Genomic DNA, 288,358 nt, shown 5'->3' on the forward strand with positions numbered 1-288,358 from the left:
GCAACTATGGGACATTTACACAATGGAATTCTACTCACTCTAAAAAAGAAAATTTTACCCTTTGCAATGGATGGACCTGGAGAACATTATGCCTAGTGAAATAAGCTAGTTAGACAAAGACAAATTTCATATGGTTTCACTGATATGTGGAACCTAATGAAAAAACTGAACTAACAAGCAAAACAGAGACAGACTCATAGATGGAGAACAGATGACAGCTAGTGTTGGGGGGTGCAGGTTAGACAGTGGAAGGATTGAGCAAAAGGAAAAGGGACTCACAGACATGAACAACTGTGTAGTGATTGTTGGGGGTAGAGGGTTATAAGGGGACTAAATGGTAATGGAAAATATATAATAAAGATTAAAAAATAGAATTATGTACCCCTTTCTTTCTCCTTCCCTACACTCTGGAATTCTCTTCCATTTCATCTTCTGTTTCAACAAAACTGTTGAAACAACAGTTTCATTTCACTGTTTCATTTTTTTCACCTTTCCTCCCTTTGTCTTACCCTCTCTTTCTGATATCACTGGCCCCTAACACTGGCTATTGAAAAAAAAGGAGTATAATATGAATAAAGAGGACTCTCCTTGTCTTCTTGAAAGAGTTTTGTAATTTATTACCAATTTCTGCTTCTGCAAATGTAATTTCTTATTAGCTTGATGATTTCAGATCTTAGTTAATTGATAATTATAATAATGGTAAATAATAGTAGCTAACATTTAGTGGAAGCATTCTATATACTAGTTATAGATGCATAACTTCATTTCATCTTCAGAAACACTCTTTGAGAAGAGATAATACTGACATCACCCTTTTGCAAAAGAGATTTAGTTATGTGACTTTCCCAAGATCACATAGCCAGGAAACCACAATGCTTCCTGGCTCTGAAGTCCATGCTATTACTAATAATGTTATTCACACTAGTACAGAAAAGTAATTAGAACAATGATTTATTGGGATAAGAAATATAGATGTAGTTAAGGAACAGTGAGAAAGTGAAGTCTGCTATGTTTGCATATGGAGACATATGAAATATGGGTGAGAGTATGTGTCCTGTCCAAGTTCTTTTCACAGTTCTAAGGAAAAAGAAAGTTCCATCAAGTAAGTCTACTAGATGAAGGAAATACCCAAGTCTTTCCATATGAATCAGTGTGGGAAAGACCTGAATGACAAATAGGAGGTGAACAAACATGTGGGAGAAGTAGGCATATTTAGCTGCACAATCATTTGTTTGAGTACATTATTATTTCTGAAAAATTCTGTTCCATATCATCCTCTTGGCATGGCTGCCCATTCTTTCATCTCAAAAGGATTTAAAAAATATATTCATCTGTTTTTCTGTCACAGTTTTTGGTCATTAAATACCTCTTACAGGAGATAGACATAGCTTCATTTCTTTCCCTCTGTGCAAGAATGAACATGATAAGGTACCGAAGACCCTTAAAACAAGTTTGAACTTCACAGGCCCACTAATATACAGGTTTTTTTCAATAAATATGTGTAGTACTATAAACATAATTTATCCTCCTTATGATTTCCTTAATAAATTTTTTCTAGCTTATTTTATTATAAGAATATAGTATATAATACACATAACACACAAATCACCTGTTAACTGTTCATGTCATTGGTAAGTCTTCCAGTAAACAGTAGGCTATGAATAGTTAAGTTTTGGGGTAGTCAAAAGTTATATGTGGATTTGTAACTGCACAGGGGTTGACACTCCTAAACCCACCACACCCCCACCCCAATCGTTCAAGGGTAAACTATCAAGTTTTTTGGCACCTTCTCCAGCAATCATGGAGTTGTTCAATGTTGCTTATTGAGCTTTTCTTAGTCAATGCTAGGCACATGCCGTCACATTTGGAATAACTCTGAGCATTCCTGAGGGCTACAAGTAGACCATCCTAATTTTTTTCCTTTGACAACAAGACAGCTTACAAAGTCTAGTGACACTCACAAAAAAAATTGAAAAACTCCTCATATCAAGCTGAAAATAGAAGTCAAAGAATAACACAAAATAGAGGCTTTTAATTAACTACTGTCAGCTATCATTTGCTGTCAGCTTATAATTTAATTCAAGTACTCTCATTGTGAGAACACTGAGTCAAGAATCCTTCCTCTGTTTCTGGGGAATACAATCATTCTTGTCCAGTGCTAGTCAGCTTTTCTTTGGAGGCCATTCCCATTGGTGTAAATAGGGGAGGAAATTAAATGTTGTAAATTTATAGACAGTCGCTCTTAATTTTTGTACAATCCATCACATTCTGATCCTGTGTGTGGCAGCTTTCTTTAATAAAGGATTTTGCAGACCACCTGCTGTGGCTAAAACATTTTATCATCTTTACTAGCTCCAAGAGTTCTAGCATTATGTCCTGTTTGATTAAAAAAAATATTATCATAAACCCTGAAATTAGAAACACAACAATGTAACTGGCTTATTTCAATTGCTCATGAAGCTATTATATTTTGAGGAATAAAACTTGGTAAGTTTAATCAAAAACTATAACAGGATGAGAGATGCTTGTCTGAAATGAATAATTTCCACAATTTTGGATATTATTGAATAATGGTGTTCTCATCATGAATTAATTATAAAACTAGAAATACTGTAAGAATATCAAATTGGGTCCCCCATACTTCCTTTTAATGATAACTTTATGTTTCATCAACTCTGAGTTTAAAGGATGAAAATGAAGAGCATTCAAGTGATAGCAGCCACAGCACCTGGGAAGGTCACTATGTCCCAGTATCATCCTGGTGTAACCAGCTCAGTAAAGAGTCTCAAGTTATAGGGATGACTCTTAGGGGAAACTTGTTCCTAATAATACTCTTTCAAGAAGTATACAATGAGGTCTGTCCAGAAAAAGTCCAACAATTGTTAATATAATGATAATGGTCACATATGTGAACAATGGTGACTCCATTGTACTAGTCAGTGGGGGTGGTAGATGCTGTTGAGTGAGCATGTGCACTGTGTGTCTGTCACATTCAAAATGACTGAGCAAGAAGAGCAACAAATTTGCATCAAATTTTACATTAAGCTGGAACATTACTCTGCAGAAACTATTTGGATGATTCAGAAGGCTTTTGTGGATGATGCAGCCCAAATAAAAGTGTGACACAAAAGCTTCAAAGAAGGTCAAGAATCTGTTAAAAGTGATCCACATTCTGGAAAGCCTGCAAAAAGCAGAGCACCTGAGAATGTTGAATATGTATGGGCTGCAATCAACAAAGATCAGCAACTGACATTGCAAGAACTAGAAGCTGATCTGGGAATTCCAAAAACTACTGTGTCCAAGATTTTGACACAGGATCTTGGCATGAAATGTGTTGCAGCAAAATTCATTCTGTGGCTTCCTCTGCCAGAGCAAAGAACATCGTACTGCAGTTGCTAATGCCTTTATTCAAATTGCTACCAATGAACCAGGTTTCCTCAAAAAGGTCATAACTGGGACTGAAGATGGTAGCGAGGTAGGAGGGAGCAGATTCCACTTCCTCCTACATATGAGAGAAAAACCTACCCGATCTACAGAAGAACAGAGAAAACAGCCAACAGTACCCCAGTGTGTGTGTGTGTGTGTGTGTGTGTGTGTACACACACATATACATATGTGTGTGTGTGTGTGTGTGTGTGTGTGTGTGTGTATATATATATATATATATATATATATATATGAAGATAGGAGACCAAAACTTGTAAAGGACATGGAAAAACCAGATGGTAAGGTGAGTGACTCAGGGCAATAAAGTTTCTGGGACCAGCATGGGAAAACCAGGGCAGCTGCAGCCTCAGGCCTGGCACCCACCAGGTCTGCCACAGGGTTATTGGGAGAGAGTTGGGTCAATGGCTCCCTGCCCTGCCAAACAAGGATTGAGCAGCACCAGGAGAGTTCTGGTTGCTTGAAGTCACAGAGAGGGAAGTAAGGACTAAGTGGCAAATACACAGGGACTGTGAGCATGCACAGTTTGTGGATGCTGGCTGGAGAGGGTTGAGAGTTGGGCCATGATGGGCCCTGACCTTCATAGTCCCCAGTCTGGTTGGAGAATTGGGTTGTGTAAGAGTCCAGGCCTCTGTATGGAGAGGCAGGCTTGAGCAGGAGGAATTTCTCAAAAAGAACAAGTGAAAAAAGAGACACTCGGAGACTGTTTGGGGAATTCTCCTGCAGCAGCCACTCTGGCCTCCTCCCCACCCAGCAAGGTGGAACTCCCAAGGTGGCGCAGAAGACCCAGTGCACACTCCAGTAGGCCTGGGAGGAGTGCACCCCCAGACCTGAGGGACCAGAGGCGGCCTGGCTGAGCAAACATGCCCACAACCCAGGGACAGAGTGCTCTAAGGAAGGCCTGGCTCCCACACCCACAGCCCTGGGGAGAGGCACCCCGCACACACTCATAGCCCCAGGGAGAGTACATGCTGGAAACTGTGGAACCTGAGTGACAAGAGGCTATGGGGGAACTGGGCTGTAGGCTGATTGAGGGTGGATCAAGAAGGCAGAAAGCTAAACCAATTGCCCCTCAGCCTGCTGCAGCCAGGAAGACCAGCTAAACTGGTTTTGCCAATTTGAAACCAGCAAGAGGCTTTTTGTTGGCTTTGAAAAGTAATTCTTTATTTTTTTACTTTTATTATTTTTTTATTTTTCAACTACTTTCCTCTCTTTCCTTCTTCATTTTATTTTTTCTTCCCTCCTTTCCAATTTATCTTTTCTTGCATCCTTCCTTCTTTTATTTTTTTAATTCCCACAAGTGAGACAAAAAAAAAAACCCCTGGAACTGTGAAAAGACCAGAGTTGGACCCAAAGAGGAGTCATCCCAACAACTGAGACAGTGAGACAAATTTCACTCCACTACTACAGAGAACCTGCAAGTTATTGCATATTTGTATCATTATTTTTTCATTATTTTTGCAACTTTTATTTTATTAGTATTTTTGTATTCTCCTTATTTCTGTTTAGTCTTCTTTGCTTGGTTGGTTAAATTGTATTGTTTGACTGGTTTACCTTGTTCTCTCTTTCATCACATACTATTAATTTAGTGTCTTTCATTTCACTTGTGTTCCATTAGCACACTACAAGGTCCTGTATGATTGCTGATCCATTATTATTGTAAATAATTGCTGTTCCATACAATTGTAAATAATACACAGCAACCCTGCCCACTTCACTGTTTCCTGAACTTTATTACTGTCATGGTTAACTCTATTCTCTCACACACTACAAATATTTTCTATCCTTTACCCTCACTTTGCCTCATAATCTGACCTCCCACAAGCTCTCTGCTTTCTAGATCCAACTCACAATCCTTCCCCTCCTCCACCAACAAGAGTCTTATCTTCTTTCCACACTTTCTAAAAAATGGCTAGATGGGTGGAATATCATGGTTAATACTATACATATACAAAGGATCTCCTATCTCTTCCCTAAGGGTTGATATTTTAAATATCAAAAAATACACACTCACTGTCTTAAACCATTTTGCTTCCCCCCTCCAACTGACCACAAAAAAGAGTAGGTGGAAGCAGTGAACATCACCATACCTGCTGGAAGAAGAAACCCTCCAACAAAGGAACCACCAACAGATAACAATGGAAGAAGGTGAAGGAGGGAGTGGAAGCCACAGTAACCTCAACCCAGGACCTACCTGGAAATACAACTAAATAGTGGAGAAATTACTCAGAACAAACAACTGAACAAGAGCATGAAAGAATCATCAGAACCTTGTACATATAAAAGAACCAGCTGCAACACAACCTGCCCACACCAGCACAACAAAATACAAGAGGTGGTGGACACAGCAACACTCAGTTAACCAGCTGGTAGGAAGGACACACTAAAGAAACACCCAACCCAAAGATAAACACAGAGCCAACATAAATGACAGCTCAAGACCAGTGAGCTCAGAATATCAAGGAGATGGCACCACTGAATCACACAGGTATTCTACCAGAGAAGTTCACACCATTAACTCAGGGAGTCAGAACAGATCAATTTAATAAGAAGATACTAACAAGAAGAATCTCACAAACAATGAGAAGACAAAGAAACAATCCCCAAATGAAAGGAAAGGAGAAAGCCTCAAAAAGAATGGTAAAAGAAATAGAGGTAAGTCAACTATCAGATATTGAGTTCAAAGAAATGATTATCAGGAAGCTTGATGAGCTCCCAGAGAATTATCAGAAAATACAGGGAAAATACAATGAACTCACTGCTAACTATATAAACATGAAAAAGGAAATACAAACTATCAACTAGGGCCAAGAGCATATGAATACAATTTCTGAACTGAAGAAAACAGTAGAAAGAATCAAAAGCAGGCCAGATGAAGAAGACAATTGGACCAGGAAGCTGGAGGACAAGGTAGAAAAAAACACCCAGAAAGAGAAAGAAAAGGAAAAGAGGTTCATAAAGAATGAAGAGGGACTAAGGGAAATGCAGGACAATATGAAATGTAATAATATCCCTATAATAGGGATACCAGAAGGAGAAGGGGAGAAAGAGATAGAAAACCTTTTGGGAAAAGTAACAATGGAAAACTTCCCTGATTTGATGAGAGAAAAAGTCACAAAAATCCAGGCAACACAGAGAGTCCCAATCAAGAAGAACACAAAGAGGCCCACATCCAGACACATCATATTAAAATGGCAAAATTTCAAGACAAGAGAGAATCTTAAAGGCAGCAAGGGAGAAACAGGAAGTAACATACAAGGGAGCCAGGATAGGACTAGCAACTAACTTCTCAATGAAAATGCTCCAAAGCAGAAAGGAATGGCAAGGAATATTCCAAGGAAATGAAACATTTCCAGTGAAAACCAGAGACCTGCAACCAAGACTACGCTACCCAGCAAGGCTCACAATTAAAATGGAAGGCCAAATAAGGACCTTCCAGACAAAAGAAGTCTAAAAGAATACACCTCCACCAAACAAGCACTGCAAAAAATGCTAAAGGGCCTGCTTTAAGGAAAGGAAGGAAAAGAGAGAGAAAGAGAGAGAGAGAGAAACACAGGTATGAAAACAGCAATGAATAAGTACCTAAAAATAATAACCTTAAATATAAATGCATTAAATGCTCCAATCAAAGACATACAATAGCTGAATGGATAAGAAAGCATGATGCAGCATATTCTGCCTACAAGAGACCCACCTCAGAATAAAAGACCTGCACAGGCTTAAAGTGAAGGGCTAGAAACAAATCTTCCAAGCAAATGGACATGAAAAAAGAGCTGGGTAGCAATACTCATATCAGACAAAATGGACTTCAAAAAAAAAAGGTCATAAAGAGACACCTAGAAGGTCACTTCATAATACCCAAGGGAAGAATCCACCAAGAAGATATAAACATTGTAAATATATGCACCTGACATAGGAGCACCCAAATACATAAAGAATATCTTGGAGGACTTCAAGAAAGCTATTGACAGCAACACAATTATAGTAGGGGATTTTAACACTCCACTGTCAAAAATGGACAGATCTTCCAAACAAAATCTCAGAAAACATAACGTGGCATTGAACAATGCCCTAGATGAAATGGACTTAACTCACATATATAGGGCCCTTCATCCCAAAGAAGCTAAATACACATTCTTTCAATTGCACATGGAACATTTTCAAATATAGACCACATGAAAGGACACAAAACAAGCCTCAACAAATTCAAGAAAATTAAAGTCATACCAAGCAATTTCTCTGACCAAAGGGGACTGAAACTAGAAACCAACCTCATGGGGAAAACAAAAAAAACCAAAACACTCAAAATAATGAAGATTAAATAGCATGCAAATAAACAATGAATGGTTCAAGAATGAGATTAGGGAAGAAATGAAAAAGTTTCTGGAACCAAATGAAAATGAACTCACAACAACCCAAAACTTATGGGATACAGCAAAGGCAGTCCTGAGAGGGAAGTTCATAATGACATAGGCCTTCCTAAAAAAGATAAAAACACTTCAAACAAACAAACTAACCCTATGTCTACATGAACTTGAGGAACAACAACAAAGACAGCCCAGAGCAAGTAGAAGGAAGGAAATAACCAAGATCAGAGCAGAACTAAAGGACGTAGACACTAGAAGCACAATTCTAAGGATCAATGAATCCAGGAGCTGGTTCTTGGAAAAGATAAACAAAATTGACAAGACTTAAGCAGGCTTATCAAGAAAAAAAGAGAGAAGACCCAAATAAACACAATCAGAAATGAAAGAGGAGAGATGAAAACTGGCACCACAGTAATACAAAGGATTGTAAGATATTACTATGAACAATTATAAGCCAAGAAATTGGAAAGCCTAGGTGAAATGGACAAATCTCTAGAAAAATATAATCTTCCAAAATTCAATGAAGATGAAGCAGAAAGCCTGAACAGACCAATGAGAGCAGACAAAATTGAAGCAGTAATCAAGAAACTTCTGACACACAAAAGCTCTGGACCACATGGATTCACAGGAGAATTCTGCAAAGCATTTAAGGAAGAGCTAACCCTGTCCTTCACAGACTATTCCAAAAAATCCAAAAAGATGGAAGACTTCCAAACTCTTTTTATGAAGCCAGCATCATCTTAATCCTAAAACCAGATAAAGACACAACAAAGAAAGAAAACTTTAGGCCAATATTGCTGATGAACATAGATGTGAAAATCCTCAACAAAATATTGGCAAACTGCATCCAACAATACATTAAAAAGATCATACATTATGATCAAGTGGGATTCACCCCAGGGATGCAAGGATGGGTCAATATTAGCAAACCAGTAGGTGTAATACATCGCATAAACAAAAGCAAAGGCAAAAATCACATGATTATATTAATAGATGCGGAAAAAGCATCTGATAAGGTACAGCACCCATTTATGATAAAAACACTCAGCAAAGTGGGAATAGAGGGAGCATTTCTCAACATAATAAAGGCCATATATGAGAGACCTACAGCCAACTTCATACACAATGGACAAAAATTTAGCACTTTCCCAGTAAGATCAGGAACAAGACATGGTTGTACACTTTCACCACTTCGATTCAATATAGTATTGGATGTTTTAACCACAATAATCAGACAAGAAAAGGAAATAAAAGGCATCTAAATCAGAAAGGGGGAAACAAAACTGTCACTGCTTGAAGATGAAATGATAGTGTACATAGAAAATCCTATAAATTCCACAAAAAAACTTCTCAACCTAATAAATGAATTTGGGAAAACAGCAGGATACAAAGTCAATATCCAAAAGTCAAAGTCATTTTTGTATACCAACAATGAATCAGCAGAAGCAGAAATCAAGAAAAATATCCCATTTGATATAGCAAGAAGAAAAACAAAATACCTAGGAATAAACCTAGCCAAGCAGGTAAAAATCCTGTACTCAGAAAACTATACAACTCTGAAGAAAGAAATCAAGAAAGACACAACAAATGGAAACATATACCATGCTCATGGATTGAAAGAATTAACATCATCAAAATGTCCATGCTACCCAAAGCAATTTACACATTCAATGCAATGCCTATTAAAGTACCGATCACATATTTCACAAACATAGAACAAATACTTCAAAAAACTATATGGAACCATAAAGAACCTGGAATAGCTGCTGCAATTTTGAGAAAGAAAAACAAAGTAGGAGGGATCACAATACCTGATACCAAACTATATTACAATGCCACTGTAATCAAAAGAAACTGATACTGGCATAAAAACAGACACATGGACCAATGGAACAGAACAGAGAGCCCAGAATATACCCAAGTCTCTATGGTCAATTAATATTTGACAAACGGTGAAGAAGGTAATGGAGTAAAAATAGCCTCGTCAACAAGTGGTGTTGGGAGAGCTGGACAGCTACATGCAAAAAAAAATGAAACTTGATCACCAACTTACATGATATACAAAAAGGTGAATAAAAGACTTTAATATAAGTTGTGACACCATAAAAGTCCTGGAGGAAAATATTGGCAGGAAAATTTCAGACATTCTATGCAGCAACATCTTCATTGATATGTCCCCTAAAGCAAGGGACATAAAGAAATAAATAAACAAATGTGACCTCATCAAATTAAAAAAGCTTCTTCGTGGCTAAAGAAACCAGCATTAAAATGAAAAGAGAACCAACTGTATGAGGAAATATATGGGCCAGTGATATATGGACAAGGGTTTGATCTCCAAAATATATAAAGAAGTCACACATCTCCACTCCAGGAGGACAAACAACCCAATTAAAAAATGGGCAAAAAACTTGAACAGACACTTCTCCAAGGAGAACATACAGAGGGCCCAGAGGCATATGAAAAGACGCTCAGTATCTCTAGTTATCAGAGAGATGCAAATTAAAACCTCAATGAGGTACCACTTCACACCAGTCAGAATGACCATCATAAACAAAAAGCAACAAACAAGTGTTGGAGAAGATGTGGAGAAAAGAGAACCCTAGTACACTGTTGATGGAAATGCAGACTGGTGCAGCAACTGTGGAAAACAGTATGGAATTTCCTCAGAAAACTAAAAATGGAACTGCCTTTTGACCTGACAATTCCACTGCTGGGATTATATCCTAAGAGCCTGAAACAACAATCCAAAAGAACTATGCACACCAATGTTCATAGCAGCATGACTTACAATAGCCAAGTGCTGGAAGCAACCTAAGTGCCCATCGGTAAATGAATGGATCAAAAAACTATGGTACATTTGCACAATGAAATACTATGCAGCAGAGAGAAAGAAGGAGCTCCTTCCCCTTGGGACACCATGGATGGAATTGGAAAGCACTATGCTAAGTGCAATAAGTCAGGCGGTGAGGGACAAACACCATACGATCTCACTTTTAACAGTAACCTAATCAACAAAAGAAGAAAGCAAACAAAATATAACCAGAGACATTGAAATTTGGAACAATCTAACAAAAACCAGACAGGAGGGGGAGGGCGAAGGGGAAAATGGGGGAAAGGGTTTTTGGGAACTACTATAAAGGCCACATGGACAAAGTCAAGGGGGAGGGTAGAATCAAAAGAGGTAGGTGGATTTGGCTGGTTGGGGGGAGTAGTGGGCGGAAAATACAGAAAACTGCAATTAAATAACACTAAAATAAATTTTTAAAAAACAAGAGTTTGGGAAAAGAAGAGTGAGAATATTCAATATGGTCAAGTTCTTTAACTGCTAAAAGCCTCAATTTCTTCATCTCTAAAACAGAGATAATTTCAATCACTATATGACGTCATTTGTGAAGAATAAATGAGATAACATGTGTCAAACTTTTAGCACAGGACCTGGCACAAGACAAGCTTACAACATGTCTGGATAGTAGAAACTTCCTACACAATCTATCATTATATTACTTTGTAACTAGGGTATGATTATTTATTTATTTGGACTCTGCTATAGTCTGCTTCACACCACTCAACAGCAAGTAATTAATTAAACTTACACTTTAAGATACTAAAAAAAAAAGAGCAAACTAGGACCAACACAAGCAGAAGAAGGAAATAATAAAGATTAGAGCCAAAATAAATGAAATAAAAAGTAGGAAAAAATAGAGGAAATAAAGAAGTTGATTCTTTGAAAAAATCAACAAAATGGACAAATCTTCAGCTAGACTGACCAAAGGAAATCAATCAAATTATTAAATCACACATAAAAGTGGAAGCTTTGCCCTGGCTGGTGTAGCTCAGTGAATTGAGCACTGGCCTGTGAACCAAAGGGTTGCTGGTTTGCTTCCCAGGCAGGGCACATGCCTGGGTTGTGGGTCAGGTCTCCAATAGGGAGCACGTGAGAGGCAACCACACATTGAAGTTTCTCTCCCTCTCTTTCTCCTTCCCTTCCACTCTCTCTAAAAATAAATAAATAAAATATTTTTAAAAACAAATAAAATAGCCTAGCTGTTGCTGCTCAGTGGATTAAGCACTGACCTGTGAACCAAAAGGTCACAGGTTCGATTCCCACTCAGGATACATGCCTGAATTTCTGGCCAGGTCCCCAGTAGGGGGTGCATGAGAGGCAACCACACATTGATGTTTCCCTCTTTCTCCCTTCCATCCCCTCTGTTTAAAAATAAATAAATAAATTTTTATTAAACAAAAAGAACAAACTGACAGTAACCAGAGTGGAGGTGAGAGGGGGATTATGGGGGAAGAAAGGGGAGGGGGTCATCAGGGAACACATGGATAAAGACAAAGGGGCATAGGATTGAGGGCTGAAGGCGGGGATGGATGGAGCAGGGGGGAATAGTGGGGAGAAAATGGAGATGACTATAACTGAACAATTTAAAAAAATAAATTTAAAAAAATCTAACCTACATTTAAAAAAAGATTTTTACACTGAGATACAAAAAATTATTGAAATAAATGGAAACTCATGTTCATGAATTAAAAGACTTAATTTTTTAACCACTGAATTTCTTTTTATTTCTTTTTTCTTTTTTAAGTTCTTTTTCAAGTACAACTGTCTCCAATATGCCCCCACTAATCCCTCTCACCCCCGCCATCCCCACCTCCCACCCTATATCTGACCCCGCTTTGGCTCTGTCCATGTGCCTTTTATACATATTCCTTAATGACCTTTCCCTCTTTTCCTCCCATTATCTCCTCCCACCTCCCCTCTGGTTACTGTCAGTTTGTTCTTAATTTCAATGTCTCTGGTTATATTTTGCTTGCTTGTTTCTTTTGTTAATTAGGTTCCACTTATAGATGAGGTAATACGGTATTTGTCTTTCACCACCTGTTTATAGCATAATGCTCTCCAGTTCCATCCAAGCTGTCACAAAGGGTAGGAGCTTTTCTTTCATTCTGCTGCTAGTATTCCATCATGTAAATGAGTGGATTAAAAAACTTAATATTATTAAGATGGTAATGCTTGCCATATTTATATTCAGATGCAGTGTCATCTCCATCAAAATTCCAGCTGTTTTATGAAAATTTTCAAGATGCCCCCTAAATTAATAAGGAAATGCCAGGCACCTGGGATAATCAAAACAATCTCAAAAAGAACAAAATCTCACCTGAAAATTTTAAAACTTAATACAAAGTTACAGTAACCCAGACACTGTGGTACTGGCATAAGGATAAACATCTAGGTCAATAAAATAGAATTTAGGGAACAGAACAAAAACATATTTATGGTCAACTAATTTTCAACAGAATGACAATTCAATGAGGGAACAAGAGCCACTTCAGAAAATAGTACTGAGAGAACTAGATGTCCACATATAAAAACAGTAAACTTGTGTCCCTGCTGTGGTAGGTTGAATAATGTCCTCAAAGATATCTGGTACTACTTGTAAATGTTACTTCGTTAGGAAAAAAAGTCTTTGCAGATGTGATTAAGGATTTTAAGATCTGGAGATTATTTTGAATTATCAGGGTGGCACACAAGTGTCTTTATAAGAGGGAAGCACAGTCAGTAGGGTATAAGGCATGTGACCACTAAGGTAGAATCTTGAGTGATGCAATCACAAGCCAAAGAATGTCAGCAGCAGTCTAGTAGAGGAAAAAGTCAAAAAAATAAATAAATAAAATAGATATTTCCTTTGTACCTCCAGAGGGAGCACAATCTGCTCACACATAGATTCTGGCCCAGTAAAACCAGTTGCAGATATCTAGCCTCAAGAATGTGGAAGAATAAGTTTCTCTTGGTTTTAGTCACCAAGTCTGTGACAAGTTGTTACAGAAACTATAAAAAACTAATATGCCTACCTTACTTCATATAAAAAAAATTAGCTCAAAAGAAATCAAAAATTAATATGCAAGAGTACAAATTATATAACACAAAAGAAAACACAAAAAGCAACAAAAGTAACCTGAATTTCATCAAAATTAAAAATTTTGTGCATTAAAGGACACTATCAAAGAGCATTCAAAGACAGCCCACAAAATGAAAGAAAATATGCATCATATGTCTGCTGAGTATCTAATATCCAAATATATAAAGAACTCTTACATCTCAATAATAAAAATTCAACCAAATTTAAAAACAGCACAGTATTTGAACAGGTATATCTCAGAAAACATATAAGAGAGCAGTAAGCGTATAAAATGATAATCACATCATTAGTCATTATGGAAATAAAAATAAAACCACTAGATAGTACCACATCACACTCACTGGAATGACTATAATATTTTCAAAAATAAGAATGTGGGGAGCATTATGCTAAGTGAAATAAGCCAGGCAGTGAAAGACAAATACCATATGATCTTACCTATAAGTGGAGCCTCATCAACAGAACAAAGCAATTGAAGTAAAACCAAAAACCTTGAATTAAAGAACTGATCGTAACCAGAGGGGAGGGGGAAGGGGAAGGGAGATAATGGGGGAAAGTACGGGAAGGTCCTTTAAGGAATGTGTATCAAGGGCACATGGACAAAGCCAAAGGGGGTAGGTTCAAGGGTGGGAGGCAGGGATGGGTAGGGTGGGGGACTGAAAATGGAGACAACTGTACTTGAACAACAACAACAAAAAAGAATGTGGAGAGACTGAAATCCTCATTCATTCCTGGAACATAAAATGATGCAACCACTTTGCAAAACAATTTGGCAATTTATCAAAAAGTTAATGATAGAGTTACTGTATGACCCAGTAGTTACGCTAGTAGGTCTATACTCAAGAGAATTGAAAACACATGTCCACACACAAACTTGTACACAAATGTTTGTAGCACCAACATTCTTTTTTTTTAACTTTTTTATGTTGTTCAAGTACACCTGTCTCCATTTTCCTGCCACCACTCTCTCCTACCCAAGTCATCCCCAATTCCCACCCTTAATCCTACCTCCCTTTGCCTTTGTCCCTATGTCCTTTACAGATGTTCCTGAAAACCCTTCCCTCTTTCACCACCCATTATCCCCGCCAACCTCCCCTCTGGTTACTGTCAGTTTGTTCTTAATTTCAATGTCTCCGGTTATATTTTGCTTGCTTGTTTGTTTTGTTGACTAAGTTCCACTTATAGGTGACATCATATGGTATTTGCCTTTTATCTCCTGGCTTATTTCACTTAGCATAATGCTCTCCAGGTCCACCCATGCTGTCACAAAAGGGTAGGAGCTCCTTATTTCTTTCTGCTGCGTAGTATTTTATCATGTAAATGTACTATAGTTTTTTGATCCACTCATTTACTGATGGGCACTTATGTTGCTTCCAGCATTTGGCTGTTGTAAACTGTGAGTGGCATTATTCTTAAAAGTTAAAAAGTGAAAACAATCCAAATGTCTACCAGCTGATAAATGAATAAACAGAAGCTGCTACATCCATACAACACAACATTAATTAGTCATAAAAAGAATGAACGTTAATATATGTTACAAATGGATGAACCTAAGAATTATGTTAATTGAACAAATCCAGACACAAAGAAACACAATTGTATGATTCCATTTTATTTATTTATATGTAGAATAGGCAAATCAATAGAGACAGCCAGTAGACTGGTGAGGAAATGAGAGATAGAAATGTAGAGTGACTGTTAATAGGTTGTTATTTCACCCAAATGAAAATGTTCTGGAATTAGATAGTGATGGTGCTTATAGAACTTTTTGAATATGAAGGATGAATTTTATGGTGTCAGTTACATCTCAATAGAAAAGAAAAGAAAACAGAGATAGAGTAAGCTGTTCATTGCCATACACAAAGTCTCACTATCTGTTTATGTCTAAGGCAGAACAGTTTTCTAAAATTTGTTATCTTATCACTTTCTCCTAAACATTTTTCTTCTTGGCTCCTCACCAGGTTAAATTCCTTTAGGACACTTCCATCTCTGGTACTATGGAATAGAAGTACTTTCCTTATTTCTCCCTATAAATACAAATGAAAACTCTAGACAAACATAACTAAAGTTATGGTAGAACGAAGAAGACAGACTTGCTAGGGAGCTTGGAATCCAGAGAACAACATGATATTGAATTCCTTAGGTTTACTCTCTGTCTTATCTATACCTCAGACCCCGTGCTAGAGAAACCATTACCTGGAAACGTCGCTGGGTTTTCACAAGGAAATCCCCAGGCCCTCATGGTTTCACAGAAAAGTCTACCAATGCCTAAAGAATAATTAACACCAACTCTAAATCATCTCTCCTGAAAAACATAAGATGAAGGAACACTTTCCTATGCATTTTATGAAGTTAGTATTGTTCTGATACCAGGCCAGACAAAGGCAATACAAAAAAGAGAACCTACACACCAACAACCTTCATTAATATAAACACAAAAGTCCTTTAAAAATATTTATAAATAGAATTCAGTAAAATGTGAAAAGAAATATTCACTGTAACCAAGTAAGGCTTATTCCAAGAATGCAAAGTTGTTATAATATTCAGATACCAATCAGTAAAATTTACCCTCTTATGTGTTAAAGAAGAAACAGGACAAGATTATATCAATCATTACAGGGAAAAGCATTTGACAACATTCATTACCTAATGGTGATCTTAAAAAAGAGTCAGAAAAAGTAGAGGTGAACTCTCTTGACTTGATAAAGAGAACCTACAAACACCTGCAGCAATCATTATTCTATATGGTAAAAGAATAAATGCTTGTCCCCTAACATCAGAATAAAGCAAAGATGACTGCTCTCACCAGATTTATTCAACATGGTACAGAAATTTAGGCAGCACAATAAGGAAAGAAAAGGCACAAGTATTAGAGTGGAAGAAATGAAATTGCTTCTTTTTGTAGATGGCATGTTCTACATAGAAAATCTCAAAGAATGTTTTAAAAAACCTCTTAGAACAAAGAACTTCTAAATGAGTTCAGTAAGCTCTCAGGATACCTGATCAATATCATACAAAAACAATTGGATTTCTATATACTAGTAATGGACATATGAAAAATAAATTTAACATACAATACCATCTACAATTATTCCAAAAACATGAAATACTTAGATGTGAATTTATCAAAACCTGTATAAAACTTGTATGATAAAAATTGCACAGTGCTGACAAAGGAAATCAAGACCTAAATTAATTGAGAGATATTCCATGTTCATGAATTGGATGACACCGATTAATAAATGTCACTTTATCTCAAATTAATATATAGGCTTAACACAATCGTATTTTTGTAGATAATCAAGACTACTCTAAAATTTATATGGAAAGGCAATGAAACTAGGATAGCTCAAAATAATTCTCAAAAATAAAAATAAGAATAAAATAGAAGGAATCATGCTATCAGTTTTATAATTTACTATATGTTGTCATGACTATATGTTTGTTGTAGGGATAGACACATAGATAAATGGAAAACAATAGAGAATCCAAAATGAGACTCTCACATATATGACCAACTGATCTTTGACAATGGTGCAAAAACAAATCAATGGGGGAAGGTTACTCTTTTCAAAACATAGTTTGTACCATAGGCAAAAAATGAACATTTTTACTTAAAAAAAGTAAACCTCACACATTATAGAAAAATAACTCAAAATGGATCATAGGTTTAAATGTAAAGTGAGAAATTATAAAACTTACAGAAGATAACTTGGGACAAATGGAAGAGTTTAATAATGAAAGGTTGTGAGACATGAAACAGAAAACATGAACTATTCAAGAAAAAATTGATAAATTGGGCCACCTCAAAATTTAAAATTTTTACTCTCTGAAAGAACCAGATAAGAAAAGACTAGATAAAACCTGGGAGAAAGAATTTATAAACCACATATTTGACAAAGGATTCATATTTAGAATATATAAAGAATTCTCAAAACTCAACAATAAAAACAACCACTAGCAAAGTATCTGTAAGGATGTTGACACTAAATCTCACATGTATTTCCAATTGAATGTAAAATGGTACAGCCACTCTTGGAAAATAATTTGTCAGTTTTTTTAAAGATTTTATTTATTTATTTTTAGAGAGGGAAGGGAAGGAAAGAGAGAGAGAGAAACATCAATGTGCGGTTGCTGTGGGTCATGGCCTGCAACCCAGGCATGTACCCTGGCTGGGAATCGAATCTACGACACTAATTTGTCAGTTTTTTTATTTATATTTTTTGTTTTTTTCTCTTTTTTTTATTGTTCAAGTACAGTTGTCTCTATTTTCCGCCCACCACTCTCCCCGACCCAAGCCATACTCACCTCCCACCCTCGATCTTACACTGTCTTGGCTTTGTCCACATATCCTTTATACATGTTACTTGACAACCCTTTCCCCTTTTACCTCCTTATCCCCTCTCCCTCCCCTCTGGTAACAGTCAGTTTGATCTTAATTTCAGTGACTCTGGTTATATTTTGCTTCTTAGTTTATTTTGTTCATTAGGTTCCACTTCCAGGTGAGATAATACGGTATTTGTCTTTTACTCCCTAGCTTATTTCATGTAGTGTAACACTCTCTAGATCCATCCCATATGTCACAAAGAGTAGATCTTTTTTCTTTCTGCTGCATAGTATTCTGTTGTGCAAATGTACCAATTTTTTATCTACTCATTTACTGATAGCCTGTTAGATTACTTCCAGTACTTGGTTATTGTAAATCGTGCAGCTATGAATATTCGGGTGCATATGTTCTTTTGAATTGGTATTTCAGGATTCTTAGGGTATAGTCCTAGCAATGGAATTGCCAGGTAAAAAGGCCATTCGTTTTAGTTTTCTGAGGAAATCCCATATTGTTTTCCACAAGTGGCTGCACCAGTCTGCATTTCCACCAACAGTGTACTAGGGTTCCCTTTTCTCCACAATCCCGCCAGTACTTGTTGTTTGTTGCTTTGTTTATGATGGCCATTCTGACTGGTGTGAAGTGGTATTTCATTGTGGTTTTAATTTGCGTCTTTCTGATGGCTAGAGATGCTGAACATCTTTTCATATATCTGGGCTCTCTGTATATCCTCCCTGGAGAAGTGTCTGTTTAAGTACTTTTGCCATTTTTTAATTGGATTGTTTGTCCTCCTGGAGTGGAGTTGTGTGAGTTCTTTATATACTTTGAAGATCAAACCCTGTCTCAGGTATCATTTGCAAATACATTTTTCTGTATGTTTGGTTCTCTTTTAATTTTGCTGATGTTTCATCACCTCTGCAGAAGCTTTTTATTTTGATGAACTACCATTTGTTTATTCTACTTTTTATGGCCCTTGCTCTAGGGGACATATCAGTGAAAATATTGCTGCATGGAATATCTGAGATTTTCCTGCCTATATTTTCCTCCAGGACTTTTATGGTATTGCAACTTATATTTAAGTCTTTTATCCACCTTGAGTTTATTTTTGTGTATGGTGCAAGTTGGTGGTTGAGTTTCATTTTTTTGCATGTACTGTCTGGATGTCCCAACACCATCTGATGAAGAGGCTATTTTTACTCCATTTTATGCTTCTGTCACCTTTGTCAAATATTAATTAACCATAGAAACTTGGGTTTATTTCTGAGCTCTTTATTCTCTTCCATTTATCTATGTGTCTGTCCTTATGCCAGTACTAGACTCTTTTGATTACCTAAGACTTGTAATATATAGCTTGATATCAGCTATTGTGATCCCCTCCTACCTTGTTCTGCCTTCTCAAATTTGCTGTGGCTATTCAGGGTCATTTACAGTTTCATATACATTTTTGAAATATTTGTTCTATATCTCTGAAACAAGTAATTGCATTTTAATAGGAATTGCATTGAATCTGTACATTGCTTTAGGTAGTGTGGACATTTTGATGATGTTAATTCTTCAAATCCATGAACACTTTACATGCTTTCATTTGTTTGTATCTTCCTCAATTTTTTTCTTCCATGTTGTATAGTTTTCAGAGTATCAGTCTTTTACCTCCTTGGTTAGGTTTATTCCTAGGTACTTTATTTTTCTTTTTGCCATATCAAATGGGATTTTTTTCCTGGTTTCTGATTTTGATATTTTGTTGTTAATGTACACAACTGCCTTCAATATCTGAATATTGACTTTGTATCCTGCTGTTTTGCCAAATTCACATATTAGGTCAAGTAGTTTTTTGGTGGGTCTATACTATTTTTTTTCTTTTTTTTAAAAAAGATTTTATTTATTTATTTTTAGAGAGGGAAGGGCGGGAGAAAGAGAGAGAGAGAGAGAGAGAGAGAGAGAGAGAGAGAGAGAGAGAGAAACATCAATGTGTGGTTGCTGGGGACTGTGGTCTGCATCCCAGGCATGTGCCCTGACTGGGAATTGAACCTGCGATGCTTTGGTTCGCAGCCCATGCTCAATCCACTGAGCTACGCCAGCCAGGGCTACTATTTTCTATGGACACTATCATGTCATCTGCAGACAATGACAATTTTGTTTCCTCTTTTCCAATTTGGATGCCTTTTATTTCTTTTTTTTTTTTTTTGTCTTATTGCTGTGACTAGGAATTCCAATATTATATTGAATAGAAGTGGTAAAAGCAGACATTCTTATCTTGTTCCTGATCTTAGCAGGAAAGCTCTAAGTTTTGGCCGATTGAGTATAATGTTGGCTGTAGGTTTCTCATATATGGCCTTTATTATGTTGAGGTATGCTCCCTCTACTTCCACTTAGCTGAGTGTTTTTATCATAAATGGGTGCTAAATTTTATCGAGTATTTATTCTACATCTATTGATAGGATCATGAGATTTTTATATTCACTTTTGTTTATGTGGTATATTATGTTTATTGGTTTGAGAATATTGTACCATCCTTTCATCACTGAGATGAATCCCACTTGTTCATGGTGTATGATCTTTTAAATGTATTACTGGATGTGGTTTGCCCATATTTTATTCACAATTTTAGCATCTATGTTCATCAGTGATATTAGCCTCTAATTTTCTTTGTTGTGCCTTTGTCTGGTTTGGGGATTAGAATGATGCTGGCTTTATAAAGAGTTTGGAAGTCTTCCCTCTTCTCAATTTTTTTGGAATAGTCTGTGAAGGATAGAGTTAGCTCTTCTTTTAATGATTTTTAAAATTCTCCTGTGAAACCATGTAGTCCAGGGCTTTTGTGTGCAGGAAGTTTTTTGATTACTGCTTTGATTTCATCAGGTGTTATTGGTCTGTTCATGCTTTGTGCTTATTCTACATCCAGTTCTGGGAAATTATATTTTCTCTATAAATTAGTCCATTTTATCCAGGTTTTTCCAATTTCTTGGCTTATAATTGTTCGTAGTAATTTCTTACAATCTTTTGTATCTCTGTGGTATCAGTTGTTATCTCTCTTTCATTTCTGATTCTGTTTATTTGGGTACTGTCTCTTTTTCTCTTGATGAAACTCTTAAAGGCTTGTCAATTTTGTTAATCTTTTTAAAGAAACAGCTTCTGAATTTACTGATCATCAAAGTTGTCCTTTTAGTCTACATGTCATTTAAATCTGCTGTGATCTTGGTTATTTCCTTCCTTCTCCTTGCTCTAGATTTTGTTTGTTGTTGTTCATCCAGTTCTTGTAGATGTAGGGTTATGTTTTTTATTTGAAATGTTTCTATCTTTCTTAGGTAGAGGTCTATTGCTATGAACTTTCCTTTCAGGACTGCCTTGGCTATATCCCATAAGTTTTGGACTGTTGTGAGTTTATTCTCATTTGTTTCCAGAAACTTTTTGATTTCTTCCTTGATCTTATTGTTAACCCTTTCATTGTTTAATAGCATGCTGTTCGGTCTCCACAGGTTTGAGTGTTTTTTAGTCTTTTTCCTTGGGTTTGGTTTCTACTTTCAGGCCCTTGTGGTCAGAGAAGATGTTTTCTATGATTTCAATTTTCTTGAATTTCTTGAGGCTTGTTTTGTGTCCTGTCATGTGGTCTGTCTTTGAAAATGTTCCATCTGCATTTGAAAAGAATGTGTATTTAGCTTCTTTGGTATGAAGGGTTCTATGTATATCAGTTAAGTCCATTTCATCTAAGGCATTATTCAATGCCACAATATCTTTGTTGGTATTTTGTTTAGAATATCTATCCATTTTTGATGTGGAGTGTTAAAATCCCCTACAATAAGTGTGTTGCTGTCTATATCTTTATTTCCTCTAATATTTTATTTGTAAGATCAGACTCCCACAGTGGGGTCCATGTGTTGTGGCTATGACAAACTAATTCACATGGACTACAGAAGTCCTGTGGAGAAAGGGGATGGCATGGTGACTCTCTGAGTGAGAGAGCACCCCAACCCTTGCCTGAACAGGCTTTGCCTTTCTGGGCACATTACATCTAGGATGGTTCTCATTTACTATGCACAGGTTTGCTTTAGATGATTACTTTTTAAAGATAACTAAAGAAAAGGTGTTGCTGATTACCTCAAAGAAGAGAATGTTGCAAATGCAAGGAGAAAAGTGGTCAAACTGGTTACACTCAGTCCTTGAGAGGATTAGCACAGACTTTAGAAAGTTACTTTAAAGATATGCAGTAAACATTTGCTGCTTCAATTCATAGTGAGGGAATTTTTGCAAAATCAAGCCTTAAAGCAGCCTAGGTACAATGCAGGCGTGGTTCCCCATGGGAAAGCCAATCTGTGGGCCTGGCTCCTGTGTGCCACCTTGTGCCTGTTGGTTTCCCAAACCAGGATTGAGCTACATTCACCACTGACATGTAGATCAGTTCCCTATACTTAAATATTTGGATGTTTCTATGTTGGGTGCATATATGTTTATAATGTTTATGTCTTCTTGATGGATTCTTCCCTTGAGTGTTTGAAGTGTCCTCTGGGTCTCTTTTTATGGCCTTTGTTTTGAAGTCTACTTAGTCTGATATTAATATTGCTATCCTGACTTTTTTTTTCCAATGCATTTGCTTGGAATATTTTTTTCCAACCCCTCACTTTCACTGTTTTCATCTTTTGTTCCGAGGTGAGTCTATTGTAGACAGTATATGTGTGCATCATGGGTTTTTTAACCATTCAGCTATTCTACATCTTTTTATTGGATCATCTAATCTATTTACATTTAAGATTATTATCGATAGGTACTTATTCATTGCCATTTTACTTCCTTCTTTCCTGTGTTCCTCTCTTGCTGACTCTTTCTCTTCCTTTTCTTAAAGCAGTCCCTTTAGCATATCTTGCAGTGCTGTTTTGTTAGAGGTGTATTCTTTGAGCCTTCTTTTGTCTGGGAAACTCCTTATTTCATCTTCCATTTTAATTGAGAGATTTTCTGGGTAGAGTAGTTTCAGTTGTAGGCCTTTGCTTTTCATTACTTGAAATATTTCTTGCCATTTCCTTCTGACTTGCAGTGTATCTATTAAGAAGTCAGCTGCTAGCTTTATTGGGGCTCCCTTGTATGTTACTTCCTGTTTCTCCCTCTTCCTGTTCCTGCCTTTACAATTCTCTCTTTGTCTGGAATTTTGCTGTTTTAATTATAATCCATCTTGGAGTGGGCCTTTTTGGGTTCCTCTTGATTTGGACTCTCTGTGCTTCCAGGATTTTTGTGACTTTTCCTCTCATCAAATTAGTGAAGTTTTCCAACACTACTTTTTCAAACAGGTTTTCTATCCCTTGCTCCTCTTCTCCTTCTGGTATCCCTACTATGTGGATATTATTATGGTTCATGTTGTTCTGTAGTTCTCTTAACCTCTCTTCATTCTTTTTCAGTCTTTTTTTCCTTTTCTTGCTCTTTCTGGGAGTTTTTTCTACCTTGTCCTCCAACTTGCTGATTTAATACTCTGCTTCATCTAGCCTGCTTCTGATTCCTTCTACTGTGTTCTTCAGTTCAGAAATTGTGCTCTTCATTTCTTCCTGGTTCTTCTTGATAGTTTCTATTTCCTTTTTCACATTGATATAATTTGCAATGAATTTCTTATAGTTTCCCTGTATTTTCTGGTAATTCTCAGTGAGCTCATTGAGCTTCCTTATAAATATTGTTCTGAACTCAATATCTAGTAGTTGACTTGTCTCATTTTCATTTAGCATTCTTTCTGAGGATTCATCCTTTCCTTTCATTTGGGGTTTGTTTCTTTGTCTTCTCATTGTTTGTGAGACTCTTTTTGTTAGCCTCTGCTTTTTAAATTGATCTGTTTTGACACCCTGAGTTTGTGGTATGAACTTCTATGGCAGGAGAACTGTGAGATTCAGTGGTGCAGTCTCCCTGATCTCCTGAACTTGATGCTCTTAGGATGCCCTGTATGCTATTTATTTTGACTCTCTGGATGTAACTGAATGTAATTTTGGGGGGGTAGTTTTTTGGTGAGTCCTTCCCTCCAGCTGGTTGACTGAGGGTCACTTTGCCCACCACATCTTGTTTGCTGTTTTGCTGGTGCTGCCAGAACAAAACCACAAGGCTGCAGGAATATAACCACATCCACAAAAATATCTCCCCATAGAAATCCCACTATCAACAGCAAATGAACACCAGACTGATAATGGTGTAAAGAGATTAATAATAAGAAGAAGAGAAATAAACTATAGTATATATTCTAGTGACTTAATATGCACAAACTTGCTGAATAAGAAATGAATGTTAGAACACTATGCAGCATAGAAAATATCACTAATCATAGAGAAGACCACAGTGGATTTTGTCTAGGTAGCTTCTAGTATTTACCACCGTTTTTCATTTCTGGATCCACCTCTGGCAATGTCAGATATTGACCCTATCTGAGTTTAGGCAGCCTGCTCTGAGGCTGTCAGGGATCTATTGTCTGTGGCTGTTTCCTTCAGTTTTTAATCTAGTCACTCTGCACTCAGAAATGAGGCTTAAGCCCCATGGGCCAGGAATCTTTCCAGTGTTGGACTATTGTTTCCCCTCAGGTTGCTGCTGCTCAGAGGGGAGTGGTCTGCCTGAGCAGGATGGCTGCTGTTCTAGGGGTGATGACTCAGCATTGGCATCCCCATGGCTGCTCTCTCAGTTTTCTCCCCAAAGTATCCATCCCCAGTTTCTCTCCTCAAGTTCTCTAGCACACTCTGCCTGCCTTTTCCAAGGGGTGTGCTGTCTGTGGCTGTCTCCTTCAGTTGCTAATGTAGTCACTCTGCACTCAGCAGTCAGGCTTAAGCACCAAAGAGCTAGGGCAGAGTCTTTCCTGGGACAGGGCTAGTGTTTCCCCTCAGGCTAGTGCTGAGCAGAGGGGAGTCATCTGAATGAACAAGAAAACTGAACAAGACTGTCCCCAGTCTCTCCTAAGGTGTCCCTAGCCCACTCTACCCCTGCCTTTGCCAGAGCCCAAGGTAAGTGGCTACAAATGAAAATTGTGCATTGGACCTTTAAACAGCTCCAGCCATCTGTCTCTGGCAGAGAGCAACCCTGTTGCTTTTTGCTTCTGGTTTTTATCTGTGTACATTTTTGGGATTTTGGTGTTCTAGCCTGGGGATCCCAGCTTAAGGTTTAGACCCCATTCTTCTCAGGGGGATCCAACAAGCCACTTCATTATCCCTCTCTGACACCTGTGGGTGCCCAACCAGCCCTCTTGAGTCTCCACCACACTCCTTACCAAACAGGTTGTGCTGAAGCTGATTCTTCTGTATGTCTGTGGTTATAAGGCTGTCAGCCTTTTTTTAAATAAAACACATACATTTACCATATGTCCCAACAATTGTACTCCTGAGCATTTGCTCTAGAGAAATGAAAACCTAGTGTTCACACACACAAAAATGATACATGATTGTTGTTAGCAATTTTATTTGTAATAGCTGAAAACTGAAAACAATCAAAATATACTTTAATAAGTGAATGGGTAAACAAACTGAAGTCCATCCATACCATGGAATGCTACACAGCAATAAAAGGAACAAACTATTGACATGTGAGCTTGGATGGATATCAAGGGCACTATGCTGGATTTTTATAGAGGTGGAAGATGCATTAGTGGTTGTCAAGGATTAAGAATGACATGTGTTGAAGTGGTGGCATCACTAAAAGAATAAAAGGAGGGAGATCTTTGTGGTCAATAGTTTATATCTAAAACTATACACATAAACATTGTTCCAATGTCAAATTCTTGGCTGTGATATTTTGCTGTAACTACGTAAATGAAACCAGTGTGTGATATGGGTGAAAAGGACACATCTCTCTGTATTATATTTTCAAGTTCTGTATTTCTAAATAAAAGCTTTAAAGAGAAAATCCAAGGTGAACCATTCATCCTGATGGGGCTACATTTTCAACATACCATTTACTCACAACTCTCACTATCACTTAAGAGTCAAGTTCCATGAGAATGATCTGCCTACCCTTCAAAACATTAGATTCTAATGTCTCCTTTGGTAACCTGGGGCTTTCTGGACAACTAAATTTCACATACAATTGGAGGAAAAAAACTTCAGGAAAAGTGAAGCTGATGTGTTGTGGTATCTTAACCTCCAATATAAGCATAAAATTATTCTGCATGACTGAATCAATGTACCTATTGATCACATCTGATGTATAAAGACATCTCTCACAATTGACCTGTACCACACCACAGATACTCCAAAGATCAGAAGAAAACAAAAGTAAACATTTTTTTAAATTTCTTGACCCCTTCTATTTCTAAACTGTAAATAAAAGCATTACTATTTGATGTTACATGTTCACTGAAAAACTAAAACAAGACTCAAACATTGCATATAATCAAACGTCTGATTTTATCATTAGGTAACTTTACCAACAAAGGCTTTACTTTGGCATCCACTAGAGCCCCTCCATGAGGATACCATAAAGCAGAGCTGGTTTTATAATTTGCTTTCTGATACTGATATTTCATTCTAAATGCAGTCATTGCAACAGATTTGATACTGTTTGTGATAACACAATATTTCCTATCTTTCTGAAAAGAAGACTTCTTCAGATAGAAAGTTAAAGGGAATTCTCCTTAGTTGATAAAGATTATGAGAAAGCAGAATGAAATATTTATTGAAGAAACATATGGCTTCCAGGCTCCATTAGAGATTAAATGAAGATATGACTCCTCTTCTCCCAGACCTTGATTTAGTCATTTTAATCTGAACCACTGCATGGAACTTTAAAGGATATATTTCTCTATCCTGAAGAAATCTGGACTGGCCAAGGTAATCCTGTGTCTGGCAGTCAGGTCAGAAGGCACTTGGTCATCACTTGCATAGGTGCAAAACCAAGAGAAATTTTCCCCCAGGACCTGCCTGTTCCTCCTTTTAACTATGAAAATCCTACTACTTAACAGCATCCTGTTGGTTCCAGTTTTCTGCTAAGACAGCGTCTCAGCAATGGGATAATGTTACATTAAACTCCAAGACACATACTTCCTCATTTTATCAGTCTGGCTGACTATACTTCAAATAATATCCTTTTTCCTAAAATCAATTAGTATCTTATCAAAGTTTTAGTTAATTAATTCTCATTTAAATTAATTTACTTTTCTAAGAACTCAAATTTCCAGTTCTGGACAATCTTATATAATTACAAAATTAATTATAGCATTTGGCTCCAAATCTTTCTCCCTTTCACTTCTAATATCACCACTCTTATATGGCTTTATTTATACAATGCCTCGAAGGGGGGAAGGGTAGTGGGAGGTGCTCAACCTTTAAGGCCTTGAGAATGGCTTGTGCTTCCTGCGTTAATACTTTCTAACTTCTACTCTCAAATAGCAAACCTGAGAAAGACTAGGGAGGTATGATAAGAGGTGTGAATCTCAGTTCTGACACTTATTTAAAAATGTTAGGGATTGTTTTCAATTTTCTTAAGAGTTAGTATCTTCACATGGAAAATACTGGAAAACTACTATGCTGTCTCTTACATATCATGGGTGTTGAATAAATGTCAGTTCCCTTCTTTTCTCTAAAAATTGCAACACAGTGGAGCCATGTCTCAGGCTTGAATCAAAACCTAGAGTGTGAGGTACCACACAGAAAGGTAATAGATCAATTCTGATGCCTGAACAAATCTCTTTCAAAACATTCTGATACATGACATCTCTGGGTTGGTGAAACTCACATCTGAGAAACCAAGTTGAGAGAGTAGTCATCTCAAAGAGTTTTGACGGTCAAACAAAATGTCAGTTCTAGCTCTCTGGGTTGTCCTCCATTCTCTGGAATAATAACTCAGTTTAAATTAAAATGGCTAAAAAAGCAAAGAGAATATCTTAAGGGAGCCTGGTTAGAGATTAAATACATTAATAAACATGTCTCAGAGAAGGACACTGCAAAGAAAGAAGTTAAAATCATACATTGTTCTTCCCATTAACATTACTTTATTTATTTATTATTTTATTTATTTTTTATTGTTGTTCAAGTAGAGTTATCTCCATTTTCCCCCACCACTTGCCCCCACCCCAGCCATCCCCACTTCCCACCCTTAAGACAAATACTTGTGACCTCACCTATAAATGGAACCTAATTGACAAAACAAACAAGCAAGCAAAATATGACCAGAGACATTGAAATTAAGAACAAACCTACTCCCCCTTAACATTTCACTAAAGAAATCTCTACATGTATTATTAAAATGGGGTTATACTAGATAGTTTCAATATAAATCAATATCATTTCAATTTCTTTACAATAATAATGTTTGGAGATACCATAACATATTTACCCACCCCCTCCTTTATAAGAGCCTTTCGTTTTGAAGTAATGTAACTCATAGAAGTTACAATAATAGTAGAGTTTATATGTACCTTTTGCCCAGAATTTCCACTAAATGTCATACATCACTGTGATACACTATCAAAACCAGAATACTGATGGTGGTATAATTAGTCCTCGTTATTCATGGGCTTTATATTTCTGAATGTCTACTTGCTAACATTTATTTGCAACCCCAAAATCAATATTCACAGTGATTTCACAGGCATTTAGATGTGGTCCAGCACAGAAAAGTGAAAAGCTTGAATCATTCAATGTGAACATTTGCAGCTGAGGTTAAGCAAGGTGACACTCTACCTCCTTGTTCAGTTCGCATACTGTAAACAGGTGTTCTTTATGTGGTCTATTTAGCACATTGTCTTGCCTTTCTGTGCTTTTTGTCAGTGATCTCACTGTTTAGGACAGCCCTCAAGCATAGTGGTGAAGTTCTGGCTAATGCTTCTAAGCACAAGAAGGCTGTGATGTGCCTTATGGAGAAAATACATGTGTTAAATAAGCTTTGTTCCAGCATGAGTTATAACGTTTTAGGCATGAGTTCAGTGTTAATAAATCAATATTAATATATAAAACAAGGTGTATTCAAACAGAAACATACAAAACAAGGTGATACAGTATTGATCAGTTGATTAAAATATTGTGACCAAAAACTCATAGGAACATAGCCCTGTATTTACCATAAAAGCAATGATTCAGTGTTCATACATTCAGTGTCTGGAACAACTTTGTAGATTATATTACTATGAATACCAAGAATCACCTGTACAAAGCTGGTGGGAAAGTAGACTGCTACTACAACTACGAAAAAGTTTGCAACTTTTCTTATCAAGTAAAACATACATTTACCATACAATGCAGTAATTGTGTTCCTGAGTATTTTCAGGAATACAATTTTACAAATTTTTTTCAGCCTTTTAACAAGCATTTATTGAGCTCCATATTCTTTCTCTTCTTTGTAAGACTCTGAGGACATAAACATAAATTTTGTGTTATTGTATCACAAATTCCTAAGGCTATTTATTTTATTTTGATCTATTTCTTCCTTGTTATTCAGATTGGATGATTTCTATTGATCTGTCTTCAAGTTCACTGATTCTTTTCTGTTTCATTTCCACTCTGCTATGAAATCCATCCAGTAATGGCTGTTTTTGTTTTGTACTGTTTTTTCTTTACTTATTAAGTATATTTTATTGATTATGATATTACAGATTTCCCATTTTTATCTTCCCTTTATTCTCCTCCAACCTGCAACACCTCCCACAAGCATTCACCCCAGCCCTTACTTTCTGTCCATGGATTGTACATATAAGTTCTTTGGCTTCTCCATTTCCTATACTATTCTTAACCTCCCACTCTGAATTTTGTACCTATCATTTATTCTTCTTATTCCCCCTACCATTTCTCCCATTCTCCCCCTTCATCCTCCCCACTGAATAACCCTCCATGTGATCTTCATTTCTATGATTTTGTTCTTCTTATAGTTGTTTGCTTAGTTTGCTTTTGTATTTTTTTGGTTCAGTTGTTGATAGCTGTGAGTTTGTTGTCATTTTAATCCTCCTAGTTTTGATCTTCTTCTTTTTCCAAGATAAGTCCCTTTAACATTTCAAATAATAAGGGCTTGGTGATAATGAATGCCTTTAACTTTACCTTATCTGGGAAGCACTTTATCTGCCCTACCATTCTAAATAATAGCTTGCTGTGTAGAGTAATCTTGGATGTAGGTCCTTGCCTTCCATGACTTCAAATACTTGTTTCAAGCCCCTTCTTGCCTGCAAGCTTTCTTGTGAAGAATCAGCAGATAGTCTTATAGGCACTCCTTTGTAGGTAACTGTCTCCTTTTCTCTTGCTGCTTTTAAGATTCTCTCCTTTTCTTTAATCTTGGCTAATGTAATTATGATGTGCCTTGGTATGTTCCTCCTTTGGTCCAACTTCTTTGGGGCTCTTTGAGCTTCCTGGACTTCCTGGAAATCTATTTCCTTTGCCAGATTGGGGAAGTTCTCCTTCATTATTTTTACAAATAACTTTTCAATTTCTTGCTCTTCCTCTTCTCCTTCTGGCACCCCTATGGTTCAGATGTTGGAATGTTTAAAGTTGTCCTGGAGATTGCTAAGCCTCTCCACAATTTTTGAATTATTGTTTCTTCATTCTGTTTATTTCTTCCTTCTGCTCCAAGTCCTTGATTTGAGTCCTGGTTTCCTTCCTGTCACTGTTGGTTACCTATATGTTTTTTCTTTATTTCACTTTGCATAGCCTTCACTTTTTCCTCTATTTTGTGACCATACTCAAGCATTTCTGTGAGTACCTTGATTACAAATGTTTTGAATTGTGCATCTGATAAGTCAGCTATCTCCTTATTGCTTAGTTACATTTTTGGATCTTTGGTCTATTCTTTCATTTGGGCCATATTTTTTTGTCTCTTCATGCCTGTTAGACTGTAAGAGGTGGAGCCTCAGGTATTCATCTAGGTGGATCAACCCTCTTCACTGCACTGTGGCACTGTATGTGGGGAAGGTTTCCAAGAGGGAATATGCTGCTTGCTTGGCTCTCGACCAGCTGTCAGTCACTTCCCCCAACTACCCACAAGCAAATTGGGCCCTTCTGGTGCTGATTACAGGTTGAGTGGATTTTTGTACATTCTAGGACCCTGTGAATCTCTTCAATGAACTCTCCTTGAGGCTGAGAGTTTCTCATGCCACCATAACCCTCACAGATTTTTATAGCCAGTGGTTTTGAGGCTTTCTTTTCCTGTGCTGGAGTCCTGGGTTGTGTGGTCTGTCCCACTCCCCAATTGTTCTTCCTGGTTTAACCTCACACAAAATGTGTGACCTGACCAGTCCTCTAGCCACCCCTTTGCTTCACATCTTCTCCACCCTGACTGCCCATCTCCACTCCCCCCACAAGTCCGGATGAATGTTTCTTCTTTATCTCCTTGTTTGTTGGACTTGCATACAGTTCAATTTTCTGTCAGTTCTGGTTATTTTTGTTTTTAAATTTGATGTTGTCCTTATTTTGGTTGTGCAAGGAGGCAAAGTATATCTACCTATGCCTCCATCTTGGCTGGAAGGCTGTTTTGGTTTTTTTTTTCTTGTTTTGTTTTGTTTTTCATTTCAGTCACTGTATGTTTCAGTTCTAATGCTTCAATTTGGATCTTCACATCTTCTTGTCCATTGTTGAGGTAATCTACTTTTTAAATTTGTTTCAAGAGTATTTACAACTGCCTGTCAGGGCATTTTTATGACAGGTGCTTGAAAATCCTTGTCTATAATTGCAACATCTGTGTCATTTCAGTGTTTGCACTTGTTAGTCTTATTTTATCACTTAAGATTTTCCTTTTTCTTGGTATGTGGTCCAATATAGTCCAATTTTGGACTATATTCTGGATACCCTGAAAAATATTTTCTCATACTCTGGTTCCTACCTAAATCTTGTATTTTATCAGCTAGCCAGCCTACTAGCTTCAAAATGCATACACTGGCTCACTCTTGCATGTCATGGTTTAGTTTATAAAGCCTCACAGTGCTATTCTCTTCTACCCCAGTTGTGTGTTACCTAGAATGAATGACAACAGTCAACCCTAAGTGGTGATTGAGTGGTGGGTGGGAAGGTGGAAAACATGGCTTATTACTGCAGAACAGCTACAGAAGACAGTTTTATGCACTGACACATCTGGGGGTGTCATCTTGTTCCTGCAGAGGGGATGGAATCAAAATTCTTCCCACAGTCTCAATAGGGCAGGGGTGGCCTCTCATTATTCTTGTGGTAGAGTGGGGGTAGAAATCATAATTCTGCCCATAGGAAAAGGAATGTCACCTCATTACTTAAGGTGAAGAACATGGAATTTAGAGTTCTTCCTGCAGGCTTTCAGAAAGGGGTTCTGCCTATGGAAGACAGGCTCATCCCCTGAGCTACACAGGGGAAGGGCATACCTTCATGCTACTGCAAAAGCATAAGGGAAGCCCCAGTTCATCCATAGGCCTGGCAAGGGTACAAAGACTCAGCACTGTGTGAGAGGGGCATGAAGAACAGGGTTGTACCCACACGCTCCCCTTCAGTGATACCCACTGGGGTAAAGGGTTACTGCATGTTTGTCATCATGTTCTCTCAAGGACAGGAATATATAGTTAAAGGTTTATACACTCTTGTGTTGCCCCTTCCTAATACTTTGTGAAAAAAGAAAGCTGGTTTTTTTTTTTTTTTTTTTTTTTTTGCGGGGGGTGGGGGGGTGTTTGTACCTTTAGGCACTTCTGGGTTACAAGCTTCTTAAACACAAAGACACACACAACAAAAACCAGGACCTCATGCTGGGTTCTTTAAGTCCTAAGGTCCCTAGCTAGTCTGCCTTTCACCACCTTTGAGTCCTCTGCTAGGTGACTTATGTAGTTTGTGCAGGGATTTTGTTGTGACTAGCAGAGGTAAAATGGAATGCACCTTGTCCAGAACTGAGGTATAGCCCCCTTTGATGGTTATTTGGGATTTCTAATATTTTGCTCTTATGAACAATTCTGTAATTCATATTCTTATTCATGTATTAATTCCTAAATTCCTACAGGTATAAATCTTGTGTCAAGAAACACTACACTGCTAAGGCTCTTGATGTGCAATGTGTATAGTGTAATACTACACCCATACTACTGCTGTTTAATGTTCTTTTTAATTTTAACATTGGCCAGACTAATACACAAAAGAGTGTTCTATCCAAATTATTCACCAAAAATTGCAAACCACTGGCCATTTATATTTATTCTTTTTTATCATTTTTATTTATGTTTGAATACAGCTGTCTCCATTTTCACACCACCACTTTCCCACACCCTACCCACCCTGTATGACCTTAGGCAGCTGTCTCCTTCAATTGTTAATCTGGTCAATCAACACTCAAAAGTCAAGTTAAAGCACCTGGGGCCAAATCCTTCCTGGGGTGGTGGCTATTGTTTCCACTCAGGCTGCTGTTGCTTGGAGGGAAGTGGCCTGCCTGAGCAGGATGGTTGCTACATATGGGGTTTGGCTCAGCACCAGTATCCCAGTGGCTACACTCTCAGTTCTCTCCCCAAGGCCTCCATCCCCAGTCTCTCCTCAAGTCTCTCTAGTCCACTCTGCCCCCTATCTACCAGGTATCTACTGTCCCTGGTTCTCTCCTTCAGTTGTTAATCTTGTCACTCTACACTCAGCAGTCAGGCTTAAGCACCAAAGGGCCAGGGCAGATACCTTCCTGGGGTCAGGGCTATTGTTTCCCCTCAGGCTGCTGCAGCTTGGAGTGGTCTGCCTGAGCGTGATGGCTGCTGCCTTTTGGGGGCTGACTCAGCACCGGGATCCTAGCATCTACTCTCTCAGTTCTCTCTTCAAAGCCTCAGTCCTCAGTGTCTCCTTAGGTATCACCAGCCCACTCTGCCCTGACCTTTGCCAAAGCCCAAGGTCAGTGGCTGCAAATGAAAATTTGTGTGTTGGCTCATTAAACAGTTCCTGTGTCTCCAGCAGTCTCTGTCTACAGCCCTGCTGCTTTTCACTGCAGGTTGTGATCTGTGTACTTTTTGGGCTATGGTGCTCTAAGCTGGAGATCTCAATTTAGGGTTTAGACCCCTTTCTTCTCAGGGTGATCCAACCAGCTGCTTAATTATCCCTCCAGCGCTGCCTCCTGTGGCCACCCAGCCAGTCCTCTTTAGTCTCTACCACACTACTTACCAGACAGGTTGTGCCAAAACTGGTTCTTCTGTCTGTCCAAAGTTATACAGCTTCTCTCTGGCTATTGTTCAGTTTTTGTTTCAGGTGGTTTCTCCACAATTGAGTTGTAATTCCAGATTGACCCTGAAAGGAGGTCAGTGTGACTTCCCTTCACTCCTCTGCCATCTTAGCATCCTGTATTTATTCTTTTTGGAGTTATCATACCACTTTTTCACTTTTCTATTATTAATGATATTTTATTGTTGTTCAAGTACAGTTTTTACCCCACCACTTTCCCCGACCCTTCCACCCCCACCTCTCATCTTCACTCCTTCCCCTCTTTGACTTTATCCATGGGTCTTTTATATATGTTCCTTAATATGGAAATTATTAAGGAACATATATAGCCCTCCCCTTTTTCTCCCTGGTTATTTACCTCCTCTCTCCTCTCTGGTTACTATAAGTTTGTTCTTTATTTCAATGTCTCTGGTTGTATTTTGCTTACTTGTTCACTTTGTTGATTATGTTCCACTTACAGGTGAGATAATATGGTATTTGTCTTTCCCCACCTGGCTTATTTCACTTAGCATAATGCTCTCCAAATCCACCATGCTGTCACAAAGGGTAGGAGCTACTTCTTTCTTTCTGCTGTGTAGTATTTTATCATGTAAATGTACCATAGTTTTTGATCCACTCATTTACGGATGGGCATCTAGATTGCTTCCAGCACTTGGTTATTGTAAATTGTGCTGCTATGAACATTGGTGTGCATAGGTTCTTTTAAATTGGTGTTTCAGGATTCTTAGTGTATAGTCCTAACAGTGGAATTACTAGGTCAAAAGGCAGTTCCTTTTTTAGATTGCTAAGGAAATTCCATATTGTTTTCCACAGTGGCTGTATCAGTTTACATTCCCACCAACAGTGTACTAGGGTTCCCTTTTCTCCACATCCTTTTCAACATTTGTTGTTTGTTGCTTTTTGTTTATGATGGTCATTCTGATGGGTGTGAAGTGGTATTTCATTGTGGTTTTCATTTGTATTTATTTGATGGCTAGTGATGATGAGCATCCTTTCTTATGTCTCTGAACCCTCTGTTTGATCTCCTTGGAGAAGTGTCTGTTTGGATCCTTTGTCTATTTTTTAATTGGATTTTTTTTACTTGCTGGAATGGAGTCAGATATTCCACACAACAATATTTTCACCAATATATCCCCTAGAGCAAGACACATAAAGGAATGAATAAACAAATGGGACTTCATCAAATTAAAAAGCTTCTGCACAGCTAATGAAACATCAGCAAAATGAAAAGGGAACCAACTATATGGGAAAATATGTTTGCCAATGATACCTCAGACAAGGGTTTGATCTCCAAAATATATAAAGAACTCACTTTTCTATTGAGGTGTCCATCTTTTGTTACCTAATTTGTAAAAGCTTTGTTTATGTGGTTATTAATGTTTTGTCTGCCAGTTTGTCCTTTGGTTTGTGTGATTTTCTATGTACAGGTTGTGCTTTTTATACAATCAAATCTATTAACTGTTATATATTTTTTTTTCTGTTGAGTAGAACAGCCTTCCAGGTCATACACTGATCCTGAACAAACCTTTCCCCACTTTGGACCCCTTCTTTGCATTTGAGATATCAGGAGGGAAAAGAGAGACCAACACATCTCTCATTAAACCACAAAAAGATGAATGGAATAACAAAGGGGAGAGACCTTCTATGCTAGCCTGTTGTCTAATCAGAAGTAAAACAAGAGCCCTCCAAAAACACACTGAAATTGTCTTCTACTAGAAATCTCTAGTAGAAATCTCTTTCTACGTCCCTCTCTGACCACAGCCCAAGTGCGTACATCACCAAATCAGAGCCATCTACACTGATTTTCTATGGGCAAAGTCCCTTTCCCTTGAGAATATCAGATACTGCATCTTGTAAAGTTTCCCTTCCCATCCCCACACTACAGCTGTGCTCAAGTAGTGAATCAGGAAAGAGGGTGATTGAAATGGCACATGGCAACATCAAATACAAATTTTTAACTTTGAGAGTTGCAAGAGTTGTCACTAACTTTTTCTCAAGCTGAGACTTAGTGGTTCTACTCTAGCTTCTTTACTGTAGCATTAAGAATCGGTGTCAGTCTTCTGACAGATATATATAGCACTCATAAATATTTAAATATTCCTAAGTATTTTCCTGTTTCCTATTTCGACCCATGCCCCACTGAGCTGACCTAAGCAGTCTGCTCTATTGATTTGTGTATGAGGGTATTTGAGAGAGGAACTGTGGATTTTTTTTATGTTTTCTTTTCAGTTATTGCAATGCTCAAATAGCAAGGGCATTACTTTATTTTCTATGATGTTCCTGAGTATTGAACTTAATATATGTAACAAAGCAAGGGTAAAGATGAAATTCAAAAAGAGGGCAGAAAAGTTCTGAGACCCACACTGAATGGCTAAGAATAGAATTTAGGGTTTGGAAGCAGAGGACTAAAGTTCACTTGCTTGCTCCCATTCCCTGATCATTAATTATAGTTATTCAATTAATAATTGAGTATCCTAAACTATTTTGATAACTCCTCATTAGAATCAAAACTGATAATTAAAGGATGGGTCAGGGACCTTATCCACGGAGAACAAAGGCCCAAATGAAAAACATGAGGAAAGTATTTCACATTCCTAATGCAAACCAGGCTATGAATATTCACAACACAAAACTGGAGAGGAAAAGATAGAAGCGTGAGCTTGCAGAGACAGGTTTGTTCACAGCCCAAAATTAATGTCATAAAGACTGCCCACCCAAAATCAATATTGTAAAGACTGCTCACCATGCTTCAGTAACTGTCATCAATTACTTAAGGGGTTCTTTTGTTCAAAGTTTCTATTTACAATATTACTTTGTAATTTGAAATGATCATTTCCTTTCACATAGAACTGCTGGATGGGGCTTGAGGTTTTTACTAGATGAACTTGAAGAAGGGTGTTTCTTCATCTCAGCTCAAATTCAAATCAGGTTACCTGTGTACTGTCTTTCTTTCCAGAGCAACTCCAACTTCCACTGGGCAGGTGTTACAGGCCCAAGACATTCACCCCTCCATGAAGAGAGAACAGCATTTTCAACAATCTGCCCCATTGACAGCCAAGGTCAAGGGGAAGCTATGCTTCTTGAGTTGTTTTCCGACTTTGCCCTAGCTATTTTCTCCAAGTTCTCACTGACTTGGAAACAAGGAGAAAATACTTTAAGGTCTAGTGCTATATAGCCCCAATTTTCTGTCAGTTGTGTTCACTTAACCTTTACATCTGAGTTTTGAAGCAAGGGCCCAGTGTGTTGTTCTCTTTCTATACAAGGTGACTACTCAGACTACAGATTCTCATAAGAGAGACACAACTTTATCAAGAGCTAATTAATTTCTAGTCATAATGCTAAGAGTTTTTACACAAAATTCTTTTAAGAACTCCTGCAAGGTATATACCTTTATGCCCAGTTTATAAAGGTGTGAAGGATAGGTAGTAGAGCTGATATGTGTTTGCCTCCTGGATGTGAACTTTTTGTCACTATTTCACAGTGCTCCCATGAACTCATAAAGAACATCATGTTCTTCCATTGTGTAGAACAAGAATTGGCAGACTTCTCTGTAAAATATCAAAAAGTAAATGTTTTAGGCTTTGTGGACCATGTATGTTCTGCCACAGTGACTCCACCCTGCTATTGTATTGCAAAAGAAGCCAGAGACAACACATGAACAAAGGCCATGGCTGTGTCCCTATAAATCTCTGTTTATAGAAACAGGAAGAATGGTTCTGACCTATGAGCTGCAGTTTGCAACTCCTAGTGTAGAAGAATTCACATGCTTTAGGTGCAACTGTTAATAATGATTTATCTATTTCAGAGATGCCTTAAGGGGTGACATTAGCATTGGATTCACCCATGGTCAGTGGTTCCCTAAAAGCCCATCACAAACAGTTCTGTGCAGTAAATTTTTCTAGTCCTAGAGAATTTATCTATGAAACAGGCAATTTAGTGAAGTTGTTTGCATTGACACTTTCAGGAGTCAATTTCCAACCTGAAGCACTAACACATTCTTTCCAAAAATGTCATAGTATGGCCAAACATTCAAATAAGCGATGATAGCCAAGTTGTCATGTGTTGGACTGGGGAATGAATGCACAAGGAGGGCCCACTGACTTCTCTCCATCTGATGATGTTGCCCTGGTAGAACAGGGGCTCAGTGTTACTGCAGTATTTCTTTAAAAGACCTAAGAAATCCATGTGACATGCTGGGGCTGCATCTGCCCTCATGTGGCCTCTGAGGAAATATTCCACAGAGAAGGGCCAGAGGTCTGCCAATGCACCCAATGGTGTACACAACCTAAGAGCTGGTTCTAGTCTAAGTTCAACTACTGAGTAGTTCAATTTTTTTTCATTTTACCTTAGGCCAATAGTTTCCCTTAAATAAATAAAAAAGAATATATTTACTCTTTTAAATTCATATAGAAATGCAATAGTGAATATCTTACTCAATTTTAAAATACTATCAGCATGACATTTTTCATGAGTGTCATGAGTGCATTGGCAAAGAGTACAGATGCTAGACACAAACAGATCTGACCTGAGAAAGCAGGGCAGATACTGGCCAGACCCTAAGTATAGCCCATTTTCCCAGCACCTACAACACAGAATAGTATATGTTATTCAAGAAATACTCAAAGTAAATCTATAATTTTATGTCTTTCAAGTGACTCTTCATTGAATAATTTCTAATAGCTACTGTCTGTGTCAGTTTTGTCAAGTTTAATTTTATTGGGTCCTACATTCTCTTCTCTTAAATGGGAGTTTTTATAAATCCTTCCAGATTGAGAAGAAAAATGGACTTGTGTGTATAAGGGTAAATAATTTCCCCAACAACTTCTCAGGGTCTTGAGAAGGTTAAGTGTCTGTCAAAAATGTGAACAGAGTTCCACTTTCCTATGGGCAGGCTCTGGAAAGGTGTATATGGTTTAGAGCAGTTATAAAAATCTAGAAAGCTGACAGTTTCCTTGGTGAGACTCAGGATGAGTCACCAGCCTTCACTGGATATCTCCATGTTTGAAGGTATGAGTATTGAGGGGTCTCAGGTATTGAGACACATGTGCCACAATTAGTTGGCCTAATGCTGGCATGACTGATAGTCTTGTGACTCCCTTGGTATCTTTGTTTTAAGTTCTGGAAAACCTAAAAGAGTGCCCCATCTCCTTCCCTACAGAAAAAGGTTAAAAATGATAACATTAAATGTTTCTCATGAAAGCCCCATTTCAGAGCTAACTTTTGAAAGAGGTAAAAAGTATACTTTGAAGCAATAATGGATGAAATAGCAGTTTGATATCTGCCATTTTTCCAAATGGACCATTTAATCCCTGGAAGTAGTTTCCACCCAAGAAATGTACCTCAAGGTGAAGTGGAATCATTTTTACTTGATTTTATTTGGGGTACAAGATCAGATGTGTGGGCAAAGACTAAGATATTGTTTCACATACTATAAAATTTAGTTATTTTTAAACTTTCTCTTCTTGCAATGAAAGGTCTTATACTAAAGGCAGCAGAGTATGCATAAAACATCATAAATGTACCTGGCTTAATTAAATCTCTCTAGATTTTATCTCTTTAATGCTACATAAGTTTGGAAAAAGAAATAGAGTAGCAATCTATATTTAGGTCTGAAGTTTTCCATATAGTTCACATCCCCAACATTACATGTTATTTTTAAAGCTATTTTTCAGTTTTGCATTTAAAATTTGCCAGCCTAGGGTTTTAATGCAAGGTGATAAAATAATCACAAAAACTTATATATCATAATCCATCAGAAGAATTAACTTTTTACTTATTTATATGAGAGTAAAAATTCTGGCCAGAATCCAGTCAAATTCAAACAAAATTTAGCAAACAAATGAATATCATTGATTTCCTTTCCTTTGGCCAGAATATAATTAATGTAATTGTTACCAGTATAAACATTATAGTAATATTTCACCTATAATTGTGAGAGGACAAAAATAATTAATAGTGTAGAAAGTATGTTTTGGCCTTTTTTAATATATAAAATATATCCTGTATTATTATAGTAGTATATGTTTTCATATCATTATGCAGTTATAATCTGGGTCAGTTGATTCCATCTGCATGACAGCTTCTGGAAATATGTGGAGAAATGTCTGCTACAAAGCCAATTAACCAGAAAAATGATTCATATTTTACTTACATTTAAAGAAATAAAATGACTAACAAGTAGGGAAAGCGCTAAGTTAAAAATAAATTATTTACAGTCTAAAAATTCAGCATTTCAAGACTCCTATCTAGGAGTTAACAAAATATTTTAATATAATTGACATAAACTGGATCTAAGAAATTACCCTTGATCTAGACAGAAACCATTTTATTTTTTAAATGGTTTATCTCTATGACCACACTACACATTAGCCATAAAATCCCAAAGAAGTTTTATTTCTTTTGTGAATATGTCATGATAGAACTTTGGTTATAAAATATCAGCATTTGCTTCCTTAGCACTCTGCAAAATGGTGCATAGAAAAAAATGCTCACATTTTATTTTACTAACCTGACAGTAAAACTTAAAATACAAAAACTTCAAATCATCAAAAGCAAAAATAAAATGCACACACAGCCACTCCAATAAGTCCTACTATTCTTCAAAGTTTATAAAATACATTTTCATCAGCAGATAATCACAGTTCATCTGCAAATATGTTTCACCAAAATGTTTATTATTTAGATAACCAAACCTTAATGCAAAGGCTAAAGGCAAAGTTCAAAAGAATAAAGATGTGGACCTGTGAAACCTATATTCACTGATATCCACAATCCTTTGTAAAGGCAAAAAAACTAAAGACCCAATATTCCTTCAGTGGCAATCCATTCTGTTCCTCCAGGATTTCTTGGAGGTATGTTCCTGGAGATACAGATAGGATGTCAATTGTGTGGGAGCCCATGGTTATAATTCAATGTAATAAAATATGAAGCCAAGAGGGCTGGAGCAGTTAAATGAATGCCACTCCTCATAGCACATATATGCACTTACAATGTTGCTGAAATCCAAGACAGTTTTCCCACAACATGGCCAGAAGGTAATCCAAACCAGAGAGCTTTGCATCCTGCTGTTTCTCCAAGACTGAAGCACACCTCTTATTCAAATGCTATCAAGTTACCAAAAACAAATTATATAAGTGAGCATTCAATACCTGATGCCCATCAAAGATAATCCTTCCTGCCACCAGACCTTTGTCTGTGTCATCATGTAGAGTTTAGCAGTTTGCACCTTTATCCATAACCAAACTCACCAAATAAGTTATTCAAACTTTTCTTTACAGTTCTTGCTTTTAGGTTGCAAAGAAAACATATCCTCACTGTATTTTGTGGAGTGGGAAAATCCCATAAGATTATGTACATTCAAGGCCCATCAGGTTAACTAACACATGCTGATCATGCTTTGGTAATGGTGCTAAAATTTTTTGCTAATGAATGCTGATTAAAATCAGCCTATGTCCAGATCAAATGTTGCCTTTGTTACTTTTTTAAATGTAAACTTACATTTTAAAAATATGTTATATTATAAAACTGCTGTATTTACTGGAAACATACACCCATTAAAAACTTTTTGTTGTTTTTCCCATTTTTAAACACCCCAGGCACATTACTTAAAATCTAAGAAAATAGACCAGCAGTTTCTATTGTTCAATTTTACAGATTAGATAATCAATATACCAGCTAGAAGAGAAAAATAAAAGCTTAAGACTTTAACACATCTACACCATGAAAATATTTTCAAAGTAAATTATATTCTTTGACAGCATAGTCATCATGTCTAGGCTTTAGATAGAATCAGATATTTACTCAACTCCCAGATTCACTATTAACTGACACAGTGACCTTCAGTTATATATTCTGCAATGTAATTGCTCTTTTGTTGGTGTTTGAATACTGCACCAAAGCAAACAAAAACCCTGTCTGTCCTCAAAGAGCTGTCCTGGAGGAGGGCTGGCACACTTTCTATATGAACTGGACAGCAAATATGTTCACCTCTGCAGGCATCATAATCACTGTCTCAACTCTGCCTTCGCACCACAAAAGCAACATAGGCAATGCAATACATAAGTTAAACGGGCACACCTTTGTTCTGATAAATTTTATTTATGGACACCAAAATTTAGATTTCATGTAATTTTCATGTGTTATGAAATATTATTTTCTTTTTTCAAACATTTAAAAACACACAAGCCATTTTTAGCTCATAGGCCATATAAAAAGAGGCCAGAAGTGGGACTAGGGTGCTAAGCCATAGCTTGCTGATTTCTCTTCTAGAGGAAAGAACTGGACAAACAGGCAAATGAATGGTATATCAGAAGGTGACATGTGCTATGGAGAAAATAAATTAGTATAATGGAGAAAAGAGTGGAACAAGGAAGGTAGAAGGCTACTGTTTTATAGATGACTGTCAGGGGTGATATTTGAGAAGACAGTTGAAGAAATGGAGGGAGGCCAAACTATGTGGGGGAAGAACCTTCTAGGAGGAGAGAGAGGTGAATGCAAGGGGGACCCAGGCCAATGCACAGAATGTGGCCTTTCTCTGACTGAGGTGCAAAGATGACACAAGGAACACATAGCCAGATGCAACTTAAAGGAATCACTTTGACTGAAGAGATGAAAGGCAAAGCCAGCAGGACTTGTGACAAATAGGATGAAGGATGTGACATAAATAGAAATCAGTCTTTGGCTTGAAAAACCTGACTGAGTTGGTCATTTTCTGAGATGGGGAGAACTGTCTCTGTGTTTCTTCATCTACTAAATGTAAAATCAGCACCTGCTCCCCTCAGCTGTAGTGAAGAGTGAATGAAGCAGTAAACTGAATGGCATGACCCAGTGCCCAGTATGTGATTAATACTCAGGAAATTGTGCCCCTCTCTCTGGATCATCATGCACCTGTATATGACCTAACAGTGATTATAGCCAAGTACTGATCTGAATCTAGGATGTAATTCTCAAGCATCATATGTAAAAAAGATCATTCTCCATACCTCACTCATTTAGGAGCCTATCTACACTAAAAGTTGGAAAAGATACTTTAGGATTTATTTTTCTGTAAAAGATTGATTTTGCTGATTATATGGGGAAGTTCCATTATTATTTTGGAATCTTGGTAGATAAAGATTGCTAATATGCTTATATCAGCTCTACACTCACATGTCGGGGTACCCTGAGTATTTTATGCTCTGGCTGTCGGAATAAGAGAAGACAAGACTTCGGGGGAAAGCAATCTCAGCTGGACCTGGAAAGATAAGTGGAATTTGAGAAGAGACAGGAGATGAAGAAGAAAGCAATGGGGCATGGAAACACATAACCTATTGGGTGAGTGGCAATGAAGGCCCATCCCAAAATGCTTACACTGTATTTTCTACCTGTTACCAATGGGGATCCATTAATGGTCTCTCATCAAGGAGGAACCTGAGCAGAAAGGTGACTCTGGTGGCACAGAAGGCAGAATATAAGTCAAATAAAGGTGAGAACAATCAGCAGCTGGGGATGCCAGAGGACCAGTGCTTCCCATATACAGCTTGTCCATCAGAATCACCCTAAAAACTTTGTGAAAGTGTGATTTTCTAAGCCCCATCCCCGGCTTACTATACCAGAAAACTCTAAAGGTAGGGCTCAAAACAGTGCATTTTTAACAAGTTCCTATGATGATTTTTCTGTAGCTACTGATACCAGTAAATTATTATGACATAGTGGCAAAGAGAATGAGGGTAGCCCAAGGCAGCAGCCCAGGAGACAGAGAGAAAAGGATCCTTTAGAGAAGTCCATTGAGGACAAACCAGAAGGATTTGGTCATTTTAGATTTTGAGGTTGATGGAAAGGTTGAAGAAAGATCCTGTTGTTTAAATTCCTAATTCCTACCTCTAGTTGTCCAGTGTAAAATATTGAAAACACTCAGAAACTTAGTGGTAACCTTGAAAAACAAAGTGAAGAGAATCAAGTAGGATGCTTGCAAAGAGCTACTAAAAATATATTTTCTCTAAAGCAGGATTTTCCAATCCCAGCACTACTGACATTGGAGGCCAGATAACTCTTTGTCTGGGCTCTCCTGTGCATTGCAGGGTGTTCAGCAGCAGGAGGCCATATTCTCCTCTTTCTCAAAATGTGACAACTGAAAATGTTCCTAAACACTGTCAAATATCCCCTGAAAAGCACAATGCCCCTGGTTGAGAACTACTGATCTAAAAATATAGTTCTTCACCCATAGTAGATATTGTAAAAATCACAAAATTAACAAATCTAAAGGTTCTTAAAATTCAATATGGATTTTACTTCTATTTTCAAATAATAAAAGCTCTGTCAAATGGTTGGCTTTGGTGCTAAGAGGACATAGGGCACTTGTGAAGAGCCTTAATATTGCACAGAGAATGCAGTAAAACTCAGAACTGAGAAAATGAAAATGGAGGCAGGATGACAGAAAGTTATATTTTTCCACGAGAAGAAATTGCTGTACACTCTCTGGGGGCCTGGAAAACTACACAGGTAGAATAAACTCAATGCTAACCATTTATACTCAGGAAAGAGAAGATGACTGGTTAGGGAATTGTCCCCTCTTATTTTCATATCTTCATCTTAAGGCTCATCTAAAATCTCAAGTTAACTGCTAACGTTTTTTATATTTGCATTTAAATGGACAATAAAATTCTGACATAGGTGACTTACTAATCATACTTTTTAGCCCTTCCATGTTTTGATGCTGTTGTATATGAACTGTCTAAGGAAAATGGAAACTATTTTGTTATATAGTTAATATCCCTCCTCTAGGGAGGCCATTGCTCTACTTTTATAGGTCTGCTGTCTCACCTGCAGTGTAAGGTCAGCATTGATTTTAAGAAAAATAAAGTTTCTGTGGGTACCAAGCTCTGCACAGAAGCCAGTTGCAGCTCCACAAATGAATTTTTGTATCTGCATAAGATCCATAAAAGACAGAAAATGTTTTATGCAGTACAAGTCACACTGACTTGGATTAATAAAGGAAACAGAGTTTTATTACTTCAAGATTATTCTCAGGTGGTGTATCACTAAAAAAAATCAGCTAAGTATCATGACAGCTTAGGGAACTACATTATGTTTCTACAACTTCCTGAAGTGCCAAATGAAATGTCACTACCATTGAGGATTTAGCTAGAGGAAACTCATATCCCTAGCACACAGAGCCAAAATGCCCCTAAAGATTTGCTTCCTGCAAATGCCCTCTCTAACTGCACATAAATAGAGAGGGAGTGCTGTAGCAAGAGGCTACTTAGACACATTCTTTTCTGGAACATAGTTTGCTTGCACTCATGGTCTTGTTTCATATTTATCTGTAAAAATCTATACAGGTATAATCTCCCAAAATGTTATTTTTTAATTTTTTTAAGATTTTATTTATTTATTTTTAGAGAGGGAAGTGAGGGAGAAAGAGAGAGGGAGAGAAACATCCATGTGCGGTTGCTGGGGGCCGTGGCCTACAACCCAGGCATGTGCCCTTACTGGGAATCAAACCTGCAACACTGATTCTCAGCCCACATTCAATCCACTGAGCTACACTAGCCAGGGCTCCCAAAATGTTATTTTTTAGTCTACAAGAAATACAATGAAAGAAAATTTTAACAATGATGGATTTCAGTAAGACCCTAGATCATTGGTAACTAACCAAAATTTTCATTTAAGAAGGGTTTAGGGGAAATGGCTGAAAGGGGCCAGTGGGAACAGGACAGTGGAATTGTATTAAGGCAGGGTTTACTTAGCAAGCACACTGGGTTTACATAGATTGGAAGTGAACTGGGATTGGCTTAGAGGAGGAGCCATAGAAATGATGGGAGTGTTAACCTCCTTCTTCCACCACATTGACTCCATGAAATTCCACTGTCCTGGATATAATATAAAATATTATATCAGGCCATTTGTCTTAATCATCTAGATATCGCTAACAAGGACAAATTAGTTAATAATTGCAATTAATGTTGAAAATAGTCTTCATTTTGAAAACATGTTTTAAATAGGTAGTAAGCATCTTAATCTGACTTAATATACTATCACAAATTCTGGATATAATGTCAGCAAAAACTTACATTTCCTTTAAAATTTATTAAAAATCATTATTTTATTTTTATAGTTTTGGTTTAATGTCATGTTAATGGTACATATAAGTATTTACTTTATAAAATCATATTTATTACAATATCTTGTGCACACATTTAGAAGAATTCAGCTGCTTTTGACCTCAGTGGTTGGAAATGAATGGTAAGTTTGTTTAGTAACTCAAAATATTCTTTTTTAAAAAACTTCTTTTGTTTTTAAAGATTTATTTATTTATTTATTTATTTATTTTAGAGAGGAAAGGGAGGGAGAAAGAAGGAGAGAGAGAAGCATCAATGTGTGGTTGCTGGGGGTCATGGCCTGCAACCCAGGCATGTACCCTGACTGGGAATCGAACCTGTGACACTTTGGTTCCCGGCCCGCACTCACTCCACTGAGCTACGCCAGCCAGGGCATAACTCAAAATATTCTTAAAGGGAAAAACATAAGCAAGATAAGTAGCCATTCAAGATTTATATTTCTTAAAGAGCCAAAGCTCAGACAGCAACCAGAACTAAAAAACCACTTCATTACAGTGTGTTTAACTCTAATAATCCCAGCATAGCCTGTTTTATTAGTTTTCACTCAAAAAATAGTTAATGAGTCATTCAGCAGGTACTGGGACTACCAAGGCAAGCAAAAGCAGACATGGGCTCTGACTTCACAATTGTCCCTACACAGAAAGCTCCAAGTGTTACACATACACATACAAGCTGACCCTTGAACAACATGAGTTTGAACTATGTGAGTCCACTTACATACAGATTGCTTTCAATAACTACTTAACTGCTTTCTACCATAGGTAGGAGTCCACAAATACAGAGGAATAACTGTATGCATCTATTTACACTGTTTTATATGGAGAAATTAAGCATCAACAGATTTTGCTACCCACAGGGGACCTGGAACCAATCCCACTCAAATATTGAAGGATGACTTAAATTTTGGGGGAGTCAAGTTATATGTGAATTTTTGACTGCACGATGGTGGTCAACTTGTTCAAGGATCAACTGTACACCAACTGATGTAAAATATAACTATCATAAATGCTCAGAGGTAAAGTATTCTTTGAAGAAATGATGGTGAACTAGAAAAGGCAGGAAGCACATTCTGTGAAGAGCACACCTTGTACCTGCAAATGCACCACACAGAGTGAGAGGCACTAAAAGCAGCAGAAATAGCAGAAGCAGGCAGGATGGAGGGAAGGGAGCCTGCCAGTTTACTTATTGAGGGCTAGACAGGCAGGGCTACTAGGTTGAAGAGCCATGGAGAAGCCATTAGAAAGCCATGTGGACTAGCTTAAAAGATCTACATTTTGCAAAAATGAACATAATCATTGGATGGAGGACAGACTAGAAGAGAGCAAAAATGTATGTGAGGCAGCACTCTATGGTGGACTTGACAGGGTAGTAAGTACAGCAGTACAGAGGGATGAAGGGACTTGGGAGTGACAATCCCAAGGACATAATAGTGGACTGGACGTGGGAAGATAAGAAAGAAGTTAGATTTCTGGCTCAAGGACTGGGTAGACAGTGGTATCCTTTCAGATACAGAGACAGCTGTAAGGAGATCCATTTGGGGAAGAAAGTTTTGACTTGTCAGACCTGAATTATAGTCTTCAACATTGGACCTTCTTATAGGCACGGGTATTTCAAATTTAGTAAAGCACCGTACAAGGATTCTTGTCATGCTATTTTGATACACTGGCTTGTTGACTCTTGTAAATCTTTACTTTCAATCAGGCTCATGAAGGACCTGAAATGAATCCAGTGGCTCTGCCTAAATAAGGAGTTCACCCACCACATCACTGCTCAATAAAAACATAAAGAGTGATACTGGGAAAACGACTTTTCAGAAAGGTCAAAGTCACAGATCACGTGGTACTGCTCATGTCAGTTTGCCAATAAAACAAAATGCTGTCTTCTTGATGGCAGGCTAAAACAAAAAGGGGACTGATAGTTAATGTTGCTGAAGTTGTGCATTACAGTTGTTTTGTCTATACTTGCCTTTGTAGTTTTGACTTTATTGCCACTGCTACAGGACCAACCTGAGTTATCTGGCAGCACTTTATAATCCCCTTCTTCCAAACAAGGATTCATGTGACACCACCATTTCTGAATCACGATGGAAGCTAGAAAACAAAGGCCAATATTTATGATACTGTTTCTTCCTCCAAGTGTGAACAACATAAAGCTCAATATAGATCAGCACACTGAGTTTGCTGATTATAATATAGATATTGAGATCTCAAACTTTGGGATAGGCCTGAATGGGTTTGAATTTGACTGTACTACTATTTATAAATGACCCTGGACCCATTATTTAACTCCTCTCCTCCTCAGTTTCTTCATCTGTAAAATGGGGGTAAAAATAGAACTTTGCCATAGGATGTGGAGGATAAAGCTAATTCATGTGACAGTCTTGGCTGACTTTGGGCCACTTATGTTCTTAGAAAACATTAACTATTATAATGATCTTAATCTTTGGCTGTAGGTTGTATACTAATACTGCAAAGTTGTTATGTTTGATGCTTTTTGTTGTCAACACAAAGACTAAAAGCTGTCAATGTCTCCATCTCATGTGGTACTCATCTCTACACTCTTTCCAGCAAGTGCTGAGCACTCTACTCACATGCCCACATTCTGGATGCACTCACTCACTTATGAATTCACTGTCCCCCATACCTCACCATGTCCATAGTAGTTGACCAATAAAATGATTTCTGTTTTATGCCCATGAAGCAGGAACTAGCACCCCAAGTTCTCTGAGTTTGGGGGCAAAAGAATAGAAGTGAAGGAAACACTATCAACTCAGATGATTATTCCCACAGATTCAAAGAACAAAAACAATTGGACTGATTGTTAAAGGTGAACCCAGCCAATAGGCTGGTACAGGACAAAGCATTGGAGCTGCAGGCTGGGAGAGTGGAGGCAGAGAAAAATGGAGAGGATCTTAGCCCTGTTTTTCTTGTTGAAACAGCAACTGATATGAAAACATCTTCCAATGCATTTCACTCAAACTACTACTTCCTGAGAAGTCTGAAACTCATGTTCAAGCAAATCTTTATAAATCTGAATAGTTACTTTTTCTTGAGGGTCAGGAATTCTGCTAATTGCTTCCATGAATTTTCTAATTTCATTTTCACTGCAACTTTGAGATTAGAAATTGTTATTTTCTTACATTCTGTAGAGAAGAGAAAACTGAGACCCAGACATATTACATGATTTGCCCAAAGTCATGTACTTTGAAAACTATTGAGCAACATTGAATGAAAACAGTCTGACACCTACAGCCCACGCTCTAACTTTTAAATACAGGGTGGGCAAAAGCAGGTCTACAATTGTGAGGATGTGAAACACAGAATTTATATTTGTATTATCATTTATCAATTATTGTGTTTTTTCCATACAAACAACTATAAACCAATTTTTGTTCACACCTGTATATTACCCCTCCCTCGTACCAGGGAACTCTAGTAGAAACAAGTCCTTCTATAGAATCAGTGAAAACAGTAGGTAACACAGCAATCCAGAACCTGCAAACTCCTCTCCTGTCAAACAAATGAAGTATGGCACAATGAGGCCACAGGATGGGTTCAGTATCAGCTGAAGTGGCCAGATAGTGTGTCTACCCAGGTGGAGAAAAGTGGTCACCACTCCTGATTCTGGCCAAATCCTGAGCTACTGTCTCACTGATCCAATCAAAACCAATAATACCTGAGTAAGGCAGTGTTGTCATTGAAGATAACTATTTGCTATTTAAATCAGAAGATGCTAACACTGAGAAAGGAATATAGCTAAATGGGTTATTTATTTTGTAAGAGACTAATACCAAATTTGAGTGAATGGACACACTGAGGTGAAGTCTGAGGAAATTTATTCTTCTCAGCCCCAAATATCACAGTCATTTCATCTTCAGACCAGATAGAGTTTTGTCATTTTCAAAGCACTTTTACCTACTATTGCTCTTTTGATTGTCCCAACAAACTTCAGAAGCAGGAAGGGGAAGCAGAGGGTACCAGAAATAAACACCAAAGCTTTCTTTCCATAAAGTAAATCAAGTAAGAGAGGAGGTATTAGATTTTAATACTCTCTCTCTCTCTCTCTCCACCAGGCTTTCTTCTAAGCCACAATTTAAATCAATAGTTTAAATTAATAAGTGTGCCAAGGCATCTGACCATATTTATAGTGCAGACCACTCATTCATAATTTTCTGCCCACCTTGGGTTGATCTCAAGTGGATATAAAGATAAGTAAGAAATGGGCCTCAACTCTCAATTTAAAATACCATCTGAAGGACTTGAGAAGTTTTATAAATGTTGACAGAGCTTAGTTATATTTACACACAGTTAAAACTGAATTTAAAGTACCTTTTTTAATCTTTAAAACTGTTCCTTAGACACTTGCTTTCATTCAGCAGGGGGAACTATTGTCTCTTGAGAGGTGTCAGAGCCACATGGAAAAGCCTGAAGAAGCCTTGATAGACAGGTGGTTAGTGATCTGTCCTAGTGGAGGCAGGAGGAGAAGTAGGGCATAGAGTGGCCAACCTAGAAACTAGTAGACCCATGGGGCCTAAGGGAGGGGTCACCAAGTATGTACAGAACACAAGCTAAGGAGGATGGTCCAAAAAGCAACCTTTAGGGGATCTCAAGGTCAGTTTAAGAGATTGATTTGATTCTCTAAACACTTGAGAGCCACAGAAAGTTTGTGGGCAAGGTAGTGCAGTAAGCAAGGGAAATCTCTGCACCTGAAAGAGTGAATCTGTTAAGGGATTATAAAATGACTTGGGTAGAAAGGAGACTGAAAGAGAGGAGTGAGTGAGGTAAGAAATCTGGGAATAAATTCTTTGCAGAGGAAACAGAATGAATTGCATTATATCAGCTTCACAGTAGAGAAATATCAGTGCTTCCTCACTAGACATATGGGGACCAAGATAATTTTGGTGCCAAACTCTGAAATAGAAGCTTGAGAGGAAAATGACAGATTCAGGCATCCATCACAGAAAAAAAACAAAAGAGGGAATTATTAACTATAGAATAATATTGTTGGCCTAGTATTCTGTTTAAAAATTTAAATTTAATTTATTTAAATAATTTAAAAACTATATATAATCCAACTTTTATGAAATTATTTACCAGTTTTCTTTGATTAATTAAAAAATCTTAAGTGATTTTCTAAAGACATTTTCACAACACCCTCCTTAAAATAGCAAACTGCTCTGGAATTTAAAATATTTCTATTTTCTTTTTAATTGTTCTCCAAGTGCAGCTTTCTGTCTTTTTTTTAATAAAAGATTTTGGATGTTTTACTTTGAAATTTTTAAATTATACTTTACATTCAATATTTTTCTCTAGTAGTTTCAGAGCATAGTGGCCACACAATCATATACTCCATAGTGTGTTCCCCTTGATACTTCAAGTACCCACCCTGCCCTATACATAATTATTACAATATTACTGACCACATTCCCATGTGAGATTTTGATTCTTATATGGAAGCTTGATATGTGTGAACATTTTCTTTAATTTTATTTTAATCATTGTTCAAATACAGCTTTCTCCCTTTTACTCCCAATCCACCACCCCTCCAAACCCTCCCCACTTCCTTCCCATTATCACCCTCCCCCTAATATTTGCCCATGTGTCCTTTAAGTTTGTTCCCATGAACCCTTCCCAATGTCCCCTGAAATTCCCTCTTCTCTTCCCTGTGGTCACTGTCAGCCTGTCCTCTATTTCAGTATCTTTGGCTATATTTTGCTTGTTTCTTTGTTTTGTACTTTAGGTTCCTGTTAAAGGTGAGATCATATGGTATTTCTCTTTCACTGCCTGGCTTGTTTTGCTTAGCATAATCCTTTCCAGCTCCACCCAAGCTGTTGTGAAGCGTAGGAGCTCCTTCTTTCCTTCTGCTGCATAGAATTCCATTGTGTAAATGTACCATAGTTTTTTGATCCATTCATTTACTGATGAGCATCTTGGTTGCTTCCAGCATCTACCTATTGTAAGTTGTGCTGCTATGAACATTGGGATGCATAGGTTCTTTTGGATTGGTGTCTTAGTATTCTTAGGATAGAGTCCCAGCAGTGGAATTGCTAGGTCAAAAGGCAGATCCATTTTTAGTTTTCTGAGTACGTTCCACACTGCTTTCATAGTGGTTGTACAAGTCTGCAGTCCCACCAACAGTGCACTAGGGAACCCTTTTCTCCACAACTTCTCCATCACTTGTTTGTTGCTTTGTTTATGATGGCCATTCTGACTGGTGTGAAGTGGTATCTCATTGTGGTTTTAATTTGTATCTCTCTAACAGCTAGCGATTTTTGAACATCATTTCATGTGTCTTTGGATTTTCTGTATGTCCTCCTTGGAGAAGTGTCTGTTCAAGTCCTTTGCCCATTTTTTAATTGGATTCCTTGTCTTCTTAGAATACAGTCTTGTAAGTTCTTTATTTATTTGGGAGATTAAACCCTTGTCTGAGGTATCATTGGCAAATATGTTTTCCCACACAGTTGGTTCTCTTTTAATTTTGATACTGTTTTCTTTAGCTGTGCACAAGCTGTTAATTTTGATGAGGTCCCATTTGTTTATTCTTTCCTTTAGGTCCCTTGCTCTAGGGGACAAGTCAGTAAAAAAGTTTCTGCGTGAAATATCTGAGATTTTCCTACCTAAGTTCTCCTCTAGGACTTTAATGGTGTCACATTTTATATTTAAGTCTTTTATCCACATTGAATTTAATTTTGTACATGGTGTAATTTGGTGCTCAAGTTTCATTTTTTTCCACGTGGCTGTCCAATTCTCCCAGCACCATTTGTTGAAGAGGATATTTTTACTCCATTTTATGTTGCTGCCACCTTTGTCAAATATTAATTGACCATAAAGACTTGGGTTTATTTCTGGGCTCTCTGCTCTTTTCCATTGGTCCATGTGCCTATTTTTACGCCAGTACCAGGCTGTTTTGATTGCAATGGCCTTGTAATACAGTTTGGTGTCAGGTATTGTGATGCCTCCTACTTCACTCTTCTTTCTCAAAATTGCAGCAGCTATTTGGGGTCGTTTATGATTCCATATAAATTTTTGAAATATTTGCTCTATGTCGGTGAAATATACCATTGGTATTTTAATAGGAATTTCATTGAATGTGTAAATTGCTTTGGGTAGTATGGACATTTTGATGATATTAATTCTTCCAATACATGAACACTGTATATGTTTCCATTTGTTTGTGTCTTCCTTGATTTCTTTTCTGAGTGTTATGTAGGTTTCTGAATACAGGTCTTTTACCTCTTGGTAAGGCTTATTCCTAGATATTTTATTTTTCTTTTTTGCTATTTTTTTCCTTGATATCTGCTTCTGCTATTTCATTGTTGGTGTACAGAAATGCCTTTCATTTCTGGATATTGACTTTGTATCCCGCTGTTTTGTCAAATTCATTTATTTGAATTTTCATTTATTTGAGTTTTCATACATTTATTCAGTTTTTTGGTGGAGTCTATAGGATTTTCCATGTATACTATCATGTCATGTGCAAACAGTGACAGTTTTGTTTCCTCCTTTCCAATTTGGATGCCTTTTATTTCTTTTTCTTGTGTGATTGCTGTGGCTCAAACTTCCAGTACTATATTGAATAGAAGTGGTGAAAGTGGACAGCCTTGTCCTGTTCCTCATCTTAGTGGAAAAGATTTTAATTTTTGCACATTAAGTATAATGTTGGCTGTAGGTCTCTCATATCTAGCCTTTATTTTGTTGAGGAATGCTCCCTCTACTCCCACTTTGCCGAGTGTTTTTATCATAAATGGGTGCTATACGTTATCACATGCTTTTTCTGCATCTATTGATATGATCATGTGATTTTTGTCTTTGCTTTTGTTTATATGATGTATTACATTTACTGATTTGCGAATATTGTACCATCCTAGCATCCCTGGAATGAATCCCACTTGGTCATGGTGTATGATCTTTTTAATGTGTTGTTGGATGCGGTTTGCCAGTATTTTCTTGAGGATTTTAACATCTATGTTCATCAGTGATAATGGCCTGAAGTTTTCTTTCTTTGTTCTGTCTTTATCTGGTTTTGGGATTATGATGATACTGGCCTCAAGAAAAGAGCTTGGGAGTCTCCCATCATTTTAGAGTTTTTGGAATACTCTGTGAAGGATAGGAGTTAACGCTTCCTTAAATGCTTTACAGAATTCTCCTGTGAAACCATTTGGTGCAGGGTTTTGTGTGTTGGGAGTTTTTTGATTACTGCTTCAATTTCATCTGCTGTTCTTGGTCTGTTCAGGCTTTCTGCTGCTTCTTCATTGAGTTTTGGAGGATTATGATTTTCTAGAGATTTGTCCATTTCACCTATGTTTTCAAATTTCTTGGCATACAGTTCTTCATAGTGATTTCTTACAATCCTTTGTATTTCTATGGTGTCAGTTTTCATCTCTCCTCTTTCATTTCTGATTGTGTTTATTTGGGTCTTCTCTCTTTTTTTCTTGATGAGCCTCTCTAAGGCTTGTCAATTTTGTTTACCTTTTCCAAAAGCCAGCTCCTGGATTCATTGATCCTTAGAATTGTGCTTTTAGTCTCTATGTCACTTAATTCTGCTCTGATCTTGGTTTCCTTCCTTCTACTTGCTCTGGGCTGTCTTTGTTGTTGTTCCTCGAGTTCATGTAGACATAGGGTTAGTTTGTTTGTTTGAAATGTTTCTATCTTTTTTAGGTAGACCTGTATTGCTATGAACTTCCCTCTCAGGACTGCCTTTGCTGTGTCCCATAAGTTTGTGGTTGTTTTGAGTTCATTTTTGTTTGTTTCCAGAAACTTTTTTACTTCTTCCCTAATTTCATTCTTGACTCATTCATTGTTTAATACCATGCTATTTAATCTCCATGATTTTGAGGGTTTTGGTGTTTTTCCCTTACGGTTCATTTCTAGTTTCAGTCCCTTGTGGTCAGAGAAAATGCTTGTTATGATTTCAGTTTTCTTGAATTTGTTGAGGCTTGTTTTGTGTCCCATCATGTGGTCTATCTTTGAAAATGTTCCATGTGCAATTGAAAGAATGTGTATTTAGCTTCTTTGGGATGAAGGGCTGTATATATGTGAGCTAAGTCCATTTCATCTAGGGCATTGTTCGATGCCACATTATGTTTTTTGAAGTTTTGTGTGGAAGATCTGTCCATTTTTGACAGTGGAGTGTTAAAATCTCCCAGTATAATTGTGTTGCTGTCAATATCTTTCTTGAAGTCCTCTAATATTTTCTTTATATATTTGGGTGCTCCTATGTTGGGTGCATATATATTTACAATGTTTGTGTCTTTTTGGTGGATTCTTCCCTTGAGTATTATGAAGTGACCTTCTGGGTGTCTCTTTATGGCCCTTTTTTTGAAGTCTATTTTGTCTGATACGAGTATTGCTACCCTGTTTTTTTTTTTTTCCTGTCCATTTGATTGGAAAATTTGTTTCCAACCCTTCACTTTTAGCCTGTGTAGGTCTTTTGTCCTCACGTGGGTCTCTTGTAGGCATCATATGTGTGGGTCATGCTTTCTTTTCCATTCAGCTATTCTATGTCTTTTGATTGGAGCTTTTAATCCATTTACATTTAAGGTTATTATTGGCAGGTACTTATTCATTGCCATTTTCATACCTGTGTTTCTCTCTCTCTCTCTCTCTCTCTTTTCCTTCCTTTCCTTAAAGCAGCCCCTTTAGCATCTCTTGCAGAGCTGGTTTGGTGGAGGTGTATTCTTTTAGACTTCTTTTTTTCTGGGAAGCTTCTTATTTGGCCTTCTATCTTGATTGAGAGCCTTGCTGGGTAAAGTAGCCTCGGTTGCAGACCTTTGGTTCTCATTACCTGGAATATTTCTTGCCATTCTCTTCTGGCTTGGAGCTCTTGTATTGAGGAGTTAGCAGGTAGCCTTATGGGGCTCCCTTGTATGTTACTTCCTGTTTCTCCCTTGCTGCCTTTAAGATTCTCTCTTTGTCTTGGCATTTTGCCATTTTAATTATGATGTGTCTTGAGGTGTGTCTTTTTGGGTTCCTTTTGATTGGGACTCTTTGTTTTTCCTGGATTTGTGTGACTTTTTCTCTCATCAAATTAGGGAGATTTTCCATCATTACTTTTTCAAATAAGTTTTCTATTTCTTGCTCTTCTTCTCCTTCTGGTATTTCTATTATATGAATATTATTACCCTTCACCTTGTCTTGCATTTCTCTTAATCCCTTTTCATTCTTTCTCAGCCTCCTTTCTTTTCTTGTTCTTTCTACATGTTTTTTTCTACTTTGTCCTCTAATTTGATGATCTGATCTTCTGTTTCATTGATTCTGCTTTTGATTCCTTCTACTGTGTTCGTCAGTTCAGAAATTGTATTCTTTTTTTTTCCTCTTGCCCCTTGTTGATAGTTTCTATTTCCTTATTCCTGTTCACATAGTTTGCAATGAGTTCATTGTAGCTTCCCTGTAGTTTCTGGTAGCTCATTGTGAGCTCATTGAGCTTCCTGATAATCATTTCTTTGAACTGAATATTTGATAGTTGAGTTGCCTCTATTTCATTTAGCATTCTTTTTGAGGCTTCCTTCTTTCTCTTCATTTAGGTATTGTTTTTTTTCTCATTGTTTGTGAGACTCTTCTTGTTAGCCTATGTTTCTTAAATTGATCTTTTTTCATTCCCTTGGTTCATGGTGTGAACTTCTGTCGTAGAATACCTGTGAGATTCAGTGGTACAGTCTCCTTCGGGTATCCTGGTGTTTACAGCTTCCCCCTACTCTTTTGTGTGATCAGTTGGAGGGGTAAGGGAAATTGGATTAAGACAGCCAGAGATAATTTTATGATATTTACAGTAGCAGCCAGTAGAGAAGAGATATGAGATCCTTTGTCTATGTATTGTGTTAACCGTGATCTCCCACCCCACTAGCCACTTTTTAGAAAGGATGGAATGAAGATAAGACTCTCATTGTGGAGGGAATGATTGTGAGTTGGATCTAGAAAGCAGTGAGGTTGAGGGAGGTGAGATTCTGAGGTAAGGTGATAGTGAAGAATGGTAAGTGGGTGTAGTGTGTGAGAGAATAGGGTTAATGACTGCAGTAATAGAGTTCAGGAAACCATAAAGTGGGCTAAGATCTGGGAGGACTGTTGTGTAGTATTTACAATTGTATGGAATAGCTATTATTTACAACAATATTAGAGCAACAATCATACGACAGAATCTATGAGATCTAGGTAACAAGAATAGGGAGTATAGAACCTTGAGTAGTGTGCTAATGGAAGACAAATGAAGGACAGTAATCTAGCAATACACTATGAATGAGAGAACAGGGGAGACCTATCAAATGATACAATATAACCAGCCAAGCAAAGAAGACCATACAAAAAGAAGGGAAATGTGAAAATATTATTAAAATAAAAAATGTAAGAATAATGAAAAAAGATAATAGAAATATGCAATAACTTGAAGGTTCAAAAAAGATAAAAGAAGAAAAAAGTCAGAAGATGAAAAAAAGAAGAGATAAATTTGGAAGGAAAGGAAGAAGGAATAACACTAGAAAGAAAGAAATAGAAATATAAGGAATTGAGAGATATAAAAATAATGAGAATTAAAAACTAAAAAGTTGCTTAAAAAAAGACAAAATCAAAGCATCAAACAAAAAAACATTTTTTTGGTTTCAAACTGGCCAAACCAGTTTTTCTGGTCTTGCTGGCTCCAGCAGGCTGAAGGTAGATTGGTATTGCTTTTCTCCCTTCCTATTCAGCACTCAGACAGCCTCTTGAGTGCTCTCCCCAGGGCTAGCTGGGCATTCTTCCCAGAGCCAGTCTGTTGCCTCTCTGCTGGGCCCTGGGTGTGGGATCTGGGGCCTCCTAAGCATGCTCTCCTGAGCTCATGGCTGTGTGCTCCCAGGATCCTGCAGAGTGTGTGTGCTTTCCCTGTGCTCACTCCTGTGGAGCACCTGCTTCTTTTCTGGTTCATGCGTGTGTGCTCTGGGTCTTCCACAAAACCATTCTCTCTTTGGGTTGCAGGTGTGGGTGCGAGGTCAGGCCACCCTTGGTCACACAGGTTGGGGAGTACACTCTTCCCAGGGGTATGAGTGGGTCCTCACAGCCCCTGTGTAATTGCCACTCAGTCCTCACTCCCCTCTCTGTGCCTTCAAGCAACCAAGCCTCCCCTGGTGTTGCTCAGTCCTTGTTTGGCCAGGGAGGGAGCAGTTGACCCAGCTCCTTCCTGTGTGCTCTGAGGCAGACCTGGGAGCACTGGGCCTGGGTCTGCAACCTCCCTGGCCCCCATGCTGATCCCTGGGCCTTTATTATCCTGAAGCATTCTCCTTACCATCTGTTTTTTCAATGTCCGCTATAATTTTTGATCTCCTATCTTCATATATGCTGGGGTACTGTTGGCTTATTGCTCTGTTCCTCTGTAGATAGGCTAGGTTTTTCTCCCATGTGTAGGGAGAAGTAGAATCTGCTTCCTCCTACCACGCCACCATCTTTTCTTCCACCCTTTCACATCTTGAGTGGTACTTCACCTCCTGTCTCAAATGAATGCAGTGAACCTATAAGGGAGAAGTCTTTAATACAGGCAAGGTCGTTAGTTATAGCTAAGGTCTGACTTAAATGTTGTACACATTTCTTTACCTTCAGTTTTTATCTCTCTATATATATATCTGACCCTAATCATAGCCTGAAATGGTCACCTGTACACAATTTCATAGAGACTCAACTGAATCCTACTTCAAGAAGCCATTCTTATCTTGAGCAGGGCAATAGGCAAAGCCTGATCACAATGCAGATGAGTTTATTGACACAGTTCGGCTATAGTTTTCTTCAAGGTGTGATTCATCTTCTCTACCTTCCCAGAAGCCTGAGGTTTCCATGCCATGTAGAGTCTCCACTTGATTCCTAAAATTTTACTATCCTTCTGTGTAATTTCTGAAATGAAAGCAAGTCTGTTATCACTCTGGATACTGCCAGGGAGGGCAAAGCAAGGGACTATTTCCTTCAGTAAGGCTTTCACTGCCTCAAGGATTTCTTCATTCTAGTAGGATAAGCTTCTACCCATCCTGAAAAAGGTGTTAACAAAGATTAACAAATATTTCCACTCTCAGACCCTTGGCATCTGAGTAAAGTCTATTTGCCAGTCCTTATTGGGCACTGTCCTTGGTAATGCTGTCTTTCTCTCCTGTGTTGGGGATCTGTTTTGGTGTTGTTCTTTTGGCACACAATACAGCTAGCAATTACTTTTAGTATGGCTTTAGAAGTTTCAGGACCTGTGATCCATGGTTTGACATAGATGGTTAATGAGTATTTTTCATAGTGTGTGGCCTCATGCAAATGCTGCATAAATGGCTCTACTAAATGTTCAGGAAGCAGTATAACTCTTATTCTTTTTCCATCCACTATCAGGACCTTCTTCATCGAAACCCAAACCCCTAACTTTCTATATCTGCAGTAGAATATTCAGGGACAAATTGTGACAAGTCCAGAACAGGTATGAAAGGAGTTATAAGTGCTTCTTTAGCAGCCTCTTTAGCTGCTCTATAAAATAGATTGTTTCCTCTAGGCACTTCAGTGTTCTCTCTCTGATGCCCCAGGCAGTGCATAACTGCCCCCTATAAAGATACTTGAACAGTTTTAAAATTGCTGCATGCTTAATCTCCTTTTTATTTGGAGGTTAACAGTTCTTTTTCTTTCTAGATGAAAACATGTGCATGCAAAATTAGGAAAGCTTGCCTTAAGTTGAGACATATATCATTTTCTTTCCATGCAACAATTCGAATACCCTCATCAATGCAATCAGTTCAGTTTTCTGAGTAGAGGTTCCTGGCGGCAAAGCCTTGGCCTCCACCATTCCTTCAAGAGTCACAACTGCATACCCAGCCTCTCTGTTTCCTTTGTCCATGTAATTGCTTCCATCTGCATAGACAGTCTGGTCTGCTTGTTCTAACCAATGGTCCTGTAAATCAACTCTGCTAAAATATACTTCATTGGTTATTCAGCACAGCCATGTATTAGCGCAGCCAAGTCAGGCTCTAGGAGAAGAAAAGCAGAATTTAACTTATAGTTTTGAGGGAGATTGTTGGGATTGTTGAGAAAAACAACTTGGTACCTGCCCATTCTTGCAGCTGTAAGCCACAAATTTCTCTTTTTCTCCAGCAGGCTCAGCACTTGTTGGGGCACATAACTGGTATAGGTTGTTCCAAGGAAAACTTTTCAACCTCCTGTAAGAGCTCACAGTTGGCTGTCATGGCTTTTAAGCAGGCTGGCCACCCCTGACAGCGTGGTCTAGTTTCTTTGACAAGTATGTAGTAGGTTGTGGAATATCACTAAGCATTTGGGTGAGGAATCCTAGGGCAGTTTCCTGTCTTTCCTGCACATGTAATTCAAAGGGCTTTAGTAGGTTTGGAAGCCTCAAGGCTGGTGCAGAAGCCAGATGCACGTGCAGGGACTCAAAAGCCAGAGTGCACTCTAAAGGGCTATATTTCATTTCCTTCAGGGCCTCATACAGTGGCTTAGCAATGAGCCCAAAGTTTGGAATTCAAATGCAGCAGTCACTCGCCATCCCCAGGAATCTCCTTAACTGTTTCCTGGTGTTGGGAGGAGCCCTCTGTGGGCTTTTGTTGTACTACCTGTACCATATTCAGACTTTTCTGCTTAGGGACACTTTCCCTCATTCCCTTAAGAATGTATCTCTTATAAAGCTCTAGTAAAGGAAAGTCATCCCCATTAGGGTCCTAGTTGGGCTCTGTTAAAGGTATTTCCCTAGTAGGGCCGAGAATCCCATCTGGATTTTCTTGGTGTAACCTCTGAGCCTCTTCATTTACCCTATCTAATACCAGCCTCCATTTATCCCCCATAAGCAAAGGATTTAATAAAGCTTATATGTCTGCCCAATTGGGATGATGGGTGGCAAAAACTGATGCAATCAAATCAGTAATTTTAGTAGGACTATCCTTGTAAGAAGGGCTTGAACTTTTCCAGTTTAATAGATCTGATGTGGAAAATGGAGTGTGTCCAATAATACTAGCAGGCTGGCCCTCTGGCCCTACTCCCACTGCAAATCTTCACAAAGGAAATTGCCCTGCATGGTAGGGGCTTCTCTTCCACCAAATTTAGTTCCCTGATGGGTTCAAGATGGTGATACCAGTTCAGGTACACTTGCCCCAGTTTTCTCAGCCAAGTAAGGAGAAAGATCCCCCAGACCCAGAAGGGCCATAGGAACCCTGACCATTCTTGCAGCAGCCATAACATCTAGATCTTTCTGGTCTCCTTCTCTGAGCTTCTATTTTTCAAATGCAAATTATCTTTTCTCTGAACCATTAACCTGTTTTCTTTTGATTCTGCATCTTTATCATGTAAACTCAAAAATACTTCTAGGTAAGGCATTTTGTCCCACTTCCCTGATTTTTGACAAAACAACTCTAATTGCAGTACTGTGTCATAATTTAAAGACCCATTCAGTGGCCAGCACTCTCCTGAGTCTAAATTACACCATATACAACCCTAACAGTATTACAATAAAAACCACATTCACTCTACTTACATGCTTATAATTTGACAAATTAGCTAGAACTCACCCCAGTGGGGTGTTTCCTGGAATAGAGACTTCCTCCCCCCATTCTACCAGTCAGAGTTCCTTCAGACAAAGGGTGCCCAAACCAAATTGGATGTCATTTCCCAGTCAGAGAGCTCCATAACCCAGAATGGCACCTTTACCAGATGACCTAAATCATAACTCGAGATTTTAACCTGAACCAAAATGTGCAACAATTCAATCAAATGTGCTAAATGAGAAGTGATGGGAGTGAGGGGGAGAATCCCCAAGTGAAATCGCTTGGCAGCTGCTTGGGATTCTCCAAATCCAAACACCCAGGACCTCTCAGCTCAAGCAGCTGATGGAACTCTTCTCCAAATACCTGGACTTACTGGAGAGTCCCAAAGTCTGTCCCAGAACAAAGTCCCCAAAATACGAAACCAGAAAAGATACTGGCACTTGTGCTGCCTGTAACCTTCCAAATCCAATAAGCAGAGACAGGGACTGAATCTTTAGGGGTGCTTTTTTCAGATGGCCAGCAATCTTAGAAGACAGAAAGCTTGAACCCTAAAAAAACTGTCTTACATTTTCTTTCCAAGCCAGACTTTTATAACAGTGAATAAACAAGGTGAGGTGAGGTGAGGGTTTCAAAATTCAGGAAGAATTAGGTGAAAGAAACTGCAGCATTCTTGTCCTGGGCAGTTAGCTGTTCCCAGGGACAGGTGGTCATCTGTCTCTCCCTGGAACACAATGGCCCAGATGCCTAGACTTGTCCCCAGGTGGTAATTTTTAGCAGTGCCCCAGAGGGTTGGCTGACTCTCCCAGGAGCCAGGTTGGGCCTTATCTGTAGTTTCTGAAACAATAGCTTTAACATATGCATTACTTACTGGACTTATAACTACTTAACTTAAACAAAAAATTTCCAACTCTTGAGTCCCCTATCAGTCTGACCACCTGCCATTATGGCTGATTCCAGATGTCTATTGTGGGAGGAGGGAGAGAGTTTCAATGAAGCTAAGGGCTACCAAGTGAGTTGGGATAAATGAATCATAAGAAGGCTAATGGGTTAGAAAACTGGTATGACTTGAGTCATAAGCAGTCTGGCAGGTTGGGAAACTGGCCTGACCTTTTGACTGTTTTTATGCATGTTAATAGGTCAGTTTAGAATGTTTTTTTTTGTCTTGAAAAACAAGAAATACAAATTGATGAGGAATTCCATATAGTGATCTTAAAAATTAATAAATGGCTTAATTTTTAAAGAACATTGTAAGTATCTTGAACTAGCAATGGTAAGAGCAAATATAGCTAAGGGCAAAATACATTAGAATCTCAGAGAGTTTTCTGGTGGCCGTTTCCATTTTATAGACTACATATATTCTACCAACATGTTTTCTTAATCTTTCTGTCCATAGTGTCAGTGTAAAAATTCATTTTTTAGGAAAGCCTAAACTCTGTATAAATGAAACTACATTAAAAGTCAACAAATGAGAGACAAATTCTTGAGAATTGAGCTTGTTCATTGTCAGTCTTATTCAAAGCTGAGCTTATCTAAATATGTATTGTGCCTTGCTTAATGGGTGGTATTTATTTGGGATAAGGGCTAAAAAAACCCCATCAATCTATTTTAGACATTAGAGAGTAAAGAAAATGTACCAGAGGCAAAATAGCTCTTTGGCACATTATATTTTCACCTAGAACATTACAGAAAGTAAGTCACTACCACAAAACCAGGGATTCATTGTCTTCTTTCTTCCTTTCTGCATAAAGCTAGGTATTAATTACAGGTTGAAATCTTCATATTTTTGTAAGTTAAGAAGGCATGAGGCTTCTCAATCCAGGACCTATCTGAAAATACAACTAAATAGTTGAGAAATTATCCAAAACAAACAACTAAACAAGGACAAGAGAGAATCTTCAAAACTTTGTACACTTGGAAGAACCAGCTTCAACACAACCTTCCCTCATCAGCACAATGAAATACAAGAGGTGGTGGACAGAGTGACCCCCAGTTACCCAGCTGGTGGGAAGGATCCACCAAACAAAGACCCAACAAAAATTAAAACCCAAAGATAAACACAGAGCCAACTTAAACAACAGCCAAAGACCAGTGAGCTCAAGAGATCAAGGAGACTGTGCCACTGAATATCACAGGTATTCTACCAGAGAAGTTAAAACCATAAAATCAGGGAGACAGAACACATCAATTTAAGAAGATGAGGCTAACCAGAAGAGTCTCACAAACAATGGTAAGACAAAGAAACAATCACCAAATGAAGAAAAAGGAGGAAGCCTCAGAAAGAATGCTAAATGAAGTAGAAGCAACTTAGCTATCAGATATTCAGTTCAAAGAAATGATTATCAGGAAGCTCAACAAGCTCACAATGAGCTACCAGAAACTACAGGGAAACTACAATAAACTCACTGCAAATTATATCAACATGAAAAAGGAAATAGAAACTATCGAAAAAGGGCAAGAAGAAAAAAGAATACAGTTTCTGAACTGAAGAACACAGTACAAGGAATCAAACGTAGGATCAATCAAACAGAAGATCGGGACAGTGAGCTGGAGGACAAGTACAAACACACACCTAGAAAGAGCAAGAAAAGGAAAAGAGGCTGAGAAAGAATGAAAAGGGATTAAGAGAAATGCAAGATAATGTGAAACATACTAATATCTGTATAATAGGCATACCAGAAGGAGAAGAAGAAGAGCAAGAGACAGAAAACCTACTTGAAGAAGTAACGATGTAAAACTTCCCTAATTTGATGAGAGAAAAAGTCACACAAATCCAGGAAAAACAAAGAGTCCCAATCAAAAGGAACCCAAAAAGACACACCTCAAGACACATCATAATTAAAATGGCAAAATGCCAAGACAAAGAGAGAATCTTAAAGGCAGCAAGGGAGAAACAGGAAGTAACATACAAGGGAGCCCCATAAGGCTACCTGCTAACTCCTCAATACAAGAGCTCCAAGCCAGAAGAGAATGGCAAGAAATATTCCAGGTAATGAGAACCAAAGGTCTGCAACCGAGGCTACTTTACCCAGCAAGGCTCTCAATCAAGATAGAAGGCCAAATAAGAAGCTTCCCAGAAAAAAAGAAGTCTAAAAGAATACACCTCCACCAAACCAGCTCTGCAAGAGATGCTAAAGGGGCTGCTTTAAGGAAAGGAAGGAAAAGAGAGAGAGAGAGAGAGAGAGAGAAACACAGGTATGAAAATGGCAATGAATAAGTACCTGCCAATAATAACCTTAAATGTAAATGGATTAAAAGCTCCAATCAAAAGACATAGAATAGCTGAATGGAAAAGAAAGCATGACCCACACATATGATGCCTACAAGAGACCCACGTGAGGACAAAAGACCTACACAGGCTAAAAGTGAAGGGTTGGAAACAAATTTTCCAATCAAATGGACAGGAAAAAAAAAAAAACAGGGTAGCAATACTCGTATCAGACAAAATAGACTTCAAAAAAAGGGCCATAAAGAGACACCCAGAAGGTCACTTCATAATACTCAAGGGAAGAATCCACCAAAAAGACACAAACATTGTAAATATATATGCACCCAACATAGGAGCACCCAAATATATAAAGAAAATATTAGAGGACTTCAAGAAAGATATTGACAGCAACACAATTATACTGGGAGATTTTAACACTCCACTGTCAAAAATGGACAGATCTTCCACACAAAACTTCAAAAAACATAATGTGGCATCGAACAATGCCCTAGATGAAATGGACTTAGCTCACATATATACAGCCCTTCATCCCAAAGAAGCTAAATACACATTCTTTCAATTGCACATGGAACATTTTCAAAGATAGACCACATGATGGGACACAAAACAAGCCTCAACAAATTCAAGAAAACTGAAATCATAACAAGCATTTTCTCTGACCACAAGGGACTGAAACTAGAAATGAACCGTAAGGGAAAAACACCAAAACCCTCAAAATCATGGAGATTAAATAGCATGGTATTAAACAATGAATGAGTCAAGAATGAAATTAGGGAAGAAGTAAAAAAGTTTCTGGAAACAAACAAAAATGAACTCAAAACAACCACAAACTTATGGGACACAGCAAAGGCAGTCCTGAGAGGGAAGTTCATAGCAATACAGGTCTACCTAAAAAAGATAGAAACATTTCAAACAAACAAACTAACCCTATGTCTACATGAACTCGAGGAACAACAACAAAGACAGCCCAGAGCAAGTAGAAGGAAGGAAACCAAGATCAGAGCAGAATTAAGTGACATAGAGACTAAAAGCACAATTCTAAGGATCAATGAATCCAGGAGCTGGCTTTTGGAAAAGGTAAACAAAATTGACAAGCCTTAGAGAGGCTCATCAAGAAAAAAAGAGAGAAGACCCAAATAAACACAATCAGAAATGAAAGAGGAGAGATGAAAACTGACACCATAGAAATACAAAGGATTGTAAGAAATCACTATGAAGAACTGTATGCCAAGAAATTTGAAAACATAGGTGAAATGGACAAATCTCTAGAAAATCATAATCCTCCAAAACTCAATGAAGAAGCAGCAGAAAGCCTGAACAGACCAAGAACAGCAGATGAAATTGAAGCAGTAATCAAAAAACTCCCAACACACAAAACCCTGCACCAAATGGTTTCACAGGAGAATTCTGTAAAGCATTTAAGGAAGCGTTAACTCCTATCCTTCACAGAGTATTCCAAAAACTCTAAAATGATGGGAGACTCCCAAGCTCTTTTCTTGAGGCCAGTATCATCATAATCCCAAAACCAGATAAAGACAGAACAAAGAAAGAAAACTTCAGGCCATTATCACTGATGAACATAGATGTTAAAATCCTCAAGAAAATACTGGCAAACCGCATCCAACAACACATTAAAAAGATCATACACCATGACCAAGTGGGATTCATTCCAGGGATGCTAGGATGGTACAATATTCGCAAATCAGTAAATGTAATACATCATATAAACAAAAGCAAAGACAAAAATCACATGATCATATCAATAGATGCAGAAAAAGCATGTGATAATGTATAGCACCCATTTATGATAAAAACACTCGGCAAAGTGGGAGTAGAGGGAGCATTCCTCAACAAAATAAAGGCTAGATATGAGAGACCTACAGCCAACATTATACTTAATGTGCAAAAATTAAAATCTTTTCCACTAAGATGAGGAACAGGACAAGGCTGTCCACTTTCACCACTTCTATTCAATATAGTACTGGAAGTTTGAGCCACAGCAATCACACAAGAAAAAGAAATAAAAGGCATCCAAATTGGAAAGGAGGAAACAAAACTATCACTGTTTGCACATGACATGATAGTATACATAGAAAATCTTATGGAATCAGCCAAATAAATTGCTTCACCTAATAAATGAATTTGGGACAACAGTGGGATACAAAGTCAATATCCAAAAATCAAAGGCATTTTTTAATACTAACAATGAAACAGCATAAACTGAAATGAAGAAAATCCCATTCTATATAGCAAAATAAAAAGTGAATTACCTAGGAATAAACCTAGCCAAAGGAGTAAAAGAACTGTATTCAGAAAACAAACCTAACACTGAAGAAAGAAATCAAAGAAGACAGAAACAAATGGGAACATATACCATGTTCATGGGTTGGAAGAATTAACATCCTCAAAATGTCTATACTACCCAAAGTAATTTATACATGCATGCAATACCCATTAAAGTACCAATGGCATATTTCACAGATATAGACACTTCAAAAATTTATATGGAACCATAAGCGACCCAAAATAGCTGCTGCAATTTTGAGAAAGAAGAGCAAAGTAACAGGGATCACAATGCCTAATACCAAACTGTATTACAAGGCCACTGTAATCAAAACAGCCTGGTACTGGCATAAAAACAGACACATGAACCAATGGAACAGAACAGAGAGCCCAGAAATAATCCCAAGCCTCTATGGTCAATTAATATTTGACAAAGGGGGGCAGCAATATGAAATCAAGTAAAGGTAGCCTCTTCAACAAATGGTGTTGTGAGAACTAGACGGCTATGTGCAAAAAAAAATACAACTCGAGCACCAACTTACACCGAACACAAAAATCAATTCAAGGTGGATAAAAGATTAAATAGGACCATTAAAGTTCTAGAGGAGAACATTGGCAGGCAAATCTCAAATATTTCACACAACAACATTTTTACTGATATGTCCCCTAGAGCAAGGGACATGAAGGAAAGAATAAACAAATTAGATCTCATCAAAATAAAAAGCTTCTGCACATCTAAAGAAAACAGTATTAAAATTAAAAGAGAACCAACTGTGTGGGAAAACATATTTGCCAATGATACCTCAGAAAAGGGTTTAATCTCCAAAATATATAAAGAACTTACATGACTCCACTCTAAGAAAAGAAGCAAACCAATTGAAAATGGGCAAAGGACTTGAACAGACACTTCTCCAAGAAGGACATCAGAGGATCCAGAGACACATGAAAGGCTGCTCAATATTGCTAGCTATCAGAGAGATGCAAATTAAAACCACAATAAGGTACGACTTCCCACCATTGAGAATGGCTATCATAAACAAAGCTACAAACAAGTGTTGGAGAGGTTGTGGAGAAAAGGGGACCCTAGTGCACTGCTGGTGGGACTGCAGACTGGTACAACCACTATGGAAAGCAGTATGGAACTTCCTCAGAAAACTAAAAATGGATCCGCTTTTTGACCCAGCAATTCCACTGCTGGGATTATATCCTAAGAACCCTGAAACATCAATCCAAAAGAACCTATGCATCCCAATGCTCATAGCAGCACAATTAACAATAGCCAAGTGTTAGAAGCAACCTAGGTGCCCATCATTAATTGAATGGATCAAAACACTATGGTATTTTTACACAATGGAATTCTATGCAGCAGAAAGAGTGGAGCTCCTACACTTTGCAATAGCATGGATGGAGCTGGAAAGCATTATACTAAGGGAAATAAGCCAGGCGGTGAAATACAAATACCATATGATCTCACCTTTAACAGGAACCTAAACAACAAAGAAATAAGCGAAATATAACCAAAGACACTGAAATAGAGAACAGGCTGACGGTGACTAGAGTGGAGAGGAGAGGGAATTTCAGAGGAATTTCAGGGGAGAATGGGAAGAGTTTACAGGCACAAATATAAAGGACACATGGACAAAAACTAGGAGGGGTGGAAATGGGAGGGAGGTGAGGAGGGATAGGTGGGTGGGCTGGGATGGGAGTAAAGGACAGAAAACTGTACTTGAACAATGATTAAAATAAAATTTAAAAAAAAAGATGTGGAGGATAGGATTTCAAGAGAGTCAACTAGAAGGACTGGAGTTTGAGACATACTCCTCACCACCCCAACTGCCATGAAGATAGCAGGAATAAAACCCTGGATTAATCACACCAGAATAAAAAATCACTGGAGGAACAATGTACTTCCCAAATCTCAAGAAGACCTGAAAGTCATCTTTTGGAAACAAGGACTTATGTTCTCTTCATTACCTCTTGTTTAACCCCTTGTTATGGACAGCTTATTCCTTTCAAACAGGATGAAAATATTTGGGTATATTTAGTAAAAAATGTTTTGAATATTTCTCACTTTTGTCTTGCAGGAGGAACTTATATTGAACAAACTTTCATTTCATGTCTTGCAGGTGTTTGTATTCCCTTGGAAAGCCTTAGAAATTATACTGTGTTTGAGCATATAAAAAGAAAATTACCTACTCTGATGTTTATAATTAGGGACCAGTGGTAACTATAAAGGACAGGGAAATATTTCCCTTAAAGGTCACTAATGTAGCCCCAGCTAGAGAATGTACAACTTTTGTCAACTGTACTAAAACATATTTTGTGCTCTCAGCAGATGGGAAGATGAATTGCACCAGCACCACTGACATATCTTGAGTTTATGCTCATCTTAAATTGCCCACAGCGGAGAGAAGATGGCGGTGAGATAGGTGAGAGTAGAGTCCACTCCCCCAGGGGCAGAGGTGAAACACCTGGCCGATCTTCTGAAGAACAGAGCAAACAGCCAATTGTATTCCAGCATATATGAAGACTGGAGACCAAAAATTGTAGAGGTCATTGAAAAATCAAGCCCTGGCTGGCGTAGCTCAGTGGATTGAGTGCGGGCTGAGAATCAGTGTCACAGGTTCTATTCCCAGTCAGGGTACATGCCTGGATTGCAGGCCATGACCCCCAGCAACTGCACATTGAAAATCTCTCTATCTCCCTCCCTTCCCTCTCTCTCTATATCTCCCTCCCTTCCCTCTCTGAATATAAATAAATTAAAATCTAAAAAAGAAAAGAAAAGAAGAAAAGAAAAATCAGACAGTAAGGAGAGTGCTTAAGGACAATAAGGTCCCTGGGGCCAGTGTGGGGACCAGAGCAGCTGCAGCCCCAAGCCTGGCACCCGCAAGGCCTGCTGCAAGATTCTTGGGAGAGAGCCAGACAGGGCTGTGTGAGAGGCCAGGTGCTTGTTGGGATTGGAGACTAGTGCAACCACTATGGAAAACAGAATGGAATTTCCTCAGAAAACTAAAAATGGATCTGCCTTTTGACTTGGCAATTCCACTGCTAGGGTCCTAAGAACCCTGAAACATCAATCCAAAAGAACCTATGCACCCTGATATTCATAGCAGCACAATTTACAATAGCCAAGTGCTGGAAGCAACCTAGGTGTCCGTCAGTAAATGAATGGATCAAAACACTATGATACATTTACACAATGGAATTCTATACAGCAGAAAGAAAGAAGGAGCGCCTCCTACCCTTTGCAACAGCATGGATGGAGCTAGAAAGCATTATGCTAAGAGAAATAAGCCAGGCAGTGAAAGACAAATACTATATGATCTCACCTTTAACAGGAACCTAATCAACAAAACAAACAAACAAGGAAAATATAACCAAAGACACTGAAATAAATAACAGGCTAACAGTGACCAAAGGGGGGAGTGGAAGGAATTTCAGGGGAAAGGGTGAAGGGTTTGCAGGAACAATTATAAAGGACATATAGACAATAACAGTGGGGGATGGAAATGGGAGGGTGGTGGGAGGGCTGGAGGGTTGGTCTTGGGTGGGAGGAAAAGGCAAAAAACTGTTTTTGTTTTTGTTTTTTTTTTATTTCAATCATTGTTCAAGTACAGTTTTCTGCCCCCTACTCCCGTTTCAGCCCCTCCACCCAACCCTCCCCCCTTCCCCCCATTACCCCCCACCCTTAGTTTTTGTCCATGTGTCCTCCAAATTTGTTCCTGTAATCCCTACCCATTCCCCCCTGAAATTCCCTCTTCTCTCCCCTCTGGCCACTGTCAGACTATCCCCTATTTCAGTGTCTTTGGTTATATTTTGCTAGTTTTTTGTTTTGTTTTGTTTTGTTGTTTAGATTCCTGTTAAAGGTGATATCATGTGGTATTTGTCTTTCACTGCCTGGCTTGTTTCACTTAGCATAATGCTTTCCAGCTCCATCCATGCTGTTGCAAAGGGTATGAGCTCCTTCTTTCTTTCTGCTGTATAGAATTCCATTGTGTAAATGTACCATAGTTTTTTGATCCATTCATTTACTGATGGGCATCTAGGTTGCTTCCAGCACCTAGCTATTGTAAATTGTGCTGCTATGAACATCGGGGTGCAAAGGTTCTTTTGTATTGGTGTTTTAGTGTTCTTAGGATAGAGTCCCAGCAATGGAATTGCTGGGTCAAAAGGCAGATCCATTTTTAGTTTTCTGAGGAAGTTCCAAACTGCTTTCCATAATGGTTGTACCAGTCTGCAGTCCCACCAACAGTGCACTAGGGACCCCCTTTCTCCACATCCTCTCCAACACTTGTTATTTGTTGCTTTGTTTATGATGGCCATTCTGACTGGTGTGAAGTGGTATCTCATTGTGGTTTTAATTTGCATCTCTCTGATGGCTAGCGATATTGAACATCGCTTCATGTGTCTTTGGATTTTCTGTATGTCCTCCTTGGAGAATTGTCTGTTCAAGTCCTTTGCCCATTTTTTAATTGGGTTACTTGTCTTCTTAGAGTGGAGTCGTGTAAGTTCTTTATATATTTTGGAGATTAAACCCTTGTCTGAGGTATCATTAGCAAATATGTTTTCCCATACAGTTGGTTCTCTTTTTATTTTGATACTGTTTTCCTTAGCTGTGCAAAAGCTTTTAATTTTGATGAGGTCCCATTTGTTTATTCTTTCCTTTATGTCCCTTGCTCTAGGAGACAAGTCAGTAAAAAAGTTTCTGCGTGAAATATCTGAGATTTTCCTACCTACGTTCTCTTCTAGGACTTTAATGGTGTCACGCTTTATATTTAAGTCTTTTATCCACCTTGAATCTATTTTTGTATAAGGTGTAAGTTGGTGCTCGAGTTTCATTTTTTTGCACGTAGCTGTCCAGTTCTCCCAACACCATTTGTTGAAGAGGCTATTTTTATTCCATTTTATGTTGCTGCTTCCTTTGTCAAATATTAATTGACCGTAGAGGCTTGGGTTTATTTCTGGGCTCTCTGTTCTGTTCCATTGGTCCATGTGCCTGTTTTTATGCCAGTACCAGGCTGTTTTGATTACAGTGGCCTTGTAGTATAGTTTAATGTCAGGTATTGTGATTCCTCCTACTTTACTCTTCTTTCTCAAAATTGCAGCAGCTATTCGGGGTCGTTTATGGTTCCATATAAATTGTTGAAGTGTTTGTTCTATGTCTGTGAAATATGCCATTGGTACTTTAATCGGTATTGCATTGAATGTGTAGATTGCTTTTGGTAGTATGGACATTTTAATGATATTAATTCTTCCAATCCATGAACACGGTATATGTTTCCATTTGTTTGTGTCCTCCTTGATTTCTCTCCTCAGTGTTATGTAGTTTTCTGAATACAGGTCTTTTACCTCTTTGGTTAGGTTTATTCCTAGGTATTTTATTTTCCTTTTTGCTATTTCAAATGGGATTTTTTTCTTGATTTCTGCTTCTGCTGTTTCATTGTTGGTGTACAGAAATGCCTTTGATTTCTGGATATTGACTTTGTATCCCGCTGTTTTACCAAATTCATTTATTAGGTCAAGCAGTTTTTTGGTGGAGTCTATAGGATTTTCTATGTACACTATCATGTCATCTGCAAACAGTGACAGTTTTGTTTCCTCCTTTCCGATTTGGATTCCTTTTATTTCTTTTTCTTGTCTGATTGCTGTGGCTAGAACCTCCAGTACTATATTGAATAGAAGTGGTGAAAGTGGACATCCTTGTCTTGTTCCTGTTCTTAGTGGAAAAGATTTTAATTTTTGCCCATTGAGTATAATGTTGGCTGTAGGTTTCTCATATATGGCCTTTATTATGTTGAGGAATGCTCCCTCTATTCCCACTTTACTGAGTGTTTTTATCATAAATGGGTGCTGTACCTTATCAAATGCTTTTTCTGCATCTATCGATATGATCATGTGGTTTTTGTCTTTGCTTTTGTTTATGTGATGTATTACATTTACTGATTTGCGTATATTGTACCATCCTTGCATACCTGGAATGAATCCAACTTGGTCATGGTGTATGATCTTCTTAATGTACTGTTGGATGCGGTTTGCCAGTATCTTGTTGAGGATTTTAGCGTCAATGTTCATCAGCGATATTGGCCTGTAGTTTTCTTTCTTTGTTGTGTCTTTATCTGGTTTTGGGATTAAGATGATGTTGGCCTCATAAAAAGAGTTTGGTAGTCTTCCATCTTTTTGGATTTTTTGAAATAGTCTGTGAAGGATAGGTGTTAGTTCTTCCTTAAATGCTTTGTAGAATTCTCCTGTGAAACCATCTGGTCCAGGGCTTTTGTGTGTTGGGAGTTTTTGGATTACTGCTTCGATTTCTTTTGCTGTTATTGGTTTGATGAGGCTTTCTGCTTCCATTTTATTGAGTTTTGGAAGGTTATATTTTTCTAGAAATTTGTCCATTTCATCTAGGTTTTCAAATTTCTTGGCATACAGCTCTTTGTAGTAATTTCTTACAATCCTTTGTATTTCTGTGGTATCTGTTGTAATCTCTCCTCTTTCATTTCTGATTGTGTTTATTTGGGTTTTCTCTCTTTTTTTCTTGATGAGTCTGCTTAAAGGCTTGTCGATTTTGTTTATCTTTTCAAAGAACCAACTCTTGGATTCATTGATCTTTAGAATTGTGCTTTTAGCCTCTATGTCATTTAATTCTGCTCTGATCTTGGTTATTTCCTTCCTTCTGCTTGCTCTGGGCTGTCTTTGTTGTTGTTCCTCGAGTTCTTGTAGACGTAGGGTTAGGTTGTTTGTTTGAAATGTTTCTAACTTTTTTAGGTGGGCCTGTATCGCTATGATCTTCCCTCTCAGGACTGCCTTGGCTGTGTCCCATAAGTTTTGGGTTGTTGTGAGTTCATTTTCATTTGTTTCCAAAAACCGTTTGATTTCTTCCCTAATATCATTCTTGACCCATTCATTGTTTAATAGCATGCTGTTTAATCTCCACGAATTTGAGTGTTTTGGGTTTTTTTCCTTGTGGTTGGTTTCTAGTTTCAGTCCCTTGTGATCCGAGAAATTGCTTGGTATGATTTCAATTTTTTTGAAATTGTTTAGGCTTGTTTTGTGTCCTATCATGTGGTCAATCTTTGAAAATGTTCCATGTACATTTGAAAAAAATGTGTATTTAGCTTCTTTGGGATGGAGGGTTCTGTAAATATCAGTAAAGCCCAGCTCATCTAGGGTATTGTTCAATGCCACAATATCTTTGTTGATGTTTTGTTTGGAAGATCTGTCCATTTTTGATAGAGGGGTGTTAAAATCCCCCACAATAATTGTGTTGCTGTCCATATCTTTCTTGAAGTCCTCTAAGATTTTCTTTATGTATTTAGGTGCTCCTATGTTGGGTGCATATATATTTACTATGTTTATGTCTTCTTGGTGAATTCTTCCCTTGAGTATTATGAAATGACCTTCTGGGTCTCTCTTTATGGATCTTCTTTGGAAGTCTATTTTGTCAGATATGAGTATTGCTACCCCGGCTTTTTTCTCCTGTCCATTTGCTTGGAAAATTTGTTTCCAGCCCTTCACTTTCAACCTGTGCAGATCTTTTATCCTGAGGTGGGTCTCTTGTAGACAGCATATGTGTGGGTCATGTTTTCTTATCCAATCAGCTATTCTATGTCTTTTGATTGGAGCGTTTAGTCCATTTACGTTTAAGGTTATTATTGATAGGTACTTATTCATTGCCTTTTATGTACGTGTGATCCTCTCTCACTCTCTCTTTTCCTTTCTTTCCTTAAAGCAGTCCCTTCAGCATCTCTTGCAGAGTTGGTTTAGTGGAGGTGTATTCTTTTAGACTTCTTTTGTCTGAGAAGCTTCTAATTTGGCCTTCTATCTTAATTGAGAGCCTTGCTCGGTAAAGTAGTCGTGGTTGCAGGCCTCTGGTTCTCATTACTTGGATTATTTCTTGCCATTCTCTTCTGGCTTGGAGTGTTTCCATTGAGAAGTCAGCTGTTAGCCTTATTGGAGCCCGATGTATGTTACTTCCTTCTTCTCCCTTGCTGCCTTTAAGATTCTCTCTTTGTCTTGAAATTTTGCCATTTTAATTATGATGTGTCTTGAGGTGGGCCTCCTTGGGTTCCTCTTGATTGGGACTCTCTGTGTTTCCTGTATTTGTGTGACTTTTTGTCTCATCAAATTAGGGAAGTTTTCCATCATCACTTGTTCAACTAGGTTTTCTATCCCTTGTTCTTCTTCTTCTCCTTCTGGTATCCCTATTATACGGATATTATTACGTTTCATATTGTCTTGCATTTCTCTTAATCCCTCTTCATTCTTTCTGAGCCTCTTTTCCCTTTCTTGCTCTTTCTGGGTGTTTTCTTCTATTTTGTCCTCTAGCTCGCTGATCCGATCTTCTGCTTCGTCGATCCTGCTTTTCATTCCTTCTACTGTGTTCTTCATTTCAGAGATTGTATTCTTCATTTCCTCTTGGCCCTTGTTGAGAGTTTCTATTTCCTTTTTTATGCTGATGTAGTTTTCATTGAGTTCATTGTAGCTTCCCTGTAGCTTCTCGTAGCTCATTGTGAGCTCATTGAGCTTCCTGACAATCACTGCTTTGAATTCAATATCTGATAGTTGAATTGCCTCTGTTTCATTTAGCATTCTTTTTGAGGCTTCCTCCTTTCCTTTCATTTGGGGAGTATTTCTTTGTCTTCCCATTGTTTGTGAGACTCTTCTTGTTCACCTCAGCTTCTTATATTGATCTGTTCTGGCTCCCTCGGTTTATGATGTGAACTTCTTTAGTAGAGTAGCAGTGAGTTTCAGTGGTACTGTTTCCTTGACCCCCCAAGCTCGCTGGTCTTGGGCTGTTGTTTAAGTTGGCTTTGTGTTTGCCTTTGGGTTCTGATTGTTGTTGAGTCTTTCTTTGATGGTTCCTTCCCTCCAGCTGGTTAAATGTGGGTCACTCTGTCCACCACCTTCTATATTTTGTTGTGCTGGTGAGGGCAGGTTGTGTTGAGGCTGGTTCTTCTGTGTGTACAAGGTTTAAAGAAATCTTGTTCAGTTGTTTGTATTGGGTACTGTCTCTACTGTTTAGTCGTATTTCCAGATAAGCCCTGGATTGAGGTTTGTGTGGTTACTACTCCCTCCTTCACCTTCTTCTGTTGTTATCTGTTAGTGGTTCCTTAGTTGTTGGGTTTCCTCTTCCAGTGGGTATCCTGGTGTTCACCTCCTCCACCTATTCTTTTTTGTCATCAGATGGAGGGGAGGGCAAAATGGTTTAAGACAGCTACCGAGAATTCTATGCTATTTACAGTAGTAGCAAGTAGGGAAGATATAGGACATCCTTTCACTATGTATAGTGTTAACCGTGATCTTCCACCCAGCTAGCTGATTTTTAGAAAGGATGGAAAGAAGATAAGACTCTTGTTGGGGGAGGAAGGATTGTGCGTTGGATCTATAAAGCAGAGAGGTTGTGGGCGGTCAGATTCTGGGGTAAGGTGAGAGTAAAGGGTAGTAAATAGGTGTAGTGTGTGAGAGAATAGAGTTAACCACTACATTAGTAGAGTTCAGGAAACTTTGAAATGGGCTACGATCTGGGGGGGGGGGTGTTGTGAAGTAATTACACTTGCATGGAACAGCAATTATTTACAATAATATTATGGCAACATTCATATGGCAGAGTCTATGAAATCTAGGTAATAAGGATATGAAGTACCAAACATTGAGTAGTATGCTTATAGGACACAGGTGAGTTAATGGACAGTAGATTAGTAATACGGTATAGAAAGAGATATCAGGGGAAAGCTGTGAGGTCATACAATAAAACCAGCCTAGCAAAGCAGGCTATACAAAAATAAGAGGGATATAAAAATATTGTTTAAAAAAAAAAAAAAAAAAAGGATGTAGGAACACTGGAAAAATAATAATAATACAAATTTGCAATAACTTGCAGGTTCTTTGTAATAGCAGAGTGACATTTATCTCACTGTCCCAGCTGTTGTGATGCCCCTTCTTTGGGTTCAACTTTGGTCTTTTCACCGTTCCAGGCTTTTGTCTCACTTGTAGGTATTTAGGAAAAAATTTAAAGAAGAAAAAAAATAGAAAAGGCAGACGAAGGCAGGAAGAAGAGATAAAATTGGAGCACAGGAAAGAGGAAGGAATAAAACAAGAAATCAGGTAAGAGAGGAAAAAGAAATCAAAAGAGAATAAAAACAATAAAACTTAAAAAATTAAAAATTGTTAAAAAAATAGAATCAAATTAAAAAGTCTCTTGATTTCAAAGTGGCCAAACCGGTTTTTCTGCTCTTGCTGGCTGAGGCAGTCTGAAGGTTGACTTGTTTGGCTTTTCTTCCTAGGCCCGTGGGGTTCGCACTGGCTCCGCGGCCCGGCCACCGCCCGGCGTTACCAGCGCGACCCTCGCTCCCCGCGCTCCGGTGAGCGGGCGCCTGCACGGCCGTCTGCCGCACGCCGGTGCCCCCGCGGGCGGGCGGGCGCGGCCTGTCCGCAGCCTGCGCGCTCACAGCTGGGGAGCAAACAGGCCAGAGCCACTGGTCACTTCAGGAGAATTCCCCAAACAGTGTCTGTGTCCATCCACTCCTTCCTCTTGGGAAATTCCTCCCGATCGAGCCCGCCGCTTTCCAATGGCCCGGTTTCTCTCACCGCCAAAGCTCCAGCCAGAACGGTGACCCTGGGAGTCCGGGTCCGCAGCGCGACTCGGCTCTGGCGTTCACTGCCTCCAAAGCTGCTCGCCACCTGGTGTGCCCGCCAGCACCTGGACTCCTCCCAGAGCCGCCCAGACCTTGCTCGGCTGGGGAGGGAGCAGCCGACCTGGCTCTCTCCCACTAACCCTAGGGCAAACCCAGCCGCGGCCCCCGGGCCTGGGGCTGCAGCCCCGGTACCACACGCCTGTCCCGGGAGCCTACCTTGATGCAGCAATCTGTTCTTTGTTCTTTCGGTTCTGCCACAATCCTTGGTCCTCCATTCTCAAAAATGCTGAAATATGTTGGTTGCTTGCCTTTCCACTCCAAAGATCGGTCAGGACTCTCTCCCCTGAGCAGAGGAAAGCCAAATCTGCTCCTTCCTACTCCGACGCCATCTTAGATGCAAAAAACTGTTTAAATGATAATAAAAAAAAATTGCCCACAGGATGGTTACTGATATGTGGAATAACTGTCTATTCCTATGTTCCAGCAAACAGTTCTGGAGGATCATGCTCTGTGGGAAGACTGATCATTTTCCAAAGCCCCCATAAGTCCCCTTTATGCCTCAGAAGTCCCACCTGACCCAGGCTCAACAGGACCTCTCCCTTACACCTGATTGTAACAGTGACTTACACCTTTTTAGCCCTCCTGAACATGTGCCTTCAACCATATTTGTAATGCCAGCCATGGTAACCTATTTGAATGTAGAAATAAGAAGATTAGCCTGAACTATGACAAAAGCTTTGAATGACACCTCACAAGCCATCATTGTTACTAGTCAAGAACTAGGACAAATCAGAGAAGCAGTACTGGAGAATCATGCAGCTATAGACTACCTTCTTTTAAGGCTTAACCATGGATGTGAAGAATTTAAAGGACTCTGCTGTTTTAACCTAACTGATAGTTCACAACTCATAGAGCATAAAGTAGAGCAAGTAAATGATATAGTGTCCAATATAAAACAGAAAGAGGGATTCTTTGGTATTGACTTGTCTAACCTAACCTCCTGGCTGCCTAGTATCACTGGTCTTCAAGAGGCATTTATTGTTTTTATCTTTGTCACTTTCTTCAGTATCATAGCTTGTTGTTGCATATAATGTGCCTCTTTATGTGGGTCTGCAATTATGTGTATTCCTAAATCCCCCATCGGACAGTCCAATGCTAAGTAAGTTGCATGCCCAGCAACAAAATGAATCCTTCCATATGAAGCTGATCTCATAGAAATAAGATAGTTTAATACTAATGGTGGGGGGTGAGGGGAAAAGGCAGAAAACTGTACTTGAAAAACAATAAATACTAATATACTAATAACTATACTAATACTAATAACAAAAATATACTAATGGTGGGAAATCATAGGGACTCAAAAGTTGGGAAATCTTAGTTTAAGGTAAACAGTTATAAGCCTAGTAAGTAATGCATATGTTAAAGCTATTGTTTCAGAAACTACAAATAAGGCCCAACCTGGCTCTTGGGAGGGATGGCCAACCTCCTGGGGCACTAGCAAAGATTCCCACCTGGGACAAGTGTAGGCATCTGGGCCATTGTGTTCCAGGGAGAGACAGATGACGACCTGTCCCTGGGAACAGCTAACTGCCCAGGACAAAAATGCTGCAGTTTCTTTCACCTAATTCTTCCTGAATTTTGAAACCCTCACTGCACCTTGTTTATTCACTGTTATAAAAGTCTGGCTTGAAAAGAAAATGTAAGATGGCTTTGTTAGGGTGCAAACCCACTGTCTTCTAAGATTGCTGGCCATCTGAATAAAGCACCCCTAAAGATTTATTCCCTGTCTCTGCTTATTGAATTCGTTATGTGAGAGGCAGCATGAGCACCAGTGTCTTTTACAGTTTCAAGATTTACCTTCCTGTACCTGGGGACAGCCTGTCCCTTTACCTAACCCATTATCCCAGTTCACATCCTGAAACTATGAGGCAATAGCCCAGAAGAACAAGAGACTAATGCCTCCCTCTTCCCCCACACACCCAACTCTTTTTCTTTTAAAAATTCCATTCTTGCCTCCCCCAGGAGCTGTAGTAGGTCCAGACTCAGCCCACCTGTAAGCACAGCATAAAATAAAGGCACTTGCATCAGATCATCTGGCTCCTCTTACCTCTATCTCATGTGTATTTCTAACAGAGCATTGCAATGTTTAATTTCAGGAATCTCTTACTTGGTCACACATTCCACAAATAGCACAGTATTGTTATTTCCACAGTGTACACACAGTACTGAGTGAGGCAGTGGATGAGTATGCATAGACTGATCTTTTGTGATCTTGGTTTGTCCTCAACTAAACACCATCTCACACGAGTACATACACCTGCAGTGGGGAGCTCTTAGGCATGGTTCCTTGACCTTGGCACTATTGACATTTTGGGCCAGATAATTCCTTATTGTGAGAGTATATCATGTGCTTGTTAGATATTTAGCAGTATCCTGGCCTCTACCCACTAGATGATAGTAGCAACCTCTACCCCAGAGTAATGACCCAAAATGACTCCAGACATTGTCAAATATTCCCATGGAGCAAAATGGACCCTGGCTGAGAAGCACTGACATGTGGTTATGTAGATGTACTCAGACCAAAATGAGAGGCTCACCTAGTTCATGAGACTTCATTAAACTCTGGTTTGTGAAAATACTACAAATCCATGATAAACGTCATGCCACCACCAACTCACTGTCTTCCTCTGTGTCCCACTGTGGGCAATTCCACAAGCTGGAAGTTTGTATTCTCTCTTTTCTTCTCTCCTCTCCTCTCTTTTCCTTTTCCTGATTCCCCCCTCCCTTCCCATCCTCCTCCTCTTCTTCTTCCTCCTTCCCTTCTTCTTTTTTCTTCTTCTTCCTCTTCCTCTTCTTCTCCTTCCTCTTCTTCTACTTCTCCCCTCCATCTCCTCCTTATTCTGCTTCTTCTTCTTATCTGTCATCTCTCTATGTATCTCTATCTCTGTCTCTCTGACAAATTTTGTCTTCTCAAAAATCTTCGGCTATTTTATATGAACTTATTTTGTAGCTCTTCATCCCTTTCTTATTGGTATACGCTGCTTCATGTAATCTAAAATACAAAGTTCCAGAAAGTAGGAATTTATCTCAAAAATGTGATTTTATCCAAGGCCTCTAAGATCAATGGCTCTGTTCACACCTCCATCCTTGTCTTCAGCCATTTCAAAGACAGATTCCTAAGTGGCCTCACTCATTCCCATTCAGTTCATTCAGCTGCACTGCCTAGTTCCCTCCCACTTGATAAAGTCACACCATTGCTTCCCATGGGCACCATCTCAGACCCCTTCTCTGACCTGCCCAGAGCCCTTCATTTACTGGAATTTAATTGTCCATCCTTCCTAGTAAAGTGTGGGTTCCTTGAAAGCAGGACCTGAGTCTATTTATCATCCTTCCCTCACCATCTAGGGCACACAAGGCACAAATGTACTAAATTAAAAGTTGATGAATGAACCAACACATGCAAGGTACACTTTCTTCCATTTCATAAAGTGCTTTTGCAAAGTACGCCTTGCTGTCATTCACCTGTCTGCAACTTAAAAAGCTCAGAAAACATCCATTTGTAGGTGGCACAGAAACCACACTCAGAAAGAAAGCCTTAAGAAATCATATCTGAAACTTGTCACACAGTTAGAAAGCCACAGAAGTTGTATATAGTACAAATAGTAACTCTCATCCTTAACTAAGAAAATTCTGACATCTGAGAAAAGAAATTCAGGTATCATCAAAAGAGAAAAAAAAGCTTGAAAAAAGTAACTGCTTCCCATTCCTAAGCTTTTGTCTTATTAATCTTTCTTAAAACCAGTGTTTAGAAAGCATTCACTTTGGCAATAAATAAATAAATAATAAATTAGCTTCATTGTACTACTCATTTATCTTATTTTATCATAAAACCATTCAGCATTATCTCTATGGAGATGTATTTTGAAAAGTGTAGAATGCAGTTCCCACCAATAAAGAGCCTCGCCTATGCCAGGAGAAGATTCAAAGGAAAATGCTTACAAGGTAAACAGTTGCCTGTTTTAGGACCCAAATAAGGACAGTCTAAATCAAACATCTCTCATCCCTTCTCCCAAACCTCAAATGTGTATTAAAGACACATTTCAATAATTCAGGGTGATTCACAAGTTAATTATAATAAAAAAGCTTGATGGGGGAAAACAGTTAATTTCTCTCCCTATTTAAATAATAAAAGCTATGATTTTATGGAAAATCAATGAAAATGCCAGATAAATACCTGTGGTGTGAATTAACAAAAATGCATAAGAATGTTCCAATTTCTATGCTAACATTAATTAGTGTCTGCTTTAATGTGTTCTTGCCTTTGTTTTAATTTAAATGTAAATTCAGATGAATTTCATATTTCAGATCCTCTCTATTCTTATTGACAAATAAGATAAAAGGAACATATCAGCAGAGACTAGGTCTTCCTATAAGCCATTAGCAGCATGATACCACATAATTATTATGGGATAAAGATTAAACAGTAAAGCTAAAAAGCCCTAATAAAAACATATTCAGATAAGGACTAGAACATCAGGGGGATGTGAAAACAGATATATATCATAACTGAAGCCTGAACTACAACTTCCTATACCTCCTCAGTGACTTTGATCCAATGAACATTTATTGAACACTAATTTTTCCAGGCAATGTGAGGTGCAGGGAATACAAATATGAAGACAAATCAAAACCCCATCGTTCAGAGTTTGGTTATTCTATGGCCACCAATGTTTCTCTAAGTTATGTATTTACATAAAGCTTTTACTGTGCTGTCCAGTGTAGGCACATCTAGTCCCAAGTTCCAATTGAAATTTAAATTTGCACTACTCATATCTCATATGCTCAATTAAACTAATCACATTTAAAATGATCAATAGCCACATGTGGTTAGTCACTACCAACCACAGTTGTACTGGACACACATGCATCATGACATATGGATACAGAGATACATAGAAATAACATTTGCATAATCACAGAAAGTTCTACTGTATAGACTTGCTCAGACACTAAATAATTGGTCTCCATCACATACTAATTGTATGACTATGGAAATCATTAGTTAGCCTGTGGGCCTGTTTGGCCATAGACACAACCAAAATGTCCCTTCAGGAGAAAAAGTCTAAATCCATATGACCTATCCATTCAAAAGAACACTATGGAGCAATTAAGAAAGCAAGTTAGAGCAATGTGTACTAATGAACAAGATCACAATGTAATATTAACAGGAATATAGCAAGCTGGATTAAGAAGTACCCAATGTGATACCATTTGTATACAACACACAGTCATATCAAAGTCTTCCACATTTTCTACAAACTATCTTAAATACACAAATATATAGAAAACTACATTGACAAAACAGGTAAATGTAGTTATCCTTGGGATAGTGGCCAAAGGGGATTTTGCCCAAATATAAAACAAGCTAGTTTAGGATAAGGTATTAATATTTCTTTGCTAAGAGAAAGATGCTACTCTATTCACACTATCCAGGTACCAATAAAAGTACTTTGAATATTGTAAAATATGATTTAGGTATGTAAGTTTTGATATCCAAAGATTCTAGGCTAAACAATACAAATACAGCTTATGTCATGATTTGTAAGTTTCTATAGCAGTGTAAAAACCTACAGAGGCAAGAAAATACAGTTATTACCTTTAGAAAACAATCTGTTATTGAAAAAGATGAATCAATTCTCTGCTAGGTTAAAACTCATCCCTGCACCGGTCAAGGAGGGGAAGTGGAAACAGAGGGTCAGTTCCTGCCCTCCAGCAACTGCAGACACAGACTCAGGGGAAGACACACATTCAACAAGTTTTACAACAAACTGGGATATATGTTATCAACTAGAAGCAGAGGGAGAAAGGAGAGTGAGGATGAAGTAGACAAAATGTGTGTTGTGGGGAAGAGGTCAATGACTCAGGCAAAGGCTGTTGATGGGTGAGTGCTGAGATGAAAAGGAATGCAAGGGCTCAGGTTGGGGAGGGATAGAGGAGGTGAAACAGAAGGGAAACAGAACCATTATGCAGGTCTTTGTAAACCATGGTAAAGACTTCAGATAATTTTATTTTATTTTATTTTATTTTATTTTATTTATTTATTTTATTATTTTATTTCATTTTATATGTTTTGTTTTTAATACTTTACTTTCAGATTTTTTATTACCCATTTTTAAAATATATTTTATTGATTATGCTATTACAGTTGTCCTATTCTCCCCCCTTTATTCCCCTCCACCCTGTGCAACCCCTCCTGCCCACATTCCTCCGCTTTAGTTCATGTCCATGGGTCACACATATAAGTTCTTGGGCTTCCACATTTTCTAGTCATACTATCCTTAATTTCCCCCTGTCTATTTTCTATCTACCATTTATGCTACTTATTCTCTGTAACTTTCTCCCTCTTCCTCTCCCCCACTGATAACCCTCCCTGTGATCTCCATTTCCATGACTCTGTTCCTGTTCTGCTGATTTGCTTAGTTTGTTTTTGGTGTTGTTTTAGTTTTTAGGTTCCGTTGTTGATAGTTGTGAGTTTGTTGCCATTTTACTAATCATATTTTTTATCATCTTCTTTTCCTTAGATAAGTCCCTTTAACATTTCATATAATAAGAGATGGGTGATGGAGTGATGGTGAACTCCTTTAACTTGACCTTATCTGGGAAGCACTTTATCTGCCCTGCTATTATAAATGATAGCTTTCCTGGATAGAGTAATCTTGGATGTAGGTCCTTGCCTTTCATCACTTCAAATACTTCTTTTCAGCCCCTTTTGACTGCAAGGTTTCTTGCAGCTGATAGAGAAATCAGCTGATAGTCTAATGGGAACTACTTTGTAGTTAACTGTCTCCTTTTCTTTTTCTGTTTTTAAGATTCTCTCCTTATCTTTAAACTTGGCTAAGATGTGCCTTGGTATTTTCCTCCTTGGGTCCAACTTCTTTGGGACTTTCTGAGCTCCCTGGACTTCCTGAAAGTCTATTTCCTTTACCAGATTGGGGAAGTTCTCCTTCATTATTTTTTCAAATAACTTTTCAATTTCTTGCTCTTCCTCTTCTACTTCTGATGCCCTTATAATTTGGATGTTGGAACATTAAAAGATGTCCTGGAGGCTCCTAAGCCTCTCCTCATTTTTTTGAATTCTTGTTTCTTCATTCCGTTCTGGTTCAATATTTCTTTCTTCCTTCTGCTTCAAACTGTTGATTTGAGCTCTGGTTTTCTTCCTGTCACTGTTGGTTTCCTGTAGATTTTTCTTTATTTCACATAATGCAACATTCATTTCTGCCTGGGTCATTTTTATGCTGTTGAAGTATCCATTGAGTTCCTGGAGCATCTTGATAACTAATGTTTTGAACTGTGTATCTGATAGTTTGGCTATCTGTTCATTGTTTAGTTGTATTTTTCCTGGAGCCTTGAACTGTTCTTTCATTTGGGCCTTTTTTCTTTTTTTTGGTCTCAGTATGCCTGTTACACATAGTAAGGGGTGGAGCCTTATGTGTTCACCAGGGCAGGGCAACCCCCATGGCTGTGTTGTGATGCTGTATGCGGGGGAGAGGTCTGAGAGAGAAGAGTGCTTGCTCTACTTTCTTCTGGTTTTCAGTCACTTCCTCCACTACCTACACTCAAATTGGGCCCTTCTTGTGGTGATTCCTGGGTGGGTGGGTTTGTGTACATTCTAGGACCCTGTGAATTTCTCCAATGAACTCTCCTGTGAGGCTGGGAGTTTTTCCTGCTGCCACCTTAACCCCCATAGGAGTTTTCAGTCAGAGGCTTTGAGACTTTACTTCCCTATACTGGAACCCTGGGTTACACAGTCTATCTCACTCCCTAGTTATTCCCCCCAGTTTATCTGCACATGAATGTGGGACCACCCAGTCCACAAGCTTCCACCTCTCCCAGTCCACCAGCCACTGCCTTGCTGAGTCCTCTCCACCCAGCTGCCATCTCTGGCCCTCTTACCAGTCTGGACAAATGTTTCTTCTTTAACTCCTTGTTTATCAGACTTCCATACAGTTTGATTTTCTGTCAGTTCTGGTTGTTTTTTGTTTTTTAATTTGTTGTTGTCCTTTTTTTGGTTGTGCAAGGAGTCACAGTGCATCTATCTGCCTCCATCTTGGCCAGAAGTCCCAAAAATTTATTTCTTACAGTGTGGAAGCTGGAAATCTGAAATCAGGGTACCAGCATGGTTGTGTTGGGTGGGGGCCATCTGCCAAGTTGTAGACTTCTCACTGTGTCCTCTCTTAGTGGAAGGAATAAGCTAGCTCTCTCTCCTTTTTTTTAGTTTTTAAATCATTTTTTATTAATGTTTGAATACAGTTGTCTCCATTTTCCCACCACCACTTTCCCTCATCCTACCCACTTCCACATCCTATGTCCCACCCTCAATCCTACTCCCCCCCCTTTGGCTTTGCAGTTGGAAGTCACCAAACTGTGGTTTCAAGAATGACAGTGACATGATCAGTTCTGTTTTTATAGAAGTGTCTTTCTTGCTTCAGGACGGAAAAGGGAATACCAGTAGTAGTCAACTTGGCAAGATATAACGCTGACCCCAAGACTGTGAAGGTAACAATGGAGCAGTGAAAAGTGGACTGATCTGAGAGAGAACAAGGAGACAGAATGGGTATGATTTGGATTCACTTGTTGGAGAAAATATATAGTAAACTGTCCTAGTTGTGGGTATAGGAACTTAGCAAATTTCTTTTCAATGCATTTTTAATGCAAAAGATCTTTATCTTTTCTTACAGGTACACAATCCTTTACCTATAATCCCCAAATCCAGAAAGCTTTGAGAATGAAAAGGATTACTATAAGATGGAAGCAAAACCTGACTTGAATTAACATGAGGTTCTTCATCCTGCCTCATCCCATTCTGCTTAAATATTCACATATCTTATGGTATAAATATTAATATCTGTGATTATGGAGTACAACTGGAAAATACAGAGGACTTGTTAAGTAAAAGATAGTATATTCACTGTTACCTTTATAAAATCTGACAAAATCTGAATTCAGCAACACATTTGACCCCCAGAATTTCTGGTAATGAAATGTATATGGGAAGTTTTCCATATTCACCCTACAGCTTTAGAGTAACTAAGATTACACTGATACAACACCACTGGTGATCTAACTACCCATAAAAATATGTTTGATAGGAAAGATTATTTTCAATTGTGCAATCAGGCCTGCAGTTAAGAATGTGTGTGTGTGATAGGATGGGAAGAGTTCATTTTCAGGGAGGTTTTATTCCTCTGTAGAGAAACTGCTACAAGGCTTATGCTCATATGTCTGTTCTCCTGGGGACTAATACTTGTTTCCAACAAGGTATCTGATGCAAAAAGACAGGGACATCAAAAGGAATCAATCCCAGGACTCCACCTACAACCATCAGTATTCACTCATTTTTTTAACCATTGGCATAGCACTCCACTAGAAGATTTGGAGACAATATATGAATAATACATGATCCCAAACTATTCTCTAAGAAGTCATGCCAAAGACGTTTTATAAACATTTGTTAAAATAATAATAAACTAGAAAATCAGAGAATATTTATTTTGTCTATCACATTAAACATGAGATGAGGAAAAACCAGGCTGAGTCCTCCAGAGGTTGAGAGTAGGAAGAAGAGAGTGTCTAAGGAAGCAAATGCTTTGATGGGTAAGATCTAGAGAGACAGTTGCACCAGAAGGAATCAAAGCACAACTTCTGTCAGTAATGGAACTCTCTATTGGTACATCTTAAGCTACATCATAAACTTACCTTACCCAGTATAAAATCATGGAGTTATATTTATGTTTACTTTTGGGATGGCACTGACCTAGAATAAATCTAGGTTTTTGTTTTTGTTTTTGTTTTTGTTTTGTATTGCAAAGACAGTAAATTTAAGAGATTCTTGGTGGTTGTAGGCCCTTTTGCAACATTAGAGAAGCTGACCAGAAAGTTTTTACCTTCAACACAAGAAGGCTGAGCCCAAGATGTACCAGCAACCTGTCCTGGGAAGCAAGAACACTTGACTGTTTGTGACTGCTCTTCTATGTGGTTTTTGTTATAGCACCTGTGTGTAGCAACCACCTCAAAGGTCCCCTGCTTGATTTGGTGCTAACCTGGTAGGTAATGGGAGAGAAAAACATACCCAGTGCTGTTCGGAGGTAATGATGCCTTGGTGGAGGTACCACCAAGAACATGAATGATGCCATGACTACATTTTCCAACTTTCTGTGCTGCCTAAGAATCTTTGCAACTTTTATTTTAATGTAATTTTGAATATATATAAAGGTGTCAGAGGAAGGGGATGGGGTGAAGATGGCAGAACAGGAAAATTCCTGGCCACCAACACACCAAAACTACAACTAAATATAAAGCAACTATCTCTGAGAACAACATGCAGACTTCTAAAACAGCTCCTCTACAACTAAGAATGTGAAGAAAAGCCACATTGAGATGGATAAGGAGGCAGCAGAGAGGCATTTCATAATGGGAGGAATATCACAACCCTGGGAGGAACCTCTGAAGAGCAAGGCATCTGGCTCACCTTGGGGTGCCCAGCCTGTGGGGCCTGTTCCAGAAAAAGGAGCCCCATAATGTCTGGTTGTGAGAATCAGAAAGCATATTACATCCCAGAAACTGAGGGGCTATAGGAAAGCAAGCATCTTCCTTTACAGTGTGTGGGCACAAACTCACTCACTCTAAGTCAGCACAGTGACAGCAGTGTAAGAGGTGGCTGGGTCACATGTAAAAGGGATATATTGACTCCTTTAGGGTGTCTGCCAGAGGGATTTTGTGGGGCTCTCTCTGTAATGGAGGCAATAATAGCAAGTGCCTTTCTTTTCTCGAGTGCTTTGTTTGCTCTCCTTTTATCTCTCCTGCCTGAGCTGGCAGGCACCCATATCTGACACACTCCATTAAGCTTCTAACCATTCCATCCACCCAGCTTTCCCCTAAAGACCCACCCAGCCCAAACTCTTTCCAAAGGAACACTCTGCTCCCAGCTCCAGAATCCAGGGGCATCTCAGTGGCCCTCAAAAGTGGGTCCCTGCCCACCAAAACCTTGTGGATGGCCCTGGAAGACCTCTAAAATAGTGCCCTGTCCCTAGCACCTGGTAGGTGGCCAGAAGCATCTGAAAAGTTGGGTTGAAGGGCTGGCCAGACCCTGCACACCAATGTACCTACAACAGTTGACACATCCACACTGGAGGCCTGCCCTATACATGAGCACATCAGTAGCAGTGGCAGCCAGGTTTTACTACCAGACATGTAGGATGCCAGACCAATCCCTACAGCAGTCCAGACAAGGCTTTGCAGACAAATGGGCTGGAGGCCAGCCCCACACAACAGAGTGCCTCAACAGTTGCAGCCCACCTACAAAAAAATCATACACAGAGCCCACATGGGTGATGTCCCTGGAAAACCTGGCCCTGGTGACCAGGGCAACTGTACTATTAGGCCCCACAGGACACCTTCTACATAAGACCACTCTTCTAATACCTAATACACAGCAACAAAGAGAGTCTTATGCAAAATGAAGAGACAGAAAAATACCTTCCAAGTTAGATAACAAGACAAACTCCCAAGAAAAGAACTAAATGAAATGGAGAAAAGCAATCAAACAGATAAAGAGTTCAAAGTAATGGTAATAAGGGTGCTCACCAGACTCAGGAGAAGAATGAATGAACACAATGAGAACTTCAACAAAGAGATAAAAAATATTTTTAAAAATTGGAACTGATGAATACAACAAATTAAAGAGAAAAATATACTAGTGAATGTCAACAACAGATTAGAAGAAGCTGATGACATGGAAGACAAAGTAGTGGAAATTACCCAACTGGAAAAAACACAAAAAATGAATAAACACATAAATAAAGAATTTTTTAAAGGAGGAGAATTTAAGGGACCTCTGGGAAAACATCTTGCATACTAACATTTGCATGATAGAGTCCTAGAAGAAGAAAAGTAGAGAAAAACCTCCCTAACCTGACAAAAAAAAATAGATATCCAAGTCCAGGAAGCATGTTGTACATTCTCCAGGATTGATCACGTTAGGCCACAAGACAATTCTCAATGAATTTAAGAATAAAATAATATAAAGTACCTTCTCAAACCACAATGGAATGAAACTAGAAACCAACTAAAAGCAGCAAACTGGAAAAGCACAAACACATGGAGACTAAATAACATGCTACTAAACAATTAATGGGTTAATAAAGAAATCAAAGAAAAAATATCTTGAGATATATGAAAATAGAAACACAACAATCTAAATATCTATGGAACACTATAAAAATAGTTCTAAGATTGAAGTTTGTAGCAATACAGGCTGACCTCAAGAAATATAAAAAGTCTCAAATAACAAATCTAACCTTACACATGAAGGAACTGAAAAATAAAGAAAAAACAAAGCCAAAAGTTATTTGAAAGAAAGATATAATAAAGATCAGAGCAAAAATAAATGTAATAGAGACTTTGAAAAACAACAGAAAGGATCAGTGAAACTAGAGCTGGTTGTTTTTTATTTTGAAAAGATAAAATTGATAAACCTTTAGCCAGAATCATTAAGAAAAATGAGAGAGAGATCAAGTAGATATGATGGGAATTAAATAGGAAACTTTCAACTGACACCATAGAAATACAAAGAATTATAAAAGATTACTACAAACATTACTCTCTCAGTATCTGCAGATGACATGAGATTTTATGTAGAAAACCCTAAAAATGCCACCAAAAAACTATTGGAATTAAAAAATGAACATGTCAGTCTGAGGGACTATTTGAGGAACCTCCATACTGTTTTACTGAATGAGGACATTCACTAAAGTATAAGAATACAGAATTAATATAAGAAATGAGTTGTGGTTTCATTCACTAATAACAAATATTAGGAAGAACAATAAAAAAAATCCCATTTATAATTGCATCAAAAGTAATAAAATACATAGGAATAAATTTAACCAAGGAAGTAAAAGACCTGTACACTGAAAGCTATAAGACACAGAAGGAAGAAACTGAAGACAACACAAATAAATGGAAATATATACCATGCTCACTGAAAGATCAGAATTGTCAAATGTCCATACTACCCAAAGCAATCCACAGAGTCAATGCAATCCTTAACAAAATGACAATGGCATTTTTCACAGACCTAGAACAAATAATCCTAAAACTTATATGAAACACAAAAGTTCTCAAATAGCTAAATCAATCTTGAAAAAGAACAAAGCTGGAGGTGTCACACATACTGATTTCAAACTATACTACAAAGCTATAGTAACAAAAATAGTATCATACTGGCACAAAAGTAGACACATAAATCAATGGAACAGAATTAATTGCCCATAAATAAACCCAGTCTCACATGGTCAGCATAGGCCAAAAGAGCAAAGAACATACAATGGGGAAAAGAGAATCTCTTCAATAAATGTTGTGGAGAAAACTGAATAGCTAAATATTCACCAAATACACACTAAAATAACAAATTGGACTACTTTCTTACACTATATATAAAAAATAACCTCAAAATAAATTAAAAATTTAAATGTAAGACCAGACAACTTCAAATCCTAGAAGCAAATATAAGTAGTAAACTCTTTGACATCAGTCTTGGCAATATTTTTTTTGATATGTCTCCCCAAGCAAGGGCAACAAAATAAAAAATAAACAAATAGGATTATATTAAACTAAAGATTCTGTGCAGAAAAGGAAACCATCAACAAAATTAAAAGGCAACCCACTGAATAGAAGAAGACATTTATAAATGACACACAAACAAGGGTTTAATATCCAAAATATACAATGAACTCATGCAATGCAACATAAAAAGCCTGTAATTTAAAAACAGAGGATCTGAACAGACATTTTCCCAAAGAGGACATACAGGTAGCTGAGAGACACATCAAAGGATGCTCAATATCCCTAAACATTAGCGAAATGCAAATCAAATTACAATAAGTTACCTCATCACACCTGTCTGATTAGCTATTATCAAAAAAAACAAATAAATGCAAATCAAATTACAATAAGTTATCACCTCACACCTGTCTGATTAGCTATTATCAAAAATAAATAAATAAATAAATGCTGGCAATGATGTAGAGAAAAAGAAAACCTCATGCACTGTTGGTGGGAATGTAGATCAGTGTAGCCAATATAGGAAATGGTATGGATACTCCTCAAATAATTAAAAACAGAACTACCATATGATCAGCAATTCTACTTCTGAGTATTTGTCCAAAGAAAACAAAAATACTAATTCAAAAAATATATGTACTACTATGTTCATTGTAGCATTATTTAAAATAAGCAAGATATGGGAGCAACCTAAGTGTCCATTGATAGATGAATGGATAAAGATGTGATACTGTTACAGGGTGCAGCCAAGAGGCGGGGAGGGGGAAGAGATTGGAATGGGGTCCATAACTCAAGGTGTCTAGGAAATATTAGAAAGACATATTGAGATGTCCTCACCCCTCCCCCCACAGGTGTGAGTTGGAGGAAGGGACACATGGAGCAGGAACATGCAGGGCTGTTTTGTACAGCCACAGCTTTGCAGCTAATCCATGGCATGGTCCTTTAACATATCTATAGCCTTTGGCTGGTCACTTAGATATGTTACATAGCTGTGGCCATGCTCTGAGCCAGAGAAATGGAGGGACTCACCACCCAAGATGTGACTGGGGGGCAGGTTCCCTAAGTTATAGTGCCTGCATGGGACCTTGGAGAAGATTGGCTGCATGACATGGAATCACCCCTTCCCAGACTAACAATGACAGCCCAGTAAACTTGGAATGATACAGGAATGGTGGAAGGTGTAACTGATTGTAGGAGGAGTCAGAAATGGGGGTACAGAAGAAGATTGGCATGGGGATTTAAACCCAGAAATGGCAGCCATTAGAAGGAGAGCTACAAGGTTTTGCCAGAGTGAGGACCCCTGCAGCTTTGGTAGAAGAGGACCACGTGGCTTTGGGATGCTCCTTTTGGCCATGTGGCCTGGAAAGCAGGAGAGACTTGGCCTGGAAAATGTGTATGAAGAACTCTTGCCAGTAGGCCATGAGAAGGTGCCACATGGCTTTAGAATAATTGGAGATCCTGCCTAGACGGTGACAGAGCTGATGCTGCCAGCAGCCTGAAAACACAGACATTTGTTTCTTTTCCTAAGTTACAGTACCCTGAATTAGGGCAGGGGGAGAAGGAAGCTCTGTGGGCATCTGTGCATATCCTAAAGTGCTTTGATATTTTAATGAAGACATTAGGTCACTACTTTAACTCTGTATAGCATTAAATAAAAATTTCCTTTCCTTTTCACAAATCTCTGGCATTGAGAGATGTCTTTCCTATTGGCGACAGACAATCGTGTCCAGCAGGGGGACCTTTTGGTGGTGGTATATCACCCTTGCCCTCCTGTGTTCTGTAACAATACGGCATAATATAGAGACAGAAGATGGCTGCATGGCAGGAGGGAGCAGATTCCACTTCTCCCTATAAACAGGAGAAAAACTTAGTGGATCTATGGAGGAACAGAGCAAACAGCCAACAGTACCACAGCATATATGAAAATAGGAGATCAAAAATTGTAGCAGACATTGAAAAACCAGATGGTAAGGAGAGTGCTTTAGGACAATAAGGGTTCAGGGATCAGCATGGGGACTAGGGAGGCTGCAGCCCCAGGCCTGGTGGTTGCAGGGTCTCCCACAGGGCTCCTGGGAGAGAGCTGGGTCAACTGCTCCATCCCCAGCCAAACAAGGATTGAGTAGCTTCCGGAAAGCCTGGTTGCTTGAAGGTGCAGAGAGGGGAGTGAGGACTGAGTGGCAAACACACAGGGGCTTTAAGCACCCACGCATAGCCCTGAAAAGAATATGCACCTGAGCCCATGTAACCAAGGGTGGCCCAGCCATGATCCCATGCTTGAAACCCAGGGAGAGTATGCTTTGTGGAAGACCCAGAGCCCACAACAGTAAACCCAGGAGAAGTGTGCCTAGAAGGGCCTGGATCCCACAACCAGGGCCCTGTGGAGAGGCACCAGACTGACTCTGAGGAGAGTGCTCCACTGAGTGCTGAACAGGAAGGGAGAAAAACGAAATCAATTGCCCCTCAGCCTGCTGCCGCCACCAACACCAGAAAAACTGGTTTGGCCAGTTTGAAACCAACAAGAAGTTTTTTTGCTTGTTTGTTTGATTTTTTTTAATTATTTATTTTTTAATTCTTATTCTTTTTATATCTCTCAATTCATTTTGCTTCTCTTTCCTTCTTTGTGGTTTTATTCCCTCTTCCTTTCTTTCCAATTTTACTTTTTCTTACTTCCTTCTTCTGCTTTTTTTCTTTTTTTTCCTTTTCTTTTTTCTTTTTAAATACCCACAAGTAAGACAAAACCAAAAAAAAACAGGAACTGTGAAGACACCAGAGTTGGACCCAAAGAGGGGCATACCAACAGCAAAACAGTGAGACAAATTTCACTTTGCTACTACAGAGAACCTGCAACTTATTGCACATTTGTATTATTATTTTTTCATTATTCTTACATCTTTTATTTTAATAGCATTTTTGTATTTCTCTTCTTTCTGTATACTCCTCTTTGTTTGGCTGCTTATATCGTATCCTTTCACAGGTGTCCCCTGTTATATCATTCATAGTGTATTGCTAATTTACTGTCCTACACTTCATTTGTGTTCCTTTAGTAAACTACTTGAGGTTCTATATTCCCTATTCTTGTTATCCAGATAGCATAGATTCTGTGATATGATTGTTGCTCTAATATTACTGTAAATAATAGGTATTCCATATAATTGTAAATACTATACAACATCCACTCCCTCCACCCACATCTTAGTGCACTTCAGTTTACTGACATCTATCACTGTAGTGGTTAACTCTCTTCTGTCACACACTATACCTATTTGCTATTCTTTACTCCCACCTTACCCGAGAATCTGACCTCCCACAAACTCACTGCTCTCTAGATCCAACTCACAATCCTTCCCTCCACAACAAGAGTCTTATGTTCATTCCATCCTTTCTAAAAAGTGGCTACTTGGGTGGAATATCACAGTTAATGCTATATATAGCCAAAGGATCTCCTATTTCTTCTCTACTGGCTGCTACGGTAAATATCACAGAATACTCTCTTGCTGTCTTAATCCATTTTTCCTTACCCTCCAACTGATCACAAAAAAAGAGTAGGTGGAAGCTGTGAACACCAGGATACCCGAAGGATACTGTACCACTGAATCTCACATATATTCTACCACAGAAGTTCACACCATGAACCCAAGGAGACAGAAAACATCAATTTAAAAAGCAGAGGATAACAAAAAGAGTCTCACAAACAACGGGAAGACAAAGAAACAATCCCCAAATGAAGAGAAAGGAGAAAGCCTCAGAAAGAAGGCTAAATGAAATAAAGGCAACTCAACTATCAGATATTGAGCTCAAACCAACGCTTATCATGAAAATCAATGGGGTCACAATGAGCTACAAGAAACTACAGGGAAACTACAATGAACTCACTGCAAACTACATCAACATGAAAAAGAAATAGAAACTATCAACAAGGGCCAAGAGGAAATGCAGAATACAATTTCTGAACTGAAGAATATAGTAGAAAGAATCAAAAGCAGGATTGATGAAACAGAAGATCAGATCAAGGAGCTGATGGACAAAGTAGAAAAACACACTCAGAAAGAGCAAGAAAATGAAAAGAGGCTCAGAAAGAATGAAGAGGGATTAAGAGAAATGCAAGATAATATGAAATGCAATAATATCCATATAATAGGGATACCAGAAGGACAAAAAGAGAAATGTATACAAAACCTATTTGAAAATGTAATGATGGAAAACTTCCCTAGTCCGATGAGAGAAAAAGTCACACAAATCCAGGAATCACAGAGAGTCTCAATCAATAGGAACCCAAAGAGACCCACCTCAAGACACAGCATAATTAAAATGGCAAAATACCAAAACAAAGAGAGAATCTTAAAGGCAGCAAGGGAGAAACAGGAAGTAACATACAAGGGAGCGCCAACGAGGCTAGCAGGTGAATTCTCAATGGAAAACCTCCAAGCCAGAAGAAAACGACAGGAAATATTCCAAGTAATGAAAACCAGAGGTCTGCAACCAAGGCTATTAACACAGCAAGGCTCTAAAACAAGATAGAAGGCCAAATAAGAAGCTTTCCTGACAAAAGAAGTCTAAAAGAATACACCTACACCAAACCAACTCTGCAAGAGATACTAAAGGGCCTGCTTTAAGGAAATGAAGGAAAAGAGAGAGAGAGAGAGAAACACAGGTACAATGATAGCAATAAATAAGTACCTATCAATAATAACCTGAAATAAAAATGGATTAAATGCTCCAATCAAAAGATATAGAATAGCTGAATAGATAAGAAAGAATGACTTACACATATGCTGCCTACAAGAGACCCACCATAGGACAAAAGATCTACACAGACTGAAAGTGAAGGGCTGGAAACAAATTTTCTATGCAAACAGAAAGGAAAAAAAGCAGGGGTACCAATATTCATATCAGACAAAATAAACTTCAAAAAAGGCCATAAAGAGACACCCAGAAGGTCACTTCATAATACTCAAGGGAAAAATCCACCAAGAAGACATAAACATTGTAAATATATATCCACTCAACATGGGAGCACCCAAATACATAAAGAAAATCTTAGAGGACTTCAAGAAAAGTATTGACAGCAACACAATTAAACTAGTGGATTTTAAAATGGCACTATCAAAAATGGACAGATTTTCCAAACAAAATGTCAACAGATTTTGTGGCATTGAACCATGCCCTAGATGAAATGGACTTCACTGATATACATAGAGCCCCTTATACCAAAGATGCTAACTACATATTCTTTTCAAATGCACATGGAATATTTTCAAAGATAGAAAACATGATAGGACACAAAACCAGCCTCAACAAATTCAAGAAAATTGAAATCATGCCAAGCATCGTCTTGGATAAGAAGGGGCTGAAACTGGAAACCAACACCAAGGGAAAAAACCCAAAAGACCCAAAATGATGGAGATTAAATAGCATGCTATTAAACAATGAATGGGTCAAGAATGAAATTAGGGAAGAAATAAAGAAGTTTCTGGAAACAAATGAAAGTGAACTCACAACAATCCAAAACTTATGGGACACAGCAAAGGCAGACCAGAGAGGGAAGTTCATAGCAATACAGGCCTACCTAAAAAAGATAGAAACATTTCTAACAAACAAACTAACCCTATGTCTACATGAACTCGAGGAACAACAACAAAGACAGCCCAGAGCAAGTAGAAGGAAGGAAATAACCAAGATCAGAGCAGAATTAAATGACATAGAGACTAAAGCACAATTCTAAAGATCAATGCATCCAGGGGCTGTTTCTTTGAAATGAAAAACAAAATTGACAAGCCTTTAAGGAGATTCACCAAGAAAAAAAGAGAGAAGACCCAAATAAACACAATCAGAAATGAAAGAGGAGAGATGACAACTGATACCACAGAACTACAAAGGATTGTAAGAAATCACTATAAAGAACTGTATGCCAAGAAATTTGAAAACCCTGGTGAAGTGGACAAATCTCTAGAAAAATATAATCTTCCAAAACTCAATGAAGAAGAAGCAGAAAGCCTGTACAGACCAATAACAGCAAATGAAATTGAAGGTAAAAAAAAAAACAAAACAAAACTCCCAACACACAAAACCCTGCACCAAATGGTTTCACAGGAGAATTCTATAAAGCATTTAAGAAAGAGCTACCCCTTATCCTTCACAGACTATTCCAAAAAATCCAAAATGATGGAAAACTCACAAACTCTTTTTATGAAGCCAGCATCATCCTAATCCCAAAACCAGATAAAGACATAACAAAGAAAGAAAACTTCAGGTCAATATAGCGGATGAATATAAATACTAAAATCCTCAACAAAATTTGGCAAAACCGCATCCAACAATACATTAAAAAGATCATACACCATGACCAAGTGGGATTCATCCCAGGGATACAAGGATGGATAAATATTAGCAAAGCAGTAAATGTATACATCACATAAAATCAAAGACAAAAATCACATGATCATATCAATAGATGTGGAAAAAGCATTTGATAAGGTGCATCACCCATTCATGATAAAAACACTCAGCAAAGTGGGAGTAGAGGGAGCATGCCTCAACATAATAAAGGCCATATAAGAGAGACCTACAGCCAACATCATACTCAATGGGCAAAAATTAAAATCTTTTCCAGTAAGATCAGGAACAACACAAGGGTGTCCTCTTTCACCACTTCTATTCAGTATAGGATTGCAAATTTTAGCCACAATAATCACACGAGGAAAGGAAATAGAGGCATCCAAATTGAAAAGGAGAAAACAAAACTGTCACTGTTTGCAGATGACATGATAGTGTACATAAAACCTATAGAATCGGCCAAGAAACTGCTTGACCTAATAAATGAATTTGGCAAAAGAGCAGGATACAAAGTCAATATCCAGTAATCAAAGGCATTTTTGTATACCAACAATGAAACAGAAGAAGCAGCAATCAAGGAAAAAATTCCATTTGATATAGCAAAAAGCAAAATAAAATACCTAGGAATAAACCTAACCAAAGAGGTAAAAGACCTGTATTCCAAAAACTATACACTGAAGAAAGAAATCAAGACAGACACAAACAAATGGAAACATATACTATGTTCATGGATCAGAATTAACATCATCAAAATGTCCATGCTACCCAAAGCAATTTACACATTCAATGCAATACCTATTAAAGTACCAATGGCATATTTCACAGACATAGAACAAACACTTCAAAAATTCATATGGAACCACAAATGACCCCAAATAGCTGCTGCAATTTTGAGAAAGAAGAGCAAAGTAACAGGGATCACAATACCTGATACCAAACTGTATTACAAGGCCACTGGAATCAAAACAGCCTGGTACTGGCATAAAAATAGGCACCTGTGCCAATGGAACAGAGCAGAGAGCCCAGGAATAAACCCAAGCCTCTATGGTCAATTAATATTTGACAATGGGAGCAGCAACATAACAGGGAGTAAAAATAGCCTCTTCAACAAATGGTGTTGAGAAACTGGACACCTATGTGCAAAAAAATGAAACTCAAGCACCAACTTACACCAAACACAAAAATCAATTCAAGGTGGATAAAAGATTTCAATATAAGCCTTAACCCAATTGAAGTCCTAGAGGAGAACATAGGCAGGCAAATCTCAGATATTTCACACAGCAACATTTTTACTGATATGTCCCCTAGAGCAAGGGACATGAAGGAAAGATTAAACAAATTGGATCTCATCAAAATAAAAAGCTTCTGCATGTCTAAAGAAAACAGTATTAAAATTAAAAGAGAACCAACTGTGTGGGAAAACATATTTGCCAATGATACCTCAGACAAGGGTTTAATCTCCAAAATATATAAATAACTTACATGATTCCACTCTAAGAAGAGAAGCAACCCAATTAAAAATGGGCAAAGGACTTGGGCAGACACTTCTCCAAGGAGGACATACAGAGGATCCAGAGACACATAAAAAGCCGCTCAATATTGCTAGCTATCAGAGAGATGCAAATTAAAACCACAATGTTATACCACTTCACACCATTGAGAATGGCCATCATAAACAAAGCAACAGACAACAAGTGTTGGAGAGGTTGTAGAGAAAATGAAACTGTAGTGCACTGTTTGTGGGATTGCAGACCTGTACAACCACTATGGAAAATAGTATGGAATTTCCTCAGAAAATTAAAAAGGCATCTGTCTTTTGACCCATCAATTCCACTTTTAGGATTATATCCTAAGAACCCGGAAAACCAATCCAGAAGAACCTGTCTTGCACATAGCAGCACAATTTACAATGGCCAAGTCCTGGAAACAGTAAATGAGTGGGTCAAAAAACTATGGTACTTTTACACAGTGGAATTCTATGCAGCAGAAAGAAAGGAGCTCCTCCTACCCTTTGCAACAGCATGGATCGAGCTGGAAAGCATTATGCTAAGCGAAATAAGCCAGGCAGTGAAAGACAAATACCATATTTTTTCACCTTTAACAAGAACCTAATCATAAAACAAACAAATGAGCAAAATATAACCAAAGACACCAAAATAAATAACATGCTGACAGTGACCAGAGGGAAGAGGGGAGAGAATTTCAAGGGAAAAGGGGAAGGGTCTACAGGAACAAGTATAAAGGACACATGGACAAAAACTGGGGCAGTGGAAATGGGAGGTGGGGAAGGATGGGTGGGTGAGCTGGGATGGGAGTAAAGGACAGAAACATGTACTTGAACAAAGATTAAAGTAAAATTATAAATAAACAAATAAACAAGTAAATATATGTGATATACACACACACATACATACACCATGGAATACTACTCAACCATAAAAAATAATAAAATCTTACCATTTATGACAATGTGGGTGAAGTATAATGCTAAGTGAAATAAGTCAACCGGGAAATACAAATACTATATGATCTCATAAATACATAGAATCTGAAAAAAAATAAACAAAACAAAATGATAGACATAGAGAACAAACTGATGGTTGCCAGAGGGGAAGGAAGTAGGGAGAAGAGTGAGAAATATGAAGGGGAGTAAAAGGTACAAATTTCCAGTTATAAAATCTATAAATTACATGAATGTAATATGTAACATAAAAATATAATCAATAATATAAAAAGTAACTGTGGGGTGCCGAGTGGTTACCAGACTTATTGTGGTAATCACTTTGGTAGGTGTTTAATGCTGAATAAACATATTGCACAACTGAAGCTAATGTAGTAGTATATATTAACTGTATTTTAATTTAAAAATCTCTTTAAATAATGAATTATCAGTGAGAAAGTTGAGACTGTAGTGACCATTTGATCATTTCTTCTTCCACTATGTACTTTTCAGGTTTGTTTGATTTTTTGTCAGTGACTATGTTTTGTTTTTTATATAAAAACAAGAAACCTAAGTTTGAGCATTCTTTAAAAGCTGTCAAGAGCAATGCAAAACATTCTATGAACATGTCAGTCATGGGGAATATTTGAGGACTGTTTTCCATATTGGCTATACCAATCTACATTCCCACTAACAGTGTATGAAAAGGCAACTGACTGAATGGAAGAATACATTTGCAAATGATACATGCAACAAGGGTTTAATATCCAAAATATGTAATGAACTCATACAACTCAACATAAAAAATTCTGATTTAAAAATAGAGGATCTGAACATAAATTTTTCCAGAGCACATATAGATAGCCAAAAGACATATCAAAGGATGCTCAACATCCCTAAACATCAGAGAAAGCACAGTGTGGGGAATACAGTCAATAACAGTGAAAAAACTGAATATGTATCAAACTTTCAGGTGATCACTTTATATGGTATATAAATGTCTAATTATTATGTTGTACACCTTAAACTAATATAATACATATAATATTGTGTGTCATCTGTAACTTAAAAATCGATTTTTAAAAAATAGTAGAGGACTTGAGTAGACATTTCTCCAAAGATGATAAACAAATCACCAAGAAGCATTAATAATGTTCAACATCACTAATAATTAGAAAAAATGCAAGTCAAAACCACAATAAGATATCACCTCACACCTATTATAATAGCTACTAATGGAAAATCAGAAAATATCATGTTGATGATATAGAATAATTGGAACACTTGTGTACTGTTGGTGAGATTGTAAAATGGTGCAAACTATTATAGAAAACAGTATGGAGTTTCCACAAACAAAACTAAAAACAGAACTACCATGTTATTCATCAATCCTACTTCTGGAGTGTGTGTGCGTGCATGTGTGTGTGTCTGTGTGTGTATGTGTAATCACATACATATCAACTGAATTGAACTGAATTGAAATGAGGGCCTCAAGGAGGTATTTGCACATCCATGTTCATAGCAGTAGTATTAAGTAAAGCAATTTGGATAAACAAAATGTTATCTATACATACAATGGAATGTTATTCAGCTTTAAAGATGAAGGAAATACTGTCAGGTGCTATACGACATGGATGAACCTTGAGTACATTATGCTAAGTAAAATAATTTAGTCACACACAAATACTGTATATGATTCCACTTATATGAGGTATATAAAGTAGTCAAACTCATAGAAACAATAAGAAAAATGGTGGCTACCAAGGACTTGTGGGAGAGGAAAAGAGGAGTTGTTCTTCAAAGGGTAAAGAGTCTCTGTTTTGCAATACTAAAAGGTTCTGGAGCTCTTTTTCACATCAACATGAATATACTTAATACCAATGAACTGTATACTTAAAAAATGGTTACAATAGTAAATTTTGTTTCCTAAAAATAATTTTTAAATTAAATATATCATTTGGAGCTAGGAAACAAACAGAAGGAAAAAAGGGAGAAGTTATCCTGGATCATCCAGGTGGGGCTCTTTGTGATCATGTGAATCCTCAGAGGAAGAGCAACAAGGCAGAAGGGGAGTTGAAGATAAAGCTTGGGGAGGACTCAAAGTGCCATTTTCAACTTGAAAGAGGGATCAAAAGTCCATGAAATTAAAACCTCAGTTTGACAACAACAAGGAACTGAATTCTTCCACCAACCTGAACACATTTGGAATGGGACTCTTCCCCAGGGTCTTCATAAAGGAAGGCAGTCCTGCTGGCACCTTGATTTTTAACCAGTGGTTAAGACCCTAAGCCAGACTTCTGACCTACAGAAACAAACCTCCCAATTTGTAGGAATTTGTCATAGCAGCAATAGTAAACTAATCCAAGGCTTTTTACCCAGATCCATTACGTAAACATGTGACCCAACTGGCTTTATCATTCATTCTCTTTCACATATTATTCTGAACCATTTGAGAATAAGTTGTAGACTTACCACTTTATCCCTAAATGTTTCAGTGTCTATTTCCTAAGACAAAGATTCTGTTTTACAAATCAGAAAACTTACATTGACACAGCACTATTATATAACCAACAATCTATAGTCAAATTCTGTTATTTTTCCAAATAACATCCTATATAGCCATTTCTCCCTGCCCAGGATCCAACTCAGAGACCTGCATTATATTTAGTTGTAATGATTCTTGAGCTTTCTTTAAGCAGAAACTATTCCTCAGCTTTTATCTTTCTTAACCTTGACATTTAAAATTTTTTCATGCTAGCTATTTTGTAGAATTTCCCACAATTTGCTTTTGTATATTTCCTCTTGACTAGATTCAGACAATAATTTTGTAGCAGAATACCACAGAAGTGACACTGTTATTCTCAGTGTATCATATCTAGAGGCATGGAACAGCCACTTGCCCAATTATTAGTACTATTTCATTTAATCTCATGGTTAAGGAGGTGTCTGCCAGGTTTTTCCATTTCCAAAGGTACTGTTTTTTTCCTTTATAACTAATAATCATTTTATAGTTTTTGAGACTATATAAATATCCCATTTTTAATCAAAACTTTATCCAACATTTTTAATATCCATTAATGATTTCCACTTGAATAAATTATCAGTATGATGGTTACAAAGCTGATTCTATATCATTGCTCAGATTATCTCAGATCTAGATCAAAGACCCTTCATACAGGCAGCCTGTCATTTTGACATATCCCCATTATTCTTTGAGACCTTACCAACTTTCTGGCTTCTCATGTGAAGGGTCTTTGTGTGCCAGGCTGATGTCATATCTTCCCTGTCCTCATCATTTTTCTCCAAGGGGCCCTGATTATTTTTTGTGGGGCATTAGCTTTAGAAACCAAGACCTTGGCACATAGGTTTACTAATTGCTACCAGGGAGTGATCTGAGACTGAAGGCATTTGGAGAACTGTGTGTGTGCATATACAACATGAGTTCACATTGATATCTCCAGTTCCAAGCTAGCACCATAGGTTCTTACAACTCTCTCCACAATTCTGTGTTTGTAACTCCTATCAACAACGAGAAACCTGATTTCCACAATTCTACAACAAATATTAAGTTGTTTTTTAAATTTACATTGGAATACATTTTATTTGTTAGGAGTCTTTAGCTGTGACAACAGAAACTGATTTGAGCTAAATCAATCCAAAGAGAATTTATTGGAAAATTATCAGGAGATTGCAGATCCAAGAAAGAACTTAGCTTTGTGGTAAGTATAATGTTCCTCATAGCCAGCCCTGAGTGAATAATTCCATTTTATGAGTCTGTCATACTATTTAAGGCAGTGTTAGCTGTGAAAATTACCATCGCAGTCTGCAATCATCCCTGACTCCTAGGTATATACAGCTTGGTGCAGTCCCTTGCCATGTGGTGATAGGCTGCTCTTTATGATAAAGAGCAGGCAACAGAAGTGATGATGTGTCACTTCACATATTGGGTGGCCACTCTCTCTGTGCCCCTCAGGTGACTCACTCTAGGGAAACCATGGCATGAGCTACTCTATAGAGAGACCTGTGTGGCAAGAAACTGAAGTCTTCAGACCACAGCCCTGGAAGCAAGCTTGTAAACAGACTCTCTTCCACATTAGGCCAGTGCTGTCTGTGTGCCATTGCACAACAGCAGTGATGACCGGTCACTTCCATGGTTAGGTTATAAAAGATAGTGGTCCACTCTTGTGCTTGCTTATCACTCACTTTGGGGGAACCGTGTCATCTGCACCTCTATGAAGACACCCCTGGGACCAAGAACTGAAATCTACTGCCATCAGTCAGTTGCATGAGTGAACATGGAAATGCATCTTACAACCATCCTCAAATCTTCAAAGACTGTGACACCAGTGGCAACTCAACTGGAATCTTGCAACTGAAGCAGGACCACCCAGCTGAGCCTCTCCCAGATTCCTGATGCTCAGAGTCCATATGAAACAATACATCAATTGTTTTAAACTTCTAAGATTTTGGCTAATTTGTTGCATAGAAACAAATAACTAATACACCAAATTTGGCTACACCAGGATGCAGGCACTTACCTTTGCTCTGATAAAAACAATGTAAACAAAATTGTGGAGGAGATCATATTTAGAAATTATTAATAAAATACAACCTTTTTGAGTATCCTCATGATTTTCAGATATATCATGTACATATAAATTATTCTATGAATTACAAGCAGTCTCATCTACTCATTGAAACAGATTTCCCCAAGAACTCCCCTGGGAAAATACTTTCCTTGAGTTCTCCTGTTTGGTGCATGTGCTTCAAGTAATCAGTTAAAAAATATTCCATAATATTCTGATTTTAATCCATAAAGATAGGCCTCTCACAAAATAACCTTTATGTTATTCTGAATTTTTTATGCCTTTCCTGGTCATATTATCTACTATCTTAAATATCAATGGGAGAAAAATTCAATTACTGGTGAGAACAAAGTTTCATTGTAAAACACATAAAAAAATAACCAGTACCCAGAGAATCAAACCACCAGCATGAGAGTTTTCAATCTAGTACTAAAAAGCAAAAAATATATGAAGGAAGTACTTAAAACTATAAATTTAATTAAATTTTCACAGGAGTATTGATTTCCCACAGGTAGTTGTATACAATTATAAAATAAAAATAATAATAATAGTGACTTCTGGCCAAGATGGACTTGTAGGCAGATACACTTTGCTTCCTTGCAAAACCAAAAGAAGGACAACAACAAATTTAAAACAACAATAACAAAAAAAAGAAAGAAAAGCCAGAACTGCCAGAAAATCAAGCTGTATGGAAGTCCAACAACCAAGGAGTGAAGAAGAAATATTCATCCAGACTGGCAGGAGGGGCAGAAGCTGGCAGCTGGAGCAGAGATAACACACAGCAAGGCAGCAGCTGGCTGTCCCACTTTTGCAGATAAACTGGGAGGAACAAACAGGGAGTGAGACAGACCACACAATCCAGGGTTCCAGCACAAGAAAAGAAAGCCTCAAAACCTCTGTCTGGAAAAATCTTTAGGGGTTGTGAAGGTGGGAGAAACTCCCAGCCTCAAGGAGAGTTTATTGGAGAGACCCATAGGGTCCTAGAACATACACAATCCCAGCCACCCCAAATCAGCACCAGAAGGGCCCAATTTGCTTTTGATTAGCAATGGAAGTGACTGAAAGCTAGCTAAGAGCCAAGCAAGCAGTATTGTTCCCTCTCTGACCCCTCCCTCACATACAGTGCCACAACTCAGCAAAGTGTGTTGCCTTGCCCTGGCAAATACATAAGGCTCTGCCCCTTACAACATATCAGGTACACTGAGACAAAGAAGTATGTCCCAAATGGAAAAACATATCAAATCTCCAGAAAAAGAACTAAGCAATGAAGAGATAGCCAACGTATCAGATGCATAGTTCAAAACACTGGTAATCAGGAAGCTCAGAGAATTGGTTGAGTATGGTCACAAAATAAAGGAAAATGTGAAGGCTGTGCAAAGTGAAATAAAGGAAAATATACAAGGAACCAACAGTGATGGGAAGGAAATCAGATCTGAAATCAAGGATTAGGAGCAGAAGAAAGAAATAAACATATTCAACCAGAACACAATGAAGAAACAAGAATTTTAAAAAATGAGGAGAAGCTTAGGAACCTCTGAGACAACTTGAAACATTCCAACATCCAAATCATAGGGGTACCAGAAAGATAAGAGGAAGAGCAAGACATTGAAAACTTATTTGAAAAAATAATGAAGAAAGACTTCCTTCATCATGGACATCTTCAATATGGCAAAGGAAATACACTTCCAGAAATTCCAGGAATCTCAGAAAGTCACAAAGAAGCTAGACCCAAGGAGGCACACACCAAGGCACATAATAATTACATTACCCAAAATTAAACATAAGGAGAGAATCTTAAAAGGAGACAGCTACCTCCAAAGAAGTTCCCATAAAACTATTGGCTGATTTCTCAAAAGAAACCTTGCAGGAAAGAAGGGGTGGAAGGAAGTATGCCACATGATGAAAGGCAAGGACCTACATCCAGGATTACTCTATTTAGCAAAGCTATCATTTAGAATAGGAGGGTAGATAAATTGCTTCCCAGATAAGATAAATTAAAGAAATTAATCATCACAAGCCCTTATTATATGAAATGTTAGAGGGACTTATCTAAGAAAAAGAAGAAAATCAAACCTAGGAACAGTAAAATGACAACAAACTCACAACTATCAACAACTGAACCCAAAAATCAAAACCACAAACAAACTAAGCGAACAATTAGAACAGGAACAGAATCACAGAAATAGAGATCACATGGAGGGCTATCAGTGGGGAGTGGGAGCGGGGAGAATGGGGGAAAAGGTACAGGGAGTTGGTAGCATAATTGGTAGGTACAAAATAGACAGGGGAAGGTGTTAAGAATAGTATAGGAAATGGAGAAGCCAAAGAACTTATATATACAATCCACGGACATGAACCAAGGGGTGAATGCTGGTGGTAGAGGTGGAGCAGAATGGAGGGGAATAAAGGGGAGAAAAAATGGGACAAGTGTAATAATCAATAAAATACACCTTAAAAATAATAATGATAGTAATTCCACTGTCAGTAGTAACACAGAGCTTTAGCACTGAGTAAGCAGATAAGTGATGACTGGGAAGTGCTATTGGGAAGATCCTTCTCTGGTCTCCAACTGCAAATAAGCCCCTCAGGTAATCATTCCCTGACAGCTGACTAGCCATGTGGAGCCCAGTGTGAATACATCCTATGTCCTCTCCCACTGACTGCCCTCCCTGTTGTCCACTGCCTCAGTTTGCTCAGACTATGATAACAAATACAGATGGGTAGCTTAACCAACAGATAATTTCTTAGTTCTGGAGGCTGGAAATCTAAGATCAAAGTACTGGCTAATTCAGTTCCTGGTGAGAGCTCTCTTCCTAGTTCTTAACTGCCACCTTCTATATTTTCACATGGAGGTAAAGTGCTCTGGTGTCTCTTCTCCCTTTTTGATAAGGACATCAGCCCTGTCAGATTAGGCCCCACCTTTGTGACCTCATTTAACCTTTACCACCTCCTCATAGATCCTATCTCCAAACACAGTTGTACTGGGGTTTAGTGCTTCAACGTATGAATTTGGGGAGGAGGACACAAACATTAGTCTATAACTGCCATCATACCTTAATTAGAAGGTGAAGGGTTGTCAAGAAACATGTATAAAGGACCCATGGACAAAGCTAAAGGGGGGAAGGTTTGGGGGTGGGTGAGGAGCAGGATAGTGGTGGTGAGAAAACAGACAACTCTACTTGAATGACAACAAAATAAATAAATAAATAAAGCAGCTATTAAAAAAAAAGATTTCAAATGATCCCTGGGGAATCTATAGTGAAAGTAGCTTTAAACCTGATTAAGAAAATAAAAGAAAATGCTTTAGTAACTTCTTAGAATAGTCAACACGTGACTGGGACATTTATTAATATAATGCAATTTGCTTAGAATTGTGTTGCTATTTAGATAACCATCAATAAATGCAAATGATTTTATTTTTGTATTCAAACTTGTCTCTGAATAATCAGCTTACCTGGACTAGGATTTTATTCATTTATGAAGCACCAACTACTATACTTTATTGACTTAAAGCTACATATTTTTTTCATTTTTTAACATGTCAAGAGGTGTCACAACTGAAGCCATCTTACCATTATAATTGGCATTGCTTTTTTTATAACCACAAAATAGCAGTGCATCTCACAACAGACAGCATCGTAGATTTAATAAAATATGACAGGTTGCAAGCACTGTTCTAAATTCTTTACAGATATTATCCTAGTAATTTTATTAAAGTGCTATGATGTAGATACTATTTTATTTGTGCTTTACATTTTAAAAATATACAAAAATTAATTTACCCAAGGTCACACAACTAGAAACTGGAAAGGGGTGAGATTTGAACCCAGACAGTGTCTATGTTCTCATAGAATAAGGGGAAGAAGTGAAGTATTACCCCAAGTAGAGCCACAAATGGCATCTCCACTTCAGTAAGTCAAAACACATGGTTCTGCTTTCCAAGGAAAATATCTTTTCTACTAGATAACAGTATTTATTGGTCTCTATATAAAGAGCCTTTCCAGAATTTGTGTATTGTTTGGAACTGGACAATAATTTTTGAACAAGGATGTACCTTGAATCTTTGTAATCTACAACTCCTCACCTAGAAGATAGGTACTCAGAAACAGGCACTTAAAATTGTTCAAAGAATGATGGCAGAAGGTAAGTATCCAGTATATTTTATGCACAGAAATCACTGATTATACTAAATTGAGCAACTAGTTTATAATATTGTGTTAGTCAGAGTTCTCCAGAGTAACAAAACAAATAGGTTATGAGTAGATATAGAGAGAGACAATGGAGAAGGGAGGTGAGGGGAGGAAAGGAGAGGGTGAAATTGATTGATTACGGAGGCTAGCAAGACCCAAGATCTGCAGGGCGAGTTGCAAGCTGGAGGTTTAGAAGAGCTGACATTTTAGCTCCAGTCTGAGTCCAAAGATCTGAGGCCCATGGGAGCTGATGGTGTCATTCAAGTTTAAAAGCCATCGGGCTCAAGAACCAGCCAATGTTTCAGTTTGCATCCAAAGATATAAAAAGACTGATGTCCCAGCTCAAAAGCAGGAAGAATTCTCTTACTCAAAGGATAGTCAGGATTTTTGTTCCATTCACACCCTACAGTGATTGGATAAAGCCCACTCCCTTTAGAGTGGGCAATCCACTTTACCCAAAACATCTTCCAAGACATCTTCACAGAAACACCCAGAATAATGTTCAACCAAATAGCTGGGCATTCCCATGGCCCAGTCAAGTTGGCAAATAAAATTATCCATCACAAACATCATAGCTACATAGCAGTGTCGCTGGATGGGGAAAAACATGAAAGCTGAGAACCAGTGGCTTTGTGGTAATCTTTAAAGAGGTACAAGTGGGATGCCTTGTTCAACAGCTTAGTGCCAGAGAGTAGCTAGCCATTTCAATAAATTCACTTGAAACAGTGGTGCATTTTCCATTTTAAAAAGCAGGGAATGTTGTGGTTAGAGATTCATCTTGAAAAGTAAACACAGATACCTAAGACCCATGCAATAAGTGAGAAATTATAGCTGAAACTTCACATATGGGTTTCTTTTAAACTTTCAAAGTGTGAATTGGAGTAGATAAGACATTATCCAGAAGTAGAGCTGTGCTCAAACAGAAATGGGCCAAAGCAAAAAAAATACACTGGCTCCTTTGTGCTGCCTGTTTATCCTTGTCACTTGCTGGGCCATTTTCCTTCCTGTTTTGTCTGTGTAGGTAGACTGGACAGTATTCATTTTGACTTATTTAATCAACACTTAGATATAGTGCACAACATGCCAGACACTGTTCTCCCTGCTGTTGGAAACACATTTTATAAGTGGGGAAACTTGAAACTATTTCTTAATTCCTTTCCAGACTTCTGAACTTGCAGTCAGGTTGTGTATTGTCTTTTCAAAATGATGACTTAAAATATCAGCAGGACTATAAAATGTAAGGTGACTTTCCTTACTTCCTTACTTTCCCAATTAGTTAATGTAGACATCATTAAAAGCATTATGATAATCCTTTTTAAAAAATTGATTGCCTTGGGATTGCCATAGAGGATGGTTTAACTTTATCTGGAGAGTAAGTTGCTTAAATGCATTTTTTATTCTTATTAAATATACTTTTAAGTTGTGAACAAAGTGGAAAATATCCATTTGTCCCAATAAGGTCAGAGCCTTTCCACTATAAAAGTGACAAAACACAAAACTACATTTACAATAGTTCTGCAGGTGAAGCTACTTGAAAGCTGATAGAAGACTTCAGATTAGGGTGACTTTCTTCATGCTTCATTTCCCTTGGATCCTTTTCCTTATGTTCAAATGCTTTTTTCCCTCCCTTCTCCTGCACGAAAAAAATTAAATTAAAAATAACTAAAAATAAAACACCCTCAAAGAGAAGGCTCGCCCTACACTGATCTTAGAAGGCACCGATTTCATCCGAGTGTGGTTATCTCCATGATATCCTCAGCCTTTCTCTCTATGGCAGAGGTGGCAAACACAAGGCTTGGGGGCCAAATTCAGCCCTCCACCTTGTTTTATCTGGCCTGGCACCTTGTTTCAACCCAGCGGCAGCACCAAGCTCCTTGCCCCTAATTAAGGAGTAGTTATATTTATACCATCCTAAAATTACATTTGGTCCTTTGAAGGCAGCCATGATGTGGCCCCTGGTGAAAATGAGTTTGACACCCCTGCTCTATGGGAACAGAACAAAGAAAGGGAACGGCTAAAAATGAGATTTCAAGAAATAAGAGCAGAAACTGAGGCTGTGGCTAGTCACCACCTTTGGAAAACATGTCTGTATTCCTAGCATTTCCTCTATAATTCTCAACATTCTTCCCCTCTCTCTGCCCCATCTTGGCTTTTAGTCAAAAAAGGATATGTCACAATACAGAAGTTAAGACTATGGTGACCTCGGGACTATTAGTGGGACGAACTTGGTAACTTAGTTGTAGAGCCTCTGCTATGTGCCAGGCCCTGTGCTGGGGTTCAGGATAGAGCAGGAAAGAAGAGAAATGCCTCTGGTCTCAACAAGTAGAAAGCTACCAAATGGAAATCTCTGATGACTCTCCTAAGCAGGAAATGGACTCTCCTTACTGCTTGTTAACAAAGTTGAGAACACTGGACTTGGAGTTAGAACTGCTGAGCTGGCATGCCAGCTTCCAGATGAGCAATTTAATGGAACTTCTCAATCTCATTTTTCTCATATGTAAGTAGTACATTTCCTACCTCACATGATAGTTATAAAGTTTAAAGTGCTTAATGAAGATGATAGGCTTGTTGAAACATCAAAGATGTTGAATAAATGACTTTTGTTTTCTTGTTTAAATATTAATTCAATAAATGTTTGTTCAGCAGGTACTCTATGCCAGGCACATGGAAGCATAACACTGAACAAAAAAGGTCAAAAAAATGTTTTTCTTCAAGAATCTGTCATATTTTAGTAATGAAAGAAACAAAAAGCAGAAAAGATATAATTTATGTAAGAGAAGGTCTAAGAAACTACCATTTGAGTAGAAAATTAAAGCATAAATTAAAGAACAAAACTTGCAGATATGTGAGGAAAAGAGGCCCTTACAACTAGGGCCATGTGAGGGGGGTTATTAGTGGGAGATGATGCCAGAAAGATAATGCAGGGTGAACAGGTACATTACATGAGCCTCACGGTCAGTCACCATGGATACTTGGCTGTACTCAATGGATCAGGAAGCCCCTGTACATTTTGAACTTACACACATGACATGATCTGACATGTTTTTAAAGGATCTATCGTGATCATAACAAACTAAAGAAGAGCAAGGATGGAGGGCAGGGACACAGCTCATGTCACAATAACCAAGGCAAAGGAGGTTGTAATGCCTTTGATTGAAGTCATAGCAGGGAGATAGCAAGAAAAGTTTGAATTTTGATATCCTGAGAAGTGGCATTGACAGGATTTGTTGATGGGTTAAATGTAAGATGTGAGAGGAAGAGAGGACTCAATACTGACTTCAAAGTTGTTGCCTTGAACAACAAGAAGGGTGAGATCATTCCCTAAACAAATAGGGAAAATTAGACCTTGTTTAAGTCTTAGATGCTGATTAGATAGCTAACCGAAGAAGGACATATACACAATTAGACATTTTAGTCTGGAGTTTAAATGCCAAGTCTAGTTTCAAATGGACATGAGCTCACCAATTGGAACATGTGGATGGTATTTAAAGAATGGAGCTGGATAAAACCCCCCAGAAAAGTAATTGTGGCTAGAGGATAAAGAAAAGCATCACTTCAAATTTAATAGTTTTGGATAAGAGAAAGAGTAGCCAGTGGTCTAAAACGGTAAACAAGACCAAACATGTGGTATGGGTGTGTTCTGGAAGCCCAGTAGACAAAGATATCAAGGGTGAAGGAATAATCATGTTAAATGCCTCTATGAGTTCAAGTATGATGAGAACTATGGGATGTTGCCATATTAAGGTCACTGGTTGCCTTAACAGGAAAAATATCTCTAAAAATATATAGGTAAACCATGATTGGAATGGGTTTCAGAGATAGCAAAGAGGGAAAAATTGGAGACAATAATCGTAGCTAGAAATTGTGTTGTAGAGGAAGGAAAGAAACAAGAAAATAACTGATAAGGTACACAGAGGGTAGCAAAATTTTTATGATGTGAGAAATTATAGTATATGTATATGCTGATGGGGGAAACATAACAGAGAGGGAAATCCACTACAGAAATATCTCAGGAGTTAGGAGGGAATGCGTGGAGCATTAAAGAACAGGCAGGTTTTTGATAGGAAAACAGACAATTCATTTATAGTCTTAATCTTCCCAGTTTTGTTTGTATCACTCTTGCATAGAATGGTCTGCACAGGAAGTGTCTATCTTTCTGTGTGGGCATTCATTACACTCATCACAATAAAAAATATGACTACACGCACAAAACTGGCTCCCATTGAACACCAGGGGCTGTTTCATCAAGTCTGTTATTCTGCTTCTCAGTGATGGTTAAAACATTTGCAAAGAGTGAAGAAATTCAAAACATCAGTAAAAGTCACATTTGAAATCTGCTTGAATACCATCAAAGCCATTAATTGAGAATTTGGCAGATTTAAGTCAACAACTGAAAAGAAAGCCTAGTGCATAGGCTGTTTAGAAAAAGTGACTGAAGTGGCAAAGGGCTAAAGAGAAGCCCTGGGGGAAGGTGAAGCACCTGATGCTTTTGTAGACAGTTATGATCATGGGCAAAAGGCAAGAACAAAATGAAGGATGATATATTATACCACATTACAATTTTTCCCTAAAAAGTGATGCAACAAAACACATCTAAGACTATTATATCCCTATTATCTTTTCCTTGTCTATAAAGAACTTTCTCCTGTGTCTCCAACCTCACTCAAGAAAATCTCCCCATCTGCTGAACACTGACTCTTTGGAGAAAATTACAGTTGTTCTGGTTTAATAGGCACTACAAATAAAAAATTCTAACAACTGATTGAAAGTCTAAACCTGACCTCAGTTTTTGCAATATCTAAAAATTTCCCATGCTTAGGAGTTCTAATTAGTCTTAACAAAATTTTTCTTTTATCACTTCTCAAAACAATACCTATTCTAAGGACATTCTCTCCACATCTCTCAATTAAAAGTACTAATTCTCTACCATTATTTACCAAGAGCACCATCAATAAGAAGGTAGATGTCTTACAGGAAAGAATAAACAAATGGGACTTCATCAAAATAAAAAGCTTTTGCAAAGCTAAAAAAAAACAGTATCAAAATAAAAAGAGAACCAACTGTATGGGAAAACATATTTGCCAATGGTACCTCAGACAAGGGTTTAATCGCCAAAATATATAAAGAACTTACATGACTCCACTCTAAGAAGACAAGCAACCCAATTGAAAAATGGGCAAAGGACTTCAACAGACACATCTCCAAGGAGGACATACAGAAGATCCAAAGACACATGAAACAATGTTCAATATTGCTAGCGATCAGAGAGATGCAAATTAAAACCACAATGAGATACCACTTCACACCAGTCAGAACGGCCATCATAAACAAAGCAACAAACAGCAAGTGTTGGAGAGGATGTGGAGAAAGGGGGGTCCCTAGTGCACTGTTGGTGGGACTGCAGACTGGTAGAACCACTATGGAAAGTAGTATGGAACTTCCTCAGAAAACTAAAAATGGATCTGCCTTTTGACCCTGCAATTCCACTGCTGGGACTATATCCTAAGAACACTAAAACACCAATACAAAAGAACCTTTGCACCATGATGTTCATAGCAGCACAATTTACAATAGCTAGATGCTGGAAGCAACCTAGGTGCCCATCAGTAAATGAATGGATCAAAAAACTATGGTACATTTACACAATGGAATTCTATGCAGCAGAAGGAAAGAAGGAGCTCCTACCCTATGCAACAGCTTGGATGGAACTGGAAAGCATTATGTTAAGCGAAATAAGGCAGGCAGTGAAAGACAAATACCATATGATCTCACCTTTAACAGGAACCTAAATAAAACAAAGAAACAAGCAAAATATAACCAAAGACACTGAAATAGGGGACAGACTGACAGTGACCAGAGGGGAGAGAAGAGGGAATTTCAGGGGAGAATGGGAAGGGTTTACAGGAACCAATTTAAAGGACACATGGACAAAAACTAGGGGGAGGGTGGTAATGGGAGGGAAGTGGGGAGGGTTGGGTGGGTGGGCTGGAATGGGAGTAAAAGGGAGAAAGCTGTAATTGAACAATGCTTAAAATAAATTTAAAAAAAAGAAGAAGATAGATGTCTTTAGATGATGAACACCAAGGAATAGAGGTTCTGAGAAGATCTCACTACTAAATGAATCTTGGTCTTTTGAATACATCACATAAATTGAGCACACAAACACACAAAAAGTTCTCACTTAATTGTAATATAAAAGATGGTTTTAAAAATGCCTGGAACTAAGACTACTCTACCCAGCATGGCACTTGATTAAAATGAAAGGTGAAAGAAGGTGTTTCCCAGACAAAAGAAGGCTAAAAGAATACATCCCCACGAAACCAGCACTACAAGATATGCTAAAGTGACTACTTTCAGAAGAGAAGGAAAAACTGAGTGTGAGAAGAACACAGGTACAAAGGGGATAAAATGGAAATAAATAAATACCTATCAATAATAACTTTAAATGTAAATGGATTAAATGTTCCAATCAAAAGACATAGGATAGCTGAATACAGATAAGAAAATATGACCCACACATATGCTATCTACAAGAGACTCACCTCAGAACAAAAGACCTACACAGATTAAAAGTAAAAGTGAAGGGTGGAAAAAATTCAAAGAAAAATGGAAAAAAAGCTAGGGTAGCAATACTTCTATCAGACAAAATAGACTTCAAAACAGGCCAGAAAGAGAGACACTGAAGGACATTTCATAATACTCAAGGGAAGAATCCATCAAAAAGATATAAACTTTATAAAGATATATGCATCCAACATAGGAGTACTCAAATATATAAGGAAAATCTTGGAGGACTTCAAATAAGATACAAAAAACAAATACACTTATGTTAGGGGATTCTAACACCCCACTCTCAAAAATGGATAGGGTTCCAAACAAAATGTCAACAAAAATTTTGTGGCACTGAACAATGTCCCAAATCAAATGGACTTAACTGATATACATAGAACCTTTCAGCCCAAAGAAGCAAAATACACATTCTTTTCAAATGCACATGGAATATGTAAAAGATAGACCACATGACAGGGCACAAACACATCTGAAAAATCTTCAAGAAAATTGAAATCATATCCAGCATCTTCTCAGATGGGAATAAAACTGGAAACCAACCTCAAGGAAAAAACTCAAAAAACAATTAAACTTGTGGAGACTGAATGGCATGCTATTAAACAATGAATGGGTCAAGAATGAGATCAAGGAAGAAATCAAAAAGGTTCTGGAAACAAATGAAAATGAACTCACAACAGTCCCAAATCTATAGGACACAGCCAAGGCAGTCCTGAGAAGGAAGTTCATAGTGCTACAGGCCTACTTAAAAACATAGAAACATTACCAATAAACAACTTACCCTAGAGCTACAAAAAGTAGAGGAACAATAACAAAGACAGCCCAGAGCAAGTAGAAGGAAGGAAATAACCAAGATCAGAGCAGAATTAAATGACATAGGGACTAAAAGCACAATTTGAAGGATCAATGAATCCAGGAGCTAGTTCTTTGAAAAGAAAAACAAAATTGACAAGCCTTTAAGCAGACTCATCAAGAAAAAAAGAGAGAAGACCCAAATAAACACAATCAGAAATGAAAGAGGAGAGATGACAACTGATACCACAGAACTACAAAGGATTGTAAGAAATTACTATAAAGAACTGTATGCCAAGAAATTTGAAAACCTAGGTGAAATGGACAAATTTCTAGAAACATATAATCTCCCAAAACTGAATGAAGAAGCAGAAAGCCTGAACAGACCAACAACAGCAGATGAAATTGAAACAGTAATAAAAAAACTCCCAGCACAAAAAAGCCATGGACTGAGTGGTTTCACAGGAGAATTGTACAAAACATTAAGGAAGAGCTACCCCTATCTTACTCAAAAAATTCCAAAATAGCAAAGAAGAGAGAAGACTCCCAATTATTTTTATGTGGCCAGCATCATCCTAATCCCAAGACCACATAAAAATACAACAAAGAAAACTACAGGGCAATCTTGTTGATGAACATAGATGCAAAAATCCTCAACAAAATATTGGCAAACCACATCCAGCAATACATTAAAAAGATCCACCATGATCAAGTGGGATTCACCCCAGGATGCAAGGATGGTACAATATTCAAAAATCAATAAACAGATCCTGAAGGAATGCATGATGGCGTGGTAGGAGGGAGCAGAGTCCACTTTCCCCTACACACAGGAGAAAAACCTAGCCTATATACAGAGGAACAGAGCAAACAGCCAACACTACCACAGCATATATGAAAATAGATCAAAAATTGTAGTGGACATTGAAAAACCAGACAGTAAGGAGAGTGCTTCAGGACAATAAGGGCCCAGGGATCAGCATGGGGCCCAGGGATCAGCATGGGGACCAGGGAGGCCTGGCACTCACTGAGTCTGCCATAGGGTTCTTGGGAGATAGCTGGTTCAACTGCTCCCTGTCCAGCCAAACAAGGTTTGAGCAGCACTGGAAAAGACCTGATTGCTTAAAATTGCAGACAGGGAAATAAGGACTAAGTGGCAAACACACAGGGGCTGTGAGCACCCATGCATAGCCCTGGGAAGACTTCGCACCTGAACCCATGTGACCAAAGGCTACCTGACCATGTGCCCATGCCTGCAACCTGGGGAGGGTGTGCTTTGTGGAAGACCTAAGCCCATACCTGCGGACTTGGGGAGAGTGTGTGCTCCACAGGAGGCCCAGGGCCTACAACCAGTAAACCCAGGGAGTGCATGTGCTTAGGAAGGCCAGATCACGCACCCAGAGCTCTGCAGAGAGACACCAGACTCGCTCTGGGGAGAATGCACACCTAGCCCTCGGGAGAGTATGAGCCAGGCTGACTGAGTGCTGAACAGGAAGGGAGAAAAGCAAAACCAATCGCCCCTGAACCTGCTGAAACCAGCAAGACCAGAAAAAATTGTTTGGCCAGTTTGAAACCAACAACAGGTATTTTTTTGTTTTCATTTGTTTATGTCTTTGATTGATTTTTAAGTAATCTTGTATTTTGGGGGACTTAGGGCAAGATGAAGGCATAGGTGGACGTGCTGTACCTGCACACACAACCAAGATTAGAACAACAACAATTTAGAGCCAGAATAACACCCAGAACTGACAGAGAATTTATCTGAATGGAAGTCGACAGCCAAGAAGTTGAAGTAGACCCGTTCATCCAGACCAGTAGGAGGCTGAGAGGAGGAGCGGGCTGGGTCGTGGTGAGCAGAGATCGGGGAGAATTGGGAGCATAAGGCAACCAGGAGCGAGCGCGTAAGACTTCCGGGACACAGTGGTGGACCCTGAGTACGCAAGCAGCGGCTGGCAGACCCAGTGAGGTGGCATTGTGGACCAGGGCAGAGCACGCAACCCAGGATCCCAGAAAAGGGACTGAGATCCCAGGACATGGAGCTAACACTATTGTTCCCTCCCGCCCCCGCCCACACATACAACGTCACAATCTAGTGACTGGGGTGCCCAGCCCAGGGGAACACCTAAGGCTAAGCCCCTCACCATCACAGTAGCAACCAGACCTGGAAAAAAAAAGGAGAGAGAGAGAGACATGTGTAAAACAGAAGAACAGATCAGTCCCCCAGGACTCATCCTTTTGAGCAACCAAGAAATAGCCAATCTATCAGATGCACAGTTCAAAACACTGGTGATCAGGAAGCTCACAGAATTGGTTGATTTGGGGCACAAATTACATGAAAAAATGCAGGTTACCATAAAGAGATGAAGGAAGATGTGTGGAGAACCAAAGGTGAAGGGAGGAAACTGGGACTCAAAACAATAGAGTGGACCAGATGGAAGAAAAAAACAATCAAGCAGGAAAGAATGAAGAAATAAGAATTCAAAAAAATGAGGAGAAGCTTAGGAACCTCCAGGACATCTTTAAACGTTCCAACATCCGAATTACAGGGGTACCAGAAGGGGAAGGGGAAAAGCAACAGATTGAGCACGTATTTGAACAAATAATAAAGGAGAACTTCCCCATTCTGGCAAAGGAAATAGACTTCCAGGAAGTCTAGGAAGCTCAGAGAGTCCCAAACAAGTTGGACCAAAAAAGAAACATACCAAGGCACATCATAATTACATTAGCCAAGGTAAAAATGAAGGAGAGAATCCTAGAAGCAGCAAGGGAACAGTCACCTACAAAGGAGTTCCCATCAGACTGTCAGCTGATTTCTCAAAAGAGACCTTACAGGCAAGAAGGGGCTGGAAAGAAATATTCCAAGTCATGAAAGACAAGGATCTACATCCCAGATTGCTCTATCCATCAAAGCTCTCATTTAGAATGGGAGGGCAGATAAAGTGCTTCTCAGATAAGGTCAAGTTAAAGGAATTCATCATCACCAAGCCCTTATTTTATGAAATGTTAAAGGGACTTATCTAAGAAAAGAAGATAAAGAAAAGACATGTATAGTAAAGGACAGCAAACTCACAATTATTAAAAACCACACCTAAAGCAAAACAAAAAAAAAACTAAGCAAACAACTAGAACAGGAACAGAACCACAGAAATGGAGATCACATGGAGGGTTAGCAACAGGGGGGTGGGAGGAGGAGAGAGGGGGAAAAGGTACAGAGAATAAGTAGCATAGAATGTAGGTTGAAAATAGATAGGGGGATGGTAAGAATAGTATGGGAAATGTAGAAGCTAAAGAACTTATAAGTATGACACATGGACATGACTAAAGGGGGGGGATATGGGTGGGAGAGGGTGTACAGGATGGAGGGGAGTGAAGGGGGGAAATGGGACAACTGTAATAGCATAATCAATAAAATGTATTTAAAAAACAAAAAGTAATCTTGTATTTTTATTATTTTTATATCTATCAATTGCTTTTGCTTCTCTTCCCTTCTTTCTAGTTTTATTCCTTCTTTCTTTCTTTTAAATTTTATCTCTTCCTTCTTTCTTCTGCTTTTTCTTCCTTTTTCTTTTTTCTTTTTAAATACCAATAAGTGAGGAAAAAAACTCAGAACTGTGAAAAGACCAGAGTTGGACCCAAAGAGGGGGCATCCTAACAGCTGAGACAGTGAGACAAATTTCACTTTGCTATTACAGAAACCTGCAAGTTATCGCATATTTGTATTATTATTTTTCATTATTCTTACATCTTTTATTTTAATACCATTTTTGTATTCCTCTTCTTTCTGTATAGTCTTCTATGATTGGCTGGTTATATTGTATTCTTTCACAGGTGTCCCCTGTTATCTCATTCATAGTGCATTGCTAATTCACTGCCCTTCATTTCATTTGTGTTCCATTAGCACACTACTCAAGGTCCTATACTCCCTACTCTTGTTATCTAGATCACACAGATTCTGTCATGTGATTGTTGCTCTAATATTACTATAAATAATAGCTATTCCATATAATTGTGAATACTATATAACATCCCTTCCAGATCTTAGCCCACTTCACGGTTTCCTGAAATCTATTACGATAGTGTTTAATCTATTAAACACACTACACCTATTTAGTATCCTTTACTATCACCTTACCTTAAAATCTGACCTCCCACAACGTCACTGCTTTCTAGATACAACTCACAATCCTTCCCTCACCACCAAAAGTCTTATCTTCATTCCATCCTTTCTAAAAAGTGACTACTTAAGTGGAATATCACAGCTATACATAGCCAAAGGATCTCCTATTTCTTCTCCACAGGCTGCTACTGTAAATATCATAGAATACTCTCTTGCTGTCTTAATCCATTTACCCTTACCCCTCCAACTGATCACAAAAAAGTCTAGGTAAGCTGTGAACACCAGGATACCTGAAAAAGACTGCACCACTGAATCTCACAGGTATTTTACCACAGAAATTCACACCATAAATCCAGGAAGCCAGAACAGATCAATTTCAGGAGCTGAGGCTAACAAGAAGAGTCTCCAAAGCAATGAGAAGACAAAGAAACAATCCCCAAATGGAGGGAAAGGAAGAAGCCCCAGAAAGAATGCTAAATGAAATAAGGCAACTCAACTTTGAGACATTGAGTTCCAATAAATGCTTATCAAGAAGCTCAATTGCCTCACAGTTAATTACCAGAAACTACAGGGAAGCTACAATGAACTCACTGAAAACCATACCAACATGAAAAGGAAATAGAGACTATCAACAAGGGGCAAGAGGAAATAAAGAATACAATTTCTGAACTGAAGAACACAGTAGAAGGAATCAAAAGCAGGACTGATGAAGCAGAAGATCAGATCAGTGAGCTGGAGGACAAAGTAGAAAAACACACCCATAAAGAGCAAGAAAAGGGAAAAAGGCTCAGAAAGAATGAAGAGGGATTTAGAGAAATGTAAGATAATATGAAACATAATAACATTCATATAATAGGCATACCAGAAGATGAAAAAGAAAAGGAGCTAGGGATAGAAAACTTATTTGAAAACGTAATAATCGAAAACTTCCCTAATTCGATGAGAGAAAAAGCCACACAAACCCAGGAAACACAGAGAGTCAACAATCAAGAGGAACCCAAAGAGACACACCTCAAAATACATCATAATTAAAATGGAAAATGCAAAGACAAAGAGAGAGTCTTAAAGGCAGCAATTGAGAAACAGGAAATAACATACCAGGGAGCCCCAAGAAGGCTAGCAGCTGACTTCTCAATGGAAACGCTCCAGGCCAGAAGAGAAGAGCAAGAAATATTCCAAGTAATGAGAACCAGAGGCCTGCAACCAAGGCTACTTTACCCAGCAAGGCTTTCAATCATGACAAGACTAAATAAGGAGCTTCCCAAACAAAAGAAGCCTCAAAGAATACACCACCACCAAACAAGCTCTAGAACAGAAGCTAAAGGGAATGCTTTAAGGAAAGGAAGAAAAAGGGAGACAGAGAGAGAAACACACGTATGAAAATGGCAATGAATAAGGACCTATCAATAATAACCTGAAATATAAGTGGATTAAATGATCCAATCAAAAGATATAGAATAGCTGAATAGATAAGAAAGCATGACCCACACGTATGCTGCCTACAAGAGACCCACCTCAGGATAAAAGATCTATACAGACTGAAAGTGAAGGGCTGGAAACAAATTTTCTAAGCAAACAGAAAGGGAAAAAAGCAGGGGTAGCAATACTGAAATCAGACAAAATAAACTTAAAAAAAAAAAGGCCACAAAGACCCAGGTCACTTCATAAAACTTAATGGAAGAATCCATCAAGAAGACATAAACAGTGTAAATATATGTGCACCCAACATAGGAGCACCCATATACATAAAGAAAATCTTAGAGGACTTCAAGAAAGATATTGACAGCAACACAATTGTCATAGGGGATTTTAACACCCCACTGTCAAAAATGGACTGATCTTCTAAACAAAATGTCAACAAAGATATCACAGCATTGAACCATGCCTTAGATGAAATGGACATAACTGATATAAATAGAGCCCTTCATCCCCAAAAAAGCTAAATACACATTCTTTTAATTGCACATGGAACATTTTCAAAGATAGATCACATGATAGAATACAAGACAAGCCTCAACAAATTTAAGAAAATTGAAATCATAACATGCATTTTCTTGGACCACAAGGGCCTGAAACTAGAAACCAATCCCAAGAGAAAAAAAAACAAAACACTCAAAATCATGGAGATTGAATACCATGCTATTAAACAATGAACGAATCAAGAATAAAATTAGGGAAAAAATGAAAATGTTTCTGGAAACAAATGAAAATTAACTCACAACAATCCAAAACTAATGGGATACAGTGAAGGCAGTCCTGAGAGGGAAGTTCATAGTGATACAGGCCTACTTAAAAAAGATAGAGACATTTCAAACAAACAACCTAACCCTACACCTACCAGAACTTGAGGAACAACAACAAAGACATCCCAGAGCAAGCAAAAGGAAGGAAATAACCAAGATCAGAGCAGATTTAAATGACATACAGACTAAAAGCACACTTCTAAGCACCAATGAATCCAGGAGATTTTCTTTCAGAAAATAAAGAAAATTGGCAAGCCTTTAAGCAAGTTCATCAAGATAAAAAGAGAGAGGACCCAAATAAACAATCAGAAATGAAAGAGGAGACATGAAAACTGACACCACAGAAATACAAAGGATTGTAAGAAATCACTGTGAAGAACTGTATGCCAAGAAATTTGAAACGCTAGGTGAAGTGGACAAATCTCTAAAAAAAAATGCAATCTTCCAAAACTCAATGAAGAAGCAGCAGAAAGCCTAAACAGACCTATGATAGCAGATAAAATAGAAGCAGTAATCAAAAAACTCCTGACACACAAATGCCCTGGACCAAATGGTTTCACAGGAGAATTCTACAAAGCACTTAAGGAAGACGTAACCTCTATCCTTCACAGACTATTCCAAAAATGATGGAAGTCTGCCAAACTCTTTTTTTTTAGGCCAATATCATTCTAATCCCAAAACCAGATAAAGACACAACAAAGAAACAAAACTTCAGGCCATTATCGCTGATGAATATAAATGCTAAATCCTCAACAAAATACTGGCAAATTGCATCCAACAATACCTTAAAAATATCATACATCATGACCAAGTGGAATTCATCCCAGGGATGCAAGGATGGTACAATATTTGCAAATCAGTAAATGTAATACATCACATAAACAAAAGCAAAGACAAAAATCACATGATCATATCAATAGATGTGGAAAAGGGATTTGATAAGGTACAGCACCCATTTATGATAAAAACAGTCAGCAAAGTAGAAATATAGAGAGCATTTCTCAACATAATAAAGGCCACATATAAGAGACCTACAGCCAACATCATAGTCAGTGGGCAAAATCTAAAATCTTTTCCACTATGATCAGGAACAAGACAAGGGTGTCCACTTTCACCACTTCTATTCAGTATAGGATTGCAAATTTTAGCCACAATAATCACACGAGGAAAGGAAATAGAGGCATCCAAATTGAAAAGGAGAAAACAAAACTGTCACTGTTTGCAGATGACATGATAGTGTACATAAAACCTATAGAATCGGCCAAAAAAACTGCTTGACCTAATAAATGAATTTGGCAAAAGAGCAGGATACAAAGTCAATATCCAGTAATCAAAGGCATTTTTGTATACCAACAATGAAACAGAAGAAGCAGCAATCAAGGAAAAAATTCCATTTGATATAGCAAAAAGCAAAATAAAATACCTAGGAATAAACCTAACCAAAGAGGTAAAAGACCTGTATTCCAAAAACTATACACTGAAGAAAGAAATCAAGACAGACACAAACAAATGGAAACATATACTATGTTCATGGATCAGAATTAACATCATCAAAATGTCCATGCTACCCAAAGCAATTTACACATTCAATGCAATACCTATTAAAGTACCAATGGCATATTTCACAGACATAGAACAAACACTTCAAAAATTCATATGGAACCACAAATGACCCCAAATAGCTGCTGCAATTTTGAGAAAGAAGAGCAAAGTAACAGGGATCACAATACCTGATACCAAACTGTATTACAAGGCCACTGGAATCAAAACAGCCTGGTACTGGCATAAAAATAGGCACCTGTGCCAATGGAACAGAGCAGAGAGCCCAGGAATAAACCCAAGCCTCTATGGTCAATTAATATTTGACAATGGGAGCAGCAACATAACAGGGAGTAAAAATAGCCTCTTCAACAAATGGTGTTGAGAAACTGGACACCTATGTGCAAAAAAATGAAACTCAAGCACCAACTTACACCAAACACAAAAATCAATTCAAGGTGGATAAAAGATTTCAATATAAGCCTTAACCCAATTGAAGTCCTAGAGGAGAACATAGGCAGGCAAATCTCAGATATTTCACACAGCAACATTTTTACTGATATGTCCCCTAGAGCAAGGGACATGAAGGAAAGATTAAACAAATTGGATCTCATCAAAATAAAAAGCTTCTGCATGTCTAAAGAAAACAGTATTAAAATTAAAAGAGAACCAACTGTGTGGGAAAACATATTTGCCAATGATACCTCAGACAAGGGTTTAATCTCCAAAATATATAAATAACTTACATGATTCCACTCTAAGAAGAGAAGCAACCCAATTAAAAATGGGCAAAGGACTTGGGCAGACACTTCTCCAAGGAGGACACACAGAGTATCCAGAAACACATAAAAAGATGCTCAATATCACTAGTTATCAGAAAGATGCAAATTAAAACCACAATGTGATACCACTTTACACCATTGAGAATGGCCATCATAAACAAAGCAACAAACAGCAAGTGTTGGAGTAGTTGTGAAGAAAAGGGAACCCTAGTGCATTGTTGGTGAGATTGTAGACTGGTACAACACTATGGAAAACAGTATGAAATTTCCTCAGAAAACTAAAAATGGATCTGCCCTTTGACCCAGCAATTTAACTGCTAGGATTATATCCTAAGAACCCTGAAACACCAATCCAAAGGAACCTATGCACCCAATGTTCATAGCAGCACAATTCACAATAGCCAAGTGCTGGAAACAACGTAAGTGCTCATCAGTAAATGAACTGATCAAATATTATTGTACATTTACACAATGGAATTCTATGCTGAAGAAAAAAATAAGGAGCTCCTACACTTCATGAGAGCATGGATGAATCTGGAGATCATTATGCTGAGTGAAATAAACCAGGCAGTGAAAGGCAAATACCATATGATTTCACGTATAAGTGGAACCTAATCAATAAAACCAACAAGGAAAGAAAATATAACCAGAGACATTGAAATAAAAAGCAAACTGACAGTAACCAGAGGAACAGGAGGAAGGGTGTACAGTGTCATAGAAAGGGAAGGTTGGTCAAGGAACATGTATAAATGACCCATGGACAAAAGCCAGAGGGTAGTAGGAGGACTGAGGGTTGGAGGTTAGACTGTGTGGGACAGGAGAAAGTGGTGGCAGGGAAATGGAGACAACTGTACTTGATCAATCAATCAATCAATAAAGCTTTATGATTTAAAACTATTAGAGTAGTCATAAGGGAAGACATAATCTTTCAGGTAAATTACTATACTATATATTAATTATTAGGACACTTTTAAAATATGCATCAAAATTATAAATGTTCATGCCTGATTATTCAGCAATTCTACTTCTAGTAATTTGCATATTTGTGAAATATACGCAAAGACCATGTACAAGGCTGTTCAGACCAGTACTCTGTCATAGTACCAAAACTTTTAAAACAACCTAACTGTCCATCAGTAGGGGACTAATTACAAACTACGCAAGGTCCCCATAATGGAAGAGGGAGATCTGTATGTTCTATTTCATATATTTTCTATTTCCATTGCATGATTAATTAAATAAAGGAAGGTACAGGACAGTATGAAATCATTCTCTTCTTGTGTTTCAAAAAAGCTTAAATAAATTAGAATGTGCATGGGAAAACTACTGAAAGAAATGCAACAAAATGGTTAACTATGGCTAACCCAAGGTAGGGGAACTTTTGAATATCCTTTGTACTGTTTCAAATTTTACCATGTACATGTATTAGCTTTTATAACCATTTTACCTTGACCAATAATGTACTGTACCTTGGTTTTCCATTTTGTAAAATGGTAAAACTACTTGTCCAGCTCATCTCCAAAGGTAATTATGAATACAAAATGAGAAAACACAGATGCATGAATGTGATTTATAAGCTTTATTGAGTGGCAATAAACTGCACACAAGTTAGATATTGTTGCTAATCATTATTTTTTAGCTATAAGAAATCATTTTATGACCAAGAATTTACAACAAATATGTCTGAGGAAAATTTAATTTAGGGGGGAAAGATAAATGAGCAATGAAGGCTAAGAACCTTGCTATAAAATATATTAGTGGAAGAAGACTTTGTCTTTTTTTTTCTTTAAGATTAAAGCAGAAAAAATTAAATGGGTGTAGAAAAATATACAAAAGCTCATGCAAAAGCTTTCTAAAAATATTTCTGTGCAAAATAAAAATTTAATCGTATATAATATGTTTTGAAATTCTTAAAAATTAAGATAAAAACCTCTAGTGAAGTTCCACGGGCACCTCACAATTACAGGAGTGTCAGTTGAGGCCAAGGTGATCCAAAGAGAAATATGTTCCCTCCATGCTGGTTGAATTTTAAACAGGTGTTTTCTGGTATCAATAAAGCTAATGTTAAGAGGAAATAGAAAAACAATGAGACCCCAGAGTATTCAGCAGAGACTAAAATTGCAACAAACTAACCCCCTACACTCACTATTAAAAGCTCATTAACTTCCAGCTGTTCATCCATTAGGCTGAAAAGAAAAGGTGTGCCCTCCCTGTCACATATTTCAACCTGAGGGTTTCATCTCATAAAAGGGAGAGAGCAAAAAGATAAGGAGAAGATAACAATCATAATTATATCACCAGGCTGTGGAGAAACCTGTGCTAAATATAAAAAAATCTCTCCAGCAATGAAGTCAAACCAATGTCCTGAGTCTGCCAGGTGAAGAGGACAGAGGGCACAGGGTGCATGTCCAGCAACATAGCGGGACTCATCCTTGAGCCACCTAGAAACTGGAGGCCCATGACTCATCTACCAGGTAACATGTAATCTACACTAGAAGCAGCCATACCTGAAAAGAGAATATTTTTCCACCATGTTATTCACTGTGGTGCACAGTCCTTGACTACAACATTAAACAAAAGAGGCAGAGGAGCACAAATCAGACCTAAAGTGATCTGTGGACGAGCTACCATCTTCAGTCCATGGTTGGGAGTCTGTACTGTGAAAAGCAGACTGTATTTATACTCAAATTTTCACCTGCATGGGGGTCAGCTCCTCAACCCTGTCATTCAAGGGTCAAATGTATGGTTTTCCTTAAAGACTAATGGAGTGGAGTTGCTTGTTTTATAATAAGCTTCTAAACCAATGCTCAACCACTGGCAACTTGTAATCTGATTCCAGTCCACAGGATATTTTATTTGAATCAAGATGTATTTAAAAATTAATTTTTTAGTTCTCAATATTTAAAAGTCAAAAGATGTAACTCAATGGTCTATCTCCAGCTTGTCTGGACAACTTGGAAGATTGCAGTGCTAGATTATATTTACATATTTTGATTACAGACAGGTCCTAAGTATTTGAGGTTTTTTAACCTCTATTATAGCCCCAAAAGAGTGAAAATTTTAAAATAAAATACAACTTTCCCAACAGAAATCCCATACTGTGGTATAGCACATGGCTACTCTCTTTCAACCCTTTACAGCAGCATCTCTGTGACCCAAGCCTCACCTATCTGGCTGCATTACCTCATTCTTTACCACCCTTCCCCTTCACTGCCTGGGCCGCACTGGTCTCTCCTTGCTATTTATCAAGCATGCCAGTCACTTTCTGCCTCAGGACATCTGTACTTGCTGTTTTCTTCCCTGGAACATTCTTCCCTGGAACATTCTTCCCCAGATATCAGGGCAGGTTCCCTCACCTAAGTCTCAACTACAGCATTTCCTTCTCAGAGAAGTCATCCTTGAGTTTCCAATTGAAAAGTCCTTTTCTGACCCCCACTTTATTTCCCCTCATAGAACTCATGATATCTGTCACATTATGCTCTACATGTTTGTTTATTGGCTATCTCCCAACACACATGATGTTAGACTGGAGGACAAATACATTTTACTGTTTTATTCACTGCTTTATCATCAATTGTGTGATGGATATCAGTGCCAGGAACATAGCAGGAACCAAAGAAATACCCACTGGAAAAATTAACTTTGTTTCTGATCAGAAAGCAAAATAAAAGCACACACTCCAACATATAGCCACATGCATCAATGAACTATGGTGACATCACACTCTAAATGAGACCACAATTTATTTGCAACAGACTTTCCCTACAAGAAAAGCTAAAAGATATTCTTAAGATTTAAGGGAAATTACATTACAGGGAGGTATGGAAATTTATCAATGAAAAGCAACATAAGTGGTGAATAACTGAGGAAATATATTTTTCTGCTCTTATATTTTTAAATATATATATATATATATATATATATATATATATATATGACTTGAAAGCAAAACTTATTAGCTGGTGTGGTTTTCAATGTATGTTAATGTAATATATTTGAGAACTATAATATAAGGAAGGAGAATAAGGGGACCTATATGCTTGTAAGGCTTTTCCACATTTTGCCCAATGTATCAAAACATTAACTCTGAAGCAGACTATGGAAGATTAGATACCCCTGGAAGAACCACTAAAAATAATACAAAGAAATACAGCCCAAAATGCAATAGATAAATTCAAATAGAATATTAAAATGTATCACACCCTGGTTGGTGTAGCTCAGTGGATTGAGTGCTGGCCTGTGAACCAAAGAGTTGCTGGCTCAATTACCAGTCAGGGAACATGCTTGGTTTGTGGGCTAGGCCCCCCAGTGGGGGTGAGCAAGAGGCAACCACACATTGATGTTTCTCTCCCTCTTTTTCTCCCTCCCTTCTATTCTAAAAATAAATAAATAAAATATTTTTTAAAAACATATCCAAATAACCTAAAAGAATTTAAGAAAGGAGAAAAAATAAACAAAAAAACAGAAGTGACAAACAGAAAACAAAATAATAAAATGGTAGACCTAAGTTCTAAATATATCAATAATTACACTAAATATAAATGACCTAAACACACTAATTAAAAGAAATTACCAGGTTGAATAAAATAAGCATACTCATTATTTAATAAAATAAGAAAATAAAAAGAACTCTTCATTTGTTGAGGAAAAGGATCATGCTGAGTACACTCAAGTGACTTACACAATAAATTCTCAGGTGGAAGATCAGTATCACATGCATATACAGTGGGAATCCCTGAATTAATTCTATGAATGACCTGATAACAGACATAAATGCAGAGCATTACAACCAGAAAAACATCTGTTACAATGACACAGTAATAAATCAAAATGGCTGCAACCATTGGACCTGCAAAGTTGGCAGGGAAAAGCATTGGGAAAAGCATTATCCAGAAGCAGTGAAAAACTGAAAGGATCCCTCCTACCTTTTATACCACCTCAGCACTAATGAAGGCAGGAAGTGAGCCTTGGGAACCCTGCTTTGGTAATTCTGGTGCTGTGGCATCCATGCCCACTTCAAACCAGCACAATGATTTCCTTTTGAATTACAATATTTATGACAACTTCCAATGTGTGTAGTGGCTTAATGAGATGAAAAAGCATATGTATATGGATGGAAATTCACAGAGGCATATGACTGAAAGGTAAAGAAACATGGTAGAAAACTAACACAGGTCACTTGGCTGGAGTCATCTCCTTAATATGGATTAACCTCAGGCCACATGGTCCACAAAAAAGCACCATCCTAACCACATGCCTATACATGGCCCAGGGGCCAATGCTCACACTGGTCTCTATGTTCACTGCAAGTGTTATAAGTTGAATTGTGTCCCCAAAAAGGTATGTTGAAGTCCTAAACCACATTCACCAGTGCCTATGAATGTAAACTTGTTTGGAAATAGGTCTTCACAGATATAATCAGGTTAAAATGAAGTCTAATCTAACATGACCAGCCTCCTTATAAAGAAGAGTAAGGCCATGTGGAGATAGAGACATACAGTGTGACAATGGAGGCAGGAATTGAAAAGCTGGAGCAACAAGCCAAGGAACTCCTGGAACAATCAGAAGATGGAAGACGCAAAGAAGGATCCTTGCCTAGGGCCTTTAAGAGGGGAGCATAACCCTAACAACACCTTATTTTTGGACACCTAGCCTCCAGGCATGGAAGAGAAGGAATTTCTCCTGCTTTTAGCCACCTGATTTGTAGTACTTTGTTATGCCAGTCCTAAGAAACTAACACAGAAAATATGATATTTCTCTTTGGAGCACATCATCATTTAAGGGAGAGGAGAAAGGATAAGGTTTTCTTTCTTTTTAAAAAAATTTAGAGGATGGAACATGGCAGCTTTACTCTAGGCAGCATTTTTTCTCGGCTTCTGTGAAGAGGGGGGAAACTTGCGGATCGGTGGAGAAACAGAACAAGTGAACTAGGTTACCGAATCACTTTTGAAAACAGGACATCAAAAATTATTGCACTCACTGAAAAACCAGTTGGTAAGGAGACTGCTTCAGGACAAAAGAAGCCCAGGGATCAGCTCGGGGTCTAGGGGTGTCCAGACCCCAGGCCCGCCCAGTGCTCCGGGGTCTGCCCCAGGGCGCCCGGGAGAGGGAAGTCACTGCTCCCTCCACTGAATACAGGGGGTGAGCAACTCCAGGGGAGAATGTGTTGCTAAAAGGAACAGATTGGCCAGCTGGACTGGGGAAAAATCGCCCAGAGACTATGGACACCCACCCAGAGACCTGGGAGAAGTGAGGGCCTCTAGTTGACAGGACCAGGGGCAGCCTGGAAAAGTGTCCGCACCCCTAGCCCATTGGAAGTGCAGATCCATGGAGAGCACAGAGCCACCCGCGCTTGGCTCCCCTCCCCCCCATTGGGAGGCCTGAATCGAGCACTGTGATCCCAGGAGGGACGTGGAACTTGGTGCATTCCTACAGTGGTGGCTCAGAAATTTCCAGCCAGCCTGACTGCGGGAGCCAGGAAAGGCACCAACATCTGGTCGGAGTGTGGTTCGGCAGGGAACACAGGGCTGGAAAGGGCATGCCTTGTGATTTGAACCCGGAAGGGTCACGGCAAGGCACTTAGGGTGATTCTAGACCCCGAATCTCAAAAGTTTGGGGGATGGGCGCACCCTTTTACAATTCCCAGGGAGGGCGCAGTGAATCCCAAAATGTCGCAGGTGCCTCCTGAGATCATAGAGCTGGATCCCTGCAGGACCCCGGAGTCCAGAAAAATGGGGAAGTGACACCCAGAAAGCCAGTGTGTTCAGGAGCGCCCAGGGTACCTGACAGACTTGCTGAGATCTGGCTGGGAGAGAGAGAAGCATTTCAAAGGTCCCTCAGCCAGCTGAAGCCAGCAAGATCAGAAAAACTGGTCTGGCCAGTTAGAAACCAACAAGAGGTTGTTTTTTTGTGTGTGTGTGGTTGTTGTTGTTGTTGTTCGTTTGGTTTTGTTTGGTTTTGTTTGGTTTTTGTGGCTGTTGTTGGTTGATTGATTTTATCTTGTGTTTTATGTGACATTTTATTTTTCAATTCTTATTATTTTTATCTCACAATCCCTTATGTTTCTCTTCCATTCATCCTAATATTATTCTTTCCACTCCAAATTTATCTCTCCTGCAATACATCTTCTGCTTTTCTTTCCTTTTTTTTAAATCTTGCAAGTACTGTAAATTTGTATTGTATTTTTCTCTTTTCTGATATTTTTTATTTTAATAATTATTTTGGTATTCTTTTTCTTTCTGTATAATCTTCTTTGCTTGGCTGCTTATACTGTCATTTGATAGGTTCCCCCTGGTATCTCAGTGAAAAGGTGTTAATAAGTTACTATCCTTCATCTGTGTTCCATTAATACACCTCTCAAGGTTCTATACTCTTTATTCTTGTTATCTAGACCTCATCAATTCTGCCACAAGACTGTCACTTTACTATTACTGCTAGTAAGACCTAGTCTATACAATTGTAAATGCTTCTCAATACCCCTACCTGATCTCAGCCCACTTTGCAATTTTCTGAACTACACCATTGTGGGGGTTGTCTCTACTCTTTTACTCACTACTCCTATATACTAATCTTTAGTCCAACCCGACCTGAGAAACTGACCTCCCACAGCCTCACAGCTTTCTACATCCAACTAACAATCCTCTCATCCCCAATAAGAGTCTTACCTTCTTTACATCCTTTCTAAAACGTGGATAGTGGGGTGGAGGATCACGGTTAACACTATAAGGAGCCAAAGAATAACCCATCTCTTCTCTACTGGCTGCTAATGTAAATATCATAGTATAATGTCTTGCTGTTTTAAACCATTTTGCCTTACTCCTCCAACTGATCACAGAAAAGGAGTAGGGGGAAGCTGTGAACACCAGGATACATGAAGGAGATTGCACCACTGAATCTCACAAATATTCTACCACAGAAGTTCACACCATAATTACAGAGAATCAGAACAGATCAAATTAACAAACAAGAAGAAAAAAGAAGAAACCCATGAACAATGCAAAAACAAAGAAACAATCCCCAATTGAAGGGAAACGAGGAAGCCTCAGGAAAAATGCTAAATGAAATAGAGGCAACTCAACTATCAGATAGTGCGTTCAAAACAATGATTACCAGGAAGTTCAATGAACTCACAATGAGCTTTCAGAAATTAGAGGGAAACCACATCAATCTCACTGCAAACTATATAAATATGAAACAGAAAAGAGAAACTCTCAACAAAGGTCAAAGGGAAATGAAGAATACAATTTCTGAACTGAAGAACACAGTAGGAGGAATGAAAAGCAGGATTGATGAAGCAGAAGATCGGATTAGCGAGCTGGGGGACAAACTAGAAAACAGCATCCAGAAAGAGCAAGAAAAGGAAAAGAGGCTCAGAAAGAATGAAGAGAGATTAAGAGAAATGCAAGAAGATATGAAACGTAATAATATCCGTATAATAGGGATACCAGAAGGAGAAAAAGGAGAGCAAGGGATCAAAAAGCTAGTACAACAAGTAATGAAGGAGAACTTCCCTAATTTGATGAGAGAAAAAGTCACAAAAAATTCAGGAAACACAGAGAGTCCCAATCAAGAGGAACCCAAAGAGGCCCACCCCCAGGCACATCATAATTAAAATGGCAAAATTTAAAGAAAAAGAGAATCTTAAAGGCAGCAAGGGAGAAAAAGGAAGTAACATAAAAGGGAGCCCCAATAAGGCTAACAACTGACTTCTCAATGGAAACTCTTCAAACCAGGAGAGAAGGGCAAGAAATACTCCAGGTAATGAGAACCAGAGGTCTGCAACCAAGGATACTATATCCAGCAAGGCTCTTGATCAAGATAGAAGGCCAAATAAGAAGCTTCCCAGACAAAAGAAGTCTAAAAGAATACACATCAACCAAACCAGCTCTGCAAGAGATTCTAAAAGGACTGCTTTAAGGAAGGGAGGGAAAAGAGAGAGAAAGAGAAACACAAGCACATAAAAGACAATGAATAAATACCTATCAATAATAACCTTAAACGTAAATGGATTAAATGCTCCAATCAAAAGATATAGAATAGCTGAATGGATAAGAAAACATGACCTACATATCTGCTGTCTACAAGAGACCCACCTCAGGATAAAAAACCTACACAGGCTGACAGTGAAGGGCTGGAAACAAATCTTCCAAGCACTGGACAGGAAAAAAAAAAAAAAAAAGCCAGGTAGGAATACTCACAACAGACAAAATAGACTTGCAAAAGAGGTCCATAAAGAGAGACCCAGAAGTTCACTTCATAATACTCAAGGGAAGAATCCACCAAGAAGACATAAATATTGTAAATATATATGTACCCAACATAGGAGCACCCAAATACATAAAGAAAATCTTAGAGGACTTCAAGATATGGACAGCAACACAATTGTAGTGGGGGATTTTAACACCCCACTATCAAAAATGGACAGATCTTCTAAACAAAATATCAACAAAGATATTGTGGCATTGAACAATACCCTTGAGGAAATGGACTTTACTGATATATACAGAGCCCTCCATCCAAAAGAAGCTAAATATACATTCTTTTCAAATTTTCATGGAACATTCTCAAAGATAGACCACATGATAGGACACAGAACAAGCCTCAAGAACTTCAAGAAAATTCAAATCATACCAAACATTTTCTCAGACCACAAGAAACTGAAGCTAGAAACCAACCCGAAGGAAAAAAACCCCAAACACTCAAAATCATGGAGATTAAATAGCATGCTATTAAACAATGAGTGTGTCAAGAATGATATTAGGGAAGAAATCAAAAGGTTTCTGGAAACAAATGAAAACGAACTCACAACAACCCAAAACTTATGGAACACAGTCAAGGCAGTCCTGAGAGGGAAGTTCATAGTGATACAGGCCCACCTAAAAAGGTTAGAAACATTCCAAACAAACAACATAACCCTGCGTCTAAAGAACTCGAGGAACAACAACAAAGGCAGCCCAGAGCAAGCAGAAAGAAGGAAATAACCAAGGTCAGAGCAGAATTAAATGACACACAGACTAAAAGCACGATTCTAAGGATCAGTGAAGACAAGAGCTGGTTCTTTGAAAAGATAAACAAAATCGACAAGCCTTTAAGCAGACTCATCAAGAAAAAATGAGAGAAGACCCAAATAAACACAATCAGAAATGAAAGAGGAGAGATTACAACAGATACCACAGAAATACAAAGGATTGTAAGAAATTACTACAAAGAGCTGTATGCCAAGAAATTTGAAAACCTAGGTGAAATGGACAACTTTCTAGAAAAATATAATCTTCCAAAACTCAATGAAAAAGAAGCAGAAAGCCTGAACAGACCAATAACAACAAAAGAAATTGAAGCAGTAATCAAAAAACTCCCAACACACAAAAGCCCAGGACCAGATGGTTTCACAGGAGAATTCTACAAAGCATTTAAGGACGAGCTAACCCCTATCCTTCACAGACTATTCCAAAAAATCCAAAAAGATGGGAGTCTCCCAAACTCTTTTTATGAGGCCAACATCATCCTAATTCCAAAACCAAATAAAGACACAACAAAGAAAGAAAACTACAGGCCAATATCACTGATGAACATTGACGCTAAAATCCTTAACAAAATACTGGCAAACTGTACCCAACAATACATTAAAAAGATCATACACCATGACCAAGTGGGATTCATTCCAGGGATGCAAGGATGATTCAATATTCGCAAGTCAGTAAATGTAATACATCACATAAACAAAAGCAAAGACAAAGACCACATGATCATATCAATTGATGCAGAAAAAGCATTTGATAAGGTACAGCACCCATTCATGATAAAAACACTCAGCAAAGTGTGAATAGAGGGAGCATTCCTCAACATAATAAAGGCCATATATGAGAGACCTACAGCCAACATCATACTCAATGGGCAAAAATTAAAATCTTTTCCACTAAGATCAGGAAGAAGACAGGGCTGTCCACTTTCACCACTTCTATTCAATATAGTACTGGAAGTTTTAGCCACAGTAATTAGACAAGAAAAAGAAATAAAAGGCATCCAAATCAGAAAGGAGGAAACAAAACTGTCACTGTTTGCAGATAACATGATAGTATACATAGAAAATCCTATAGACTCTACCAAAAAACTACTTGACCTGATAAATGAATGTGGCAAAAGAGCAGGATACAAAGTCAATATCCAGAAATCAAAGGCATTTCTGTACACCAACAATGAAACAGCAGAAACAGAGATCAAGGAAAAAAATCCTATTTGAAATAGCAAAATGAAAAATAAAATATTTAGGTATAAACCTAACCAAAGAGGTAAAAGACCTGTATTCAGAAAACTACACAACACTGAAGAAAGAAATCAAGGAAGACACAAACAAATGGAAACATATACTGTGTTCATGGATTGGAAGAATTAATATCATCAAAATGTCCATATTACCCAAAGCAATGGGTAGTATGGGCTACCCATACTATGCGCAAAGCAATGGGTAGCCCACACTACCCATTGCATTTACACATTCAATGCAATTCCTATTAAAGTACCAATTGCATATTTCACACACATAGAACAAACACTTCAAAAATTTATATAGAATTATAAACGACCCCGAATAGCTGCTGCCATTTTGATAAAGAAGAGTAAAGTGGGAGGGGTTACAATACCCGACACTAAAATATACTACAAGGCCACTGTACTCAAAACAGTCTGCTACTGGCATAAAAATAGGCACATGGACCAATGGAACAGAACAGAGAGCCCAGAAGTAAACCCAAGTTTCTATGGTCAATTAATATTTGACAAAGGAGGCAGCAACATAAAATGGAGTAAAAATAGCCTCTTCAACAAATGGTGTTGGGAGAACCGGACAGCCACGTGCAAAAAATGAAACTTGAGCACACCATAAAGCGTGACACCATTAAAGTCCTAGAGGAGAACGTAGGTAGGAAAATCTCAGATATTTCACACAGAAATTTTTTAATGACTTGTCCCCTAGAGCAAGGGACATAAAGGAAAGAATAAACAAGTGGGACCTCATCAAAATTAAAAGCTTCTGCACAGCTAAAGAAAACAGTATCAAAATTAAAAGAGAACCAACTGTATGGGAAAACATATTTGCCAATGGTACCTCAGACAAGGGTTTAATCTCCAAAATATATAAAGAACTTACACAACTGCACTCTAAGAAGTCAAGGGAATCCAATTAAAAAGTGGGAAAAGGACTTGAACAGACACTTCTCCAAGGAGGACATACAGAAAATCCAAAGACACATGAAACGATGTTCAATATCGCTAGCTATCAGAGAGATGCAAATCAAAACCACAATGAGATACCACTTTACACCAGTCAGAATGGCCATCATAAAGAAAGCAACAAACAAGTGTTGGAGAGGTTGTGGAGAAAAGGGGACCCTAGTGCACTGTTGGTGGGACTGCAGACTGGTACAACCACTATGGAAAACAGTATGGAACTTCCTCAGAAACTAAAAATGGATCTGCCTTTTGACCCTGCGATTCCACTGCTGGGACTCTATCCTAAGAATACTAAAACACCAATTCAAAAGAACCTATGCATCCCGATGTTCATAGCAGCACAATTTACAATAGCCAAGTGCTGGTAGGAACCAAGATGCCCATCAGTGAATGAATGGATCAAAAAACTATGGTACGTTTACACAATGGAATTCTATGCAGCAGAAAGAAAGAAGGAGCTCCTACCCTTTGCAACAGCATGGATGGAGCTGGGAAACATTATGCTTAGTGAAACAAGCCAGTCAGTGAAAGACAAATACCATATGATCTCACCTTTAACAGGAACCTAAATAACAAAACAAAGAAACAAGCAAAATATAACCAAAGACACTGAAATAGAGGCCAGGCTGACAGTGCCCACAGAAGAGAGTAGAGGGAATTTAAGGGGACAGTGGGAAGGGTTCACAGGAACAAACTTAAAGGACACATGGTCATAAACTAAGGGGAGTGTGGTAATGGGAGGGAAGTGGGGAGGGGTGGGAGGGGGGACTGGATTGGGAGTAAAAAGGAGAAAACTGTATTTGAAAAATGATTAAAATAAAAAAATAAAGACTTTATTTATTCATTTTTAGAGAGGCAGGAAGGGAGGGAGAAGGAAAGGGAGAGAAACATCAATGTATGGTTGCCCCTTGAGCTCCCCCAATCGGGGACCCGGCCCTCAACCCAGTCATGTGCCCTGACTGGGAATCCAACCAGGAACCCTTTGGTTTGCAGGCTGACACTCAATCCACTGAGACACACCAGCCAGGGTGGATAAAGTTTTATTTCAGTCAGAAGGACCAGACCACAAGAAATAAACCATATTAAGCCTCTGCCTCACTCCCTTGTATGAAACAGGGATCTCAAACTTCAAAGACTATAAAGTAAGTAAGAGAAATTATTGCATGACCTAATCAGGCACAGAAATAAATGAGACTCCAGTCTCTGTCTGGAGAGCAATAGCTTCTCAGCTATAGAAATGCTCATCGTTTTTAGATACCAAATTAGGATTTTTGATGTGATATTCCCAGACACTAAAACACTGAGCAGGCCAAACATAACACATATTTGAGCCAAATACAGTGCACACACCATCAGTTTATAATCCTTCCAGTCAATCACAATCCTGTACTCTAAGGTAGAGATTCAGATTACAACAAAACCCTGTAACTGGAAGAAATGCCATAGTACTTTCAATATTAATGGATTAGAAATGTATTTCACTATCTGGGTTTTCTGAAGTTACTAATCTTAATTTTTCTTTTTTTCAATATGCATATTCTTTTTTAATTTTTATTGATTATGCTATTACAGTTGTCCCATTTGCCCCTTCACTCCCCTCCACCCTGTACACCCTCTCCCACCCACATCCCCCCCTTTAGTTCATGTCCATGTGTCATACTTACAAGTTCTTTAGCTTCTACATTTCTCATACTATTCTTACCCTCCCCCTATCTATTTTCAACCTACATTCTATGCTCCTTATTCTCCGTACCTTTTCCCCCTCTCTCCTTCTCCCACTCCCCTATTGCTAACCTTACATGTGATCTCCATTTTTGTGGTTCTGTTCCTGTTCTAGTTGTTTACTTAGTTTCTTTTGGTTTTGCTTTTGGTGGGGTTGTTAATAATTGTGAGTCTGCTGTCCTTTACATGTTTTTTTAATCTTCTTTTCTTAGATAAGTCCCTTTAACATTTCATAAAATAAGGGCTTGGTGATGATGAACTCCTTTAACTTGACCTTATCTGAGAAGCACTTTATCTGCCCTCCCATTCTAAATGAGAGCTTTGATGGATAGAGCAATCTGGGATGTAGATCCTTGTCTTTCATGACTTGGAATATTTCTTTCCAGCCCCTTCTTGCCTGTAAGGTCTCTTTTGAGAAATCAGCTGACAGTCTGATGGGAACTCCTTTGTAGGTGACTGTTCCCTTGCTGCTTCTAGGATTCTCTCCTTCATTTTTACCTTGGCTAATGTAATTATGATGTGCCTTGGTATGTTTCTTTTTTGGTCCAACTTGTTTGGGACTCTCTGAGCTTCTTAGACTTCCTGGAAGTCTATTTCCTTTGCCAGAATGGGGAAGTTCTCCTTTATTATTTGTTCAAATATGTGCTCAATCTGTTGCTTTTCCCCTTCCCCTTCTGGTACCCCTATAATTCCCTATAATTCGGATGTTGGAATGTTTAAAGATGTCCTGGAGGTTCCTAAGCTTCTCCTTGTTTTTTTGAATTCTTATTTCTCCATTCTTTCCTGTTTGGTTTCTTTCTTCCTTTTGGTCCACTCTATTGTTTTGAGTCCCAGTTTCCTTCCCATCACTATTGGTTCCCTGTGCACTTTCCTTCATTTTGTTTATGGTAACCTGCATTTTTTTCATGTAATTTGTGCCCAAAATCAACCAATTATGTGAGCATCCTGATTATCAGTGTTTTGAACTGTGCATCTGATAGATTGGCTATCTCTCGGTCACTTAAAAGGATGAGTTCTGGGGCATTGATTTGTTCTTCTGTTTGAGCCATCTCTCTCTTCTTCCTTTTTTTTTTTTGGTCTGTTCGCTCCTGTTACAGTGAGGAGCTGAGCCTAAGGTGTTCACCAGGGCTGGGCACCCCAGTCACTAGATTGTGATGTTGTATGTAGGGGCGGGGTCGGGAAGGAACAATGGCGGTAGCTCATTCTCTGTGGGAGCTCAGTCCCTTCTCTGGGATCCTGGGTTGCGTGCTCTGCCCTGCTCCACAATCGCCACCTCACTGGGTCTGCCAGCTGCCGCTTGCATACTCAGGGTCCATCTGCTGCGATCTTGCGTGCCCCAGGTGCCTTACATGCCTCTGGTTGCATTATGCACCCAACTCTCTCTGCTCTCCACACTGCAACCCCACACCTGGCCTCTCGTCTCTGCCCCTCTTACCGGTCTGGATGAATGGGTCTACTTCAGCATCTTGGCTGTCTGACTTCCATTCAGATAAATTTTCTGTCAGTTCTGGGTGTTATTCTGCCTCTAAATTGTTGTTGTCCCAATCTTGGTTGTGCATGGAGGTATGGTGCTTCCACCTATGCCTCCATCTTGGCTGGAAGTTAATCTTAATTTTTCTTAGAAACATGCCATCAACATTTATCTCGAAAGTTCATTTTACTCATAAAATAAAATGCTGGTCTGATATCACATTATTAAATAGTACTTACCAAGGATAAGAGGTTAATGGACAAAAAAATCCTTAATTTGTTATCATCAGTGGAAGAAAATTATAAACTATTAATCTTATTTCTAATTTTTAGTTGAGCTCATAACCTATGAGCTTCTACATAGATAGACTTGCTCACTGGCAATCATTTTCTTTACTAATGAATCAAGAAAAAATTTGAAGAGGTAGAATTAAAGTCTCACATTTGGTGGCACATCCCCCAATTTCATGGTCTGAGATATGGCCTGGACATCAGTATTTTTAAAAGCTACCCTGGTGATTGCAGCATGCAGCAAAATTTGTAAACCTGTACAACAGACAATAGCATGAAGGAATTTTTTCTAACACTAGTATGACTTTATTTCAAATTTCCTACTTCAGATTCAAAATATGATGCACCCATACTCCAAAGATAATCCCTTCAGGGCTTTGAAAGTTTCAGAAAAACAATCAGATTGATTTATGTTCTCTTGCCCTATTTTGGTTGACAAATATCTTCTAGGTTCCTAAATTGGTCTAAAGATGCCCATGTCATTTTTCAATTATTTTCTTTGTGTGGAAGTAATTTTCATCTAAGATATTTTCAAAGTAACTAGATTAAAAGAATGCCAGTTATTGCAAACAAAATGTGCTCTGAAGACAGACACAACTTTGTTTCCGTTCCTAATGAAACCCAGACCCTTCATCTTAAATTCAAGCAGAATCTCAAACACTAAGTAAAATGAGTTTGATACTTTCATATTTCTATTAAATTGATGGTCATCTACACACAGGTAAAAAGCCTCCTCATTTTCTTTATTATCCCAGCACAACTGCACTAGTGCTTCTGCAAGATCAGGGGGTTATACTGTGTCTTAGTAGTGGGATTACATTTTCCCTGTGTTTCTGCTTTTTTTTTTTTTAATTCTTGTTTTCACAAAGCATCTCAACTTTGGCAGGCAAATACACAGGTAGTTAATCACTCTCTGATTTCAGAAAGGTAGAAACCAACTTATCTAAATCCTACCCTGGGAGATAGATCTTCAAAGGAGATCATTTGATTCAATTCAGAAAAAGATGGCACGATCTCAACATTTACTAAATAGAAAAGAAGAATGGGATATTGTTTTTAAATTCCACTAAGCTGGCTACATAATTAAGAAATATATTAAGGCCAATAACCATATTTAATTGATCACTGCTCTACTGAAAAAATGCCTCAGTTTTAATTGCTTGCTTGCAGTTCATTCAAGGGTTTGGTTTTGCAGCACACTGTTTTGGAAAAGCAATCTTTTTGATGGTTCATAGTTTGGCAGCCCAATTTGGAAATCCAATTGCCACTTATGCAATGATTAGTCATAAAGCTAAATGGCATTTTCATTTTGAGCTTATATATGAGCAAGAGAACATTAAAAACATTTAGCATGAACCAATATTCTCTCCTGTAACAATTAGTGGAACTTCATGGGGAATAACAATTACAATCTTTTGAAAAAGGAATGAGTGAAACTTTGAGCCAGTTCTTTAAAAAGGGAGCTGCCATTTTTACTGTTGTACTTGAGTTATGGATTTTTTAAATTGTCAATAATCATAATTTAAAAATTAAAAGAAAATGAGATCCAATATATGGATCTGAACAAAAAAATTTAAACCTTATTATGCAGGTAAGTTTAATTCACTCTGTAACAATGGATTGAATGTAGGCATATAAAGCGGATTCCAAATCAGATGAAGTACGATTCAGAAAATTCCATCTCTCTACTTGCCAATTTATAAAATAACTCAATATGTAGCCTTCTTGTGTCTAATGGTGTCATCAAAAATATGTCAGACACTGGAATTGTAAAGCTGCTACACTCATTTAAAAGTGGGCCATTGTCAAAATCAATGGGACACAAATACCTTTTATTCCCTGAGGAGCTACTAGCATCCTGACATGTGAGACCCCCTGTCTTTTCAAACTCCTCTCTTTGGAATAAAAGGTTTTTTTAAAAAATTCTAGTATCTTTATCAAGTTTTGGTAGGCATATGATAACTAATTTTGGCATTGATGAAAATATGGACTTACATCATAAAAAGTCACTGTCCAAGAACCCAAGTTAAGGAAAAATGGTGCCAAATCATTTCAGACATTTTTCCCTCTACCTACCCCTTGCTGAAGAATTAATCATGAACAAGAAGAGTGGATGTTTTCTAACCTGCATGTTTTCATTTCTTCTCTTGTAATTTTAAAAGTTAGATGGCATAAAAGATTGGTGTATTTTACTGACATTAAATATATGAATGACTTTTAAACATGCCCATTCTCAATTATATAAAAGTCGCTGGAACAGGCAGGCCTTTGGATGGCTTTTTCCTCTTACCCCAACTGACCACAGGTATGCTCTCCCACCTAGGGAATTCTTCTCACTTTCCATGGTTCCCTCATTTCCTCACATTGCTTTCAAAATTCCACACTATGTACTGATATCATTGGTGAGAAGCTTAGGTGGACCTGCAGGTCTCAGCACAGCAACTGACAGCCAGGGTGTGTTTGTCAATCATTTGCAGGGGCAGGAATAATATACACAGTATATATACCTCATAAAGCATGCTGTAGCCCCATTCTTGAATTTGAACCAATGAAAAACATGAATAAAGAAACATCAGCCTAAAATGACACATTAAACCAAATAGACAAATCAACATTTACAGAGCCTTTCATCCCAGAACACCAGATTACACATTCTTCTCTAGTGTACATGGAATATTCTCAAGGATAGGCCATATGTTGGGGCACAAAATGAGCCTTAAAAATTTTAACAAGAATGAAATCATACCAAGCATATTTTACAACCACAATGCTTTGAAATAAAAAGTCAGCTGCAAAACAAAGGCAGTGAAAACCAAAAATAAGTGGAGTTAAACAACATGCTACCCAAAAAAATGACCAAGTCAAAGAAGAAATAAAATGAGATCAAAGATACATAAAGACAAAACAGATTGATGACAGAACACATCAAAACTTTTAGGATATAACAAAAGCAGTAATAAGAGGAAAGTAATAAGATATACTGTATATAATTACAGGCCTACCTCAACAAACAAGAAAAGGTCCAAAATAAACAACCTAACATTACATCTTACAGAAGTAGAAAAAGAAGACCAAATGCAGTCCAAAGTCAGCAGAAGAAAGGAAATAATAAAATTAAAACAAGATTGAATGAATAAAAAACTAAATGACAATAGAAAAAGTTAACACAACTAAGAGCTGGTTCTTTGAAAAGATTAATAGAATTGATAAACTTTTTGTTAGACTCACTAAGGAAAAAAGAGAAGTGACTAAAATAAAATAAAAAATGAAAGAGGAGGAGTTATAACCAACACTTGAGAAAAACAAAGGATCACACAAGAATACTATGAAAGACTATATGTCACCAAATTCATTAATTTAAAAGAAATGGGTAAGTTCCCAGAAATATATAATCTTCCTAGATTGAATCATGAAGAACTGGAAAATCTAAACAAAGTGCTCAATAGAGTAGAAATTGCAACAACAACCATCAAAACCTCCTGAAAAGTTAAAGTCCAACACCAGATGCCTTCACTAGTAAATTCTACCATCCATTAAAGATATAATACCTATCCTTCTCAAACTCCAAAAAAATTAAGAAGAAATACTTCCTAGTATATTTTATGAGGCCAACATTACCCTGACCCAAAACCTTGCAAGGATAACACACAAAAAAGAAAACTACATATCAATATTTCAGACACATATAAATGAAAAATTTCTAAACAAAATAGTAGCAAATCAAATACCATAATAACATTAAAAAGGTAATACATCACAACCATGTACAATTCATTCCAGGAGCACAAGGATGGTTCCACATACGCAAGTTGATTAATGTGATACACCACATTAACAAAATGAAGGATAAAAAACATATGATCATCTCAATAATGCAGAAAAGGCATTTGACAAGATACAACATCCATTTATCATTAAAATACTGAATAAAATGGGAATAGAAATAAAGTATCACAGTATAATAAAGGTAATATATGAGCAACCCTAAGCTAATATCCCACTCAAAGGACAAAAACTAAAAGCTTTTCCTCTGAGATCAGGACACGGATGCCCATGCTCACCATTGTTATTGTACAAAGTACTGGAAATTCTAGACATAGCAATCAGTGAGAGAAAGAAAAAAAAGGATCCAAATTGTGAATGAATAAGTAAAATTGTCACTTTTTACAGGTGACTAGATTCTTCATATAGAACCCTAAAGAATCCACCAAAAAAAAAAAAAACTATTAGAAGTAATAAACAAGTCTAGTAAAGTTGCAGGATAAAAAATAATATACAAAAATCCACTGTACTCCTATACATTAACAATAAAATTTTAGAAAAAATAGAAATAATTTATTTTGCAATGGCAAAAGAAATAATAAACACATTTAATGGAATCCCTGTCAAAATGCCAATGGCTTTTTTTTAAAGAAATAGAACAAAAATTCATCACATTGTATGAAACCACAAAAGACCCAGAATAGCCAAAACAATCCTGAGTAAAAAGAACAAAGCCAGAAGTATCACACTACCTGACTTCAGATTGTACTAGAGCTACAATAATCAAAACAGTGTGGTACTGACAGAAAAGGAGGTACAAAGATTAATGGAACAGACGTGAAAGCCTAGAAAGGAACCCCTATGAATACAGGCAAATAACTTTCAAGAATGGAGGAAAAAAAGTCTCTTCAATAAATAGTACTGAAAAATGGAAAGCCACTGTAAAAAAAATAAAATGACTGCTATTTGTCACTACACACAAAAATTAACTCAAAATGGATCAGAGACCTAAATCTAAGACCTGAGACAATAAATTACATAGGAGAAAACATAGGTAATAAACTTATGGACCTTGGTCTTAAAGACAATTTTAGGAATTTGACCTCAAAGGCAAGGGAAGTACAAGCAAAAATAAGTAAGAAGAAATAAAGGATACAGTATCTGAAATTTAAAAATAGACTAGAATGAATTACAAGCAGAATGGATGAAGCAGAGGACTAAATTAGTGAGCTGGAAGACAAGGTAGAAGTACCCAGGTTGAGCAATTGCACATAAAAAGACAAAAAAAAAAAAATATGGAGAGAGCTTAAGAGAGCTTCAAGGCAACATAAAATGCAACAGTAGTCAAATCATAGGAATACCAGAAAGAGAAAAGAGCAAGGCATAGGAACCCTGTATGAGAAAATAATGACAGAAAACTTCCCAAAACTGGGGAGGGGAAAATCCACACAAATTCAGGAAGCATAGACATCCTCAGCAAGATGAGCCCAAAGAGGGCTACTCCAAGACACATCATAATTAAAATGCCAAGTTTGAAAGATAAAGAGAGAATCTTAAAGCAGTAAAGGAGAAACAAGAAGTACCATACAAGAGAGCATGAATAAGGCTAGCAGTTGATTTCACAACAGAAACACTAAAGGCCAGAAGGGAATGGCAACAAATATTCCAAATTATTTAAAGCAATGGCGTACAACCAAGACTACTGTACCCAGCATGGCTCTCAGTTAAAATGGAAGGTGAAATAAGGAGATTCCCAGACAAAAGAAGGCTGAAAGAATACACCTCCACCAAATAGAAATGCAAGATGTGTTAAAGGGGCTGCTTTAAAAAGAGTCAGAAAAAGAGCGAGAGAGAGAAAAGCAGGTAAAAGGGGTGGAAACAAATTAGTACTATCAATAATAACTTAAATATAAATGGATTAAATGTTCCAATCAAAAGACATAGGGTAGCAGAATGGATAAGAAAACATGACCCACACATATTCTGCCTGTAAAAAACTCACCTCAGAACAAAACACTGAAACACACTAAAAGTGAAGAGTTCAGAAAAAATATTGCAAGCAAATGGATAGGAAAAGAAGCCAGGGTAGCAATATTTATATCAGAAAAAAAGAGACTTCAAAAGAAAACCAATAAAACCAACACAGAAGGACACTTCATAATACTCAAGGAACAAATCCATCAAGGAAACATAAATATTGTAAACATAAATGCACTCAATGCAGGAGCACGCAAATATATAAGAAAAATCTTGGAGGACTTCAAATAAGATATAGATAAGAACACACTTACACTGGGAGATTTTAACACCCCACTCTCAAAAATGGATAGAGTTCCAAACAAAATGTCAATAAAAATTTGTGGCATTGAACAATGTCCTAGATCAAATGAACTTAACTGATATATATAGAACCTTTCAGCCCAAAGAAGCAAAATACACATTCTTTTCAAACATACATGGAATATGTAAAAAGATAGACCACATAACAGGGCACATACACGTCTCAAAAAGCTTCAAAAAAATTGAAATCATATCCATCATCTTCTCAGATGGGCATAAAACTGGAAACCAACCTCAAGGAAAAAAACTCAAAAATAATCAAACTCATGGAGACTGAATGGCATGCTATTAAACAATGAACGGGTCAAGAATGAGATCAAGGAAGAAATCAAAAAGTTTCTGGAAACAAATGAAAATGAACTCACAATAGTCCCAAATCTATGGGACACAGCCAACGTTGTCCTGAGAGGGAAGTTCACAGTGATACAGGCCTACTTAAAAAAGATAGAAACATTTCCAATAAACAACCTAACCCTATATCTACAAGAACTGGAAGAACAACAAAGACAGCCCAGAGCAAGTAGCAGGAAGGAAATAACCAAGATCAGAGCAGAATTAAATGACACAGAGACTAAAAGAACTATTCTAAGGATTAATAAATCCAGGAGCTGGTTCTTTGAAAAGATAAACAAAATTGACAAACCTTTAAGCAGGCTCATCAAGAAAAAGAGAGGGCCCAAATAAAGTAAATCAGAAATGAAAGAGGAGAGATTACAACTGATACCACAGAGATACAAAGGATTGTAAGAAATTACTATCAACAAATACTAAAAAATTTGAAAACCTGCTTGAAATGGAAAAATTTCCAGAAAAATATACTCCTCTAAAACTAAAAGAAGAAGCAGAAAGTCTAAACAAACTGATAGCAGATGGTGAATTGAAGCAGTAATTTTAAAAATCTGGCTCTCTCAAACAATTTTGGACTAATTTGGGAAGCTTACCTTTCTGTCCCTAGAAAAGTCCTATTAGTGATGACATCACTTAAGGCTACAGAATTTCATATGGCTGTGAGGTAGAAGGGAGCAGATTCCACTTGCCCCTACATGTGGGAGAAGAACCTAGCTGATCTATGGAAGAACAGAGTAAACAGGCAACAGTACCCCAGCATATATGAAAATAAGAGACCAAAAATGTAGCAGGCACTGAAAAAACAGATGATAAGGAGGGTGCTTCAGGACAATAAGGTCCCAGAGACCAGCACAGGGACCAGGGCAGGTACAGCCCCAGGCTGGGCACACACTGCCGGGTTTGCCACAGAGTCCTTGGGAGAGAGCCAGGTCAACTGCTCCCTCCCCAGCCAAACAAGGTTTCAACAGCACCAGGAGAGACCTGGTTGCTTGAAGTCACAGAGAGGGGAATAAGGACTAAGTAGCAAACACACAGGGGCTGTGAGTACCCATAGTGTCTGTGGACACCAGCTCAGGAGAGTTGAGAGTCATGCAGTGATGGGCGCTGACCCGTATAGTCACTGGTCTGGCTGGAGAATTGGGCTGTATGGAGTGGCAGGCTTGAGAAGGAGGAATTTCTCAAAAAGAAAAAGTGGAAAGAGAGACACTGTTTAGGGAATTCTCCTGCAATAGCCACTCCAGCCTCTACCCCATCCAGCCAGGCATCAATCCCAAGGTTGCATGGAAGGCCCTGCATGCCCCATAGCACTGGGAAGGATGCCTAACAGAGCCAACAGGATTGAGACAGCCTGGCCGAGCATGCACACTGGCAACCCAGCCCACAATGGTAACCCTAGGAAAAGAGCACTCTGAGGAACACCTGGATCATCCCACACCCAAGGTGCCAGGGAGAGGGGCCAGGCTAGCTCTGGGGACAGGAGTCTCAAGGCTGACAGTGCAGATCAAGAAGGGAGTAAAGCCATAACAATTGCCCTTCAGCCTGATACAGCCAGGAAGACCAGAAAAACCAGCTTGGCCAGTTTGAAACTAACAACAGGTTCAGGTTTTTTTGTTTTGTTGTTTTCTTTTGTTTTGTTTAGTAATCTTGTATATTTTTATTGTTATTATTGTTTTACCTTTCAATTCCTTTTTCCTCTCTTACCTCCTTTCTTATTTTATTCTGGCTTCCTTTCTTCCAATTTTATCTCTTCTTCCTCCCTTCTTCTGCTTTTTTTTTTAATACCTACAAGTGAGACATAAAAAAAAAATCAAGAACTGGGAAAAGACAAGAATTGGACACAAAGAGGGAGCATCCCAACAGCTGAGACAGTGAGACAAATTTCACTTTGCTATTACAGAGAACCTGCAAGTTATTGCATATTTGTGTTATTATTTTTATTATTCTTACATTTTTTATTTTAATAGCATTTTTGTATTCCTCTTCTTTCTGTACAGTCTTCTTTGCTTGGCTGTGTATATTCTATCATTTTACAGGTTTTCCCTGTACTCTCTTTCATAATGTATTGCTTCACATCACCTCTGTTCCATTAGCACACTACTCAAGGTCCTATGCTCCCTGTTCTTGTTATGTAGATCACATAGATTCTGTCATATGATTGTTGCTCTAATATTATTGTAATTAATAGCTCTTCCATACAATTATAAATACTGTGCAACACAGCTCCCAGATCATAGCACACTTCACAATTTCCTGAAATCTATTACTGTAGTGGTTAACTATATTCTCTTACACAATACACCTATTTACAATCCTTTACTCTCACCTTACCTCAGAATCTGACCTCCCACAACTTCACTGCTTTCCAGACCCCACTCAAATCCATCCCTCTGAAAAAAGAGTTGTATCTTCTTTCTAACCTTTATACAAAGTGGGTACTTGGGAGGAAGATCACAGATAACACTACATACAACCAAAAGATCTACTATCTCTTAACTACCAGATGCTACTGTACATATCATAGAATACTCTTGCTGTCTTAAAACATTTTGCCTTCCCCCTCCAAATGGTCACAAAAAAGAATAGGTGGAAGTGGTGAACACCATGATACCCACTGGAAGAGGAAAACCAACAACAAAGGAACCACCAACAGATAACAACATGAGAAGATGAAGGAGGAACTGGAAACCATACAAACATCAATCCAGGACCTATCTGGAAATACAACTACATAGTGTAGAAACTACCCAGAAAAAACAACTGAACAAGAGCAAGAGTGAATCATCAAAACTTTTACACTCAGAAGAACCAGCTTCAACACAACATGCCCTCACCAGCACAACAAAATATAAGAAGTGGTGAACAGAGTGACCCTCAGCTAATGAGATGGTGGGAAAGATCCACCAAAGAAAGACACAACAACAATCAAAACCCAAAGACAAACACAGAGCCAACTTAATAACAGCCTAAAACTAGTCAGCCAAAAACTAGTCAGGAGATTAAGGAGACTGAACCACTGAATCTCACAGGTATTCTACCACAGAAGTTTACACCATAAACCCAGGGAGACAGAATACATCAATTTAAGAAGAAGAGGCTAACAAGAAGAGCCTTCCAAACAATGAGAAGACAAAGAAACAATCTCCAAATGGAGGGAAAGGAGGAAGCCCCAGAAAGAATGGTAAATAAAATACAGGCAACTCAACTATGAGATATTGAGTTCAAAGAAATGGTTACCAGGAAGATCAATGAACTCACAATGAATTATTAGAAACTTCAGGGAAACTACAATGAACTCACTACAAACCATATCAACATGAAAAATGATATAGAAACTATCAACAAGGGCCAAGAAGAAATGAAGAATACCATTTCTGAACTGAAGAACACAGTAGAAGGAATCAAAAGCAGAATCAATGAAGCAGAAAGATGGATCAGAGAGCTAGAAGACAAAGAAGAAAATAACACTCAGAAAGAGCAAGAAAAGGAAAAGAGGCTCAGAAAGAATGAACAGGGGTTAAGAGAAATGCAAGATAATGTGAAACATAATAATATGCATATAATAGGGATGCCAGAAGAGGAAGATCAAGGGATAGAAAACCTATTTGAAAAAGTAATGATGGAAAACTTCCCTAATTTGATGAGAGAAAAAGTGCCACAAATCCAGGAAACACAAAGAGTCCCAAGCAATAGGAACACAAAGAGGCCCACCTCAACACATCATGATTAAAATGGCAAAATGTCAAGACAAAGAGAGAATATTAAAGGTACCAAGGGAGAAACAGGAAGTAACATACAAGGGAGCCCCAATAAGGCTAGCAGCTGACTTCTCAATACAAACACTTCAAGCCAGAAGATAATGCCAAGAAATATTCCAAGTAATGAGAACCAGAAGCCTGCAACCAAGGCTACTTTACCCATCAAGGCTTTCAATCAAGATAAGAGACCAAATAAGGAGCTTCCAAGACAAAAGAAGTCTAAAAGAATAAAACTCCACCAAACAGCTCTGTAAGAGATGCTGAAGGGTTTGCTTTAAGGAAATGAAGGAAAAGAGAGAGAAAGGAACACAGGTACGAAAATGGCAATGAAAAGTACCTATCAATAATAACCTTATACATAAATACACTAAATGTTCCAATGAAAAGACATAGAATAGCTGAGTGGATAAAAAAGCATAACCCCACATATGCTGCCTAAAAGAGACCCGCCTGAGGACAAAAGACCTACACACACTGAAAGTGAAGGGCTAGAAACAAATTTTCCAAGCAAATGAACAGAAAAAAAGTTCGGGTAGCAATACTCATATCAGACAAAATAGACTTCAAAAAAAAGTCATAAACAGAGACCCAGAAGGTCACTTTATAATACTCAATGTAAGAACCCACCAATAAGACATAAATATTGTAAATATATGTGCACCCAACATAGGGGCACCCATATACATAAAGAAAATCTTAAGGACTTCAGGGAAGATATTGACAACAACACAATTACAGTAGGGGATTTTAACGCCCCATTGTCAAAAATGTATAGATCTTCCAAAAAAAAACAACAAAGATATTTTGGAATTGAACAATGCCCTAGATGAAATGGACTGAACTGATATATATAGAGCTTTGCATCAAAAAGAAGATAAATATACATTCTTTTCAAATGCACATGGAACATTTTCAAAGATAGACCACATGATAGTACACAAAACAAGCCACAACAAATTCAAGAAAAATTGAAATCATACCAAGCATTTTCTCTGACCACAAGGGACTGAAACTAGAAACCAATCCCAAAGAAAAAACACAAAAGACTCAAGTTGATGGTGATTAAATAGCATGCAATTAAACAATGAATGGGTCAAGAATGAAATTAGGGAAGAAATAAAGTTTCTGGAAACAAATGAAAATGAACTCAAAATAACCCCAAACTGATGGGATGCAGCAAAGGCAGTCCTGAAAGAAAAGTTCATACACATACAGGCCCACTTAAAAAAATACAGAAATATTTCAAACAACCTAGCTGTATGCCTATAAGAACTCCATGAACAACTGCAAAGACAGCCCAAAGCAAGGAGAAGGAAGAAAACAACCAAGATCAGAGCAGAATTAAATGACAGAGAGACTAAAAGCACAATTCTAAGCATCAATGAAATAAGGAGCTGGTTCTCTGAAAAGATAAACAAAATTGGCAAGCCTTTTGCAGGCTCATGAAGAAAAAAGGAGAGAGGACCCAAATAAACACAATCAAAAATGAAAGAGGAGAGATGAAAACTGACACCACAGAAATACAAAGGATTATAAGAAATTACTATGAAGAACTGTATGCCAAGAAATTTGAAAACCTAAGTGAAATGGACAAATCTCTAGAAAAATATAATCTTCTGAAACTCAATGAAGAAGCAGAAAGCCTGAACAGACCAATAACAGTAGGTGAAATTGAAGCAGTAATCAAAAAACACCAGACACACAAAAGCCCTGGACCAAATGGTTTCACAGAAGAATTCTACAAAGCACTTAAGGAAGACCTAACCTCTATCCTTCACAGACTATTCCAAAAAATCAAAAATGATGGAAGACTCCCAAACTCTTTTAATGAAGCCAACATCATCATAAAAATAATACCCGATAAACTCACAACAAAGAAAGAAAACTTCAGGCCAATATCACTGATAAACATAGATGTTAAAATGCTCAACAAAATACTGGCAAACTGCATCCAACAATACATTAAAAAAAGATCATACATCATGATCAGTGGGATTCATCCCAGTGATGCAAGGATGGTACAATATTTGCAAATCAGTAAATGTAATACATCACATAAACAAAAGCAAAGACAAAAATCATGTAATCATATCAATAGATGTGGAAAAGGCATCTGATAAGGCACAGCACCCATTTATGATAAAAACACTCAGCAAAGTGGAAATAGAGGGAGCATTCCTCAACATAATAAAGGCCATACATGAGAGACCTACAGCCAACATCATATTCAATCGGCAAAACCTAAAATCTTTTCTACTAAGATCAGGAACAAGACAAGGGTGTCCACTTTTACCACTTCTATTCAATATAGCATTGGAAGTTTTAGCCTCAGCGATCAGACAAGGAAGGGAAATAAAAGGTATCCAAATCAGAAAGGAGGAAACAAAACTGTCATTGTTTGCAGATACCATGATAGTGTACACAGAAAATCCTATAGACTCCAAAACAAACAAACAAAAAAACTGCTTGACCTAATGAATGAATTAGGCAAAACAGGAGGATAGAAAATCAATATCGAGAAATCAAAGGCATTTCTGTATACCAAAAATGAAACAGCAGAAGCAGAAATCAAGGAAAAAATACCATTTCATATAGCAAAAAGAAAAATAAAATACCTAGGAATTCAGGAGGTAAAAGACCTGCATTCAGAAAACCACACAACACTGAAGAAAGAAATCAAGAAAGACATAAACAAATGGAAATATATACCATGTTCACTGATCAGAAGAATTAACACCATCAAAATGCCCATACTACCCTAAGCAATTTACAGATTCAATGCAATATCTATTAAAATACCAATGGCATATTTCACACACATAGAACAAACACCTCAAAAATTTATATGGAACCATAAATGACCCTGAATAGCTGCTGCAATTTTGAGAAAGCAGAGCAAAGTAGGAGGGATCAAAATACCTGATACCAAACTTTGTTACAAGGCCACTGTAATCAAAACTGATTGGTACTGGTATAAAAACAGGCACATAGACCAATGGAACATAAGACAGAGCCCAGAAATAAATCCAAGTCTCCATGGTCAATTAATGTTTGAAAAAGTGTGCAGCAACATAAAATGGAGTACATATAACCTCTTCAACAAGTGGTGTTGGAAGAACTGGACAGCTACCTGCAAAAGAAATGAAACTCAAGCACCAACTTACGCCATACACAAAAATAAATTCAAGATGGATAAAATATTTAAATATAAGCCGTGACACCATTAAAGTCTTACAGGAGAACATAAGCAGGCAAATCTCAGATACTTCATGCAGCAACATTTTTACTGATATGTCCCCAAGAGCAAGGAACATAAAGGAAAGAATAAACAAATTAGATCTCATCAAAATAAAAAGCTTCTGCATGGCTAAAGAAAAAAAACAGTATTAAAATAAAAAGAGAACCAACTGTATGGGAAAACATATTTGCCAATGATACCTCAGACAAGGGTTTAATCACCAAAATACATAGAGAACTTACATGACTCCACTCTAAGAAGATAAGCAACCCAATTAAAAAATGGGCAAAGGACTTGAACAGATGCTTCCCCAAGGAGGACATACAGAGGATCCAGAGACACACAGAAAGATGCTTAATATCGCTAGCTATCAGAGAAATGCAAACTAAAACCATGATGAGATACCACTTTACACCAGTCAGAATAACCATCATAACCAAATCAACAAACAAGTGTCGGAGAGGATGTGGAGAAAAGGGGACCCTAGTGCACTGTTGGTGGAACTGCAGACTGGTACAACCACTCTGGAAAGCAGTGTGGAATTTTCTCAGAAAACTAGAAATGGATCTGCCTTTTGACCCAGCAATTTAACTGCTGGGATTATATCCTAAGAACCCTGAAACATCAATCCAACAGAACCTATGCACCCCAATGTTCATAGCAGCACAATTTACAAGAGCCAAGTGCTGGAAGCAACCTAGGTGTCCATCAGTAAATGAATGGATCAAAAAACTATGGTACATTTAAACAGTGAAATCCTATGGAGCAGAAAGAAGGAGCTCCTACCCTTTGCAACAGCATGGATGGAACTGGAAAACCTTATGTTAAGTGAAATAAGCCAGGCAGTGAAAGACAAATATACATGATCTCGCCTTTAACAGGAACCTAAAAACAAACAAACAAACAAAACAACAAGAAAAATACAACCAAAGCCACTGAAACAGAGAACAGGTTGACAGTGACCAGATGGGAAAGGGGAGGAAATTTCAGGCGAGAATGGGAAGGGTTTGCAGGAACAAGCGTAAAGGACACATAGATAAAAAATCTAGCGGCGGGGAGGTGGAAATGGGAGGTGGGGAGGACTGGAAGAAATTGGCTTGGATGGGATTAAAAGACAGAAAACTGTACTGGAACAACAATTAAGATAAAATAATAATAATAATAATAGTAATAATAAATTTTATTCCTAAAAAAAATACCAGAATACAAAAGCCTTCGACTGGGTAGTTTCACAGGAGAAATGAACAAAACATTTAATGAAAAGCTAAGCAACATATATGCTAAAATCCTCAACAAAATATTGTCAAAGCACATCCCGCAATACATTAAAAAGATCATACACTATGACCAAGTGGGATTCATCCCAGGGATGCAAGGATGGTACAATATTTGCAAATAAGCATATATAATACATCACATATACAAAAGCAAAGACAAAAATCACATGATCATATCAATAGATGTGGAAAAAGCATTTGATAAGGTACAGCACCTATTGATGATAAAAACACTTACCACAGTGGGAATAGAGGGAACCTTTCTCAACATAATAAAGGCTATATATGAGAGACATACAGCCAACATCATAGTCAAGGGGCAAAAACTTAGAGCTTTCCCACGAAATTCAGGAACAAGACAAGGTTGTCGACTTTCACCACTCCTATTCAAAACAGTATTAGAAGTCCTAGCCACAGCAATCAGACAAGAAAAATAAATAAAAGGCATTCAAATTGGAAAAAAGGAATCAAAACTGTCATTGTTTGCTGCTGAGATGATAGCGTATATAGAAAATCCTATAGACTCCAACAAATAAAACTACTCCACTTAATAAGTGAATTTGGCAAAACACCATGATACAAAGTCAATATTTAGGAATCAAAGGCATTTTTTGTATACCAACAATAAAATGTCAGAAACAGAAATCAGGAAAAAAATCCCATTTCATATAGCAAAAAGAAAAATAAAATACCTAGGAATAATCCTAACCAAGAAGGTAAAAGACCTATACTCAAAAACTACACAACACTGACAAAGAAAAATTAAGGAAGACACAAACAAATGGAAGTATGTACCATGCCCATGAATTCAAAGAATTAACATCATCAAAATGTCCATATTACCCAAAGCAATTTATAGATTCAATGCAATCGCTATTAAAGTACCTATAAGATAGATCATATAGAACAAACATTTCAGAAATTTACATGGAACTGGAAATGACCGTGAGTAGCTGCAGCAATTTTGAGAAAGAAGAACAAAGTAGGAGGGATCACAATACCTGACACCAAACTGTGTTACAAGGCCACTGTAATTAAAACTGACTGGTACTGGTGTATGAACAGACACATAGACCAATGGAACAGAACAGAGAGCCCAGAAATAAACCCAAGTCTCTATGGTCAATTAATATTTCACAAAGGGGTCAGAAACATAAAATGGAGTAAAAATAGCCTCTTCAACAAGTGGTGTTCGGAGACCTGGATAGCTACATGCAAAAAAAAGAAACCTGATCACCAACTTATAGCATACACAAAAATAAATTCAAGGTGGATTAAAGACTTAAATATAAGGGGTTCCGGCCAAGATGGAGGCATAGGTGGACCACCGTACCTCCATACACAACCAAGATAGGGACAACAACAACTTAGGAGCAGAATAGCATCCAGAAATGAGAGAAAATTGATCTGAATGGAAGTTGGACAACCAAGAAGTTGAATTAGACCTGTGCATCCAGACCGGTAGGAGGGGTGGAGAGAGCAGCGAGGCACAGGTCGCAGTGCAGAGAGCGGTGGGACCCAGTGTGTAAGGCATCTGGGACACAAGACAGCAGTGGGTGGACCCTCAGTGTGCAGGCAGCAGCTGGCAGACCCTGGCCCGGGGGTGGCAACTGGCAACTGGCAGACCCAGTGAGGCAGCAATTGCAAAGCAAGGCAGTGTGCACAACCCAGGATCACAGAACTGAGAAATAGAGTCTTGGAACACTGATTGAGGAAACCTGTGGGAGTTGGGGCGCATGGAGAGACACCCAGCCTCACAAGGGAGGTTCTTGGAGGGTCCCACAGCATGCATAAGCCCACCCACATGACAATTGTCACCAGAGGGGACCATTTTGCTTGGAGGAAGCAGCAGAGGGGACTGAGGTCCCTCGGAGAATGGAGCAACCACCATTGTTCCCTCTTGACCCCGCCCCCACATACAATGTCACAACCCAGCAACTGAGGTGCCCTGCCCTGGTGAACACCTAAGGCTCTGCCCCTTACTATAACAGGAGTGACCAGACCAAAAAGAAAAAGAGAGAGAGAGAGAGAGAGAGAGAGAGAGAGAGAGAGAGAGAGATGGCTCAAACAGAAGAACAAATCAATGCCCCAGAACCCATCATTTTGAGCGACCAAAAGATAGCTAACCTATCAGATGCACAGTTCAAAACACTGGTGATCAGAATGCTCACAGAATTGGTTGATTTTGGTCACAAATTGATGAACAAATGCAGACTCTGATAAGAGATATGGAAGAAAATGTACAGGGAACCAATAGTGATGGGAAGGAAACTGGGACTCAAATCAATGGAGTGACCACAAGGAAGAAAGAAACAATCAAACAGAAATTAATGGAGAAATAAGAATTCAAAAAAAATGAGGAGAAGCTTAGGAACCTCCAGGACATCTTTAAACATTCTAACATCCGAATTATAGGGGTACCAGAAGGGGAAGAGGAAGAGTCAGAAATTGAAAACTTATTTGAACAAATAAAAAAGGAGAACTTCCCCAATCTGGCAAAGGAAATAGACTTCCAGGAAGCCCAGGAAGCTCAGAGAGTCCCAAACAAGTTGGACCCAAGAAGAAACACACCAAGGCACATCATAATTACATTAGTCAAGGTAAAAATGAAGGAGAGAATCCTAGAAGCAGCAAGAGATAAGGGTACAGTAACCTACAAAGGAGTTCCCATCAGACTGTCAGCTGATTTCTCAAAAGAGACCTTACAGGCATGAAGGGGCTGGAAAGGAGTATTCCAAGTCATGAAAGGCAAGGACCTACATCCAAGATTGCTCTATCCAGAAAATTTCATTTAGAATGGAAGGGCAGATAAAGTGCTTCCCAGATAAGGTCAAATTAGAGGAGTTCATCATCACTAAGCCCTTATTATATGAAATGTTAAAGGGACTTATCTAAGATAAAAAAAAGTATAGTAAAATGACAGCAAACTCACAATTATTAACAACCACACCTAAAACAAAACCAAAAGAAACTAATCAAACAACTAGAACAGGAACAGAACCACAGGAAGGGAGATCACATGGAGGGTTAGCAACAGGGGAGTGGGAGGAGGAGAGAATAGGAAAAGGTACAGAGAATAAGTAGCATAGATGGTAGGTAGAAAATAGACAAGAGGAGGGCAAGAATAGTATGGAAAATGTAGAAGCTAAGGAAATTATGACACATGGACATGTACTAAAGGGGGGGAATGTGGGTGGGAGAGGGTGTGCAGCGTGGAAGGGAGTGAAGGAGGAAATGGGACAACTGTAATAACATAATCAATAAAATATGTTTTTTAAAAAAGACTTAGTTATAAGTCATGACACCATTAAAGTCCTAGAGGCGAAGATAGGCAGGAAAATCTCATATATTCCGCACAAAAATATTTTCACCCATACGTCCCCTAGAGTAAGGGTCATAAAGGAAACAATAAAAAAGTTGTACTTCAAAATAATATGCTGCTGCATTGCTACAGAAAACATCAGCAAAAAAAAGGGAACCAACCCTATAGGAAAATATACTTGCCAATGACACCTGAGACAAGGTTTTTATCTGCAAAATATATAAAGAACTCACACAACTCCATTCCAGGATGACAACAACCCAATTAAAAAATGGGCAAAGGACCTTAACAGACACTTCTCCATGGAGGACATACAGAGGGCTCAGAGACATATGAAAAGGTGCTCAGCATCGCTAGCCATCAGAGAAATGCAGATTAACACCACAATGAGATACCACTCCACACCAGTTGGAATGGCCATCATAAACAAATCAATAAACAACAAGTGCTGGAGAAGATGTGGAGAAAAAGGGACTCTGGTGCACTGTTGGCCAGAGTGCAGAGTGGTGTAGCCACTGTGGAGAACAGTATGGAATTTCCTCAGAAAACTAAAAATGAATCTGCCTTTTGACCTGGCAATTCCACTGCTAGGATTATATCCTAAGAACCCTGACACACCAATCCAAAAGAACCTATGCACTCCACTGTTTATAGCAACACAATTTATAATAGCCAAGTGCTGGAAGCAACCTAAGTGCCCATCAGTAAATGAATTGATCAAAAAACTGTGGTACACTTACACAATTGAATACTATGCAGCAGAAAGAAAGAAGGAGCTCCTACCCTTTGTGACAGCATGGATGGAACTGAAGAGCATTTTGCTAAGTAAAATAAGCCAGGTGGTGAAACACAAATACTATATGATCTCACCTTTCACTGGAACCTGATCAACAAAACAAACAAGCAAGCAAAACAGAACCAGAGACATTGAAATTAAGAACAATCTGACAGTAACCAGAGGGGAGGTGAGAGGGGATGATGGGGGCAAAAGGGGAAAGGGTTTTCAGGAACAACTACAAAGGACACATGGATAAAACCTAGTGGGGGTAGAATCAGGGGAGAGAGGTGGGGATGGCTTGGGTTGGGGAGAGTGGTGGGATGAAAAGGCACACCACTGTACTTGAACAATAAAATAAAAATGTATAAAGAAATTATACAACTCAACAACAAAAAACAAACAATCCAACTTAAAAATGGGCAAAAGATTTGAACAGTCACTTCTCCAAAGAGGACATACAGAGGGCCAAGAGACATATGAAAAGATGCTCAACATCATAATCATCAGAGAAATGCAAGTTAAAACCACAAATAAAATATCTCCTCACACCTGTTAGAATGGCTATCAATAAATCAACAAACAAGTTATTGATGAGGATGTTGGGAAAGGGGAACCCTCATACACTATTGGTTGTAATTTAGATTGGTACAGCCATTGTGGAAAACATTATGGAGTTACCTCAAAAAATTTTTAATGGTCATGGCTGGTGTGGCTCAGTGGATTCAGTGCTGAGCTGCAAACCAAAGGGTTGCTGGTTTGATTCCCCATTTGGGCGCATGCCTGGGTGCCTAAGTTATGGGCCTGGAACTTAGTAGGGGGTGCTCAAGAGGCAACCACACATTGATGTTTCCCTCTGTTTCTCCCTTCCTTCCCCTCAGTCTAAAAATAAATAAACAAAATCTTTTAAAAAATGTTTTTTCAATGGAACTGCCTTATAACCCAGTGATTCTACTTCTGGGAATTTATCTGAAGAAACCCAAAACACTAATTTGAAAGAATATATGCATCCCTATGTTCTTGCACCATTATTTACAATAGGCAAGATTTGGATGCTGCTCAAGAGTCCATCAGTAGATGAGTAGATGAAACAACTATGGTACATTTACATGATGGAATACTAGTAGGCCATAAAAAGGAGATAATCTTAGCTTTTGTGACAGCATGGATGGACCTGGAGAGCATTATGCCAAGTGAAATAAGCCATTCAGAGACAGATAATTACCATATGACTTTATTCATATGGCAACCAATGAACAAAATGAACTAACAAGCAAAATAGTGACAGACTCATAGATAGAGAGCAGTCTGACAGCTGTCAGGGAAAGAGTGGGTTTGGGTGAGGTAGGTGATGGGATTGAGCCACACCAGCCATGGCCATTAAAAGAGAAAAAGGGAGAAGATTAATGGACACACACAACAGTGTGGTGATTGCTGGGGAAGGTGGAGTATAAAAAGGTAGGGAAGGGTATAGGTGATATAAATGGTGATGGAAAGAGGCTTGGCATGCTGAACACACAAAACAATGTACAGATGACATGTTATAGAATTTTGCACCTGAAACCTGCATAATTTTTTTAACTAGTGTCACCCCAATAAATTCATTAAAAAGGAAAAAAACCTTCAGGACATGTATCTTTGGCTAATAGCTCGAATGTTTGAGACTTTGCATCAAAATCACCCAGTTAATAGCTCCTTTGCTCCTGAACCCCTAGAAACTGTAAGATAATAAATGCATATTGTTTTCAGTTGCAAAAAAATAAAATAAAATAGGACCATTTAAAAGTATGAAAATTAGTTTTACCTCATAGGCCCTACAGAAGGATGCTGTGACCAGAGTATGACCCAAGGGTTATACTTTATAAACCTCTGATTTACATAATTAAGAAAGCCTATTCATAATTTTGAAGAAAAACCCACTGAACTTTGAACCTTTCCCCTAATCATTCATATTCTTTACCAAAAATTTCATGTACAGTCATGTACCTCATAACAACATTTTGGTTAACAAGACATCTCATAGCCATGGCTAGTGTAGTTCAGTGAACTGAGCACCAGCCTGTGAACCAAAAGGTTACCAGTTCAGTTCCTAGTTGGGGCACATGCCTGGGTTGTGGGCCAGGATCCTGGTTGCATACGTGCAAGAGAACACGAATTGATGTTTCTCTTTCTCTCCTTCTCCCTCCCTTCCCATCTCTCTAAAAATAATTAAAATATTTTTTTAAAAGAAAGAAACCTCATATACTATAGTTATCCCTTATGGTTACAATGAAACTGAAAAATCCCTAGCACCTAGTAATGGCACAACGTCATAGCATAACATGCTACTCACATGTTTGTGGTGATGCTGGTATAAAATACCTATTGTGCTGCCAGTTGTACAAATTACAGCACATCATACCTGATAATGACAATAAATGACTATATTTCTGGTTTGTGTATTTACTATCCTATACTTTTTATTGTTTATTTCTAGTTATCAAAAAAATTCATTGTTAAACATTATGCCATGTTACATGAGCAGGAGCCTCAAACATCTCATGCTTACTGAATCTCTTAATGGCATCCTTTTTTCTTAATTTGATCTCCTGTGGATTTGTACTGTAACATGCTGTGCAGGTTAGTAGCCCAAAAGCAATAGGCTATAACATGTAACCTAGGTGTGTAGTAGGCTAGAGCCTGTAGGTTTGCGTGAGTGCATTCTGTGATATTCACACAATGAAGAAATTGCCTTATGAAACATTTTTCAGAATGTATCCCCATTGTCAAATGGCACATATCTGCAGTGTTTTCCCAGAACCCTGAAATCTACTGTGTACTGGTACTAGATTCAAACCAGCCACTGGGATCTTCAGGGGGTTTTCAGGTAAATGCAATTAAGGAATATTGATATACTCCTATATTCACAATTTTTTGAATAACAGGATGGAGATTACATTACATTTTTACTCTGGTACAAAATGGTAATATGGGTATGAAACAATAATAAAAACTATTCTGATTTATACCATCAGTTAGCTAACTTTTATATGCACTTTTCCCTTCTCTAATTAACATTTTATAAATGTTACCTGCTTCTAAATGTTCAATTTTGATCTACACCAATCTGTTGGCATTACACATGAACTGGAAGAAAATACGGAGCCTTCTGTTTTAAGTATCCTAATTTACATGCTAAATTAGAGGGTCAAAATTGAGTCTTTGTCATGTTTAGAGACCTATACATTGGTCTGGAAATAAAAGACAGCATGTTGATTTTGTGTGTGTGTATGTATGCGTGTATGTAAGGATAATTTTTTAAAAGCAAGTAATAACTCAATACTAGTTTAGAACAACAAAATCTAGTGCTGGAAGATAACTGGAAGATAAATATTGTGAAAGTGCTTTGGTGTGATGAGCTTTATTTAAACTGAAAATTATTCCTCATCGTGACAGCAGTTGAGCAGCAGATGGCTATAGATACCATATATATGTAAGCTCTAGAAGTACTCTGCATTGAAAAAGGCACCAAAACACAACAGTGTTGAACAACACAGATGAGAGGGAGAGGGTCTTCTGATACAGGAGATAGAAGCTTCTTCATGCAGTACAACTTCTGAGCATAATGGGACATCACACAGTTTTTCTGCACAGCACTAATGCATAGAGCAATCCCATTTTTTAAATGTTACATGGCAAGGAAGTTAGACTTTCTCTCAATTAAATTACCTCATTTTCACAATATAGAACTTGAAACAGAATTCCTCAAGTGCTTTCATCTTCAGAAACTCGCTGTCAAAAAACAAGCTTATTATTAAGACAGAGCTATATAATGCAAGGCAGAACTCTAGTGGGATGGTTTGCTTTAGCTTAAGTGTAATTTTCTACCATTCTCTAGATACTGTGACCTCTTTCCCTTGCTCTCTGGTACCTACTTTAGTACCTGAAATAAGTACAATGAAAAAGATAACATTAAAAGATATCTTTAGTAACAACAAAAAAAGATCTTTATTGACATTCTCCTCATTGCTGAATTACAAAGGTAGTTTATTTTATACCTGCTCTGGCCAGTCACAATATTTGGCACTTAAAGGCTTCAGTAAATAAATACATGTGATTCATCTACCTATTTGTTAATGCATATTATGACCTATGCTAGATAACTAGAAATACTGAGGTGAATAATTTAGGAACAATATTCCTCTCCCTGTGTTTCTAGAGAAGTGCTTTGAAGCTGCTGCCTTCTCAAATTAAGAATAAACTGACAGCAACCAGAGGGGAGGTGGGAGAGGAAATGGTCAGGGGGTGGAGAGAGTAAGGGTTTTCAGAACAACTATAAAGGACACATGGAGAAAACCAAAGGTGGGTAGGATCAAGGATGGGAAGTGGGGATCACTGGAGTGGGGAGGGGAGAGTGGTGGGTAGAAAATGGAAACAACTGTACTTAAACAACAATTTTAAAAAGTTAAAAAGAAAAAAAGAAAGAAAAGAAACTGCTGCCTTCTCACAGCCTTCCAAACGGGAGAAGAAGGAGTTGATCTGATTGGTGAAATGATGAGAATGCAACATTCCTGGTCCATAATTCTGTCCTGGGCAAAGTTGATTTAGTCAGAATCATTCCAGGGATATGACAAAGGCCATGACCCACCATGGTGTTTTATGTGAGTTACTGGATAACTAGTCTGCCATATGTGAAGCCCAAGGAAGAAACTGGGGTGGGAAGGCAGGTATCAGAAGTCCATCTGGGCTGAATGTCTGAGTCTCATTCTCTTCTACATTGGCTTGCAAGTGATCTGATAAAGTCATTGTGACCTCTAGTATTGTCATGCCTAAATGTTTACACATTGAACCACAGATCACTTTATTACTTCCTTTTAATTTCTGCCTTATAATATATAATGCATTATATTGGGAGTTTTTCTTTAATTATGTGCATAAGTAGATTACATTATCTGTGAATTTTGACTTAGAACAGTATAGAAATTGCTGTCAAATATTTATTAGACCAAAAAGAAAAAGGGTTGGGACTGATGAGGTCTGGGGTACCAGTCACAGCAGAGAAGATGAATCTACCTGCAAGAGTTGCAGAACAGAGAATCACTTATATCTCTAAACAAGTTCCTAAAAACGGCCCTTCCATTTTTTACAAACCCCTCTATCCATCCTGCTACAGTAATAGTCAACCTAAAATTCAACATTACTAATGTCTTCCTCTTATTCAAAAGCTTTCCAAAGTTCCAAGCCATCTTCAAGTGTTCACAACCTAGACCCAACCTACCTCCCTAAAATAATTTATTGCTGAGGAGTTCTGGCCAAGATGGAAGCATAGGTAGAAACCCTTCACTTCCTCACATAACCAAAAGGAGGATAACAACCAATCTAAACTCAATAAACAACCAGAAGTGCCAGACAATCAAACTGCATAGAACTCCAACAACCAAGGAATTAAAGAAAAAATCAACCAGAACAACCAGACTGGTAAGGCAGCAGACCGAATAGGCCAACTCAGAAAAACCACGGCAAGGCAGTAGACTGGTCTGGCAGGGCTTGCTGTGGCGAGGAAACAGGCCATGCAGGTGGGGCTGGCTGAAGGTGAAACTGAGACACAGAGTTGACTGTGGACTACAGCAGTTGCTGCCATGGGAGAAACTCCCAGTCTCACACAAGAGTCCATTGGAAAATGTGCTAGAGACATGTAGGCGAGCTGACCTGTTCCCTCTCTGGTCCCGCCCCCACAGGCAGCACCACAATGCAACAAAGAGGGTTGCCCTGCCTGGGTGAATACCTAAGGCCCTGTCCCCTTACAACTTACCAGGTGCACCAAGACAAAGGAATATGGTCCAAATGAAAGAACAGAGCAAAACCCCAGAAAGAGATCTAAAAGATGGAGAGATAGCCAACCTAGCTGATGGAAAATTTAAAGCCCTGATAATCAAAATGTTCACAGAACTGATTGAGCTTGGTCAAAAAAATGAAAAAACAAATGAAGGATACCCAAAGTGAAATAAAGCAAAATATTCAGGGAACCAACAGTGACGGGAAAGAAACCAGAACTCAAAGCAACAATTTGGAACAAAAGGAAAAAATAAACATCAAACCAGAACAAAATGAATGAACAAGAACCATGAACAAGAATTCAAAAAAGTGAAGAGAGTCTTACAAACCTCTGGAACAACCTGAAACACTCCAATATCCGAATTATAGGGATGCCAGAAGGAGAAGAACAAGAACAAGAAATTGAAAACTTATTTGAACAAATAATAAAGGAGAACTTCCCCAATCTGGTGAAGGAAATAGACTTCCAGGAAGTCCAGGAAACACAGAGAGTCCCAAAGAAGTTGGACCCAAGGAGGAACACACCAAGGCACAATAGCGTTGTTACCCAAAATTAGAGATAAAGAGAGAAACTTAAAAGCAGCAAAAGGAAAGGAGAGAGTTACCTCCAAAGGAGTGCCCATAAGGCTATCAGCTGCTTTCTCAAAAGAAATCTTGCAGGCAAGAAGGGGCTGGAAAAAAGTATTCTAAGTCATGAAAGGCAAGGCCTTACATCCAAGATTACTCTGTCCAGCAAAGCTATAATTTAGAATGGAAGGGCAGATAAAGTGCTTCCCAGATAAGATCAAGTTAAAGGAGTTCATCATCACCAAGCCTGTATTATATGAAATGTTAAAGAGACTTATCTCAGAAAAAGAAGATCAAAACTATGAACAATAAAATGACAACAAACTCACAACTGTCAACAAATGAACCTAAAAGAAAAGAAAAACAATGGAAACAAAAACTAAGCAAATAACCAGAACAGAACTGAATCAGAGAAATGGACATCACGTGGAGGGATTTCAGTGGGGAGTGGGAAGGGAGAAATAGGAAGGAAATGGTACACAGAAGAAGAGGCATAATTAATAGGCATAAAATAGACAGGGAGAGAGAAAAATTGGTATAGGGAACAGAGGACTCAAAGAACTTATATGTACAACCCATGGACATGAACTAAGGGGTGAGGAATGCTAGAGGGTCGGGGGGCAGGGTAGAGAGGGAGTAAGGGGGAAAATTTGGGAAAACTGTAATAGCATAATCAATAAAAAATACTTTAAAAATAATAATTTATTGCTTATTCAAATCTTCTGAATGAGCCACCCCAATCTACTTTTTCCCCTAAATAGATCATGAACAGTCCCAAATCCCATCTTCATACATTTGGCCTTTCTGATTTACCTATGACAAAGCCCATTATTACCTCTATTTTCAAACTCTGCATTTTCCCATATAGTTCAATTCAAATCCCATACACACAGCCCAAAGTAATCATTTCTTCCTCTAAAAACCTAGAGGGAGCAATTAAGTGTAGCACAGCAGTCAGAACTGGGTAAATTATACTACAGATAATAAACAGCCCCAGAATGTGAGATGCCTACAAGGGTTTACATCTCACTATGTCAGATATCCAAGTGAAAATCAACAAAGCTTCTGGCTCCAGGTTACTTTGATTCTAGGACACAAACTGATGGAGTGGCCTTAACCTGGAACATTGATCCACATCATGACAGAAGTAATAGAGAACACAATAACCCCAACTCTTTTTTTTCTTTTTTTCTTTTGCTGTTGTTCAAGTACAGTTGTCTGCCTTCTCTCCCCACCACTTCCCCCACCCCAACTATCCCCACCTCCCTCCCCTGTTCTTATCCACCCCCTTGGTTTTGTCTCTGTGTCCTTTATAGTTGTTCCTAAAAACCCTTCACCCTTTCCCCCCACTATCCCCTCTCACCTCTCCTCAGGTTACTGTCAATTTGTTCTTAATTTCAATGTCTCTGGTTATATTTTGCTTGCTTGTTTGTTTTGTTGATTAGGTTCCAGGTAAAGGTGAGATCATATGGTATTTGTCTTTTACCACCTGGCTTATTTCACTTAGCATAATACCCTCCAGTTCTATCCAGTTCCATTTTACCAACTAACTCTTAAACGTTTGCTCAAGTGGTACATGCCTCAATCAGCGCGGCTAGATCAGTCAGGTCCTCGGGTCCTCATGTCCCGAGGGAAGGCAATGGGGGATTGAGAAATAAAGAGACAGAGTCAAAGCGGGGTCAGGTGGAGTCCCTTCTGTGGGAAACAGAGGAGGCAACTGTTTATTAGTGAAGTCAGGCTGTATATATTGAGCCAGCTTTGAAGCAGAGTGTGAGAAAGACAAACAGCGAGGCTAGGTACATTTTCTTTTTTAAGAACATTTGCTGCTCCTTCTTGGTACACTGATATATCAAGCAGCCAAGTCATTCTTTTCTTACAACAATCTATCAGGCAGTTTTCCATGGCCTGGTGCAGCTGTGCTGAACCCGAGGCCTGCTTCCAACTCCCTTGGCACACATTATCCTGCTTGGCCCTCCACAGTACACATTTCAATTCCACTCAGATAGCACTGGCCAAAGCAAGCTGTATGAGCAATCATAATGTCAATGAGGTAGGAAAGGAGAGACAGCAAATATTTTCAAATACTACTCAAATCTATAATAATTGAATCAACGTACATAGTTATGACCACTTCTAGGAATATCTCACACCACTAGAGTACAATTACAAGCCATTTATAGGTATTTTACCTTAATATGATGGTCACAGGGAATTTGAACATTTTAAAGAACAAATTAAAACTCTGAAAGCACATTTGATCAGCATGAATCAGAGCAATGTCTTTTCAATTAACAGTTTCCGAATTTAGTTTACCACTGCAATGAAATTCCAGTGAAACAAAATAATTTAAAGTTCACTACAATAGAATGCAGCTTATAGTTATCTGTGTAGAAATATAATTTGTTGCCAACATAACATGATTGCTTTTTTGCAATTTTGAAATATACAAATATGAAATAATGAGATATGAAATATTATGAACACCGCTTTATGTGCAAATTTAGAAACAATGTAAACTCTCCACAATTAAAATGTGAAGAATTTTACTTTGAAGTCAGTAAGCCATGGGAATTATAAAGTGTGCTACACCACATGAAGGTACCAATTTAGCTGGTAGGCAGATATCCACAGGCTTTGTTAGAATTGTGGAAACTGATTATGAAATCTCACTATAGTACTATTGTTTTAACAGTCAGTACTTACAAATTAAAAGCTTTTTTAAGCTCTGTAATAACATCACTCATATATTACTGATGGTGAAAAATGAACCAAAATCAATAACTTCTGAATCACTGCCAAAATACTATGCTGTTAATTGAAGTACAAACTCAGAGCTATGAAAAATAATACTGAGGAAATAAACACAGCATCAAAGCCACATTCAGGTGTTTTACAAAGTTGTAACTTTTAAATCAAAAAAAAATATTGACTTGTTTCAGCCATGGTAAGGCCCTAAGAGCTCTCTGTCTTCCATTTAAAGATGACTATCAAATTCATCACCTACAAAGATATTTGCAAGTGCTTTTCTAGAAAATCTGCAAAGGAAACTACTACAGAAAGCTCTACTGGTATTAATTTTACAATTCTACTGAGCCTCATATTAACAAAATAAAAATGTATTATGCTCACTCTTTTTGTATGGCCAGTGAGGACAGCTTTGAAAGCTACTTGTTTACTCATGGCTGTCTTAGCTATGTTCTAAATTATCCAGTAAAAACAAATACTGACTTAAAAATGTAATCCAAAAGGTGAATAGGATGTAAAATGTTATTGAATCAAACTGACTTAATAAATATTTGCATTCCTATTATGTGCAAAGCAGTGTGTCAGATTTAAGCCTAACATTCTCACCAAATAAGCCATTTGATATGCTACCAAATAAGCTACTGCCTTATGAACTCTGACTGAAACTCAGTTGTTTATACTGCTCTGTGACAGTGGTCAGCACAATTTACTAGGACATCTTATTCATTCTTGGTCAAGAAAATTTTCCTAACCACTGTTACTTATACAAAATTACCTCTAAGAAGCAACTTCACTGAAATTCTCACAACACTATTTATTCCTTTTGTTGTGTTTTACTGCTTTGCTTATGTAGAATTAACGTCACACTCACCACCCTACCCTGCTTTAAAACTGTTTGCTGGCTTCTCTCTCCTGGTTAGTTATCTTTACAAGTAATGTCAAAAACCATGAGGCATAGACAAACTGAATTAGGTTTACAAGAATGACTTTGGCCCTTCCCTAAAGAATCAGAGCAGTCTTTTCCTTGTTCTAAGAGACATGTCACCCATTCCACCCTGAGGATTGACAGAATTCATACACTGGCTCTTAATATGAAGTATTAAGATCTTAAGGGGTCACCACACTTCTCTGTGGTCTTTTCACAATGTTCCTCCCAGGGAGTCATACCTGAGGTCCTAGAGCTCCAAGGGGTCCATGATCAGAATTGGGGGTACGGGTGGTAGAGGGTGTGATATAGAAATTAGATGGGGAAAACACATTACATCTTTATGCCACTAACCTCAAAGTGAAATCTAGCATTTTCTTCAAAGAGAAATATAGGCAATGAAATGCAATAGAATCAGCAGTGTCTGAATTCTGTCATCTAGAAAAATCACAGATATCTTCACCTCATATTTCCATTTCTGCCAATATGTTGAGATATCACTTATGCTCATTACTACTTCAAAGCAACAGTACTTACTAGGTCTGCCATAAGATCTTTTTTAATGTGTTACTAAGATATCACTTTAACACACATTTTAAAAATATTTGATAATTTATTTCAGTATAATGGGTTTCTTTTGTTGAAATACTGATTGTACTTTATGAATTAAAAATGTAATTATGAGAGCAGGCTGTAGGCTTTATGTCACACCTGCCCAGGGTCTGTGGCTCAAGAGAAGAGCCCAATGGTGTAGTGCACTGAGTGGGCCGACTACAATTAGGCAGCCAAAAACCCATAGCAGCTAAGTAGCTGCTCTAAGTTACTTAAAAAGTAATAACAAAGAGTAAAATTTTCTTCTTTTTTATTTCACCCTTTGCAACAGCATGAATGGACCTGGAGAACATTATGCTAAGTGAAATAAGCCAGTCAGAGAAAGACATATAGCATATAGTTTCACTCATACGAGGAATCTAATGAACAAACTGAACTAACATGGGAAATACAGAGTCATAGACAGAGAGCAGGCTGACAGCTCTGGGGGAGATTAAGGGGTAGAGGGATTGAGTGGAAAGGGACTCATGGGCATGGACAACACTGTGGTGATTGTGGGGAGGAGATTATAAGGGGGATAAATAGTAATGGAAAAATATAATAAAAATTAACAACAATTATTTTTTAATGCCTACTGTGTCTATTTCCTATTACCGCTGTGACAAATTACCTCAAAGTTGGTTGCTTAGAACATCACAATTATTATTTAATTGTGGATGTCAGAAGTCCAAACTGGATCTACCTGGGTTAAAATCAAAGTATCGACAGGGCTGTGTTCCTTCTCAAGGCTCTAGGAGAGAAGCCACTTCTGTATCTGTTCCAGCTTATCTGAGCTACCCACGTGGCATGGTTCACAATCCCCTTCCATCTGCAAAGGCAGCAATCTCACCACTCCACTCCCTGATTCTGTCATCATGTCTCCTGATTCTGGTACTCCCACCTCCCTCTTCCACTCCCAAGGACTCTCGGGATTACATCAGGCCCACCCAGATTATCCAGGACAATATCCACATCTCAAGGTCCTTAAACTAACCACATCTGCAAAGCCCCTTTTGCCATATAAAATTCTCAGTTTCGAGAAATTAGGACATGGACCTCTCTGGGAAACCATGATTGTGCTTAGCACACTAACCGCACTTCCAACCATGATTTACATGGCAAAACACTACAATGAGTTTGAGAATATCATCTTCAGTGTAATAGATGGGAATTTTGAGATTTAAACTTCAGAGTTCAAGATCACACAGCCAGCAAGAGGCAGAGACAGCATTCAGTCCTCTTAGCCACCAGACTATAACAACAGCTGCTTTGGGGTCCCTTCCATGTACCTGATGCTTTACATATCCATTATTCCCTCATCCTTTCTCCTCTGGACTTACTGTCCCACATGCTCTATACTGCTGTTATTTACCCTTGAATGCAACTTTGAATGCTTTTTCTTTCATGGATTTCTAGGGCCTGATGCCTTCACAGGCATGTCCCATCAGTCCCTGAATTTCATTTTTATTTATCTAGTGTTAACCTTACCTTAAAGAACACAGCTCAGAGTAGGGGGAAAGAAAATGAAGAGGCCCCGTTAGCAGCTTCTTTATCCTTCCATAAACCTGGTCCCCATAACTCACAACAATAAAAATGCAACCTGTGAAGGGAAAGCCTTTCCATATCAGTGCGGCTGTCTACAGGGCATCTCAGGTCAATCCAGTGACCATGCCCGCTTTTCTAGATTCACTGGCTAGATTCACTGGCAACACAGAGATGGTCTAGAACATGTAGGTTTACAATTTAAAGGAAGCCAGAGGAGCCCCACCCCTTTCTGTCTTCACTGCACTGAGAGCAACTCTCCTGCTACACCCTCTCATTCTCTAAAAATACACACCTGTGCCAAGTTTGTTTCTACCCCCACCTTGGTCAGGAGCACTTCTCAGCTGCTGATCGGGTCACTGTTTGAAGTGGCACTGAAAGGAACAGAAATACTGACAGATGAGAGCCTCAGCAGCCTGGCAGCCTCACCTTCTCTGACCCCACTTATTTCTAGCCATAGCTTCCAAACTAAAACAATTTCATGGTACATAGACATAGCAGCCAAGTTCATTAGGACTGGGGCTGCCCCACTAGGGGTGGCAAGTCTGCGGCTGGAATTCAAACTGTGTTTGGAAGTTTCATGATTGGTTATGCCAGGAACGCTTCCCTGACAGCTCATACACCATTCTGGGCTTTGCCTTCTCAGAGGGCATGGGGCTCTTTTGCCTGTCGGTTGCTTTTCTCATCCTCTTTTCTATGTGAAGGAGCCATCACCACCTCCCATAGTTCTTCCTCCCATGTCTTTTCTGCTCTCTATGTTCCTTTTCCTATACCTCCCTAGGCAGCCTGGGGAAAGTGGTTGGCTCAGGGTTTGACAGAGGAATACAACTAAATATTGTTTTAATAATAAATAAATAAAGGAAGGAAGGAAGCCAGAGGGAATAAGAAGGAATCAGCCAGTGCACACGTGACTATGAGATGGCAAGGGGCACTGGCAAGGTCCCAGGTTAGAGTGTGACATCATCTAGGGGCTTTTAAGATGGGAAGAAATCAAACCAGGAGGAACTTCAGGACAGGCAGGGAGCTCAGCAGGCAGCTCTAAAGAACAAACTGGGTTCTGAAGAGGGAGGATGGCTGTGGGAAAAAAATGAAATATAGGCAGGTGATCAGGCATAGCTAAGGGAAGAGTTTACTTGGCCAGAAGAGAGGAGATGAGCTAATAGAAAGCAGGACCAGGAGTCACAGGAGCCAGATCTGCCACTATGTGTGTAAGTGTGAATACTTGATTATGCCAAGTGTTCTTGTCCATAAAAAGGGACAATAAGAAGGCTAATTCAGCCTTGGCTGGTGTGGCTCAGTTGGTTGGAGTGCTGTCTGGTAACCCAAAAGGTCACAGGTTCAATCCTCAATGGGAGCACCTACAGGAGGTAGCTGATCAATGTCTCTCTCTCTCTCAATGTCTCTCCCTCAATGTCTCTCTCTCTCTCTCTCTCTCTCTCTCTCTCTCTCTCTCTCTCTCTCTCTCTCTCTCATTCTCTGTGTGTATATGTGTGTGTCTCTCTCTGTCTTTCTCTTGCCCCCTCCTTACCTCCCCCTCTCTCTAAAATCAATGAGGATGTTCTCAGATAAGGATTTTTTAAAGAAAAGAAGGCTAATTCAGAGGAGTGTTGTGCAAAATAAATAAAGAAATGTAGTAAGCCTGTGTAAGTGTTCATCTAAATTTGGGGTTAGGGTCACATCAGGGGAGCATTACCTGAAAGGAATGTGAATAGGAGGCATCATACAGTCTCACTGACAGTCTGAAAAGGTCCAAGAGTAACAAAACCCCACATTCCTTCTGAAGACTCAGTACTTTTCTAATCCAACCTCACTCTTACTCAGTAATATTATGAAGAGCAACCAGATATAAGAAAAAAAATAACAAGCCCAGTATTATTTCATAAGATTTTCATTTTAAAGGAAGTTATTTATTCCCCCAAAAGACTATAGCAGAATCAGGGATTCAACAGATGTACACAGAGACAGTCTATAATTTTCTAAGACTAAAACTTGATTTTGTGTGAAATACAGCATCAAAATTCATAGTAGCATGTCTGTCTAAGGATCCCCAATAAAAACATCAAGGCAAAGATTATTTTGAATATCCAAAGCATTCCGGCTCTTGGAAATAAAAGTGAAAAGTTTTTCTAAACATAAGTCCAGTGAGAATGAATAGTCTACCATCTTTCCTGTTTATTTAAATTAAGTGTAAATATCTAATTTGGTTGGAAGAACTATTTTCTTAATTCTTTTGTAACTATGGATACAAGTTTCCCTGATGAGCATCTATTCCTAGCATCCATCAACAATAATAAAAAATAAATCCTTTCATGTTTAAAAAATGAAATGATCACCCCTTTCACAGTACATTTCCTTACAAAACATACCAGAGTAATAAAAGACTAATGTGACAGACACACTAGGTCCTCTCATTCCACACTAATGACCTTAGGTAAAGTGGCATCTTGAATTTTGAGTTACCTTGCCTGTAAAATGGTGATTAAAATATGAAGATTATATGCAAGAAAGAGGGCAAAGATGTATCACTCAGATAGACATAGGAGATATCTATTCCCACCTCTTTATACTCCATTAGCTAGAGTTAATGCTTACCCTAGCTTCTATCTCCAACCTCAGAAACACTTCTCATTGAGAAATTTAGGGAGAAGAAAGGGCATTTGGAGGCCACCATGTAGTAGGCTTTCTTTCAGAATCAGCTTACCTGAGCAGGGGCTAACATTCTGCTCTGCTCAGGTCCAAATAGTAAGAAACCCACCCCTGAAAATGTGCTTCTCCACCATGCCTAGAAGATAGGCTCATCTGATTCAACAATAAAGTATGGGCAAGTCCACTTTGCCATAGATTCAGCCATGTTCTCTAATCCTGCCATTAACAGCAACAAAGTTGAAAAGTCCATTCCCTACCTGTATAAATTTTTGTTTTAATGTAACACTTGATTCTGAAATCAGACACATGGAAAAGAATGTTCTTTATTGTGCTCATACAACCCAAATAATAGGCACACAATACTAATTGTTATTACTACATCATCATCCAAATCCTCCTACCTGATCTTCACTATTACATATCTAGGTGCCTCCCAGACATCTGTTTGAGTAGCTAATAAGCATTTCAACTCAACATACCCCAAGTCAGACTCCTGGTTTCTACTTCTGCCCCACACATGCCTGTTTCTTGCATACTTCCTCTTCTCAGAAACAAAATTTCCTTCTGGCTATTCAAGCCAAAAATATTTGCATCACCCTTGATCCCTTTCTTTCTCTTATGATCTACATTTCATCTGTCAGCAAAATCGTGTTGGCTCCATTTCACATATTTGGAGTCCACTTAATTCTCACCACCTCCACTGCCACTCCCCTTGTCCAAGCCACCCATATTTCAACAGCCTCCTATGCAGTGTCTCTGGTTTTATTCCTGCCCTCCTACATCAACACACAAACCACAGTGACTATCTTATGGCTCCCCCTGCTCAAAATCCTCCAAGATCTTACATCTCACTCAGGGCAGAAATCAAAGTGTTCACTATGGCACTTGAGGCCCAATTCTATCTATATCCACTGTGGGGGGCTCCACCCACAGGGCCCCCCTCACCACCATGGATGAGAATAAGTCTATCAAGACATGATCTGCTAGGGGAGAAAACGTGGCCAATCTCTCAAAGGAGAAGAGCCAAGATCCTTTTCCTCAATGGGCTTTAATTGGGTTCATTTTGCACAGGAATACAGGTAAAGCTCATTAATCATTGTCAGGCAGTAAGGTCAAACAATAGATAATATACAAAGAACTAATAGGGCTTATTCTGAGTCAGGGTCTGTTAGCTAAAGGGCTACAAAACTTTGGGAGACAAACTCATTTCCTGCTTGGACCCTTATCATTTAATTGAGAGCATTCTTAGCAAAGCAGGTTTCACAGGATTTTATATATTCTTTCTTAGGCCTGATCACCCAGGGAACCTGCCCTTTCCAGCACAGGGCTGCACAACATTTCAGGCTTAAGTCAGGCAGGGGAAGTAAGGCAACCAAGAGATTAGACTTCTTGCAGACAGAATGAGGACTCAGGCTCTGTCAAAGCTGAGGGGTAAGGGTCCATCACCCCCTTTTGCTATAGCCCCCCAAGTCCTTCCCTTGGAACTCCCTGTGATCATACCTGCCCTAGGTCATTCCTCCCTTGAGGAATCTCACCCACCATTGGCTAACTGATCATGCATTGGGGGCCAGGCAGGATGAAGTAAAAGAGGCAGAGGTGGTGCCAGAAAGATAAGCTTTGTCTCCTTAATGGCTTTTGGTCTGAAGGTTGCTCACTCAGCCTTAGCCATGGGGGAATTACAGCTTCTGAAACCAGGCAGGGAAGTTCCCAACAATCCACACCCAGGACTTGGAAGGACAATGTTCACTCCACTTAACTGTCTGGTCTCCCATCTATTCCTGTCCCTCCACCCTAGTCTTTGCATTTGCTGTGCCCTCCATCTGAATTACTTGCTCCACTTATCCTCAGGTCTTTTTCTAAATGGTACTCACAGAAAATCCTTCCCTGATGACCCTATTTGAAATAACTACCTACCCACATCCACCCCACTCCCCCAATACCTTGATTCTGTGCTATTTTTCTCCTTAGAACTCATCACCTTACTTTTACTTTACTGAGATTTACTTTTTTGTGATTGTTCATTGTCTAACTTCACTCATTAGCATTGAAAGCTCCTTGGGGGCAAAGATTTTGTTTCCCTACAATAAAAGCATACCTGATGCACAGTCAGTACTCAAATACTTGTGAGTGAATGAGTGAATGTGGTAGAGGTACATGATGGTAGAAACAAAGGTATTTCTTCCTTTCCAGCTGGCTTCTAAAAGGCATGGTAATAATAAAACCATTAACAAACAAACTCCCAAACTTGTAAAGCTGTGATTTCTTTATCCAAAGTAAACTAGTCACATTGCTCAAATACAACACAGAGAGAAAATTTTCTTAAGAAATTTCACTACAAAGCCCAGACTTTGTGTGGCAGTCTTGCATAGGTACAAAGTTGGCTTGCAGGTGACGTAGTCAAAAATGTTCACAAGTGATGAATCAATATGACTTCTCAGGATCCTTGTAGCTTCAGCTGCTGTGCCCTCCTTCTTGCCTCCTCAGGATCAAAAGCCAGACTCAGCCATCAGCAGCACCTTTACTGCAGCAACTCCATTCAGGACAGCCATTTCATTTGCCTTCCTCAGGAACCCTCTTTTAAATTGTCTATGATGCTTTAAACACACCTACCAAATTGCTTATTACTTTGCATCAAAACAATCCCATGCAAATTACACTGTGCTTTCTAATATGCAACACTGTTACCAAGAAACCCATTCCAGCATGGTCTGTGGACTTAAGTTTTTTAAATCTTATTAAGTGTTCTAAAATGAAAAGCTACAGAGAAGAAATAGGGAAAGGGTGAATCACCCTTCTGTTAGGCCCCTTATTTCTTCTGATTGGTGGCATGAGAATTGACTATTGATTTGTTTTAGAGAAACTCCCCTATCACAAGAAGATGAAAGATATGTCTGGAATCTCTTACTACAGGAATAATCCTTGATTCCTCCATTCACCAGGATGGTTTGCCAAAACACAACTTTATCACCAATGCTAAGGAGAAAGTGGAGCTCAAAATTAAGAGTGGATAATAATATCTGTGAGAAGACACAAAATAACCACTTATGTCCCTGAAAATGGCACTTACCAAACTTAAGTGAACTACTGAGTATGAAGGAGTGTGTAGAAAAATATGGGTTCTAGGAGTTATAATGAAGTTCACTACCTCTATCATTTTTTGCATTACTTTATCTCCAAAATACCCTCCTATAAAAACACTAATATTAGAACTGAGAAGTCCTGAGATAGATATTCAGTCAATAAATGTTTATTGAGTGCCTACTATGTTCGTAAAAACATAAAAACTCCTGCTCTCAAAAAGTTTTATTCTAGTAGTCCTTCAAAAACAGCACTATTTCCAAAGAAAAAAAAATATTGCTAATGTGGAACTCACTTTGTACAGCAGAAAATAACCAGACTGAAGTCCAAAGGTCAGGGTTCAAGTCTTGACTCTGTTACCTGGTAGCTGTGCATCCTTGAGAAAGTTAATTATGCTTCCAGATCTTACACCAGTATGCAAATGAATTAAAAACAAAACATCTACCAAATTACCTGTCATATGGAAGGTTCAGAATAATTCTGAAGAACAGCAATAATAATCAGTATGATTCTCAAACCCAGGGTTTGCTAATCATGGCCCTCACAGCAGATCTGATGGGCTACCTATTTCCATAAATAAAGTCTTATTGGGATGCAGCTATACCCATTCATGTATGTATAATCTATGGCTGATTTTGTGCTACAACAGCAGGTATAAGTAGTTGCAACAGCAGCTGTATGACCTACATAGCCTAATACTTTTACTCTCTGATGCTTTAAAGGAAAAATTTGCCAACTCGTGCTCTAATTTCATGTTATGCTAAATGAGGTCCAAGAACAGGTACCATCAGCATCACCCAAGTAGCCTGTGCAAAATGCAGAATCTGAGGCTCCACTCCAGACCTGAATCTGAACTTACATTTTAACAAGATCTAAAGTGCAATTTGTACAACATGGAAGCCTAGGAAATGCCAGCATGGAGTGTGCCCATGACAATGGAAGTATTCTTGCCCTACACTCACACAGTAAATTCCAACCTTCCCCTTCCTACAACACCAGCCAATAGCTGAATTCAGGGCAATTATTTTCTTTTTTTTAATCTTATTTTAATCATTGTTCAAGTAGTTTTCTGCCTTTTACTCCCATTCCATCCCACCCACCCGTCCCTCCCCACTTCCCTCCCATTTCCAACCCCCCTAGTTTTTGTCCATGTGTCCTTTAAATTTGTTCCTGTAAACCCTTCCCATTCTCCCCTGAAATTCCCTCTTCTATCCCCTCTGGTCACTGTCAGCCTGTCCTCTATTTCAGTGTCTTTGACTATATTTTGCTTGTTTCTCTGTTTTGTTGTTTAAGTTCCTGTTAAAGGTGAGATCATATGGTATTTGTCTTTCACTGCCTGGCTTGTTTCACTTAACATAATGCTTTCCATCTCCATCCATGCTGTTGCAAAGGGTAGGAGCTCCTTCTTTCTTTCTGCTTCGTAGAATTCCATTGTGTAAATGTACCATAGTTTTTTTATCCATTTATTTACTGATGGGCATCTATATAATCTTTATTATATTTTTTCCATTACTATATAGTCACTTATAGCCCTCTCCCCCAGTGATCACCTCACTGTTGTCCAAGTCCATGGCTACTTTTTCCTTTTTTCAATCCCCCCACTAGCTGTCATCTGTTCTCCATCTACGAATCTGCCTCTGTTTCACTTGCAGAACAATTATTTTTTACCTCAGTGAATATCTGAATCATATGTGGGGCTTGTGAAAAATGTAAACTCCTGGATGATCTTCCAGTGATTCTGATTCAATGAATCTGAGGTGGAGTCCATTTTTAAACAAGCAGCCCCCCTGAAGGGGTTCAGATGCAAGTGATTCTGGGATATCACTTTGGAAACATTACTTTAAAATGGTACACTTTTATGTACTCTAGAGTTGGGGCAAAAATCAAAAACTTCATTCATGTCCATCACTGTTAATGCTTTTCTTTTGGATGCTTATAATAACAGATTTGTCAGCAACTGTTTGTTGCAATGACTCATGGTGCCCTGTGGCTATAAATGAGTTTAGCACTAGGACTCTAAGCTACAAAAAAATAAAAAATAAAAAAAATAAACCTTTATCTCAATTATTGTTTTCAAAGATAGAAATGCCTTTTTATGTCTTCATGGTCTTATTTAAGAAACTTTACTGAACACCAGATGTTTGTGAGGCATCATGATTCTAGGTAGATCAAGATTCCAAAACTGAGTGATCTAATTACTCTATTCACTGGACTGAATTCATTCACTGTGAAAATATTTGTGGAGAACCTGCTCAAGAACCAGGGACTGGCATAAGCTAGGAGATGACAGACATTTTCTCTAAAGGGCTAAATCGTAAATTTTTAGGCTTTGTGGACCACATATGGTCTCTGTTGCATATTATTCCTTCAGTTTTTTTTAACCCTTTAAAAATGTAAGAATCATTCTTGGTTCTTAGGCAATACAAAGACAAGCTGTGGGCCAGATCTTTAGTTGACTGATCCCTATTCTAGGTGATGAGGCTACAGCAGTGAATGAACCAGACAAAAGTCTCTGCCCTTCCAGAGATTGTCTCTAACAGAAAAACACATATAATAAACAAATAAATACAGGGTGGGGCAAAAGTATACGTACAGGTGTGAGTATGCAAAACACAGAGCTTATCCTTAAATTATTTCTGATTAATTATTGCATTATTTTTCATATGAACAACTGTAAACCTACTTTTGCCCCACCATGTATAGTAAAATTAGACAGCAATTAAATTCAATGAAGAAAAGTAATAACAGGATAAAGAGTGACAGCAGAAGAGGACTTTTAAAAGGGTGGCCCAGAAAGGTGACATCTAAGCAGAGATTTAATGAAGTAGAGAGGTGTGCCCTCCTCTCTCAGACAGGGCAATACTTGCTCAAGTTCAGCCATCATGATAGGCAATAACACTACACCATTTAAGTATGTTGGAAAAAATGTCCAAAAAAATAAAACCCCAAAAGTAATTCATAATAAAATGGGCTTCAGGCCAAAAATATTAATTAATTAAGGCAGAAGTGAAAGTTTTATGATGTGATGTAAATGTTTCAAACAGGTCTTAAACAAGCACCAATTCAAGCTTCATTAACACTCCAATGAAATTCACAAGCTTTTCATACTGAGAAATGTTCCCCTGTCTCTTAAAAAAATCATTCAAATCCCTCCTTTACTGTTGTGTGGCCTGTGTCACTGCTTTCTAATCTCACTTGAATCCATTAGAATTTTAACTTTGAAATCAGTTGATCCTAATTAAGAAGTTTACTGCAAAGGAGGTGCCAGGTCTTTCTAATTAAAGAGAACAATGCAACGTGACCAACTCCAGAGGCTGGCTAGAAGTTTCTGAGGTCAGACATCAGCTACAGTCACAGAGGCACTGGGCTGGGGTGAAAAGAAAATGGCAGAGACCCTGATGTGTCCACCATGACCATGAAGCAGTGACCACAGATTTAATATATAGGCAGAAACCTTGACCTCTTAGCCTCCCTTGGTTTCCAGGTAGAATCTTGATATGATACTGTCTTTTCTCAAAAGAGATGCTTTTGTTGCTTTGTGCTAAGTCTTAAGAAAAGATGAAGATGGTGAGACAAAAGGCCCTACTGCAAACATGAGTGCTACAGCAGGAAAACCTCCCTGGCCAGAAATCAAGGTTTTGTAAAATGGTTTTAGAAAAACCATTTGTAAGGCTAGGTCAGCAGTCTATCCAAAAAACACTGAAGAGATACAACATACATGGCTTTAAAAATGAATTAAAACTCTTAAATTCTCTTTTCTTCAATACCCAATGGCAGAAGCTGAGCAGCTGGCTGATGGCATGGCCACAGAGAGGGAAAAATGGATCCCTAGTGCTGCTCCATGTGCAGAAATTGTGGTCCATAGTTGGTTTAGCAGCAAACATGTTCCTGCATGAGGAGTCTGTCCTAGCTTGCACCTGGGAGCCACCATGCCTGCCAAACACCATACAGAGCACACTGTCCCAACTGGGACAGGAATGACCAAGTGCCACTCTTGCTCCAGTTACTATTGTTTCCTAAAACACTGAACTAAGTGGAGCTTCTCTCTAACCCTGGACTTGCCTTGTCTCAGCAAAAATCTAACATCATTCTTTCTTTACAAGTTTAAATAGAAGGTGGTCTTAAAAAATAAAGCACAAAAAAAATTCCAACAAAACTTTTCATTGGCATGAAGTCCCTGTGATCCCATGGTAGCCTGTGAGTTGTTCTAGCCTTTCTCCCCTGACAGTCTAGGGCCACCAGCCCAAGCTAAACCACAGGTGTGGCTACCACGCTGCACAATCCACACCCTGGTGCCTCCAACTGATTGACTAGGGGCACTGAGCTCCTCAAAGGCTGACAGTTCCAAGTCAGTAGATTTGAGCACAATAAGAAATATAATCACCTGCTCATAAAATGTACATTAATTTCCCAGGTGTACAGCATGTTTTGTGAACATTTGTCACTTCTGTGTGCAGTCCCCACTTTGAAGCACATGACGAAGTCATTCATCAAACATTTTAAAGTCCCTACTTTATGTCAGGAATTAATGCAGAAATTTCTCTGGAAAAGATTAATACTACTGCTACTAATAGCTCTCACTTTTATAGCAGTATGTCTGCTTTATATACAATAATGCATTTAATCTTTACAATTATACTAAAAGGTAGATGTTATTATTAGCCCCATTTTATAATTGAGGAAACTGAGGCACAGAAAGATTGAGTAACTAACCTTAGTTTCCACAGCTATTAAATGGCAGAATGAAGATTTGAACACAAGAAGTTGGCTGCAGGACTGTGCCACTCACTGCCACACACAACACCTGCAGCACCTGCGGAAATCTGCTTCTCCATGTTCACGGCAGCACATACAAAGCGAACCTATCCAGCATTCTCTAAGGCCCTACCTGACATGACTCCAGTGCTAAGACATGGATGAGAGAAAATGAATCAGACAGTAGCCTCTCTCTGTTCTCAGTCAGGCCTCACCAAGTAAAGAATATGGTCTCCATTCCCATTGTTCAGTTCTTCAGGCACATGTGACTGGAGTTTCCTGTGACCTATCTGCCTTTTCTTTAGGAAGCAGGTATCTTAATAAGGTAGATTTTTCAGCAGCCTTTTCATCCTACTATTCAGCTTTTCTGTGGACAATGGTTGATAGTGGTTGATAAGAACTGAAGGTCAGTTGATAAGAACTGAAGGTTTCGGTTTTTGCTTTTGTGTGTGTATAGATGATAGTGATACATTGAGAGTGGTATAATAATGTTTGGGAACTTTGTTAACGAATTTCATTGACCAAGGATTCAGGATCAGTAAATATGAAAAGAAATTGATTACAGGTATGGTATATGTTGACTTTTGGTAGCAGTGGTACCTTGAACTTGGATTAAAGGTAAAAATTGAACTGCATGTTGAATTGTATTACTTCCCCATCTCCTCAACATTTCTTGTACCCCTTTGACATCTTCCACATCCAATGTCATTGGTTCTGGCAATAATTTCTACTGCCACCTCCAGAGGAAATGACACCTTCACTACACCACTCCTTTCCCCAAGGCCACAATCCATAGTCCCTCTGCCACTTTTTCAGGTATGACTCTCTTAGGATGGGAGCATGCACAGCTCATAGTACATGGAATGTGTAAGACTGTCTCCTGTTCACCTCATTTACTCCTCCCAAAAAATCAATTTGATTCATTGGAACAGTTTGTCAAGGAAAAAAACAACTTAAGTACACATACACAAAATAAAAAATAAATAAATTTAACTCATTTATACTAAACACTTTGAGGTAAGCTAAAAATCAGGTTACCTAATCTTAAAACTCATTCATCTGGTCATGGTAGGCAGGAAAGATCAATGGAAGGCAAAACTCAGGGAGAAGTGACCTGAGGGAGAGATAAATGTCACTGAATCCTGGGATGATTGCAGCAGAACTGGTGGGAAACAATTTCAGGAGATAGTATTAAAGTCATACCTACAGGACAGGGGTGAGCAAACTTTAGCATACCCACAAAGAGTAGGAAACTATATTCATAATTCAGATTCCTAGGATCAGATCAAGAGACAGTACATCTGAGTGGGAGGTCAGAAATAATTGTGTCATCAGCTTCCAGGTGATTCTGATGCAAGTGACTACAGACCACTCTTCTAGAATCCCTGCTTGATGTCTTAGCACCAGATGAGTGAGAAGAAATAATGAATCAGCACTGACTTTTGAGTCTCAAGACTGCATACAGCCAATACAGAAATAGGGGGTCAGGAAGAGCTGGTCTAGAGGGCGGTGACTGTTTCATGCCAAACAGTCTTAGGAGGAACCAGGCCTCTACAAAGGAGTGAGTGATTGAATGTAATCACTTATATTTGGTCAGTTCTGGACCATGTAAGGGCCACTTCTATGCAGAGGACCTGTAGTTGTCCAAACCTGCTAGCAAGAGCTATCAAAGCCCGTCTAATTACAGACAGAAGAATTACCAACACTTTTTGGCTACAGACCTAAAGGTGTATTCCCCAATCAGCAGTAAGAGTGCCCAAGGCCGTGTGCTCATTTCCACTTGCCTGACTCTGAGATTCTCAGCCAGTTCAAACCTAAAGTAGATGGTGTAATTTACCAGGCTTCCCAAATGCAATTTCAATTAAAAGTTTTGAAAGGAATTGGCCAAGCTTCTGTTCAGCATAAAAGTCAACACATACCTATAATCAATTTCTTTTCATATTTATTGATCCTGAATCCTTGGTCAATGAAATTCATTAACAAAGCTCCCAAATATTATTATACCAACCTCAGTATAGCACTATCATCTACACACACACATACACTTACAAAAGCAAACACTGAAACCTTCAGTTCTTATGAGCCCTGTGGGGGAAATAAAAAAAACTTCCTCATCTCATATACATGATTGGGTTAGATAATGTTTGTATCTAAAAACCCTATGTGTTTCCCAATAGTGTCCTGAAATAACTTCTTAATAAACTCTTCTTCATTGTAAGGAAAACTGATGATGCTTACACATGAAATACAAAAGTTCAGTTGTGATTCACTTGAATCTTCTGCAGTAACATGATAATAATGTATGAAGTAATGTGATTTCTGAATAAGTAAATTATACTTCAATTTGCCATGTTGAATAGATATAAAGTTGAATTGTCACAATATTTATGTAGCCATTAGCTTTTATTGTTATTATTATGTACTAGAGAGTTAAGGGGGAAAGAACGTTTTTCTCTGCTAGTGTTCTGAAACCAAGTCTTCGAGTGTTGATAGATATGAGTCAGTTCTGTTTTTAATTCAGAAAAATGTGATTCTCTGACATCCATCTTCCTTCTCTTACCTCACAGTCTGTTTTGAGTAATATTTGAAATGTATGATTTGCTATTTAGTATTATTTTCCCTAGAATGCCCACCTTCCTTTCCCTCTGCCTACTAGAACATCCAGATAGGTCCCATCTCCCCTTTGAGGGGAGGCTGTGGTGAGGGAAAGGTTGGGTCATGACCTCTATCTTCCCTAGATCACTCCCTTTGCCTAATTCCTATCTTATATCCAATTTATACAATATAATTAGCACCCTCTAAACTTTCCTCTCAGCTCTTAGCATACATTTTCCATGATATGGCCCTTTGTTAATTATTCATTTCAACACAATTTGTACTGAATGCCTGCTGTAGGCAATGACATTACAGTGAAATGGTTAAGGGGGAAATATTCCCAAGTCAAACGCATTCTGGATCCTTGGTCTGTTACCTCCATGACTCTGGACTAGCTGCTCAACCACTGTGCCTCAATTTCTCATATGTACAAATAGAGCTAATAATATTATCTATAACAAAGACTTTTTAAATAAATGAGGACTTGCAAAGCACCCAAAACAGCACCTGGAGTACAGCAAGCCTCAATAAGCATTCATGATTACTGTTATTACTACTGCTAAATATATTGCCAGAATCAAAGAATATAGAAATATATAAGGCACAGTGATTTTTCATATGTAGAACTCATTTACAGAGTTAACATATTTAATGAGCAGCTACTGTGGACTAGACACTATTCAGGAGATGTAACTGAAAATTCTCTCTTTTGATGAGAGAAAAACAATAAATAGTAGAAAATGAAACTATAATAAAATGTCAGATAATTTTGACTTGCATAAAGAATTATAAAGAAAGTGAGCAGATAGAAAGGGGACACCTGAAGAGATGGCACTTAAGAAAAGTCCTCAATAGAAGCTCTTAGCAATACACACCTACCTAAAAATGATAGAAATTTTTCAAATAAATAACCTAACACTACACCTACAAGAACCCAAGGAGCAACAACAAAAATAGCTCACAGCAAGTAGAAGAAAAGGAAATAGCCAAGATCAGAGCAGAATTAAATGGCATAGAAAGTAAAAGCACAATTCTAAGAATCAATAAATCTAGGAGCTGGTTCATTGAAAAGATAAATAAAATCAACAAGCCTTTAAGCAGACTCATCCAGAAGAAAAGAGAGATGACCCAAATAAACACAATCAGAAATGAAAGAGAAGATATTACAACATACACCACAGAAATACAAAGGATTATAAGAAATTACTATGAAGAACTATATGCCAACAAATTTGAAAACCTAGATGAAATGGACAAATCTCTAGAAAAATATAATCTTATAAAACTGAATGAAGTAGAAGCAGAAAGCCTGAACAGATCAATAACAGCTGATGAAGTTGAAGCAGTAATCAAAAAGATTTTGACACACAAAAGCCCTGGGACAGAATGGTTTCACAGGAGAGTTCTACAAAGCATTTAAAGATGAGCTAATCCTTATCCTTCACAGATTATTTTAAAAATCCAAGAAGATAGAGGACTCCCAAACTCTTTTTATGAAGCCAGCATCATCCTAATCCCAAAACCAGATAAAGACATAACAAAGAAAGAAAACTTCAGACCAATATCACTGATGAAGATAGATGCTAAAATCCTCAACAAAATATTGGTAAAATGCATCCAGCAATACATTAAAAAGATAATACACCATGATTATGTGGATCATACACCACGACCAGGTGTGCAAGGATGGTACAATATTCAAAAGTCAATAAACATAATACATCACAAAAACAAAACGAAAGACAAAAATCATATGATCATGTCAATTGATGCCGAAAAAGCATTTGACACGGTGTAGCACCCATTTAAGAAAAAAACACTCAGCAAAGTGAAAATAGAGGGAGCATTCCTCAACATAATAAAGGCCATATATGAGAGACATACAGCCAACATCATATTCAAGGGGCAAAAACTTAGAGCTTTCCCACTAAAATCAGGAACAAGACAAGGATGTTTGCTTTCACCACTCCTATTCAACATAGTACTGGAAGTCCTAGTCAGAGCAATCAGACAAGAAAAAGAAATAAAAGGCATCCAAATTGGAAAGGACGAGACAAAACTGTCATTGTTTGCTGATGACATGATAGTGTACATAGAAAATCGTATATACTCCAACAAAAAATGACTCAATCTAATAAGTGCATTTGGCAAAACAGCAAAACACAAAGTCAATATTCAGGAATATTAAAAAATCAAAGGCATTTCTGTATATCAACAATGAAATATCAGAAACAGAAATCAGGAAAAAAAATCCCATTTCATATAGCAACAAGAAAAATAAAGTACCTAGGAATAAACCTTGCCAAGAAGGTAAAAGAACTGTACTCAGAGAACTACACAACACTGAAGAAAAAAAATTAAGGAAGACATAAACAAATGGAAGCATATACCATGCTCATGGATTTGAAGAATTAACATCATCAAAATGTCCACACTACCCAAAGCAATTTATAGATTCAATGCAATCCCGATTAAAGTACCAATGAGATATTTCACAGATAAAGAACAAAAGTTTATATGGAACTCTAACTGACCCCAAATAGCTGCAACAATTTTGAAAATAAAGAACAAAGTAGGAGGGATCACAATATCTGATATCAAACTGTATTACAAGGTCACTGTAATCAAAATAGCCTGGTATGTCATAAGACCAGACACATAGACCATAGTACAGAACAGAGAGCCAAGAAATACACCCAAGTCTCTATGCTCAATTAATATTGGACAAAAAGGGAATAAGCATAAAATGGAGCAAAGATAGCCTCTTCAACAAATGGTGTTGGGAGAGCTGGACAGCTACATGTACAAAAAAAAAAAAAAAAAGAAAACTCTATCACCAACTTACACCATACAAAAAAATAAATTCAAGGTAGATAAAAGACTTAAAGATAAGTCATGACACCATAAAAGTCCTAAAGGAGAACATAGGCAGGAAAATTTCAGACATTCCACGCAGCAATATTTTCAGTGATATGTCACCTAAAGCAAGAGACATAAAGGAAAGAATAAAAAGATGGGACCTCATCAAATTAAAAAGCTTCTGCATGGCTACAGAAAACAGCAGCAAAATGAAAAGAGAACCAACTATATGGGCAAACATATTTGCCAAAGACACCTCAGACAAGGGTTTGATCTCCAAAATATATAAAGAACTCACACAACTCCACTCCAGGAAGGCAAACAACCCAATTAAATCTAAAATGGGCAAAAGACTTGAACAGACACTTCTCCAAAGAGGACATACAGAGGGCTCAGAGACATATGAAAGGATGCTCAGCATCACTAGTCATCAGAGAGATGCAAATTAAAACCACAATGAGATACCACTTCACAGCAGTCAGAATAGCTATCATAAACAAATCAACAAACCAGCATTGGAGAGTTTGTGGAGAAAAGGGAACCCTGGTACACTGCTTGTGGGAATGCAGACTGGAGAAGCCACTGTGAAAAACCACATGGAATTTCTTCAGAAAACTAAAAATGGAACTCCTTTTGACCCCCAGCAATTCAACTGCTGGGATTATACCCTAAGAACCCTGAAACACTAATCCAAAAGAACCTATGCACCCCAATGTTCACAGCAGTACAACTTACAGTAGCCAAGTGCTGGAAGCAACCTAAGTGCCCATCAGTAAATGAGTGGATCAAAAAACTGGGACATTTACACAATGGAACACTATGCAGCAGAGAGAAAGAAGGAGCCCCTACCCTTTGCTACAACATAGATGGAACTGAAGAGCATCATGCTAAGTGAAATAAGCCAGGTGGTGATGCAGATCCTGGCTCATGGGATCTGTAATATTGTGGATGAGATACAAGAAATTCACACAGACTACCAAATCCTGTGGAGGAAAAGGGATGGCATGGCTTCTCTCTCAAGAGGAGAAAAAGCCTCAGCCCTTGCCTTGACAAGTCTTTATTGCTCTTCTGGGCACATTACATGATGGTCCTCATTTGCTATGCACAGGTTCACCTTAGGTGGTTACCTTTTACAGAAAACAAAGGAGAGGATGCTGCTAATCACATCACAGGAGAAAGATATTTGCAAATGTAAAGGGAAAAGTGGTTACACTCCCTACTGGGGAGATTTAGCACAGACTTTAGGAAGTTACAGTAAGCACTTGCTGTCTCAATTCAGGGTGAGGGTGTTTTAGCAAAAGCATGTCTCAAAGCAGCTTAGGTACAATGCAGGCCTGATTCCCCACAGGAGAACCTGTCCATGGACGTGGGTCCTGTGCATCTCTGAGTGGGAGCTGGGCCCATGCCACGCAGAATGGTCTCCTATAAGGTGGTGAAGGACAAATACAAAATGACCTCACCTTTAACAGAAACCTAATCAACAAAAGGAAAAAGCAAGCAAAATATAACCAGAGACATGGAAATTAATAACAATCTGGCAGTATCCAGAGGTGAGATGGGAGGGAATAATGGGGCGATGGGTTTTCAGGAACAACTATAAAGGACACATGGACAAAACCAAGGCAGAGGTGGAAGCAAGGGAGGAGGTGCGTTTGGCTGGGGTGAGGGGGAGTTATGGGGGGTAAATGCAGACAACTGTAATTGAACAACAATAAAATAATTTTTAAAAAAGCCCTCAGTGAAATGCGAGAGTAAACACGAATGAGGGTTCAAGACAGCGAGCACACAGCCTGAGATGAGAATGTTCTTAGAAACATCAAGCAAGCCAGCATGGCTGGGACAAAGTGAGCAAGAAGAACAATGGCAGGAGTGATGTTATGGGTACAGCCAAGGCCCAGGTTTGACAGGGCCTGGGGGTTATTATGGGCTTTATTCTTAAATCATGGGAAGACACTAGAGGGTTACAAACAGAAAAGTAACACAAACAGCTATGGAGGGAATATACTACAATCATATATATTTTCTTTTTTTGAGTTTAGTGAGATGATATTGGTTAACAAAACCATAGAGGTTTCAAGTGCACAACTCAACAAAACATCATCTGCACATTGTATCATGTATCCATCACCCCAAGTCAAGCCTCTTTCCATCCCCATTTATCTTCCCATTGCCCTCTTTCACCTGCTCTCCAACACCTTTTCCCTCTGGCTATTACCATACTGTTGTCTGGGTCTATGTGCTTAATCCCATCAGTTTTCCCCACCTAGTCCTTCAAGCTCCATCCCCTTTGAAAGCTGTCAGTTTGTTATATGCACCTATGCTCTTTCTATTCTGTTTGTTAAATTACTTTGTTCATTAGATTCCATATATAAGTGAGATCATATAGAATTGTCTGTATCCAACAGGCTTATTTCACTTAGCATGATATTCTCCATGTCCATCATGCTGTTGCAAAAAGTAAGTTTTTTTTTTACAGCTGAGTAACATTTCCTTATGTAAATATACTGCAGCTTGTTTATACACTCTTTTATCCACTTTTTTATCTATTGATAGGCATTTGGGCTGTTTCCAGATCTTGGCTATTGTAAAAAAATACTGCTATGAACATGGGGGTGCATATATTCTCCCTAATTCATGCTTCTGAATTCTTATATATCCATAAGTAGAACCACTGGGTCAAATGGCAGCTACATTATTAATTTTTTTTAGGAAATTCCATACTATCTTCCACAGTAGTGGAACCAGTCTACATTCCCAGCAACAGTGCATGAGGGTCCTCTTTTCTCCACATCCTCACCAGTACTTATTGTTTGTTGATTTATTGATGATACACATTCTGACAGGTGTGAAGAGACTTCCCTTGTTTTTTTTTTTTAAATTCAGATATCTTTTTGTAGCTTTGCTTGGGTGCTTACTGTTATTTTGTCCTCTATATTACTGATTTAATCCTCTGCTTCACCTAACCTGCTGTGCCTTCTAGTGTATTCTTAATTTCATATATTGTATTCTTCATTTCTGACTGGTTCTTTTTTATGGTTTGATGATAGAATCATATACACTTTAACTAACTGCCAACAAAGCAGTAGGCTCACTAGTTGCTCCTGTGAATCCCCTGAGCTACTTGTGGCATGCATGAAGTTCTAGGATTCTTGGAACCTCACCCAGTTTACATGGATTCAGAAACAGATACATGATTAAAGCTTCATTAATGAATGAATCATCATCATCTGTCTGTCATCTGACTGAGTTTTTTTTAAAAAAAAAAACAATCACCAAGTATCCCTTAGTACTTTTTTTTCTCTAGTTCTGTTTTTATGTGGGTTTTTCGTTTATTTCTTTTCCTAACTAACTTTCAAAGAAAGTTGAACAACTTCAAGCTTCTAGAACAGACTTGAAAAACAGAAACATTCTACTGAGAGTTCCAAGAATCAATCATAACTCCCCTACACAATATCTCTAGATATTTGTAACTATCTGTATACACACCAGTTCACTTAGTTGACACACAATCCTTACAGCCTTGGTCTCAAACCCACAGAAGAATAAGTCATAATAGTTAGAGGATAGTGGATTTCTTAGGGCCCAGAACATTAACAATGATAAATAACAGATGACTACATGAAAACTAAGTAGGAAATGGAAAAATCAAAGTCACAATAGAGCTATGCTTGGTGCCATTACAAAACTCAAAAGAAGGTGTTTCTAAAGTAGCCAAGTCAAAGACTTCAAGTATGTTCTGTATTTCTAAGTTTACAGAAAAAAGAAATAACAAAATATAGTCTATATAAATGTCTATGCAAAAGGGTTAAAATCAGCAAAGCATATGATAGAAACATATACGATCAGCTCAATTTACTCTTGCATATGATACATAATAGGGAGAAAATTTGATTTCTATAATAAAGCCCTATAAATTGCTAATGTATCTAATTTACAAGTGGGAAAATATTAGTTGTGAAACAATACCTAGAGCAGATGCCATTTAGGTTAAAAGAGAGAGGAGACATTGAAAAAATATATATATATACACACACATATACACCTTAGTTCATTGAAAAATCTAACATTGCCCCATCTTTCTTACTATCAGAAACATGATTTTTTCCAAAGCAGTCATATAATGGTGTTTAGATTTCACTGGCCATTGTTTCCAGAAAAACTATTGTTTTCCTGAAAATATACCTGTTTCCCTTTTCCCTTTACTGTTTTCCTTGCCCAAAATGAAGACACAATGCCTAGAATTTGAGCAGCCATCTTGCTACCATAAGAACAAAAGTCACAAACTAAAGAAGGTGAGACAGAAAGGAAGATGGAGTCTAGATCTTTGCTAGTTGGAATGGCCTGAGCTCTGAATCCTCTGGTAGAGAATGGAGACCATCATTTCCATGTACAAAACACTTCCTAGAAATGCTTGGCATTCTATATACATAGACCATCCCCTCAAGTTCCACTGCTCAGAAGGATATTAAGGACAGGATAATCTCCACCAGATTTTACTATTTCCCTGTTATAGTTATATGAAAATATAATTAATAATACTATCAACCTAGCTCTGATCACATGGACTACTTTCATGATGGTGCCAAAAGTTAAGAATCTCGGGGGGATCTAAGATGGCGTCGGAGTAGGAAGGAGCATATTTGGCTTTCCTCTGCTCAGGGGAGAAAATCCTGACCGATCTATGGAGTAGAAAGGCAAGCAACCAACATATTTCAGCATTTTTGAAAACAGAGGACCAAGGATTGTGGCAGAACCGAAAGAACAAAGAACGGATCCTAAGGGGAGAGCTGCAACAAGGGAGGGTCCCAGGACAAGCGTGTGGTCCCGGGGCTGCAGCCCCAGGCCCGGGGGCCGTGGCTGGGTTTACCATAGGGTTATTGGGAGAGAGCCAGGTCAACTGCTCCCTCCCCAGCCGAGCAAGGTCTGAGCGGCTCTGGGGGGAATCCAGGTGCTGGGAAACACACCGGCGTGGTGAGCAGATTTGGAGGCGGTGGACACCAGAGCGGAGTCGCGCAGCGGACCCGGACTCCCACGGTCACCGTTCCGGCTGGAGCTTTGGCGGTGAGAGAAGCCAGGCCACTGTGGGGAGCGGCGGGCTCCAACGGGAGGAATTTCTCAAAAGGAAGGAGTGAATAGACACAGACACTGTTTGGGGAATTCTCCTAAAGTGATCAGTGGCTCTAGCCTGTCTGCTCCCCAGCTGTGAGAGCGCAGGCACGGGCGCGCAGGCACGGTTGCACCGGCTGACGGGCTGCGCCCTTGGGGGACGGGCCGCGGACGGCCACCCCCCCCCCACCCCCCCACCCCCCCCCCCCCCGCTCACTGGAGCACCGGCGCCTGCAAGGAGAGCATCCCCGCACACCAGCCCACAGCAGTAACCCTGGGGAAAGACCTGATTCCCACACCCAGGGCCCAAAGCTGAGGAGCAAGTGCGAACTCCACGGGCCAAGGAAGAAAAGCCAAACAAATCATCCTTCAGCCTGTCTCAACCAGCAAGAGCAGAAAAAACGGTTTGGCCACTTTGAAATCAAGAGACTTTTTAATTTGATTCTATTTTTTTAACAATTTTTAATTTTTTAAGTTTTATTGTTTTTATTCTCTTTTGATTTCTTTCTCCTCTCTTACCTGATTTCTTGTTTTATTCCTTCCTCCTTCCTGTCCTCCAATCATAATATCTCTTCTTCCTTCCTTCGTCTGCCTTTTCTATTTTTTACTTTTTTAAATTTTTTTCCTAAATACCTACAAGTGAGACAAAATCCTGGATCTGTGAAAAGACCAAAGTTGAACCCAAAGAAGGGGCATCACAACAGCTGGGACAGTGAGATAAATGTCATTCTGCTATTACAGAGAACCTGCAAGTTATTGCATATTTGAATTATTATTATTTTTCCAGTGTTCCTACATCTTTTTTTTCACAGTATTTTTACATCCCTCTTATTTTTGTATACCCTGCTTTGCTAGGCTGGTTTTATTGTATGACCTGACAGCTTTCCCCTGATATCTCTTTTTATACTGTATTACTAATCTACTGTCCATTAACTCACCTGTGTCCCATCAGCATACTACTCGATGTTCTGTACTCCCTATTCTTGTTACCTAGATCTCATAGACTGCCATATGAATGTTGCCATAATATTATTGTAAATAACTGCTGTTCCATGCAATTGTAATTACTTCACAACACCCCCCCCAGATCTTAGCCCATTTCAAAGTTTCCTGAACTCTATTACTGTAGTGATTAACTCTCTTCTCTCACACACTACACCTATTTACTATCCTTTACTCTCACCTTACCCCAGAATCTGACCGCCCACAACCTCTCTGCTTTATAGATCCAACTCACAATCCTTCCTCCCCCAACAAGAGTCTTATCTTCTTTCCATCCTTTCTGAAAATCAGCTAGTTGGGTGTAAGACCATGGTTAACGCTATACATAGTGAAAGGATCTCCTATATCTTCCCTACTTGCTATTACTGTAAATAGCATAGAATTCTCTGTTGCTGTCTTAAACCATTTTGCCTTCCCCCTCCAACTGATGACAAAAAAGAATAGATGGAGGAGGTGAACACCAGGATACCCACTGGAAGAGGAAACCCAACAACAAGGGAACCACTAACATATAACAGCAGAAGAAGGTGAAAGAGGGAGTAGTAACCACACAAACCTCAATCCAGGATTTATCTGGAAATACAACTAAACAGTAGAGACAGTACCCAATACAAGCAACTGAACAAGATTTCTTTAAACCTTGTACACACAGAAGAACCAGCTTCAACACAACCTGCCCTCACCAGCACAACAAAATACAGAAGGTGGTGGACAGAGTGACCCACATTTAACCAGCTTGTGGGAAGGAACCACCAAAGAAAGACTCAACAACAATCAAAACCCAAAGGCAAACACAAAGCCAACTTAAACGACAGTCCAAGACCAGCGAGCGTGGGGGGTCAAGGAAACAGCACCACTGAAACTCACTGCTACTCTACTAAAGAAGTTCACATCATAAACCCAGGGAGCCAGAACAGATCAATATAAGAAGCTAAGGTGAACAAGAAGAGTCTCACAAACAATGGGAAAACAAAGAAATACTCCCCAAATGAAAGGAAAGGAGGAAGCCTCAAAAAGAATGCTAAATGAAACAGAGGCAATTCAACTATCAGATATTGAATTCAAAGCAGTGATTGTCAGGAAGCTCAATGAGCTCACAATGAGCTACCAGAAACTACAGGGAAGCTAAAATGAACTCAATGAAAACTACATCAGCATAAAAAAGGAAACCGAAACTCTCAACAAGGGCCAAGAGGAAATGAAGAATACAATTTCTGAACTGAAGAACACAGTAGAAGGAATGAAAAGCAGGATCGATGAAGTAGAAGATCGGATCAGCGAGCTAGAGGACAAAATAGAAGAAAACACCCAGAAAGAGCAAGGAAAGGAAAAGAGGCTCAGAAAAAATGAAGAGGGATTAAGAGAAATGCAAGACAATATGAAACATAATAATATCCGCATAATAGGGATACCAGAAGGAGAAGAAGAAGAACAAGGGATAGAAAACCTAGTTGAACAAGTGATGATGGAAAACTTCCCTAATTTGATGAGACAAAAAGTCACACAAATACAGGAAACACAGAGAGTCCCAATCAAGAGGAACCCAAAGAGGCCCACCTCAAGACACATCATAATTAAAATGGCAAAATTTCAAGACAAAGAGAGAATCTTAAAGGCAGCAAGGGAGAAAAAGGAAGTAACATACAAGGGGGCCCCAATAAGGCTAACAGCTGACTTCTCAATGGAAACACTCCAAGCCAGAAGAGAATGGCAAGAAATAATCCAAGTAATGAGAACCAGAGGCCTGCAACCATGACTACTTTACCCAGCAAGGCTCTCAATTAAGATAGAGGGCCAAATAAGAAGCTTCTCAGACAAAAGAAGTCTAAAAGAATACACCTCCACTAAACCAGCTCTGCAAGAGATGCTGAAGGGACTGCTTTAAGGAAAGAAAGGAAAAGAGAGAGTGAGAGAGGATCATACATACATAAAAGGCAATGAATAAGTACCTATCAATAATAACCTTAAACGTAAATGGATGAAATGCTCCAATCAAAAGACATAGAATAGCTGATTGGATAAGAAAACATGACATACACATATGCTGTCTACAAGAGACCCATCTCAGGATAAAAGATCTGCACAGGTTGAAAGTGAAGGGCTGGAAGCAAATTTTCCAATCAAATGGACAGGAAAAAAAAGCCGGGGTAGCAATACTCATCTGACAAAATAGACTTCCAAAGAAGGATGATAAAGAGAGACCCAGAAGGTTATTTCATAATACTCAAGGGAAGAATTCACCAAGAAGACATAAATATTGTAAATACATATGCACCCAACATAGGAGCACCCAAATAAATAAAGAAAATCTTAGAGGACTTCAAGAAAGATATGGACAGCAACACAATTATTGTGGGGGATTTTAACACCCCACTGTCAAAAATGGACAAATCTTCCAAATAAAATATCAACGAAGATATTGTGGCATTGAACAATACCCTAGATGAAATGAGCTTTACTGATATTTACAGAACCCTCCATCCCAAAGAAGCTAAATACACATTTTTTTCAAGTGTACATGGAACACTTTCAAAGACTGACCACATGATAGGACACAAAACAAGCCTCAACAATTTCAAAAAAATTGAAATCACACCAAGCAATTTCTCGGATCACAAGGGACTGAAACTAGAAACCAACCCCAAGGAAAAAAAACCAAAACACTCAAATTCATAGAGATTAAACAGCATGCTATTAAACAATGAATGGGTCAAGAATGATATTAGGGAAGAAATCAAATGGTTTTTGGAAACAAATGAAAACAAACTCATAACAACCCAAAACTTATGGGACACAACCAAGGCAGTCCTGAGTGGGAAGTTCATAGCAATACAGGCCCATCTAAAAAAGTCAGAAACATTTCAAACAAACAACCTAACCCTACATCTACAAGAACTCGAGGAACAACAACAAAGATAGCCCAGAGCAAGCAGAAGGAAGGAAATAACCAAGATCAGAGCAGAATTAAATGATATAGAGATTAAAAGCACAATTCTAAAGATCAATGAATTCAAGAGTTGGTTATTTGAAAAGATAAACAAAATCGACAAGCCTTTAAGCAGACTCATCAAGAAAAAAAGAGAGAAAACCCAAATAAACACAATCAGAAATGAAAGAGGAGAGATTACAACAGATACCACAGAAATACAAAGGATTGTAACAAATTACTACAAAGAGCTGTATGCCAAGAAATTTGAAAGCCTAGATGAAATGGACAAATTTCTAGAAAAATATAACCTTCCAAAACTCAATAAAATTGAAGCAGAAAGCCTGAACAAACCAATAACAGCAAAAGAAATTGAAGCAGTAATCAAAAAACTCCCAACACACAAAAGCCCTGGACCAGGTGGTTTCACAGGAGAATTCTACAAAGCATTTAAGGAAGAACTAACACCTATCCTGCACAGACTATTTCAAAAAATCCAAAAAGATGGAAGACTCCCGAACTCTTTTTATGAGGCCAACATCATCTTAATTCCAAAACCAGATAAAGACACAACAAAGAAAGAAAACTACAGGCCAATATCGCTGATGAACATTGACACTAAAATCCTCAACAAGATACTGGCAAACCGCATCCAACAGTACATTAAGAAGATCATACACCATGACCAAGTGGGATTCATTCCAGGGATGCAAGGATGGTACAATATTCGCAAATCAGTAAATGTAATACATCATGTAAACAAAAGCAAAGACAAAAACCACATGATCATATCAATAGATGCAGAAAAAGCATTTGATAAGGTAAAGCACCCATTTATGATAAAAACACTCAGTAAAGTGGGAATACAGGGAGCATTCCTCAACATAATAAAGGCCATATATGAGAAACCTACAACCAACATTATACTCAATGGGCAAACATTAAAATCTTTTCCACTAAGAACATAAACAAGACTAGGATGTCCACTTTCACCACTTCTATTCAGTATAGTACTAGAAGTTCTAGCCACAGCAATCAGACAAGAAAAAGAAATAAAAGGAATCCAAATCGGAAAGGAGGAAACAAAACTGTCACTGTTTGCAGATGACATCATAGTGTACATAGAAAATCCTATAGACTCCACCAAAAAACTGCTTGACCTAATAAATGAATTTGGTAAAACAGCGGGATACAAAGTCAATATCCAGAAATCAAAGGCATTTCTGTACACCAACAATGAAACACCAGAAGCAGAAATCAAGAAAAAAATCCCATTTGAAATAGCAAAAAGAAAAATAAAATACCTAGGAATAAACCTAACCAAAGAAGTAAAAGACCTGTATTCAGAAAACTACATAACACTGAGGAGAGAAATCAAGGAAGACACAAACAAATGGAAACATATACCGTGTCATGGATTGGGAGAATTAATATCATTAAAATGTCCATACTACCAAAAGCAATTTACACATTCAATGCAATACCTATTAAAGTACCAATGGCATATTTCACAGACATAGAACAAACACTTCAACAATTTATATGGAACCATAAACGACCCCGAATAGCTGCTGCAATTTTGAGAAAGAAGAGTAAAGTAGGAGGAATCACAATACCTGACACTAAACTATACTACAAGGCCACTGTAATCAAAACAGCCTGGTACTGGCATAAAAACAGGCACATAGACCAATGGAACAGAACAGGGAGCCCAGAAATAAACCCAAGCCTCCACGGTCAATTAATATTTGACAAAGGAAGCAGCAACATAAAATGGAATAAAAATAGCCTCTTCAACAAATGGTGTTGGGAGAACTGGACAGCTACGTGCAAAAAAATGAAACTCGAGCACCAACTTACACCTTATACAAAAGTAGATTCAAGGTGGATAAAAGACTTAAATATAAAGCGTGACACCATTAAAGTCCTAGAAGAGAACGTAGGTAGGAAAATCTCAGATATTTTACACAGAAACTTTTTTACTGACTTGTCTCCTAGAGCAAGGGACATAAAAGAAAGAATAAACAAATGGGACCTCATCAAAATTAAAAGCTTCTGCACAGCTAAGGAATACAGTATCAAAATAAAAAGAGAACCAACTGTATGGGAAAACATATTTGCCAATGATACCTCAGACAAGGGTTTAATCTCCAAAATATATAAAGAACTTACACGACTTCACTCTAAGAAGACAAGTAACCCAATTAAAAAATGGGCAAAGGACTTGAACAGACACTTCTCCAAGGAGGACATACAGAAAATCCAAAGACACATGAAGCGATGCTCAATATCGCTAGCCATCAGAGAGATGCAGATTAAAACCACAATGAGATACCACTTCACACCAGTCAGAATGGCCATCATAAACAAAGGAACAAACAGCAAGTGTTGGAGAGGATGTGGAGAAAGGGGGTCCCTAGTGCACTGTTGGTGGGACTGCAGACTGGTAGAACCACTATGGAAAACAGTATGGAATTTCCTCAGAAAACGAAAAATGGATCTGCCTTTTGACCCAGCAATTCCATTGCTGGGACTCTATCCTAAGAACACTAAAACACCAATACAAAAGAACCTTTGCACCCTGATGTTCATAGCAGCACAATTTAGAATAGCTAGGTGCTGGAAGCAACCTAGATGCCCATCAGTAAATGAATGGATCAAAAAACTATGGTACATTTACACAATGGAATTCTATGCAGCAGAAAGAAAGAAGGAGCTCCTACCCTTTGCAACAGCGTGAATGGAGCTGGAAAGCATTATGCTAAGTGAAACAAGCCAGGCAGTGAAAGACAAATACCACATGATCTCACCTTTAACAGGAACCTAAACAACAAAACAAAACAAAAAAAAACTAGCAAAATATAACCAAAGACACTGAAATACAGGCCAGGCTGACAGTGCCCACAGAAGAGAGTAGAGGGAATTTCAGGGGGGAATGGGTAGGGATTACAGGAATAAACTTTAAGGACACATGGACAAAAACTAGGGGTGGGGGGTAATGGGGGGAAGGGGGGAGGGTTGGGTGGGTGGGCTGGAACGGGAGTAGGGGGGAGAAAACTGTATTTGAACAATGATTAAAATAAAATTAAATAAATAAATAAATAAAAACAAAGAGTAGTATAAAAAACAGAATAAAATCACAAATGTCAGATATTCCACACAGCAATATTTTCACTTATATGTCCCCTAGAGCAAGTGACATAAAAGAAAGAATAAACAAATGGGATTTCACCAAAATAAAAAGCTTCTGCATGGCTAAAGAAAACAGCATTAAAATGATAGGAGAACCAACTGTATGGGGAAACATATTTGCCAATGATATCTCAGACAAGAGTTTGATCTCTAAAATATATAAAGAACTCACACAACTCCACCTCAGGAAGACAACTCAATTAAAAATGGACAAAGGACCTGAACAGGAACTTCTCGAAGGAGGACATACAGAGGGCCCAGAGACATATAAAAGGATGCTCAACATCTCTACCATCAGAGAGATGCAAATTAAAAGCACAATGTGATACCACTTCACACTGTTCAGAATGGCCATCATAAACAAAGCAACAAAAAACAAGTATTACAGAGGATGTGGAGAAAAGGTGACCCTAGTATAGTGTTGGTGGGAATGCAAACTGGTACAACCACTGTGGAAAACAGTATGGAATTTCTTCAGAAAACTAAAAATGGAACTGCCTTTTGACCCAGCAATTCCACTGCTAGGATTATACCACAAGAATCCTGAAACACTAATTCAAAAGAACCTATACACAACAGTGTTCATAGCAGCACAACTTGTAATAGCCAAGTGCTGGAAACAACCTAAGTGCCCATCAGTAAATGAATGAATCAAAAAACTGGTACATTTACACAATGGAATACTACACAGTAGAAAGAAGGAGCTCTTACCCTTTGTGACTGCATGGATGGATATGGAGAGCATTACACTAAGTGAAATAAGACCAGAAAGACAAATATCATATGATCTCACCTATAAGTGGAACCTAATCAACAAAACAAACAAGTATGCAAAATATTACCAGAAACATTAAAATAAAAAACAAACTGACAGTATCCAGAGGGGAGGAGAGAAGGGGATAACAGGGGATAAAAGGGGAAGTGTGGTCAAGGAGCATGTATGAAAGACACATGGACAAAGCCAAATGGGGTGGTAGGACCGAGGGTGGGAGATGGGGATGGGTGGGGTCAGGTAGGAGTGGTGGGTAGAAAATGGAGACAACTATACTTGAACAATGATAAAAAAAAAAGAATAACATTACGGTTGTTTCTGAGAAACATTTCTCTAAAAGGTATTTGAAATATTAAACCAAGAAATACCTTAAGAAGAACAGTCTTCATGACTGGCTTTGTGTGGTTGCATCTGACAAGAGGACTTACAAATTTTGTTACTTCCAAATTAATCAAGATGAAGATGAATCTGTATGTGAGGATTAGATGAAGCCACCCTTTGTAGGATTTGCTTACCAATAAAACAAATGAAGTGTATGAAAGAAACATCTAAACATGGACTTTTAGTTTATCAGTGAATAAAAAATATAGCACTCCGTAAAAAATAATAATTCTATCAAACTAGCATAACTGCCATTTAAGGAACACCTGTGTGAAACAAAAATATTACTTCTTGCCTTTTTCAGCCAATGGGAAAGGGAAGAGAAACTATCCTTTATTTACCAATTAAATTTTCTTTTTCCACCAAGTTATTTATAAAAATATTTGATGAGTTAGCATTAACAAGGGACTATTCTAAGTAGTATGTGCCTGTCTATGTGTTTAATGGATATACATTCACACAAATTGAATCCTCATACTAATCTTATAAGGTAGATACAACTGCTATTTAACTGAGAAAACTAGTGTTCAGAGAGGTTAAGTAAACTGCTTGAGCTCACACAGCTAATCTGAAAGAAGTCAGCACTTGTTTCCAGGAAGTTTTGATTCCAGAGCCCAAACATTTAACCACTGTCTATAAAATGACAAAGATGCATAAAATCTGAAATAAAATCTTCTAGTTCTTTTTAATCTTCATTCCAGACCATGCAAGTTAAGTTTCTCAAACTTAATTGCTTATACTACAGAGTCAAGGGCATCAACGTAAATGAAGGAAGCAGATGACACAGAGAATGAAAAATGCCCCATCTTCTAGGGCAGCCAGCACTCAGCTACAGCAAACTGTTACTAAGCAGGAAAAAAAAACAGTGTTGCCCAAAATGTGAATTTTTATGTGAAATCCAGGGATTTTTGAATAATGCAAGCAATTTTAAAAATACTTTTTAAACATAAACCTGGGCAAAAAACATATCTAGGATCTAAATTATCTGTGGACCACTACTTTGAGACCTCTTCTTTAAAGCTTACCTTAATTTTTGGTGGGTAAAAATATATCATATCACTGGCAATAAAGAATTGGCAATATTCTCATTCCATTGCAAATCTCTGATATTTGTTTGATTCTGTTTGATTCTGAAAAAAACTGAATCCCTCACCCCCCCTGAGAGATTTAACTAAATTTCCCTTTCAATTCATGTCTTCTTCCTGCAAAGTTTTCCTTTGGTGAGGAAGAAAATGACCTTGCTGGTTCTATTTATTATTTAATAGAATTCAGTCTCAAAATCCCTGTCATAATCCATAATGAAATAGAGAGAAAAAAACTTAATCAGCTATAAATGTACTGTAGTTAGCATTCACTACAAAATGCTAATAATATTTCAAGAATGCCATTTCTCTTCCTGGCCTTTTCACCAAGTTGGTTAATGGACTGAGACTCAGGAAATAATGAAAATAATTTCAGTTGAGAACTTCCCAACTCTGCATCAACCCTTGATTGCCTTGCATTGAGCATTGAAAGCAGCCTCACGATGGTGATCCAGTATAGCTCTGGCAGGAAAGTTCACCAAACAGTGTGAACACCTGTAATAAAAGAAGAATCAATATTTCAATTGCAAGTGCCAATACCCACTTTTTAAGCACTCCTAGCACCAGGTTTTCTTAGATACTACAAATGAAAATTGTATTCCTAATATGTATGTAGAGCCTTGAATCTTGTGGTTGCCAAGAATTTTCTAAAAGATAGTTCAAGTCCACAGCACTTATTTAGCACTTATTTCCCTAACCAGATATGCTAATCACATACGGTAATTAATCAAAGCACATAAATTATTTTCCAAAATCTCTTCCTTCAAATTCCTTCCTTTATTAAGTATATTTTGTTAAATATGCTATTACAGTTTTCCCAATTTTTCCCCTTTATCTCCCCACCATCCTGCACCCCCCAAACCTCCAGCATTCACCTCCTTAGTTCACATCCATGTGTTGTAGTCAGTTCTTTGTAGAAGTTCTTTGACTTCTCTGTTTTCTACACAATTCTTAACCTCTCCCCATCTATTTTATGCCTACCAGTTATGCTTCTTATTCCCTATACTCCCCACCCTACAATTCCCTCTCTGCCTCCCCACTGAAAATCCTCCATGTGATGTCCATTTCTCTGATTCTGTTCCTGTTCTAGTTGTTTGCTTAGTTTTTGTTTTTATTTTTTTTTTAGGTTCAGTTGTTGATAGTTGTGAGTTTGTTGTCATGTTAACTTTGCTGGATAGATTAAACTTGGATGTAAGTCCTTGCATGTCATGACTTCAAATACTTCTTTCCAGCCCCTTCTTGCCTGCAAGCTTTCTTTTGAGAAATCAACTGACAGTCTCATTGAAACTCCTTTGTAGGTAACTCTCCTTTCCTCTTGCTGCTTTTAAGATTCTCTCCTTATCTTTAATCTTGGTAACTTAACGCTGATGTGCCTTGGTGTGTTCCTCTTTGGGTCCAATTTCTTTGGGACTCTCTGGGCTTCCTGAAATTCCTGGAAGTCTATTTCCTTCACCAGATTGGGGTAGTTTTCCTTCATTATTTGTTCAAATAAGCTTTCAGTTTCTGGCTCTTGTTCTCTTTCTGGCACCCCTATGGTTCAGATGTTGTAATGTTTAAAGTTGTCCCAGAGTTTCCTAAGCCTCTCATTTTTTTTTGAATTCTTATTTTTTCACTGTGTTCCAGTTGGATGTTTATTTCTTCCTTTTGTTCCAGATCATTGGTTTGAGTCCCAGTTTCCTTCCCTTCACTGTTGGTTCCCTGTACATTTTGCTTTATTTCACTTTGAGTAGCCTTCATTTGTTTTGTCATTTGTGATCAAGCTCAATGAGTTCTGTGAACATCCTGATTACCAGTGTTTTGAACTCTGCATCCCATAGATTTATCTCCTTGCCACTTAACTCTTTTCTGGGGTTTTCATCTGTTCTTTCATTTGGGCCATATTTCTTTGTCTCAGTGCACTTGTTATGTTGCAAGGGGGAAGGCCCTTAGGCATCCACCTAGGTGGGGCAACCTTCTTTGCTGCTTTGTGTTGCTGTCTGTGGGGGAGGTGTAAGTGAGGGAACAATTCAGCTCCCTGGTTTGGCTCTAGCCACGCTTTCCAACAACTCTCTCATGTGAGACTGGGAGTTTCTCCTGCCATGGCAACCCCTGAAGTAGTTTACAGCTAGCTTTGAGTCTTTAGTTTCCCCTTGAACCAGCCCTACCTGGTCCGCCACCTTGCTGTGCATCCTCTCTGCTTGGCTGCCCATCTCTACCTTCCTAACAGTCTGGGTGAATGTTTCTTTAATTCCTTGGTTATCAGAGTTCCACGCAGTTTGATTTTCTGGCACTTCTGGTTGTTTACTGATTTTGGATTGGTTGTTATCCTTCTTTTGGTTGTGCAAGAAAGTGAAGCATTTCTACCCACGACTCCATCTTGGCCAGAACTCTTAAATTCCCAAATTCCTTCCTTTTAAATAAGGCATTTCACACAGCTTCTGACACTGTAAAGGAGGAAGGCCACTATGGTTGGCCATCTGTCAGTGTTTGTATTGTTACATATGCATCCCCTTCCCCCATGACCTGACACCCTTCATACATCCCAGAGAAATTCCTGACCAGGTATGTACAGGAACACTGTCATGGATAATCACCAATGCATTTATGTTGTTGTTTGCTTCATTTTAGTTTTGGGATAGTGGAGGGATGGAGCAAGCTACATGTCCATTCCTCAGAAATAGACCAGTGGTGCATGTTCACTGTGGAATACTTCACAACAATCAGCATCTCGGTGGTTTGTTCTTCACTATCAGGAACTAGTGTGAGAAAATCTTGCCCCCTGCCCATATCATGAAAATCCAAGATGAAAGACCCTGGGAAATTTTATATTAGGAGAAAAAATACTCTATAATATCAATATTCAGTCATTTAGTCAGTTGTATATTTTTTAATCATATTGCACTCAGGTCCTTATGAAACGGAAATAAGTTACCTGTGCCCACTTTTAGAAACCCTCACCTTGAAAGAAAGACAGACAGACACAAATCATTTTCTTACTCAACAATAAATAGTACAAAAGACATGTGTACCGAGAAGTGAGAAACCAACACATGGGCTCCACCACAGTACCAGGAGAGAGGACATGGGGCTGGGACCTGCTGTGGAGGGGACTCAGTCTACTTCCTCTAGGCTCAGCTGTACACTTTCTATGAAGATACCACACATGGAAGTTTCCAAGTATTTACTTACTCCTCTCTCCCCAAAGGGGAAGGATTCACCAAAAATTCAAGTCATCTGTGACCTAACATCTAATTCCCATGTGCTGGAAAGACAGAATGAGAAGACAAATGTGGGGAATGGAGAGTGTTTACTGGGCATCTCATTGGGAAATGCTGAAACCAAAACATCACTCATGCTCCCTAGATTGGCTACACATAAATTCCATGTCCCAGCACTGCATTATGATGCAACTAATTCCACCTTTGCCTGTTGCTGACCCCCTTTTCCTCTGTTCCCTTTCCCAGCTGCCCAGGGCATTAGCTTATGTTTGTTGACACCTGGGGAGTTGCCCACTGACAGTCCAATAACTTCCTTGTGGGGAAACAGCTCTGTGATGATGCTAGTAGATAGATGCCCAGGCCACCAGCTAATCTTACCAGGTCAGGGGACTTGGTAAGGGTAGGTAAGCTAAGGTATAGCTGTAAACACAGCAAATGTTCATCTTTTCTTGCCACACTGAAACCTACAAACTTCCTCTCAAAACATATTGTAAATGCATAAAATAAAATTCAAAAAATTGCAAGGGAAATCAGTTATATTAAAATAGTTTAAGTTAAGAACACAAGCAATTTATAAATATCACTTATGAAGTGTGTATGTGTATATTTAAACATGTAGTTGTTACTGAAAATAGGTGTATAGCAGCTTATGGATCACAAGACATCTCTACAAAGATGTTTCTTTTTACCCTAATTAACCTGTTTAGTAACATTTTCCTGAGGGTTTCCAAGCTAGCATATATTACAGGATATTCATAGAGAGAGATTCTAACTGTAGTCTTCAGGAGGGCCCAATTTACAAATATATCCTAATAGTTACATGCATCACTGTCTACCACCATGTCTCTACAGAGCCATGAGTGGCATAAACAGAGCAAAATGAGGGACACTGTAGGAGCCACAGAGCAGAGGCTAGTCAATTAGTCACCTTGGAGGGGAACCATCTGAACATACTGGCATCTGAGCAATGGTGAAACCCACTAGTCACAACTAGACTTCAAAGCCTGACCAGATCTTAGCAGAAGATCACCTAGCTGGAGGTTCCCCAGCTAACATGAGTAAGAAGACATTTTAGTAGTAAGAATAGAGTTCACAATAAATTTTCAATCAGACAGTGGTTACACCATTGTACTTTTTGATTACAAAAATGCATATATGGCACAGAATTAATAGGAAGTCAAAGCCCTTTAAAGTTAATTCATATTTTCACCATCAAAATTCCATCAGCACATGCCTGAAAAAGGACACATCTACAGAGGAGGGACAATCTAATCAATTACTGATACCAAAATGGATAAAAGGACCTGTAAGAATCTATCCACCCCTAGTGGGCAGATTTACACATTGTGAACCTAGGAACTCACCTAATATTCTATGTTTTACTACTGTACAAACTGAGGCCAAGAGAGTAGACAATTCATCATAGCAATCTGTCATGGTCTATACAACTAGTTATTATTTAAGTCTGGAGGGAAACTGGCCTCCTGGCTTCCAGGTTGGCATTCTTTTCATTGTTCATGGATGCAAAAATATGATCTATTTGAAATATCCTTATCTGAAAAGGAGTATTGTTTAAATCATTGCACACCTTTACTAACTCACTAATTCATACTAATGTGAAACTATCAGGCTTATTAAAATCTAAGTTATTTAAAATTAAATGTATAATTTGGTTATTTTCAAGTACTCTCAGCAGTTTCACCTAAGTAACAAGAGGTGAATTTAAAATAAGCAATATATTTTTTACCTTCTAAAAATGCATTCAGTTCATCATATACAAGAACTAAAAATGAATTATAGACCTAAATATAAAGCCTAAAACTAAAACATTTCATAGAAAACAACCTTGTAACCTCAGGTGAGGGGCAAATAGTTCTAAGACATCTAAAGCACAATACATAAAAGAATAAATTGGTATACTGGACTTCATCATAACAAAAAACTTCTGCTCTTCAAAAGACACTGTTAAGAGAATGAATAGACTGGGAGAAAATATTTTCAATTCATTTATCTAATAAAGGAATTGTATCAATAATATGTTTAAAAACTCAAAACTCACGATTAAGAAAATAACTTGTAAAAAGTCGAATAATTCAAATAGACACTTCAACAGAGGCATACAGAAAAACAAACAAAAAATGTACAATGGCATCAGTCATTAGGGAAATGCAAATGAAAACCACCATATCACATCACTACATACCTATTGAAATGGCTAGGATTAAAAATACAGATCATACCAAGTGCTGGGAAGAATGTGAAGGACTGGGCTCATACATGGCTGGTGGAAGTGTGAGTTGGTATAAACACTCTGGATAAACAGTTTGACAAGTTTCTTAAAAAGCCTAACATACACCTACCATAGGAATCAGCCATTCTCCTCCCTAGGACTTTTACTTAAAAGAAATGAAAGCATATGCCCACATAAGCACTTGTACAAAATGTCCATAACAGCTGTATTTGTTAATACCCCAAACTAGAAACATCCCAAATGCCTGTCAACAGTTGAATGGATGAACTATGTGGCATACGATGGAATATTACTCAGCAATGAAAATAAATGAGCTATTGATACACACAATACCATGGATACACACAAAACAATTATGTGGAAAGGAATCAAACAAAAAACAATATATACTCTATTATTCCACTTAAACACAACTCTAGAAAATGCAAACTCGTTTGTAATGACAGAAAGATCTGTGGTTACCTATGTATGGAAGGGGAAGGGGCAATAGGGACTGATACAAAGGGGCACAGGAAGTTTTCAGGAGTGATGGCTATATTCATTATTTTGACCTAGAGATGGTTTCATGAAGTTCTATAATATATATGTATATATCTACATATATGTTAACCATCAAATTTTTCACTTTTAAAAACATACAGTTTATTGCATGTTAATTATACCATTTTAAAAAATTATAATCAATGCATTAAGTTCCAAACATAACACCAAACTGTTCATATGAGCTACTTTAATTTAAATCTCACAAAACATTTTCAGATAGGGAATGTTGTTACACCAGTTTCCAGGAAAATGAAGTTGAGGCTCAGAGAGATTGAATAACTTTGTTACTTAGTAACTCACATAGCTAGGACTTGACAGAGCAAAGGCACAAGTATTTTATTTTCATGTTAAATAAATGCTTCCAAAGCACTTGACAGCTTTTTAAGATAACTTAAATAGGTCCTAGACAAATATAATTACACTGTTTTTCAAAGCAAATCTCTTCATAGACAGCACATGGGTAAAAGCCCTATCATTTCAGGATCATCACAAATTCTAAAATTAATAGGGTTCAGATTCAGGTTGCAGCAATTTAGGAAACAATCCAGGCTCCACCATGTCACCCACCTGAGTTGAGAGCCAGACTCGCTGAAAAACAGATTCAAGATGAGCACAACAGTCTACAGCCATACCACACTGAACATGAATGATCTCATCTGATCTCGGAAACTAAGCAGGATAGGGCCTGGTTAGTACTTGGATGGAAGATGAGCACAATGCAGGGTAGAAGAGGCAGACTGATGAGCTTTCTGCTCCCCTCCAGAGAGACCAAACTGTTACTTTTCTTCAGGAAGAGACTGGCACACAAAAACACGTACACTCAGACACCTGAAGACCCAAATGCTGACCTAGCCATCTTCAGTGTATCAGATTTCTAGGCAATGCCCTAAAGGTACACTAACTAGAAAAACCATAAATGTTGCTCTCTCACTTTACATATGATCATTGTTCCCTATCAGATATGACTAACCAGCAACAGGTCAAACACATGCAATATCCCCAATTAGAAATTACTGCCTGCTGCTGGTCCATGGGACATCTTGGAGAAAACAGCACTTCTCTGGCTCAAATTCAACAAGATTTCAAAGCTCCTTTTGAAAGAAATTACTTCTTCCATCCCTTGCAAATGCTTTCCAAATAATGAAGTCTATACCTGTGTTTGATTTAGGGGAAGAAGCCACACACCTTAACTTTGTACACCTTTGTTCACAGCCAGGTTCAAGTTGTTCAAGACCCTCTGCTTGCTGATACTAATTTCCAGCCCCTTTGCAGGTTTCTATGCAAAGTGAGTGATAAAGTACAGAAAAACAAGCTGCTCTTAACAACACTGTGGAATGATTCACTTATTTCACTTCATGCTCATGTTGTTTTTTCCTGAAACAAAGTTCTCTATTGTTTCCCTTGCTGACTCTGGGGTCCCATTACTCTCTCCACAACCAGTAGGTGATAGGACGAGGGAGCCCAGCTAGAGATGCCCACCACCATTGGGCCCTCCTAGCTCAGTTTAAATTGGTTATAGTTTTTATCTGATATCAGACACTCCCTAAAATATAAGCATTGATAGCACACAGCAATTAGGAGTGGAATTGTTTTTAACTCTTGTACACAGTCTTTGCACAATTAATTAGTCCTTATTAATAGGTTTTTGAATGCCCCTTCAATAATATTATTTCCAGTGTGCTATTCTGAGACCACTCTGTAAGCCAAAATATTACAAGCATCCAAGCAACATGTAGAACAATGCAAAACCTCATTTTTCTTCCTGACCCACCTTGATCCCTCCTGACTCATTTGCCAATGATTTTACTTTTCTTACATGGGACACAGAAGGGTGATTTCCTTGTATAGCATTGACATACAAATGAGATATTAAACCCCAAATTTTAGGCTTTGTTTAGTGTAGTAGACCGTTCTGCATGGCGTGGGCCCAGCTCCCACTCGGAGACACACAGGACCCACTGTCAGGATGGGCGGGGTAGGACAAAACGGCAGCTGGACTACAAAATGGCAGCTGGACTATAAATAAAAATGGCAGCTGGACTACAACTATAACCAGGAAGAGATGACTGACATCAAACAAGGGTGCGAGGGGAACCACCAATGATATGTTGCTGCTTTGTTCACAAGGGACCAATCCCCAGCTCCCACTGAGAGCCAACCCAAAATAAAACCCCACCATTTTCCCTGCTTGGTGCGGCCTTTTTCAGCCCCCCTCTGTGCAGCCGGGGGGTGGCGGAGCTGGAATGTCGCCCGGGCATGCAAACCCCAAATAAAACTCTATACTGCCTAATTTTATGGCTGATTGGAATTTATTTCCTCAGAGGAGCCTAAGAAAACCTTTCACCCACACTCACTGATAGGTTCTCCTGTGGGGAATCAGGCCTGCAATGTACATAGGCCACTATGAGTCTTGCTTTTTGCTAAAAACTCCCTCACCCTGAATTGAGGACATTTACTGCAAAGTAACTTCCTAAAAACCATGCTAAACCTTCCAAGGAGGAGTGTAACCAGTTCAACCACTTTTGCCTTTTCATTTGCAAATATCCCTCTTCCGTGATGTTATTAGCAGCATTGGCTCCTTTGTTTTCTGTAAAAGATAACCACCTAAAGTGAGCCTGTGCATAGTTAATGAGAACCTTCCTATAATGTGCCCAGTAAGACAATAAAAGCTAGCTGGAGCAAGGGCCAAGGCTTTTTGCTCCCCTTGAGAGAAAAGCCATGCTGCCCCTTTTCCTCCACCATACTCGATAGTCTGTGTGAATGTCTCATTTCACCCATAATGACGTGGACACTGCAGGCTGGTGTCTGCATCAGCTGGTACCCAGGAACAGGGACCCAGGGCTACCAGCCATCACATCAACTTGGTTGGAATAGGTGCGCAATTAGCCCAGGTAAGGGTCGACGACCCTGAGTGCTTTTCAGGAATGTGGTAAGGGTGTGCTGGATTTCAGAGGAAAAGGGTCTTTCTTTTCCTCTGAAAAGAAAGGTCACTCTTTCTTGTGACTGCTTTGAAAACATTTCTTTAAAGGTTTCTGTGAATCCTCAAACATGGGGAACAGGCTCTCTAAGGAACAAGGGCAATGTTTTAAGCTAGTCCAGCAGTTGTGGGGCTGTTGAATGTCTCCCAGATAAGGGATCTTTAGATTTGGAATTGTGGAAGAGAAGGGACCAATGCACACTAGCTAGGCCCTTCTCACGGTTGTGCCAGCTGCTGCCAGTCTCACAGCCCACTCGGTGTACTCGGCAGTGGCGTAGGTGCGCCTGTGCACGTTCTCAGCAAATCAAGTGGGGGCTGGATTTCTCTGCTGGGGACAGGCAGCAGCACAGAGGGAAGATTGGTTTCTCTCCCCTCCCTTTCTCCCCAGTGCAGGCTGGTGTCTGCATCAGTTTAGGTGAGTTTAAATATAAGGCTTGAAAGAAGAAAGAGGAACTTTCTTCCCAAGGGTAAGGAGAAGCTGTTTTCATAACTATCCAGAGAACTCTTCAAAGGCCTATTCTACCTGAAAGACTCAAGGGTAAAGAGGGAAAGCCAGCTTGCCAGGCAAGACAGTTCACAGGCTCATTCAAGGAACTGAGACTCTTCACTCTTTCCAGTGAAACAATCCTTTCTTCCCACTAAAACTGCCATAAATCATGCCCACTTGTCAGACACTCTGCAAAGCTGACCTAGCCCACAGCACAGGGACTTGAATTTGCACTCAAGAAGAGAAGCTGAGTATTAACACCTCAAATAATGTTTCCTTCTCCTTCTTATTAAACATGGAGATTATGATGAACCCATCAAGATGGTTCTGACAAAATAATTATAAGGACAAGGGAGGTCCATGGAATTCCTCTCATGGGAGGCTTTTAGCACCTGGGAATGGCTGTGTCAGGGCAAAATGAGTACATATTTTCATAGTCCTTCCAAAGAGGAGGCAATGGAGGCCACCTTCATGGGGGAAAAGACACCTCTGAAACCTGGCTGCAGCTTGGGGAGACCAGCACAGTAACACAGCACCACCTGGACCCAACAGCAGCTTGACAAGAGCTAGAATCAAACTTCTGACTTCTCCATCTTCTGAATCAGTGGTTCTGGTTTGGGCTGCAATCTGAGTAATCCCCAGTGCAGCTGTTGAACACAGATGCCAGGACTCCACCCTGTCAGATCCAAATGCAATAGAACTGCATGGAACCTCCGGCTTTTAGTGCCACACCTCCTGGGAGAGGACTCCAGGAATCATCATCATGCAGATGCCCTTTTCAATCACTACAAAAATACAGGCTTTATGACCAACCTACAATCCTTTTTTGTTTGTTTGTTTACAAAAATAGAGGATCTTCCTGTAGGACTGCATACCAAGAATGTATGCACACAGTTAATGAAGTTACTATTTACTGGGGGTTGAGGCAGGAGGGAGGAACACAGAGACAATGATAGGAACCACATTAATACTGTACCACTGGATTTCATTCCAGTGGGTAAATGCCCATTAATGGTCAAAATAAGAGTTCTAGGGAGTAATTTTAAGACTTAATGTCTGACATCATCACACACATACACACTTTCAAGTTATTTTTCCATTCCTCTCTAAAAATATGATCTTGCAAAAAATAATCACAATCATCATTAGGAAACAACATTGTTCCCTAATCTTTATGACTTGAGATTACAAACCCCACTTACTTGGCACTTTCCTTAAATTTAGAAGTAGTATTTTAAAGGATAAAAAGCAAATGAAACATAAAATTAAATTAAATAAAGGGATATAAAACATTGCACCCTACAATTGACCCATGAATCAAATCACTCATAAATCTAATCTTTCAGAAAGCAATGCTACAGCCAGATTTGTTAGCTTGTGTTGTAGCCTCTAGCCATTTGTGCCACATGTTGAAATATTTGGGATTAGGTTAAATAAAATATATTAGCAAAATTAACTTCACCTGTTTCTTTTTATTTTTAATTGCTTATAGAACACTTAAAATTACATATGTGGCTCTCATAATTCTTCTTGACACCATGCAATAGACTGGAGTCCTGATTCTTGCTCTTTACCTCTTCTAAACCTTGCCTTCCTCCAATGTCAAAGCTCAATCTATACAGACAAATAATTTTTCAAAACAACCTGCCACAGTACAATTCATTTTGGTCAGCAAAGTAAAAATAGCAGCTTATACATTCAGCTTTATTATTTGACATTTTCACAAATAACACATCATATTTAAGCCTCACAAAAAGCGGTAGTAGCAGTTATATTCCCCACCCAATTGTTATCTTTGAAAGAAACTGAGGTTTCTTTTAGAGAAGTAAGGCTAGTAATAATCATTCCATTCAAAAGTAGTTGCAGGATTTCTACAAAATTTAAGCCACTAAAAGCAACAGAGACATGGACCCAAAGTTGGATGCAAAACTACTCTTCGAATAACTTATCCTACATTATAAATAACACAATAGACCAAAACACATAATCACAACATTCATATTTTGCATTATCATTTATCATAGAGAAAAAATAAAACCTAAACTTCCATGAATTTAAACAATAGAACCTGTACAAAAACAGCACAGACACTCTCAAAAGGAGAAGACACAGTGCAATAAGGAGATGCATTTTTGCAGATGAAGCAGGGTCAGATAGGTTAAGTGGCCAAAAAAAGGCCACACAGCCAGGATTATGTTTGTCTCCAGAGCCCAATGTTTAATTCCACTTAGGGGTATGCAACCCATGGCCTGCAAGCCACATGCCACCCAGGATAGCTATGAATGTAGCCTAACATCATAAATTTACTTAAAACCTCTTTTTCTGTTCATCAGTGTTTATGTATTTAATGCATAGACCAAGACAACTCTTCCACTTCCAGCATAGCCCAGAGAAGCCAAAAGTTTGGACACCCCTAATACTGCCCCATTTTCAAGTGTCTCCTGTTTTACAGGGCCTTTACACCTGATCAGAATATATATTAAACAGGAGATTTTACATCAAAATAGATATATTAAATAGCAGTTAAGCACATGGCATTCGGTGGAATTGAAACACACTCTCTGGAAACTGGAACAACTTAAATGAATTTGTAAACCACAACACCTAAGTACCCAACTCTCTCAGCCACATCAGAAGAGTAGCTATTATTCTGTTTCCAAAAAAGGAAATGTAAATAATTTGAAGTGTTCAAATATTCCCTGGGATAGTTCTCAAAGATGTGAGGTACTTTGTGTCCAAAATTCACCATATCTGTATTGGATGAAGCGCTGACAGAGATTAATTGCACCTGACTCAAGGTTCTGAAATTGCCAGCATCTTTCCATTTCCTTACATTTTCTGCCACCTTGTGGGGAAATAATTCTGGTTACAAGAAAAGAAAAAGAAAAAGAAAGAAGAAATAAAGGTCAAATTGCTACTTGAGGAAATGAGTTAACCCCGGCTTCCATCAAAAGAAACTAACCTACTAGTTGGCCCCTTCACCTTATCTATGACTTGAGGCTACAGAAGTCCATGGGATGTTTTAACCAATTACATGTCAAGTTGAATTTTTAAAACAACAAAGAAGACTTCTGGTCATAGTGGTGGTATAGACAGACATGGCTTGCCTCTTCGCACAACCACATCAAAATTAGAACTAAAATATAGAACACTCATCACTCAGAACCATCAGAAACTGAGTTGAATGGAAGTCTGACAACTATGGAATTAAAGAAACCACATCCATCCAGACTGTTTGGAGGTGCACAGAAGTGGAATGGGCTGGTCCCTCACCAATATGGGGTGGATAAAAATTTGGGAGGAATATCTCAGGAGCAAGGAGTCCTAGATCCACACCTGGGTCCCCAGCCCAGGGTTATAGTGGCAGGAAGATAAGTCCCCACAATTTATGGCTGCAAAAACCAATGGGGATTGAGTCAGTGGAAGAACCTGCTGGAGCCCTGAGCAGTTCCTTTTAAAGAACCTGCATACAGACTCACCTACTCAGACTCACTCCCTCTGGGCTCCAGTACTAAGGTTGCAGCTTGAAAGGCACCAGTGGTATACAGGGAGAGACTGAAGTGTCTCTCATCAAGGTGAGAAGAGGCCATTGTCCTTTTTCTAAACCCTCCCCTCCACAGAACTTACAAGCTGGTACCATATCTAACACAGCATCAACCTGGAGTGGGTCAATGCTATTTGACCCACCTTGAAGATCCTCTACATTAGGCTACACCACCAAGACATGGAGTCAAAGCAGCTCCACCTAATACATAGAAACAAGCACAAGGAGACTGCCAAAATGAAGAAACAAAGAAACATGAGTCAAATGAAAGAACAGATTAAAACTCAAAAACAAAACCTAAACAAAATAAAGATAAGCAATCTTCAGAAGCACAGTTCAAAATATTGTTATGAAGATGCTCAAGGAACTTAGTGAGGACCTCAACAGCATAAAAAAGATCCAGTCAGAAACAAACAATGCACTAATTGAAATAAAGAACAATTTATAGGTAAACAACAGTAGAGTGAATGAAGCTGAGAATCAAATCAATGACATGGAACATAAGGAAGCAAAAAACAACCAATCAGAACAACAAGAAAAAATAATACAAAAAATGAGGATAGCATAAGCAGCTTCTGCAAGAGGTCCAACATTCGCTTCATAGGGATGCCAGAAGGGAAAGAGAAAGAGCAAGAAATTGGAAATCTATTTGAAAGAATAGTGAAAGAAAACTTCCCTAATTTAGTACAGGAAATAGACATACAAGTCCAGGAAGCACAGAACATCCCAAACAAGATGGATGCCCAGAGGCCCACTTCTAGACACATCATGATTAAAATGTCAAAAGTTAAAGATAAAGAGAGAATCTTAGAAACAGCAAGAAAAAAAAAAGTTAGTTACCTACAGGGGTGTTCCTATAAGACTGTCAACCAATTTCTCAAAATCAACTTTGCAGGCTAGAAAGGATTGGCAAGAAATATTCAAAGTCATAAAAAGCAGGGATCTACAACCAAGATTGCTCTACCCAGCAAAGATATCATTTAGAATTGAAGGGCAGATAAAGAGCTTCCCAGATAAGAAAAAACTAAAGGAGTTCATCATCACCAAACCGTTATTATATGAAATGTTAAAGGGACCTACTTAATTTTTTTCAGGACAGAGTGCGAACTCAGTCCCCTTATTTAAGAAAAAAAAAAGGTCAAAACCATGAATAATACAAATCCATCAACAATCAAATATAAAAAACTAATAAAATAAAAAGAGCAGAGACATAATCATGGATACAAAGAGTGTTTTGATGGTTGTCAGATGGGAGGGAAGTGTGGGGGAATGATTGAAGAGGTAAGGGAATTAAGAAGTACAAATAAGTATTTACAGAATAGCCTTGGGTATGTAAAATATGGTATAGGAAATGGAGTGGCCAAACAACTCATATGCATGATCCATGGATATGAAAACCATGGTGGGGGATTGCCTGATGGAGTGGGGGGTGCTGGGTGCAGGGGGGCAAAAGGAGGGGGAAATCAGGACAACTGTAATATCATAATCAATAAAATATAATTTTAAAGCAAACAATAAAAATAAAAGATAAAAAACCAAACTATATTGTTTTCCCATTTCTTACAAATACCATCTCTGGACTCTTGGGCAAGTTTATCAATACCATTTACCTTAAAGAAAGCAGATATCCAACATGGCAGAGGAGTGAGTGGAAGTTACACAAAACTCCTATCAGGACCACTAGGGAATTACAACTAAATTGTGGAAAAATCATCCAGAATAAACAACTGAACAATAGTGGGAGAGAAGGCTTATAACCACAGACAGACAGAAGAAACACTTCACCACGATGTGACTGGTATGGGGTGTGGAGGAGACATGAAAGGGCTGGCTGGGCCCCCATGGGTGGCAGCTGAAATGCTGGAGGGATATTTCAATAGCTGGAGGGATCCTCCTGAGAAGAGTAGATTCTAAACCCCAACCTGGACTCCAGGTTGTAGACTCCAGTCTACAGCACCAGAGCCCAAAAAGTATACAGATAACACAGCTGTGAAAGCCTCAGGGTTTCTCTCTGCAAAAGATGAATGGCTGGAGACACAGATAGCCATTTAAAAGTCCAATGTGTAAATTTTCCTATGCAGCCACTTATCCTGGGCTCTAGCAAAGGGATGGGTATTGAGTGGACTAGTGACACTTAAGGAGAGACTGGGAACAGTGCATTTGGGGAGAGAACTGAGAGAGCAGCTGCTAGAATCCCAATGCTGAGCCATCCCCTCTACTGCAGGTGCCATCTTGCTTAGGCAGACCATTCCCCTCACAGTGGCATCAGCCAGAGAGGAAGCAATAGTCACCCCCCAGGAGTTACTCTGCTTCACCCTGTGGAGTTTAAGCCTGACTGCTGATTGAGGAATGACTAGATTATCAAATGAAGGAGTCAGCCACAGACAGTAGATCCCTGGTAGTCTCAAACAGGTTGCCTAAGACCAGACTGGCAAACCATCTGACATCACCAGATGCAGATCCAGTAAGAAAAAACAGTGGTAAATACTAGATGCTACCGAGATGAAATGTACCATGTAATTCTCTATGATTTGCAATACTTTCCTTCCTGTATAGTTTTTAAACAATCATTTCTTGTCCTTGAAGTTTGTGCATACTAAATCACTAGATTTTATATTATAGTTTATTTTAATTCTCATAATTTGCTACTTCCACCTCTTACCCTATTCTACCTTCTTTCTTCCTCTTACTATTTTTGTCTTACACTTTGTTTTCTCTATTGCTACAACTTGTTTCCATTTTGCACTTTTACTATTTCTCCCCTGTTCAGCCACTCAAAACAAAATTTCTCATCAATGGTCATCTCACATTCTTTTTCCCAATCTTAACATACTTGAGTTCTCTCTACAACTTTATCAGTCTTCACTCATTGGTTGTAGATAGGGTAGTGGTTGTTCCATTTTCTCAATTTTATCTCTAGATCTTCACTATTTTTGTATTTCAAATTTCAAATTTTACCATTCTCTTCTCCTATGCCATTCTGTCTTCATCTTGCCCATTGTTTTTCTTTGTCTCAAATTTTAATTTTTCCCTGTCTTAGTCTGTTTTTTGTTCTTCATTCTTATTATTCCCTCTCCCTCTATCATGTCAAAATCATGTCCTTTTCTTCTAGATATCTCTTAAGATTTTCTTCCTTCCTTCCTTCCTTCTTTTCTTCCTTTCTTATCTCTTATTCCCATCTCACCTACATTAGTTTTGACCCATTCATTGTTGATAGTGCTATGGTAGATCTTTCTCTCCAATTGGACTGCTATATATTTTTATTTACCTTTTTCCTTCCTTTTTTTCCTCTATCTCTCTCTCTCTCTCACTTTATTTATTTTATTTTCATTTATTTTATACCTAATACTATATGCTTCCCTTGTCATACTCCAGTCCATCTCCTTTATTCCCTTTCTTATTCATGATGTAAATTTTACATTCTCTCTTCACATTGCTCTATCTCCCAACTCTTATTAGTGCTCTTCCTTCTATCTTCAAAAATCATTGTTCTTTCAGTTACTCATCTCATATTCACCTCTCCTTACTTATAATAGACTTAATCTGTGTACACCTTATTAATCTTAGTTCATTTGCTGTTGATAGTGAGGTTGTGGGTGAGAGTTATTTTTGTGGGTGTGAATTTGTTTCCTGGGCTGTGTGTTTTTATTCTGGTAGCACATGCACAACAGCATACAAGATGTGGTAGGTACATTGACCCTCAGTCAGCTACTTGAAGGGAAGGAAACACAAAAGAATGACCAAACAATATTCAAAACCCAATTACATCAAGAGAGCCAGCATAAATGGCATAAAGGGCCTCCTAAGAGCATCAAGTCCAGGATATCAAGGAGACTGCACCACTAAATCCTGTAGGTCTCTTACCATAGAAGTTTACACCACAGAGTCAAAGCAGATCAACTTAAGAAGCAGAAACAAACAAGAAGAATCTCTGCTAAAAAGGAAACCAAAGAAACAACTCCCAATCAAAAGGAAAAGAGGAACCCCCCCAAAAGAAATAGAGACAAGTAAACTATCAGACATTGAGTGTAGAACAATGGTTATAAGAAAGCTCAATGAGCTCCATGAGATTTATGAAGAACTACAGGGAAGCTACAAGAAACTCACTGCAAACTACATTAGCATAAAAAAGGACATAGAAACTATCAATAAGAGACAAGAGAAAATAAAGAATACAATTTCTGAATTGAAGAACACAGATGAAGGAATAAAAGAAGGCTAGATGAAGCAGAGGATCAAAACAGTGAGCTGGAGAACAAGCTAGAAAAAAACTCCCACACAGAGCAAGAAAACAAAAATAGAACTCAAAAAGAAGGAAGAGGGGTTAAGGGAGCTTCAGGACAATGTGAAACATAATATCCACATAAAAGGGATACCACAAAGAGAAGAAGAGCAAAAGACACAAAACCTGTTTGAAAAAGTAATGATACAGTTCTGTGTGGACTTCCAGCCAAGATGGAGGTGTAAGTAGATACACTGTGCCTCCTCCCACAACCATAAGAAGGACAACAAATTTAAAAACAAAAAACAACCAGAACTGCCAGAAAACTAAACTGTATGGAAGTCTGACAACCAAGGAGTTAAAGAAGAAACATTCATGCAGACTAGTAGGAGTGGCAGAGACGGGCAGCTGGGATAGAAATGACTCACAGCAAGGTGGTGGCTGCTGGACCAGGTGAGGTGGAAGCTAACAGAGCATTCTGTCTTGCATTTGCACATGGACAAACTGGTAAGAACAACTGGGGAGTGAAACAGAATGAGCAACCCAGAGCTCTAGCACTGGGAAATAATGCCTCAAAACCTCTGACTGAAAAAACCCTGTGGGGTTGTGGGGAGGGAGAAACTCCCAGCCTCATAAGGGAGTTCACTGGAAAGACACACAGAATTTTAGAATTACACAAAACCACCCACCCAGGAATCAGCACCAGAAGGGCCCAATTTGCTTTTGGGTAGCAGAGGAAGTAACTGAAAGCTGGCCTAAAGCTGAGCAAATAGCATGGTTCCCTCTTGGACCTCTCCCCAATATACAGTGCCACAATGCAGCAATGATGTTTGCCCCACCCTGGAGAATACTTAAGGCTCCACCCCTCATGACATAACAGGTGTGCCAAGACAAAAAAAAAAAAATGGCCCCAATGAAAGAACATACCAAAGCTCCAGAAAAAAATGCAAATAAGCAATGAAGAGATAACCGGCCTTTCAGATGCACACTTCAAAACACTGGTAATCAGGATGCTCACAGAACTGGTTGAGTATGGTCACAAAATAGAGGAAAGAATGAAGGGTATGAAAAGTTAAATAAAGGCAAATGCTCAGGGAACCAACAGTGATGGGAAGAAAATGAGGACTGAAATCAACAGTTTAGAACAAAAGGAAGAAATAAACAATCAACCAGAAAAGAATGAAGAAACAAGAATTCAAAAATATGAAGAGAGGCTTAGGAACCTCCAGGACAACTTTAAATGTTCCAATCCAAACCATAGGGATGCCAAAGGAGTAGAGGAAGAGCAAGAAATAGAAAATTTATTTGAAAAAGTAATAAAGGAGAACTTCCCTAATCTGGCAAAGGAAATAGACTTCCAGGAAGTCTAGGAAGCTCAGAGAGTCCCAAAGAGGTTGTACCTAAGAAAACACACACCAAGGCACATCATAATTACATTATCCGAGATTAAAGATAAGGAGAGAATCTTAAAAGCAGAAAGAGAAAAGGAGACAGCTACCTCCAAAGTAGTCCCCATAAGACTATCAACTGATTTCTCAAAAGAAACATTTTGAGGCAAGAAGAGGCTGTAAATAAGAATCCCAAGTCATGAAAAGCAAGCACCTACATGCAAGATTACTCTCCAGCAAAGCTTTCATTTAGAATGGAAGGGCAGATAATGTGTTTCCCAGATAAGGTCAAGTTAAATGGGTTCATCATACCAAGACTTTATTACATGAAGTGTTAAAAGGACTTATATAAGGAAAAGAAGACCAAAAACTATGAATAGTGAAATGACAACAAACTTACAACTATCAACAACTAAACCTAAAAAAAAAAAAAGCAAACAACTAGAACAGGAATACAATCACAGAAATGGAAATCACCTGGAGGGTTATCAGCAGGGGAGGAGGAGAGAGGGGGAATTGTACAGAAAATAGGTAGCATAAATGGTAGGTAGAAAATGGACAGGGGGAGGTTAAAAATAGTATGGGAAATGGAGAAGCCAAAGAATTTACATGTACGACTTATGTACATGAACTAAAGGGTGGGGAATGCCAGTAGGAGGGGGGTACAAGGCAGAGGGGAATAAAGGGGTGGAATGGAATAACTGTAATAGCATAATCAATAAAATATATTTTTAAAAGAGAAAATAAATAAATAAAAGCAGTCAAAAATAAATAATGAAAAAATAAAAATTAAAAAAGAAAAAGTAATGATAGAAAATTTCCCCAATTTGAAGGGAGAAAAAGTCACACAAGTTCAGGAAGCACAGAGGATCCCAATCCTGAGGACCCCAAAGAGATCCACTCCAAGGCACACCATAATTCAATGGGAAAATTCCAAGACAAAGGGAGAATCTTAAAGGCATAAAGGCAGAAACAGGAAGCAACATACAAGGGTGTCCTGGTAAGGCTAGTAGCTGACTTCTCAATAGAAACACTATAAGCCAGAGGGGAGAGGCAAGAAATATTGCAAGTAATGAAAACCAAAGGCATTCAGCCAAAACTACTCTATCCAGCAAGGCTCTCATTTAAATGGAAGGTGAAAATAAGGAGTTTTCCAGACAAAAAAGGGCTAAAAGAATATACCTCCACCAAACCAGCATTGCAAAATATGCTAAACAGACTGCTTTAAGAAGATAAGAAGAAAGAGTGAGAGAGAGAGGAACACAGGTACAAAGGGAGTAAAATGGCAATGAAAAAGTACCTATCAATAATAACCTTAAATGTAAATGGATTAAATGCTCCAATCAAAAAACATAAGATAGATGAATGATAAGAAGATATGACCTGCACATATGCTGCTTACAAGAGACCTACCTCAGAACAAATGACCTACAGTCCAAAACTGAAGGGCTAGAAAAAATATTCCAAAAAAATGGACAGTAAAAAAAGCCAGAATAGCAATACTCATTATCAGACAAAATAAATTTCAAAACAAGTCAATAAAAAGAGACCCAGAAGGACACTTCATAATACTCAAGTATAGAATGCTTCAGGAAGACAAAACATTATAAACATATATGTACCCAACATAGGAACACCCAAATATATAAGGGAAATCTTAGAGGTTTTAACAGAAGATATAGACCACAACACAATTTTAGTAGGGGATTTTAACACCCTACTGTCAACAGTGGATAGATCATCCAAACAAATAATCACCAAGGATGTAGTGGCACTAAATGACACTAGATGAAATGGATTTAACCGAGATATACAGAACTCTTCACCCCCACAAAAGCAAAATACACATTCTTTTCAAATGCACATTAAACATTTTCAAAAATAGACTACATGATAGAGCACAAAACAAGCCTCAACAAATTAAAGAAAAGTGAAATCATATCAAGCATCTTCTCAGAATAAATGGATTGGAATTAGAAACCAAACTCAAGGAAAAAAACTCAAAAACAGTCAAATTCATGGAGACTAAATAACATGTTATCAAAAAATGAATGGGATAAGAATAAGATCAAGGAAAAAAATCAAAAAGTTTCTGGAAACAAACAAAAATGAACACAAAACACTCCAAAACATAGACACAGCAAAGGCCGTCCTGAGAGGGAAGTTCATAGCAATACAGGCCTACCTAAAAAAATGAAAAATGTCAACTAAACAGCCTAACCCTACGTCTACAAGAACGGAAGGACCAACAATAGACAAAGGCCAGAACAAGTAGAAGGAAGGAAATACCCCAGATCAGAGCAGAATTAAGAGACATAGAGACTAAAAGAAAAATTCAAAGGATCAATAATTTCAGGAGCTGGTTTCTTGAAATGATAAACAAATTTGACAAGCCTTTAAGCAGACTCATCAAGAAAAAAAGAGAGAGGACCCAAATAAACACAAACAGAAATGAAAGAGGCAAAATTACAACTGATACCACAGAAATACAAAGGATCATAAGAAACTACTGTGAACAACTATGTGCCAAAACATTTGAAAACCCAGGTGAAATGGACAAATTTTGATAAAAATATAATCTTCCAAAACTGAATCAAGAAGAAGAAAGCCTGAACAAACAAATAACAGCTAGTGACCTTGAAGCTATGCTCAAAGAACACATGACACAGAAAAGCCCTCTACCAGATGGTTTCACAAGAGAATTTTACAAAACATTTGAGGAACAGCTAACCCCTATCCTTCTCAAACTATTCCAAAAAGTCCAAGAAGAGAGAATACCCTCAAACTCTTTCTATGAATCCAGCATCATCTCAAAACCACATAAAGACATAACAAAGAAGAAACTACAAGCCAATCTTGCTGATGAACATGGACATTAAAATCCTCAACAAAATATTAGCAAACCATTTCCAGCAATACATTGAAAAGACCATACACCATGATTAATGAGATTCATCCCAGGGATGCAAGGATGGTACAATATTCACAAATCAATACATGTAATACATCACATAAACAAAAGGAAAGACAAAAATCACATGATCATATCAATAGATGCTGGAAAAACATTTGATAAAGTACAGCACCTACTTATTTTAACATTCAGCAATATGGGAGTAGAGGGAGAGACTATCTCAACTTAATAAAGGCCATATACAAGAAACCTGCAGCCAACACCATACTCGAAGGGCAAAAACTGAAAGCTTTCCTCCTAAAATCAGGAACAAGACAAGGGTTCCAACTTTAACCACCCCTATTCAACATACTATTGGAGGTCCTAGCCACAGTGATCAGACAATAAGACAATAAAAAGAAGTAAAAAGAATCCAAATTGGAAAGGAGGAAGTAGAACTGCCATTGTCTGCAGGTGACATGATAGTGTACATACAAAATCCTAGACTCCAACAAAAAACTAATGGACATAATAAGTGCATTTAGCAAAATAGCAGGATACAAATGCAATACTTAGAAATCAAAGGAATTTTTTGTACACCAACACTGAAACATCAGAAACAGAAACCTGTAAAAAATTCCATTTACTATTGCACAAGAAAACTAAAGTACCTAGGAATGAATCTAACCAAGGAGGTAAAAGACCTGTACTCAGAAAAGTACACAACACTGAAGAAAGAAGTTAAGGAACACACAAATAAATGGAAGCACATACTGTGTTCATGGATTGGAAGAATTAACATCATTAAAATGTCCAGACTACCTAAAGCAATCTATAGATTCAATGCAATCACTATCAAAATGCCAGTGACATATTTCACAGATCTAGAACAAAGATTTCAAAAATTTATATGGAACCAGAAATGACCCTGAATAGCCTCAGAAATTTTGAAAAAGAAGAACAAAGTAGGAAGAATCACAATACCTGATATTAAAATATATTATAAAGTCATTGTAATCGAAACAATCTGTTACTGAAATAAGAACAGACTCATTGGTCATTGGAACAAAATAAAGAGTATAGAAATAAACTCATATCTCTACAGTCAATTAATATTCAACAAAAATCCTGGCTGGTGTGGCTCAGTGGATTGAGCTCTGGACTGCGAAGCAGAGGATCGCTGGTTCAATTCCCAGTCAGGGGACATGCCTGGGTTGCAGGCCAGGTTCCTGGTGTGGGGATTGTAAGAGGCAACCACACATTGATGTTTCTCTCCCTCTCTTCCTCCCTCCCTTCCCCTCTGTCTAAAAATAAATAAAAATCTTAAAAATATATATTCAACAAAGGGGCGGGAGCATAAAATGGAGTAAAAAATAGCCTCTGCAACAAATGATGTGGGAATCTTGACAGGTACATGCAAAGAAATGAAACTAGATCACCAACTTACACCATACATAAAAATAAACAAGATGGATCAAGTACTTAAATACAAGTCATGACAACATTAAAGTCTTAAAGAAGAACATAAGCAGGAAAATTTCATATATCCCATGCACCAATATTTTCACCCATATATCTCCTTGGACATAGGAGAAAGGATATAAAGGAGAAAATAAACAAAAGGGACTACCTCAAATTAAAAAGTTTCTGCATGGCCTAAGAAAAATCAGCAAAATGAAAAGGAAACCAACCATATGGAAAAGCATATTTGCAAATGATACCTCAGACAAGAGTTTGATCTCCAAAATATATAAGGGACTTGCACAACTCTACACCAGGAAGACAATCAACCCAATTAAAAATGGACAAAGGACCTATACAGACAGTTCTCCAAGGAGGGCATACAGAAAGCCCATAGACATATGAAAGGATGCCTAGCATCACTAATCATCAGTGATGCAAATGAAAACCACAAGAAGATACCACTTCACACTGGTCACGGTGACCATCATTAACAAGTCAGCAAACAATAAGTGCTGACAAGGATGTAAAGAAAAGGGAACCCTAGTACACTATTGCTGGGAATGCAGTCTGGTGCAGCCACTGTGGAAAACAGTATGGAATTTCCTCAAAAAACTAAAAATGGAACTATCTTTTCAACTGGCAATTCCACCACTGGGATTATACCCTAAGAATCCCAAAACACTAATTCAAAAGAATCTATGCACCCCAATGTTCATAGCAGCACAACTTAAAATAGCCAACTGCTGGAAGCCACCTAAGTTCCCATCAATCAATGAGTTTATCAAAAAACTATGGTACATTTACACAGTGGAATACTACACAGCAGAAAAAAGGAACTCCTGCCCTTGGGAAAAACATGAATGGAATTGGAGAATATTATGCTAAGTAAAATAAGCCAGGTAGTGAAAGACAAATACCATATGCTCTCACCTATAAGTAGAACCTAATCAACAAAACAATCAAGTGAGCAAAATTGTACCAGGGACATGGAAATAAAGAACAAACTGATTGTGACAAGAAGGGAAGGGGAAAGCAGATAACAGGGAAAAGAAAGGGAAAGGTCAAATCAAGGAACATGTATATAAAGGACCCATGAACAAGGACAACAGGAGGTGGAGGGTTGAATGTGAGAGAGGGGTTGGGCAGGGCAGGGGAGAGTAATGGTGCAAAAGGGGGATAACTGTAATTGAACAGCAATAAAAAAGAAAGATTACCCACCAACCTGTGAAAACTAGGTGGGTTTTTGTTCTGTTTTTAATGCTTTTGACTAAAATGAAACCAATCCGCACCTAACACTCCTCTCCCCATGGGGGTAAGTCTACCTTCTTCACTTCTCTATCTTAAATGGTTTGATTGAAAATATCTCCTTCTTTTTACACAACCATCAACTACTTGTTTTTCTAACCCAAGCCATTAAAACATCCAGTAAACCTCCACCTAGGACACATGGGTGCCCAACCCCATGTAGCTAAGGATAGCTATGAATTTGGCCCAACACAAAATTGTAAATTTACTTAAAACCTTATGAGATATTTTCTGTGATTACATGTCACAGTGTGCTTAATGTGTGGCCCAAGACAATTCTTCCTGTGTGGCCCAGAGACACCAAAATGTTGAACACCCCTGATTGGGTTTCCTAGGGCCACTGTTCCTTTAATTGACCAGCCCCAACCACAAAACCCTGGGGACAGTGTGGGAAGCCCTCTGCACACACCACACATGGGCTTCTGCCATTAACTCTGCAGCTTGCTCCCATTGTTGAACTTCCACAGGTATATACATGGTGAAGTAAAAACCTGAGTTTCTCAGCGTCTTAGTTCACAGTTCTGAACTTTGAGTTTTTCAGTGGCTGTGTGCTATACTAGGAAAACCACCTGGCCACTGCAAGACTCACAACTTCCTCCTCCTGAAGTACATTAGAGAAAATTTATAGCACCCTCAACCTCCTCCCTATCCTACTGACAAACACACACAAACACACATCCACATGCACACATACAGCCTCCCTGAAATATGAGTGGTGGGAGAAGGGGCAGGTAGGAACAGGGAAGGAGTAGTAAAGGTGCTCCAATGTCTTCCATTTACAAAGAGCTTTTGCAAACTGGCAAGTAAACAATGGATAGAGCCAAAGGAAAATGAATAAAGGATAAAATAGCTTTAAAAAAAGTTCACCAGCACATTAAGAGAATCTTTATTCAAAAAAAAATCAATCAGATAGTAGCTTTCATTACTACATTGGCAAAAATCAAAATGTAATAGCACCCAGAGCTTATGAAGATAAGAGGAAATAGGCATTATACTTCCACCACTGGGGGAAATACAAGTAAATCCAAAGACTTTGGAGAGTACTCTGACCTATTAACATGCTAATGATTTGTCAGAGGTGGCAGGATACTCATCAGCACCATGCTCTCCCCTTCTCCTGGGGCCACAGCTAAGTGTTTCCCAGCCTCCCCACAGTCAGGTGTGGCCAATGGCTCTTTAACACCTCCCAGGTATACCCTCCCAGCTGGGTGGGAGGAGACTTAAGTACAACTATGGAAGTGTAGTTTGAAAATGAGCAAGCTTCCATCCAAATGGAAGTTTGAGCATTTCCCCTCCCAGCTGGGCGGAATGGAGACCACTTCAGTACAACTATGGAAGCGTAGTTTGAAAATGAGCAAGCTTCCATCCACATGGGCTCCATAGGCTCCATAGGCTCCAAAAACACTGCAGTAGAGGAGGATATCCCAGTGGACTTATTTACCCACTGCCACTAACAAGTGAAAAATAAAAGTTCTTTTATTTGAGCCATTTTGCCTATTTAGTCTACTTGTTAAAGCAATTAGCCTATTCTCACTAATACATTTACATGTGCTTGAACTCAGGGTTTCACTACTAAGAACTCAACTGAAGTCGGGACATATATGTTTGTACAAGTCTGATAACAAACTCAATGTCCACTAAAATTAGGAGTGATCAAGTAATTTATGGCAGATCCATACCATAGACAAGTATGCAATGTTACAGAGTGCCATCGATCTTTAAGTCTTAAATTAAAAGATCCCCAAACTCTATTGTTAAATGAGGGGAGGGAAAACAAGGTACGTATGCATGGTGACACATATGGACATACACACAAGTGGCTATATACATTCTTTTTTTCTAGAAGGATAGTTGTGATGGTTACTTTTATATGTCAACTTGACTTGGCTATGGGATGCCCAGATATTTGCTTAAACATTATTTCCAAGTGTGAGTGTGGGTGTTTCTGGAAGAAATGAGCATATGAATTGGTGGATGGTCTGAAGTAGATGAGACTCCCCAGTGTGGCTGGCCTTCATTGAATCCACTGCAGAAGAAGGCTGACTTTTATTCTCTGAAGGTTGAGCTCTGTGCTCTGGCTCTCAGGCTTTCCGGCTCCCAACTAGAATCTATACTATCAACTCCCTGGCTCTTTGGATTTGGGACCACATCACTGGCTCTCCTGGGTCCCCAGCTTGCAGACTGCAGATCATGAGACTTCCCAGCTCCACAGTTATGTGAACCAGTACCTCATAATAAATCTCTTTACATACACACACAAATACACTCACAAAGACTATACACACATATACACATACCCATATACACACATACAAACACATGGAGACACAGGCATCCCTTGTTATATTAAGCTTCACTTTATTGCACTTCACAGATACTGCATTTTTCATTCACATCTAAGCAAGACCCTCCAATAGCAAAAGAGTTAAGACTTACTGAAGGCTCAGATGATAGTTAACATTTTTTAGCAATAAGGTATTTTTTAATTCAGGTATGTGCATTGTTTTCTTAGACATGCTATTGCACACTTAATAGACTACAGTATAGTGTAAACATAACTTAAAACTCACTGGGAAACCAAAAGCTCATGTGACTCACTTTTTTTGTGATATTTGCTTTATTGTGTGCTGTGGAATAAAACCCACAATATCTCAGAGATATGCTTGTTATCTCCTTTTGATTTTGTTTCTCTGGAGAACCCTGACTAATATATTATCAACAAAAAAGTTAAAAGGATATTTTTCACATCTGCCTATATTTTTAGCATTTATACCACCAGCAGAAAACTACATAACTATTACATAGTGACAAACAGACAAAATTAATCAGCCTAATGTAAATATTCAATTAGCACCCACTATATTCCAGACATCAGGGAAACAGCTCCAGTAACCTGTAAGGGAGTAGGTATGGAGAGCAGGACCAATTAAATGGCATTGGTCCAGTCAAGATAATATAAAGTATATAAAACAAAATGGAGTCATTTGTGTCAACTAAGATGGCTTCCAGTCAGCTATGACATTTTGGTTCAAGAAGGAAACTACCTAGGTCACACTAGATACATCTAGCAATGAGACACACCTAAGATATCTGCATATGTGACGAGAACAGCTGTGTCTGCAGAGCAGGATCTCCCAGAGACAGGCACCTGGGGAAATTTCATACTTGCCATCAGGAGTACCAAGACACTTATCAAAAGACCCAGAAGGGTGGAGTACACAACTCTCAAATGTATAACTGAGGCAGGCTTTAGACCACTGCTGAGATAGCTGAGCTCCACCCACCAGAGTGATGCTCCATGCCATGCTGATCTCCCTTGACATCAGCTGCCAGAGGCTCTGCCCTGATGGACTAAAAACTTCATCTGCCCTGCTGCCCACCTGGCTCTTGAGATTCTCTCTTGCAAGATGCTGACGACTCCTTTGCCCACTGTACTGCCTCCCAGAAATGCAGACTAAGACTCTGGGACTTGGGTTTGTTATCCCCCAGTTCTCTCACGTGATGGTATTACTGATTGTTTCTTAGTGATTACTATTGTTATTACGTTAGTATAGATTTGGATTAAATCTGCATTAATAAAAGTGGAGTAAAACTGCATTAGTAAAATCCAAGGGAATAACATAGTCACCTGGGCTGGCTCTCTGTTATTTCTCGGTGCCAGTGTCACCTGTAGGACTGGTGGTTGTACAAGTGATGGAGCTTTTAGTTCTTAAGGCCTGAATCAGATGATCTGAGTGGGGACCAAAGGCTGGTTTATAGGAAAAACTATATGGCAAACACACACTCCCAACAGTAGGACTTCACAATAGGATCAGGAACACTCCATCTCAACATGTACACTGTCAGCAGAAGGCCAGAGGTGGACGATGGAGGTCCTGGCTGTGGGCAAAAGGTATTTTGTGAAGATGGTTGTCCAAGCAGCATGCAGCCACAGTGAGGTAGCAGAACCCCTCTGCAGACAGGAACTGTCCTGATTGCTTTGATGGCTGTTAAGATGAGGAAATGAGAGGGACTTAAATTCCAAAAAGCAAGGAAGAAACCACCAAAAGCCAAAGAAAACCCAAAACCCAGAAGATGTGATGATCACCCACATAAAATCATCTAGAAATTCCGGGGTGAAAATATCATTTCTTCAGCAGGATTTAGCCAGGTTTTTCTCACAAACCCACTGTTGTCAAGTATTTGCTTATATGGAAGATATTGCCCACATTTCTTATGTATATAATTCTAAACTTAATTTATATTTATCCCTATAGTTCTACCTTTGCAAATTCAGAGGTGACAGTAGGAAGTGAAGATTGCCACACAGATAAAAACTGAAGTCATGTCCTCTGTTTCCTTCAAGTTTTAATCACTTTCAACACAATATCTGAAGCCTAGTTTCTGGAAATTGGGAAATCTGCTGTTGATAATCTACCCCACTAAATGCTTTGCCTGTTTACTAGCCTGACTCTCAAGTGACATTCATGAAAAGAGATGTGTATGAAACAGATTATACTAATGATTTCAAGCCCTGTATCCTGGAGAACAAGCTCATCAGAAACACATAGCACAAAAACCAACTAGCTGAAGCACCTCAAAGGGTATGGATTTTAATGTTGATCCATTAAAATTTCAATCATTATTTTTCTTCTTTTCTTGAAACTGTAGCTAGAAGAGTAAAGATTGAGTCATAGAGATTTTGAAAATCATCTTGGGCCTAAAATTATGTCAACTTAATATCAGAAAAACTGAGTAGAAAGCTATATGTCTGAGGGTAAGAATATCTAACAAACTTCTCCATATGCAAGACCTTTTGGAGAGAGATTTTATAGTGTTGACACACAACGTTTTTGGTTCAGACTTCACTCTCTCACCAAAAAGTCAAAGCATGCCTGGCACTGTCGCATCTCAAATTACCAAAGCAGAGACAGTAAATTAACTGTCTGGCAACAAGACTGCTAATAAATGCAAATTATTCAAGAAAACACAATTCATTAGAGAGTTCCCAAGTCTGTGTCACTTTAAACATATAAGTAACAAGAAAAGGCAGAGAGAAACACACACACACATACACACACACACACGCTTAACTGATTAATCTTTCTTTAGAAATAAGCAAAGTATAGACATGGTTCTCACTAAAAATTATCATAATGAGTTTCCATTTTAGATATATTCCATTCTAGGTTCCATGAAAAATTACTGCCTCTTTTTTTTCTTTCTTTCTTCTTTTTAAAAAATCATTTATCTTTCCTCCACACATTGTAAAAGGGTCTTAAATTATCTAAAATTTCCCTCTGCCATAATCCTGTAAATGTTAACTTAAATTTATGAGTAAAGATGTCTTGCCTTCAAAGAAAGATGCAAGAACACACACACACACACACACACACACACAAAAGGTGTGTCCAAAAAATATCCAGCCATTATTAATATAACAATGGTTTTCATGACATCAATGTAACCTGGCAGCCAAGGAGAGTGGGATGGAATGTGTATGAATGAACAATGGCAACTTCACTGTACTAGTCAGGAGGGGTGGCAGACACTGTTGAGTGAGCATGTGTACCGTGTGGCCAACATACTCAAAATGACTCAATGAGTAGAGCAACAAATCTGCATCAAATTTTACATTAAGCTTGAACATTTCCTCCATGGAAACTATTCAGATGATTCAAAAGGCTTTTGGGGATGGTGCAATGATTGCAGCCCAAATAAAAGTGTGGCACAAATACTTCAAGATGGTTGAGAATCTGTTGAAAGTGATCCACATTCTAGAAGGTCTGCAACAAGCAGAACACCTGAGAATGTTGAATGTGTACAGGCTGCAGTCAACAAAGATCAGTCATTGACAGTGTGAGAACTAGAAACTGACATGAGGATTCCAAAAACTGCTGTGTCTGAGATTTTGACACAGGATCTTGGCCTGAAAGGTGTCATGGGAAAATTCATTCTGCAGCTTCTGCCACCAGAGCAGAAGGAACATCATGCTGCAGTTGCTAATGACTTCATTCCAACCACTACCAATACATCAGATTTCCTCAAGAAGGTCATAACTTTGAAGGGGACTGAGCATCATTATCCTATGTACAATGTTTCTTGTGTTTTGTAAAGCAGATGTGATAACCCTACACTATGGAACCTCCACTTGTTTCTTATATTTTGTATGTTCTTCAATATATGTCTCTATTTTTCATGGTACATAGCTGGATACTTTATGGACAGACCTCAGATACATACAGAAATGAAGTATTGCTAAAGCATTATTTATAACAGCCAAGATATGAAAACAACCAAAGTACCCACCAATAGATTTGTGGATAAAAAAGTGGAGACACATACATACAATAGGATATTACTTGGCCATAAAAAAAGAATGAAATCTTGCCATTCACGACATGGATATACCTACAGAGTATTATGCTAGGTGAAATAAGTAAAACACAGAAACTCAAATACCATGTAATTTCACTTACATGTGGAATCTAAAAAGCAAAATAAACAAACAAACAAATCGCAAATAGACTCATAGGTACAGAAAACAAACTGATGGTTGCCAGAGGAGAGTGGGGTTGGAGGGCTCTGAAAAAGGAGAAAAAATTAAGAAGAACAAATTGTTAGTTACAAAACAGTCCCAAGGATATAAAGTACAGCATTGAGTATGTAGTCAATAATATTGCAATAACTATGTGTAGTGTCAGGTCAGTACTGGGGTTATTGCAGAGTTCACTTCTTAAGGTATATAAATGTCTAACCACTATGCTATACATCTGAAACTAATATAATATTGAATGTCAACTGTAATTAAAATAATAAAGAAATTAACTTAAAATAAATAAATAAAGCATGAATTGATTGAAAAAGAAAAATAAAGATGAATTTCATGTACTTACTAAAAAATAATAAAGTGCTGCTATTTTTCCAGCTTCCTTAATAAATGATGACAAAAATGGAAGTATACTCAGAAAAGGAAAAGAAAACAGAAAAACCTGAAGAACATCTTTAAAGATACCTGGAACAACAGTCTTTAAGCACCAAACTGTTGAACTGGCTCACTCTGCTGTGTTTCATGCTTCCTGTGGGTATTTATACAATATCAAAAACTCTTGTCAGTTACCTCAGTCTAAAGTGTGGACCCTGATGTTTGAAAGGGGTTTATTAATTGGTCTCATTGGCATATAATGAGCTTAAAAGAGCCTACCTGCATGTCCCCAGGGGTGCAAGCTAGAGGCAGACATCAGCTTACAGCAGACCATTAACATGTACAACAGAAAGAGCCATTGAAATAGTGACACTGACTTCACATAGACTCTCATCTTAAAGAGACAGGACAGAAAGCAGGACATGCCAGTGAGGCAAGGCTCTTTGGCAAACACATTCCAGGGAAGGTGGGCTGAGGGCCATCAAACCTTATCTGTGCTGTTCATTAACTCAATTTTCAATAAACACCTTTTATAATTAAGAGTTTTTCAGCCCTGGCCTGGTGCTCAATTGGTTGGAACATCATCCCATGCACCAAAAATGTTGCAGGTTCAATTCCAAGTCAGGGCACATACCTAGGTCATAGGTTTGGACCCCAGTCAGGGGGTGTACAGGAGATGATCGGTGTTTCTCACATCAACATTTCTCTTTCTCTCTCTCTCTCTCTCTCTCTCCCTCTCTCTCTCACCCCCACCTCTCTCCCCATCTTCCTCTCTCTCTAAAATAAACATATCCTCAGGTGAGGATTTTTAAAAATCGAGTTTTCCAGTTAGCAACATGCCTCTGTGATAAAACTATTTCTGAATCCCCATGGTGTAGCTTCATTGCCCTTATAGAATATGGGGGTTGTATACTATTTTAAAACACAAAATGTAAAAGCTACACACTGAGAGCTCCATTCAAATAAATATACAGTTTTCTGCATCTGAAAAAAAAACACAGAAATTTTCGTACCCAGCCCAAGAGCTTTTTCCTGGTTTCTTTTTTTTTAATATTTATTTATTTATTTATTTTTAGACAGAGGAGAAGGGAGGGAAAGAAACTTCAATGTGTGGTTGCCTCTGTGCACCCACTACTGGCAACCGCGCCTACAATCTAGGCATGTGCCCTGACTGGGAATTGAACTGGCGATCCTTTGGTTTGAAGGCTGGTGCTCAATCACCGAGCCACACCAGCCAGGGTAGGTTTCTTTCACTATATAGAAATCCTAGAAGACTGGCCTCATAGTTTATTAAATGAATCTTATAATTTGGTGGAAATATGAGAAGCACAGGTCAATATAAAACAGATATATGGGACTTCCAGCCAAGATGGAGGTATAGGTAGACACACTGCCTCCTTGCACAACCAAATTAAGGACAACACAAATTTAGGAAAAAAAAAACAGAGCTGACAGAAAATTGAACTGTATGAAAGTCCAACAATGGAGGAGTTAGACACATTGATCCAGTCCGGTAGGAAGGGCAGAGTTGGGAGGCTGAGCTGAGTTGGGTGCTGGGTAGAGAGGGGTCACAGCAAATGCTTGCAGACCCCAGCACACAAGGCAGCAGCTGGCAGACCCCAGGCATGGGGTGGCAGCAGACAGACCCAGTGAGGCTCACAGGGTGGCTGGCTGACCAAGCAGTCCCACATTTGCACGCAGACAAACCAGGTGAAGTTGGAGAGCAAGATAGACTGTACAGCCCAGGGCCCCAGCTCAGGGAAATAAAGCCTCAAGGCACCAATTGAAAACACCTGTGGGGTTGAGGCAGTGGGAGAGACTCCCAGCCTCACAGGAGAGTTCATTGGTGACACCCACAGGGTCTTAGAACATACACTAACCCACACACCTGGGAATCAGCACCAGAAAGACCCAGTTTGCTTGGGGGAAGCAGCCAAAGGGACTGAAATCCAACAGAGAGTGGAGCAAGTGCCATTGTTCCCTCTCAGACCCTGCCCCCACAGACAGCATCACAAGCCAGCAACTGGGTGAACACCTAAGGCTCCACACCTCATACCTAACAGGCATGACAAGAAAAAAAAAATGGCCGAAATGGAAGAACAGATCAAAGCTCCAAAGCAAATAATTTTAAGTGAAGAAGAGATAGCCAACCTATCAGATGCACAGTTCAAAGCACTGGTGATCAGGATGCTCACAGAATTGTTTGATTTTGGTTGAAAATTAGATGAAAAAATGAAGGTCATGCTAAGTGAAATGAAGGAAAATGCACAGAGAACTAATAGTGATGGGAAGAAAACTAGGACTCAAATCAATGGAGTGGACCAGAGGAAGAAAGAAACAATCAAACAGAAAAGAATGAAGAAACAAGAATTCAAAAAAATGAGGAGAGGCTTAGGAACCTCCAGAACATCTTTAAACATTCCAACATCTGAATTATAGGGGTACCAGAAGGGGAAGAGGAAAAACAACAAGTGGAAAAGTTATTTAAACAAGTAATAAAGGAGAACTTCCCCAGTCTGGCAAATTAAATAGACTTCCAGAAAGTCCAAGAAGCTCAGAGATTCCCAAAGAAGTTGGACCCAAGGAGGAACACACCAAGGCACATCATAATTACATTAGCCAAGATAAAAATGAAGCAGAGAATCCTAGAAGCAGCAAGAGAAAAGGAGGCAGTTACCCACAAAGGAGTTCCCATCAAACTGTCAGCTGATTTCTCAGAAGAGACCTTGCAGGCAAGAAGAGGCTGGAAAAAAGTATTCCAAGTCATGAAAGGCAAGGACCTACATCTAAGATTGTTCTATCCAGAAAATCTTTCATTTAGAATGGAAGGGCAGATAAAGTGCTTCTCAGATAAGGTCAACTTAAGGGAGTTCATCATCACTAAGCCCTTATTATATGAAATGTTAAAGGGACTTATCTAAGAAAAAGAAGGTAAAAAACATGTACAGTAAAATGACAGCAAACTCACAATTATTAACAACCACACCTAAAGCAAAACTAAGCGAACAACTAGAACAGGAACAGAACCACAGAAATGGAAATCACATGGAGGGTTAGCAACAGGGGAGTGGGAGGAGGAGAGAGTGGGAAAAGGTACAGAGAATAAGTAGCATAGGTGGTAGGTAGAAAATAGGGGGAGGGCAAGAATAGTATGGGAAATGTAGAAGCTGAGGAACTTATGACACATGGACATGAAATAAAGAGGGGGAATGTGGGTGGGAGGGGGTGTGCAGTGTGGAGGGGAATGAAGGGAGGAAATAGGACAATTATAATAGCATAATCAATAAAATTAAAAATGTGAAAAAAATAAATAAAATAAAATAAAATTTTCAAGAAAGAATAAAAAAATAAAATGAATAAAATAAAATAGACATATCGACATCATGGATGAATGGATAAAGAAGGAACACATAAGTTTCCTGGCCAAGATGGAGGTGTAGGTAGAAACCCCTCACTTTTTCACATAACCAAAAGGAGGATAACAGCCAATCTAAACTCAATAAACAACCAAAAGTGCCAGAAAATCAAACTGCATGGAACTCCAACAACCAAGGAATTAAAGAAAAAATCAACCAGAACAACCAGACCTGTAATGCAGCAGACCTCACAGGCCAACTCAGAAAAACCACAGTGACATGGCAGATCGTGGGGGTGGGGCTGGCTACTGAACTTGGCAGCCTGCTAGGGAGGGGCTGACTTAAGGGGCAAACAGAGAGTCAGAGCTGACTGTAGGCCACCACTGAGGTTGCCGCAGTGGAAGAAACTGTCAGTCTCACACAAAAGAGTTCATTGAAAGCGCACTAGAGATGAGCAGGTGAGCTGCATTGTTCCCTCTCTGGCCCCTCCCCCACAAGCAGCACCACAATGCAACAAAGAGGGTTGCCCTGCCTAGGTGAATACCTAAGGCCCTATCCCCTTACAACTTATCAGGTGCACCAAGATAAAGAAATATGGCCCAAATGAAAGAACAGAGCAAAACCTCAGAAAGTGAACTGAATGAGGAGGAGATTGCCAACCTGTCTGATGGAAAATTTAAAGCCCTGATAATCAAAATGTTCACAGAACTGATTGAGCTTGGTCAAAAAATGAAAAAAACAAATGAAAGATACCCAAAGTGAAATAAAGCAAAATATTCAGGGAACCAACAGTGACACAAAGGAAACCAGGATTCAAAGCAACAATTTAGAACAAAAGGAAGAAATAAACATCCATCCAGAAGGAAGAAACAAGAATTCAAAAAGTGAAGACAGTCTTACAAACCTCTGGGACAACCTGAAACACTAATATCCGAATTATAGGGATGCCAGAAGGAGAAGAACAACAGCAAGAAATTGAAAACTTATTTGAACAAATAATGAAGGAAAACTTCCCCAATCTGGCAAAGGAAATAGACTTCCAGGAAGCCCAGAGAGTCCCAAAGAAGTTGGACTCAAAGAGGAACACACCAAGGCTTATCCTCATTCAGTTACCCAAGATTAAAGATAAAGGGAAAATCCTAAAAGAAGCCAGAGGAAAGGAGAGTTTCCTACAAAGGGGTGCCTATTAGGCTATCAGCTGATTTCTCAAAAGAAATCTTGCAGGCAAGAAGGGGCTGAAAAGAAGTATTTGAAGTCATGAAAGGCAAGGTCATACATCCAAGATTAACCTGTCCAGCAAGTTATCACTTAGAAAGAATGGGGGGGCAGATAAAGTGCTTCACAGATAATGTCAAGGTCAAGTTAAAAGAGTTCATCATCACCAAGCCTGTATTATATGAAATGTTAAAGGGACTTATCTAAGAAAAGAGGATAAAAATATGAACACTAAAATAACAACAAACTCACAACTATCAACAAATGAACCTAAAAGAAAAGAAAAACAATGAAAACAAAAACTAAGCAAATAACTAGAACAGGAACAGAATCAGAGAAATGGAATCACATAGAAGGATTTCAGTGGGGAGTGGGAAAGGAGGAATAGTGGAGGAAATGTACTGGAAAGAAGCATAATTAGTAGGCATAAAATAGGGAGAAATAAAAAAAATGGTATAGGGAACAGAGGACTCAAAGAACTTATATGGACAACCCATGGAATCGAACTAAGGGTGGGGAGGAGAATGCTGTAGGGTTGGAGGGCAGGGTGGAAGGGGGATAAAGGGAGAAAAATTGGGAAAACTGTAATAGCATAATCAACAAAAAATACTTTAAAAAAAAGAAGATGTAGCATATGCGTGAATATTGTTCAGCCAGTAGAAGGAAAGAAGTCCTGTCATTTGCAACAACTTGGATAGACCTTGAGGGTATTACACTGAGTAAGTCAGACAGAGAAAGAAAAATACTCTATGATATCACTTATATGTGGAACCTGACAAAGACAAACCCACAGAAATAGAGAGTAGAGAGGTAGTCACTGAGGGTTGGAGGGTGGGGAAAATAGGGAGATGTGGGTATTAAAATTCCAGTTATAAAATGAACAAGTGTGGGGATCTAATGTACAACACGATGATTATAGCTAATGATATTGTATCAAATACTTGAATGTTGTTAAAACAATAAATCTTCCTTGTTCTCACCACAAAAAAAGAATGACAACTATGGGATGGGTGGAGGAGGAGGCTAACACCATGGGGTCATCATTTTGCAGCTGATGAACAGCAAATCACCACACTGTACACCTAAAACATGTACATTGCTATGGGACAACTATATCTCAGTAAACCTAGAAAAACTAGTCAATACGCTTAATAAACTTCATACAGTTGGACAGTGCTAAAACAGTCGTTCAAAGCCAATTCAGTTCACAAATGTGGTTGTGTGATCTATTCTAAAACAAACCAAAAAAGTAAGTAAAAAGAAAATATCAAAAATGCATTCCCCCATTAATTTTCTGCCCCTTTTAATATTATATTATATTAATTATTTATATTATATATAGAACTTGATTTTTTGTTCTTTTTTTAATTAACTTTTTCAAGCAAAAGTCAGGGCTCTTGGCATTTGAAATTGCAATGATATTAGGTTCTGCCTGGCACATATCTCATGGTGTCTGTGATAATACGATCCACTACAGTGGATACAATGAGCCCCCTTTTTAAATACAAAGTATATAAATTCAAAGAAGACATGGCCCACAGAGTCAGGTAATACAGGAACCAAATATCCTGAGGGAGTCCTGGAAGGAAGGACAGTCTAGGAACCACACTGCTAGCCCAGCAGACTCAATTGGAGCCCTGATTCTGTGCTGGACAGAGGCACAGACTCGGGGACCTGAGGCTCATATCACACTCCTTGGGGACCTAGTGTCCATATCATACCCCTCCGGGAGCCGACTCTGCCACCAGCTCGCTCTCTCTCTCTCTCTCTCCCTCCCCCTCTCCCTCTCTGTGTGTCTCTCTCTCTGTCCATCTGTCTCTCTTCCTCTCTCTCTCTCTTTCTGTCTCACTTATACATACACGATTTAGTCTAATAGAACCTATTGAAAAGATATCATATTGCTCACTGATTTGAGACTTAATCTACCTTTGTAGCAGCCAGATGAGACAAGATTCTAAGATCATCTTTGAATAACTCAGTGTTAAAAGGGCTGCAAAGCACTGGCTTCATTCTGTCCCTGCCTTGGAGATCCAAAGGCTTCTAAACTGACAGGGAACCCCAGTTTCTACCTTAAAGGCCTGTGCAAGCTTCAGTTTCTCAAAGCATATCTCCTGCCTCCCCCATCTCAGTGTGCACATGAGACAGAAAACCCTGGGAGCAGTTGAAAAGGCAGAAAAGAAAATGTGGGCCCATGCAAGTTTGTCATGCTATTATTTAATTACATTGTCAATTTAGGGAACTTGTTTTTAATTTATTATTAAATTGGGGACACATGAAGATTCAAAATTCCATATTTGATAAATTTCTGAGTGAGGTGCTTGCTCCCACCTGCAATGTTTTTCAAATTCCAGTCATTGACTCCAGTATCAGTTACTGATCTAGTTGTTACAAGGGCTTGATCTCCCCTCCTCAAGAGTCAACATTGAAACACCTCCAAGTGAAAGAGTAGGCAGGCTGGGCAGAAGGCAATGGGCAGTGGCAGGAACATGGAGGCCTGTATGGAAAGCTGCTCACACACAGCACACAGCCCTGCACAGATATTTATATGAGCACTGGAATGCAGCCATCAGTCCAAGAGAAGTTTGATTCTCATATGCAGTCTTCACATTTTATATAGGCACTAATGTCATTTGTTTTGTTTTTAAAACTAAGAAAACAAAACAAAACACATCTGCAGGCCAGATCAAACACCCTGCCTTCCAACAGAAATTGGTGGCCCAAACAAGGAAAATCTCAAGGAATCAGCTAAATGGAATAATTTTCTACTGCTATATAACAAATAAACCACCAAACTTAGCAGTTTAATACAACAGGAATATGAGGGAAGATGGCAGCAAGATAGGTGAGAGTGGAGTCCACTTCCCCTGCACATGGGTGAAACACCTAACTGATTTTCTAAGGAACAGAGCAAAGAGCCAATAGTACCCCACCATATATGAAGATTGGAGACCAAAAATTATAGAGGACATTGAAAAATAAGATGGTAAAGAGAGTGCTTCAGGACAGTAAGGTCCCTGGGTCCAGCGCGGGGACCACAGTAGCTGTAGCCCCAGGTCAGGCACCCGCTGGGTCTGCCACAGGGTTCTTAGGAGAGAGCCAGGTCAAAGGCTTCCTCCCCTGCCAAACAAGGTTTGAGCAGCACCGAGAGAGACCTGGTTGCTTCAAGTCACAGAGAGGAATAAGAATGAAGTGAGAAATACACAGCGGCTGTGAGCACCCACAGAGACTGAACACCGGCTGGGGAGAGTTGGGCCATGATGGACCCTGACCTGGTCAGTCCCTGGTCTGGTTGGGAAGGTGGGTTGTGTGAGAGGCCAGGCCCTTGTATAGAGTGTCAGGCTTGAGCAGGAGGAATTTTTCAAAAAGAAAAAGTGAAAAGAGACTCTCAGTAGCTCTTTGGGGAATTCTCCTGCAGCAGCCACTGTGGCTTTTGCACCCCTTACCCTGCCCAGCCATGCAGTGCTCCCCTGGTAGAGCAGAAGGCCTTGGACTCACACCCAAAGTCCTGGGGCTGCCCATCCTGCCCCAGTAGTGGAGGCTGAGTGCTCATTCCCACAGCACTGGGATGGAGCATGCCTGACTCTGCAGGACCCTCAGCTGCTCCTTGCACCACAACCACAGGCCAGGGACGGGGTGTACTTGAACCCACCATGCAGAAGCACTGTGCACCAAACCCTTGCACCCCAAGGGAAGCAACGGAGGAGGGATGCACCTACATCTGCATCAGCAGGGCTGACTGGCTCTCTAGGAGGAAGGCAGAGACACCCTGGCACAGAACTGCAGGACTCAGGGAGTTAGCAACCCCCAGAAAGACTTAACTCAATGGAGAGGCTGAATTACCCTGAAGGGGTGCTGAGAGTCCCTAGCATCTAAAACAGTAGAAAGAGAAGGTGGTGTGTGAATTGCCCCTAAGTGGTGCACCTCAACAGCACAATTGGTGGACTCAAGGTCTGGGTGCAGAAGGGCACTGGGGGCCTGACAGCAAACTGGAAACAGCAAACAGAGGAACTGGGCTGGAGGCTGGGGTAGTGCCCCTCAGGAAGGGAGAAAGGCAAAACCAATTGCCCCTCAGCCTGCTGCAGCCAGGAAGACCAGCAGAACTGGCTTGGCCAGTTTGAAGTCTGCAGGAGACTTTTTTTTTGGGGGGGGGGGGTAGTATTTTTTTTTCTTTTAACTCCTTCTTCCTTTCTCTCCTTCTTTCTTTTTTATTCCTTTTCATTTCTTTCCCTTTTTATCTCTTCTTCTTCCTTCTTCCGCCCCCCACCCCATAAGTGAGACAAAAAAACCTGGAACTGTGAAAAGACCAGAGTTGGACACAAAGGCGGTTATGACAACAGCTGAGACAGTGAGACAAACTTCACTTTGCTACTCCAGAGAACTTGAAAGTTATTGCACCTTTGTATTATTATTTTTCACATTATTCTTAAATAATTTTATTAGAATTTTTGTATTTCTCTTTTTTCTGTTTACTCTTCTTCACTTGACTGGTTAAATTACATTGTTTGAATGGTTTCCCTTGTTCTCTCTTTTTTCATAGTGTATTTTTAATTTATCATCTTTTACTTATATTGTGTTCCATTATCACACTAGTAGGTCCTATACTTCCTATTCTTGTTATCCCGATCACATAGATTCTCTCATATGATTGTTGCTCCATTATTATTGTGAATAACTGCTGTTCCATACAATTCTAAATATTACACAGCAACCCTGCCCACTTCACTGTTCCTGAACTTTATTACTATAGTGGTTAACTTTAGTCTCTCACACACTTCAAATATTTTCCATCATTTACTCTCACTTCACCTAATAATATGACCCCCCACAAGCAAACTGCTTTCTATACCCAACTCACAGTCCTCTCCCTGCCACCAACAAGAGTCTTATCTTCTTTCCACCCTTTCTAAACAGTGAAAAGTTGGATGAAATATCACAGTTAACCCTACATATATACAAAGGATCTCCTATCTCTTCACTGTGGGTTGGTACTTTAAATATCATAAAATAAAATCCTGCTGTCTTCAACCATTTTACCTATCCCCTCCAACTGATCACAAAAAAGAGTAGGTGGAAGCTGTGAACACCAGGATACCTGCTGGAAGAGGAAAACCAACAACAAAGGAACCACCAACAGATAACAATTGGAGAAAATGAAGGAGGGAGTGGAAGCCACACTAACTCAAACCAGGACCTATCAGGAAATAGAACTAAAAGGTGGAGAAATTACCCAGAACAAACAACTGAACAAGAGCAAGAGAGAAGCCTCAAAACCTTCTAAACATGGAAGAAGCACCTTCAACACAACCTACCCACACGTGCACAACAGAATACAAGAGGTGGTGGACAGAGTGACACTCAGTTAAGCAGCTGGAGGGAAGGACCCACAAAACAAAGACCCAACAAAAATCAAAACCCAAAGACATACAGAGAGCCAATAAAAATGACAGCCCAAGACCACCAAGCTCACAAAATCAAGGAGACTGCACCAATGAATCTCACAGGTTTGCTACCATAGAAGTTCACACCAAAAACCCAGGGAATCCGAATAGATCAATTTAAGAAGCACAGGCCAACAAGAAGAGTCTTACAAACAATGGGAAGACAAAGTAACACTCCTGAAGTAAAAGGAAAGAAGAAAGCCTCAGAAAGAATGCTAAATGAAATAGTGGCAACTCAACTATCAGATATTGAATTCAAAGCAATGGTTATAACGAAACTCAATGACCTCACAGAGAATTACCCAAAACTTCAGGGAAACTACAATGAACTCACTGAAAACTACATCAACATGAAAAAGGAAATAGAAACTATCAATAAGGCTGAAGAGAAAATTAAGAACACAATTTCAAACTGAAGAACACAGTACAAGGAATCAAAAGTAGACTACATGAAACAGAGGATAAGGTCAGCAAGCTGGAGGACAAGTCAGAAAAAAAACACCCAGAAAGAGCAAGAAAAGGAAAAGAGGCTCAGAAAGAATAAGTGGGGTAAGGAAGTACAGAACATGAAACATAATAATATCCATATTATAGAGATACCAGAAGGAGAAGACGACCATCAAGGGATAGAAACCCAGTTTGAAAAAGTAATGATAGAAAACTTCCCTAATTTGATGAGAGAATAAGCCACACAAATCCAGGAAACACAGAGTCCCAATCAAAAACGCCCAAAGAGGCCCACATCAAGACATATCATAATTAAAATGACAAAATTTGAAGATAAAGAGAGAATATTTTTAATTTTTATTTTAATTGTTCTTCAACTGCAGTTTTCTTTTACTCCCATCCCAGCCCATACCCCAGTCCTCCCCACCTCCCTCCCATTTCCACCGCCCCCCCCCCCCCCCCCAGTTTTTCTGCATGTATCCTTTATACTTGTTCCTGTAAACCCTTCCCCTTTATCCCCTGAAATTCCCTCCCCTTTCCCTCTGGTCACTGTCAGCCTGTTATTTACTTCAGTGTCTTTCGTTATATTTTCCTTGTTCCTATGTTTTGTTGGTTAGGTTCCTGTTAAAGGTGACATCATATGGTATTTGTATTTCACTGCCTGGCTTATTTCGCTTAACATAATGCTTTCCATCTCCATCCATGCTGATGCAAAGGGTAGAAGTTCCTTCTTTCTTTCTGCTACATAGAATTCCATCATGTAAATGCACCATAGTTTTTTGATCCATTCATTTACTGATGAACACCTAGGTTACTTCCAACACTTGGCTATTGTAAATTGTGCTGCTATGAACACTGGGGAGCATAGGTTCTTTTGGATTGGTGTTTCAGGGTTCTTAGGACAAATCCTAGCACTGGAATTGCTGAGTTAAAAGACAGGTCCATTTTTAGTTTTCTGAGAAAATTCTATACTGTTTTCCATAGTGGTTGTACCAGTCTGCAGTCCCACTAACAGTGCACTGGAGTTCCCTTTTTCTGCACAATCTCTTCAACACTTGTTGTTTGTTGCTTTATTTATGAAGGCCATTTTTGACTGCTCTGAAGTGGTATCTCACTGTGGTTTTAATTTGCATCTCTCTAATATCTGGCGATACTCAGCATTTTGTTTGATTGTTTGTTTTCCCATTTCTGATTTATTTTATTTAAGCAAATACCCTCTAGATCCATCCATGTCATTTCAAATAGTAACATTTTATTCTTTTTTTTTGATCGAGTACTATTACACTGTATGTATATACTATATATTTTTTTACATTTTATTTTAATCATTTTTCAAGTACAGTTTTCTGTCCATTACTCCCATCCCAGGCCAACCACCCCTCCCTTCCCACCTCCCCCAATATTTTCACCCCCCTTGTTTTTGCCCATATGTCCTGTACATTTGTTCCTGTAAACCCTTCCAATTCTCCCCTGAAATTTCCTCCCCTTTCCCATCTGGTCACTGCCAGCCTGTTATTTACTTCAGTGTCTTTCGTTATATTTTCCTTATTTGTTTGTTTCGTTTTTTTAGGTTCCTGTTAAAGATGAGATCATGTGTATTTGCCTTTCACTGTCTGGCTTATTTCACTTAGCATAATGCTTTCCAGCTCCATCCATGCTGTTGCAAAGGGTGGAAGTTCCTTCTTTCTTTCTGCTACATAGAATTCCATTGTGTAAAAGTACAATAGTTTTTTGATCCATTCATTTACTGATGGGCACCTAGGTTGCTTCCAGCACATGGCTATTGTAAATTGTGCTGCTATGAACACTGGGGTGCATAGGTTCTTTTGGATTGGTGTTTTCAGGGTTCTTAGGATATAATCCCAGCAGTTAAATTGCTGCATCAAAAGACAGATCCATTTTTAATTTTCTCAGCAAGTTCCATACTGTTTACCATAGTGGTTGCAGTCTGCAGTCCCACCAACAGTGCACTAGGGTCCCCTTTTCTCCACAACCTCTCCAACACTTGTTGTTTGTTGCTTTCTTTATGATGGCCATTCTGACCAGTGTGAACTGGAATCTCATTGTGGTTTTAATTTGCATCTCTCTGATAGCTAGTGATATTGAACATCTTTCCATGTGTCTCTGGATCCTCTATATATCCTCCTTGGAGAAGCGTCTGTTTAAGTCCTTTGCCCATTTCTTAATTGGGTTACTTGTCTTTGTAGAGTGGAGTCATGTAAGTTTATATATTTTGGAAATTAAACCCTTGTGTGACATATAATTGGCAAATATGTTTTCCCATACAGTTGGTTTTCCAATTATTTTAATACTGTTTTCATTAGCTGTGCAGAAGCTTTTTATTTTGATGAGATCTCATTTGTTAATTCTCTCTTTTATGTCACTTGCTCTAGGGGACATATTAGTAAAAATGTTGCTGCATGTAATATCTGAGATTTTCCTGCCTATGTTCTCCTTTACAACTTTAATGATGTCACGGTTTATATTTGAATCTTTTATCCACTTTGAATTGATTTTTGTGTATGGTGTAAGTTGGTACTCAAGTTTCATGTTTTTGCATGTAGCTCCCCAATTCTCCCAACACCATTTTTTATTTTATTTAAATTGTTGTTGCAGTACAATTTTATCTTTTACTCCCATCCCAACCCACCCACGCAGCCCTCCCCTCCTCCCTCCCACTTCCACCAACCCCTAGTTTTTATCCATGTGTCCTTTATACTCATTCCTGTAAACCCTTACCCTTTTCCCTGAAATTCCCTCTCCTCTCCCCTCTGAACTCTGTCAGTCTGTTCTTTATTTCAGTGTCTTTGGTTATATTTTGCTTGTTTCTTTGTTTTGTTGTTTAGGTTCCTGTTAAAGGTGAGATTATACAGTATTTGTCTTTCACTGCCTGGCTTATTTTGCTTAGCATAATACTTTCCAGTTGCATCCATGCTGTTGCAAAGGGTAGGAGCTCCTTCTTTCTTTCTGCTGCATAGAATTACATTGTGTAAATGTACCATAGTTTTTTGATCCATTCATTTACTGATGGGCATCTAGGTTACTTCCAACATTTGGCTATTGTAAATTGTGCTGCTATGAACATTGGGGTGCATAGGTTCTTTTGGATTGGTCCAACACCATTTTTAAAGAGGCTATTGTTACCCCATGTTATGTTGCTTCCCACTTAGTCAAACATTAATTGACCATAGAGACTTGGGTTTATTTCTGGGCTCTCTGTTCTGTTTCACTGGTCCATATGCCTGTTTTTATAAAAGTGCCAGGCTATTTTTATTACAGTGGTCTTGTAATACAGTTTGGTATCAGGTATTATGATCCGTCCTACTTTGCTCTGCTTTCTCAAAATTGCAGCAGCTATTTGGGGGTGTTTATGGTTCCATATAAATTTCTGAAATGTTTGTTCTATATCTGTGAAATATGCCACTAGTACTTTAATAGATATTGCATTAGTGTGTAAACTTCTTAGGGTAATATGGACATTTTGATGATGTAAATACTTCCAATCCATGAACATGGTATATGTTTCAATTTATTTATGTCTTTCTTAACACCTTTCTTCAGTGTTGTATAGTTTTTGGAATGCAGGACTTTACCTTTTTAGTTATGTTTATAATTAGGTATTTTATTTTTCTTTTTGCTATATCGAATGGAATTTTTTTCTTGATTTCTTCTTCTGCTGTTTCATTTTTGGTACACAAAAATACCTTTGATTTCTGGGTATTAACTTTATATCCTGCAGTTTTGCCAAATTCATTTATTAGGTTGAGCAGTTTTTGGGTAGAGTCCATAGAATTTTCAATGTATACTATCATATCATCTGCAAAAAATGACAGTTTTGTTTCGTCTTTCTGATTTGGATGCCTTTTATTTCCTCTTCTTGTCTGATTGCTTTGGCTAAAACTTCCAATACTATACTGAATAGAAGTGGTGGAAGTGGACAACCTTGTCTTGTTCCAGATCTCAGTGGAAAAGATTTTAGTTTTGCCCATTGAGTATGATGTGGGCTGTAGGTCTCTCATATATGGCCTTTATTATATTGAGAAATGTTCCCTCTATTCCCACTTTGTTGAGTATTTTCATCATAAACAGGTGCTGTACCTTATCAACTACTTTTTCTGCATCTACTGATATGATCTTGTGATCTTTGTTTTTGCTTTTGTTTATGTGATGTATTACATTTACTGATTTGTGAAAATTAAACCATCCCTGCATCCCTGGGATGAATCCCACTTGGTCATGGTGTATGATCTTTTTAATGTATTGACGGATGTGGTTTTCCAATATTTTGTTAAGGATTTTAGTGTCTATATTCATATTGGCCTGAAGTTTTCTTCTTTGTTCTATCTTTATCTGGTTTTGGGGTTAGGATGAGGTTGGCTTAATAAAAAGAGTTTGGGAGTCTTCCATCATTTTGAAATTTTTGAAACAGTATGTGAAAAATGGGGGTTAGCTCTTCCTTAAATGCTTTGTAGAATTCCCCTATGAAATATCAGGACTCGGGCTTTTGTGTGTCGGGAGTTTTTTGATTACCACTTCAATTTCATCTGCTTCTATTAGTCTCTCCAGGATTTCTGCTTCTTCTTCATTGAGTTTTGGAAGATTATATTTTTCTAGAAATTTATCCACTTCACCTAGGTTTTTACACTTCTTGGAATACAGTTCTTCATAGTAATTTCTTACAATCCTTTGTATTTATGTAGTGTCAGTTGTAACCTTTCCTCTTTCATTTCTGATTGTGTCTATTTGGTCCCTCTCAATTTTTCTCTTGATGAGCCTGCTTAAAGGCTTGTCAATTTTGTTCATTTTTTCAGAGAACCAACTCCTGATTTCATTGACCTTCAAATTGTGCTTTAGTCTCTATGTGGTTTAATTCTCCTCTGATCTTGGTGATTTCCTTCCTTCTACTTTTTCTGCGCTGTCTTTTTTGTTCTTCCTTGAGTTCTTGTATGGGTAGGGTTAGGTTGTTTGTTTGAAATGCTTCTAACTTTTTTAGGTAGGCCTTTATTGCTATGAACTTCCCTCTCAGGGCTGCCTTTGCTGTGTCCCATAAGTTTTGGGTTGTTGTGAATTCATTTTCATTATTTCCAGAAACGTTTAGATTTCTTCCCTAATTTCATTCTTGACCCATTCATTGTTTAATAGCATGCTATTCAATATCCATGTTTTTGAGTCTTTTGGATTTTTTCCTTGTGGTTGGTTTCTAGTTTCAGTCCCTCGTCGTGGGATAAAATGCTTGTTATGATTTCAATTTTCTAGAATTTATTGAGCCTTCTTTTGTGTACTATCATGTGGTCTATCTTTGAAAAGAATGTGTATTTTGCTTCTTTAGAATGAAGGGCTCTATATATATCAGTTAAGTCCATTTCATCAAGAGCATTGTTCAATGCCACAATATCTTTGTTGATATTTTGCTTGGAAGATCTGTCCATTTTTGAGAGTGGGGTGTAAAAATCCCCCTACTATAATTGTGTTGCTGTCAATATCTTTCTTGAAGTCCTCTAAGATTTTCTTTACATGTTGGGTCCTGCTATATTGGGTGCATATATACTTACCATGTTTATATCTTCTGTTGGATTCTTCCCTTGAGTATTATGAGGTGACCTTCTGGGTCTCTCTTTAAGGCTCTATTCTGGAAGTCTATTTTGTCTGATATGATTATTGGTACCCTGGCTTTTTTTTGCCTGACCATTTGCTTGGAATATTTGTTTCCAGCCCTTCACTTTCATCTGTGTAGGTCTTTTGTCCTGAGGTGGGTCTCTTCTAGGCAGCATATTTGTGGGTCATGGGTTCTTATCCATTCAGCTATTCTATGTCTTTTGATTGGAGCATTTAATATATTTATGTTTAAGGTTATTATTGATAGGCACTTACTCATTGCCATTTTTGTACCTGTTTTCCTCTTCCTCTCTCCCTCTCTCTCTCTCTCTCTCTCTCTCTCTCTCTCCCTTCCTTTTCTTCAAGCAGTCCCTTTACCATCTCTTGCAGAAGTGGTCTGGTGGACATGTATTCTTTAAGACTTCTTTTGTCTTCGAAACTCCTTATTTGGCCTTCTATCTTGATTGAGAGAATTGCTGGGTAAAGTAGCCTTGATTGCAGACTTCTGGTTCTCATTACTTGGAATAGTTCTTGCCATCCTCTTCTGGCTTGGAGTGTTTCCTTTGAGAAGTCAGTTGGCAACCTTATCAGGATTCCCTTGTATGTTACTTCCTGTTTCTCCCTTGGGGCTTTTAAGATTCTCTCTTTGTCTTGAAAGTTTGCCATTTTAATTATGATGTGTCTTGAAGTGAGCCTCTTTAAGTTCCTTTTGATTGGGACTCTCTGTGTTTCCTGGATTTGTGTGGTTTATTCTCTCATCTAATTAGGGAAGTTTTCCATCATTAATTTTTTAAATGTTTTCTATCCCTTGCTCTTCTTCACCTTCTGATATCCAATTATATGGATATTATTACGTTCATATTGTCTTGAATTTCCCTTAATCCCTCTTCACTCTTTCTTAGCCTCTTTTCCTTTTCTTGCTCCTTCTGGGTGTTATTTTCTACTTTGTCCTCTAGCTCGCTGATTCCATCTTCTGCTTCTTGGATCCTGCTTTTAATTCCTTCTACTGTGTTCCTCAGTTCAGAAATTGTGTTCTTCATTCCTCTTGGCCTTTGTTGATAGTTTGTATTTCCTTTTTCATGTTGATATCATTTGCAGTGAGTTCAGTATAGCTTCCCTGTAGTTTCTGGTAGCTCATTGTGAGTTCATTGAGCTTCCTAATAATCATTGCTTTGAACTCAATATCTGATAGTTGATTTGGCTCTATTTCATTTAGCATTCTTTCTGAAGCTTCCTCCTTTCCTTTCATTTGGGGATTGTTTCTTTGTCTTCCCATTGTTTGTGAGACTCTTCTTGTTAGCCTCAGCTTCTTAAATTGATCTGTTCTGACTCGCTAGGTTTATGATGTGAACTTCTGTGGTAGAATACCTGTGAGTTTCAGTGGTGCAGTTTCTTTGATCTCCTGAGCTCACTGGTCTTGGGCTGTTGTTTAAGTTGGCTCTGTGTTTATCTTTGGGTTTTGACTGTTGTTGGGTCTTTCTTTGGTGGGTCCTTCCCACCAGGTGGTTCACTGAGGGTCACTCTGTCCACCACCTCTTGTATTCTGTTGTGCAGGTGTGGACAGGTTGTGATAAAGCTGGTTCTTCCGAGTGTACAAGGTTTTGAGGATTCCCTCTTGCTCTTGTTCAGTTGTTTGTACTGAGTATTTTTTTCAGTATTTAGTTGTATTTCCAGATATGTCCTGGATTGAGGTTTTTGTGGTTTCCACTTCCTCCTTCACCTTCTTCTGTTGTTATCTGTTGGTGGTTCCTTTGTTGTTGTATTTCCTCTTCCAGTGGGTATCCTGGTGTTCACCACTTACACCTGCTCTTTTTTGTGATTATTTAGAGGGGGAATGCAAAATGGTTTAAGACAGCAAGAAAGTATTCTATGATATTTACAGTAGCAGCCATTAGAGAAGAGATAGGAGATCCTTTGGTTTTGTATAGTGTTAACTATCATCTTCCACCCAACTAGCCACTCTTTAGAAAGGATGGAAAGAAGATATGACTCTTGCTGGGCAGGGAAGGATTGTGAGTGGGATCTAGAAAGCAATGAAGTTGTGGGAGGTCAGATTCTGAGGTAAGGTGAGAGTAAAGGATAGTAAATAGGTGTAGTGTGTGTGAGAATAGAGTTAACCACTACTGTAATAGAGTTCAGAAAACCGTGAAGTGAGAACAGATCTGGCAGGGATGTTGTAAAGTATTTACAATTGTATGGAATAGCTGTTATTTACAATAGTATTAGAGCAACAATCATATGACAGAATCTATGTGATATGGATAACAAGAATAGGAGTATTGTACCTTGAGTAGTGTGCTAATGGGACAAAAGTGAAGTGAAGGACAGTAAATTAGCAATACACTTTGAAAGAGAGATCAGGGGAAACCTGTCAAATGATACACTATAACCAGCCAAGCAAGGAAACTATACTGAAAGAAGAGGAATACAAAATACTATTAAAAATATAAGATGTAAGAATAATGAAAAAACACTAATAATACAAATATGCAATATCTGGCAGGTTCTCTGTAATAGCAAAGTGAAATTTGTCACACTGTCTCAGCTGTTGTAATGCCCCTTCTTTGGCTCCAACTCTGGTCTTTTCACAGTTCCAGGTTTTTTATTTTTTGCCTCACTTGTGGGTGTTAAAAAAAAAAGCAGAAAAAGGAAGGAAGAAGAGACAAAATTGGAAAGAAAGAAAAAAAGAATAAACAAGAATGAACAAAGAGAGGAAAAGGAATTGAAACATAAAACAATAATAAAAATAGAAAAATAAAAATTATTTTTAAAAATAAAAATAGAATAACATTAAAAAGCCTCTTGGTTTCAGAGTGCCCCAACCAGTTTTTCTTGTGTTTGCTGGCTGCAGCAGGCTGAGGGGCACTGGTATGGCTTTTCTTCCTTCCCGATCTGCACTCTCCAGCCTCCCAGAACTAGAGTTTCGCCTCTCCCCAGTGCCTTGGGTACAGGATCCAGGCCTTTCCCTGGGGTTACTGCTGTGGGCTGGGGTGCAGGGATGTACCCACTCATCCAGGCTGCCTCAGTCCCATGGGTGCACACCCTCCCCAGTGCTATGGGGGTACACAGGGTCTTCCATACAACCTTCCATGCAACCCTCGGGATCACTGCCCAGCTGGGTGGCAGGGAGGCCAGAGTGATTGCTGGAGAAGAATTCCCCTAACAGTGTCTGTCTTTTCACTTTTTCTTTTTGAGAAATTCCTCCTACTCAAGCCTACCGCTCCATGAACAGGCCTTGCCTCTCCCACAGTCCAATTTTCCAGCCAGACCGGTGACTATCAGGGTCAGGGCCTGTCACTGCATGACTCTTAACCTCTGCCAGCATCCACAGACTCTGCAGATTCTTGCAGCCCCTCTGTGTTTGCATTTAAACCTTACTCCCCTCTCTGCAACTTCAAGTAACCACATCTTTCCCGGTGCTGCTTAGACTTTGTTGGCTGGGGAGAGAGCAGTTGCCCTGGTTTTCTCCCAAGGACTCTATGGCAGACTCGGCATGTGCTGGGCCTGGGGAAGCACCCTGGTCCCCACGCTGATCCCTGGAACCTATTGTCCTGAAGCACTCTCCTTACTGTCTGGTTTTTCGGTGTCTGCTACCATTTTTGGTCTCTTACTTTCATATGTACTGAGGTACTATTGGCTATTTGCTCTTTTACTCCATAGATCGGCTAGGATTTTCTCCTGTGTGCAGGGAAAGTGGAGCCTGCTCCCTCCTACCCCGATACCATCTTCTCATTAAAAAAAGAGAATCTTAAAGACAGCAAAAGAGAAACAGGAATTAACATACAAGGGAGCTCCATAGGGTTACCAGCTGACTTCTCAATGGAAACACTCCAGCCAGAAGGTGCCACGCCCTCTTCCAACCATGTTTTTTGACAAGGTCTGAACATGGAAAGAGAGCATTCAAGGAATCCATCTTCCTGGAAGAGAGCGTGGCATACAAAGGGGGGCGGTAATTTTTGGGGGGATTGCTTTTAATAATTTCCTTGCTAATATTAATCATGGTCTTACTTTGTACCCTGATTCCCATAAGAACAGAACATGAGAAGAAAGAGGCTCGAAAAGAGTCAATGATTGATTTTGAGGGAAATTTCTGAAGGGACAACTAGTTCTCCCTAGACTATTGAATCATGCCCAGATTGTTTTAAATAAGTGTTTATAAACCTGAGTAAGAAATTATCCCCAATTGTTCCCATAAAAGAATTCATAAATCAGTTGCAATAGGTTGAATTATTGGCGGACTTTCCCATGCCTGTTCCATTACCTATAGATACAAAGAGTCTTTCTAGAAAACAAGAAAAAAAACTATATAGACCCTTACCCACAGCCAGGGATACCCCTGGGTAGCATATTAGATTATTGGCAAATTATGGTATCCCCCAAAAGGAGCTAATGGTCTCCAGAGGGTTCCAGATCTCCCATTACCTTATACAAGAGCATATAATGAGGGTGACATTAGAATGGTCAATTAGATGAAGTTCAAGTGCCTTATAATAGTCTAAATTTCATGGAAAGGCTTAGCTCGAAGAAGACCTCCCTGGTGTTTATTAACTAAGAAATAAAAGGAGTTTACTGTAGCTGAATTTCCTGTTTATCCCTCCTTACCTGTTTGTTTTGGAGATTAAAAGGTAGTGGGATTGTTAGATATCTGTATCTCAGGTTTATTGATTTGCATAATTCCAATGAAGTTGTATAAAATAATTTCTTGACCAGAGAATAAAATCCCCTCTAATGAAATAGCCCCTGAGTGTCTAAAAGTTGTTGGAGTAACAGCCCCACCTTTACCTTGAATAGGAATATATATCAAGTAGAATTAGACAGGCAAAGAAATAAGAAAAGCTGGCTAACTATTATAAATTAAGCACGTAGAAACAGTTACCAGGGAGTTAGAGTCCATGGTACATAGAGAAATATTTTAGACAGAAAGGTAAATAGGTAAGTTAGACATCACAAAGGCCTTATAATAAATTTCCTATAACCTCTGTCAATTTACCGTGTCCTTTTGCCCCATGACAAATTCTGAGAATTTTAATAAACAATAAGACATTCAAACTCTGTACGTACAGCTATTTCTAATTGTCTGATTTATGGCTCTCATGGTTATAATAATCTTTGTTTAATATAACTGAATCTATGGGAATTTTTGTATTTTTCCTGGTTACCTTTGTATTAATTTTTTTCTGCTTTACCTAATTGCAAATGTTAATCACTGCTAAAAATGAAAGTATAAAAACCTGCTTGGAACGGAACAGAGCATCACTGTCCTCTGAGGCGTGTTGTCGTCTGTCTCCCATCGCCGAAGCCTTACCTACCTTTTAGGAAACCCTGGACCTAGCTGTGGCTGGACCGCGGCAAGAAGGGAATGGCAAGAAATATTCAAAGTAATGAGAACCAGAGGCCTACAACCAAGGCTACTTTACCTAGTAGGGCTCTCAATTAAAATGGAAGGCCAAATAAGGAGCTTCCCAGACAAAAGAAGCCTCAAAGAATATACCTCCTCCAAACCAGCTCTGCAAGAGATGCTAAAGCATTTGCTTTAAGCACAGGAAGAAAAACAGTGAAAGAGAGAGGAACACAGGTACAAAAAATGGCAATGAATAAGTACCTATTAATAATACTTTAAAAGTAAATGGATTAAATGCCCAATCAAAAGACACAGAATAGTTGAATGGATAAGAAACCATGACCCACAAAAATGCTGCCTAGAAGAGATCCACCTCAGAACAAAAGACCTACACAGACTGAAAGTGAAAGGCTGGAAACAAATATTCCAAGCAAATGTTCAGGAAAAAAAAAAAGCCAGCATAACAGTATTCATATTGCACAAAATAGACTTCAAAAAATATCAATGAAAAGAGGCCCAGAAGGTCACTTTTTAATACTCAAAGGAAGAATCCATCAAGAAGACATAAATATTGTAAATATATATGCACCCAATATAGGAGCACCCAGATACATAAAGAAAATTGCAGGGGACTTCAACAAAAATATTGACAGCAATACCTTATGCAGGGGATTTCAACACCCCACTGTCAAAAATGGACAGACTTTCCAAACAAATATCAGGAAAGATTTTGTGGCATTGAACAATGCCCTACATGAAATGGATGTATCAGAAATATAGAGCCTTTGATCCCAAAGAAGCAAAATACACACTATTTTCAAATGCACAAGGAACATTTTTCAAAAGGTAGACCACATGATAGCACACAAAACAAGCCTCAACAAATCAAGAAAATTGAAATCATATCAAGCATTTCTCCTGACCATAATAGACCTAAACAAGAAACCAACCTAAAGGAAAAAAAAACAAACAAAACAAAATAGTCACACTCATGGAGATTGAATAGCATGCTATTAAAGAATGAAAGGGTCAGTAATGAGATCAAGGAAGAAATAAAAAAGTTTCTGGAAGGCAACTTAAAATGAACTCACAACAATTCAAAGCTTATGGGACACAGCCAAGGCAGTCCTGAGAGGGGAATTTCATAGCAATACAGGCCTACCTGATTAAAGATAGAAGCATTTCCAATAAGCACCTAACCCTACGTCTACAAGAACTCAGGGAACAACAACAAAGACAGCCCAGAGCAAGCAGAAGGAAGGAAATAACCAAGATCAGAGCAGAATTAAGTGACATAAAGATGAAAAACACAATTCTACAGGATAAGTAAATGCAGAAGCTGGTTCTTTGAAAAGATAAACAATATCAACAAGCCTTTTAAGCAATCTCACCAAGAAAAAATTGAGAGGACCCAAATAGACCAAATCAGAAATGAAGGAGGAGAGGTTTACAACTGACACCACACAAATACAAAGGATTGCAAGAAATTACTATGAAGAACTGTATGTCGAGAAATTTAAAACGTAGGTGAAATGGACAAATTTCTAGATAAATATAATCTAATAAAACTGAGTGAAGAAGAAGCAGAAAGTCTGAACAGACCAACATAGCAGATGAAACTGAAAGAGTAATCAAAAAGCTTCTGGCACACAAATGCCCTGGACCAGATCATTTCACAGAATTTTTACAAACCATGTCAGGGAGAAGCTAATGCCTACCCTCCACAGATTATTCCAAAAAATTCAAGGAAGATCAAAGACTCCCACAACTCTTTTTATGAAGCCAGATCCTCCTAATCCTAAAACCAAATAAAGTCCTAACAAAGAAAGAAAACTTCAGACCAACTATCGCTAATGAACATAAAACACTAAAAACCTCAGCAAAATATTGGTAAACTGCATCAGCAATACATTAAAAAGATCATAATCATGGACCCAGTGGATCATCCCAGGGATGCAAGGATGGTACAATATTCACAAATCAGTAAACATAATATGACATATAAACAAAATGAAAGGCTAAAATCACACGGTCATATCAATAGATGTGAAAAAGTATTGACATAAGGTACAGCACTCATTTATGATAAAAAAAACACTCAGCAAAAGTGGGACTAGGGGGAGCATTCCTCAACATAATAAAGACCACATATGAGAGACCCGCAGCCAACATCATACTCAACAGACAAAAACTTAGAGCTTTCCCACTAAGATCAGCAACAAGACAAGGATGCCCACTTTCACCACTTCTATTCAACATAGTACTGGAAGTCCTATCCACAGCAATCAGACAAGAAAAAGAAATAAAAGGTATTTAGATTGGAAAGGGCGAAGCAAAACTGTCAGTATTTGCAAATGACATGAAAATGTACATACAAAATCCTGTAGAATCCACCAAAAAACTACTCAACCTAATAAATGAATTAGGCAAAACAGCCAGATAGGAAGTCAATACTCAGAAATTAAAATCATTTTGTACACCAACAATAAAATATCAGAAACAGAAGTCAGTAAGAAAAATCCCATTTCATATAACAGAAAGAAAAATAAAGTACCTAGGAAGAAACTTAACCAAGTAGGTAAAAGACCTGCACTCAGAAAACTATACAACATTGAAGAAAAAATTAAGAAGACACAACAAATGGAAGCATATACCACGCTCATGGATTCAAAGAATTAACATCATCAAATGGCCACACTAACCCAAAGCATTTATAGATTCAATGCAATGCTTATTAAAGTACCAATGACATATTTCACAGATATAGAACAAACATTTCATAAATTTATATGGAACCATAAATGACTGTAATAGCTGCAGCCATTTTGAGAAAGAAGAACAAAGCAGGAGGGGTTACAATACCTGATATCAAACTGTATTTCAAGGCCACCGTTATGAAAACACCCAGGTACTGACACAAAAACAGGCACATTGACCAATGAAATTGAACAGAGAGCCCAGAAATAAACCCAGTCTCTATGGTCAATTATATTTGACAAAAGAGGAAGCAGCATAAATTGGAGTAAAACTAGCCTCTTCACAAGTGGTGTTGGAGAACTGGAGCAGCTACATGCAAAAAAAAAAAAAATGAGACTTGATCACCTACTTACACCATACACAAAAATAAATTTCAAAGTGGATAAAAGACTTAAAGGTAAGTTGTGACACCATAAAGTCCTAGAGGAAACATTGGCAGGAAAATCTCAGACATCCCATGCAGCAACATCTTCACTAATATGTCCCCTATAGCAAGGGACATAAAGGAAAGAATAAACAAATGGAACCTCATCAAATTAAAAAGCTTCTGCATGGCTAAAGAAAACAGCATTAAAATGAAAAGAGAACCAACTATATGTGAAAACATAATTGCCAATGATACCTCAGACAAGGGCTTGATCTCCAAAATATATAAAGAACTCACATGACCCCACTCCAGGAAGACAAACATCCAATTAAAACAATGGGTATAGGACCTGAACAGACACTGTCTGCAAGGAGGGACATACAGAGGGCCCGGGAGACATACGAAAACATGTTCAACATCACTAGCCATCAGAAAGATGCAAATTAAAACCACAATGAGATACCACCTCACACCAGTCATAATGGCCATCATAAACAAAGCAACAAACAACAAGTGTTGGAGAAGATGCAGAGAAAAGGGAACCCTAGTGTACTGTTGGTGGGAATGCAGACTGGTGCTGCCACTGTGGAAAACAGTATGAATTTCTTCAGAAAACTAAAAATGGAACTGCCTTTTGACCCCAGCAATTTCACTGCTGGGATTATACCCTAAGAGCCCTGAAACACCTATCAAAAATTACCTAAACACTTTTAAAAGAATCCTGAAACATTTCTCAAAAGAACCTATGCACTCTAATGTTCATAGCAGCATAATTTACAATAGTCAAGTGCTGGAAGCAACCTAAATGCCCAACAGCAAATGAATGGATCAAAAACTATGATATATTGGAGTTCTATGCAGCAGAGAGAAAGAAGGAGCTCCTAACCTTTGCAACTGCATGGATGGAACTGGAGAGCAATTATTCTAAGTGAAATAAGCCAGGCAGTGAGGGACAAATACCATATGATCTTGCCTTTAAGTGGAACAAAATCAACAAAAGAAAATGCAAACAAAATATAACCAGAGACACTGAAATTAAAAACAATCTAGCAATAGCCAGAGTGGAGCGGGGAGGGGACAGGGGAGAGAAGGGTTTTCAGGAACTAGTATAAAAGACATATGGACAAAACCAAGGCAAGGGTGGAAGCAAGGGAAGGGGGTGAGTTTCCCTGGGATCCCAGGGAGTGGTGAGGAGGAAAATGCAGACATCTGTAATTGAACAATAATAAAGTAATTTTAAAAAACAGGAATATATTATCTCATGTTTTCTATAAGTCAGATCTGGTACATTCTAGTTGGATCTTCTGCTCGAGGAGTCACAGAGCTGCAATCAAGGTCTCATCTAAGTGTGTTCTCATCCAGAGGCTCAGCTGGAGAAAGAGTGCTCCTGAGCCCCACTGCTGTGTCAAACTCCATTTCCTTGGGCCTGCATGATGGGGCTCTCTGGTTTCTTGCTCTCAGCTCTGAGAGTCTACATTCAAATTTGGCCACATGGACCCTCAAAATGCCATTTGGTCTGAATCTCCTCTTCCAGAAGGAGGCCCAGCCCCTTGCTGGGGCCACCTAATTAGGTCAGTCCTACCAGGATAATCTCCTTTTGGATGAACTCACCATCAGTTTATTGGGGACCTTAATTACACATACAAAATCCCTTTGTCTTTGTCACAACTTGTTCCCACTCAAGGGGAAGAGATAACTCAGGACGTGTAATGAGAAGGTATGAAGTTTGTGGGCCTTCTTTGAAGTTCTACCAAAAATGGGTAAACAATCCATTCACAAAAGTTTATCCATATATTTGGTTTACAAAGATTCAACTGGGTATTCAACCAATATATCTAGTTTAAGTGTTTATAGACAAAGGTTAATCTCACAATTTTCATTACTGAAAATGGACTCCTAAGAATGTGGACTCAAAGGTATAGAGCTCTCTCTGGCCTCCTTTTCTGCAGTCATCAGCCCCCATAGTCCCAGAGAGACCTTCAGACCAGTGTATCCCTGTTCCATCCATACATCCACATTCAACTCTCGGGCATGAGCATCAATTTTGAGGATCTCGAGACAAGTTGTTCTCTCTCCTTATTATTAAAACCATTTGATTCAACTTGCTTCTGAAATCTGCCTTCTTTTCTTAATTCAATTTCTAGCTGCCCAGGTCTCCTATTAGCTTAACTCTTCTATCCTCTGCTGAATATAATTAAACACATTTTCCTGCTTAGTGGGATGGTTCTCCTGACTCTAACCACAATGTGCCAGCCAATGTAGAATCTCCAAATTCAGATTAGGGCTTTCAAGTGAGCTATAATCTCTCTCACCTAACCTACGGGCAAAATTCAGTTTCCATCTGTTTATTAGTCTCTGCATCACCTAAACTTTTTTTTAATATATTTTATTGATTATGCTATTACAGTTGTCCCATTTCCCCCTTCACTCCCCTCCACCCTGTACCCCCTCCCCACCCACATTCTCCCCCTTTAGTCCATGTCCATGTGTCATACTTATGAGTTCTTTAGCTTCTACTTTTCCCATACTATTCTTGCCCTCCCCCTATCTATTTTCAACCTACATTCTATGCTACTTATTCTCTATACCTTTTCCCCCTCTCTCCTCCTCCCACCCCTACTGCTAGCCCCCCATGTGCCCTCCATTTCTGTGGTTCTGTTCCTATTCTAGTTGTTTGCTTAGTTTCTTTTGGTTTTGCTTTAGGTGTGGTTGTTAATAATTGTGAGTTTGCTGTCCTTTTACTCTACATGTCTTTTCTTTATCTTCTTTTCTTAGATAAGTCCCTTTAGCATTTCATAAAGTAGGGGCTTGGTGATGATGAACTCCTTTAATTTGACCTTATCTGAAAAGCACTTTATCTTCTCTTCCATTCTAAATGAGAGCTTTGCTGGATAGAGCAATCTGGGATGTAGGTCCTTGTCTTTCATGACTTGGAATATTTCTTTCCAGCCCCTTCTTGCCTGTAAGGTCTCTTTTGAAAAATCAGCTGACAGTCTGATGGGAACTCCTTTGTAGGTGACTGTCCCCTTATCTCTTGCTGCTTCTAGGATTCTCTCCTTCGTTTTACCTTGGCTAAAGTAATTATGATGTGCCTTGGTGTGTTTCTTTTTGGGTCCAACTTCTTTGGGGCTCTCTGCGCTCCTTGGATTTCTTGGAAGACTGTTCCCTTTGCCAGTTTGGGGAAGTTCTCCTTTATTATTTGTTCAAATAACTTTTCCACTTGTTGGTCTTCCCCTTCTGGTACCCCTATAATTCGGATGTTGGAACGTTTAAAGGTGTCCTTGATGGTCTTAAGCTTTTCTTCGATTTTTTGAATTCTTATTTCATCATGCTTTACTGCTTGGTTGATTCTATCTTCCTTCTGGTCCACTGTGTTGTTTTGAGACTCAGATTCCTTCCTTTCACTATTGGCTCTCCTCCGTATATCTTCCTGCATCCCTTTTATGGTAATCTGCATTTTTTCATGTAATTTGCATCCAAAATCAACCAGTTCCGTGAGCTTCCTGATCACCAGTGTTTTGAACTGTGCATCTGATAGATTGGCTATTTCTTGGTCACTCAAAAGGATGAGTCCTGGGGGACTGATCTGTTCTGCTGGAAACATATCTTATGTCTTTCCCTGTCTCTCCTATTATTTTATTTATTTATTTACTTTTTCTCCTGTCTGGTCGCTCTTGTTATGGTAGGGCGGCGGAGCCTTAGGTGTTCACCGGGGCTGGGCGCCCCAGTCGCTAGATTGTGACGTTATATGTGGGGGCAGGGGCGGGAGCGGGGACAGGAGGGATCAATGGCGACCCTTTCGTACTCCTGGAGCCAGACACTTCCCTGGGCTTCTGGGCCGTGAGCTCTGCCCTGGTCCACAATCGCTGTCTCACTGATTCCCCCAGCCACTGCTTGCGTACTCAGGGATCACCGCTGCGCTCCCGCGCCCCGGATTGCTGTCACGCCGATTTTGCGCCAAATTTCCCCCGACCTACGCGCGCCTGCGACCCGCGCCAGCCCCGCGCCTGCTCGGCTAGTCATCCCCTACCAGTCTGGATGTATGGGTCTACTTCAACTTCTTGGCTGTCCGACTTCCATTTAGATAAATCCTCTGACAGTTCTGATATTATGACTGCAAATCATTGTTGTAAATTATTGTTGTTCTGTTCTTGGTTGTACGAGGAGATACGGTACGTCCACCTATTCCTCCATCTTGCCGGCCAAGTCCACATCATCACCTAAACTTGTTTGTATGGGTTTTATCACATTTGGAGAGTATATTTGACATGTACAGAGTCCTAAATGTTGGGTTCCCTGGAAAGCCAATATTGAGATGGAAACTGGTGAGCAGGAGATTAAGGGGTGTTCTTGGGATCATCACCTGTAGAAGGAGAGGGGAGAGGAGGGAACAAGGCAGGACAGAGAGACAAAAGGTCTCAGATAACCCTGTGGGCAGCTCCAAAGCTAAACTGCCTCTTCTCAGTGGTCCCAAGTCAGGCGGAGGGGCCGGGCCTTAATAATTCCAGGTTGATCAGTCACTGGACATGTACTCCTCTAAAGAGAGGGGTCATCTTAGGCAAGGAGGCCATCTTCTGCAGGATTCTCCACGGTCGAGAAAATAAACCCTTCATTCCTGAAAGGGAACACTAGCAGAGCACCAGTGTCGACTACTGTCCATCTTCAAATAGAAGATCCCATGGCATTTGCATATTTACTTTGTGGGGCTAAGAGAGTCATCCTCAAGAGAAGACCCATACATGGGGTGACTACTTCATAATGTATATAAATGCCTAATCAAGATGTTGAATATCTGAAACTCAACTTATATGTCAACTATAATTGAAAAATACATTTTAAGACAGCGAGAGGACCCATCCTCTGAGGTATAAAAAGCCCATACCAAACTCATTAAAATGTCATGGGAAGAGGTTTCAACTATGAACACTATCCCAGCCTGGGCCTGTTTTGCCCTCAGATCCATTCTTCCTCTCTACTGGGGTGACTCTTCAGTCAGCTGGCTTCTGGCTGGGTATAAATAGAACATGCTAGCTGGACCCTGGAGGGTGAAAGTGAAAGGCCAATTACTCCTCCCAACATTTCTTGTCTTGGGCAGGACCTATGGAGTTGGCCATTTCTTCTCCATGGGTCCAGCTCCCACTGAAAGGCATTCCCCTAACAAGCACTATTTCCTTCCTTTTCCCTCCAACTCAGGATGGGAGCAGCTTTCTGCTGTCACTAAGGTCTGGGCTGCCCTGATATCTGCTGACTGACCTCTCTGATGCACTCCTTATGTGTGTAACCAGTTCTATGAGTTCAGTTCCCCCTGCCCCATAACATGAGAATGTTTCTGTCTTCCTGGCTGGCTCCTAACAACAAACTCTCATTCCAATCTCAGGCAATAATCCCCAATTACCTTCTCATGTGGATGATTCTAAGTACCAGGTTTCTATTGAATAGCAACAAGGTCTCAAGGCCTAAGAACAAGTATTTACTTAATAAAAGCTATGATTTCCTGGAGAAATGCTTGGGGATGAGGGGCCACTACTCAGCAATAATTCCTTATTTCATTCAATAATCCAGACACCCAATTAAAGGACCTCTGACCTACTACATTTGCTATAATACTTCCATTTCACTTTCCTCCACACTGAACATTTTTGTCCAAATGTAAAACAAAACTACTTTATCTTAAAAATCCCACCTCTTACCCTACTAAATAGCCAAAACACTGCTTTACAAACTGAAATAATTTCAAAGATGAGAACTACAATTTTAAAAATTATAATTCCCCAAAGTCCCAAAACTTTATGGTAAAAGAAGGCTTTTATAAAGAATCATCAGCTCTAAGATATTCCATTTTGCTAAATTCTTAATCCTTCATAAGTATATCATCTCTAGATATGTGTTAAACTTATTTTACCTTGGAGTCTTTATAAGATTTTGTTCCAGTCAATACAATTATTTCAGGATGCATTTGGAGTGACTCCAAATTCCCATTTATAGCTAGGAACAACCATTTCTGCAGTTCCAAAAAAATTATCTTAGCTTGGAAGACCTATTAGAAAAAAGACAGGAAGACATTAGCATTTTAATGTTGAAATGATACAAATTTCCAGTAGCAAAATAATGGTTTTTACAATGATGTCTACAGTTTCAGACAAGTAGCTGAAGTGATATTACAAGTAGTAATGCTTTGAAGTTACTACAAATAAAAAATAGTTTGAATAGCCAAACATTTGTAAAATACATACATTTGTAAAATACAAACATTTGTAAAATACTATACATTTGTAAAGTATCCTAAATATGCAGGGGGTAAGAGGGGGTGGGGTGAGATACAGAGCTCTGCACTCATTAACTAGCCACATATAAGTTTCAGAATACAATTTTAAAGTAGAAGTTCCCAGCAAAAACATTCAAAATTTGACAGAAGCTCCCAAACTATTTGTGATACAAAATTCTGCCCCTTCATTTCATGAACCAAGGGATGAAAATGGAATTGGAGGTCCATTCCCAAGAGTTCTGCAACTTGCCAAGCTCACAGAGCAGTGGAAAAGCCACCTCAGAGATCTGAATTCCCAACTTTATGAGACATAAATTCCAAGATGGTGATAACAATCAGCAATGATGCTTTATGGAAAATGTTAATGAGAGGCAGAGAGCAAAAGTTGTTCCAATAGAAAACACCATACCAAAATACAAAAAACACTTGTTAATGCTATAACTGACACTTAACATGCCCCTTTAATGCACAGACCTAAAAGGACTTTCCTACTCAGCAAAAACATTTTTACAAAAAGGACTTATGATTCTAAACCAAAGACATCTCAACAAAAAAATTGAACATGAAACTACACCATTGTTAAGATTGCTAAGTTAAATACATCCCTCCCATGGTGGAGATCATGAAAAATAATGTGTATCAGTAGATATTAAAGGGGCAAACACAATATAAAAATGATCCTTGCAATTAAGTCTACTTACATTAGAATCCTGCTGAACCCATTACAAATCTGCCTCAAAATATGGCTGATATTTTTCTCTTCTTTAAATGTCCCTGAAGATAACTACACATTTCCCTAGAGAACACTTTCAGTAACAGACTTGTAGCTTTTGAGGCTACAGGAGAGAGTGGGCCTTGAGTGATTAGGTCAATGAGAGGAAAGTGGCTTTGAATAACTATATAAATAGTTATCCTAAAGTCATCCTAAAATCTTACAGGGTTGAAATATCTAAGGTATTCCAAAAAACTGGAAAATGTTCATCTCCCAGATTCTACAACTTTATTAAGTATGTTTGTCCTTATGTCCACCCAAGGACACAATATGACCTTCTGTTATTGGAAAGAAATATATGGTGTAATTTTTCAGAACCCACTGTAATGAACTCCCGACATATGGGGAACCAAATTGACTTTTCCTAGCTAATATTTATATTGTTTTATTCACACCAAAAGAGCAACTGGGATTCTTTTTTCAATTCATTAAAAAACAGATCCATCAGTGAAAAGAAATGTGATCTGACAGTTCTTATGCCAGACCAGAAGCCAGGAGTTTAATTGCAGGCTGAGCAGTAACTCATCCTAACCTGAGCAGGTGTACCCTGAGCACTTACAGAAAGGATTAATTCTTTCTTGTCACTTCCAAATGTTAGTATGTTCAAGACCATTAAAATTTTTTTTAATTAAACCAAAAGCATTCCCTTTCAGTCATTTTATTTCTTGGTAGTTTCCTAACAGCACAGTCCTTCCTATCAGTTTGCTTCCAAAGCCATTTGTTTTTAAAGTGTCTAATATTTTCAGCAATGAAAGGCATTGACTATATATGGACTGAAAAAGTTTTATTGTGTCCACTAATTCTCAGAATGAACTAAAAAGACTCAGCATTTGGGGGCTGGGCTACAATTTTCATCTTCCACCTTATGTGTTGGAAATGTGTGGAAATAGTCACTCCTTTACACAAAAGAGCAGAATGTCTGTTCACATTGCCTGGTACCAAGAAACTGAGATCTGTAGGCAGACAAGACCATTCTTTAGATGTTTAATTTATTTCTGCTGTGTACAAGAAAGAATTCTGTCCACCCTTGATTTCTTATCAAGGAAATATCAAGGCTTGACCTTCCTTTTCTCTTGATCTATTGCCTGTACTATGAGTGGCATGAATTCCCTAAAAGGGTTACTCTTTTGGAATATAGTTATTTAGTCTTATAGATAAGCACCCTCAGAATATCTCTTATGTTAGTTTTGCTGCAACCCACCAAAGTCCATACATCAATCTGAACAATATCAAGTTCTCCTCATTTTTTCATCCTAAATTCTTACAGGGTTGAAATATCTGAGTTCCTTTTAAAATTGGAAGACACAACAATCTTAAACCTGAATCTAATCATGAGTTAAAATCAAACTAATTCAAATTTCAGGGACATTGTGCAATAGAATTGTTCTATATTCTTAAAAAGTGTCAAGGTCATGAAAGATGTGTGTGTGTGTGTGTGTGTGTGTGTGTGCATGAAAGATATATACGAGGTCTTTCCAGGCATGTGATATGAAAAAGGGACATTTATTGTAGAAGATACAAGATACAAGAAACATTATACATAGGACAATGATGCCTCAGTCCCCTTCAAAGTAGACACCTTGGGACCTTACAGAGTTCTCCCAATTGACATTAGTTGCTCTATCATATTTTCTTGAATCTCATCGATGGTCTGAAATCTCTTCCCTTTTAATGGTGATTTTAGCTTGGGGAAAAGCCAGAAGTCACAGGGTGCCAAATCTGGGCTATAAAGGATCTGACTCAACTGGGTGATTTGATGTTGTGCCAAAAACTCTGCATGAGACATGGTACATTGAGTGGGTGTGTTGTGATGAAGCTGCCAATCACAGCTGCCCATAGCTGCGGCCTTCTGAATTGCCCAAATAGTTTCCACCAAGGAATGTTCCAGCTTAACACAAAATTTGATGCAGAGTTATTGCTCTTCTCTCTCAATCATTTTTTAATGCAATGGCCACATGGTAAATGTGGTCATTCAACTGCATCTACCACCTTTACTGACTACTACAGTGAAGTTATCATTGTTCACACATGCACATTTTAGTCCATTCTCCTTGGGGTGACAGGTTATATCAATGCCATGCAAAACATTCTTGTTATATTAACAATGGCTAGACATTTTCTAGACAGACCTCATACACACATACACACACACACAAGGAACTGACCCCAAATAAAGGATAGACACATGACAACTAAATGTAATTATGATCCTATACTGGATCACATGCAGTTATTCACAGAATGAACTGCACACACCACACACATACATACACAAATGTATGAATATAAATGGGATCATATATATACATGCAAACATATGCACATACACACACATATAGCTCTAAAGGACATTATTGGGACAATTAACAATTTCTAAATACAGATGGTAGTTTAGTTTTGTGTCAATATTAAATTTCCTGATTTTGATCATTATACTGTAGTTAAGAAAGAAAATGTCCTTGTTGTTAAAAACACTGCCTGAAATATTTAAAAATAAAGGGAAAATATCTCCAATTTATTGGGTTGACCAAAAAGTCCATTATGGTTTTCCATAAAATAAAAGACACATTTTTCATTTTCACAAATAACTTTATTGATTTGGATATTTTGAGTATGTTGGCTATCTCCCACTATGGGTACTATAGTGGTATTATCTCCCACTATTGGCTCCTTATGGGTAGAGGCCAGGGGTGCTACTAAACATCTTCCAATGTATAAGACAGCCCCACAGCAAAGAGTTATTTGCCACAATGTCAATAATACCAAGAAACTTTGCAAACCACTTTTGACACATTTGATCAGTCACAGTACCTTCTCCATACCTGAATAAATATTATTTTGCATTTCAGTTGTGTTTTTACTTTCTTGAAATAATAAAGTATAATACACCAAAAATGTTGCATATCTATTCCATCTATTAAAATGGCTGCACAAAAATTAACCAATTTTGATGTTTTTTAATGCACCTGATATGACAGCTGTTACAATACAATCTAACAAAATTGTTTCAAATGAAATTAAAGACAACTAAGCACTAATTGAGCCACTGAATGGAAAAAACATAATGAACTTTTTGGCCAACACAATACTTTCAAATGATTCTGAGGAAAAAAAAAAAAAAAAAAAAAAAACAGAAAAAGCATGAAAGGAGAAAGAAGGAAGAAGATAAAAATTAATGGATGAATGAGTGAGAAAACAAATTAGCAAAATGTAAGCAATTAGAGAATCTGGATTAAGGGTATATGAGAGATATTTTTCTATTCATTCAACTTTTCATTAAAGTCGAAAATCATATCGCAATAAGACATAATTATTTACTTAAAAGGCTTCAGTTCATAAGATATTCTAACATAGTAATTTATTAAGAACCCTAAACAGTGAGGAGAGTTGATAACTGGGGTGTTCTGGTTAGTTTGACCCTCTGAGCATTTGCCCAAGCACCCAGAGAAGGCTTGGGTGTTTTTTATTTTAAAATACATACATCATGCCTACTATGGGTCAAACATTGTTTAAAGCACTTGAAAAACACCTAACAAACAGGGTTTATTTATATCCGGATATACAGATGAGGAAAGTAAGGCAAAGAGAAGGTAAGTGACCTGCCCAGTTACTTAGCTAGCAAGTGGCTAAGCCAGGACTCTAATTAAAGCCATCTAGAACAAAGATGCCTATGGTTTCTATTGTGAAACTTATTTCCAAAGTCCCTTTTCATGCATTAGTGAATATCCTGAAAATAAACCTATCTTTCTTCAGGAATTCAAGACACTGATCACTAATCTGTAGGTGAAACTTCTGTCTGTGGACAGATGTTTTATAGGCAAGAGGACTGAATTTGCTCCAGATTCTGCTTGGAACCTAAGATATTTTACATTAAACCCTAAATAAATTTTGCCATCTCTGAAAAGCTGGTGAAAAACAGTGGTTCTGATTTGCTTCAAATTCATTAAAGGTTTCTGTCATTTCCAAATTAAAACCAAAACAAGCAAGAATTCTAAAGACCTTGAGCACTAGGGCTGCTGTTCAAACAGGCAGAAAGCAAATGAACTTCTGCTCAGAAGTCCTTTAGGACATCAGCGAAAGTCCATTAAACCAGAACATGACACAGAAGGCTGAATACTTCAACTGAATTCTAGGAAGGAATTCAGCATTGAAACAAAAAAGCAAAAGAATTTTTGTCTGTGCATCCACTCGGACTCATTTCCCGACACTCCAATTCAGAAGCATTTCTGCAAACAAAACAGCCAGGCAGACTCTCACTTGCCAACAAAGCACACAGTCCTGATGCTGCTAACAGCACCACCCCTTCCGCCGGCCCAGTCACAGAGAGGTCCCCAAGCTCCTCTTCCATCACCTCCTCAGTGGGCATGTTTAAATAATGAGCGATTTCCAGGCTCACCATCACTTCATCTTACTTCCTAGGCATGCACCTACTGGGATGACCTGGTGGCTTCAGGGCATAAATAGAAATAATTCTAACAGTTGGTGATGGCACAGGTGACACCTATAAAAGTTGAGACATTGTGTTAAATCATTTCTCCACAGTCATTTCTTCTCAAGACAAAGATACTAGAAGCAAGAAAATGTTTCATAAATTAGCAACCTGCATTTGGAGAGTGAAAAAGAGTTTTATGAGTGGAAAGGGGGTGAAAAGGCATTACTAAGTGATGTTTTGTCCAATAACCAATAGAAATTTTGAACCAGAAATTGCCTACATAAAATAATTCATCATTTATTCAGACAGGATGAGGAAAGATGTTTCCATTTCAAGTTGCTTCAATAACACAGCTACATTACCATAAACTGTCTTCCAGAAATTTTCAAACAGCTTTTCCACAAAAGCCGTTTGCATATGCAATATACTTTCAACCTCTTTTAACAAACCTCTTTCAACAAACTTATTCTGAAGAAAGAGCAGTATTTATGAGCTTCTTATATTTGAGAGTATGCTGATGAAAATAAATGTATTTAGCAAACTATTAACACTATGTGCATGTATTTCAGGCCCTGATACATGGCTGATACCTCCAATGAGCTGTCATAAAATCATCATATGAAGCATGGAATTACTTTGTAATTTAGAGTATGATCATCATCATGTTAAAGCAGGCACATTTTTATGCCAAAATGTGATACACACATGTCAAAAGTTGCTTTATTATTGCTTGCTTAAAAACATCTTTGAAGAATTTACTACTGTACCATTTTAACAACATGCATGGTATGAGCCATTAAAGAAGACAGCTGTCTATTAATATTAAAGAATTTTATAAACAGGACTTCAAGTGTTACCAATACCATTTCATCTAAATTACGTGGTATAGAGTTTTTTAAAAGGCCCTTCTAGTCAGAAATGATTTAAATAAACTAAATAGGCATGCTGTGTTTTTATAAGGTTCACACACTCTCATTTTAAGAACTGAGAAATTCCTAAAACCACACTAATTTAAGTGCAATGACACATTTCTTTCTATGGAAGTATGGGTAAATAGTACATGTTGTTAATAAAGAAAAACCCTGGCTTTCCACTGAGCAAAAGTACCAAAAGCAATCATCACTAAGTGACAAGGGTTCACTGAAAGCCCATATACAAAAGAGAAAAAACAAATTAACAATTACATAAAATAAAATGTGCTCACAATTCAGGGACACCAGCATGACTCCACAGATTTTTGTCCAAGTGCAACTGCCCAGGTCTGGGGCTGAACAAATGTGAGCAGTGATGGCAATTTAGCCATAAATCTCTCAAGGCCCAATTATCCTTACTGCAGAGTGTTTATTTCTTTTAATTAGATGAGGTTTTAATTGAAAATTTTCCTCTCATTTCTCATTATTCAAAAAAATCAAACACTGTGTCCAAGGATTTTATTTAACATAACAAATAACCAACATAATATTTTGGTGGCTTCCCACAAGTTGCCAAGCCCTTAAACTTTTATCTGAAAGTTTTTATGTGATGACCTAACTTCTACATAAAAAATATTCAAAATAGTCAAAGGGTTGTAAGTAAAGCATAGGAAATACAGTCAATAATATTGCTACAAATATGTATGTTACCAGCTGGGTACTGGAAATACCAAGGGGAACGCATATGTAAAGTATATGATTGTCTAACCACTGAGATGTACGCCTGAAACTAATACAAAATAAAACTGAAAGGAAAAAAACAGTCATATAAAATAAAGCAAGTTGTACATAAAAACTGTTAACAGCAACATCTATGCTTTCATCATTACCATGGGGGAAAGTGGGTCACTTACAACCAGCGGACAAACAAACCTCTGGAGGGAGGAATGACACCACATTTCTCTTCGACCCGACCCGAGTCTCTAACATAATGCCCTGCGTATCATGACTGTGAGTGTTTTGTTGAGTAGCCTATAGTTTCACTCCCATTGAATCACAATGCTCCCCAAATTCCTTACCTATGAACTAACATAGCTCAGCTAGACACCTACCTTCCTATAACTCACAAAGCATTTTATGAAAAATATAGTGTGATTTAGCTACTAATGACACATACCTCATGGACATATTACACAGTAAAATCAGCTGTGCAGGATTAAATAGCAAGACAATGCCCATTGCAGACAATATTGACCACTTAATCCATTAGTGGGATAAATGCTTCTTAAAAGCTTAATTTAAACCTTTATTAAATTTTAAACCTTAAAATCACCTGTTGTTTGACAACAGTTCCCTCCTGTGGCAAAAAAAAAAGAGTATTTGACAATACTTTACATTACAGTTTGTTACAGATACTCCAAATTATGTGTCCATCACAACCTTATAATGATTTAGTTAATGGGTCATCTTGTTTAATGCGTTAATATAGAAGCACATGTTCTGTGTTGCAAATTGTCTTAATGTTTCTGATCATTTCAGTCTAGTTGGCTTCCTTGGCAATCCTATACACTTGGTTTATGTGTATTAAAACATTATTCTGTGACAGAACCTACTCACTTCACCAAAGGGGAGGGACCCATGGCACAGAAGAGGTTAAATGAGCTACATGCTAGCAGGTGGCCCTTCATGTGCAATGTCACAGCTGCCCTCTCCCTCTTTCCCCTCCCATCCCATGTAAGCCGAATCTTTCACCCATCAATTCTGATGGTTCTGACACAGGCAATTTAAAAGAAAAGTGACAGTTTTCTTCTCAATGAAGTGCTAGAACAGCCTGCCTGCGCAGCAGACTCAGAGATGCAGATCTTTATGAAGACCATCACCTTTGAGGCTGAGCCCACTGACACCATTGAAAAATGTCAAAGCTAAAATCCAAGACAAGGAGAGCATCCCACCTGCCCGGCACCATCTGATTTTTGTAGGCAAACAGCTGCATTATGGCTGTACTCTCTGAGACAACAACATTCAGAAAGAGCCAACCCTGTACAGTATGTCTGTCAGGAGCAGCATCAAGCCCTCCCTCTACCAACTCACACACAAGTACAACTGCAATAAGATGATGTACACAAGTGTTACACACACCTGAACCCCCATGCTGTCAACTGCTGCAAGTGCAGCCACACCCACAACCTGCACCCCACAAAGGTTAATAAGACCCTTCTACAACCTCCTCAACCAACAGGGCAGCCTTCTTCCTGAACCCCATGACCCCAGGGCCTCAATAATGTTTACCCTTTCATTGACTGTAGCAGTAACCAAAAAAGAAGAAAGAAACTGACAAATGAGATGACTTAATGTGTAAGGTATAAATCAACATAAGAACACCAGGCAACAGCTACAGAATAATTTCTGAAAGGTTAAAGAAAAAAAACAATTTCCCCTGTATAGAAAGCACCATCATTCAAGTACTCTTGAAGCCACTATTTGTAATGTATTCCAACTTGCAAGTGAAAAAATGGCCTCATTATCCCCACAAAGGTCCTTCAGAAAGTCTAGTTCAAAGCAAGCACCTTTGAAAGTCCACAATCTAAGAACCAGGACTACAAATGCACATGGCCCTGGAAAGCAACAGCAAGACAAATTCCATGATCATGTCTTCAAGAGAGAGGCTGGAGGAGCTGGGGTCCAGGGATGGCTCAGTAAGAAGAGGGACATGAGTTTCAAAAGGTCTTTAGGATAACAGGTGTCAGAAGCCCAAGGGCAAAGAGACCCTTATCAGCCTGAAAAAGATAAAACACATAAGCAGGCAACATTAATTAAAAGGTTCATAAAAGGTCTCCCAATTGCTATCACATACATCCATGTAGGCTATGACAAAGGTGAACAATAAGGAAGTCATGTGGGGTCTTAGGGTACATTCTCTCATAGCAGAGAGGAGACTAGGATGTCAGGGAGTATGACTAAGGCCTGTGATGTAAGCCATGCTGCAGGGGTCATGGGACTCCACCTGGATCTCTGAGGAAACATGGAGAAGGGCTCACAGAATTGTCTACCAAAGGACAAGAGGGAAAGCGTTTATACATCAGGTTTCCACTAAAGATATGAATTGCCAGGTCCTTCTGGACTGCCTTTGCTTGTATGCTGTTACATCAGAGAGACCCTGCAAGAAAGAGGGAACATGTATGGCCAGTGCCAAGGGCAGCGTGTGGGCAGCTCCAGCTGATGCCTCATGCCATATCTGTCAGTTCCCACACATTCACCTTGGGGCTCACTTGGAATGGTCCCTTGTAGCTGTGGAGACTGAGAAATAGGACACAAGGTATCACAGGTATCTCCTACCCACAGAAAATGAGGAATGTAACCTTTTTTCCTCTGGATTAGCTTCCCCTAAATTTTAAAAATTCATTCACACACCAAATACTCCTGAGCCCCAGCTCCATGCCCAGCACTACCTCCAGGAACTAGGACACAGCAATGAACAGGACTGCTTGGTTTATGCCCACCTACACCTGAGAGCAGCCATCTGAAAAATTCCTATTCCAGACACTGATAAAAAGAGATAATAAGAGAAGGAGGGATGAGAAAAAGAGGAGAGGGAGAGAGGATAACTTGGCAAGGGTTGTCAGGTATTATTGTTTAAGTTGGAGCCTGAATGATGAGAAGGAGTCATCTGTGGGACATGTGCAGGAAGAGCTTTTGAAAGAGGAAATACATGTGCAAAGGTCCTGAGGTGCAGAGAAGCCAGCTATAGCACTAGGCAGTGCCTCTCCCACAGGCTGAAGTGGGGGAAGTATTAAATATAGCCAGGAGCTCTCTTCAGTCAGGAAGTATGCAAATGTGGAAATTCATTTTCAGATGGTGATGGGTTCTATACAATATATAGGGTCCTCTCTTTAAGCCAACTTCTAACCAAACTAAAGTATTTCTTTCCTTTTTTTTCCTTCACACATTTTCATCTACAGATCATTGAACTTGGGGCTTCACAGTGTTAACCAGGCTCAAACCAAAAGTAAAAATCCCAAACTGCGTGTAGTCTCAGGAAATTTGGGAAAGGACAAAAGTAAACCATAAAGTAATTACACATCAGAGGAAAAGCTGACAAGAAGTAGGTGGGTATAGGTACATGTGAAGTGAAATGATAGTCTGTGTGCTAGGTATGAAGCAAGTGTGGCCTAAGGCTCAACCAGAAATCAAGTGTCCTTCTTCAAAACAGCCAAGCTAGTTCTGCATTTCCACTACTTTCTCACAACCTGCACGATAATACATTGATTGGCATAACAGAAAAGCAGGTATTGATTTCACATGTCCTTCCCTGGGTGTTAGAATTGAAGATCTTGCCAGCTGACTGCCCTTTAATTTCAATTATCTGGGGCCTTTTAGCCTTGAGAGACTTAGTATGCAAATAATAATCATTACTACTGGTGGGTTTATTTATCATTACCTGTGTGCTAAATACTATGCTGAAAACTTGTTACATGCATTAACTCATTCAATTCTTGCAACAGCCCTTGTGAGACAGAAACCTCCTAAACGGAAATTCAAACACAGCAAAGTCAACATTTGACCAAAATCATAAAGCTGATAAGTAACAAGTTGGGATTTGAACCAGCAAGAGCTTGACTCTGAAGCCCTCTAAACCACAAGCTACAGAGCTTTGTTAAGTCCATGATTACCATACAGCTAACTTTCCATGGCCTGGGTGTGTCAAAGGTGTAGAAAGCCTGCCTGCAGAGAGGACCCTGCTCTTGTACAGAACTCACTGCCATTTAAAAACTCATTTCCACAATATATTTTACCTATCAAGATTGAGTCACAATAAAGTGACTTTAGCTGAGAAAGAGAAAGAGGCAAGGGAGAGGTTTAGAGAAACTGATCTTCCACCAATACCCAAGTAGTCAAAGAAACTAACACTCATGCCCGAATAAAAGGTGGAGGCCAAGATATGCACCAACTGTCATTCCCAATATAATAGCTTTCTCTCTAGTTGGCTCCTTTAAAGTCTGCTTTAGAGAATGCCTCGATGCTCAAATGAAAAATCTTCTAGTTTCTCATATGAGTGTCAGGAAGGCAAAGGCTGGAATGAACTGAGCCCAGCAGAAAGTGCACAGAACTACAACAGGACTATTTTTGTATGCTCAGGGCAAGGAGAACAACAAGAAAACAAAGGTCTCCTCTTCAGAGAGGGTGGTGTGATGCTAATGGTGGCAGCAAAGCAAAATTACTTGACCTCCTGTCTGCATCTGTGCTCTGTCCAGAGGGATGAGACACTTTCATAAAGGGTCGGGGAGATGCAGCTTAGAGGGAATTGAGGTCCACAATAGGTGCTCTGACTGTCAGAGTGCTTGCTATCCATAAACGAGTCCAAGACTCCTGGTCCCAACAGTTCAACACCCTTTTACTGAAGCCATGAAGTGGGAGGTGGCAAAAACATTATTAGCAACTGAAAAATCTTGGAGAATAGATGTAACAGCAAATTTTAAAATGGGAATAGAGGTTTTGGAAATCATAAATCAGTAAATGACTACCAATATCACAATAATTACTGGGAGTCAGCATAAATTCACTAATAATTCACAGCACACACTGCTCATTCCCTGTTTTCATGCTCCCTGAAGTTGAACATTATGGTCATAAAATCTGGAATTTAGCAAGGTGTTCTCGGTTTTTTACAAAATTCTACTGCAAAAATAAACAGAAGTATCAGCTAGACATAATGAAAATAAGTAGGCTGAAAGCCCAATAAAAATTTTCCTTTCAAAGCCCTGATTAATTCTGCATGTCAATTTACAGTGGAGTCTCTAGTGGTATGCCACAGAGCTCCACCCAGAACTCTATCATATTCTTTTTATCAATAATTTGGATGATAATGTTGCCAGCATTCCACTCAAATTTGGGGAACACCTGAAGCTAGGAAGGAAAACAACAATTCTGAAATGTCAGAAGAAAGGTTGAAAAAATTCCAATAAGGTGATCAAACCCACTGAAAGTTAACATAATGTAATTCTTTAGAGATAAATGCTGAATACTAAGCTTTGGTCTATAACATAAGTGGATGAGTACAGGATAAAGAAATACTGCTCTCTGGTGGCACACAGGGAAAGATTGCTTGCACACATCTTAACTGTCTTAGAATTTAAGAGAAGGAGTAAAATATGGCTGCCAAAATGTTACTTTGAGTATATGTTTTATTAATAAAGGGTATATTGCTTAAAAATAAAAAGGACCATTCAGTTATGGTCTGAAATAGACCAAAATGAGACATATTACATTATTCAGTTCAGTTTAAGGATGATGTGGACAAAGCAGTGTTCATTCAGCCCCTGTGGCCAAGATGCTGGCCCAGCTCTTGCCCACAGAACTTCCCACTATGATGAGATTTCCTCTACTTTCATGCAATAGTCACTCCCACACATGGCTACTGTGCTCTTGATATGTGACTAGGATGGCTAAGGGGCTGAATTTTTAGTTTTATTTCACTCTCATCAATTTAAACTATATAGCTGTTTATGGCTCATGGCTACCATATTGCGCCGCACAACTCTAGACAAAATCATATGCCAAATGGCAGAAGTAACTGAAGAATAGCAACCCTGAAGAGAAGACTTGGGACACACAAAATGACAGCAGTGCTTATATCTGAAAGTGCAGTCTTAAGGAACGAGATTAGAAATATTCTTTGGGACCCACTGGACAGAACTATGACATAGAGAAATTACAGCGAAATAAAATTTACAGTCATGTAAAAATAATTGTTTATAATTATGACAATGTCACTTTATAGGGCAGGACTCATGGCCATTGTACTCACTGTCCAGCACCCAGCACAGTGCCTGGCACCAAGGAGGCCTTCAGAAAATATTTCTGTTGATGAAGGAAATGAATCAATTAATCATGAAATAAGAAGCTGTCCAAGTGGAATACAAATGCCACAAAGGACAATGAACTCCCCCATTCTGGAGAAGTCTCACAGGAGCTAGTTGACCACCATTCCAGTGACATTGTGGAAGACCCAGGCAGTCACTAAAAGGCTGCTGGACAGATGGCCTTTAGGTCCTACTGGATCTGCTAAGAGCCCCATGTTTACCATCAGATGGGGCTGTGTTGAAATCTGAACACAAACTATTTGTTTTACTATCTTAACTATCAACTGTAAGATAACAGATTACTACAAACTTGGTGACTTCAAACAGCACACATTTATTATCTCAGTTTCTGTGTGTCAGGAGTCTGGACACAGCTTAGCTGGGTGCCCTACTTAGGCTCTCATGAAGCTGCAATCAAAGTTTGAACCAAGGCTCACACCTTGGAGTTCTTACATGGAGGGTGGACTGAGGTAGAATGGTAGTGGGGGGTCTGCTTCCCCCACTCACATGGTTGTTGCCAACATTCAGATCTTCATCCCAGTGGTCACAGCACTGAAAGCTCCAGGCAATTTTTCTGGCTCTCAGCACATCTGCTCTCAGCTCCTAGAGGTCACCTGCATTTCCTGCCACACCAGATTCCCCAACATGCCCTACATAAGTCACCAAGCCATCAAAAAGAGCCTTTACAGTAAGCCTGCTAGCAAGTAGAGTTAACATAAGGAAACAGTCACACATGACATCCCATCATCTTTGCTGTATGTCACTGGTTAGAAGCAGTTCAGGTCCCACCCACACTTGAGGGGAGACTCTGGGAGGTGGGGTCATGAAAGGCTACCCTAGTGTCTGTGACAGTGACCTTAGCAAGTCAGCACACTCCAGCATCTCCTCTATAAAAATGAGGCTGCCAATACTACAATGAAGTCATTAAAGGCATATTTAATATACAAACTTACTTTAGAATGTAACCAGGGTCAGGTGTCTTCACAATAGCATTTAAAACTCACAATAACAAATGTAGTAGGATAGATTAGGTTAAAAGCCTTAAAATTAAAAGAGAAGCAAGCCAACCCTTTAAGCTAGAGAAATACTTAAGCACCCCCCAACCCATCACACTCTATAGAACTTCATTAGTTATAAGCAGAATTCATTCAACATTAATTTATTCAAAACTGAGTGCACAGATTCCTGCATGTCAATGTTCCTTTGTTCCCTCCTATGGAGTAGTTTCAGGGGTTCTTAAACTTTGAGGGTAAGAATTAATCTATAGGGTTCTGCACAAAATACCGTATGTGATTTTTCAGAGAGTAATTCTGACTATGTAAGGTTTTTCTTTTACACATTTATTTCAGCACCAAATCCAGTGTGCAATCAGATTCCATTGTCCCAACCTCATAGGTTTGTCCTTAAAAAAGCATCATTACAAGGCTGACACAATGCTTGGCACTTAATTGTTTGATAAATATGAACTTTTACCTCCTATTAAATTACTAAGTATCAACAATGATTTGATGATAGATTTGTCTGAAATATTTGTCCAGAGGGTCAAACACTGTATCTTTCTTTCTGACAATTATATTTCAATAACTGTAGTCCCAAACATGTTAAGGACACTGTTTACATGAACAGCTTGCTGCTGAATGAGAAGATGTTCAAGAGGAGAGCAATTATGCCATGACAATTGATAACATGAACCATAAAGATTAATCCTCCATAATCCATTTTCCCTATAAAAGTCTGCATTTGGAGATTCTCAATTGCTTTTCCCCATGTCTCTACTATCTTCTCCAAAGACAAAACATCAACAATTAAAAGGTGCTGTCCAATTACAGCCAAATCATATTTTAAAAGCTGTACATCGCATGGATCTTGGCTGCAAGGGTAAGAGAGCAGGACATTAACAGAGACATTGCCTGCCTGGCCCTGCACTGGGCAAGGTCCCCATGCTAGCTCAGTTATACCTCACACCCACACTAGAAGATGAGTATGATCAATCTGTTCTCCAGGTAGCATGACAGAAGCTAAATGGTTTACCTAAAACCACATACACACACACACACACACACACACACACTGCATGTACACATGCATGCACACATTCATACATGCATTCATGTGTGCACACATACATCACATGCATACCCCCACACACACACCAAACCTGAACTGGAAGCTAGCCCTTCAGAGGGGGATCCCCTAATAGAGAGCATGTCTTCAACAGAGCAGAATCCCAAAAATTAATCATTTGTTCAACAAATATGTGCTGGACATCACCAGCCACCACATGGCTTATAAATAAACCAGAAAACCAATGAATGGAAGAGGCAGAAATATAAGTTCACATGTAATCTTGGGGAAGCAGGTAGAACATAGAGAGGGAAGATTGCTTACTTTATGTCAGTATGTCAGAAAAGGTTAAACAGAATAATATAAGGCCACAAAGCTTCAGGGGAGGGGTGTATAAGCTGGGATGTGTGTCAGGAGGTGGGCTGCCTAGGCTTAGAGCCTTATTAGCAGTAATGTATTTGTTACCTTGCAGAGACTCAGCACCCACAGCATCAGTCTGAGTGCTGCATGGTCATTTCCACTCTCTGCACCCTCACCTCTGAGACATCACCTCCTTCTCTAAGCCCCTTGGATCAATGTTTTATCTACCACATTCAAGCAAATCACTAATCCTTCTCCATTATTCTTTAGGTCTGGGCTCACAGAATGCTTCCTGCACTTTTATTCCATTATTTTCCTGTTGTCTGTTTCCTACTTCCAGTGGCATTAAAAAGAAGCCTACTCCTAAAGTGTAGATGGGCCTATTTCCTTTTCTACACCTTCCAGGGCCCCTTTAATCAAAGAACATGGGGAAAGGCCTGCAAACCAAAATCCCCTTCCACGTTTACCAGTCCTACGAAATCTGGCTTTATATTCACTAGCAGAATAGCAGATCAAAAGAAAGAAAGGGAACAGGGACTATTGTTATTTAGGACACAGCCAGAATGTTTGATGCCTGTTTAACTACCGACCACTGATTAAATGCAACCATAGCATTAATTTGAAATAGGATGAGCAGCACTCTACTGGATGGTTGGTTTTATCTGCACAGTGAGCACCCCTGATTTCCCGCCTCTTCCTCACCACCCCACTGCATTTTCAGAGTGTTTTGGACCAGCCAGCAAGCAGCATGCCGTTAATCCACTCTCACTCATGAATGTGCTTTGCACTCAGAGAGAATCAAGAATGGGTTCAGCCAAAGTGCTGCTGGCTCCCATTCAAGTGCTCCCAGATTTGTGGCTGTTCTTTTTAGCCCTAAGATATCAAAATACGTTTTCTACTGTTGTAGCCCGAAAATTGGAGAGCCCTGCAGTTACCCTCTCTAAGCTTCAGAAAACCACTAAAGATAAACAAAGTCAAAGGAAAAGCCTCTGGGTTCTCTTATGTTCTCCTCCAGGTGGGTGATAAACTACTATGGCTCTCACTTTGAGGGTTCAAGGTATTCACACATATTCCTAACAGAGTGGCTCCTGGGAAAGGTGATTGAAGGCACCTGGAGAAGGAGCCCTGCCCCCAAATATTTCTCTGGCCAGATTACACTATTAGAGATCAACACTTGGGGTTATTAAAGAATAGTCTGCCACAAAGAAATTAACATGGGAAAACTTTCAGGTGCTCAGTGATTCATTTAAATGACCTTAATGACACTCATTTTGAGTAACAACCACCAAAACAAGTAATAAATACAATGGCTGTTTACATCTAATGACACTTCCTGTGTGTCAAGCACGTGCTATGTTCTATACAAGCATTCCCCGTCTAACTCCTACCTCGTATTTTCTCTATTTTACAGATGGGGACACCTGAAAAAGCTCATATTATTTGCCAGGGTTGCACAGATATTTAGGACTGAAGCCAAGGTAAGTGACTCCAGAAACCAGTTTTCTAAAGGCCACCCAGTCCTGCCTCCTCCTGGTAGCCAAAGGGGCTGGAAAACAAAGCTGGCCATTTGGGAGAGAACAGAAGACACAGGGAAGACAGCACCACCAGATGGGGCAGCAAAGGGCACAGAACAATGCTTGTTTGATTTAATGGAATGGTTCAGAGCAGAGTACTTTGGAGTCAGGCTGCCTAGGTTCAAATTCCAGCTCAAATCACAGGCTACTGGTGTTAAATTTATTATTTCACACATATTGTTTAAGATGAGACTGAATATAAGTTTCAATATAAATACATTTCAGAGTTCTGGCCAAGATGGAGGCATAAGTAGAAACCCTCCGCTTCCTCACACAACCAACAGGAAAATAACAACCAATCTAAAATAGATAAACAACTAGAAGTGCCAGAAAATCAAATTGCATGGAACTCCAACAACCAATGAATTAAGAAAAAATCAACCAGAACAACCAGACTGGTAAACAGGCAGAGGAGAGAACCCTCGGCAAGGTGGTGGACCATACAGGCAGGGCTGGGTGAAAGAACCCGCAGTTAGGTAGTGGACCTCATGGGCAGGTCTGGCTGAACAGGAAACTGAGACTCAGAGCTGACTGTGGACTATGGCAGGGGTTGCCACAGTGAGAGAAACTGCCAGTCTCACATCAGAGTTCATTGGAAAGTGGGGCTAGAGCCAAGCAAGGCAAGCTGTATTGTTCCCTCTCTGGCCCCTCCCCCACAGGCAGCACCACAGTGCAGAATAGAGGGTTGCTGTGCCCTGGTGAATACCTAAGGCCCTGCCCCCTTATAACTTAACAGGTGTGCCAAGACAAAGAAATAGGGCCCAAATGGAAGAACAGAGCCAAACCTCAGAAACAGAACTAAGACAACTATCTAATGGAAAATTCAAAGCCCTGGTAGACAAAATGCTCACAGAACTGATTGAGCTTGGCCACAAAATGAAAGAACAAATGAAAGATACCCAAAGTGAAATACAGGAAAATATTCAGGGAACCAAGAGTAACAGGAAGGAAACCTGGACTCAAAGCAATGATTTGGAAAAAAAGGAAGAAATAAACATGCAACCAGAACAGAATGAAGAAACAAGAATTCAAAAAAATGAAGAGAAGCTTAGAAACCTCTGGGAAAACTTTAAACATCCCAATATCCAAATTATAGGGGTGCCAGAAGGAGAAGAACAAGAGCAAGAAATTGAAAACTTATTTGAACAAATAATGAAGGAAAACTTCCCCAATCTGGTGAAGGAAATAGACTTCCAGGAAGTCCAGAAAGCCCAGAGAGTCCCAAAGAAGTTGGATCCAAACAGGAACACACTAAGGCACATCATCATCAAGTGACCCAGGATTAAAGATAAAAAGAAAATCTTAAAAGCAGGAAGAGGAAAGGAGAGAGTAACCTGCAAAGGAGTGCCCATAAGGCTATCAACTGATTTCTCAAAAGAAATCTTGCAGGCAAGAAGAGGCTGGAAAGAAGTATTTGAAGTCATGACAGGCAAGGACCTACATCCAAGATTACTCTACCCAGCAAAGCTATAATTTAGATTGGAAGGGCAAATAAAGTGCTTCCCAGATAAGATCAAGTTAAAGGAGTTCATTAGCACCAAGCCCTTATTATATGAAATGTTAAAGGGGCTTATCTAAGAAATTGTAGAAGATCAAAGCTATGAAAAGTAAAATGACAACAAACACAACTATCAACAAATGAACCTTAAAAAAAGAAAAACAATGAAAACAAAAACTAAGCAAACAGCCAGAACAGGAACAGAATCAGAGAAATGAACATCACATGGAGGGTATTCAGTGCGAAGGGGGGGAGAAATAGCCGAGGAAAAGTACAGGGAAGAAGAAGCATAATTGGTAGGCATAAAATAGATGGGGAGAGGTTAAGAATGGTATAGAAAATAGAGAATTCAAAGAACTTATATGTATGACCCATGGACATGAACTAAGGGGGGGGGGATGCTGCAGGGTTGGGGGTGCAAGGTAGAGGGGGCATAAAGGGGGAAAATTGGGAAAACTGTAATAGCATAATCAATAAAATATATTTAAAAATAAAAATACATTTCAATATAAATATGGGATAAATAGAAAAAACATAAAGGTAGTGTAAGAATGAAGTCTGGAAATCACTAGCCTATGAAGCAGCATCTGACTTAGCTGTGAAAGGGATTCAGAAGGCCTTTATTCTAGTCCCTGGTGGATAAACCACACCCAGTGACTAAATCCAGTCCACTGCTTGTTTTTTGTACAACCTATAATCTTATAATGGTTTTTACATTTTTAAATGGTTTGGAGAAATTAAAAGGATAATATTTCTTGACACATTAAAATTATATGAAATTCAAATTTTAATGTCCACAAATCTCATGTCGGTATAACATCAGCCTGCTCACTCATTTACATGTTATTTCTGGCTCTTTTCCTGTGACAACAGCAGATTGAGTAGTCCTAACAGAGACCATGTGGCCCACAAAGTCTAAAATATTTACTACATGGCTATTTACAAACAATGTGAGCTGATAACAGCTCTAGTACACAGGTTTCTGTCTTGTCACTAAAATCACATCACTCTTCTAATCTTTTCTCACTAAGAGTATATTCTTAAATACCCATCATGATTAGGTCCTTGACTGCAAATTCTGACTTTACAAAGCCCACAGCATGTGTCCAAACTCTGTGTTCTGGCTCAGTGGCAACTCAGTCTAGCCAGAAGACCCCTGCCACAGAAGAAAACACAATCACAAACCAACATGAGCAAGCATCATGAGTTAGTTCCTTGTGTGACATTGTAAAACTGTCATTTTTTCTGGAATGTTTATTCTGTCCTCAGGTTAGGTCTTGCTTAAAAGTCAACTGACTATAGAATCTTCTTCTGTTTTCAGGCCACTAGTGTATCTTTAAAGTATAAACATTCAAGGCTATTGTTGGAAATGTACTTGTAGAAAATAACTGAGGTGCTAATTGGCTGATAAGAAAATTTAACTGTCAAGTGGGAATGGAAGATGAATTTACCCACCTCTGAACTTTCAATAGGCTTATTTCCTCCACATGGAATATCCTCTGTCTTTTGTAGTTGAATCTCCCTTACCAGACAGGAAGCTCACTGAATATGAAATACATATTAGAATCAAGAAGCATACACAGCCCACGTTCTTATGCAAAATAGGGATTTGAGAAATATCTGGAGGAAGAAAGAAGCTTAAGAATAAGTTCTATCCTCACTCAATAAATATTAAACTGATCATAATATGCTGAATTTATCTGTTCATCTTCTTAGATTTTTAAGCAACTATTTCTCTATTTTCAAAAGCAATAACTATTCTTGACAGAGAAGTTCAGAACTTATCAGGGAAAATGTATACTTTTTAAAATAGGGTAAATACCTTGCAATTGTCAGAAATTCTTTCTCATGGAAGGCTGCTTAAGAAAAACTGTGAGGTTTCTATTGGCTCTAATGTTAATCATTTATGAAACACTGTGGTTCAGAGCTCAGCAGCTGAGGTCATTTCATGTAGTAAATACACATTTTCTATCAAAACACATCAAACAAAGAAGACTTCAATTTATTTGAGAATAGTAACTAACTTCAATATTGGCAATTTGAGTTCTCTGATGGTTTTTACTAACCTTGGCAGTTTTCTTCATTTCTTGCCCCCAAACCACAGAGTACCCCTGTTTGACCTCCTCAGAAATGGCTTTCAGTATCTATCTGTGTAGTATTCATACCTCCAATTACAAATCCGTTGTGGAGTTTGCTTCCCAACACTCGGGTTTTCCAGAACTAAAGCTATGTACACACATAACTCAAAAGAGCATTTTGAATTGCCAGACTATAAATCCTTCCACTGCATTATGAACTCATTAAGGGTAGGGTCCTAACCTCATTTGTCAATGCATTCCAATCTGTATCATTTCATCTCACTGCACACAAAATGGCCTACAAAATAAAGGTGTCAACACAAATTGGCTTGTTCTTTTACAAAAATTATGTCTAATGGTAGGCAGGCCAAGGAAGGTACTCCAGTTCCACACAACTATTAGGGCCTCAGGATGCTTCTATTTTTCTGTTCTGCCTTCTTCCCATCTGCCTTTCGTCTTCAGAACACCTCATAGTCCAGGATGGCTGTTAAAGCACTAGCTATTACATCACATTCCAGGAATTACAAGGTCCAGAAAGGGCTTCACCTTCAATTTTAGGAAGAGTCCTCAGAAGTACTCCCCAACACTTCTACATATACCTCACGTGGCCACCTTAGGGCCAGAAAGGCTGTAAACACAGCCTGTGATTCTGTGCAGCACATGCTTGGCTAGAAATCAAGATTCCATTACAAAGGAAAGGGGAAGGATGAATACTGTGTAGGCAACTAGCATTGTTTCCACAACCCTATAATTTACACACCCACTTTGCACAGAGGGACCATCAAAGCTTAAATAAAGAAAGAAAGGTAGATTCTCCAACACGAAGCCTTCCATCACCTCAGGAAACCTCCCAGAAGATTCCACTCCAATATCCCGGAAGGTACTACGTTGGCCAAAAAGTTCATTTACAGGAAAGTTTTTTCTGTAAAATAAAAGACACATTTTTCATTTTCATTAATAACCTTATTGATTTGGATATTTTGAGTATGTTGACTATCTCCTGCTATTGGCATCTAGTGAGCAGAGGCCAGGGGTGCTGCTAAACATTTTCAAGTGCATGATACAGCCACACATCAAAGAATTATTTGGCCAAAATGTCAATAGTACCAAGAAACTTTGCAAACCACTTTTGACACATTCAATCAGTCACAGCACCTTCTCCATACACTGCACAGGTCTTTTTTTTTTTTTGTTTTTTGCATTTTGGTTGCATTTTTACCTTTCTTGAAATAATAAAGCATAATATGCTGAAAAAGTTGAATATTTTCTTTTATCTTCAATATTAAAATGGCTGTATAAAAACTCACCAATTTTGATACTTTTATAATGCACCTGATATGACAGGTGTCACAATACAATCTAAAAAAAAATGGTTTGAATGAAGTTAAAGGCCACTAAGCACTTCTAAAGCCATCTTATGGAAAAACTAAATGAACTTATTGGCCAACCCAATAACATTCTCCACTAAATGTATTTCTTCCCAGATTGAACACTTCTCAGGTCAGTTAACATAATACTTCCTCATCATGTAAACATAATAACAGATTTCAGATAATATTCTGTGATTTGACTTGTCAGGTTTTGTTTTCTGTGAAAATTACAAAACAATGGGTGTTTCTATCTCATCCATACCCAAGAGCAAAATCAGAGCCTTCCACCCCTGTGTATCAATGAGGGAGACTGAAAGTTCAGAGGAATGATGGGATTTTCCCTATGATAATATGAGAAGGTAGAAACCCTCACCCTCAATTCTATAATTCTGTGTTTTCACACCAATGCCCAGCCATATGGAAGATCTCTATACATTGCAGAAAGCAACATGGATTCTGGCAAAACTTCACAATGATAACAACACACATTTATACACTGAGTGGCAGTTTTCAAAGCATTTCCACATAGTTGGCAACTGGAAATTTCCACTAATGCTTTATAGGAACTAGGCTGCTGTTGCCCTGAGTACATAAGGGACATATATACTCAAGGGAACATTAGAGACTTTAGAATGAGAAGGAGATAACCAAAAGAAAAAAGGAAAAATGAAACATAAAACAGAGGACTCATGCTCTAAGGAATGAAACATCAAGTAAACAGACACTGATGATGGAGCAGATTTAGTGTATTCCAGTACACATACAACCACACACACACATACACACACACACACACAATGGTATATTACTTGGCCATAAAAGAGAATAAAATCTTACCATTTATGACAGCATGGATAGAACTTATGCTAAGGATATTATGCTAAGTGAAGTAAGTCAGACAGAGAAAGACAAGCACCATATGGTTTCATTTATATGTAGAATCTAAAAAACAAAATAAGTACACAAACAAAATTGGAACAGATTTATACATACAGAGAACAGACTGTTGAGTTCCCAAAGGGAGGGAGGTTGGTGGACTGGATGAAAAAGCTGAAGGGATTAAGAAGTATGAATTGGAAGTTACAAAACAGTCACAAAGATATAAAGTACATCGTAGGGAATATAGTCAATAACACTGCAATAACTATGTATAGTGACAGGTGGGTCTGGAAATATCTGGGGAACAATTTGTAAAGTATATGACTGTCTAACCACAATACTATATACCTGAAACTAAAACAAAATAATATTGAACATAAACTGTAATTGAAAAATAAAATTTAAATAAATAAATTTTGTTCTGGAACCTAAAAAACAAATAAAACATACCCTCTGACTGACAATTCCACTTTTACTCCCCAAAACATGCACATGGCAACAAAGGACATGTAATTATGAGAAAGCTTTAAACAGTAAAAACTGCATCTCAGTTAATGTCAGGTATGAATTTGTTCAAGAATCGTCTTTGAGGAAGATGGCAAAGAGATAGGTGAGAGCGGAGTCCATTTCCCCTTGCACACAGGCGAAACACCTAGCCAATCTTCTGAGGAACAGAGCAAACAGCCAACAGTATCCAGCATATATGAAGATTAGAGACCAAAAATTGTAGAGACCACTGAAAAATCAGATGGTAAAGAGAGTGCTTCAGGACAATAAGGTCCCTGGGACCAGGGCAGAGACCAGAGTGGCTGCAGCCCCAGACCCTGCACCTGCTGGATCTGCTGCAAGATTCTTGGGATAGAGCCAGGCTGGGCTGTGTGTAAGGCCAGGTGCATGTTTGGACTGGCGGGCTTGAATTAGATGAATTTTTCAAAAAGAAAAAGAGATTTTAAAAAAGGCACTTGGTGGCTACTTGGGGAATTCTCCACAGCAGCGACCCTTCCTCCTGTGCCCCTACCCCTGCAGCCCCAGGACGGTGGGCACCTGATCCAGGGCCCAATGGCTGCCGGTCCATGCCCAAGACAGACAGTGCCTGACCACATGGGCCAGAAGCACGTCCCACCTGGCCTATGCTCCCAGGGCCCTGCAGGGCTGACTGGCACTCTAGGAGGAAGGTGGAGGCACCCCACAGAAGGCATCTGCAGGGCTCGGGAAGTCAGCAGTCCCCAGAAACTTGGCTCAGTGCAGGGGCCAAACTAGCCTAAAGGAGTGCTGAGAGTCCCTAGCATCTAGGACAGCAAAGAACAAAAAGGTGGTGCATGAGTTGCCCCTAATTGGTACACCTCAAGGACAGCATAACTGGTGGACTGAAGGCCTATGCTGAAGACAGAAGGGCATTGGAGGCCTTACAGAGAACTGAGGAACTGGGCTGAAAGCTGGATAACAGAAAAGAGTGAGGCTCAGGAAAGGA

General features: G+C 38.6%; 2 protein-coding genes across 2 annotated transcripts; one reads left to right on the top strand and one right to left on the bottom strand.

Annotated features, from left to right (window-relative positions):
- Nucleotides 1-41,776: 41,776 nt before the first annotated feature.
- On the bottom strand, nt 41,777-233,702 carry TAFA4 (TAFA chemokine like family member 4). The gene is given in 4 exon segments (XM_036031660.1): nt 41,777-41,788; nt 48,178-48,302; nt 87,766-87,921; nt 233,588-233,702. Coding segments are annotated over 4 exon segments (408 nt in total).
- LOC114501788 lies at nt 171,073-172,590 on the top strand. The gene is given in 4 exon segments (XM_028518532.2): nt 171,073-171,354; nt 171,895-172,279; nt 172,282-172,350; nt 172,353-172,590. Coding segments are annotated over 4 exon segments (825 nt in total). The 3' UTR covers nt 172,442-172,590.
- Nucleotides 233,703-288,358: the final 54,656 nt, after the last annotated feature.

This window comes from Phyllostomus discolor, chromosome 7, assembly GCF_004126475.2.
Source record: "Phyllostomus discolor isolate MPI-MPIP mPhyDis1 chromosome 7, mPhyDis1.pri.v3, whole genome shotgun sequence".
Taxonomy (NCBI): Eukaryota; Metazoa; Chordata; class Mammalia; order Chiroptera; family Phyllostomidae; genus Phyllostomus; species Phyllostomus discolor.